The 288,358-nt window shown below is 42.0% G+C and overlaps 7 protein-coding genes across 10 annotated transcripts in view; 1 reads left to right on the top strand and 6 right to left on the bottom strand.

Annotated features, from left to right (window-relative positions):
• Positions 1-4,848, top strand: part of mmadhcb (metabolism of cobalamin associated Db) — a 5,956-nt gene extending 1,108 nt beyond the window's left edge. For both annotated transcript variants that reach the window (XM_039006859.1, XM_039006860.1), the window contains exons 2-8: positions 611-659; positions 774-924; positions 1,072-1,292; positions 1,422-1,530; positions 2,462-2,592; positions 3,417-3,503; positions 3,719-4,848. In XM_039006859.1, coding sequence (XP_038862787.1) covers positions 651-659; positions 774-924; positions 1,072-1,292; positions 1,422-1,530; positions 2,462-2,592; positions 3,417-3,503; positions 3,719-3,913 — 903 coding nt within the window. In that variant the 5' untranslated portion in view covers positions 611-650 and the 3' untranslated portion in view covers positions 3,914-4,848. The remainder of the gene's footprint in view (positions 1-610; positions 660-773; positions 925-1,071; positions 1,293-1,421; positions 1,531-2,461; positions 2,593-3,416; positions 3,504-3,718) is intronic.
• Positions 4,849-16,082: 11,234 nt separating this feature from the next.
• On the bottom strand, positions 16,083-21,042 carry lypd6 (LY6/PLAUR domain containing 6). Its single transcript, XM_039006264.1, has 4 exons — positions 20,925-21,042; positions 17,736-17,834; positions 16,863-16,993; positions 16,083-16,256 (listed from the first exon to the last, which is right to left on the bottom strand). Exons 1-4 carry the CDS (start codon positions 21,040-21,042, stop codon positions 16,083-16,085), a joined length of 522 nt encoding a protein of 173 aa, XP_038862192.1.
• A 30,267-nt stretch (positions 21,043-51,309) lies between these two features.
• Positions 51,310-65,636, bottom strand: lypd6b (LY6/PLAUR domain containing 6B). The gene is made up of 4 exons (XM_039006374.1): positions 65,528-65,636; positions 65,284-65,382; positions 52,415-52,545; positions 51,310-52,219 (listed from the first exon to the last, which is right to left on the bottom strand). The coding sequence occupies exons 1-4, from the start codon at positions 65,634-65,636 to the stop codon at positions 52,022-52,024; spliced, it is 537 nt and encodes a 178-aa protein (XP_038862302.1). The 3' UTR covers positions 51,310-52,021.
• A 39,007-nt stretch (positions 65,637-104,643) lies between these two features.
• kif5c (kinesin family member 5C) lies at positions 104,644-137,636 on the bottom strand. Its single transcript, XM_039006263.1, has 25 exons — positions 137,511-137,636; positions 130,073-130,160; positions 129,887-129,960; positions 125,545-125,649; positions 124,910-124,958; positions 124,764-124,819; positions 124,518-124,605; positions 123,726-123,850; positions 123,397-123,501; positions 122,726-122,874; positions 122,231-122,379; positions 118,141-118,319; positions 117,573-117,641; positions 114,783-114,989; positions 111,553-111,696; positions 111,202-111,390; positions 110,020-110,137; positions 109,839-109,915; positions 109,574-109,683; positions 109,313-109,414; positions 109,076-109,136; positions 108,918-108,989; positions 106,794-106,898; positions 106,487-106,703; positions 104,644-104,831 (listed from the first exon to the last, which is right to left on the bottom strand). The coding sequence occupies exons 1-25, from the start codon at positions 137,634-137,636 to the stop codon at positions 104,644-104,646; spliced, it is 2,952 nt and encodes a 983-aa protein (XP_038862191.1).
• A 4,241-nt stretch (positions 137,637-141,877) lies between these two features.
• LOC120058301 (enhancer of polycomb homolog 2-like) lies at positions 141,878-161,436 on the bottom strand. Its single transcript, XM_039006858.1, has 14 exons — positions 161,044-161,436; positions 157,931-158,090; positions 153,254-153,399; positions 152,864-153,070; positions 151,287-151,435; positions 147,530-147,659; positions 147,068-147,286; positions 146,871-146,954; positions 145,623-145,771; positions 145,138-145,460; positions 144,327-144,448; positions 143,975-144,125; positions 143,425-143,722; positions 141,878-143,193 (listed from the first exon to the last, which is right to left on the bottom strand). Exons 1-14 carry the CDS (start codon positions 161,194-161,196, stop codon positions 143,121-143,123), a joined length of 2,364 nt encoding a protein of 787 aa, XP_038862786.1. The 5' UTR covers positions 161,197-161,436; the 3' UTR covers positions 141,878-143,120.
• A 553-nt stretch (positions 161,437-161,989) lies between these two features.
• On the bottom strand, positions 161,990-217,105 carry LOC120058300 (methyl-CpG-binding domain protein 5-like). Of its 2 annotated transcripts, XM_039006856.1 has the most exons (10): positions 216,771-217,105; positions 179,090-179,799; positions 177,512-177,614; positions 177,143-177,317; positions 174,207-176,444; positions 168,360-168,634; positions 166,424-167,470; positions 165,159-165,235; positions 164,972-165,047; positions 161,990-164,817 (listed from the first exon to the last, which is right to left on the bottom strand). In XM_039006856.1, the coding sequence occupies exons 2-10, from the start codon at positions 179,194-179,196 to the stop codon at positions 164,755-164,757; spliced, it is 4,161 nt and encodes a 1,386-aa protein (XP_038862784.1). In that variant the 5' UTR covers positions 179,197-179,799; positions 216,771-217,105; the 3' UTR covers positions 161,990-164,754. The 2 variants fall into 2 exon arrangements, 1 of the variants encoding a protein (XP_038862784.1); XR_005477997.1 differs by lacking the exon at positions 165,159-165,235.
• A 1,708-nt stretch (positions 217,106-218,813) lies between these two features.
• Positions 218,814-264,569, bottom strand: LOC120058299 (activin receptor type-2A-like). 2 transcript variants are annotated; one of them, XM_039006854.1, is made up of 11 exons: positions 263,497-264,569; positions 245,382-245,604; positions 243,889-244,001; positions 239,734-239,888; positions 226,645-226,788; positions 224,961-225,134; positions 224,510-224,655; positions 224,162-224,276; positions 223,791-223,929; positions 222,751-222,881; positions 218,814-222,093 (listed from the first exon to the last, which is right to left on the bottom strand). In XM_039006854.1, the coding sequence occupies exons 1-11, from the start codon at positions 263,549-263,551 to the stop codon at positions 221,899-221,901; spliced, it is 1,590 nt and encodes a 529-aa protein (XP_038862782.1). In that variant the 5' UTR covers positions 263,552-264,569; the 3' UTR covers positions 218,814-221,898. The 2 variants fall into 2 exon arrangements, with proteins under 2 accessions (XP_038862782.1, XP_038862783.1); XM_039006855.1 differs by having other exon boundaries at positions 224,961-225,104.
• Positions 264,570-288,358: the final 23,789 nt, after the last annotated feature.

The raw sequence follows: 288,358 nt of genomic DNA, 5'->3' as shown, positions 1-288,358 counted from the left end.
AAGGAACCCTGTGGACTTCACTCCACTTTAGAGCATGGAAGAATGTATCATTTATAGTTGTGAAGCTTGTGCCAAACACTTCACAGACTATTCAGATTGGAATGGTCAGGAAACCATACAGTACTTACTGTCTTTGCCATAACATTAAAATGAACTACAAATTCCATTTAAGAACCCAACATCTTTTACGTCATGTTGCAAGAGCATTTGGAGTAAACGGTTTCTGTTGCAAAACATTTTGCAACAGAATCTGACCAATGAATACACCACAGCTCTCACTTTTTAGTTAGCTAACATTAGCTGGCTAGCTAGCTAACATTCCCTACAGTCCTGCTGTACCCTGTTATGTAATGTTGTGGCAGCTATGTCGTCTGAAATAGTTGTCAATGAGCACTAAGTGACGGTACTACGGGGTAAGGATATTCTGAATTGTGATTCAAATTATTTGTAGCCAGCAAGTTAGCCTGTTGACAGTCAACTGCTGTTTGTTTTGAGCTATTTAGCTTGATGATAATCCGTTTATGCACCTACTTTCAGTGTTTTGTGTCTAATGAGATTTATCTCAATGAGATTTATGCAGTTGGTTAATTTATTACTTTGTCTTTTGCAGTTTTGCAAGTGAATAACAGAAGAGGGAGAGGCCCAACAGGATGGCCAGTGTAAGTCTATTTGACAGAGACTTCCAGATTTGATCAGAATCCAATGTCACACACACACACTTAATGCTTGTGTCGTGTGTGTCCTGATGGGGATGTTCCTTCTCTGTTCCTCAGGTGCTCTGTAGCAGAGCCAGGCTGGTGACTTACCTGCCAGGGCTTCATGTACTGGTCCGGCGGATTGCTGGAACCAACCAGAGAACATTCTCTGGTGCTGGATCATCTGGCTCTGATGAGCCTCGTGTAGCAGTCACACCCCCTGACCTTGGTAAGTGCAGACATCTAATTACAATGATGATACTGAAGTTGCCTGAATGTGAACGTCATATACCAACTCTCTGTTATTCAGAAGGTATGTGAATCAATTGGCTCAATAATTGGATCAACTTCTTGTTAAATTATGTCTCATTGTCAGGACCCAGGACAGTTTGGCCAGATGATAGTATGGGTCCGTTCGGGCCTCAGGACCAGCGCTTCCAACTGCCAGGTAACTCAGGCTTTGACTGCCACCTGGAAGGCACAGCAGAACAGAAGATTAAAGGCCCAGTCCACCGGACAGTCCCCGACGTGCTGACTGTTCCCTCCAGCAGCGAGAGGCATGAGTTCATCCTTGCCCAATTTGTCGGCGAGTTCCAAGTAAGTGTGGTTGGTTTCACAATTGACATACATTTCTTCTGGTGATAATGAAGCATATGCATATATGCAGTGTAATATTCAGGGATGTTTTTGGTTTTCTGAGCAACGTTCCATGATTGTTTGTCTTAGGGGAAAGAGGCTGATCCCCCTGAACAAATAGTCAACCGAGCAGAACAGTACTTTGATAACTCCAATGTAGAGTGTGCGATACAGTCTTGCCCTGAGCTGCTGAAGAAAGGTACATATATGATTGTTTTCCTTTCACCAAACAGATATAGCCCTATGTGAGCAGTCTTACTTTCTGTAAAAATGCACAAAATACAGTGCATTCAGGAAGTATTCAGACCCATTCTGTTTTTCCACATATCCTCATTCTAAAATGTATTAAATGCATGTTTTTCCTCATCAATCTACACACAATACCCCATAATGACAAAGCAAAAACAGTTTTTATACATTTTTGAAAATGGATTAAAACGAATAAAAACAGAAATACCTTATTTACGTAAGTATTCAGACCCTTTGCTATGAGACTCGAAAGTGCTCCATTGATCATTCTTGAGATGTTTCTTCAACTTGATTGGAGTCCACCTGTGGTAAATTCAATTGATTGTAAATGTTTTGGAAAGGCAGACACCTGACTATATAAGATCCCACAGTTGACAGTGTATGTCAGAGCAAAAACAAGCCATGAGGTCAAAGGAATTGTCCGTAGAGCTCCGAGATAGTATTTCATTAAGGCACAGATCTGTGGAAGGGTACCAAAAAATGTGAGAATGCAGAGAATAATTTGATCAACCCCGAAAGTACAGCTGTGCAAGATGTTGTTAAAGTCAAGGGGTCTGAATACTTTCCAAATGCACTGTAAAAGCAGACACTCTGATCATGCTACACACATTTTCTGGCACAGTGTTATACTTTCAAACTTGTTGATATACTTTGTCTATGTGTTTATTTTTTCCACATCTTAAATGGGGAATGGATAGGGAAAAAGAGGTGAAAGTGTTTACCTCTTCAGTGTTTGTGAGATTGATGTTGAGATTCTACATGTATCCAGTAGAGGGGGCTCAAACACTAAAGGAATGTACATCATGTATGAGCATAATAACTCTTGGTGTGATGGTCATGTATAGTTTTTGACCATGCATGTTCTCCCCATGTGTTTGCAGATTTTGAGTCAATGTTCCCTGAGGCCCCTAACAACGCCATGACGGTTGTCACGGTGACCCAGAAGACTCAGAACGACATGACAGCATGGTGTGAGGAGGTGGACAAAGAGAGGGAGTTGATGCTAGACAAAGTGAGTTGGTGTCACAACACCGTGGGTAGTTTTACCCATAGCATATGAACAACATGAACTGTATCAGAACCACTGAGGAAATTATTTTTTTATTTTTTTACTGTCTGAAGTTGTAGGGAGTTATGAGTTGCTGGTGTATGGCAAACACATGTATATTTTAACCCAGTCTGTTTTCCTCTGAGAACTACATTTAAGGAATTGAAAGGATTCAACTGTACATAGTCTTTCAGACTCAATGCCTCCTAAGTATTAGCAAGTACCTATTTGTAGCAAGTACTCTTTTGTTTATGATAATGTGGTTGTGCATTACATATTCCCAATCTCAGCATTACAATAGAATACTTCTGTTAGTAGTCTTGAGTGTGTGTGAGGGCAGTGCGTTTTAGAGCAGGGCTTGTTTGTGACAATGTGCGTTATTCACCGTCTGGTAAACATGCCCTTGGTTGAGAATCGCTCTAATTGTGCCGCTGACCCCCTTGACTGCACTCATTTACTACACCCTGACACGCACCCTCCTCTCCCATCCCAGCAATAGGCTAGATCTCTACAACAGCACTTGTTGCATGTTGCCATCTTTGATGGTGATATGATTACCAATAACAATGTGTTTGAACAGATGGTCTCTTTTGTATCTGAAAAAATATATATACATATAGCAAGCAGGTCATGTAGGTTCCTCCACACGTTTGTAGTTAACAACACAATCAGAATGTTGGTCACTATTACACATGTTTGTATCAGTACAAAATTGGAATGCTTGAATGGAAAATAAAAATCAAATCAATTGTCGAAGGTAAATTTGTTGTTGCATTGTTCTGTTGCAGTTTGTTGCTGGTGCCAAGGAAATCTGTTATGCCCTGAGGACAGAAGGCTTCTGGGCTGACTTCATAGACCCATCCTCAGGCCTGGCAGTAAGAAGTGACTAAAATGGCTGCTTAAGGATTAGTACTATGCTACAGGAATAGATCTTTCTGTAATATTTTATGAACAGTACATACAGTTCGTGAGACAGGGATGGCAGTTGTGTGGTCTTCTTGACGATTTGAAATGGATTTATATTTGTTCAACTTAAATCTTTCAAAACAAGCAGTATTCGGATCTTTTCCCATGTGTTTGTTTCCTCCAGTTCTTTGGGTCGTACACCAACAACACACTGTTTGAGACAGATGAGAGGTACCGTAACCTGGGCTTCAGCATCGAGGACCTGGGCTGCTGCAAAGTCATCCGCCACGCATTGTGGGGGACGCATGTTTTCGTGGGGACAGTTTTCACCAGCGCACCTCCTCATAGCCTTATCATGAAGAAGCTGCAAGGGGACTAAACCTGAATGATGGGAGAGTGTCTGGTATGTGGTTGCTATTAAACCTTGACGTGTCAAGGCTCTTTACACAGCCCTTAACTACTATTTGCTTTTTATTTGTACTTCACATTTGTATAGAAACCTTCAAAATAGTAGTATGGTACACCGATATTGTGAAATACCCACAACCATGATCCCTGACAGTTTTACCATTATAATATATTTATTTTCAGCATCTCTGTCTGTTCCTTTAGTGTATTGTGGTTGGCCTGATTGAAAAGGGTCTCTCTTGCGAAATAGATTTTATCTCAATGAGATTTATCTGTATAAATAAAAGTTAAATTGAATGTGAAATAGAAGGTGGAGGAAAAATCCACTCAAATTGTCTTTGGGTATTTGTTTCTTTTTGTGATGTGGTAAGTGACACTTTGCTTCTTCAAAGTCCAATATCTTGAACTTGACTGCTGACATATAAAACATTTTGGGACTGTATTAACAGTGGACAAAAAATATATATAGTTTGAGTGGATTTCCCCGTTAAGGGTGGCTTGACTCTGCCCAGATGAGATTTTCATAGTAGAATCAATCCTGCAGCTAGATAAGAAAAACATGGGGACCTGCTGCTGCCCTTGACTTGGGTTGATAAACCCCCATTTTTATCAAAAGGTAAGAATTGAGCTTTTCTGATGTCATGAGGTTAATCTCAAGAGCTCTTATTTGATCCGTGTTGCCTTCAGAATAGAGACCTCATGTCTTGTTCACAGGTCCTGAGATCCAGTTAACCATTGAATCCTTGAATATTGTACTTGTGACAGTAATCAATGCGCTTGGCTAGAAGGGAGGGGCAGCACTTGTCTCTCTCTGTCACTTTACAAGATTAACTGTTTTTAAAAGGGTCTGTGATTCTTGTGGCAGCTTTTGTCCTGAGGTCCACACATTAAATGCAATAAAACACATCACCTTGTCAGTGGTCAGTTCTTTCTGGGAGAAGGGAAGCAGGGATTGTTGAAGTGACCTTCATATAAATGGATAAATCGGTGTTGTGAGGGGAGACATGTAAAAAAATTACATTTGAAATGATTTGACCTAATGACCCACATCTCTCCTTGACTGTAGCAGGCATGTGTTTGAACTTGATAAGCTAAAATGAGCATGTCTCAGTTCAGGCTATTGTATAGGGAGTCACCAGTGGTAGAAGTGAATGTCTCTGGGGTACTGTTTAACATGTATTGTATTATCCTCTACTGTGCCAGGTGAAGCTCAGCAGATGGGTCTCCTGTCACAGTATCTCAAATTAATTGTAGTTGTACCTTTTGGAAATTATGCTGATAGATTCTCTATCCTCATTCTTGGAGTACAAATGTTGTGCCAGAAAACCAAACCCTACCAAACAGGCTATTCCACAAAATGCACTTGATCATCTTTTTAGGGATATTTACAAACACTCAACATGGGCGTGACACTGTAAGTAGGCCTAAGATGAGTGAACATGACCTAGTTCAACTGAATTCTCACACTTCCTCGACAATGATGAGGTCACACAGGGTTTAGAGTTCACCAGCTTCTCTTTACACTGAGCATGTAGATACATGGATGAGACCATTCATTCCTGCTCTACTTAGCCCTACTGCTGTACCTTTCCATGCATGCAGTGCTATAGTGCATATTTATTCAGTTTGTCCTGTAGAGACGGTGTCTTGGTGAAAAATATGGTACCTATCAGATAAAGACCCATAACAGAAGCTCTAACATGTCTAATCATTTAAATAGTTCCCACTCACTTCCACAGCACTTTTAGATAAATGGTAGTAAAAAGAAGTTGTAAATCTGTTACACTGTAAGCTATTCTCTATGATGAGCTGGCAAGCAAGATCATATGGTAAGATTATCTCAACATCAAGTCAGTAACTGGGAAACACATATTTAGTACAGTTTACAATGTCCTTAGAGAGGGGTTAAATAGGACTAGTGCACTAATAGTGCCAAGGCATGCAAGAGTTGTTGAGACTGAATAAGAGGGCACTGCTCCAACCAGTGGTCTCTGTGGTGTTTATCACAGCAGGGTACAAACTCTGTTGGCCAACACCCTGTGTTCTTATAAGACCGACAAGGTCAAGGGTTGCGGTGCTGTGACCTGGACATAATGTACTTGTCACATGGGTTAACACCATAGACTAGATTTCCTTTTGTTCTATAGTAAAATATATATATTGTTAAGGAACTGGGCGTTTATAACAAAATCACTGTGTTTTATTTAACTCTTATTGTCTCCCAGATACAGTACTTAGTGATTTCACAAAGGGTTTGTTGTCTGGAAAGCTCAGGGGTGAATGTTCATAGAGTTTGTGTGTGTTGTACAATACGTTCAAACAGATGTTAATATAAACAGGCTCTGTGAACTGTACACAATGTACAGCCATCAAACAGCAAGGGGAATATTAGTGTCTAATAATGTAAGCAATAGAAAGATTCAAGACTAAACATTTAGAAAAGGCTGAGAAAATGTGTACAATGTAGGTTTAAAAATCACTTTAAAGTCCCATATTTCCCAGCCAGTTTAATCTAACCAAATCAAACCATTCACTCCAAAGACAAGCACCATATGCATTGCATTACCACAAAGGTCAGGGAATAGTCACAATGTCTACTGAACTCAGATACTTATAAACCCCAGTATAGTGTGTTGTGTGACCTAATCAGGGTGGATGTGATTGTGTGTGTGAGATATGGTTCCAGAACAAGGGGCTTTACTAATCAGGCTATCAAGGCTAGACATCGTGGCAGGGGGGCTGCCTCAGCATCAAACAACGGTGCGTGTGATCGTCACGAGTGGAGAGAGACCAGACAACAGCCTCGAAGCATTGAGTCTGTCTGGAATCTGCTTGCATGTTGGAGGTATCATTTGAGCCTCTTTACATGTTTGGGATCTTGGGTCATGCCTCAGTGACCGCTGATTGACATGGCTCTCTATTGGCTCTAATTGGATCTGAATGAACAAGATGTTTTTCTGTGTTACATTTACATGGTCGCTACAGACAATTGTTGAAACTTCTGCAACAAAGAACCCTTTTGTTAGATTTTTCTCCTTGGAGAAAAGGGATGTCTATCCCAAATTATTGCATCTTCTGTGGATACAGACGATTTGTTTGTATATGCAATAGAAAAATATTGGAATGATATTGTTGATATTTCTTGGGACCCCTGCACCCTGGCTAATGCTTAAAATGCGGTAAACCAATTGGCTTAGAAACACACAGTCAACTTATTGTCTCTGTAACAGGTGTTACATCCTGGGTATAAAGCCACGCCTGGGTGTGGACACCAGACTCCACACAACTGTGAAAAGGATTACAGGAGAACATCCTAAAAAGTGCAGAAATGTTCTGGAACTGATTCCTAGTACTAATTCCAGAATTATGGAAGTAACCATCACCTCATGGGCCGAGTTCTTGGGTTGGTTTATCTCAGATCAGCCAGTGAAGGGTTAACTGTTGAAGCAGGGCCCCATGCTGCTGACAGATAAGGCTGTACACAACAATTAGCTAACATCCCAGGCAGGCTGCAAGACAAAGATGTGGAGATGGCAGGCCAGCGTCAGACAGCAAACAAGTTAATCTAGTTGGACAATTCACATCACTCAACTAATAAAAAGTCTGTTGCTTTTGAAAGGTCTCAAACCAACGCCTCAGAGGTTTTTCTCTCACATTCTCATCCCTATGTAGGCCTACCCACTGTGGTTTGTGTCTGTCAGTCTAACAGATACGTCTAGGTTCAAATACATGTTTTTTCCACCTTCTGCTTCCAGCTCTAATGCTAGCCAAGGTTTTGCATGTCAACTTTTTTTTCTCTCCTTTTTTGTTGTTTTGAGGACTGCTGCTATTGTCTTGAAGGAATATTGCTGATGAAGTCTTTGATGTATAGTGAGTCAGTCATTATGTATTTACATTACCTTTCCCCACCACTGAGACTCACTCACTGTAACCAAGGGGTCAGTGTGAATATTATACATGTGGATGAGAACTGTATTGAAAGTTTTGGTCTCAGTTTCCTGTCTGAAGAATGGAGGTTGAGTTGTGAGTGATGAGGGGGCGTTATTATAATTTCCTAAAGTTTGACTCCCTCCTTGGAATTACTTTATTAAGGAAATATGAAAGACAGACAGACAGACAGACAGACAGACAGACAGACAGACAGACAGACAGACAGACAGACAGACAGACAGACAGACAGACAGACAGACAGACAAAAATAAAAAGCTGTCTGTCGGTCTTGATATGAGCTGATCTGAATTGCTCCTGTCGACAACAAGACTGATCTGAAACTGTAAATATGTGGGGGTTTAAGCACATGCTGGCAGAATTTATCACAATAATTAATATTGTAAGGGGGAAATTAGCAGCATTAATATTTAATTAAGGTTGATATCTAGGTCAGACTGGTTACTTGTTAGTTTGCATAAAGAATGAATAATTAACATCAAACCTGACTCCAAAAGAAATGGTCCTTTCTTCAAGGAATTTCATTAATTCAATTCCGACATTCAATTGAAATGATCACAGAAATCTTTAGCCTATTTAGGACACCATTAATCCACTCACGCAAACTAAAATTCAACACATGGGCTCTGTACCCACAGATTGTACAACTGATCTACAATGTATTGGCACAACGGTTGTGATACAAAATATTTTTTCTGCACAAAAATAATGACACAAACATTGTGGAAATAACATAGGCTGTGTAACCATTTTTGTGTGGACAAACTCTATGTTGTATCAAAAACATATCAGTTGTATCCAGGGATTGGCACTGGTTCAAGGAACAGAACCGAAAACCGGGAAAATAACGCAATTTTTAGAGGAACAGAAACAGAACCAGGAACGAGCATGGGAACCGGTTAATAACATTCTTTTACATTCCAGGCATTTTTTTGGTGTCCCACAAAAAATGCAACAAAGTGCCTATGCAAAGTCCTCACTCTGTCACTCAGAAACATATCCCAGTGCCTGCCAGCCAGCCTGCCTGCCTGCCAGCTGAAAATCTTCCAGTGTGTATGTAGGCTACCTGCCCCTTCCCCTCTGAAGTATAGTTTACTGTAGCCTACTGACATTATGATTCCGAAATTAGGGAGAAAGATGTTTTATTAGAAAAGAATGGATACAAATTTTAATTGCTATTTAAGGATACTAAAGTTATCACGTTTCATATTGGATTTGTTAACAACAATAAGACATGTTTTATTTAAATTCTGGTGCCGCTGTGCACTCACAAGCTTGTTAGCTAGCTAGATAGCTAACTCTGGTCTAACGTTAAGCCAACTCTCTGAAGTTCAAAGACATTCAAAAGGACTTTTCACACTGCATTGTTCTTAGCCCCAGGCTATCTTATCCCTAGGCTAAGACTGGCCTTGGTCTAGTTTATCCTGTGTTCACACAAGCATTTGTTAACCCTGGGCTAAAGTGCGGTGTGAACGCGCCTAAAATTCCTTCATAGAAGCTGCTCCTCCGTAGGTATAATTATGTATGGGCCTAATTCAGATAATGCATGTCATAACAACAATATGCCCAGTGCTTCAAGCCAAGCCTCCTCCTACACCCTCTCTACCTCTCTCCCCACCCGCAAAATTGTGACAAACAGGCGCCAAGGACCACTTGCAAAAACACACAGCATGCAGTCAGTCATAAGACATCAGAGCTTGCTGAATATATTGTTTCCAGTTTACTGAGTCAGGGTGAGTGCTCAGCCAGGTCAGGAGGATGTACCTGATTGCAGGGAGTGGGAAAGCTGTGTCACAAAGTCTGTCCACTTAAAACAACAATGGAGAACAAAACTATCCACAACACATAATTTCCTGTTTTACTGCAGGACTGCACTAGACTGCATTCATTAAAATCTATACCGGTACCTCATCTGCATTAAACTAATGTACAATAGCAGATCTTTCATTCACATCCCCAGAACCAGTAATCCTGTTCCAGGTTCCAAAACCCTAACCCTACGTCACGCCCACAGACGTTCATTTCTTCTCTGCAATGAGTCTGGATCTGAGTACCTCCCCAACCCTTCACCGAATGCAAACACATTCGGGCCGCCTGATTGGTCCAGAAACCGATGGGTTGGGCCAGAGCCAGAACACACGTGGGTAAAGCTACAGTTTGAAAATGTGTCACTGGCTTTGATACTCTGATTTGTTAGAGACGATCCAATCGACTAATGTTTTGTGCAACACCCCCCCCCCCCCCCCCCCCCCCCGTGTCCCTCGTCACCACAAACGACTTCAATGATGGCAGTTTCAGACTAAAGTATGTAACGAACGATAGAGCAGCGGAAGAATTTAGTGTGAGTCGTCAGGCTACCTAACCCTAGCTTCATGGCCACATCGTAACTCTATCCTAACCCTAGCCTCAACCCTAACCCTAACCCCAGACCAAATTCCAGACAGAGACCTACTAGTGGTCCCAGTCAGACAAAGTGTAGCCAGTGATAGTAACCTGCTACTACCCTCAATCAGCCACATTGTAGCCAGAGCAATCCCAGAGCTGACCAAGGCCAGGACTGGTGCTCTGTCTTTTCATTCACATCACCACAACCACTTAATCATGTTAGTCCTACACGCCAGGATTTTCATGAAATGGAGACACAGATTAGCACAGGGATTTGTAATGAACATGACTTTGTCTTGGGCAGACAAAAGCAAACACAACTTACACAACATACAGAAAGGGTGCTTCTGGGAAAGCTGCGGTGCGGGAGTCGTGGGTATAGACTAGAGTGCTTTGCTCCATGGGACATAGTTGGATCAGTAGAGCAAAGGTGTGTGTTGCCAAATGGGAGGAAAGGCATGAAAAGTAAATCTATTTTTGTGATTCCCTTCCATACCAACCAGTCTTCTCTTTTTCTTTTCTGAGAATCAGGTGTTGAAAGTTAGCTCTGTCCTTTCCCTTTACTGTAAAGGGGCCGGGGAACACCATCCGTCTTTCAGGCTAGCTCTTCAACAACTTGTCATGACTCAGAATCCCCATAACGCATCTAAAGCAGTTACACCTCCTGGATCACCTCCAAACCAGAAACAACTTCCATAAATATATTGGGGTTTTGCACAACATGCTTCCTTATTGTCAGTGTCTTCCTCTGGAGAAGAGCTCACACTTACATCAATATCCACTGATTGTTTCCGCGGTTACGCCCAGCAACATCTATTGCTGTCCTCTTTTACCCTGTTCCCACGGTCATGTCTTCGTTTATAGAAGTTCTTCAAAACGGTCAATCTTTTGACATCTTATACTGGTAGCCTACACTACACTAATGCTTCCTATATGGTAAGTAGTATTCACAGGGACAAATCAGGGTGTTATATCTTTAGGGCCTGGGCTGTTCACTCATAATTCTAACATGCACCACATTCATTCTTTGATTTAAACATTTGATTAGCCAGACTTATGAAACAATGCAATGTTTTCATTTACCTTTTTATATGTTCCTTTTATCAGTTGTCTGATCTGAAACAGTGCTAGGGGCGTTACTACAGACCAGGGTTCATTCCCGGGCTGTGCCAAACCCGCCCGTGGCCAGGAGTCCTATAGGACGGCGCACAATTGGCTCAGCGTTGTCTGGGTTAGAGGAGGGTTTGGCCGGGGGGGGTCTTTTCTTGGCTAATCACGCCCTAGCGACTCCTTGTGGCGGGCCGGGTGCCTGCAGGCTGCAGGCTGACCCCATCGTCAGTTGAACAGTGTTTCTTCCGACACATTGGTGCGGCTGGCTTCCGGGTTAAGCTGGCGGGTGTTAAGGAGCGCAGTTAGGCGGTCATGTTTCAGAGGACGCATGACTCCACCTTCACCTCTCCCGAGCCCGAGCCCGTTGAGGAGTTGCAGCGATGACACAAGATCGAAATTGGGGAGAAAATAAATAAGATGTCAGATTGAGCTGGTAATGACATCAATTATATAAATATGAGAAGGAGTTGGAGGAAACCCCGTGGTGACCTAGGAGCATGTCAATCACTGCTGGTGGTGTTTGCTTTAATAAATATTTCTTGTAATGCAATGCGGTCCTCTGATGCTTCATGAGTAGACCACAGAACACACACAGATCACACTTTTTTTCTATATAAAACTATGTCTGCAGAAAAGCTAGCACACACTCACAAACGCACGCTCACACACGCATAGCAATTGTATCAAATGAACATTCATACAAGGTAGTATCCTTAAACTCTGTCCATTTTCAGAATCACAAGCACTGTGCCTAGCTCCACTATCACCCTCTTACCAGGTTATGCCATGTGTAGGCTACTTTATCAGTGACCATTACCAATGGCAACCACTTGTTTCAATGTACAGGAATCCACAGAGAGCCTATGCTGGGTTGTGTTCCCTGCAGTGAGAGGACTTGATGTGTTTGCAGATACTGTACCTCTTCCTTGAGAGTCCTCTGTAAGGGTAATTACAATCTCAGCCGGTCGAAGCTGAACAGGATATGCAGCCATGCCCTCATACAATGAGGGTCATTCTTCAAACCCTGCCTTCGCCAGCCAGGCATTCAACAACCAGGCCTGAAACTGCACTCAATCGCAATCACTAAAAACATGTTACGGCTCATCTGCAAAGTTAGCTTTGCTGGTGATGACAGGTTACTTTTTCTGGTGATGGTTTTGATATGTTTGAGCTGTGGTTTGAGCTATGTTTTGAGGATTGACATATTCTAGTTTTTTGCTGTTGTTGCACAACAGGCATCTTCAATCTAAGAGTTCAACCTCTCTGTGAAGGACACGTATATCTGAGTACTGAAACAAAAAGCCAAATAGAGAAACGCCTTTCCCACACACTCTCTCACAGGTCACCTTTAAATTACCACCCCACAGATCCTGAGGTAAAAGAGAGAGGCTAATCCCTTTGGATGAAAAGGATTGGAAATTACACTGTAGGGTCTAAAGCCTGAGAATGCTATTGCTGTTTTGGCTGCCCTGAGAGGAGAAGCCAAAAAGGCAAAAAAGAACAAGACATTTTTCTCCCACTGACTGCCATGGATTAGGTTGTTTCAAGATTTTTCCTATGAACCCAGCTACCACAGACGCCACTTCTGAGTGAAACCGAAAACCTTTACAACTACAACAAAGTCGACTTCATTTTCACTGCAGAGTCCATCTGTGACACAGAGCGGACAAACGGCCCAGGATATTAACCTCTGACCCTCCTAGAGTTCTATCCAACTGGGGTCATGTTCCCAATTTACATCCCACTATGGGAGCGGTCTGAGGCCACTGGAACAAGACCATAAATTACCATGAAGGACATCACCCAGTCCAAACAGACTTTACTGTTGTATTGTATTTGGGAACTTGTTTAGACTGTTTGCTCAAGTGATCTGAATTTGAACAGAGCACCATACACTTTATTGTTTATAGCTAGACTGTGATTTGTCATTTGTTTTAAAATAGGATGTTACAATGCTTCAAAGAATTATTCTCTTGAATGACGCGTTTTTTCAAAGCCAACTGTCCAATCCTATTACTTCTCAGTGCAATACATCAATACATCACTTGCTGCCAGTGGCTGTAACCCACCAGTACCTTGGCCTGAGGATCAACATAATGGCCATTCCTCAAGCAGGGGGCATAAGCGCTGTCCAGACTGAAGGGTCGTTTGTTTGCTTTTCCACCCTTAAGTATTAGAACGGGGCATCAGGGGCCCCTACAACAACTCTCCAAGGATGGCTTATCAGAAACCGCTGCTGATTCTACAGATGACACAGGTCTGCTCAGTTCAGATGAGTCATCCTCAGACGTCACCGCCGCTGAAAGGTCGACGGGTAGAAAAACACAGCAGATTTATAGGCGTCACGCTAGGGTTTGGGCTGCAGTTGCTGGAAACTCTGCAATCTGTGGAAAAAGGACGACTGGAAAACAGGGGAATAACGGTGAAATGTTTTTGTGGGACCTAAATAGTAATGGCATGCAGCAGCATTATAAAAAATGTAACATCTATCAAATGATCATGACAAAGGAATCACCCACTGATTCCTACTATGGTGAGAGCGAAGCATTTAACTGTTTAACTTCAGTGAAATAGTGTGCTGATTCTCTTGTCTGATAGTATTAACAAAAATGGGTATTCAGGCCTAGTTTGGTCAGACCATTGGTTGAATATGGTATCCAGCATCACAGTAGTATTTTTGAGTCACTCAAATAACACTTATCTCATACACCATTGGCTAAGTGGTCATGTCTTCATCTTTAATATGAAGTTACAAAGTCCTTCACATCTATATATACAATTATGTACAGAGACATTGCATATACAAACGGAGATGATATTTACATAACGTCAATTGGCACAACATGACTAGATAAGATCATGCACAAGCACTTCTTCCATGAATTGTACAGCATTTACTAAGAATGAGTTAAGGCAACATCTGGCATGATATGTTGGCATTCAGGTCACAGTACAAAAGTCCCGGCAAAATATTTAAAAGGGAAAATCTAGTATTGCCTGATTGGTTTAAAGGGACACAACATGTTTTAGCCCTTATGTTACCCCATAAAAAACGAAATGTAATTTATAAAATGTTAAGAGAGCAAACTACAGTAGGTAAAAATGTTTGCTTTCTGTAAATCATGCTTCACTGTTTTCCTTTTGCTGTTTGGCTGGAGTCCTACTGAACAGACAGTGTGGTAGGGAGGGAGGAGGGCAGACCTGGGTTCAGATACTATTTGAAATCTTTCAAATACTTTGATCGTTTGCTTTAGTCTGCCTGAAGTACTATGTGAGCATGGTTTGCCATTTTGGGACTATTCTATTGGTCCATTAAGCCAAACGATGATTTAAAATAGTAAATGAACCCAGGTCTGGAGGGGGGAAGTGACTAGTCTCCTTTATGTCTCGGGCGGTCAGCCTAAATAAATCAGAAATCCTGGAGAACAATAACACTGTATTTGCTAACTCTGCAGTTTTCTCGCCTGGCCAGGCGACCACACCGCCAACAGAGAGTGATGGATGAGAAACATGTCACAGAACAGAGCACAGTACAAACATCAGAGGGACATGTCACAAGAACGTACAAAAACATTAAAACACTTGTGAGAAAAAGTCTCCTGAAGAGCACGTAGTGTCAGTAATTAATTGTGTGCGCACAAAGCAAGTCATTTATTGTTGCCTCTCACTAAAACTGAAATGACGAGACATAAAAACATGCTATTTGTCCTGCAGTTACAGTACAGCTTCCAAAGCCTAGGCCAAACAAAGTGCTGCACTGAGGTATGTGGGTAGCTGTATCATGTGGAAAGTCAGATTTATTTTTCATCATTGGTACATTTTGAAGCTAAAATAGACCTGTAATTAACTTTGATCCTTTTTTAGGTTTTGAGGAAATAGTCTTCCCACAACAGAAACACCAAAGGGTTAAGTGTTTGTTTGATAAGCGCCCGGCTCTCTTTCCATGTCGGTAAAAATACTTTCTGCATACTAGACGTAAAAGGATGAGCAGCGCCTATGTCACCTGTTCCTGCTGGAAAATAAAAGATGTAGTCTACACTTACATGCTATTATATAAACCTACCGGCGTAACGTTTCACACAGACATATTCACCTTCTAACAACAATGTTCCATAAAAAAATAAATACTATGTATATGTACATATGTGTCAAACATACAACATGGGGTACTGACTCACAAATGTGAAAATGTAAAAACATAAAAACATTACACCAGACAAATCCTCATAGAAGCTGAAGCTGTTCTTCAATTCTTCCTCATCGCTGGAAAATGTTGAAACTCTTACAGTATATAGCCTACTGACGAATCCAAACATGCCACAACACATTTCAAGGTTTACAGTTTCCCCTCCTTCTGTCCCTGTGCAGAAGACTAGTAGGGGGAGAATTATGTCATTTCATACTGGGATGTTTATTATGTTTTATCCTTCAAGATTGACAGCCATATTGCCTGTGTTTTAGAGGCAGTATCAGTGTCCAGTTCTAAGTGCACATTTTATTGAAACCAACCATAATGATGAAAGGGAATCAAAACTGGATTCCTTTTTAATTAAAAGGAAAATAAAATGTCAAAAACTGCAGTGAGTACTATTTCCATAGGGTGTAGATTGAATCCATTAACAGTTGGATCGGAATACATTAACAGTTGGATCAGGCTGGTAAAGAAAATTGTATATGTCAGTATCTCTCTCCACTTCTCAAACATAGCTGGAGATGAGGAGGGTGAGGAAAAGGAGGCAGGATATTAGTCTGTAGCTCTGTGGGATTCCTGTGGTGCCACTGAGAGGTGAGGTGGTGGCGAACACGGCCTCCGTCTCATTCCAGGGGAGAGGAAGGTTACAGATATTACCCTCACAGCACGCTGTACAGACCTAAAGGAGAAAAGTTGAAACGTTAGATACAACACTCGCTTGCGTCTTCTCTGTTCTCTCTCTCTCTCTCTATCTCTATCTCTCTCTCTCTCTCTCCATCTCTCTATGTCTCTCTCTCTCTCTGTGTCTCTCAATGGGGAATAATGCAGACTTCCGAGGTAGTGAAGACACACACCTTTCACCGGGGATTAGAATGACAGCCTACTGAGAGAGAGCAGTTTCAACCTTTCTCTTTATCTTATCTGGAGCGAGCACTTTGGAGGATCTCCGGATTAACTCAAAAGCACAGTTAAGTGGTGGTGACTGGGACAGGGCCGTAATATAAAGTGCCCTGTTCACGTTGCCTGACCCTGGCTCTGACCCCAGTCCAGAGTTGACCACCACCATAGCCTGAGATCCAACCATAAACTTTACCCTGTTGGCGGCAGTTTGGCTACAACACCATCTACCTCGGTCTACGTCATGACTGAAAAATTCCAAGTCAGAAAAATGCTATGCCCAAAGTCAACTAGAATAATTACGCCAGAGAAACCCTCACCCCACGTCATGCCATTCTAACCTCCCAACACTAGGCTCAACACTATTCCCCTTGTTCCCACTCCTCACCTTGTTTCCTTCATGGTCTTCTTCAGAGCATCCAGTAGAGAGGCAGTCCTCCAGAGCCACACAACGCTTTGTCACGGAAACACTGTCCCCCTCCACGTCCATCTTGTGAAGCGTGTAACAATATCTGGTCTCTGTTGAGAAAAAAGATAGTAAATAAGACATATTGACCTCTTGCTGTAGCTGCCACATTTTGGTTAGCATGGACGGATATTGAGTTAAGTTAGAATTGAGAGAAAAGCTGTACTTTTCTGCTCATAGGTCGTGGGGAAAAACACTATAGGCTACCTACATCTGACCCTTTCCTGCATTGAAGCCTCTGCCATACGGTATCTGATATACTCCAAAGCTATACATGACTGTATGTCACTTTTAGTATCAAACCCATAAAACCTGGAGGAAAGCCAATCATACCACGTCACAGAGAGCATTCCAGGGAGTTTTGGTCAAGTAGTGCATGTCTCTATCCAACGATCTATGAGGCTATTATTTATACAAAGAACGTGTATTTTTTGGGCTCGGCCAAGAGTAACTTATTAGTCTTTAAGAGCAAGCTGTAAATCTGTCCGATAGAGGTCGAGCCAAGCTAACTCACTAGCTATTTATGAGCTAAACATGTCAACAGCAGGGTGACATATACTTAATAATACACCGAGGCCTCCATTGAAGGAACAGAGTCATTTACAACTTTGTGGCAGCAATCAGAGAAGGAAAGAATGCCTAATCTAAATACAAAGTAAGAGTAGGTCCTATCTGAAAGCAGAAGGAGTAAAGAATTAACATATTATTATTACTTAATGAGTAGGGCTTGAAATCATACTGTTGGTATCAACGGTGCTGAAAAGAAAATTGGTTTGCCCTAGTGGTTTGACTCACCTTGTGGGCAGTACAGGTCTGGCGCCCAGCGATTACACTCGTAGTTGTCAGGTGCCTCCTCACATGTGAAGCACTTGAACCCGCCTGGGAACGGAGTGGCTGTAGAAACATACACACACACTTATTCCACACACTGATTAAGAGTCATGCCCAGGGCACTGGGACATGCATAGCCAGTCACACAGCCATAGCCAACATACACTTAGCCTAAGTGAACAGAAGTCCTGAAACATTGAATAAGATTAGCACGCTTATACTAAAAGCTGGGTTAATAATAGTATTAGTTTATGAAATCTGTCCAATAAAAGATTGAACTTTTTGATAAATAAGTTTGGAATGCATGGAACGCGTTATTTTGGATTAGTAAAACAAAAATCACTCTTACAACATGGACTTTAGGGAGGGGAACTCAGTCCTTGCACCAACATACAGTATACTGTACATAGTTTATGACTAGTAGTAATCTACATCTCTCTCACACACACTTGTTCTGATAAAGACTTATATTGCCAAGTGCAGTTTACCCCATGCACTCTGTTAATTCAGTGAAACACTAAGACTAATACCAGGCAGCACAGTTGCTGCCTCCCTTCTCAATGCATTGTCCCCAGAAGATGGAAAATGTCCATGGTGGGCCATCTGTTGTGATCAAAGGGACGAAGAAGCTGTTAGTCTTTCCAGTTTCACACCATTACATTAATCTGATTGGCCACTCCTCCACACCGTTCCCCAATGATAGCTGCAGGTCTGCAGGTCAGGCAAACTTCATTCAGAACACAAAGCTTGTTGCCAATCACCATGGCTACATCTCAAATGGCACCCTATTCCCTATACAGTGCACTATGTAGCCCATAGGACTCTGGTCAAAAGTTGTGCAGTATATCGGGAATAGGGTGCGATTTGGGACGCAGACCATGATCCCGCCTTGCCTCGCCACTGCTAGCTAGACCATGACCCCTCCCTCCATCTCCCAGGATGTCTGGTTAGTTACCGCTCCCTAGCAGCCCTCCCACACCCACACACAAAGACATACACACAACTACGCAAACACCCTGTCACGTGCTCACATATGTACATAGACACGGACACATGCGCGCACACGCGCACACACACACACACACAATCTACCAAATCCCCACTGGGACTAGAGGGGTGGCCTCGAGCTGACACGGATATCTCCCGCAGTATCCCGGAAAGCCGGCACAGTGTTAACCTGATCCCGGGAGTTCTGCCTCTCTGTGATGAAAGAGTCACAGATCTTAAGAGATTTGCTCTCTGGCTACACGGGGACCTGTTTCTGAGACGTGGGAGGGCTGACCTCTAACAGGCCCGCTTCCTGGGGAGAGTTGGGGTTGTTTCAGACCCTAATCTGGGAGCTTATACCTAGCATATGCCCCTTTACAGAAGCCTATAGTGCCCTAGTCTGTTTGTTGCACACTGACTGGGGTAAGTGGACTGTAGGGGGTCTGAAAAAATGGGAAAAGACTGTTGTACAGAGGCCATGTCGAGGCAACTTAGCTTATCTACTGAGCTAACAAACTAGGAAAAAGGCCTTTAAGAGGACTTGAGGTGCGGAGCAGCAATTTACCAGCTGTAATGTGACTTACATGACTTGTAGTTATTTACCATTGGCCCTATACTGGCACGGGTACACATTGAGTTAAGACAGGGAGGAAAGGTGGGAGAGAGAGAAGAGGGGAGGAGAGAGAGAACAAGTTGAGAGTACTATGTTATGGAAAGCAACCATTCCTGTGGCTCGGGAACATGATCTAATTGACACTGAGGACCAATTAGTGAGTGTCCACATTCTGCCCATGCCCGGAACATTCTGTCCCGAGTCACAGGGACAGCCAAAGGACAACAATCAATCAGTTACCCTCAGCTGAGTCTAGTTGGTCGTCACTGTCACGACTTGGTTCAGACCACTAGAATTCTAATTAAGATAACAGTCCCTCTGTATAAGCATTCCTTTGATTTATTGATAATGTGTTTCATTGTTTCAATCTGAACTGATTCAGGAAATATTGAATAGACGTGAATAAGATATCTATGCCATTTGCCGTTGGTCTTACAGTTACGGTGTAGTGTCTCTATTGGGGGGGCTGAGTGGAAATATTGCTGGGCTAATGTGTGGATGAGACAAAAGAAGGCAGAGGGCAGAAGGCAGTGACAACATGGGTGACTGTGGGGCGTCTGACTGTGCCGGGTAGCTATGCATGGAGTCACATGACCCCATACCTCAGATCAAAGAGCCTGGCCTGGTGGTGGAGAGGGGAGGGAGCAGGCAGTTGCTGTGCCAGCTGTAGATCTGTCTGGTTTGGCTTGGGATCACAACCTCACTGGATATACACCCCTAACAGCTATTCCTGAGTAGCATAGCCTCTGACTGACTTTTTCATAACTCTTAAGGGTCAGTCAAAATTGGAATAGAGCAGTCTATTAAGGTTTGGGATAAGCAGCAGTTATAAGGGGTGTAATAAACAAAGGGGGCTCATCTAACAAAATAGTTTCATCACAAGACAGTAAAAGAGTGAATGTGTGTGTGAGAAAGAGAAAGGGAGAGAGACATAGAGAAAGAGAGAGCGAGCGAGAGACAGAGAGACAGAGGGGCCTCTCCTCCATTAGAGATGGCCTGTAATAACAGACTCAGTCTAATGACAGCTTTTACAGGAGACTGAGGGGCTGAAGGTCTCCCCCTAGCCCTAGTTTATAAGGCTTACACGTTCTCAGAGAGAAAGGGCTGGGCTACATGAATACATGGACGTGGCTTGGCCAGTTGATTAACAGTTAAGGCCAATAGCGGTGACTGATTGACCGTCTCAATTTTATCACACCCAGTCACTGGGATAATAGCAGCCCGGTCACATCATTGATGATGTTAGCAGAAGTGGGATCTCTGAGTGCAATAACAGGTGCTGACTGATCTACAAGGCATCCATATCGCAGACCAAACCCTGGGCATTTTCATAGCTTGTCGGAATAATTTAATACATTTAGTCCAACACAAACGCCAATTCCATGCAAGTCAGCTGCATTTTGGACATAGTGAAATAGGTTACAAGTAATTTACAGCGCTTTCATGCTATTAGTATTGGATGTCTAGAAGCATATCACTCTCATCTTGGAAATTGGGACACCATCCCTCTATTAAATGCTTTTGGTCATGAAATAATAAAGTCTGATTCTTACTTGAGGGATGGAGGTAGATGATGTCCTGTTCTGTAAAGTCCTTTGATTGGGCAGTTTTCAGCCAATCAGCGATGACCGTCAGCAGTAGGACCCAGGCCACTGCAGGCCAGGGTTCCATTGCTGGCCGCGGCTTCACACATGCAGGTCTCTGATTGGACAATCACACGAGGACACCTGCAGAGGAAAGAGAGCACACATTTAACCCAATTCTTAGTTACATTACCTTTTTTTAGCCTATGTGATAGCATGTTCCACTTTGCACAATTTACTTTGTTTCATTTCAAAGGGGAAAAAAGCATATTTTTAAAAATATGCTTTTTGGATTTGGATTTCTGATCAAAGCATCCTGACTGCCTATCCTAACTACATGGTACAGTGACCATGGGAGTCACCAGCCCTTTTGGAAAAGACAAAGGAAAGCCCTGAAGCCCTGGACATCCTCCAATCAGCCACCAGACCAGAAACAACAGAGCAGTGTTCATCATTAGGGTTGCATCCAAAATGGCACCCTATGTGGTGCACTACTTTTGACCCCGGTCAGGCCGTGTTCCCATTTGGGACACAGATTGCATCTATTATCCTCCAGTCAAACATCTTCTCATTAGATCAATGACACCAGTCAGTCTGCCAGGGACCAGACTCTCATGCATCATCAGCCCTCATGCTGTCTTGATTCTGGTCCAGCTCAGTCTTTATGCAGTGAGAAACGAGTAACAGAGTTAGGCATAAACAAACAGTTGGGATAGTAATAAACAGTTACTTCTGTGTGAAGCATCCAAATCAATTGAATAATTACATCCAAATGTATATACTGGTGGTCTGCCCAAAGTCTTACCTGCTCACAAAATGATTCTCGAACGGCTCTCAGCTCTAACTCTAATCATACTCTATCCTGGTTGCGTAGATCAAAAAAAGACTGTTCAAGGGTACAATGTCATATTGGACAAATCTACTATGTTTGAAGATCGACCAATACTTGAGGATTGAATGTCCGAATAAATGCACTTCAACCATACATCTATCTGGTTGTCTCTAACCTGTCAGTGGAAGAGAGTGGAGAGTACTACTGTATTGTTTAGTCATAGCTGAAGGGGTAGATGAAAGGCTGTGTGTACCAATTAGGCCCTCGAACCTTCGTAATTCATGAGGAGAAAGACCAGGCTCCTCAGAAGACCAGGAGGGTAGCAGCCCAGCCTCCTGGACAACAGAACAGCAGAGTCGAGGAGGAGAGTGGCTGCATGTCGGTGAGGAATGACTCAAAACTCCAACATGTAGTACCTGTAAAGTGTTATGTTTCTAACTACGTAATGGATATTAGAGTAAATTTTATTTCAATCATTTACATGTTCCTTGGGTGGAAACTGGAAAGGTGTGGTATTTTTGTTTGTTTTATAAGTGTGTCTTGTTGTTTGCTGTTTATGATATAAAAATTAAGAAAATAAAAAGTACAACTTTATTATATTATTATTATTTACTTATTGATTAGTTGAATTTATTCTTTATAAGAATACATCTTTTTTTTACCAATGTATCAACTTCTCCAGGGCTCTATAAATGAAAAACATATGCAGTAAATTATAATAGGTATTTTCTGTAAACTCTGCTTTTACCACAAATAAAGAAACAGTCTTCACTGAAATATTATTGGTTTGTTATTTGTTTCTAAACTAAATCCTTATACACTTGTCACCACAAGACATGAGAGGGAAATATGATTTAATCCAAAGTTATTCAGGATCACTTATAGAATCACTGTGGCTGTCTGTCTTCAAAGCCTGAGGGATAGTGATGTTGGGTGACTGCCATTGGATTGATGTGTCACCATCACTATCGCAACAAAGGGAATTACGCTTAGCCTACAGTTTTGGACTTAACAGTGACAAAACATAGGATTCCCTGGCAACATTAGAGGGGGAAGGGTGAAATGATTACATTAATATTGTACGCGTATGCCTTTAATGGAATGCCTGTGTCCTTGTGTCTGTGTGAGAAAGGTTAAGACATGTTGTTTTATTATTACGTGAGGACCTCCCTTGACTTTCCCAGACAAGATTGCTTAACGGTCTGACCAATTCTCTCTGAAGAAATACCCAGTAACCCACAACATGCCCAATACAGACAAACCAGCCTTACCCAGACACAATATTGTGACATTCATTAGGTTCAGCAATTCCTCAGCAGAAGGAGGCGGTGGTCTAGTCTAGTCTCACCACCAAGGCCCATGTTGTTGACCCACTTAGGGATTCTGGGTAGATGTTGACTTCTCTGAAAGTCTGAATAACCACAGTCACATGGGAGGAGAGTTCCAAAACTCTTGTTTTCACCACAGAATGGTGAAATGGCCCTGACCTTCCAGAGAATGGTAGAATGGCCTGACTTCCATTCAGTGTCCTTTTCCTAGTCTCCCAAACAGGTCCGAGGTAGCCAGGGTAGATGGGGCCTCTGTCCCTTGGGAAAATCTCATTCCAGAGCCTAGAGCACGGGACACAGCCTGAGAGCTGGGAGACAAGGCTCGTCCATCAACCCTGGGAGAAATGTAGTGGTTGGCTATAGTGTAATTGTGTTCTCCTCACCCTGAGAAAGACCTTGGCCCATTCTGTCAGAGCGAGCTGACAGGGACACAGAAGAGTGCCTGGCCACGGGACAAGGGATAGCCCTGTGGTTGGTTGTTGTATTCTTTAAAGAAAAATTTGAGCCATTTACACATTTGTCACATACACTTGACTCAAGCAATTTGTGTGGCACAACAAGACACAGAGAAGGGTGCAAAGCAAACTGATTATGGAATTGCATTTGAGTAAGATGTCTCACTCCTAAGATCAATGCAAGCAAGAAACAACAACAAATTCCTCCAAAGTTCACACTTAGTTCATTTTCATCTGGTAATATCTGACACCCCCAGTCAAACTGATACTTATTGGCATTAGAGGATTTACCTCTGAGACTCACTAAGTCATTTTAGGATTAGCTCTCAAAGTCAGCTGACTAAAACTGATTAGTGTGAATGTACTCACAGTGCTCCATCGAACCAAATCAAATATTGCTCACAAATAGCAGCATCGCCTTGAGACTTTAAACTTTGAAGTCTCCTGTAAGCCATCTTTTGTACGGACCGTTGCCTCTTAAATCAGCCGGTGATGTCTTTAAAAGGTCCAATGCAGCCATTTTTATCCTAATATCAAATCATTTCTGGGTAACAATTAAGTACCTTAATGTGATTGTTTTCAATTAAAATGGTCAAAAAGAAACAAAAATAGCTTCTTAGCAAAGAGCAATTTCTCAAGCAAGAATTTTGCTAGGACTGTCAGAGTGGTCTGAGTGGGGAGAGAGAACTTAAAACTAGCTGTTATTGGCAGAGAGGTTTGGAACTTTCTTTCTTATTGGTCTATTAACTAATTTACCGCCTGGTGATGTCACCAGACAGGTCAAAACTCCATCCCACCATAACAGGCTGGTCTTTTCAAACAGCTCTTACACTAAAAGGGGATTATCATAATTTTCACAATTTCACAGTATTATTCCAACCTCACAGTGTGGAAATAAATATAAAACACACGTTTTTGACTGCACTGTGCCTTTAAGGACAGGTGTACAAGGCCATTAGAGTTCTGTCACCCTGGGCTACCAGGGTGGTTGGGGAGTGATAAAGCACTTTAATGCATTTAACCAACCAGCACACACCACAAATCACAGCCACACCACAACCTTTTACTCTGAATTTCCACACCTTAATTATCAAACAAAGCTGCTCTACCATGTTTAGTGATGATTGGGATTTGTGTTGTTTATGAACCTTGAGGCAGGTAGCTAAAGGTATTGTAACACGGGCCAAAGAAATCTAAAAGACTGAGCAAATAATCTTTATCTCAGGGTGTGGCTACACTGACACACTGTTGGATTTTCAGTGCACCAAAACAAAACATCTTTCATTTTCTGGGCTCTGGCTCATACAGTAAGTACTGTGTGTATGCTTTCTCTTCTTTGCTGCACACTGCTGTTGAAGAGATAAACACAATTACCTTATCTTACCATGTTAAGTCAGCTTCTTTTCTTAACTAATGGACCTGAGCAAATATTTTCAGTCACTATAGTCTGAGCTATTAGCAGGGTACCTGATTTATGAAAACAATATAATTGTTTGGTGTGGGGATTGTTCTGTGATAGAATCGATAGGACAATGTTGTGATTGTGCTCTAGCTTTGCATATGAAATTAAGTAAACCATCAGATAATGATGAAACAATCTTAATACCCAATGTAAGTGTGCAATTATTGATTTGATTTGAATAGAATAAGCAATAATGAAGAGTACAACACGTTGCAACAGAGCCATCGTGACGAGAACAAGTGTGTTGAGTCACCTGATATAGGCCTAGACAAAGTACAGATATTTTTTTACTTTTCCTGTTGAAAAACGATATTCCACAAGTATAGATACGGTAAAGTACACTAATAGAGCAGAATAGGGTTTTGTAAGACACAATTGCAAAATTAAAGGGTTTTAGGCAATTCAAAGAGTTGTCTGATGGTTCACTCTGATGTCATCTGCCTCCCCCCTTGCTTGCGGGAACAATATAGGAGCAATAGAGGACAAAAGAGGAAAGCCCCCCCCGCTTGTGCCATGTCATGAGGATACCTGGACCGCCTAATTGAGATGTGCCTTTTGTTAAGTAAATCAGGTGATAAATGAGGTGCTAGGGAACTGGAGTGGATATTTAATACTACAAGACAAAACTCTAACATAGGTTGTCAAAGCTGTCAGGAAAAAAAGAGAATTTAAAAAATGTGCTGAATTTGCTGAACTGTGGAAATCGAGCCTGAACTTCACTCTTGACCTAATCTCTACAACCACACTCTCCCCTTAAGCAGCACACTAACCTGTGGATGACTGGAGTGAACCCTGTATGGTCATCTGTTAAGGAAAAGTGCTTCAAGGTCCAGACCATAACATCCCATCCGGTTTGGCCATAATAATGCATCTAAAACACGTTGATGGCTGTGTTACAGTAACTGTAAATAGGATAACATGAACATTGGCAACGCCCCACTGCAAAGTGCAAAGGGAAATCACGAGGGGTTGGTCACGGGTAGGGGGATTGTTTTATTATAATTTGTTATATTCAACACCTGAATCAATGTCTCTCAACTTCTTTCAAGTACACTTGTTCATTACGGATCTCATGTACACACATAATACTTGCAATTTGTACCTTCAATGTGATGCCAGGAAAACCACAACCACTAACACAAAACACAACATATGTCCAGAAGCTGTGCAGAGTCATGGCCCCTTGTAATGCTCTACCTTCTGACCCCCTGGACAAGGCGCTGTGGCACTCTGTAGCCACGGTGGACTGCATTGAGTTTCCTCCCAGAGATTGTTATCATGGCAAAAGGTCCACAGTGTATTCAGGGAGAGACCAAAAGAGAGAGGTGTACATATCAACCAGCAGGAACCCTGACCCATTTCCTGTTTCCTTTTCCTGCTACTGTAACAGGTAGAGAGACAAATACATGAAACAAACAAATACATGAAGACTATTCTTGGATGGACCAAGAATGATAATCTGCAATGCTAGGATAACTTTGACAGGCCTGTTGTATAAAATACTGCACTAATACATAATGTATAAACAGGTAAAACGGGCATCCTTTATACAAATATTTTTAGACCATTTATTTAGAAAAATTCCGCAATTCCAGGATTCACCAGTTTTGGAGTGTTCAATAATTTATTAATTCCATTATTTTCACAGATGGAACCACTTTCTCAGTAGCACATTAAGTCCTTAAGAGGACTGTTGAAGTGCTAAAACAATCCACAAAAACTATTGACTGATCACAGGGCTGATGAGGCAGATCAGATGAGTGTTTCTGATATTCACCAGACTAACCTCTGCCTCAACCTTTACTCTGGGGATTGCAAAATAATAGCTTTTGTATGAATGGGGAGAAAGCTAAAGGACACAAACAGACAGGTATCCCATTGACATTGGGAGTGGGGACAACGGTCTTATTTCAACTCTGCAGGTGTCAACACAGAAGCTAAAGGACATCTTATTTGCCTTAATCTCTCTGTGAGGATTCGTATTTAACATGCTAAGGTACCTCTATCTCTCTGTGAGGAGTCTACTATTACATGTTACATGCTAAGCCATGTGTCAGCAGGTGCCTCACTTGACTTTGTAGGAAACAAATGGACAAGACTGACAGAAATGGAGGATGATCGAGAAAGAGTGTGACTGCTCTAAAATAGTTTATCTACAGACGTCAAAGGGATAATCGAATTACAAAGGAATCGCCTACAAAATCAGGGCCAAATTTAACACTAGCTAAAAACTTCCCACACCCTGTGCCATGATTGAAGAAAATAGATTTCACATGATATTTCTCCCCATGTCTTCATCTGTGTTGGAATAAGCACTTGGAATTTCTTTACAGTGACAGCTTCCTCTTTGATTCATGTATTAATAACGTGAGATAAGCATCAATCCTTGGTCAGACAGAGTTCATAGAAAAACGTTAAAATGTTTCTCATATTTTTTTTCATAAGACAATAATTAATGGGTGGTTCAGAAAGGCAACCTTCCAATGCATGTCAACCTTTCAGTCAGGAAATGCTTGGAGTGGAACAACTTCAATCGTACCAGCCTCTCTAAACCTCTGCCAGGATGTCTGCCATAAGCTACACCTGTCGTCAAAGCCTTCATGCCTTTTGGCGCGCTGTGCAAATGGAAGCTGTAGTCTTTTGTTTGTATTTAGAATCTTCTCTTTTGTTTAACAGGTCTGAAGGGAGGGCTGATAGACTGTTGTTTGGCAGTTGGCACAGCCATAGAGGTAATCACTGTTGAAGGAGAAGAGGAGGAACCTAGACAGAATCCATCTTTTCTCTTTTTCTAACACCACGTGACTGTTTCATTCTTTTGTTTGTCTCTCCTTACTTATTTGTCTGTGTAATATTTTTCACTCTCTCTTGCTATCAATTCCACAAGATGGGGAATCTCACTCTGAGGTGACAGGTTAAATGGAAAAGCATCACTCCAGCCTTTAATGAATTTGAAAATGGTCCCATTTTCCAAACCCCTCCCTTTCAGTTTGACAAAATAGCAGGTCGTGGCAACCGACCACTGATTCAGGATTGTGGCTTTAAATGCAAACGCAAAGGGTGTGTGTCTGGGTGTGCTTAAGTTTAATTAGCCAGGAAGTGTCTGTGTGTGTGTGCCTGCTGTGAGAGAGGTCAATGGGGTAGTAATGAAGAAAAGCAGCATTTATTACTCGTAAGATCACTTTCAGTGCCCCACATGGCCCCAGGTGAGTAATGAATAGCTCCACATGGTTGTGGATATCGGAGGAGGGAAAAATGATTACCATTCATAAACCCTATCCATCATACTGTACAACAGCACTGCTTCAACTGGATATTGGAGGAGCGAAAACGAACCCCATTCATCACACAACAACACTGCTTCAACTGGGTATTGGAGGAGCGAAAACGAACCCCATTCATCACACAACAACACTGCTTCAACTGGGTATCGGAGGGGGGAAAACGAACCCCATTCATCACACAACAACACTGCTTCAACTGGGTATCGGCGGGGGGAAAACGAACCCCATTCATCACACAACAACACTGCTTCAACTGGGTATCGGCGGGGGGAAAACGAACCTCATTCAACACACAACAACACTGCTTCAACTGGATATCGGAGGAGGGAAAACGAACCCCATTCGTCACACAACAACACTGCTTCAACTGGATATCGGAGGGGGGAAAACGAACCCCATTCATCACACAACAACACTGCTTCAACTGGGTATCGGAGGGGGGGAAACGAACCTCATTCAACACACAACAACACTGCTTCAACTGGATATCGGAGGAGGGAAAACGAACCCCATTCATCACACAACAACACTGCTTCAACTGGATATCGGAGGGGGGGAAATGAACCACATTCATCACACAACAACACTGCTTCAACTGGATATCGGAGGAGGGAAAACGAACCCCATTCATCACACAACAACACTGCTTCAACTGGATATCGGAGGGGGGAAAATGAACCCCATTCATCACACAACAACACTGCTTCAACTGGATATCGGAGGAGGGAAAACGAACCCCATTCATCACACAACAACACTGCTTCAACTGGATATCGGAGGAGGGAAAACTAACCCCATTCATCACACAACAACACTGCTTCAACTGGATATCGGAGGAGGGAAAACTAACCCCATTCATCACACAACAACACTGCTTCAACTGGATATCGGAGGAGGGAAAACTAACCCCATTCATCACACAACAACACTGCTTCAACTGTATATCGGAGGAAGGAAAACGAACCCCATTCATCACACAACAACACTGCTTCAAACCTCTCCACGTGTGACTCTCAATGAATCAAAGAACTACCGGTTCTTACTACTAGCATGTTTATCATCCTTTACCAAATTCTATAAAGTTGGTGACATATTATCCAATCTACAGAAAAGTTTGTGGTCATACGCACATCCTTAAAAACATAGGTGCTGGGCTAATAAAGAAGACTAGAAACAACAATATTATCCAGTCTTACCAATGTTTCATTTCAGTACAGATGCACATAAATTAAGAACAGAATTAAATCTGCCTTGCCTCTCTACAACTGGCTGCATAGTATACCTTGTTGTCTCGAGGGAGGATGACGCAAAGTCATCCCATCCCAATCTTCTTTCAGGTCAGTGCCAAAGTCAGACCTAATGTTCATATTACTCTAAAGCCCAAACCAAAATGCTTGGGCCTGAGCCTTCTTGTGGGTGAGAGCAGCAGGAGTCCCTCTTGGAGAGGATGCCAGCAGGGTAAGGCAATCTGTGGCCCGCAACACAATCTCCTGGGCTGAGCAATGACCTGTGAATAATGGTTCCTCCCTTCTGAGAGGAAGAGAAATGCAAATCACCAGCAGTCTAGTGACTCTGAGAACTGGTCTGACCAGATTCAGAAAAAGAGGGAGGGAGAATTGGTTGGACAGGGGGGAAGAGAGGTAGGGAGGGGAGAGTGGTGAGCAGGGTTGGGTAGTTTATTTTCGAAATGTTACCCGTTACAGTTACTAGTTACCGTCCAAAATTGTAATCAGTAACGCAATTTTTGGATTACCCAAACTCAATAACATAATCTGATTACTTTCAGTTACTTTTACATTCCCTTAAGAGGCATTAGAAGAAGACAAAAATGATTCATCAAACACATTTGGTGTGTCATCATAGTGGTCACTGACTTGTGGTCAGACTCGCTCAGGTGGAACAAATTTGCACTTGCACCTTTTTTTCAACACTGAATTGAATGTCATTGGAAAAAACAAAAGATGTCATAATGTCTCTTTCTTTTTTAAAAACACCCTTTCTGAATTTAAAAGTAATCCAATAAGTAATCATTTTGTTTTTCAAAAGTACCAGTAATCTGATTACAATATTTTTAGCTGGTAATGTAACTGATGTAACAACAGTTCCTTTTTTTAAATATATAATCATATTGAGGTTCTTGCTGCAAGCTATTCTTTCTGTGCTGTGGGCCTTTAACAGTTGTGCACATTTCAACAGCTTTGTACCTGGGCAGCAGAGTGGTATAAAATATTATACTAGCTATTATAAACTGGGTGGTTCGAGCCCTGAATGCTGATTGGCTGACAGCCGTGGTATATCACGGGTATGACAAAACAGTTATTTTTACTGATCTATTTACATTGGTAAACAGTTTATAATAGCAATAAAGCACCTCTGGGATTTGTGATATAGGACCAATATACCACGGCTAAGGACTGTGTCCAGGCACTCCGCATTGTGTTGTGATTATGAACAGCCCTTAGCTGTGGTTTATTGGCCATATACCACACCCCCTCTGGCCTTATTGCTTAAATATAACATAGTATGCTACAGTATGCTACAGTAGGAGAGGTTTGTCGGAACTTGCCTGCACAACTGAAAAAAAGCTTGACAAATCTATACAGTATGCATACCTTTTGTCCCTTAACAAATCCAATTATGCCATTCATTCAGGACGATTCAGAGAAACAAAGTAAAGCTGATTAAATGCAGGGCTGACAACCACAGTCGAGACAAAGCCCAAGCCTCCATTGATTCAAAAGTGCCAAAACAAAACGAGACAATGGTTCATCAACATGGACTGTCCGCTCTTGTTATTTGCCATATGGCAGCAGCCAACGATGCCCCTGGCCCTCTGGTAGTCTATCCCACAAAACCTGTGGTTACATCTCAAATGGCACCCTATTCCCTATATAGTGCACTACTTTTGACCAGGGCCCACAGTGCACAGGTCAAAAGTAGTGCACTATGTAGAGGATAGGGTATCATTTGGGACTTTCCCTGGGACTTGGGAGTCGGAGTCAAATCGGATCAGAATCACTGGCTGGCTAATTGAAATCCTACATGCGACCAGCACAACCCTAATCCAGCAGTTTTCTTTTGAAGTGCTCCAAGTCAGCTGTATAATTTTTTAATCCCCAATCTCGAAGGTTTGGCGCATACGAAAATCCAGAGGATTAACCATGTAGCTGGTACTCACGGGGGGAACAGGCTGCTGGCTACTGCCAGAAAATGCCATGGTCAGGAATAAAAGGGCGTCCACTGTACAATAATAAAGCAGTGGAATGTTGCCTGTGCAGATAAAAAATGTATTGTACTTTGCCATGGCCTTAACATGACACGGGATCTGACTATTAGTCCATTTTGAGGTTGGTTTGGGACTAAACAATAATCAGATTTTTCGATTTCGGTTTTGATTATTTGGGTTGAATGTTGTAGCAACACAGAATAAAACGATTAATAAGTCACATGATGGTAGTGACTGCCCATTACTGCTTATCACTTATTAACCAGTCATTTATTCACATTATTTTATTTTAATAAAATATTTCAGACGTGTCTATTACATTTGTTTCATTTGAGGATTATATTATTTCATTCCAAGTCATCATCTCGTCTCTATAGAGCTGCTGCTTATGCCGTCTGACAAAATCACTATAGTTCTTCAAAGTTCTTCAAAGTAAATAAGGCATACTTTTATGACTGCTGAACACCACGTATCAATCACTTAGATCATGTATATTCAGGTAGAGATACATTGCGAAGCAACAGCTCCTCTATATCCCTTCACGATCACACATTCTTCTGTCTTTTCAGTTGCAGGCGTAAAAGAAACACTAGACTGGACAAGTAGATGCGCAATGGATTATGGTCATTGTAGTTAATTACCACGTTTTATGCACTAAACTATGTAGAATATTGGCCTGTTAGAAACTAAAACTCCCTACTACATCACACAGCTCAGGCTGGATCTGATTTGTCTTTAGAGAAACTGTGCAATGTGTGCATTGAGCTCACAGAAGAAAAACGTACGAAATGGAATTCAAATAATTGAACCGACGTCAGTCAATTCGTTTTTTTTACACTACCTCAGACTGCAGTCACACTTATGATAGACATAAACTACGGAATAGCGCAGATTTGCACAGTAGTTTGAAGTAGTCTGGGACTGTAATAATATAACAGCAGGAAAGAGAAGCTGGATCAAATGAAGACTCAATGGACTGTATGCCTCAACAGCTATAGTCATTATAGTCAATGTTTATTTGTGTGGCTGTATTTGCCACTATGTGCCATTCAATTGCTAGCGAGTAGGCTAGTTATTTACTTTAGATATAGGAAACCACTCTATTTAAAGGAGCAGGGAACATTCAAATGTGTCCCAAAGTTATAGTCTTACTGCAAGGGATTGGTCCAAGTGCAATGTGATTAAAGCTTCATTTCCTTTCAACTTTATCCCATTAAAACGAATGCATTAAAGTATTTAGGCCTACATTATTCACATTAACTCAAACCCTGTCATGACATCATGTAACAAATACCAAGCGAGCAATTGTCATAATTACAGTGTAATTTTCCACATTTCAGAATAATTACCTTTCTCCCAACATTCTGTGGTTTCTGGCCTGTAGCTGTAGTTTTTTTCCAAACAAAGCTTGTCAATTTGCCTGCATTTATTCACGACAAAACATGGCTTGTGTTGAGTCCAAATAAAAGAAATGTGGGTGTGCTTTAGTATTGAATTATGTCTACGACATACACATAGCCTATAAATATGAATACAATAAATAAAAGATCATAAAGTGATCACCAAAAAAGCCTTTCATTTCAAAGCAAATATGAGCAGAATTAAACAAAGGTTTATAGGAATGCCAACATTGAAACAGAAGCCGTCATAACACCTCATGTGGTACATGCTGTTTGTGTACCGTAAACCACACAATGTAGGGTGGCTACCAAGCAAACAGGAAAAGCTCCCTGGGAGGTCAATACAACTCACAATGGAGCTCTCCATCTACTGTACAAACTGGACCACTTGACTTTAACTGTACCACTTTAAGGATCACAATGAGACCCTCCCTTTCATCTTCCCTCCCTCCCTCCACTATTCTACACAGTGCTCAACCCCCCCCTCTCTTACAACAGTTTACATGTACATGGGCCTTGCCTATCGATCAGTCAGTGAGACAGGCATCCATGTTTGCGTCCCAGTGTGATGTGACGTACAAGTGCTCCTATTCTACACATAATGCTTTAGCAGGGGGCTTAGGAGAGGCGCAGTCAGCCCGTCGCCCCCCTCCTCTGGGACATACCAGCTCTCCCACATTGTTTGGCTGGCCTGTGAAGGGGCTAAAGCCCCTGCATGAGAAACAGAGGGCGCAGTACAACAAATCTCTTTGAAGGGTGGCTAAGACGTGTGAAGTTTTTGATACGGGACCGGGTCCACGAGGAGAAGAGGGGTGGAGGGGTGACTGTGACTGAGGTATGATTGGGATCAGAGGGGCTGACGGGGGGATAATGTACCCCGTGACAGCTGCAGAGGGTTCAGACTCAGAGAGAGGGGCTGCAGGGGTGGATCTGATCCCCTTGAACTTGAGGGTGACATGAAGCCGTGGGTCCAGTTGAAAGGCAACATGGGAGCTAATTGGGATTTTGGAGGTGACTGTTTTCTTTTTTCTCCCTTTTGTCTTAATAGAGGTACTAGGGACGGCACAAACCACCCTGGCTCAAAACTTTTCACACCACATACACAGGGAGGGCATGGACTGCTGACTTTAAAGGTTGAATTAGGTACCCCTTCTTTGGTGTACCCCAGGAGAATGAAGAAAGAAGAATGAAGAAATGAGTTCATAGTTGAACTCATTTAAGAATGAGTTCAACTATGAGAAGCTGGTTTTGATTGTCTACGTTTGAGCTTGATTGAACTTTAGAGACCAACAATGGTAGGACTGGGTCTGGTAGGAAGAGTGGATAGAAGACAGGACCAGCATAAACCACCAGTCAACGGACTATAAAAGACAGGAAGGCTGAACCTTTCCAACCAGAACTCAACAAGTCTCTGGTTCTCTGATTTACTCCCTAGCAGGCTGTTGAAGTGACCGTGTATGTAGTTACAGGAGACCTTACATCGCTGATCTTACCTGTCTTATCTTACAGAGAACTCATTTCCCTCAGGAAATATGAGTGGTTTAGGACCACATTTTTGTCCTTTCTTCCCAACACCAAAGTCTGTCAAAAAAACACACAATTAGACACGGTGCATAAAGCTTTAAATGCTATGCTCTGTACAGGCCCGACTTCAAAGTCAGAATGACTGTCCGCTTCGTTTTGAAGACAATGACCATGTAACCTGAGGAAAATTGGACTGATCGATTCACAGTCAGGAAAAACAGCTTCAAGCAGTCAATTGAAGATGGGCTTAAGTTTAAGAGATTGAAATCCCCTAAAATCGGACCTTTGGTTATTGGCAATACTGAGGTCATGGAAGGGAATAGTATTTTACTCCAGAAATACATAACTGTGATTATTGAAGTATATGCAGGCTTAGGAATTTATTAAACAGAATATAATACAGACAATTGCTTTATAGAAAGGAAATGAATGATAATCGTAATTATTAGATTTTACTGCCCTTTGTGTGGCAGAACATTTTTACAGTTACGTTGCAGAAGAAATAAAACATGGATTTCACTACTACAAAACATGAATTATGCATAAGACACTATCCAATCACATTCATGGACTAAAAGTGCTGAACTTCAAAGAAAGATCATCAAAAGACATTATCTCGAGGGACGTGGTGAGTGTATCTCTGGTTGTAGATAGTAAAACCGTGCCCCTTTACGCTCTCGATCCATTCAAAGTGTTGAGCAGGGTGACGACGTTGCCTGCATACTAAAATAGAGGTTAACCAACCATAGCCCTAGCCTAGATGCTGTCTCTGTTCAGCTATTACATACCACTCCTCATTTACTAGAGACTGGCCTTTCATTAATGAGCTCGAGGAGATCAGAGGATTTCATCCTAATTCTTTGGCAAATGACAGGAAGTGGAATGTTCGCTCAAAAGACTGGTAACCAGACTACCATAGCCCCATAACATGGGAGGGACTACAGTATATATATCACAATGTGTGAATCAAGGAAGGTGAATATGACAGTGGATTTTTCTGCTTTCCTCAAGAAGCTCTGACTTATTTTGTAGGCTACATTTGAGTCTCAGATTTCCTTGGGGAAAACATTTAGTTCAAAGTGTTCCCCAAATGAAACATTTCACCCTGTTCTCTACTCCGCGTGTAGATATGTTATTCTCCCTCTTTGCTTTCATCTGTATTTTTAGTCCTTGAAATCTCAGCCATGAGTGCTTCTTCTTCATATTTCACTGCAATTTAAATTCACTTTTTCTATCTACACTCTTTGATTAGAAAATGAACAGCATGAAATCCAAACACAGAACATTTAAATCAATTGAAAATGTAGGATGTGTCACTCACAGTTGCAGCAGATTATGGTAATCAAGCACTTAACCCCAATATAACAGGACAAAAAAGAGACAGCAGGTTCAGCCCAAGATGCAAGCTTCTTCCAGGCACACAGTGGCGTGAGGGAGGCTAGAAGGAGGCGGTGTGGACAAATCGAATACATCTGATCACTAAACCATTAGGAAAGATACCAAGGGGTGATTAGAATCCAAATAAATCTGAAACTGAACTGAATTCTGCAAGGCCACACCCCTCTGCAGCCATGGAAAATCATTCCAGTAGTTTCCTACAGCCTGCCGGGGAACAGTGGGTGAACTGTCTTGTTCAGGGGCAGAACGACAGATTTTTACCTAGTCAGCTCGGGGATTCGATCCAGCAACCTTTCGGTTACTGGCCCAATGCGCTAACCACTGCCGCCCCAGGGACTAAAAAAAAGTTTGGGAACCACTACTCTCGGTTAGAAGGGTTTCTGACTTAGACGACTCAGTGGTGCAGTCACCGAACATAAAGGTCTGGTAGTAAAAGTCATCCATGCGTTTAAGCTTCCACAAACTTTGCTGAATAATTCACAGAGAGCAGCATTAGCAGTATGTCAGAGACGGGGATATACGGTAGCAAGAGGGAACCACATAACCTACAGTAACCCTTGTTTAACACATTTCCAGGCTACAAGTATTGTCCTTGAAAAGACAATACTCAAATGTTATGTACTTGAAATTAACATTACAGTATACATAAGGGGCTCCCGAGTGGCGCAGCGGTCAAGCCTTCTCATCTCTGACCCTGTCCCTGATCCATCCCTGTCCCTGATCCATCCCTGTCCCTGATCCTATTGACAGCTTCTCCTCAGTGACACCCTGACTAGAGAGTGGAGAGAGTACCCCGCTACAGGCCCAGTCTCTGAGGTACTGGAGACAGAAAGCCACCAGGATCCTCTCTCTGCTGTGCAAAGGCTGGCTGAAGGGTTAATACTGGTTTAAACATCATAGCTCAGAACTAGTCCACCACTAACCTCTGCTATGCTGTGACCCACTTGAACATCACGGCGATGACAAGTGTGCAATAGTGATTTGCGAGGGCAGCTGAGAAGTTCCTGAGTCTCCTTATAAAATGTGGAGTATTTCCGTTTAATGTCTTTAACAGTCCAAAGAGCCAGACATACAGACAGAGGGACAGAGAGAGGGAGAGAGAGAGAGGAGAGAGAAAAACAGAGTAGTCTAAAACAGGAAGAGATAGAGATTGACCCTTATATAAAATGTGGACATTAACCCTAAAAAGGATGTGTGACCAAGGAGTTCTCTTCATGAAGTGAAATAAAATATCATAAGCCACATGTCTGTCAGTAAAAATCACAGGAAACTTTTTCTCACAAAAAGCTCTTTCTTTATCTACATGCTCTGGTCTGGCATCCAGGTCTACACCGGGAAACAGGGGTGGCATGTTCCAAAATGACTCCCTGTGTGTGTGTGTGTGCGCATGCATGTAAGAGAGAGAGATGCAGCACTATCACCATTCTTCTCCTGTTTTTTTCCAACAGCATTTTGCCACTGAGGGTAAATTACTGCAGGTAACTCAGATACTGTAAATGGTAGGGAGAGACAATTTGAACAGAAAACAGAAAACAGCCAACAGCGCATTCTGGCAAGACCAACACAGAGTTGAGCGCACCTTGACAGGCCTTATTTGTCATGTCATGTTCGCATGCAAAAAGGGACGGACCAAGGACCAAAGGCACGTTACACAAGCCATCCATCAACCTAGTGGGGAGGCTCAGCAGTAGGGCTGGCTGTACCAGTACATGACTGAGGGAGGGTTCCCATAGCAGCCATTCGCCTCCACCATACCTGTATAATCCAGGTAACAACCCCCATCCCCTATACTCTGTCTGCACCTACCGAGGATAATGACCCATATACCTGCATCCCCTGTCTCCACATCCTTGTTATTACCCACATCTCAAATTATACCCGTGTGTCTCCCCATACCCCCATCTCCATCCCCAGGCGTCACACACCACTATGGCCCCTGCAGGTGTCCCTACCTACATCTGTCTTTGCCCAGCCGTAGAGCCACGTCACTAGTACCACTCAGGGTGTCACTCAGGGTCATTGGACCAGCGGCAGTCACAGATCTGACCGGGAGCACTTTCAATCAGAACACCACATAATGGAATGTGTCCAAGCTAATGAGGAGGAACAGAGCGTTCCCCACCTGACATGATGACAGTACATTTCTCAACCTAGTCAGGGGATACCTCACTAATCCATCACACAGCAGGGTCGATCGGGTTGTAGATCTATCCATCAATGACATAGCGGTAGTGCAATGTTAATATAGATTTTAATGATGGTGCATACATAAGCTGTAGGAGAGAGTGCATTAAACTGACCCAAAGTGTAGATGTTCTGTGTGATAGATGGACTGTTAAACAAATCAATCTGAAACATTTTGATCCTATAAGTCTTGCTAAATGTATTAATCCAAACATCTAACGTACAGTAAGTAGTATGCCATTACACTGAATCTCATTATACATTTGACAATTGCATTCCTGAAAAGTACACAAAAATAATGTATCAAGTTATTAGGCTCTTTCAATACATTTGTGTTTCTCAGTCATGATTTAAAAATGAATATTCATCTCAATCCTGCGAGTGTTCCGCAGCTCCAGGAGCAAGTGATTTCTGTTGAGAGCAAGGCGGGCGGCCCATACATACAATCCCCCTGAAATGGGGCCCAGGGGACCCCATGCCTGTTCTTGCCACGCGTGGGCATCAGGCATCAGCCTAGCGCTGCAGAGCAGAGCAGCCCACAGAAACACACAGTTTACAGGAGGACTCAATTCTTTCATCTCAAAAACTCATTTCTCATGCTCTATTGTTATGCTGATGGCCTCCTAACAAAAGCATGCATTGCCCCAACGCACACGCCACACGATTATCAATGAGCCAGACTACAGATGGAGCTGCACACCAAATCAAATAAAAAATAAAATAAAATATTATTGGTCACATACACATGGTTAGCAGATGCTATTGTTAGTGTAGCGAAATGCTTATTGCAAAATGCTTAAATTGAACCAACTCTTCCCTTATTCAGATCAAATATCAGTTTCCTCCTTTATTTTGATCACATACAGCATATGCATCAGTTCATAGATTAGGATCTAATTTATTTATTTCAATTGACTGATTTCCTTCTATGAACTGTAACACAGTAAAATATTTTTAATTGTTGCACGTTGTGTTTATATTTTTTGTTCAGTATAGTTAACACACAGATGAAATCTCAAGGAAATAGAGGTTGCAGAAAACACAGTGAATGCCTTATTGCATAAGGATCAAAACAGGGTGATAACTATGTCTATGTAACAATAGGGGGGAACCTCTGGTCATCACCAGTTATTTTCTCTGACCACCAGATTTTAGTGGCACCCATACATGGAATATGAAGGGGTAGAGCACAGCAAGGTGATCTAAGCCAAACTGACAGAGCTACCACACCACAAGCGCAGAGAGGAGCAGCCTAGCAGGAGACTAGGGCAAATCTTTGCCCCCCAGCAACCTCTACTCTACAGAGTATGGAGCGATGAGAGAGACCACTCCCAAACAGATGCACTAAAATCCACATAGCAACAGCAGGAAGCCCCCGTGAACAATGCCCCCATCTCTCCACTACTGAGGCGGTTACAGCCAACCTCAAACCTCTGGCTTCCATAGATGCGTCTGTCCGGGGGTAGGGAAAACACTGTTCATCGACAAGGGTATGGGAGCCTCCATGCACCTGCTAGTCTATATTCACATCCATTGCAATACTGAGTTCCTTTTCCACAGTGGATCAGGACCCTGGTCTCTAATACTGTCCAAATGTGTGAAATTAAACCTGCATGGCATTTAGTACAATCTGGCAGAGGTGTGGTCCAAATGGAGCTCATAGTTTCTATTCCTTGAATACCCCAACCTCTTGATTTAGTAACATAAAATGTGCAAAATGTTATTGGTTTCAATAGAAACTAGGTAATAATTGTGTAATAATAATGTAACTAATCTGTAGCCTAGCAACTATATTGTGGACAATCAGACAGTCCTTTGTTGTTCTGGGAGTGTAATTTATTAATGTCAAACAAACAAAAACAGCCTTTCAAATATATTTCATGTTAGTCAAATATAATTTGTCACATTTATATTTTACTCAAATGACAGGATACATTTTCTCCATCCATAAAGTAAGTATTATTCATGCATGGATATTCTGGTCTCTATTCTGGTCATCATGTTATGGTCTTGACACAGGAGAATGGGGGTCAAAGTGGGTCTACAAGAAGAGCTTAAATACAACACAAAAACAGTGCGCACTGGATACAGTTTCATAGTCTATTGCACTTGGCTTTTCTATTATTTTCCATTCTTGTTATATTCATTTTCTTTCTCAAATAATAAATAATGTATCCAATTCTTTCTTGGGGGGCTCTGTTTAACCCTGTCACCGCACAGCCACTCTATTGTCGCTTATTGATCCCATGGAGTATTTGTAGTTACTAAATAAACAAAACACTTCACTTACTAGGAATTCCTCCTGTAGCAGTCAAACTTCACCCCAGGTCCCAGCTTTTGAATAGTCCACGACTCTAAAACAAATGTACACTCCTCCGTGTGTTGCCTTTGCGGATTATTGCACGTCGGTAGGTCGGTGTATTGGCTCTGTGACTCTTTGACGTCTTGGAAATGGAATACATTAGTTGACGACGGGTGGCGGGAGGCGTGTTCAATTCCGACTGGGACGGTCCCAATAGGCTGCGCATCTCGATAGTAGGTTCACATTCAAATTAGGAACACAGACAGACACCACACTTTCACTTAGCCTTTCCCTTATTCCTCCATTTGATTAGAAATAATATTGCAGTTGTCCTTTGAATGCAAAAATATTAATCCTTAAAACTAGAGACGGATAATCAATATTCCATATTTTTCTGGGCACCGTCAGAGCTGGAGTCTGTTCTGAAATGGTTCCAATGTTAAGGCTACATAGTGTTAATTTTAGTTCTTATTCTTTATTTTAATAATGAATAGCCTAAAACGTTTGATGACTCATTATTTTGCAGATCAACGCCCTCCACTGGTCACACTTTAATTACTAGGGGTGCAAACAAACAACATTCATGCATTACTTATTACACAGTATGTATACGTATTTCGTGTGTGGTGTGTGTATGTCAACTGTTGAATTACATTATATAATCACAGTAAACTACAGTACCAAAATGTAGTCCTACATGTGTATTGTCTCTCTGTATCTCTTGTACAAATCTAGCACCTCTCACTGACAATATAACACTATCCTTTGCAGAAACTAAGGGGGGGGTGCTTGCTCTTGATAAATGAATAAATAATCAAGGACACATAAAAATGGTCTGCCTAAAGATACACTTCAGAAGAATAATGCTGCAGTTGTATTTTAAGTCTGGATGTTGAGTTTGATTTGTGTTGTGTGGATGTAAGAGTCAGAAGAACGAAACTGCTTGTGTATGAAAGTTATGTTATTTGAGTGAAGTGGAGAGAGCGAGAGAGAGAGAGAGAGAGAGAGAGATTTCCCTCAGATTACACAGATCCACAAAGAATTCGAAAACAAACCCAATTTTGATAAACTCCCATATCTACTGGGTGAAATTCCACAGTGTGCCATCACAGCAGCAAGATTTGTGACCTGTTGCCACAAGAAAAGGGCAACCAGTGAAGAACAAACACCATTGTAAATACAACCCATATTTATGCTTATTTATTTCCCCTTGTGTGCTTTAACCATTTGTACATTGTTACAACACTGTATATATACATACTATGACATTTGTAATGTCTTTATTGTTTTGAAACTTCTGTATGTGTAATGTTTACTGTTCATTTTTATTGTTTATTTCACTTTTGTATATTATCTACCTCACTTGCTTTGGCAATGTTAACACGTTTCCCATGCCAATAAAGCTCCTTGAATTGAAATTGAATTGAATAGATAGATAGATAGATAGATAGATAGATAGATAGATAGATAGATAGATAGATAGATAGATAGATAGATAGATAGATAGATAGATAGATAGATAGATAGATAGATAGATAGATAGATAGATAGATAGATAGATAGATAGATAGATAGATATATAGATAGATAGATAGATAGATAGATAGATAGATAGATAGATAGATAGATGCATTGTCCTATAACAGAGGCAGGGATCATTTTCTTGAGTACTTCTTGTGAGCTTGGTAGTGAGCTGGGTTTGATCTTGTGAATGTTGTGAAATGGAAGAATAGTGCCCTGTTGTTAATAAGATATGGTTGGGATTCAGATCTTAAAGCTTTTGAAATGGTCTTTTAACCCAAACTGTTTATTCACCTTTTATAAAGGGCAAATATTACATAAGTAGTCAATTCAATAATATTAATGAATGTATGTTTTTGTTTCTCATTGCAGTTAAAAAAAACTATTCTGAAGGTTTGATGTGACATACATCACCTTTCAGAGCTATTTATTGGAGTTGAGAATAAAACTATTTCCAGCAAGTAAACTGAATTAGGCTCTGTTAAGGAACCACAATGTGTCACATGCTAAACATGTTACACCAGTGAGTTTGCATGATAGCAGTGAATTCATGAGATCATGTTGAAAGCAAATTCATAACCAAGTGACCTCACATTCCTCTTCACAGTTTAGTGTACCGTTTGAATAATGTAGGAAATATACATGTATAGAGGGCTGTAGCCTATGTCATTGAGACACTTCTTTCATAATGTAAGCCTATCACTGATCAAATGAAGCTGTCAATTTTGTCATTATCATTTTTGGACCTTAGTACAGGAAATAGCTTAACATGAACGAGACGCTCAATAAAAAACACCCAGAATTGAGTGGATTGAAATAAGTTATGTCTTGTGGACACATTTTTACTGCATAAATCAAGTAAAGTTATAGTTCCTAATCACACGCATAATCACTCGTTTTTCCCTCCTATTCATGGGATTCAATTGTCGTAAAAAGATCATTGGTTCCATGTACAGCATTTCAAGAGAAGGGAAGAGAAGAGAAGGGGATATGTATGAAGGAGAAGAGACAAGGTACCTGAGGAATGGAGGCAAAGTGAGAGATTAAAATAGGTTAACATATTAGCACAAAAAAAAGGATGAAAGAGAGAAGGGGTGGAGAGAGAGAGAGAGAGAGAGAGAGAGAGCAACACACAAACACACACACTTCCACTAATTGAATCAAAACCTATGGACTAATTACATCACTCAGTGTGGCATGTCATAGCTAGATTTATTTGTGATGGTGTGTACAGAATGCCTACAGAAAACCCACTGCAATGATTTTACAGTACACTCAGGCTCAGGAAAACCATCAAAGCATATTAATGTTGTATTTTTTTTACTGTCTATTTTTAGGCTTTTATGCATTCATTAAATCATCCAAAAAGTATCCCACTGCCAACAGTTTTAGACCATATTTTTGTTCATTCCATTTTTTTCTGAAAAATAACAACTGAGTAGTTATAGGACTATACCTCTTCCTCTTGACCAGGGACGCTGCTCTGCCTGCAATGCAGTCTGGGATATCACATCCATTAACGTTATCAAAGGCAGGCCTGTCAATCAGAAGAGACAATGGGGATAGTGAAGAGGACACGTCTACAGACAGAGGCCTATTCATATAGCAAGGAACATCAACTCTGCAGTCATAGAGCAAAGGCCAGGGCTCAGCTCTACCCCTCCACTTAAAGAGTTGAGACCTGGATGACTACATATAGGCATTACACCCATTATCAGTAGATCGGACACAAGAGCTGGGCTCATCCCATCTCATCCGCCTGTTTAAAGTGCACTTTGGAAATGGCCTCATGATAAAAGAAAACTGAAACTGTAACTTTGCCTTTCCTCCAGAACTCTGGTATTTGTCGTGGATATAAAGTAAGCAAATTCTGACTGCAAAATGTATTTGTGACATTGTCTTTGAAGAGCCCTTACAAGTGAGTTTTACTGTATCTTCTGTTTGCTTTCCACACCTTTCTAATGCATTTCTAAACCCAACTAAATAACCTTTAGCCCAGAGCGGTGTGGGACTGTATGTTCATGTCGCGTCTGTAAGTGTTTTGTCCACACATCAGAGCAGAGCTGTAGAGACAAGGCTGCCAACAACTCCTGGTCTTCTCCGTCAACACCTCAGACAGGGTAGCATGTTGGGACTAAATGCAACCATCTATATCCTAAACAGTGAAAGACACACGTCTGCTGTCATGCACCATAGCCATGCATGATCAATCAAATAATCACATTACTGTGATCCTAATCTCGGCACCCAAACCAAATCCGATACTCGATGTCACTACTCACGAGAGACTACTGTAAACACAAATGCAAATGTTTTATAAACTCCAACCCTTGGGGGACTTAATGGAAATTACCTTACCTGCTCTGACTTGTGACCCTGTCCTGATACAGCATTGCTACAATACACAGTGAACAATCTACTTTGGTCCCACTAAAATACCATTAGTGTACATCTTTTAGGCAACAGTTATCAACAATCTAGTCTGTATATAGAGATTCCAGACATTTACATCTGTGTAATAGAGCACCTTTACTTCAAACACCCTGAAGATCTAAAGAGCCTGAACAAGTCACCCTCTCCAAACTGTGAATGGTAGGATCCACCTGTCTTGTGACCTGGATCAGAGGCAGGGTCATGCCACCCTGTGGTCCCTACAGGGGGAGCTTAGTCTGTGGCCACCCTACACCCTGTCCATGGACATCAAAGGACATATCCCAAAACATGGGGAAGATAGACAGAGACAGAAAGATAGTGACTTAAACAGAACCTCTGTCTTATGCTATGTTTGTTGATGTTTTTCCAGAGAAAAATAATAAATTATACATAATTGAGGCTGATGATAACAGAAAACAAATTTGATTGAATTAATAGAATATTCCGCAAACTGCCCAAGGTCAAGAGGCGGAAAACAACTAGTGAGAAGATAGACATCTTTGACGTTAGATCCATGAGCACAAGACCCAACCAACCTCTGACTGTTGATAATTGGAAATATCTTCTTCTCAGCTCAGTCAACCTGAGAGACTAAATACAGGTCTTCAATTAACTGCTCTGATAGGTTTCAGCTTATGTTCTGTCGAGGCTTGACAGCATCTCATCTTAAAGTGCTAAGATGATGTTGAGGAGTTACCCCCTGCAGGGTCTTAGTTACTGTACCTGGACATTCCCGTCAACTGTGCTTTAGATTTAACAGGGTCCGTACAACACACACTGAGATGAAGAGGTTGGAGTTAACAGTCCATGAGCCACTTAAGGCTGAATTAAAGGGTTGGCTTTGATGGGATACTATGAGGAAAATAAGAAAAATGATAAAGCCTCAGGATATGATCTATCCATCAACAACTGTTTCTTAAAAAAATATACTGGCCACGTTCGGAAGTCATTCATTCCTTTTATAAAAGATAGCAACTAATATTTTCTCGTTTCTCACTTTCCCGCCTTCCTTTTCAATCATCAACTCCTCCTGTTTTAACCTTTATCTTAGTCAAGTCTTCAGAAGCCGCCCTTATTAGTATAGCAGAAGTTCTGGATATCCAGGACCAGACTTCACCAACAATCTCTTTGAAGAGAGAAAGAGATGCCTGTGAACTGTAGAGGAGTTGGTACCATCTCTCTTTTCACACCCACAGCAACAGCCACCTATCCAGTTCCGAATGGAGTCCTAGTAGCATAACTCTTGTGTAAACAAGAGGTGTGAGATCCCAGCAGGGTCTTTGGCATCACAGGGCCTCTCCTGCTGTGACTGAGTAATGGGATGTGGAAAGCAGATCACAGGGCTGGTCTGAGGAGCCTTGAGTTCAGTGTTTTCACTACACTATATGGGAGGAGGGCCTCAAATTCTACTCCAAGGCTAGGGTCTGACCTGCCGTTACCACCCCAGACATGAAGGGGTGTCTTTGGGGTGGTCTGGAGGGCCGTGATCCTCTCTGCTGGACCTCCCTGGGCTTCAGATCTGAGAGGGCATAATGACTAACCCAGACAACGTGTCGACGGCTGGCAGGTTTATGAGGCTGGTGACACATGATGAGAGGACCTGTAGAACCAGATTAAATATGCCAGCCTAGCCAATCAGTATAACTGATGTTGAGAGCTAACCCTAACCAATGACAACATTGTGGGAGCCAAAGGTTTCAATTCTTCCCATGTTACTTTACATGAATCATTGAGCATAACAGCTACATTATACAAACCATTTCACTGTACTTGAGCTATGGGAAATCATAGGAAATCTTACATATACTTCACGTACACATTTATATCAGTGCACAGTAGTAAATTGAGTCTCACCAGAATATGTACTGTAAGGGATAATCAACGAGGGGCTATGCGTTCTCTGGAAAATAATGAAAGACTTGGAAGGTGTGTTCCACGACGCGCTAACGGAGTGGAACTAACCTTCCACTGAGTTGCATTATTTTCCAGATAACGCATAAAGCCCTGAGTTGATTAATCCCTTTTATACCATGGCTATAATCTAACACATTTACCACTAGAAATGTGTTCATTACTAGAAATGTGTTCATTTTACCGGTAGAAATCTGTTCAACATCCACTGAAATATCTAGCAAGTTTACTAGATAGCAACAGTAGTTGCCTTGGTAACCAAACAAACAGACTTGCTAGTTTAGCTAACCAAACCATCAGTCTTAGCTTGATATTATGAAAATCGTATTCAACAATGCCAATAATGTTTTAATTTGACGTTTCCTTTCAAAAGCAGCTCAAACATATAACAAGTAAGAACTATAGCCATTGAATTCTACCGTGCTGATATACAGTGCGTTATAGGGAAATAACGCACGCTCTAGAAGTCCCTTCAAGCTAATCAGAAATTAGAATTCAACAACGGCATGGAATTCGACTGGACACATAATGTAGTCAAAAGGTGTGTGTAATCTGTCAACATTTGTATCTGAGACATACAGTATCGCCTGAGACATTTTTAGGATTGAGGAGACAGTAATAGTTTAATCTGGGGATGTCCCCATCCACACACCCTGATCAAACATTGAATGGTTTAAAAAGACACCGGGTTGAAAGAGAATTGACCCTCCCGGCACAATTACTATGCATAATACATTCCAAGGGTACTAGGATGGCATTTTAGAATACTACTGGCCCAGTTTTACTTGAAACTAGTCTTGCGATCCAAATCTCCCAGGCTGCACAGAAGTTGATATAGTCTACTCAAAGGGTTCTTCTTAGAACATGTAACCTATGAAATGGAAAGATTTGTCCAGAGTCAACAAGAAAAACAAAAGAGTACAGTTTTATATTCACTTTCAACACTAATCTCCTTAGTTGAAAGAACTAGCCAGCCACACCACCTCGATCTATCAGCAGACCCTTTCCTTTGAGTCATTAGAGTTCCTGTCTCTCCTTTGGTAAGAGTCTCACTGGGGTTTGGCCAGGCCTTTGAGACTCAGCTTAACCTTGTATCAAGGGGCTAAGATCCCCATAGCAGAATAAAGTGCTGGGATTTCTCCCTCTGAAATACTGTCAGCCAATTAGCATTGTGAACTCTGCCCTCACATCGGAATGTTAATCCCCGATTGGCCGTCGTGTAAACATACCCGGACAAAGAATCATGTTAGGTAACCAAAACCCACCACCAACCAATACTGTTGGTGATATAGTTGATATAGTAAGAGAAGGACAACTAGGGGCCTGGGGAGGGAAAAAAATTGTTCACAGAGGGGAAATAGTCAGATTTGCTATTAAACATGAGAAAGAGGTAAGTGATATCCCCTTTTAGAGGCCTACCTGCAACATCAGAGGAAGAGTATACAGTTGAGAGAGAAGGAAGGAAGGAAGGAAGGAAGGAAGGAAGGAAGGAAGGAAGGAAGGAAGGAAGGAAGGAAGGAAGGAAGGAAGGAAGGAAGGAAGGAAGGAAGGAAGGAAGGAAGGAAGGAAGGAAGGAAGGAAGGAAGGAAGGAAGGAAGGAAGGAGAGAGAGAGAGGGGGACAAGAGGTGAATATGATTGGCATACATACTGCTGGTCAACCAAGCATAGCAGAAAGTCTTGACGGTACTTAGTTGATCATTGGCGTCTTGGCTCAAGCATTTCATTACAGAAGCATTATGGGATTGGCCTTACTCAGTTATAAATGTGGTTTGGTTCCCTAATTGCCCAGACCACTTCAAATGTGCCTATTGATAGAAGTCATAAGTCCCAATACTAAACTAATGCTTTTCTATTTTCAATCCATCAATTTATTTGTAATAACTTAAAAGTGACATATAATCTAATACTGTGCTTCAGTGGTGGATAATGTCGTAATTGGATTACGTTTAATTCAATAGAAGATTGCATAAAGACAATTGTTATGGCATAGTAAAGCAGGGGCTAAATGTGGTCCATGTGAAGCATTACAATGCAACTTCATCCAGTATTAATCCCATACAGTCACAGAACTGTATCCTGTGGACCTAACATATCTACCAATAGCATTTAGTTAAGATGTATTCCAGTGCATCAGAATGTCTTGATCAAGCAAGTGTTTTTAATCTGAGCCGGCAATACATTTTGCAATCTGCTCCAACCACTGACAGTAAACGGCTGAGACACAAAGCAGCCATCGGGGGCCAATCTGAGGGGGGTATGTGGGGTGGCTCGAGAGCGTCACTGGGTCTTTGTGAGACCGATGACTCCAGAGAGGGTGGAAAGTGACAGGCTGCAGCTCCATGCCTAATAAAGCCAGAACAAAGCGAGCAGCGGCCAGAGCAAACAGCGTGCGCACACACACACACAGCCCCAAGTCAACGGCTGTCCAGTGAGGCCTCTTCTGTGAAGCCAAAACAGCCAAACACACACTTTCACTGGTCTTGGACAATGGAAACCCATCCCCCAACGTATCTCACACACACACACACACACACACACACACACACACACACACACACACACACACACACACACACACACACACACACACACACACACACACACACACACACACACACACACACACACACTCTGACTGTTCTAGATGACCTGTACTGTTATTAGAGCATGTTTATCTCTGTAATAGTCTGGTTTAAAAAAACACATGACAAGGCAGAAATGAGAATGTTCCCCCAGGGCCTAATTTCAGGAAGTGAATGTCTGTTTTGACAGTCCCTTCAACACCCTCCTTCATGGTGCACCCAAGGGCAGGGTGCAGGTGAGGCCCCTACTGGCTATACTCTCACTGGATAGGGGTGTTATGGTAGCTCTGACGAGAGACGGACTGATCCATCACAACCAACCATGCTAATCTATCATGCATCAGGCTGCAAGCCGAGTGGCTTTCTTAAAACACACTCCTGAGAAAAGAAGGCAAACAGAAGAGCTTCTGATAATGACCCCCCAGCTCCCATTAACACTATCAAAGCAAATACAGATTACCTCTCTGATCATTAGGATATTGGTAATTGTACAATTATGAACCCTGTAAGGTGGAGATTCCGCAAATGTGAACTGCTCTTTACGATTCTTCATAAAACTAATTGCGTTAGTTTGAAACATTTGAGTTTACCATTTAAAAATGGAGCCAGGCAGTCATGGTCACCAAGCGCTGAGAAATAAAGGAACAAACATTGTATGGCAATTCATAGGAAAAGTTACTTAAGTGATAATGCTCAAGAGTCCGGTGCTTGGAGGATATATTGGCACGGGTGTTGTTGTTAGCAAACCGTGCCAATATATCCTCCAAACATCGGCTTCGAGGGCATTATCCCTTTTATACAACGGGTTACCAACATATTCAAATAATGATTGACATATTTTCATAAAAACATAATTTGTATGAATATATTCATTCTATTTCATGCTTCCACAAAATATAGCACTGACACAGATCTAGGGTTGCTACCCTAGCCGGCTGGTCGTTCATTCTATCGGTTAGGTTGCCAGAGACCCAGTAGTTTAGTCTTTTTGTTCGATATCTATGGACGCAAGCCAGTCGTTCGTTTTAAATGTTACATCGCCATGCTGTCTGGAAAACGTTCTTATCCCTTGCTTGCTAGCTAGCCAACTTCCATTAACACAGTCACATCAAACAGTGCAGCCAGAATAACAGAAATGAACTGCATTTGCATAGCTGTTTTCTAGTGACATTTATTTGGATACATCCAAAACAATGAGCTAATGATACACGATTTTGTCCCGCACAGACAATTTGATCTCTTGCCAGGACACGGTTGTCACTAGTTACCACAGCCACAAAGTCATAAACCCTGCCTATTTCTACTCTTTCTTCTCTTCTTAAAATCAGATTTTAAACCTAACCTCAGCCATAGCCTTAACAACACTGCTAACTTTATGCCTTACCCTTAAATTATGACCCAAAAACTTTTTGTTTCCAATTTTTTTAAATGAAATACCCAAGTTTTACTTTGTGGCTGTGGTAACTAGTGACAACTCCAGGACACAGTTCAGAGGAGCGAGACAACTACACTAACACAATCACTTCAAACGGAATCTGGAAAAACAGCAAACTAGCTCTGTTTCATTTTGTTTGACCTGTTTTTCTATTGAAATGTATTTGTATGTATCCATAAACATTATGCTGATTCATGATTTCGACTGGCTGAGAAAAGTTGCCTGCCTGTCCATCTCGTCCCGGCACTTTCATTACTATGAAACAGTTGGAAATCTAATTTCCATATTGAAACAACGTTACAGATGTCAGAGAGACAGACAGCACGTTTTATACAAGCCGCCACTGTTGAAAACGAAATGCTAGTCTAAAAGAAATGGGAGATAATGTCTAGATGCTTTTTACAGTAGAGATCAAGTTCATAAATTGCCTGGCTGGGCTGATGCGACGGTGGATTGAGCAGTGAGATGGAACAGTAAATAGGCATTTCAATGTAGCCTTAGTGGGTGGTAACATGTGGATTAGACACCGGCTGGAACTCGGTTTTAACCAATCAGCATCCAGGATTAGACCCACCCGTTGTATAATATGCCATAAATAACAGAACATTCCATAGTTTCTTGACATATTAATTAAATATCAATAAAACACGATAAGAAGGTTAACCTTTAAAAAGGTCAACTTTTTCATGTTGCTGACATGGAAAGTCATAAAATCCTTTGTCGTTAATCTCTCACAACTTCATGGCAATGATAGTTTTATGCCATATTACATCACCAGACATTGCAACTATTTATGTAAATAAATATCATATTCCATCTTTTTCTGAGATTTCCAGATCGAAGAACAGATATGGCCACAGACATGGGACTTCTGCAAAGAGATAATACATTCTGGTAAAAGTAACACTGTAATGTCATTAAGGCATGTTGTCGAGAAAAGCTAAATATATAGAAAAGTAAATCTTTCCAAAAGTATAGTTCTTTCCATTTTATTTAAGGATATTCACAAGTTATGCTATAAAAAAATACAAGTAACAATATTTCTTAACAAAACATTCAAGTGCAAAATGGCTTTCATTTTGTGCCATACTATGGATCAAGTACTAATACATTTACGCCAGATTCCATGTCTATCATCGTCTCCCAAAGTTCTCCCTGATCCAATGGGCATGGGGCATGCCTATGTGTCCAGTCATTCCTGGTCCATGTGTGCACTGCAGTGCTGCAGAATCCCACAGAAAACACACGATTAACATTCCCAGGACCATGAATAATCCTAGGGAATGTTCTGTGGAACATTTAAAGTCTCCCGGTTCCAGCCTCTCATTCGGCATGCTCCGTATAGTAGTTTGGGGCTCTGGCCAGGGCTGATTGAAGGATCGGTCACTGGGCATCCATCTTTGAATCAGCAATGGATATTAGACTTATGATGGGCATGATCCTCCTTGAACCCTTCCGGCTAACTCCTCTGCTTGCCAACTCCACTAGCCAGCAAGCTACATCCAATTCTATAGATCCACTGACCATTGGTCTTTGTCCAATTCTATTGATTCCATGGATGCTTTCTCCAGTCCCATTGGCTTATGTAGATGCAACCAATGTTATCAAACCAAGCATCATTCATTAGGACACTGCTGTAGTCCTTCGTGATTGTTCGATTGATCTATGTGACATCTTTAACACAGATTACCACCACACTTGTAACAACACACATCCTCCATGTTCAGAGGAACATGCTGGTCTGGTATAGTCTGGTCCCCTCTATAGGGACATGCTCTGAGGGACAGCAGTGTCACAGTAGGGCCAGTCTGGTCAACCCCAGGCCCAGGGTGGTGAGTAATGTCATCCAGTAGCAGCCCCACGCTGTCCTCACAGGGGCCTGGGGTGGGGCTGAGCTGTAGGCCTGCTGCCTCATGGCAAACACAGCATTGGTGTGGTTGGTGGGGACCTCCACGTTGCAGATCATACCCTCACAGCACGACACACACTCCTACAAGAGAGAGAGAGAGAGGGAGAGAGAGAGGGAGAGAGAGAGGGAGAGGAGAGAGAGCGGAGGAGTGAGCGACAACAAAATCAAAACACAAGGGCAGCAGTAATGACAAATACTTTTCAGCTGATTCTACAAATTCCTGAGTAGACAGATGATGGTGGGTTATTGTGGATGGGTTTTGGTGTATGGACTTACTGTGTGACCCATGTCCCTGTGATGTCTACAGCCTGAAGCGTGACACACCTCTCTGGCAGCACACTTTTTGGTCACAAACTTGGTCTTGCCATGACTGGTGAAGTGGTGCACTGTCATACAGAACTGTGTATCTGAGGAAAGGATAACAAAGAAATATACATTACTCAACTGGTTAGCTGGCTTGACATGGGCCGGAGCTGTCCAGAGCGCCATATTTTTGGGGAACTGCATCCCAGCTCTGCTATAAAACAAAGTGACCTATCACGGCCCAGATTCAGAGACAGAGTCAAAAAATGGTTGATCAAAGCAGAATAAAAGCGGGATCTGCAGTGATAAGCAATGGTGAGTGGGCATTCATATCCTGATTCCGCTTTGTTTAAGTTTATTTGCCGCTAGTCTGTGAATCCGGTGTATACATGCCAGTAGACTGTTAGAGTTTGAGAATGCGCAGTTTGAGAATACGCCAGCCTGAATGCCCAGGATGCACTGTTACAAGTTGTCAAATAAGGGTTCGTACGGTCATGACAATCCTGGAAAAGTCGTGGAATTTTAATATTGTGTTTACCTTTAAAAATGTTTAAAAAAAATAATATCAGCCATGATTAGAATGAGGCCTTCCCTTTAGCCCGTGCGTCTCTATGTGTGTGCTGTGCATCATCTGTGTGTATGCTAGTGCAAGTGGGCAGTTGCCCGATGAGAGAGACATTTCAGCAGCAGGTAGTCTATCATTATTTTATAGGCTAACTAAACTCAGCAAAAAAAGAAACGTCCTGTCACTGTCAACTGCGTTCATTTTCAGCAAACTTAACATGTGTAAATATTTGTATGAACATAACAAGATTCAACAACTGAGACATAAACTGAACAAGTTCCACAGACATGTGACTAACAGAAATTGAATAATGTGTCCCTGAACAAAGGGGGGGGGGGTCAAAATCAAAAGTAACAGTCAATGCAGCTGGTGGCCACACCAGATACTAAGTACTACAGTGCATCTCCTCCTCATGGACTGCACCAGATTTGCCAGTTCTTGCTGTGAGATGTTACCCCACTCTTCCACCAAGGCACCTGCAAGTTCCCGGACATTTGTGGGGGGAATGACCCTAGCCCTCACCCTCCGATCCAACAGGTCCCAGACGTGCTCAATGGGATTGAGATTTCTGGGGGGAATGACCCTAGCCCTCACCCTCCGATCCAACAGGTCCCAGACGTGGTCAATGGGATTGAGATCCGGGCTCTTCGCTGGCCATGGCAGAACGAACACTGACATTTCTGTCTTGCAGGAAGTCACACACAGAACGAGCAGTACGGCTGGTGGCATTGTCATGCTGGAGGGTCATGTCAGGATGAGCCTGCAGGAAGGGTACCACATGAGGGAGGAGGATGTCGTCCCTGTAACCCACAGCGTGGAGATTGCCTGCAATGACAACAAGCTCAGTCCGATGATGCTGTGACACACCGCCCCAGACCATGATGGACCCTCCAACTCCAAATCGATCCCGCTCCAGAGTACAGGCCTCAGTGTAACGCTCATTCCTTCAACGATAAACGCGACTCTGACCATCACCCCTGGTGAGACAAAACCGCGACTCGTCAGTGAAGAGCACTTTTTGCCAGTCATGTCTGGTCCAGTGACGGTGGGTTTGTGCCTATAGGTGACGTTGTTGTCAGTGATGTCAGGTGAGGACCTGCCTTACAACAGGCCTACAAGCCCTCAGTCCAGCCTCTATCAGCCATAACTGTGACCTTAATTGCCTACCGTCTGTAATCTGTCTTAACGACCGTTCCACAGGTGCATGTTCATTAATTGTTTATGGTTCATTGAACAAGCATGGGAAACAGTGTTTAAACCTTTTACAATTAAGATCTGTGAAGTTATTTGGATTTTTATGAATTATCTTTGAAAGACAGGGTCCTGAAAAAGGGACATTGCTTTTTTTGCTGAGTTTATATAGCCAATTCAAAACTTAACTAGCCATACTACAAGCTCTCACTAGATAACTACACTGCTCAAAAAAATAAAGGGAACACTAAAATAACACATCCTAGATCTGAATGAATGAAATATTCTTATTAAATACTTTTTTCTTTACATAGTTGAATGTGCTGACAACAAAACCACACAAAAATGATCAATGTAAATCAAATTGATCAACCCATGGAGGTCTGGATTTGGAGTCACACTCAAAATTAAAGTGGAAAACCACACTACAGGCTGATCCAACTTTGATGTAATGTACTTAAAACAAGTCAAAATGAGGCTCAGTAGTGTGTGTGGCCTCCACGTGCCTGTATGACCTCCCTACAATGCCTGGGCATGCTCCTGATGAGGTGGTGGATGGTCTCCTGAGGGATCTCCTCCCAGACCTGGACTAAAGCATCCGCCAACTCCTGGACAGTCTGTGGTGCAACGTGGCGTTGGTGGATGGAGCGAGACATGATGTCCCAGATGTGCTCAATTGGATTCAGGTCTGGGGAACGGGCGGGCCAGTCCATAGCATCAATGCCTTCCTCTTGCAGGAACTGCTGACACACTCCAGCCACATGAGGTCTAGCATTTTCTTGCATTAGGAGGAACCCAGGGCCAACCGCACCAGCATATGGTCTCACAAGGGGTCTGAGGATCTCATCTCGGTACCTAATGGCAGTCAGGCTACCTCTGGCGAGCACATGGCCCCCCAAAGAAATGCCACCCCACACCATGACTGACCCACCGCCAAACCGGTCATGCTGGAGGATGTTGCAGGCAGAAGAACGTTCTCCATGGCGTCTCCAGACTCTGTCACGTCTGTCACATGTGCTCATGTGCTCAGTGTGAACCTGCTTTCATCTGTGAAGAGCACAGGGCGCCAGTGGCGAATTTGCCAATCTTGGTGTTCTCTGGCAAATGCCAAACATCCTGCACGGTGTCGGGCTGTAAGCACAACCCCCACCTGTGGACGTCGGGCCCTCATACCACCCTCATGGAGTCTGTTTCTGACCGTTTGAGCAGACACATGCACATTTGTGGCCTGCTGGAGGTCATTTTGCAGGGCTCTGGCAGTGCTCCACCTGCTCCTCGTTGCACAAAGGCGGAGGTAGCGGTCCTGCTGCTGGGTTGTTGCCCTCCTACGGCCTCCTCCACGTCTCCTGATGTACTGGCCTGTCTCCTGGTAGCGCCTCCATGCTCTGGACACTACGCTGACAGACACAGCAAACCTTCTTGCCACAGCTCGCATTGATGTGCCATCCTGGATGAGCTGCACTACCTGAGCCACTTGTGTGGGTTGTAGACTCCGTCTCATGCTACCACTAGAGTGAAAGCACCGCCAGCATTCAAAAGTGACCAAAACATCAGCCAGGAAGCATAGGAACTGAGAAGTGGTCTGTGGTCACCACCTGTAGAACCACTCCTTTATTGGGGGTGTCTTGCTAATTGCCTATAATTTCCACCTTTTGTCTATTCCATTTGCACAACAGCATGTGAAATTTATTGTCAATCAGTGTTGCTTCCTAAGTGGACAGTTTGATTTCACAGAAGTGTGATTGACTTGGAGTTACATTGTGTTGTTTAAGTGTTCCCTTTATTTTTTTGAGCAGTGTATTTAGCTATAAGCATTAATGTTGTTGACTCTGTTGCCTTTCCACCAGCACCGTTGAGAAAAAAAATTGACACGGTTGGGATTCCCCTCTAGACATTTAGGGCTATATCCGACAAATGTAAATAAAATGTTTATTATCTATATATATTTTTTTTTAAATATCTTTATTGGCATTTTTTACAATCATCAGCAAAATAAGACAATTAGATAATGCCATGCGCTTTCTTCCTGTCCTACAGTTACAAATAACAACATCTCCATTCAGATTATTTAAAGAATTTAAATAATTAGGGGGTAGATCAGCTTTAAAATTGCAGATAGATTACAATGTAATCGTCTGCATAATTTCCAATCCCACATATATTTTTGTTGGTAAATATATAAAGATATACACTTTGTAAAATCATAGTGAAGACATCAAAACTATGAAATAACACATATGGAATCATGTAGTAACCAAAAAAGTGTTATACAAATCCAAATATATTTTATATTTGAGATTCTTCAAAGTAGCCACCCTTTGTCTTGATGACAGCTTTGCACACTCTTGGCATTCTCTCAACCAGCTTCATGAGGTAGTCACCTGGAATGCATTTCAATTAACAGGTGTGTCTTGTTAAAAGTAAATTTGTGGAATTTCTTTCCTTCTTAATGCGTTTGAGCCAATCAGTTGTGTTCTGACAATGTAGGGGTGGTATACAGAAGATAGCCCTATTTGGTAAAAGACCAAGTCCATATTATGGCAAGAACAGCTCAAATAAGCAAAGAGAAATGACAGCTTATCATTACGTTAAGACATGAAGGTCAGTCAATTCCGAAAATTTCAAGAACTTTTAAAGTTTCCTCAATTGCAGTTGCAAAAACCATCAAGCGCTATGATGAAACTGGCTCTCATGAGGACTGCCACAGGAAAGGAAGACCCAGAGTTACCTCTGCTGCAAAGGATAAGTTCATTAGAGTTACCAGCCTCAGATTGCAGCCCAAATAAATGCTTCACAGAGTTCAAGTAACAGACACATCTCAACAACAACTGTTCAGAGAAGACTGCGTGAATCAGGCCTTCATGGTCAAATTCCTGCAAAGAAACCACTACTAAAGGACACCAATAATAAGAAGAGACTTGCTTGGGCCAAGAAACACGAGCAATGGACATTAGACCGGTGGAAATCTTTCTTTTGGTCTGATGAGTCCAAATTTAAGATTTTTGGTTCCAACCGCTGTGTCTTTGTGAGACGCAGGTGAACGGATTATCTCCATATGGGTGGTTCCCACTGTAAAGCATGGAGGAGGTGTGATGGTGTGGGGGTTCTTGGCTGGTGACATTGTCTGTGATGTACACTTAACCAGCATGGCTACCACAGCATTCTGCAGCGATACGCCATCCCAACTGGTTTGCGCTTAGTAGGACCATCAATTGTTTTGCAACAAGACAATGACCCAACACACCTCCAGGCTGTGTAAGGGCTATTTGACCAAGGAGAGTGATGGAGTGCTGCATCAAATGACCTGGCCTCCACAATCACCCAACCTCAACCCAATTGAGATGGATTGGAATGAGTTGAACTGCAGAGTAAAGGAGAAGCATCCAACAAGTGCTCAGCACATGTAGGAACTCCTTCAAACTGTTGGAAAAGCATTCCAGGTGAAGTTGGTTGAGAGAATGCCAAGCGTGTGCAAAACTGTCAATGTAAAATAGATTTTGAATTGTTTTAACACTTTTTTGGTTTCAAAATTATTCCATATGTGTTTATTTAATAGGTTTGATGTCTTCACTATTATTATGCAATGTATAAAATAGTCAAAATAAAGAAAAACCCTTGAATGAGTAGCTGTGTCCAATTTTTGACTGGTACTGTATATATACACATACATATACAGTGTCTTCGGAAAGTATTCAGACCCCTTAACTGTTTCCACACTTTGTTAGGTTACAGCTTATTCTAAAATGTATTAAATTGTTTTTTCCCCCTCATCAATCTACACACAACACCCCATAATGACAAACCAAATACAGGTTATACATTTTTGCTAATTTATATATATATATATATAATGAAATATCACATTTACATAAGTATTCAGACCCTTTACTCAGTACTTGGTAAAAACACCTTTGGTAGCGATTACAGAAATGAGTCTTCTTGGATATGCTGCTACAAGCTTGGCACACCTTATTTGGGGAGTTTCTCCCATTCATCTCTGCAGATCCTCTCAAGCTCTGTCAGGTTTGATGGGGAGCGTTGCTGCACAGCTATTTTCAGGTCTCTCGAGAGATGTTTGATCGGTTTGAAGTCCAGGCTTTGTCTGGGCCACTCAAGGACATTCAGAGACTTGTCCCGAAGCCACTCCTGCGTTGTCTTGGCTGTGTGCTGAGGGTCGTTGTCCTGTTAGAAGGTGAACCTTCGACCCAGTCTGAGGTCCTGAGTGCTCTGGAGCAGGTTTTCATTAAGGATCTCTCTGTACTTTGCTCCATTCATCCTTCCCTCGATCCTGACTAGTCTCCCAGTCCCTGCCGGTGAAAAACATCCCCACAGCATGATGCTGCCACCACCATGCTTCCCCGTAGGGATGGTGCCAGGTTTTCTCCAGACGTGAAGGTTGGCATTCAGGCCAAAGAGTTCAATCTTGGTTGAATCAGACCAGAGAATCTTGTTTCTCATGGTCTGAGAGTCTTTAGGAGCCTTTTGACTAATTCCAAGCAGGCCGTCATGTGCCTTTTACTGAGGAGTGGCTTCTGTCTGGCCACTCTACAATAAAAGCCAGATTGGTGGAGTGCTGCAGAAATGGTTGTCCTTCTGGGAGGTTCTCCCATCTCCACAGAGAAACTCTAGCCCTCTGTCAAAGTGACCATAGGGTTCTTGGTCACCTCCCTGACCAAGATCCTTCTCCCCTGATTGCTAAGTTTGGCCGGGTGGCCAGCTCTAAGAAGAGTCTTGCTGGTTCCAAACTTCTTTGATTTAACAATGATGGAGGCCCTTGCGTTCTTGGGTACCTTCAATGCTTCAGAAATGTTTTGGTACCGTTCCCCAGATCTGTGCCTCGACACAATCCTGTCTCGGAGTTCTACGGACAATTCCTTCAACCTCATAGCTTGATTTATGCTCTGACATGCACTGTCAACTGTGGGGCCATATTTAGACAGGTGTGTGCCTTTCCAAATCATGTCCAATCAATTGAATTTACCACAGGTGGACTCCAATCAAGTTGTAGAAACATCAAGGATGATCAAAGGAAACAGGATGCACCTGAGCTCATTTTTGAGTCTCATAGCAAAGGGTCTGAATACTTATATAAATAAGGTATTTCTGTTTGAAATGTTTTATACATTTGCAAACATTTCTAAAAACCTGTTTTTGCGTTTGTCACTATGGGGTATTGTGTGTAGATTAATGCAGATGTTTTATATTTTAGAAAAAGGCTGTAACGTAATAAAATGTGGAAAAAGTCAAGTGGTCTGAATACTTTCCGAATGCACAGCATACTTGCTATGGCTTCTCAAAATGGACAAACAGTACTATTGCTGCTTATTTCTTGTTTTTCAAGTGAAGATCTTTGACCGGAGCATGCTGTTCGGTTCGCCTAGCCGACTTCGGCTAGCCGCCAGTCGAACTGAAGCATGCTGACGCCTCAACAGTGCAGTTATTCTACTTTGTGGGGGGTTAAGTGCCTCCCAGTTAGCACATACGTTCTGAGAACCATATGTTTCTTAAGGAAAAGGGATACCTTGTCAGTTGCACTACTGAATGCATTCAACTGAAATGTGTCTTCTGCATTTAACCCAACCCCTCTGAATCAGAGGTGCGGGGGCTGCCTTAATCGGTGTCCATGTCATCGGCGCCCGAGGAGCAGTTCTTATTGTGGGTTAACTGCCTTGGTCAAGGGCAGAACAGCAGATCTTTCCACCTTGCCAAAGCTCTTAACCGCTAAGCTACCTGCTGCTTGGTGAGAGCGTGGTTGTCCTATGGTTATTTTGCATACAACCTTCCCACAACTTTCTGGGAATGGTGCAAGATGGCTGCTTGGCTTTGGAACATTATTAGCACATTTAAGGAACATGAAAACATTATTTTCTTGGTATTTCATAACTTTAACTGAACGTTTCCTAAAAGTAAAAAAAAATGTTACATTGGCAGGAGATAGTAGCCCAAATGGGATCAGAATTTATAATAAAGCATTTCATGCATCATCGCATTTGCAGACTTATGTAAGATGCAAACCCTACTATTCATAACGTGACGAGTAGATTCGCTAGTCATAATTTAGGCTAATAATATAACTCAATCACTGTTCTCAAAAGACTGTTCAACGCATGGCTGAGAGCTTATAGTGTAGAGGCCTGGGATTTAGGCTATATCAGGTTTCTTCTTTCCTTGCACAGGAAAAACACATTTCATGCAATTCTACTTTATGACACTTTATATGACTAGAGACATTAGCAGAATACATTTTAATATGACAAATTACAGGGTAGCCTACTCTGCTAACACTGACAAACAATCAATAAAAACGACGCTGTCCATATAATAGGCCTACAAGAAGGGGAGACACAAAGAAAATATGACGTCCATCTAAACTGGAGGAGGAAATTATTGTCCAAAAACAAACTTTTAAGTGACACTGACCCAACAATGATCAAGAGTGAATATGTGCAGTGGTGAATATGCGTAGTGCGTACTCACTGGGGCCGATGCTCTCCGCTAGTGCCAATAAGATAGGCTATAGGCCTACTGTGGTGGCACAATTAAGTTGAGACTTTTGATAACTAAAAGACCGATCTCTCTTTACAGCAATAGCCATTTGCTTTCCAAACTATGTTTTCCCAGGATTAATTGAAATATTGTGATATACCTGGCTGGGCTCCCTACTTTCACTGACAGTCTGAACTCAAAAATCATCTATTTGGTATTTGCAGCACGCGCTGCCGAAATTGCACATTTGCAATTTTAAAACAAATCTGCCATTTTCTTTTTTTACAGTTATGGGAATCTAATGATCCTATGTGGCCAAATCATGCTTTAGTAGCCTATTTTTAATTATTTTATTTATTTCTGTTTAGACAGGAATAGGCTGTCAATCCCAAACAGACTCTGGGACAGTTGTGGGACGATAAATCCCAAATTCATACAACCAGTAGGCCTAGGCTACATAAAAAAGTACATTTTAAGTCGGAAGTTTACATACACCTTAGCCAAATACATTTAAACTCAGTTTCTCACAATTCCTGACATTTAATCCTAGTAAAAATTCCCTGTTTTAGGTCAGTTAGGATCACCACTTTATTTTAAGAATGTGAAATGTCGGAATAATAGTAGAGAGAATGATTTATTTCAGCTTTTATTTCTTTCATCACATTCCCAGTGGGTCAGAAGTTTACATACAGTCGTGGCCAAAAGTTTTGAGAATGACACAAATATTAATTTTCACAAAGTCTGCTGCCTCAGTGTCTTTAGATATTTTTTATCAGATGTTACTATGGAATACTGAAGTATAATTACAAGCATTTCATAAGTGTCAAAGGCTTTTATTGACAATTACATGAAGTTGATGCAAAGAGTCAATATTTGCTGTGTTGACCATTCTTTTTCAAGACCTCTGCAATCCGCCCTGGCATGCTGTCAATGAACTTCTGGGCCATATCCTGACTGATGGCTGCCCATTCTTGCATAATCAATGCTTGGAGTATGTCAGAATTTTTGGGTTTTTGTTTGTCCACCTGCCTCTTGAGGATTGACCACAAGTTCTCAATGGGATTAAGGTCTGGGGAGTTTCCTGGCCATGGACCCAAAATATTGATGTTTTGTTCCCCGAGCCACTTAGTTATCACTTTTGCCTTATGGCAAGGTGCTCCATCATGCTGGAAAAGGCATTGTTCGTCACCAAACTGTTCCTGGATGGTTGGGAGAAGTTGCTCTCGGAGGATGTGTTGGTACCATTCTTTATTCATGGCTGTGTTCTTAGGCAAAATTGTGAGTGAGCCCACTCCCTTGGCTGAGAAGCAACCCCACACATGAATGGTCTCAAGATGCTTTACTGTTGGCATGACACAGGACTGATGGTAGCGCTCACCTTGTCTTCTCCGGACAAGGTTTTTTCCGGATACCGCAAACAATCGGAAAGGGGATTCATCAGAGAAAATGACTTTACCCCAGTCCTCAGCAGTCTAATCCCTGTACCTTTTGCAGAATATCAGTCTGTCCCTGATGTTTTTCCTGGAGAGAAGTGGCTTCTTTGCTGCCCTTCTTGACACCAGGCCATCCTCCAAAAGTCTTCGCCTCACTGTGCGTGCAGATGCACTCACACCTGCCTGCTGCCATTCCTGAGCAAGCTCTGTACTGGTGGTGCCCCGATCCCGCAGCTGAATCAACTTTCGGAGATGGTCCTGGCGCTTGCTGGACTTTCTTGGGCGCCCTGAAGCCTTCTTCACAACAATTAAACCGCTCTCCTTGAAGTTCTTGATGATCCAATAAATGGTTGATTTAGGTGCAATCTTACTGGCAGCAATATCCTTGCCTGTGAAGCCTTTTTGTGCAAAGCAATGATGACGGCACGTGTTTCCTTGCAGGTAACCATGATTGACAGAGGAAGAACAATGATTCCAAGCACCACCCTCCTTTTAAAGCTTCCAGTCTGTTATTCAAACTCAATCAGCATGACAGAGTGATCTCCAGCCTTGTCCTCGTCAACACTCACACCTGTGTTAACGAGAGAATCACTGACATGATGTCAGCTGGTCCTTTTGTGGCAGGGCTGAAATGCAGTGGAAATGTTTCTTGGGGATTCAGTTCATTTGCATGGCAAAGAGGGACTTTGCAATTAATTGCAATTCATCTGATCACTTCATAACATTCTGGAGTATATGCAAATTACCATCATACAAACTGAGACTTTGTGAAAATAAATATTTGTGTCATTCTCAAAACTTTTGGCCACGACTGTACACTCAATTAGTATTTGGTAGCATTGCCTTTAAATTGTTTAACTTGGGTCAAACATTTCGGGTAGCCTTCCACAAGCTTCCCACAATAAGTTGGGTGAATTTTGGCCCATTCCTCCTGACAGAGCTGGTGAAGCTGAGGCAGGTTCGTAGGCCTCCTTGCTCGCATACGCTTTTCAGTTCTGCCCACACATTTTCTATAGGATTGAGGTCAGGGCTTTGTGATGGCCAGTCCAATACCTTGACTTTGTTGTCCTTAAGCCATTTTGCCACAACTTTGGAAGTATGCTTGGGGTCATTGTCCATTTGGAAGACCCATTTGCGACCAAGCTTTAACTTCCTGACTGATGTCTTGAGATGTTGCTTCAATATTTCCACATAATTTTCCTACCTCATGATGCCATCTATTTTGTGAAGTGCACCAGTCCCTCCTGCAGCAAAGCACCCCCACAACATGATGCTGCCACCCCCGTGCTTCACGGTTTGGATGGTGTTCTTCGGCTTGCAAGCTTCCCCCTTTTTGTGCAGTTGCAAAACGTAGTCTGGCTTTTTTACGGCAGTTTTGGAGCAGTGGCTTCTTCCTTGCTGAGCGGCCTTTCAGGTTTTGTCGATATAGGACTCGTTTTACTGTGGATATAGATACTTTTGTACCCGTTTACTCCAGCATCTTCACAGGGTACTTTGCTGTTGTTCTGGGATTGATTTGCACTTTTCTCACCAAAGTACGTTCATCTCTAGGAGACAGAACGCGTCTCCTTCCAGAGCGGCATGACGGCTGTGTGGTCCCATGGTGTTTATGCTTGCGTACTATTGTTTGTACAGATGAACGTGGTACCTTCAGGAGTTTGGAAATTGCTCCCAAGGATGAACCATACTTGTGGAGGTCAATTTTTTTTAATGAGGTCTTGGCTGATTTCTTTTGATTTTCCAATGATGTCAAGCAAAGAGGCACTGAGTTTGAAGGTAGACCTTGAAATACATCCACAGGTACACCTCCAATTGACTCAAATGATGTCAATTAGACTATCAGAAGCTTCTAAAGCCATGACATCCTTTCCTGGGATTTTCCAAGTTGTTTAAAGGCACAGTCAACTTAGTGTATGTAAACTTCTGACCCACTGGAATTGTGATAAAGTGAATTATAAGTGAAATAATCTGTCTGTAAACAATTGTTGGAAAAATTACTTGTGTCATGCAAAAAATAGATGTCCTAACTGACTTGCCAAAACTATAGTTTGTTATCAAGAAATTTGTGGAGTGGTTGAAAAATGAGTTTTAATGACTCCAACCTAAGTGTATGTAAACTTCCTACTTCAACTGTATCTGATGCAACAGATCAGAACATTTAGCTTAAAATGTTGATAAACTATTATTTCTTAACATTATTAGTCCAGCAGTGCGCACAAGGCAGTAGGCTACGATCGAATGTTCATTTGGCTACCGGACAATGAAAGAAAGTTGAAAACCAATAGAACATGAGAGAAATAGGCTACTGGTTTCATGGCATGTTTAAAATAATTCCCTCTACGAATATGGTAGGATTTTGCCTAGGCTACTTTGAAGCAAGGTAAAATGTATGTAGTAAAATGTTCAGGTTTAAAACAATTAAGTAGCTTTATGTTTTCAAAATGGATACTGCCTCCAGCTCATTGCAAAGATGTGTGACGGTCTGATGAAGTCTGCCTTCAAGCGCGCATGAATTACCAGTTGAGAAATAAAAATACTTGCTTTTTTAATCGTGGCCCAAAATCTATTTTTAACACAGGATTGCACTTAGAACTGTTGCGCAATGATTGGGCTTATAAAAGTTCTGTCTGACATATTTTCCACTAAAAGGCTCTGTATCTGTATCTGTATGCTGTGCATGTGATAAATAAGAAACATAACAAATATACCTACGTGCCAATTCAATTGTTTTTCTTCTCCTGGACAATTGGCCGGAGACAATTTTAATTAAATCGTCTTTTCTTTTATTACCGGCTAACAGAAACTCTGCTACATAGAGATGCCACCAATTATTGGTCATGTAAATTTGGTTAAAAGTCATGGAGAAGTCATGGAAGTCATGAAATCAAAATGTGTATGAACCCTTAACAGTGAATAATCAGAGGTTTCTATAGCATAATGTCATTTGGGAATTTCTGTGAACGTAGTCTAATGGACCGACTTGAAAAATGACTGCACCTGCACCTCTTTCAAGCACTGGCTATAACAGCATAATCATAAGGTATTATAACAGTGTAACAGCAATAATAACAATGATTATTAAGTACTGGTTAACCCTATCAGTCATGCCAATGAGAAACACTAATATCTGACAGTATCTGTGTGAAACAACAGAGGGTACTACTCACTCTGTGGACACCACTTGTCCTCAGCCCAGCGGTTACAGTTGTAGTTGTCTGCAGCTTGCTCGCAGGTGAAGCACTTGAAGCTCTTAGGGAATGGAGTGGCTGTAAAGACATTCCCACACTGTGTGTGAATCTATGTTTTCACTCACATTGCTTCTGTTCAAACTTGTTTTGATGGATTCAAGTATAAAAAGTTGACGACATTGTTGAAGACATGACATCATTTCAACGAGTAAGCAGAACGTACCTTCCACAGGTGGTTTGACGTTGTAGAAGTTGATGCGATCAGCTGTAACCTGGTCACATATGGGCACCAGCGCCAGGAGTTGGATAGCAGCGGTGAGGTGCAGGGCCATGGAGAATGACATCATCACAGTCTATCAGCAGCCTGAACCACAGAACAGAAAGAATCAGGAATGGACATATAATCAAGTATCATTTTAGCCTTTGCAAGCTCATGTAACATAGAACCAGGTGAATGGGAAAGGAGAAAATGAGGAAAAGAAGAATAAACGAAAGTGGATATTGAGAACGAGAAGAAGGAACAGGTTGGCCCTCTCTGGGACATTGAGAAGTTGGATTATCATGGAATTTAATCACTCCATGCCCTACCCTGACCACGTTTACCCGATCCTGAGGGGGCAAGCCTCTGAGCTGAGGGGGAGGACCTCAGAGAGCTGCTGAATGGTTCTGGTCTCTATCAGATCTTTGAACCTTGACTTCTGACCCTTGGCCAGATGGGGCGGGGTAATCAGAGAGTCACGGCTGAGGGAGAAAACTGTCTCACTGGGGTCCAGAGGAGTCCATAGAGGGGCTAAAGAGACTGATCCTTCCCTGTCTAAAGCTGCTATTTGAGCAGGCAATGGATAGTAGCCACTTAAGAGAAGAGGAAAGAGCGATCGATGGCTACTCTTTGGAGAGCTTTTGATAAGCCGAACATTATTGTTAATTGTTGTTTATATCACATATTATTATCACATTTGTCATCAAGCATCATGAATGTAGCCATACTGGATGGCCGCCGTTTTGCAAGCTCCGACCCCACTTTGCTATTTTGTGATTCTTCCGTCATCTATTTTTACGAAATGTATTCGCTATCATTTCTTGCCTCTTCAACAACAACTGGTTTGCTGATTCTAGCGTGTTGGAAGTGTCGACCCATTGTTCGCCCGTCTTGTAATACCTGATGGTCAAATGCTGACCCTTCTACCTCCCAAGGGAGTTTTCATCTGTTATTGTGACTGTTGTATACATTCCACCTTAGGACAAGAAAAATAACAAGCTGGCAATTAACAAACTGCACGAGGCTAAACAAGCAGCCGGTCCGCGGCGGTCCTTCGTGGGCAAATTTTCTCAACAAACTTTGTCATCAAAGTCTGGCATTCTCTGGATTTATGGTGCTTTCAAGACAACTGGGAATTCAGAAAAAAACAAGGTCAAATCATGATGACATCAGTGATCTTCAGGTCGGAGCTCTAAAAAGAGGAGGCCCGAGTTCCGGACTTGCAATTCCGAATAGGATGAACGTTTCAAACATATTTTACCAGTCGGACCCGTTTTTCTTTTAGAGTTCCCAGTTGTCCTGAACTCACTGAAGTCAGATTTCCCATTTCCACCACCATAGAAAGCACTGAGCTAGGCTGCAACACCAGAATTTTGGAGCTGCATTACTCAAGAAAGCAAAAAAGAGAAAAAGTTTGTATGCGGCTTTATTAACTCAATTATTATTATTATATATTTTTTTTTTTACATTGTTTGCAAACTGATATGTGACACATATTAATGTCAAAAAGACGCAAATGTCGTGGATGCTACGCTGCAGGACTGTTTTGCTAGCACAGACTGTAATATGTTCCGGGATTCACCCAATGGCATTGAGGAGTATACTATCTCAGTCATCGGCTTCATCAATAAGTGCATCAACGACGTCATCCCCACAGTGACCGTACGTTCATATCCCAACCAGAAGCCATGAAATACGGATGCTTTTAAGAAAGCCCGATACGCCCTCAGACGAACCGAACCATCAAACAGGCAAACCGTCAATACAGGATTAAGATTGAATCCTACACACCGGCTCTGATGCTCGTCGGATGTGGCAGGGCTTGAAAACTATTACGGACTACAAAGGGAAACCCAGCCAGCTGCGAGCTGCCCAGTGACGCAAGCCTACCAGACGAGCTAAATGCCTTTTCGCTTCGAGGCAAGCAACACTGAAGCATGCAGGACAGCACCAGCTGTTCCGGAAGACTGTATAACACTCTCGGTAGCCGATGTGAGCAAGACCTTTAAACAGGTCAACATTCACAAAGCCGCGGGGCCAGATGGATTACGAGGACGTGTACTCAGGTCATGCGCGGACCAACTGGCAAGGGTCTTCACTGACATTTTTAACATCTCCCTGACCAAGTCTGTAAAAACTACATGTCTCAAGCAAACCACCATAGTCCCTGTGCCCAAGGAAGTGAAGGTAACCTGCCTAAATTATTACTGCCCCGTAGCACTCACATCTGTAGCCAAGAAATGCTTTGAAAGGCTTGTCATGGCTCACATCAACAGCATCATCGCGGATACCCTAGACCAGTGGTTCCCAAACTTTTTATAGTCCCGTACCCCTTCAAAACATTCAACCTCCAGCTGCGTACCCCCTCTAGCACCAGGGTCAGCGCACCCTCAAATGTTGTTTTTTGCCCTCATTGTAAGCCTGCCACACACACACAATACGATACATTTATTAAACATAAGAATGAGTGTCAGTTTTTGTCACAACCCGGCTCGTGGGAAGTGACAAAGAGCTCTTATAGGACCAGGGCACAAATAATAATGAATAATTTTGCTCTTTATTTAACCATCTTCCATTTAAAACCTTATTTGTTTATTGAAAATTGTGAATAACTCACCACAGGTTAATGAAAAAGGTGTGCTTGAAAGGATACACACAACTCTGCAATGTTGGGTTGTATTGGAGAGAGTCTCAGTCTTAAATCCTTTTCCACACACAGTCTGTGCCTGTATTTAGTTTTCATGCTAGTGAGGGCCGAGAATCCACTCTCACATAGGTACGTGGTTACAAAGGGAATCAGTGTCTTAACAGCGCGATTTGCCAAGTCAAGAAACTCCGAGCGCTGCCCTATCCAGAAATCTGGCAGTGGGTTCTGATTAAATTCCATTTTCACAGAACCGCTTGTTGCAATTTTGATGAGGCTCTCTTGTGAAGATATCAGTAAGTGGACTGGAGGCAGGGCATGAAAGGGATAACGAATCCAGTTGTTTGTGTCATCCGTTTCAGGAAATTACCTGATTTGGGGCGGCAGGGTAGCCTAGTGGTTAGAGCTTTGGACTAGTAACCGAAAGGTTGCAAGATCGAATCCCCGAGCTGACAAGGTCAAAATCTGTTGTTCTGCCCCTGAACAAGGCAGTTAACCCACTGTTCCTAGGCTGTCATTGAAAATAAGAATTTGTTCTTAACTGACTTGACTAGTTAAATAAAGATTAAAAAATTGCGCACTCAACTCACTGTGCTTTGCTATATCACATTTGTCCATAAGCTTCATTTGAGTTAATTTGCACACCAAAAATCATACAATGATGGAAAAACCTGTGTGTTGTCCTTGTTAACGCAGACAGAGAAGAGCGCCAACTTCTTAATCATAGCCTCAATTTTGTCCCGCACACTGAATATAGTTGCGGAGAGTCCCTGTAATCCTAGATTCAGATCATTCAGGCGAGAAATAACATCACCCAGATAGGCCAGTTGTGTGAAAAACTCGTCATCATGCAAGCGGCCAGACAAGTGAAAATTATGGTCAGTAAAGAAAACTTTAAGCTCGTCTCTCAATTAAAAAAAACATGTCAATACTTTGCCCCTTGATAATCATGTTAAACGAGCTTTACATGGTCGCTGCCCATATCATTGTATAGTGAAGAAAATACACGAGAGTTCAGGGGTCTTGCTTAAACAAAGTTAACCATTTTCACTGTCATGTCCAAAACGTTTTTCAAGCTGTCAGGCATTCCCTTGTCAGCAAGAGCCTCTCGGTGGACGGTGCAGTGTGCCCAAGTGACATCGGGAGCAACTGCTTGCACGCGCGTTACCACTCCACGATGTCTCCATGTCATGGCTTTTGCACCATCAGTACAGATACCAACATGAGCTACGTTTGGCTACATATGGACCGTTAGTGGAATTCCCACGAGAGAATAACATTTAATGTGATTGGATGTTAATTATTTGACTAGGATACCTGTATTTGACATTGTGTTGTTATTTCGCTAATTTTATTTTTGGCAGTGAAATGAGGCTACTCAGGTAGAAAAAGAACTCACCCAAATGTATAGCCCTCTTGGAAAATATAAATTGACTGTTTGAAAATGTGAATCACATTTTTATTTGGCGTACCCCCGACGGCATTGCGCGTACCCCAGTTTGGGAATACCTGCCCTAGACCCACTCCAAACTCAACAGATCCACAGATGACGCAATCTGAATCGCACTCCACACTGCCCTTTCCCACCGGGACAAAAGGAACACCTATGTGTTCATTGTCTACAGCTCAGCGTTCAACACCATAGTGCCCACAAAGCTCATCACTAAACTAAGGACCCTGGGACTAAACACCTCCCTCAGCAACTGGATCCTGGACTACCTGACGGGCTGCCCCCAGGTGGTAAAGGTAGGCAACAACACATTTGCCACACTGATCCTCAACACTGGGGCCCCTCGGGGGTGCGTGATTTGTCCCCTCCTGTACTCCCTGTTCACCTACGACTGCATGGCCAAACACGACTCCAACACCATCATTAAGCTTGCTGACGAAACAACAGTGGTAGGCCTGATTACCGACAACGATGAGACAGCCTATAGGGAGGAGGTCAGAGACCTGGCAGTGTGGACTACAGGAAAAGGTGGGCCGAACAGGCACCCATAAACATCGACTGGGCTGTAGTAGAGCGGGTCAAGAGTTAAGTTCCTTGGCGTCCACATCACCAACAAACTATCATCGTCCAAACACACCAAGACAGCCGTGACACCAACACTTTTTGCCCCCCCCCCCATATTGCACAAGAGGCTATAAGTTAGAAGCTTATGCATAACCCATCCTCCATTAGCTAAATATAAGGCTAATACCGCATTTCATGTATTACTTGAAAGAAGTAGGCTAGGACATCTATATATATATCAATCTTAAACAGTATTAGGCCCATCTATTTTGGATGCAATTTGAATGGAATTGATGGAGAGAAAGTGTCACACCCTGATCTGTTTCACCTAAGCTTGTCTCCACCCCCTCCAGGTGTCACCCTTCTTCCCCATTATCCCCTGGGTATTTACACCTGTGTTTTCTGTCTGTCTGTGCCAGTTCGTCTTGTTTCGTCAAGTCAAGCAGCGTGTTACTCCGTGCGCCTGCCTTTTCCTTTTCTCTGTTTTTTGCTAGTCCTCCCAGTTTTGACACTTGCCTGCCTTGACTCCGAACCCGCCTGCCTGACCATACTGTCTGCCCTGACCTCGAGCCTGCCTGCCTCTCTGTACCTCCTGGACTCTGACCTTGTTATGATATTTTGCCTGTCCACGATCATTCTCTTGCCTGCCCCTTGGATACTAATAAATATCAGAGACTTGAACCATCTGCCTCCCGTGTCTGCATCCTGTGCCCTTATAGATAGACTGTGAGAGTGCTCGCATGCACACTGATTTAAAGCAAAGATAATCAAGTGATAGGCTGTTTTAAAACTCTGCAGCTGCAATTTAAAAAAAAAACATCTTTACAATGAAAAAATAAGGTGACTCCTGAAAGCCAGATGGAGATGTGTAAATTAGACATACATTCAGTCCTTATATTACTGTAATATAGGCTATGCTACAGCAGATCTTTCTACCTTTCACAAGAAAAAAAGTTACCATGATGAGATGATACATGCACTGTTAACTGCGCTCCATACTGAACTGCGCTTTCTATCCCCACCTTGAGCGTTGATGATTGATCATCAAGATAGCAGAGAATAGGCATGGGCCTAGAGATGGCAGATTTAGACATTGCATATAATTCAACAGTTCTATTTCACCTCATGCTGTTGCTGCTCATGCTGTTATTTATCCCAGGAAAGGGAGTGGGGGGGCAGCTTCCGCCATCCACATGGCTGCAGTGGAGCAGGTCGAGAGCCTCAAGTTCCTGGGAGTCCAAACCCCTGAGGACTTAAAATGGTCCACACACGCGCATAGACTTGAAGAAGGTGCAACAGCGCCTCTTCGCCCTCAGGAGGTTGAAAAGGTTTGGCATGGGCCCTCAAATCCTCAAAAAGTTCAATATGTGTGCAATTGTGAGCATCTTGACTGGCTGCATCACTGCTTGGTATGGCAATAGCAACACCCTAGATCGCATCGAGCTACAGAGGGTGGTGCAAGCAACCCAGTACATCACTGGGGTCGAGTTCCCTGCCATCTAGGACCTCTATATCAGGAGGTGTGAAAGGAAGGCAAGGAAAATCGTTAGTCACCCAAGTCATAGACTGTTCTTTCTGCTTCCGCACGGCAAACAGTACCGGTGCATCAAGTCTGACACCAACAGACTCCTGAGCAGCTTCTCTCCGCAAACCACAAGACTGCTAAATAGCTAACTAAATACACTGAACAAAAATATAAACGCAACATGTAGTGTCAGTCCCATGTTTCATGAGCTGAAATAAATGATCCCTGAAATTTTCCATACTCACATAAAAACGTATTTCTCTCAATTCTTTTGCACAAATTTGTTTACATTCCTGTTAGTGAGCATTTGTCCTTTGCCAAGATAATCCATCCACCTGACAGGTGTGGCATATCAAGAAGCTGATTAAACAGCACAGGTGAACCTTCTGCTGGGGACAATAAAAGGCCACTCGAAAATGTGCAGTTTTGTCACACAACACAATACCACAGATGTGTCAAGTTTTGAGGGAGCGCACAATAGGCATGCTGACTGCAGGAATGTCCACCAGAGCTGTTGCCAGATAATTTTATATTAATTTCTCTGCCATAAGACGCTTCCAACGTTGTTTTAGAGAATTTGGCAGTATGTTAACCGTCCTCGCAACCGCAGACCACGTGTAACCACGCCAGCCCAGGACCTTTCATTCTGGCTTCTTCACCTGTGAGATCGTCTGAGAACAGCTACCGAGACAGCTGATGAAACTGAGGAGTATTTATGTCTGTAACAAAGCCCTTTAGTGGGGGAAAACTCATTCTGATTGGCTGGGCCTGGCTCCCCAGTGGGAGCCATGGCTGCACCCCTTCCCAGTCATGTGAAATCCGTAGATTAGGGTCTAATGAATTTATTTGAATTGACTGATTTCCTTACATGATTTGTAACTCAGTAGAATTGTTTAATGTTGCATTTATATAGATATATATAATTTTTTTTACCCCCTTTTTCTCCCCAATTTCACAGTATCCAATTGTTAGTCGTTACTGTCTTGTCTCATCGCTACAACTCCCGCATGGACTCGGGAGAGGCGAAGGTCGAGAGCCATGCGTCCTCCGAAACACAACCCAACCAAGCCGCACTGCTTCTTTTAACACAGCGCGCATCCAACCCGGAAGCCAGCCGCACCAATGTGTCGGAGGAAACACCGTACACCTAGTGACCTGGTCAGCGTGCACTGCACCCGGCCCGCCACAGGAGTCGCTAGTGCGCGATGAGACAAGGATATCCCTGCCGGCCAAACCCTCCCTAACCCGGACGACGCTAGGCCAATTGTGCGCCGCCCCATGGGCCTCCCGGTCGCGGCCGGCTACGACAGAACCTGGGCTCGAACCCAGAGTCTCTGGTGGCACAGTGGCACAGTGCCTTAGACCACTGCGCCACCCGGGAGGCCGCATTTATATTTTTATATATATTTTTGATCACTATATATTGTTATTGATTACTGCATTGTTGGGTTTAGAGCTTGCAAGAAAGGCATTTCAATGTACTTGTGCATGTGACATTAAAACTTGAAACTTGGTCATTTTAAATGACAAAAACAGGCAAAACAGAAGACCGGAGATGGTCTGAACACAAAGCAGCTTCAGCTGAACAAAAGCCATGTGTCACATGTGAAACATCCCAGAGAGAAAGTCTAACAGCAGATAATTGTGATTGTTATATCATTAAATTCAAATGCCTTCAATTTGTCATCTTAGATCAAGAAGGCAAGTATTTTGGCCTCAGACGTTTCTGCAGGCAGTTGGGTGCAGTCAGAACCCCCAAGGCACATGATTCAAATATCTAATAGGTTTAATAAATAACCAGGTGGAATTAGGATATTCTACAATGTTACTGGATTTTGTGTTGCACAGACAGATAAACAATTCATGAACATTACAATCCCTTCCCAGTGACATAATGAATATTGTGTGGAGATCTTTTTAAATCTGAAAACATCTTACGCTCAAAATCATTAGCAAATAGCTTCTTTTTTTTTTACTATGTCAGCACTAAATCAACACTAACCTGTGTTAACCTGAGATTATCTGCCTCTGTGGAGACATAAATCACACTCTGGCATTGACATACAACTAAATCAATACCTGAACACAAACACCCCTCTTATCTCACTTTACAAAACAAACCATCTCTGAACAAACCCAGAAAAACGGAACCATCAATCTCTCAAGAGTCATACTCCACAGGTCTTGGTAAGGGCAGAGCAAAGGTTTTGAGTAAATACCCTTTTTGTACCTCTGTGAAATTTGGAGGAGTTGGACTTCATAGCATGCAAGAGGTTTACAGGTCAAGTGACCCTGTGGCCAAGGTATTTGCTGGAATATGCATGTACTTGTTGTGACTCGCGAGTCGTTATATTTAGACTCTCTCTCATCTCCAACTGTCCTCAGTCCCAGGAATTCTCTCACACAGGAGCAGTTCTGAGACGGAGTGGAGCAAAAGCACATTTTGGCATTTCAAAATCACAAGTGGGTGGACTGTCAGCATTAGAAAATGCTGATAGTCCATCTTGTAGTATTTGTCAAGTAATGATGCAAAAAAATTCTATTTCAGATCAGACCCATTTCCCCATCCTGGCCAACCACAATTACCATTTTACAACACACTGGAAGTTAATTTCAGATTAGCATAGAGACAGATTCAAACTACACTGACATTTCTGAAGATGGTTTGTGTTTTTAGCCATATTTTTTTTTTTTTACGATTAGCTAGTTAAAGTAGCATTCCCATAAACAAGAAAAATCATCTACATTTAAATCACATTTCTTTAGAGGGCTATTGCCTAACCAAGCACACTGACTGATAAGAAATATAATGTGTAATGGTGTTGAAAACAAACAGTTCACTATACAACGTGGTAATAATAGCATCAGTGAATGTGGGTTTTCCTACCAAAATGGCATTGTAAGTCAAATGTGAACAGTAAGGCTTACCTCCTAAAGTTCAAATGAAGTGAAATCTAATCCACATGTATGTATCAGCAGAGATCAGTAAAAGCCCTGTTTAACAGATCCTTTCAGGTCAGGGTGACTGACTAGATGGATCCCTGGTTTACTAGAAGTCATTTCCTTCCCTGCCACTGCCGCCTTAACCCAGCGTTTATAAAGGGTCAGCGACCCCTAACTTCCTGACACCGCAGCAACTTGATTGGATGACATTTGGGGGTAGTGATGGAAACAGTCACAATCTGTCAGGAGAGTGTCAGCCAGTCTCCTCTCCAAGCCCCTCATTAGCATTCACATCAAAACACACACACACACACACACACACACACACACACACACACACACACACACACACACACACACACACACACACACACACACACACACACACACACACACACACACACACACACACACACACACACACACACACACACACACACACCATTTGGGGGAGGGGAGTACTCCAAAATACCCCTTATCTAGTGGGTGTGTCCATTAAGCAGCTAAAGGCAGCCTATATTAAACATGTGCCTGGGAGAGAGGGATTACTGGCCTTCACAAAGCAAAGCCAGTTGGTAGCCTGGGAACAGGTTACATATTAGCCAGAGAACATATTAGTACATATCTGTACCTGTTACTGAGTCACACTCTAGTATTGATTTAAGTCACATGAACAGCTAGGTCTCTGGAGGCAACAACCAATTTATTGAGGTCCGTCTCCAAACATCTTAGCATAGGTATATTCCCCTGCAGCACACTCCCTAATCAAACACTGAGTTGAAACACAATATGATAAGACCGAGCTTGTGCTCTTTTGAAATGACTAGGCTATCTCTGGTTTTAGTACAAACTACAAAACAACCTCACCTTCCTTGAACCCTATTTTGGTCTTCCTCGCTTCCTTTAGGAAATCAGTAGGTTTTCCCCCTGGAGGTCACTGGGAACAGTGTAGTTCCCATGACGAGGAAGGAAAGGAGTCGGGAAGGGGCACAATCACTTCCAAGCGCAGTCTCTGCAGGGGTGCAGACATTTTTAAGAGGACTTAACTACTTCCAGAGTTCTGAGTTCCGGTTAAGCTCAGCTATGTCTGGAAAACACATTCCATTCCAGAAGCAGTGCAGCTGACTGGTGCTCTGTTCAGCTAACTAACCAGGCTGCTCCGTTCAGCTAACTAACCAGGCTGCTCTGTTCAGCTAACTAACCAGGCACCGGGCTCTGATAACAACACAGTACACATCCACAGCATGTAGGGAGAAAAACACTGCATAGCAGCATTTTTTATTATTTTTTATGTCCTGGGCTTTGCGTCCACACAATTTCCCCCTGTGCGTGCAAACCGCCACAGTTCTCCATGTGGGTTATATACTATGAGAAGCTAATTTCGTATTTGAGGCAGATGGCTTTGGAGTGAATTCCACAGTGAAGGGCTGCAGTCACACTAAATATATGCAGCATGTTGAATGTTGATCTAGGACATACCGTGCATTCAGACCCCTTGACTTTTTCCACATTTTGTTACGTTACAGCCTTATTCTAAAATGGATTAAATTGCTTTTCCCCCCTCATCAATCTACACACAATACCTCATAATTACAAAGCAAAAACAGTTTTTTAGAATTTATTGGGAAATTTATTGAAATAAAAAATTGAAATATCACATTTACATCAGTATTCAGACCCTTTACTCAGTACTTTGTTGAATCAGTTCTGGCAGCGATTACAGCCTTCAAGCTTGGCACACCTGTATTTGGGGAGTTTCTCCCATTCATCTCTGCAGATTCCCTCAAGCTCTGTCAGGTTGGATGGGGAGCGTCCTGATCGAACATCCAGAGATGTTCGATCGTTCAAGTCCGGGCTCTGGCTGGGCCACTCAAGGACATTCAGAGACTGGTCCCGAAGCCACTTCTGCGTTGTCTTGGCTGTGTGCTTAGGGTCATTGTCCTGTTGGAAGATGAACCTTCACCCCAGTCTGAGGTCCTGAGTGCTCTGGAGTAGGTTTTCATCAAGGATCTCTCTGTACTTTGCTCCGTTCATCTTTCCCTCGATCCTGACTAGTCTCCCAGTCCCTGCCTCTGAAAAACATTCACACAGCATGATGCTGCCACCACCATGCTTCACCGTAGGGATGGTGCCAGGATTCCTCCAGACGTGACGCTTGGCATTCAGGCCAAAGAGTTCAATCTTGGTTTCATGAGACCAGAGAATATTGTTTCTCATGGTCTGAGAGTCCTTTAGGTGCTTTTGGCAAACTCCAAGCGGGCTGCCATGTGCCTTTTACTGAGGAGTGGCTTCCGTCTGGCCATTCTACCATAAAGGCCTGATTGGTGGAGTGCTGTAGAGATGGTTGTCCTTCTGGAAGGTTCTCCCATCTCCACAGAGGAATTCTGGACCTCTGTCAGAGTGACCATCGGGTTCTTGGTCACCTCCCTGACCAAGGCCCTTCTCCCCCGATTGCTCAGTTTGGCCGGGCGGCCAGCTCTAGGAAGAGTATTGGTGGTTCTAAACTTCTTCCATTTAAGAATTATGGAGGCCACTGTGTTCTTGGGGACCTTCAATACTGCATAAATGTTTTGGTACCCTTCCCCAGATCTGTGCCTCAACACAATCCTGTCTCGGAGCTCTACGGACAATTCCTTTGACCTCATGGCTTGGTTTTTGCTCTGACACGCACTGTCAACTGTGGGACCTTATATAGACAGGTGTGTGCCTTTCCAAATAATGTCCAATCAATTGAATTTACCATCAAGTTGTAGAAACATATCAAGGATGATCAATGCTGTTTTCAACTCTCTAGAGACAGCAGGAGCGGTAGAGATACACTCAATGATCGGCTATGAAAAGCCAACTGACATTTACTCCTGAGGTGCTGACCTGTTGCACCCTCGACAACCACTGTGATTATTATTATTTGACCCTGCTGGTCATCTATGAACATTTGAACATCTTGGCCATGTTCTGTTATAATCTCCACCCGGCACTACCAGAAGAGGACTGGCCACCCCGTATAGCCTGGTTCCTCTCTAGGTTTCTTCCTAGGTTCTGGCCTTTCTTGGGAGTTTTTCCTAGCCACCGTGCTTCAACACCTGCATTGCTTGCTGTTTGGGGTTTTATGCTGGGTTTCTGTACAGCACTTTGTGACATCAGCTGATGTAAGAAGGGCTTTATAAATACATTTGATTTGAGTTGATCAATGGAAACAGGATGCACTTGAGCTCAATTTCGAGTCTCATAGCGAAGGGTCTGAATACATATAAATAATACTTTTTTATTTTAATACATTTGCAAAAACTAAAACCTGTTTTCGCTAAGTCATGATAGGATATCGTGTGTAGATTTATGAGGATATACATATATATTTTTAATCTATTTTAGAAAAAATTCTGTAAAGTAACAAAATATGGAAAAGGGGAAGAGGTTTGAATACTTTCCGAATGTACTGTACGCATATATTTGTAAATTTTCCGACCTCATGGCTACCATATCTTTCCTACCGTGACCACTTATGGTTGTTTTAACAGAGAAACAGGGTGGTCCAGACCCTTTCTATGAGATATGACCATTTAATTAAAGTCATACTGTATATGTATCCTCATCAATCTACACACGATATCCTATCATAGACAATATTTCCAAACTGCAACGGCTCTTATACGTCATTTTAAGTGGTTGATAGCATAGGGCCAAGGGAGGGGAGAGTGTACTGTAAGTGTAATCTGATAAGGAAATGCTCAAAGCCTTCACCTACTAACAACTCCTACTATTGCCAAACTGCTCTCTCAAGACTGACACACTAAATTCAGGGGAGATATCACAACACACAGCAGTGTTAAAATGCCTCATGTCAGGGAAGTTTGGAGCATCTTCTAAAGAAAGGGAAAGGGGGATACCTAGTCAGTTGTACAACTGAATGCATTCAACTGAAATGTGTCTTCCGCATTTCACCCAACCCCTCTGTATCAGAAGACCTTTGTACAAACCATCTATGCTGGGGCATTACTTTAAATTACGAGACATTTCCCTAACAACAAGACAAAAACCTCATGGTATTTCAACCCTATAAATGTCTAAAAGTTTGAAGAAAATTTTGAAAGAGTTGAGGTCTCTTTGATACCTGACTTACTTGTTAAAATTTTCCAGTAGTAAACATATGATCCCACCATAAAGGATTCTTCTATTTATTGTGTGAAACTGTTAAGGTGGTAGACTACCTCCTGTATTTCTGTTTTATTGGTTCTTACAGACTAAAAAAGACACTTCAATGTAAATAACCATACCTGTCACCCTATAAATACCATTACCTCCAGGTTATGCCTGCAGGTTTAAAACAAATGGTGCTTGGTTTACTTTTAAGTCATGGTGGCCTCCACAGTTTGACATCAAGCAGAAGGCTTAAATGAGAGGTTGCACGAGAGGGGATACTGGAGGTAGAGAGATATTTTCACACCACTTGGCACAGATCTGGCAGTGTACTGTATACCACTAGGAAGGAACACTTAGCAAGAAACTGATTCTTAAAATCTAAACCGATAGAGAAAACATTTACCACTTGGCAGTCCATCTAGGATTTCAAACATTTTTCTGTGATAGTTGCAAGCCAAAATGCTTGATTTTGCTGCAGCAATAATGACATTTAGCCCCGATTTCATCCAATTTGTCATGAAAATGCAATGACGAGGGAAAAAGTTTGTTGACGTGTTGCTTGATTGAATCATTTTATGCGGTAAAATTGCAGTGATTGGTTAAAATTGCGAGCCCTCTTTTTGGAGTGTGGTGATGGAACAGTTATATGCGGTAATATTGCAATGATTTTACTGTTTTATGCAGTAATAGTGCAGTGATTGGTCAAATTTGAAAGCCCTCGCATACATTTCTGCTAAATTTGTTACGATCACAGAATCGCAAAATCCTGGAGGGACTGCCTGTTGGTAATGGTCCCATAAAGTTGCATGTACAGTCTTAGCAGTAGAGTCCACCCCACAGTGTTACAATGTGATGTGGCTAAATCACAGTGATACAAGGGACTATCCAAGATGGACTTTACTAACTGAGTGGCAAACATAAATATTTGAATGGTATCATTCTGTGAGAAACTGGGAATGCAATCTAAACTACCCACCTACACTTTATGGTGTGGTTTGCCCTGAGGGGAACAGCATTCTCACTTCAGTTAAAGGCCCAGTGCAGTCAAAAACGTGATATTCCTGTGTTTTCTAATAACACTGAAACAAAATATAAATGCAACATGCAACAATTTTAAAGATTTCACTGAGATACAGTTTATATAAGGAAATCAGTCAATTTAAATAAAAACATTAGGCCCTATTCTATGGATTTCACGACTGGGAATACAGATATGCATGTTGGTCACAGATACATTGGATCAGAAAACCAGTCAGTATCTGGTATGGATCTCATCATGGTATTTCTGTGCATTCAAATTGCCATCGATAAAATGCAATTGTGTTCATTGTCCGTAGCTTATGCCTGCCCATACCATAACCCCACCACCACCATGAGGCACTCTGTTCACAACGTTGACATCAGCAAACTGCTCGACCACACGACGCCATACACACTATCTGCCATCTGCCTGGTACAGTTGAAACCGGGATTCATCGGCGAAGCGCACACTTCTCCAGCTTGACAGTGGCCATCGAAGGTGAGTATTTGTCCACTGAAGTCGGTTACGACGTTGAACTACAGTCAGGTCAGGACCAGGACGACCAGCACAAAGATGAGCTTCCCTGAGACCTTTCTGACAGTTTGTGCACTAATTCTTCCGTTGTGCAAACACACAGTTTCATCAGCTGTCTGGGTGGCTGGTCTCAGACGATCCTGCAGGTGAACAAGTAGGATATGGAGGTCCTGGGCTGGCGTGGTTACATGTGGTCTACGGTTGTGAGGCCGGTTAGACGTACTGCCAAATTCTCTAAAATGATGTTCGAGGCGGCTTATGGTAGAGAAATTAACATTAAATTCTCTGGCAACAGCTCTGGTGGACATTCCTGCAGTCAGCATGCCAATTGCACGCTCCCTCAAAACTTGACACATCTGTGGCATTGTGTTTTGTGACAAAATATTTTAGAGTGGCCTTTTATTGTCACCAGCACAAGGTGCACCTGTGTAATGATCATGTTGTTTAATCAGCTTCTTGATATGCCACACCTGTCAGGTGGATGGATTATTTTGGCAAAGGACAAATGCTCACTAACAGGGATGTAAACCAATTTGTCAACCAAATTTGAGAGAAATAAGCTTTTTGTCCATATGGAACATTTTGGGGAACCTTATCTTCAGCCCATGAAACATGTGACCAACACTTTACATGTTGCGTTTATATTGTTGTTCAGTATATATTTCCACACTATGGAGTTGGAATAATACTGTGAAATTGTAAAAATTATGATAAAACATTTTTACTGTTTCGGTGGGAGAGAGTTTGGGCCTTGCACGGGGACCTCACAATTAGGGAAATTAGTTAATAGACCAATAAGAAAGACAGTTCCAAACCTCTCTGCCAATAACAGCTACTTTTCTGTTTTCCCCTCCTCACTTAAACCACCCCCACACAGTCCTAGCTACATTTTAGCTTGAGAAATTGCTCTTGGCCCCTTTTTTCACCATTTCCTGTCTGAATGACGTGCCCAAAGTAAACAGCCTGTAGCTCAGGCCCTGAAGCCAGGATATGCATATCTTACCATTGGAAAGAAAACACCTTGAAGTTTGTAGAAATATATATATTAATAATAATATATTATAATAATTAATATATTATATATAATATAAATATTATAGTTTGATTACATTTTAGGGTATCTGAGGAGTAAATAGAAACATATTTGACTTGTTGAAACAAAGTTGAGGGGGTAGATTTTCAGATTCCTTTCTCTGCAAGTTGAACGAGTGGATTACTCAAATCAATGGCGCCAACTAAACTGACTTTTTGGGATATAAAGAAGGATTTTATCTAACAAAACGACACTACATGTTATAGCTGGGAACCTTTGGATGACAAATCAGAGGAAGATTTTCAAAAAGTAAGTGAATATTTAATCGTTATATGTGAATGTATGAAACCTGTGCCGGTGGAAAAATATTTTGATGTGGGGCGCCGTCCTCAAACAATCGCATGGCATATTTTCGCTGTAATAGCTACTGTAAATCGGACAGCACAGTTAGATTAACAAGAATTTAAGCTTTCAGCCGACACTTATATGTACCTAAATGTTTAAAATCCATAATATTTATTTGAATTGCGCGCCCTCCAGCTTCACCGGAAGTTGTCCCGCTAGCGGGACACCGATCCTTGTAAGAGTTTTTTTTTTATTTTTACTATTTTAATTGAAAACATCACAGTAAGGTACCTTATTGTTGCCCAGAAATTATTTGATATTGAGATCAAAACGGCTGCATTAGACCTTTAAGACACTTAATAGACCAGTAAGACTGGATTTTAATAAGATATGCAGATATTTTCACAATACACATGACTGAAGACACAATATAATAGTGCATGACTTCTAAGAATGAAGTGTCTGCTTTGATTTGACTTTCATAAAACTTTGGAAGTTAATCAACTGATCATATTTGTCTTCTGGTTTATTTGATCAATCATGAAGCTACCTGTGGTTGGATGAACTGATAGGGTAATGACTGTTTATGGTGTCTGTATCAGTTAAGGAGAGAGACGAACAAGAGGTTCGTGGTGCGGTGAAATTCTCTTCAGACCATCTACATCAAGGTGACACCAAAAGAAAAACAGAGAGAGAAAGAGTGAGAAAAAATATTCTTCTGACAGCTTTAAACTGAAATGTTTCAGCCATTGTCTGTATACTGTTACACTCTACCAGTTTGGAAAGCCCTGGGCCAATACAAATGACAGATTTATAGCTTTGTTTTTGGCAGCCGGGTATTGGACTCTACAGTAGGCAATGTTGTTAAAGGTAGAGAAGTAGAAAGAGGGCGAGTCGCTTCATGAGAGGGACTGTATGTAAGTGGACACACCCGTCACTAGTGTCAGCATGGCTTGTTGTATGACAATACTCAGTGACGCCTTGAGGGTTGTGGGTACCTGAGTGGACATGGAATACAATGAGTCCCTATTTTTTAGCTGCAGTTGATTGGGGGGAAGGAGAAAAGGGAGAAAGTCTTGAGTCATGGATTTGGAGGTGTTATAGGGTAGGATGTTGGTGGGGCAAGGACGCCCTGTGGTGTAACGAGCTGCTGAATCATGGAAAGTTTTGTCTTTTGTTTTTGGCATGCATCTCTATTGCCTCAGTTATTCTGAACACAATCTAAAACGTACAAGATGGTGCCGGAGGGGATGGCTGCCGTCTTATCGGCTCTTAACCAACCATGCTATTTTGTTTGTTTTTTCGCGTTGCTCATAACTTGTTTTGTACATAATGTTGCTGCTACCGTCTCTTATGACCGAATAGAGCTTCTGGACATCAGAACTGGGATTACTCACCTCAAACTGGACGAGGAGTTCTTCAATGAGTCAGATGCAGGAGATATACTACAGACGCCCGACCAGGCCCAGATCCCTGTGATTCGCTGGAAAAGGAAACGTAGGTTTCGCGGAAAGAGATCTGAATGCCTTGTGAGGATCAGGTGACGAGTGCCAAATCTGCCCTTGCCTTCCTAACGTTCAATCGCTGGAAAATAAATGGGACAAAGTGAAAGCACGTATATCCTACCAACGGGACATTAAAAACTGTAATATCTTATGTTTCACTGAGTCTGAACACGACATTAAGAACATACAGTTGGCGGGTTATACACTCCATCGACAGGATAGAACAACAGCTTCTAGTAAGACACGGAGCGGGGGCCTATGCATATTTGTAAACAATAGCTGGTGCACAATATCTAAGGAAGTCTCAAGGTTTTGCTCGCCTGAGGTAGAGTATCTCATGATAAGCTGTAGACAACACTATCGACCTTTATCTGTATTTTTCGTAGCTGTCTACATACCACCACAGACCGAGGCTGGCACTAAAACCGCACTCAATGAGCTGTATTCCGCCATAAGCAAACAGGAAAACGCTCATCCAGAGGTGGCGCTCCTAGTGGCCGGGGACTTTAATGGCTGCATTCAGTTTTACCTAATTTATATCAGCATGTTAAATGTGCAACCAGAGGGAAAACAATTCTAGACCACCTTTAGCTCTCCCTCGCCCTCCATTTTGTAAATCTGACCATAACTCTATCCTCCTGATTCCTGCTTACAATAAAAAAAAAAATCAGCAGGAAGCACCAGTGACTCGGTCTATAAAAAAGTGGTCAGATGAAGCAGATGCTAAACTACAGGACTATTTTGCTAGCACAGACAGGAATATGTTCCGGGATTCTTCCGATGGCATTGAGGAGTACACTACATCAGTACATAATTACCTCAATTACCTCGACACCGGTGCCCCCGCCCATTGACACATTGACTCTGTACCAGTAGCCCCTGTATATAACCCTGCTATTGTTATTTACTGCTTCTCTTTAATTATTTGTTCTTATCTCATTTTTTTTTTTTAGGTATTTTCTTAAAACTGCATTGTTGGTTTAAGGGCTTGTAAGTAAGTATTTCACTGTAACGTCTGCACCTGTTGTATTCGGCGCATGTGACAAATACGATTTGATTTGATTACAAGGTTGGGGGGAGTATTGTGTGTAAAGCAGGGTGTTCTATGAGCCATTCCCACAATCTCAGCCACACAGAAACAGCTGGCCATGTCGACCTCACAGTGGGCAGGTGAGCAAACAGCCCTGAGTGGTTGAGTGGTGCTGGCTGCATCAGGCCCGCATGGCAGGCAGAAAGAGAACTTCCCTCAGCATCCTACTGGCACGAGAAGCCATCGTGCACAGAGAGAAACCATCACTAAGATGTGCTGCCCACAGGAATGCGCTGGCTATTAGAAGCCCCCATTAGGAAGTAGAGAGAGGGGCTCAGGTTACTGTGTGTGTGGCTGGAGCGCACCAGGGCCTTATTGAGCCGACGACTCAAAGGGATGCCACAGGACTCATCTTCAATAAAACTCCCACTGGAGGTCATATTATACTTCAGAGGGCTCAGGAAAAATGTGCTCTCTCTCACTGTCTCTGTGCATGTTTTGTTTTGCTGTATCACTTAAGTGGAAGGCATTCCAATAATGCAATAGCTATAACAGTTAGGATACAATCACAAACAAGTACAAACATGTTGCAGAATGCACAGGAGGAAAACAGAGATGAGAAGAAGAGTGAGGAACATCAACGAAGAGCATACGAACAGAATTACCTGAGATATCCTGATAAAATCTTCAATCAGAGTGTCTCTGTCTTCTGTGTTCTTTTACATAAAAAGAAAAGGAGAAGTGGTGAGAGAAGTACCCCCACTGTTCTCCAAACAAGCAGGTTCGGTCACTGTCTGCTCTAAACAAAACCAAGTTCCCGCTTCCTTTGGAGTGTGGTTTAAACATCTCCCCATCTTTGTTCTTTGTTCTCGTCCTCTCCCACGCACACGCTTTACTATGTAGATCCAACACAGGAAGTGACTAAGGGGCTGGTCAGTTCTCTGTCACAAACCCCTCAGGCCTAAAGGCCCTATAAAACCCAAGAGGCCTTTTCTTCAGGCTTTACTGCTCTTTTGTGTGCATGGGTCGTTCTCCCTCTTGTTTGACAATATCAGGCAGTCAGAGCCCAGGCAGACACACTGGTTGTAAAACCACTCAGGCTGTCGACAACCCTCTGATCAACACCAGAGCTTCGAGAAGGCCATCGAGAGGTGTCTCCTGCTGTGGATGGTCTAGCATGTCTAGACTGGAGGTTGACCTCCCTTTGGTAGGCCTATATAGCCTGGACTGAACGCTTTGGAAAATGACTATGTGTGAGGACCAACTTGCAGAGGGATTGGGTGGCTTTAAAAGCAAGTGACAAAATTGAATGAAGAATACCTGATCATTATGGAAATCACCATTCTAACAAAAATGTGCCAGTTGCTTGTACTATAAAGTTTAACAGTCAGATGAGTCTGCACTCAGAAGGTGAAACCATGTTTGTTCACATGACTGGTGCCATTTCAGTAATGACTTGAAGACAGGGGATTATAGTAAACAAAGCCAGTGACGTGTGACAAAGGACCTATCTAGAGAATATCTGGAAGCAAAACAAACATCTAGCCTCAAAGGCTGCTCAGAAATCTATATTATGTCTGTTGTCTGTGGTCGGTCAAAATGCCTTTAGGAAAAACGTTAACTTCATCTCTCCTTTTTCACTTTTTCTCTCTAAATCAGATTATGTCAGACAAGATCTCATCTATGCAGCTTTCTCTGAGGGCTTTGAAGTTATAATACAGGACCTAAACCAATCCAGGTGGATGGAGTTTACTATGTTTTCACTGCCTGGTAATGGCCATATAAAAACTAACCTAAGTGTTTTGCATGGGACGCAGCGTTACACGCAGCATTACACAACCATCTGATTAGAGTCAACCATTAGCTAGGAGATAACTGTCACACCCTGATCTGTTTCACCTGTCTTGTGCTTGTCTCCACCCCCCTCCAGCTGTTGCCCATTTTCCCCATTATCCCATGCATTTATACTGGTGTTTTCTGTTTGTTGGTTGCCAGTTTGTCTTGTCTCATCAAGCCTACCAGCGTGTTTATCCCCGTACTCCTGTTCGCTCTAGTCCCTGTTTTCGAGTCCCTCCGGTTTTGACCTTTCTGCCTGCCCTGGCTGCTGTTCTGTACCTTTCTGACACCGCCCTGGATTACTGACCTCTGCCTGCCTGCCGTTCTGTACCTTACTGACTCTGCACTGGGTTACTGACCCATTTTGTTAGTTCGAATCGCAGATGTTAATTGTCTGCATCTGGGTCTTATCCTGAGTCCTGATAATAACTGTATTCATTTATCCATTGTACAGTATGATGTTCATCAGTTTTCAGATATAGTTTGACATGTGTAATAAAAGATGCAGAAAACTTCTCAACATTGCCTTTGATTACGTAGGCTGATACTAAAACTACTAGGGTAGCCCCGACAAAAAAAACGATTGTTTGGTCGAAATGTTTAAATGTGTATTTTTCACCCTGATATGTTTCACCTGTCCTTGTGATTGTGTCCACCCCCTCCAGGTGTCGCTTATTTTCCCTGGTGTACTTATCCCTGTCTCTCTGTGCCAGTTCATCTTGTATGTTCAAGTCAACCGGTGTGTTTTTTCCCGTGCTCCTACTTTTCTATTCTCTTCTACTAGTCCTCCCGCTTTTGCCTGTGCCTGTTTTCTGGACTCCATTCCCGCCTGCCTGACCATTCTGCCTGCCCTGACCTCGAGCCTGCCATTCTGGATCTCTGAACTGGTTTTGACCTTTGGCCTGTCCATGACAATTCTCTTACCTACCCCTTTTGGATTGTTAATAAACATCTTGGACTCTAACCATCTGCCTCCTGTGTCTGCATCTGGGTCTCGCCTTGTGCCCTTATACCCGGTGTTTAAAAAAAAAAAAAAAATGCACTGAGCTTGTCTGATGCTTTAAGCACACAGTTTGATGAAATAATTAAGACACACAAATTACTCTCGAGGGATCCAGGGAGAAGGGTAACCAGAAGAAAAAAACCTGTCCCTGACCCTCCACCTCTCGCTGGCCACAGATTCTGCCATTAAGCTCTTGATGTTGTTGGTAATAGGCTACACCAGGGGTCGGCAACCTTTTTTATGTGAAGTGCCAAGTTACAATTTATCTTACCATTTCTACCAAACTGCGTGCTAGTTAAGATTTTCATATGCACATTTACGTGGAACAGTTTCATTTAAATTATAATAACATATGTTTGTTCTATTGCCAACTAGGTAGAAAATAGCCTACATAAAGCCATCAAATAAAAACATTGCAGGTAAAAATATATCCTGATAAAAATATCCAATACATAAAAATACAAATGTAAATGTTTATTTAACTAGGCAAGTCAGTCAATAACAAATTCTTATTTACAATGATGGCCAAACCCGGACGATGCTGGGTCAATTGTGTGCCGCACTATGGGACCCCCAATCACGGCCGGATGTGATACAGCCTGGATTCAAACCAGGGACTGTAGTGACGCCTCTTGCACTGAGATGCAGTGCCTTAGACCGCTGCGCCACTCGGGAGCCCCTAAATCAAATAGGGATACGCATGGAGGTTTGTTCATGTTCTTCAATCACATTTATCTCTCTACTCTGCCTGTCTGTAATGAACTTGACTAATTGTATTAACTAGCAACTAGGTCAGGCCCACAGCTCATGCTAGAAAACTTGCAACATTGTATCAACTATTCTGGGCCATCAGAGTTTCCCATGCCAGTGAGCTCCTGACAGACACAGCTGTATTTGCGCAAGGGATAAGAAGTAATTAGGTATTTTATGACGTTTCCACTGGATCAGAGCATGACATTTTTCCAGAGGCTTGGTGGTTATCAAAAGGGAGATAGCTGGAATTATTTTTTTTAAATACAGTGCATTCGGAAAGTATTCAGACCCCTTGATTTTTCCCCACATTTTGTTAAGTTACAGCCTTTTCTAAAATGTATTTAAAACAAATATATCAATCTACACACAATACCCCATAACGACAAAGACAAAACAGTTTATACTTATTCTTTTGCAAATGTATAATTTTTTTAAACCTTATTTACATAAGTATTCAGACCCTTTGCAATGAGACTTCGAAATTGAGCTCAATTGATCATCCTTGAGATCTTTCTACAACTTGGAGTCCACCTGTGGTAAATTCAATTGATTGGACATGATTTAGAAAGGCACACACCTGTCTATATAAGGTACCACAATTGACAGTGCATATCAGATCAAAAACCAAGCCATGAGGTCCAAGGAATTGTCCGTAGAGCTCCGAGACAGGATTGTGTCAAGGCACAGATCTGGGGAACGGTACCAAAATATGTCTGCAGGTCCCCAAGAGCCAGAGCCTGGACTTGAACCCAATTGAACATCTCTGGAGAGACCTGAAAATAGCTGTGCAGCGACAATATCTATCCAACCTGACAGAGCTTGAAAGGATCTGCAGAGAAGAATGCGAGACACTCCCCAAATACAGGTGTGCCAAGCGTGTCGTGTCATACCCCAGAACACTCGAGGCAATCAGAAATACTATCAGACATCCCCAAATATATACACGTGTGCGCAGGCCAGGTAGCCTAGGCCTACTTCTACAAGTAACCAGGTGTGTATCCTTACTCAACATTGACAGGAGCACTCCAAACAAAATACAATTAATAAATTGACAAAACTTGTAAATGGAATTAAATAAACCAACACTTGTTTCTCACAAGTGTAACATAGGTTGTGAGCTCTGCAAACAAGTGTCCACTCCAACAATGAGAACGGTAAATGTAATAATGACTGTAATAATAATATATTGAATGCATTAAAGGTGCAATATATAACTTTTTGGGTGACCCAACCAAATTCACATAGAAATGTGCGTTATAGATATGGCATTCTCATTAAGTCCAAGTCTAAGAAGCGGTAGATCTGTTCTATGTGCGCAGTGCTATTTTTATGCTTCTTATGTTCAGTTTTTGCTTCTTTTACTGTCAGTTTTTGTACACCAGATTCAAACAGCTGAAAGTACAATATTTTTGGTTATGGAAAATATATTTCACAGTGGTTTAGATGGTACAAGGATTCTCTACTATATACTTGCTTGTTTTGTCACAAACCGAAATTAGGCGATTCGAATTTTAGCAGGTGCATTGAGCACCTTTAACAGAAATTACCGAAACCAAACAAACATTATTGATTAGAAATGATTAACGGTAAATGTACTACTGGTGATATATGTAATGGTGAATTGATAGACACTAACAATCAAAGGGCAAACAATTCACACAATGAGTTAAAAAACAATGAATGCGCACACATTTACAGGAGAGAGCATTCTGGAGAGAGACGCGCTTTGTGCATCTAAGCCATTCCGCAATGGAATAGGTCACTGAGACAGGCACGAATCAGACAGGTGTCTCGTGTGCCACATTATATTGTTTTGCAACTGCTTGACCAAACAAACCACAGTCGACCAACAGCCTATACACCAAACAATCGACCAGTCGACTAAATGGGGTCAACACTAAATCTATGTAGGCTATACAATATATGCATGCTATATTTTCTTGTACTGTAGTTTCCTGTAGAAAGACTTCTATGTAGGTCTCTTGCAAAGCATCTCTGGCCTACATGCACTGCATTGTTTTACAATGACAACAAAAAAATGACATCAGTCAAGTGAAAAGGCTGGGGGAATCACTGTGGTACAACATTTGTGCATAAATTGATTATTTGCGTGACAAAGACATCCCTCTCATTGAAAACACAGCCCCAGGGGGTAACAGGTTGTGGTACAGTGTCAAACCAACACTTAAGATTGCCTTGCCTTCCCCCTGGCCATTTCAGGTGGGTATACAGTGATATAGTGGAGGAGAGGAGGTGAGGTGATGTATTGAGGTAATACATTGGTGAGGGTAATGTGTGGTTGTCATCTGATCTCGTCTTGTCCTGCCTCAGTGAGAGGCGAGGGGTGGAGCGGAGCGGAGGAAAGGAACCTGATTGTTCGACCCTTGGGTATAGGTTTGTTTTTCTGTGTGCAGAATCTGGGGTCATTTTGATTCTGAATGACGCTACAGAAAAAGAGAGGGAAAGAAAACACCCTTCTACTGTAATTGACTCATTCCAGTTGCATCATGTCAAGATGATGTCATGTTCTACATATTGGCCACACATTAGGGCTGGGAATTGCCAGGGACCTCGCGATATTTGATATTTAGGTCCCATACGATATGTATTGTGATTCTCAAGATTATATATGTATTGTGATTCTCAAGATTATATATGTATTGTGATTCTCAAGATTATATATGTATTGTGATTCTCAAGATTATATATGTATTGCAATCAGGGGTTGGAAATTAAGCTCTGAACAGTTTCAACCCCCAAAGAATTTACGGTTTATATCATTCCCTCCGAAATATATATATTTTACAATTAGCTCGACATTAAATTACTTCACCAATCACTGCGGACAGAGCAACTTGCTACTGAGCGTGCAAAAGCTATAGTTGTTTACATGCATTCGACAGACAAGTATAGGGCGCGAGATGCAAATTAAATTTTGTTGGTGAGGAGAGAGCGAAAGGGTGAAGGAGGCCTTCTTTGCCGCGCTGGGCATCTTGATGTTATGACATATATTATCTGAATTAGGCCCACAGAATTACACCTACCGAGGACCAGCTTCTATAAAAGGAACTTTTTGAACTTCAGAGAGTTGCTTTAATGTTGGACCAAAACTACCTAGCTAGCTAGCTACCAAGCTTGTGTGTGCAGAGTGGCACCAGAATTCAAATAAAGGCACGTCTTACCTTTTAGTCGATAATAAATCCAATGTGAAATGTGATAACTATAGTATCATTAACTAGCGTTGAATAAAAGTTTATCCATTGTTCTCTAATTAAAAATCTCTCTCCCTAATTTTGGAATCACGCTTGTAAACGTCAGTAGGCTACAGCACACTATGCTTCAAAGGGAGGGGCAGGTATCCTATACACACACACACACACACACACACACACACACACACACACACACACACACACACACACACACACACACACACACACACACACACACACACACACACACACACACACACAGAGAGACAAAGATTTTCAGTTAGCAGGCACACTGGAATACGTTTCTGAGTGACTGAGTGAGGGCTTTCCATAGGCGCTTTGTTGCGTTTTTAGTGGGACTGGAAAAAAATGCCCGGAATATAAAATAACGTTATTAACCAGTTCCCATGCTTTTAAAATAACGGTTCTGTTCCGGAACAGTATAGAACACTTTCGTTCCTGGTTTTGATCCTGTTCCTATAAAAATGTTATTCTATTCCAGTTTTCGGTTCTGTTTTCTGTTCTGTTCCCCAACCCCTGATTGCAATTTGATATGCGATTTGATGTTCCAAACATATTGCTTTCTATATGTCTGCTGCAGAAAGACAAGAGAGCATGAGAAATTTTGCTTTGATCAGTCATGGCAAGTCATGAAAACATTGCTCACGATTTAAAAATATGATGGAGAACAAGCTATAAGATGAAAAATACAGGAGAATTGGCGCAGGTACGGTCGACTAGTGTTAGCTAATGCTACCTAGCAAAAACATTTTGAATAAGAATTACAAATCGATACGTGGGGTCAAAGTATTGATATAATATCGTCCAAAATAATATTGAGATATGTAAGTGTATCGATTTTTTTTTAAACATCCAATAGTCAAAGGTTTATGAAATACAAATGGTATAGAGAGAAATAGTCGACGCGTCATAATTCCTATTATAACTACAACCTAAAACTTAACTGGGAATATTGAAGAACTGGGAATATTGAACCACCAGCTTTCATATGTTCTGAGCAAGGTACTTAAATATTAGCTTTTTTACATGGCACATATTGTACTTTAACTTTCGTCTCCAACACTGTGTTTTTGCATTACTTAAACCAAATTGAGCATGTTTCATTATTTATTTGAGACTAAATAGATTTTTATTTATGTATTATATTAAGTTAAAATAAAAGTGTTCATTGTTCATTCAGTATTGTTGTAATTGTCATTATTACAAATATATATATATATATATATATATATAAAAACCGGCCGATTAATCGGTATCAAATTTTATTTGTCACATGTGCCAAATACAACAACCAACAATGCAGTTCAAGAAATAGAGTTAAGAAAATATTTACTAAATAAACTAAAGGAAAAAATTCAATAAAAATGAACAATAAAATGACATAACAATAATGCAGATATATACAGGGGGTACCGGTACCGAGTCAATGTGCGGGGGTACAGGTTAGTCGAGGTAACTTGTACATGTAGGTAGGGGTAAAGAGACTATGCATAGATAATAAACAATAGAAGCAGTGTAAAAACAAAGGGGGGAGGTTAATGTTAATAGTCCTGGTGGCCATTTGATTAATTGTTCAGCAGTCTTACAGCTTGGGGGTAGAAGCTGTAAAGGAGCCTTTTGGACCTAGACTAGGCACTTCGGTACCGCTTGCGGTGCGATAGCAGAGAGAACAGCCTATGACTTGGGTGACTGGAGTCTTTGACCATTTTTCGAAAAGACCGAATGTAATATTGAGATTTTATGCTGTCTGCCCATGGTAGACAGCAAATTTGCCGGCCTCCCTTAAGTCAGTGCTTCGGTCCCCTGGAGAACCATCCCTCCTGGTCATTACATGGGTGTGAGTTTTAGGGTCAGTTTAATTGACTGTCAGATTATGCCCCTCTGCATCCCCTTACCCCCCCACCCACCCCCTGCCACTCCCACCCTGCTCCCCAGGTTCCAGCCCACTAGGCCTAGAAAAGGGAGTCTCCAAAACAAGGACTGTCTTTGTATCACCCCACTCTGCCAGGAAATCGAAACCGCTTTCACCGCGGATGCCGCAGAAAGGGGTGGACATGGGCCCAGAAAACCACCTGAGCGGTCTCGGGTATCGGCTGTAAAGCACTCTGCAGGTGAAGCCAACAAGTACAAATGGGTGAGCGCTACTGAGGCATCAGTGGAGCAACCATTTGGGGATGTTTTTGATCTGAAAAGACATCAAATCCCTTAAACAGAAGGAATTCAGGCAAGGAACTAATGCTTCTTCACCATTGGGGTTGGCTACACAAAATGCCAAATGTTTGCTAAATAAAGTAGCCAAATTCTTGCCTGACAGCTGTCAAGAAGGCAGTATGCTGTTGACTCTCCAGAACTGATCCACTAGGGGTAATATATGCGACATGTGGACACTTGCTTGTCGAACATCTCATTCCAAAATCATGGGCATTAATATGGAGTTGGTCCCCCCTTTGCTGCTATAACAGCCTCCACTCTTCTGGGAAGGCTTTCCACTAGATGTTGGAACATTGCTGCGGGGACTTGCTTCCATTCAGCCACAAGAGCATTAGTGAGTTTGGAAACTGATGTTGGGCGATTAAGCCTGGCTCGCAATCGGCGTTCCAATTCATCCCAAAGGTGTTCGATGGGGTTAAGGTCAGGGCTCTGTGCAGGGCTCTGTGCAGGCCAGTCAAGTTCTTCCACACCAATCTCGACAAACCATTTCTGTATGGACCTCGCTTTCTACAAAGGGGCATTGTCATGCTGAAACAAGTAAGGGCCTTCCCCAAACTGTTACCACAAAGTTGGAAGCACATAAGATTTCCCTTCACGGGAACTAAGGGGCCTAGCCTGAACCAGGAAAAACAGCCCCAGACCATTATTTCTCCTCCACCAAACTTTACAGTTGGCACTATGCATTGGGGCAGGTATCGTTCTCCTGGCATCCGCCAAACCCAGATTTGTCTGTCGGACTGCCAGATGGTGAAGCGTGATTCATCACTCCAGAGAACACACATGGTGATCTTAGGCTTGTGTGTGGCTGCTCCGCCATTGAAACCCATTTCATGAAGCTCCCGACGAACAGTTTGTGTACTGACGTTGTTTCCAGAGTCCGTTTGGAACTTTGTAGTGAGTGTTGCAACCAAGGACAGATGATTTTTACGCGCTACACGCTTCAGCACCCCGTTCTGTGAGCTTGTGTGGCCTACCACTTTATGGCTGAGCCGTTGTTGCTCCTAGACGTTTCCACAATAATAGCACTTACAGTTGACCGGGGCAGCTCTAGCAGGGCAGAAATTTTACAAACTAACTTGTTGGAAAGGTGGCATCCTATGATGGTGAGCTCACTGAGCTCTTCAGTAAGGCCATTCTACTGCCAATGTTTGTCTATGAAGATTGTATGGCTGTGTACTAGATTTTATACACCTGTCAGCAACGGGTATGGCTGACAGGGATGTCGACATACCTTTGTATATATAATGTACCTATAGCTCCACAAGTGGTAGGTAATAACACACTATCTTTAACAACTTCAACACAAGAACTGAGAGCTATTGTGAGATTGAGAAAGAATAGTGAGACTAATGCGTATTTGTGCTGTGTCAGACCGTTATTGACAGAGGTATCTCAGAGTGGAGATATGTCTATTGTGTCTTGACAGTTAGATCTGACTGTGATTTACAGGATCAGGCTTATTCATCTTAGATTTCAATTGGTTTCAAATGGTCTACTACTCCACCCACCTAGTGTGTTATACAGTTTACGTTCAACCAACTACCTATGAAGCCCTGCAGGAATGTGTGAAACTCAGCACATAGTTATAGCCTGTCTAAGCCAGTTGACCCCATGAACTGTTAACTGGCAAACATAAAAAACTGTAAAAATCCAGAGGGTTTAAGAGTTTAAAATTATTTTTAAAAACATGACAAAGCCGAATTATATTAGGCTTAAGCTTTGCTTATATTGGTAGCATAAAAGGTCCTCAGGAGGACAAAGCAGTCTTTCAAACATCAGATACTGAGTCTCAATGAAAAAGGTGAGCCTGGAATTGCAGGTGTTTTCCAATAGAAGGCACTTTATTCATGGACAAAAGGCTTCTTGTAGCTGGAAGAGGACGCAGGTAGAGCTGGGAAATACATTTTGACGGTAAAACAATGAGGTTTTATAGCTTTTCAATGTGCCACCTCTAACTTGCTCTGAACTGGATGACTACGTGCCTACTTCTCCTGTCTTCTCTCATCGGTTTTAGGGGCACTGGCGGAAACAGGCCAAAATGTAATTAAAGTGTAGATTAAACATAAAATCCTTTGTCAAACTAGACAGTCACACCAAAATATAAACATTTCATGTGCATTGACTCACTCAGTACCATGAGGAACTATACAATTGGATGGAGTCACTTTCACTTTTTTTTTGTAAACGAGTACCTGGTTTAATAGGCTGTATAATTGGACCATTCAACTTGGCGATTATCTTCATTAAAGCTTTGAGAGCTTCTCCTTAACGGTCGAGGGTCTTCGATCGTTTTAATTAACGAGACACAATTCCTTCTCCGAACCTACAGTGGAATCAATAGAACCAGAGCAGGCCATTGGGCGACTGCCCCAGTTAGTCTGCCTGTGCCTTTGTCGACCTTGCTCCTTGGAGATCTAATCTGTAGAGATGATGAGAGATTGGGTCCTATCCCGGAGTTCTCTTGTCAGGTTAAGATTAAATTAAACTCCTTTAGCTGTTCCACCTGGGCCTTGGGCCAAGGTAATTGAATAGAGATGCCTGGAAGTTTTATCCAGCGAGGATGAATATAGTAATCCCTTCTTCTCCCATGGTTTCACATATGTCACCTGAGTGCAGAGCCGGTGGTGCAGACTGCCTGAACATTCTATGGGGCAGTGCCAGTTTCTGTTTATTAAGACATGTTCCATGGCAGAGATTAAATCACACAATGCCCTGCGTAGGGCTCTCCCTTAACTCAGCAGTCCAAAAAGGAACCATTGCTTTAACGATTCATCTTTGGCCTGGGCAAATCTCTTTCTGTTCACAGGTGCCAACATTAAGATCAGCATGTTCGTAACTCTTCATTTGGGACAGGATTAGAAATTAAGACTTGGGTGTTCTGTTTATGGCAATGAGGTCTTTCCACACCACATGTGTGATTCACCACCTCGGAGACTAACTAGAGGGCGCCTACCACTTCGAAAGGTAAATAAATCCATGACAGAGTTTATTAAGTATTCAGAAGTCAGTGCTGCAAGAACACAGAGATGTGAAAATTGTACCTTAATGAAATGCTCTTGTTTTCAGACAAATCTCTCCCACCTCTCTTTCTGCCTCACCCTACCTAGTTTAAAATGTTGATTCAAGATAACTTGGAATTCATAAGGTTTTCCTCAGGTAGGACACAATGGCAATCTGCCAATGTTCGTAAGCGACTCTTATCAGTCACTGTGGCAACCTGTTTGTCTTTGGGTCATACATCACCTCTGGACAGGGACATCAACCCCCATCATCCATCCTAAAATCATGAAAATAACACAGGGAAAGGGCAGGTGCCTCAGACCAGACCTTATTAGTGCAGGAACCATCCCTTGTGGTTCTGGATCATAGGTTTTCACCTGCCCCTTCAATCAGAAGACTAGCCTCCAAGGAACCACTGACACTCCCCTTTTTCAACAATGGGGCATTCCATGGGCATTATTTATTTTGACACCATGGGTTGGAAAACAACCAGTCCAATGAAAATAATGGGGAAATGTTGTAGATGATCTCATATGCATTTAATTCAACTGGGAATTTCTCAAGACTCCACAGCAAGGCAGATTTCCTGAGGTAACTATGTTTAAGTATGGGGGGAAGCCTGAGTAGGTGACGTCCATCAATCTCTCTCTACACACAATGATAGCCTGTCCTCAACTTGTCAATGACATAAACCGGGTGGGAGGCTGCATGACATAATGACATGGCGCTCAGATGACACGTGATGGAGGTGTAGCCTGAAGGTTAACTTTTTTTTTTACATGTCTATATTAAGACCCTATACCTCAAAGCCTTGACGTCATTGCTTTCACAACATATGGAGTCTTCGCGTATCATAATCATATGCCATTCATGTAATGCTATGTTCTCATTTTGCTCCTGTTTTTCACTAAGGTTAAATCCTAGCTGCAGGGGAGTTTATCTAAACGCCTTCTGAACAAAACCATTTCCATCTTGTCATCCAATTATATAATATGTAGCTTTTGTATTAGTGCTTATAACAGTAGGTTTGTTGCAGGGGTTTGTTTGGAGGGTGATATAATGGGGGGTTAAAAACTGAGAAGACAATGAGAACTGAGAAGACTCATTTTTCCCTCTCCACCTTTCTTCTTGCCATCTATCTGGTCATCTTAACTCACCACCATCCATCCCTCTCTCACTCTGTCTATCTATCTCTCCATCTGTCTCCTTCCCTCTCTCCTCTCTTTTCATGGGGGGAAAGTGGCTGCTGAATCAAAGCAGGCCAGTGAACAAGGCCCCCTCTTTTCAGCAGAGTGATAAAAAGTTAATTGGTAGTGTGTGACCACTCAGATTCCTGTGTAATTGCCTCGAGTTGGGTCGGCCTTGATGAAGTCAGTTATACGACACAGAGGGAGAAAAACACCAAAAAGCAACTTAAAACCTTGGCCAGTATCCAAATGATTTAATGAAGAACCTTCTGCAACAAACTGGCAACTAACAAAAGGAACACATGTGCTTGAAGCCACATTGTAGTTACTGTTGATAACAGGCACATTTTGTTGATTCTATTGTACATTACATCCATCCAACTTAAAAAAAAGATATATATATTTCGGTATCTTTAGTATCTTTCTTTGAAACCAGGAATTGAACTTATTTACTGCTTTTCTGAAAAGACCCCCCAAAAAATTTGGGATTAAGATCAGGACTCAGAATGTGGCAAAATATGGTCATATGGAAAAAAACGTTATTATCATCATCATATTATTATCATCATGCTTAATATCAGATGGGTTCTTATCAGATATGTTCTGACTGAGTCGTAATCCAATAATAAAAAACACAGCTTGTGCTATCTATCCACAGCATTAGCAGTAGTATGTCTTCACATGTGCTTCTCCTTGACTATAAACACACTGACCCAGAAGTCTGTGAGCTAGACCTTACTGCCAAGGACCGGCGCCCAATAAATTAAATGATAGTCAAACTTTAAACATTGTGCAGCAGCACTGTTTGAGCAATACCAGAGCTCAGGGTTGCAACACTTATCTCTGTGTTGCAGCAGTAGGCTATAGCTACATGATATCAGCGATTCTTTTTTTTTTAACCAACTATTGAGATTTGACTTGCGATATAGATCAAAACACTTGGGTGAACTGTTGGAACCATATAAATAGAATGATTTATATTAAGAAACAAAGTGGAAAAGTGTCCTTGTTTGGTACAATCTGTAGACTGCAATTGACCTAACAGAACAGCCTGAAAACTGACAAGACGGAGTTAACTACAGACGTTACACACGGCTGAGTTGCATTTCAAAATATTGCATGTGATATGGATCTCTTGCTATATGGATATTGCACAGGTCAATATGGCGATTTTGATGTGGATTAGATTAATTGTGCAGCCCTACTACCCAGGTAACCCAAGTTCATCCTTTTATTTATAAACTCTCTATTCTGTCTTACTGGAGAGGGCCCTTGATGAAACCAGTCAAACAGACACATATGGATGGATTCTTCTCTGCCTTTTCCACTCTAAGGCCATCATCAGCTGAGGCCCTCCTCAAGAACAGGGCACCACTTCAAACAGCTCATCGCCAAATTCCCCTGTGATCTCCCACTGTCCTGACAGCAGACTGACAGACAAACACACAGACAGACATGATAAGAAGGGGGAGGAGGGCTCAGTTTCACTCTTGACTACCCTGGAAAATGACTGATGGCAGGAGATAGAGGGAAGAGGGACACGGCTGATAGAGGGGCTGACAGGTTTGAGATGGGTAGAGAAAGAGAAAAAAAGAAAGAAAATGGAAGACGGCCACAGTGGAAGAAATGGGGCTGCTGGGTGCATTGATAAAGGAAGAGAGTGAGATAACAGGATGACAAGGACAGAGAGAAGCCTAACATAATCCTGCATAGGTTGCAGTATCAAGTTGGCGCATTGCTAGAATGAGAGATATAGCTGAAAATAGGGCTAGTCTGGAAGAATTGGGATTTAAAGGCCGGGGGGGAGGGCATAATACAAATGCCAGCACCATGCCCCCCTACTTTTCCCACACACCGAGCACCAGACTTGTACAAGTATGGAGCCTTGACTTGAAGAGAGCGGGTAGGCAGTCTGTTTTGAACTTGTTTTGGTTGTGCACTGGTGGACTACTGGCAGCAGTTGGTGTGTATGGGACCATGCTGAGAACCACCTGTCCGGACAAAGTCAACCAAAAGTAAGTACCCTCTGGTGAGTGATGCTTTATGGGTAGCTTAGATTTATTCAAAATTATGTCCTTGTTTTCATATTTCAAATATGTTGTGTGTTTAATGACAATGACGTAACATAAATAAATATATGTACTACTGTAAGATTTCAGAGCAACATGTCAGCTATATGTTTACATGATGAGTGAGAGCTATAGGCCTACGTTAAGTGAGAGCAATACTCAAGAAATGCCAAAGAAATATGCATAAATAGAAACTGGGAACTGGGAAACTGGCAATGGCAATACATTTCTGTTTCCTGGAAGCTGTGTGGCCCTGGCTAGGTCCTGAGTGACAGATTGAGACAGGGGTCAGCAGTGGATCCCTGGGCCGGCAGGACACACACAAACAGGCTAGCCTTATGTGGCACTGCAACTGTCATAGCTGAACATTAATGGAGAGAGAGGGAGGGCTATAGGTGGCTGGGTGTGTGGTTTCCTGACCACTACAAAAAAAAAAAACGGATTAAATTGTAGGCTCAGTTACTGTACTCAAAACATTATGGTGCTAAATGCATATCGTTTTACATAATTCTGGATCATACTTAGTGATGAAATCTCTAAGTTGAATGATCAAATGATTGGTGTTGTGGTTTGGACCACAGTTATGGGCAGTGAGTGACACAACATAACCATTTCTGTTCCTCAGTTGCCAGTACCCCATAGTTAAGAGTACACAGTACAGACACGTAGATGTCCATTGTTTGTCCTATGGCTCAACCATTGGAAACTATTGGGCATGAGTGTTCCGCATACATTTTCAATGGACCAATACAATGGCCTTTGTTCGATGGTTAAACATGTCACCAACAGCTGTCTGCTGAATGGACAACAGTTCACAACAATGGACTACTACGTTGCCATCGATAACAAGATTTGCGCCCCTTAGAAGCAGAAAAAAATAAACCCCACAATTTACCACTACTATAAATATTTCCATATTCGATAAATGATTATTATTACGTTTTCTGTAATACTTACAATAATGGCTAGATGTGACCTATGAATTAGGCTATGCAAAAATCTGTAGCCTACACTATCAATCACTTATTGCGCCTTCCTCCATTGCAAAACCGTGTAACCGTGCAATTGACTTACCTTTGGCAATGTTTGGTCAGTTTGTTTCTGGATTTAGTTGAAAATGGTGAGGTAGTTATCTTTTTCGTCGCCTACAACTTCGGTGTATGACCCATGTTGCCTCGTCTCCGTGTGGTTGACAGGGCTACAGGCGCAGCGGGACCCGGGAAGAGGCGGGGAAGCCAACCGGAGGGCGGGGTTGAAGGGCAGGTGAAGTTTCCCTCTCGAGGAGAAGTGGATATGGGAATCTTGCGTGGGCAAGTGTGAGGACCCAAATCACCCCCGCACAAGTTGTTCATAATAGCTGTTAAAAAAATTACACAATTTCCCAGAAGAAAAACAACAACATATTGATATAGATAATATACATATTTTTTATTGTGTCTGAAACAAAGTGTTCAGTCTATGGATCCAAGATTATCATGTAGGCCTATTTAAATAAGTAAAGGGAAAGAAATAGGCTATTATGTTGGCTAACACCAGACTTGTTCAGTTTTATCTGTCTTTATTTTAATGAATCTTGACATCTGAAATTGCTATCTTACACCATGCAGTCATCATCAACAGCACTATTTTGTCCGAACAGAACAGTGTGGTAGCTTATTAGGTACAGGACAGAGATACATCTTGTGGTGAACATCGGCCTACATATGGCATATGATGAGAAAATGGCTAAGTATGATTTATGTCAGAGTTTCTCTTTAACTTATGAAAACCGTTGTCTGAGCAACATTGTCCCTTGTACCATAAACCTCATTGATAGTTGACTCAAGCGCTTTCTTTGCAAATCTTTCAGACTAAGAGTTACTAACAGTGACCAAAGACACTTCAGAAGAGAGAGCGACAGATGGAGAGAGAGAAAGAGAGAGAGCGAGCGAGAGAGAAGCGATAAGATAAATTACATTTAAAACAGGAAATGACATTCAGCTCAGGAATTTGACAGAAGCCAACAGTCATCATGATAATACCTTAAGGAAGGGTCATTCATATGTGTAAGTAAATTAATGCATGACTTTCAACAGGAAACCAGTGTGAGAGGTGAACGAATGCTAGACCCTGTTCCAAGACACCTTAATAGAACACATTTCACAACAGCATAATTCATTATTCACTGTGTACTTAGACATTATAAAAAAACATTGAATCGTTATCTTTAACTCTGCATTGTTGGAAAATGACCCGTAAGTAAGCATTTTTTATTTTGTATTTGTATTTGTGTGACTGTCTTAATTTTTTCCCTTACCTCATACAAAGTTCAGAAAAACACTTATTTAGACTTTGTGAACTAGAATGAAAGAGGCAGTTGAAAAGCACTTGATTTGACACATGACAGTGAGCAGATATCTACAAAACATTAGCCCGAATATCCTTTAGCACCATGAATACAGGTGGACCACAAGTAGACAAGTGACATGGAGGAAATACTCTAGATCCCAGACCAATGATAACCTTATATAATTTGTAAACCATTCTGATTGTGTTACTTCTTTAGAGCGGAGAGAGTAAATCCAGAAAGACCAAACATGAAATCCCTGATAAACCCTATAACTCAAACACTTCAGTTCCGACTAGCCCATACACTGCAAGATCTACTGATGGGCTGATCAGCATCATTGCAGTGGGGAAACAACCAATCACACGGCTCATCATCTCTTCAACTTCAGATTACCACAGGTATTCAATCATCTTTTTCTACACCTTCATTTATAAAGATAATTGACGATACACCTTTTAAAATAACAACCTGGCATGTGAGACATTCAGTCTAAAGCAGCAAAAAACGAAACCCAGCAAAGGAAGGAAATACGGTATAATAACCATGTTAGGCATTACAAAATACCTATATATCTTTTAGGTCTAATTCCTCATATTTCTTGGAAATTTTCACAAGCTGTACGATCCGTCAGTTTTGGCTTCATAGCACCTCATTAATGTATTTCGATTTGGTCTGCATGTAACACAAATGAAAAGACTCAATGCCCCGGAAACCAAGAATATAGAAAATATTTGCAGGAAATTCAATGTTCTGTCTCAACAATCTGCTCCAATGCTGTCTTAAAATGTTGTTACTGTAGCTTGGCAATTATTAAAACCATATGGGATACATACTCTGATTTAGAAATGTTTACAATAAGAAAGTTGATCTGTATCTTAACAATGTGCATCTCAAGCAGGGTAGATTAGTAAAGTATGACCATAGAATCTTCACGTGACTTCAGTAGTGTGTGATATTGTCAAAGCACATGTTCAAATAACTAACATCAATGTTGCATAAATAAAATGTGTAAAATAAATAGCAGTTGCGCAAATAATAATCATTAAATCAACAAAATTCAGTACAAAACAGAGTACTCCTTTCAAAACCACTACTTTTAAAGGTGATCTTAAACATTCATCAAAAAACACTATGTGGGTTCTAAAACACACTACAATACTAACTGTGTCTCCAAACGTTCATCCTTAACAACATCCGTGTCCCTTCTATTGTTTCTGAGGGTATTGGTGTTAGACAGAAACCCCTAAACAACCATATTCAATGTAACCCTCTAAACCACCTTTTCTCATAATTTATCTTAAAGGAAATCCAGCCTGTTTCACAAGATACAACACTGAACAAGCACCAGAGAGACATCACCCTCAACAACATATAGTAGTAGCTCATTACACATTTCAGTCAGAGAGAGAGAGAGAGTGAGAGAGAGAGAGGCATATCGATAGAGCATCAGAAACAGAGGCAGAGTGAGAGTGAGAGAGATTCAAGAAGGCGAGAGATGAAAAGCACTTGTTCAGCATTACGGAGTCTCTCTTTCCTCTTGACCATGAGGATAGGAGACCTATTAATAAAGATATCTGGCTTACAGAGTGTGTTTTTTTCAGGAATGAGGAGTCTGGAGTCCCAGTAAAGGCAGAGTGGTGAGAGAAGGAGAGGAGGATTGGTCCCAGTGGTTAGAGAGAGAGATAGCAAGGTCCATGGGGAAAGAGAATATCCCAGACAGTCCTGGAGTGGGGTCCGGTCCCAACGGAGAGGAGATATGGTCTGTACATCCAGCTGGAAAATCCAGCTTCCACCTGCAGCTGTGAAAAAAAGAGAGAGAGAAAGACTCAGGGAGAGACTCAGAAAGAGATTGTTTATGGTTCGATTGCCTAGTATCGCATTGTAAGTGTGAGGTAATAGCATTAGATTGGTGAAGTATTTCAGATAACATGAGGTCATGAAAGGGACAAAAAACACAAAGCTCTGATTTTATATATACATGTGCTGCCCCCTTGAGGACCAATATTGAACTTTATATTTGAAATGTAGAGGCTAAAGTGCCTCTGAACATTTTCCTAGGGACCCTAATGCTCTTTAAGATTCAGATCTTGTGTACTAGTTTCTAGAATAGAGTGAATGCTTTGGTCCTGACCTAGATATTGGCACCAACACAGATGTCATTGAGGCCTTTGGCTTTCTCTGTAAACCTCAAGTGATTCCCAGAGTTCTCTCAGGGCTGATTAAAGCCTGAATTAAAGCCTTTGAGACTTCATTAATTAATGGCTGGTTTCCTGGCTGTCATTAATCTTCTCAAAGGCCAAAGGCACCAGAGTGGGCCAATACCAGACCCCATCATCAATTAGTCCAATGTGATTAAGTCATGCTAAACGCGTGACAAAAAGAGAAATGGCCACACAGCTGGGCTCAGGGTTACCATACGCATTTCTTCCAAGATGTGATTTGGCTGAATCAAGCATTTAACAGCTGTATTGTTTCAATTTCAGCTGTGAATAAATTGTAAGGAATTGTAAGGTTAAAAATAGAGCAGTGTGGGAAGTAGGAAAGGTCATTGGAGTCCATCAGAGAGAAGGGATCTACTAAGCTTTCTGGAGCAGTCGCAAGGCATATCCACTTGTTGGACCTCAAACTAAGCACTAAAATCGTACATATATTCCCACAAAACACTTTATTTAACTAATGAATTGATCAATGACTAATGACAATGTGTCCTGTACTAACCTGTGCTTTATTTGCTGCGGTGCTGCTGCTGCTGCTGCTGCTGTTGCTGGCGGTGGGGTGATGGAGAGGCCGGGTGGCGGTGGTGGTGAGGGCTAGACACCCCTCCACCCCCGCGGATAGAGCCTCCACGGATGGAATGACCCGCTGAGGGAGAGGATGTGGAGTGCTGCTGATGTCCTGCACGGATGGGCTTAGCTACAGAGAGAGAAGGGGCGAGGCAGGGAATATACACTGATATGAAACTTTTCATACAATTTCCTGTACAACACACACACAGATATATTAATACAGAGATATGTCAGCTAAATTTAAGTTACCTGGAAATCATTTATCACTGGATACAGTATGAAACATGAAGCTCCCTGAGACACATGTAGGGGACAACTTCTCCCTACATTCTCTACTGTGTACCACTGTCATGACGTTGGGTTGGGGGTAGGTTTATGACAGTCATAAATACCTCTTTCCCCCTTTTTCTCTCTCCCTACTATAACTGATGTGACATAAGAAAACCCATTGGTTAACATAGAGATTCTGAGAACATCAGAAGTTGGGGGGGGAAATGAACTATATTCTGGTAATCCGACCAACTGAACATATGCGGTGGTACTTAAGGTATATTATGTCAGTTCGGTTGCCCTCTGACACATTCTCATCAATGATAGAATGACATAAACTCTACTGTGGAAAGTCTAAACGTCAGAGGTATCGGATTCACATGGAATTGTTGTTTAATTCAAATGTTTGAATATGAAATTATTTGTGAAGAGATTAAATGTAATTTTAGCTTCCAAATGAGAGATTTGGATTTTCATAAATTTGGGCTTCTGCTCAACTAGGGGCCCGCCCCTGTGAAGAGACATGGGTTATAAACTTTTCAGACACACCCCTCTCCCTCCACTATAAAAGCCATTGACAAAAATATAACTTCCTGTTCCGGGTACATTTAGGATGACGATCCGATGTCAGAATGGTTCAGATAATAACTACAGAACTAAGCCAACATCAGCATGGACTTTGGTTGTAAATGGTATGAACTTTGAACTCGTATTCACTACAGAAGTGATACCTCCTAGCCGTTGAGTTAGCAACAGCTGCTACAAACGCAGGTTAGGAAGGACAGTCAGAGTATCCCGTCTACTACACATCGACGCTACTCCAACGTATCCAGTGACCACCGGAGACATTCTTCAAAGGACAGAGGACTCGGTTTGGCAAGACGGCCTTCCATCTACCACCAACCTACTGAAGCGCAGCTCAGAGTAAATATTTATTGCATTTTCCTTTTCAAATGGGCGGTAATTTAGAATGCATAAGATACTGTATTTACGATAGCACAGCTTCGGTCCTGTTCCAGTCTCCCGCTCTTTCACTAAAACTCAGCCCCTTCCCTTTGTGTAACAAGCTGTCATATCTATTCCGCCCGCTAGGGACGTTTTTCTTTATGACGGCACTTTGTAATCAAGTTATGATTTAATTGTGTATGTGTGTTTCTGTGTGATTAGTTAGGTATTTAGTAAATAAATAATTAAACCCAATTTTGTATTGCTGATTCAACTTGTTAGCCAGGATTCTTGCAGATAACCAAGGATTTACCACTTTCAGATGAGACTGAATAAAATGACGATTAATGTGACTGCTATGGATGTAAAATATTACTAAATCTTTAAGAGTTTATTCGGAAGATAACAGCTCTATAAACATTCTTTCGTGGTGTCCCTCTCTAGTTAATTACATTTACCTGATTAGTTCAATCAGGTAATATTAATTACGGAGAAATTATTTTATAGAATAGCATGTCATAGCAATTAATCTGGCATAGTCAAAGACACGACACCACTGTCTCTCACCTATTTGTGCAGAGTGCCCCCTCCTGGAGGCGTTCTTGGAGAGCATGGCCTCTTTGATGCGGTCCACCTCCTGCAGGTAGCGTTTGCGGTCCCTCATGGCACTCTCTTTGGCCTCCCTCAGGGCCGCTTCCAGGGCCTTGACCCTCTCAGCCGTAGCCCGCAGACGCTTCTCCAGCTTGGGCAGCTCACAGCGCAGGTCGGCGTTATCGCGCACCAACTGGAGAGGAGAGACGGGGAAGAGGAGGATATGTAGTTACAGTGTGTGTGTGCGTGCGTGCGTGCGTGCGTGCGTGCGTGTGATTCCTACCTGTTTGTGGACCTTGGTGAGCTGCTCCAGGTTGTTCTCCAGGAAGGTGATCCTCTGTCTCTGAGCCAGGCTGCCCCCAGCCTCATCATTATCCATTTCTGCACTCTGATTGGACAGAAGCAAGGAAGTGACATCACACATAGGGCTGTGGCGGTCACAAAATTGTGTCAGACGGTAAGTGGTATGCAAATCACTGCCGGTCTCAAGGTAATTAACTGTTAATTAACATAAACATGTTTAGCATCTCCGGGCTTCTATGCATAGAAGCTGCTGATGCACGCCTTTAGAACATCTACATGTTACTAAGTTTAATAAATCTATTTAACATAGCCTACACTATCACAATAAAATCCACTATTTATTTAGTTGCAATAGGCCTATATATCTGGGAATGTCTTAGAAATCAAAACATATGGGCTGCATGATGCGACTCTATATTAATGATTTGGAAAAAGTTGCAAAAAAGGAATGCGCTCTGATCCTTGCGCTTCCCGCGGAGACCCGAGACAATTGCATTGCTGCTCTGCTTGTGGGGCAAGCAAGTTAGGGGATATGTAATCAATGGAAGATGGAATTAAAATGACAGTATTAAAAGTGAAATGAGGGCCTCCCGGGTGGCGCAGTGGTCTAGGGCACTGCATCGCAGTGCTAACTGCGCCACCAGAGTCTCTGGGTTCGCGAGCAGGCTCTGTCGCAGCCGGCCGCGACCGGGAGGTCCGTGGGGCGACGCACAATTGGCATAGCGTCGTCCGGGTTAGGGAGGGTTTGGCCGGTAGGGATATCCTTGTCTCATCGCGCTCCAGCGACTCCTGTGGCGGGCCGGGCGCAGTGCGCGCTAACCAAGGAGGCCAGGTACACGGTGTTTCCTCCGACACATTGGTGCGGCTGGCTTCCGGGTTGGAGGCGCGCTGTGTTAAGAAGCAGTGCGGCTTGGTTGGGTTGTGCTTCAGAGGACGCATGGCTTTCAACCTTCGTCTCTCCCGAGCCCGTACGGGAGTTGTAGCGATGAGACAAGATAGTAATTACTAGCGATTGGATACCACGAAAATTGGGGAGAAAATGGGATAAAATTAAATAAAAAAATAAAATAAAAAAGTGAAATGAGAAAGTAAGGCTACGACGACCAAGTTGTTGTTATGTGTAGGCTAACTGTAGGACAGTGAGAAGAGCAGTAATGTTATGGCTAGCCTCAATTAGCATAGTTAGCTAGCGTCTCTCGGTTTGATGCAGTCAAGACAGGTACTATACGATATACTATATAATCTAATGAGATAATAAATAACTAGCAAGAAGTTAGTTTAGCACGAGATAACAGTAGTTGCGGTCTCTCCCTCCATGTCTCTGCTCAGGTGCTCTGAGCCTCCGGTGTCTTACTCACACTCACATTAACACACAGCATGGCCTCCGCTCCCTGACCTACAGCTGCTAGCTCTGTGTCTCTCTCTCTCTCCCTTTCTCCATCGCTCCGGTTTAATAAAGTAACAAAACAATTGCCTTTTCTGCTGCTTCCCTCACTCGGATCAGACCAGTTGTTCTTTAGGTCATTTCGGGAACGTGTTTTAAAAATGTATTCATGCATTCTGTGTCCATTTCGGGCCTGGAGCTCTAACTCCCATCACCATTTGTCCTCATTATTCCGATTACTCAAATTAAATCAGGAAGTGTTTAGCGAATGATTAGAGGGACAATATAGTGCCGAGTACCAGGCCATTAGCGAGGGCCATTAGCAAGTTCGGTTGGCTACCCATCAGCGCCATTCATTTGCACAGTTTTGGATGGGATTATCGTGACCAAGAGGGAATTTGACTGGGTCATGACTCGTGACTGGTGGTGTGGTGGTACACACCCCAACTGCTGACATTTACAGTATATGGTACATCGTGTGGGAAACTGGTTCCTAAAGTCACCTTGGTTTGTTGTTGCCTTCGCCTTCTGGCCTTAGTAACCAATAACACCTCACCAAACAATGGCAACAGCCTTGTTAGTTGTTAGCAGAAAAGGTGGATGTAAAGGCATACAGTAAGCCCACAAATGAGTGCATATGTGAAAGTTTACAGAGTGGAAACATTCCAGCTGAGCCTTAAGGAGATATCTCCCCCAATAACCTATCCTTCCTGTACTTACCATGCTGACGCGGGAGGTGAGCTCTTGGATGAAAAGCCTGCGCAGGTTGTGCAGGGTCTGAAGCTCCTTGGCCTGGTGGAATTGATACATCTCATGGTCAATGAGTTCAACATCAATCAACACCTGAGACGTACGCTATAATAACTCCCTCCACTCACCACAGTTTCTTCGAGCCCCTTCAGGTCCTCCTTGGCCTGCTCTCTCTTCTCATTCATGAAGCTACAGCAGAGAGAAAGAGAGGACACATGGTGTTCAGGGCTTGGCAATTCATTTCATGTTACAAACATGTTATGACCATGTTACAACCACGTTATGACCATGTTATAACCATAATACACACACGTTTGAGGAGAACAGAACAGCGCTGTGGTAGATAGTGTAATAGGCAGACTTACACAAGCTTCTGCAGTTGCTCGTCCTTCTCCAGCTCCTCGGCCTTCAGTTTGTCATTGTCTGACTGCAGCTTCCTCTGTTCCAGCTGCAACCCCTGGTTCAGACTAGCGGGAGAGCACAGTGGTCACTATTCAGTATAGTATAAATCAATGCTACACTGTACATACTGTCCTTATCGCATGGGACTATGTTTACTACCTGAAATGGGACTTGTAAAGACGTGTAAAAAGACGTGTAACTGAAATAAATAAAAAGGATGTTACTCCTTGAGCTCGTCCAGGACCCTCTGCTTGTGGTCGATCTCATCCCGCAGGCGAGACAGCTGCTTCTGATGCACCTCTCTGTGGTTCTCCATCTGCTCCTCTAGGGTCTTCTACAGAGTGCAGAGGGGAACACAGGGTCAAGGGTCAAAGTTCGTTGATTTTATTTATCTTTCACAGGAACCTGAAAGAGAGTGGGGGTGGGGGGGGTACATCGAAAATGGGAGGGATGAGAGAGGGAGAATGAGAGCAATAGAAAGATCTTTACCTTCATCTCCACTGCATCCTGCAGTTTGGTCAGGTGCTCCTTCTGCTTATCCATCACATGTACCTCTTTCATTTTCTCTGTGGAGATGAAAAATGAAAAAACAAGAGACATAGTTTATTTTTCTTTGTGTGATGGACTGATTGGTGACAGGCATGTTTGTGTTGGTGTCCGCGTGTCTCACCCTGTGCATGTAGTGCGTGTAGCTCTTCCATCAGGGAGTCCTGGCTTTCTTCCAGCTGTCTCTTCTTCTGCTCCATGTTCTGCATGTAGTCTGTCAGAGACTTGATCTTAGCCTGGTGCTGCATGGAGGACACACACCATCAGGCAGGGACGGGGTTAATAACAGTGCAAAAGAATACTTTCTCTAACCAGGTTTCCATCCAATTTTTTAATGCGAGTAAAGTAAATGTCGGATAAAAAAATGTCATGACAGGTCAGATTGTTTTCGGTAAACTTTCCAAATTTGGACAAAACACGCTAGACAGGGTGAGCTCTTTTTGTGTGTGTCACATATTTTTGTGTCTGTAAAATGAATTATTGTCGGTGAAAATGTTGGTGGAAACGTTTTTATGCGCAAATATTGATGTACTGTAATAATCATCGTATGGAAGTAAACTTGGAGTCACGCGATGACATGTTGTGTGGTCCTCCCACTACGACTCAACAGGAAAGCATGACGTTTATTAGGCTACAGATTAAATGAATTATGATTAACTTCACAGGGTGGTGAATGTGCAAGATGATGAGCTTGATGCTCCTTTCCAATAAATATCGAGGGTCATGTTCTGGTGACATGATGATCGATGCTTGGCTGTCGACTGACAAATAAAAAGAATCTCGCTCTTTTGTCCATAATAATAATCTCATCATGTTGACTATATGTGCAATCTATCCAACAGCGCTCAGATATCGCTGTTGGATAGAGCACACGTGCCAATACAATAGTGGGCACATATAACGCAACATTTTTTGTGAGAAAACCATCAGTAGAGTTGAAAATGCGAAGGAAACCCATTTAACTTGCACTTTTTATTTGATACATGGGAATTTAACCGCAAATGGTATTTTATGTGCACTACGTCATCACGAACAGCCTTTTAATCTGCAACAAGTCAATTTGATGGAAACACATCTCTGGTGGGAAAATGCGCATATTGTTTTTCTGCAGATTTTTAAAATATTTGCATGAAAATCTGTCGCCAATTGGATTGAAACCTAGCTACTACCTCACTTTCCAACCAAGCTGCATGAACAGAATAGTTAACTGAAAAAAGGAAAATATTCAACAAGTCTTGAAGGGCAATGAGAGTGGACAGTTTTTTGTTTTATATATAAGATTATGCTAAATCCACTTCCTGGTTACCTGGGAGATGAGTAACTGACAGGAGGCCAGCTCCTTCTCATTGGCCTGCATCTTGCGGGAGGTGTCGACAAGGGAGCTCTCCAGCTGTTTGCTGCGGTTCACCAGAGACTTGACCTCCGACTTCATCTTACTGATGTAAAGACGGGCCATGGTGAACTCCTCCTCGATGACCTCATTCACCTCCATCATCTGAGGAGCAGAGAGAGTGAGTGAGATAGTGTATGAAATATGTGCTTGTATGGAAAACTGTTTGTAACAGGTAGTGTGTCTCAATGACAGAGTGTGTATATGTGTGTATGAGTGTAAGTGTGTAATTGTGTAATATGTCTGTATAATGTGTATCCTTACAGCCTTGAGGTCACTGGTGCCGATGATGCCTCCTATCTCACTGAGGTCTCGGAGCAGTAGACTGAGGATCTCTGCTGCTCTCTTCTTATGGTGACTGCTGAGCTCCTGTAGACTGGACAGCTCCCTCTGCACCCCCTCCAGAGTGGTCTGAAACGCACACACATTTTACAATCACAGTCCAGTCATAATCCATATTCTAGAATATGTTTTGAACGGGGCAGAGGAATGCTAGAGAAATGGTCTGAGTTTCATTCCAGGAATGTTCCCTTCCCTCTGCCCTTGTTCACTCTCCTTCACGGATCTGAGACAACTGGGTAGGTGAAAGCAATTGTTCCTGAGGTGTACATATCCAGTCCTTTGAGATCTGTAGCAACGCGGATGCCCCGCCCACCTGAGGATCTGTCTTTTCCTATTTCCTGTGTTTGAGGGTGAAAAATCACTTCAATCTCACTGGATTGATTGCTTTCATTTTACTCTTGCCACTCTTTCATACTTTTTCTTGTGCCTGTCGTTTCTCCCCACATTCTAAGAAAATGCTGACAACAAATGTAATACCTGAACTTCATTCATTATTTGTCCATGCCAGTAAAATGTTGTATGTGCAATAATTCAGTCAATATCTGATGGATATTTTTTTTAAATGCCATGCCACGGATACACGCCCGCCGCCGCTCGTCCCTCTGGAAACCTCTTTCTCAAAGCTAAGGATCCGGATCACATTCTGCCCATGTGTTATTTAACTCACACATTTGTTTTTCTAACACAGCTGATGTTCACACTCCCCCTCGCTTCACATTTCGCTCATTACACACCCTCTTCTGTACCATGGTGATGTAACCTATGTCTCTGCCTCATACTTCTGAACAGCTGAAATAAAAACCCTGCGGCGATTTGAACGAACATTCCAAAACATTTATATTATGAAGGCTACAATCTTCTCTGTCTGTCGTAACAGATATTGCAGTTGCACAAGCAGGACGCAGTCCCTACTCGTTGGAGCAAAAACAATCAGTGTTTTGTGTGATGATGTAGGGTGATCTTTACAGTTTCTGCCGTATCGTAGTTCCTGAAAAAAATAACACTACCTGACTGCATGTCTGCTTCTTGCGCAGCTTAGCCAATGTTTGCAATGATGAAGAAAAAATAACATTCGATCGCTAATTAGACTGCGTGTCTGTGTTTTGAGATGACCCCCGGTACCACCCCTGCCCCGTGGGCCTGAAAGAAAAGAAAGTAACAAGTCTAAATATACGTACAGTACCAGTCATAAGTGTGGACACACCTACTCATTCAAGGGATTTTCTTTATTTTTTACTATTTTCTACATTGTAGAATAATAGTGAAGACATCAAAACTATGAATTAACACATATGGAATCATGTAGTAAACATAAAAGTGTTAAACAAATCAAAATATATTTTATATTGGAGATTCTTAAAAGTAGACACCCTTTGCCTTGATGACAGCTTTGCACACTCTTTCATAGTTTCGATGTCTTCACTATTATTCTAAAATGTAGAAAATAGTAAAAATAAAGAAAAACCCTGGAATGAGTAGGTGTGTCCAAACTTTTGACTGGTACTGTATATACTTGGTTTGTATGTGTGGGGCTTTAGCTGAGACTGTTCTTTACAGTCAAGTATATTTGTCCAGGCCTGAATGATTCCTTGACTAGCACCATTCATTCTCGCTGTTCATAATTCTAATGTTATCATTTCTAATAGTAACTGAATCCACTGGTTAAATGGTAGAGAGTGGGGTGATTGCCATCTTAGAGCCATCATTTTCTTCACAGCAGTGCTGCCTGCCAGCAATAATCTTCTCTGATTGATTGAGAGATTCAAGGGGTTAGCATCATGTAACATAGTAACATAATAGATGCAAAGCATTGAATATTTATATTAAAAAATAATTTTGTAACTTTGCCCCAGGAGCATTTAACTGCAGGTGACTCCCACATCATATGAAGGAATGTGCCAACCTGATTTAGGGGACACAGGGAACAGTTGGGAGTAAAACATTTTCTTGGTGTTAAATACAGTCTGTGAACAAACTTAAAATGTATAAATTGATGGTTCAGATTACGGGATGCCAAGGTCATATTTGTCCATATTCTGTTCCAGTTAAAGGGTCGTTCAGGTTCAATTAGATCTGTGGACCATCCATTTTTAATGGCTAGCTCAGAATATGAGCTTCCCAAAGGTTTTTACATTATAGAGATCAGTACTTTCGGGAGCCCATATTATTTATTTATAAATCCCATCATTGGATAACCATAATTTTATAACTTGAGATGAAGCAGAATTTATCTATGATCGTCAATGAGTTTGGGAGTGATTACGATATATTGTATCGTTTTAACAATATTGAGAAAAAAAAAATTGCACTAGTTGGCTGTACCTGCACCAAAACTCCATTATTTTCCTTCATAGCTGACTGATCAAAACTAGTTTTCTCATGGCTCTCTTGTCTCTCTGCAGCAAACATACAGTGAGCAATATGTTTGGAACACCGAAACGCAATAAAATCACAGTATCGAATCACAATAAATACAGAATCGTGAGAATCGAAATACATATAGTATCGGCACCGATGTATCGTGATAATATCGTATCAAGAGGTCCCTGGCAATTCCCAGCCCTACCAAACATGTCGATAACACATTTAGTGTAAAACCTGTAAATAGCTGCATGCAGCCTACTCCCCTCCTGAAAAAAAGAATATGAAATCACACTTATGCTTACTGAATCATGGTGCTCCACAACTGTTTTGTGTACAACATGAAGTTTGTAGGAAATCACGCTTATGCTTTACAGCTTACTGAGGGAATGCAATAGTTGGAACAGTTTTGTGCACAACATTAAGTTTGTAGGCTACACCAGTGACCAGACATAGGCGATCAAGGAAGGGGTAGCGGCAACGGAGCACTCAGCACCGCAGCTACTTAGGCAGCGGAGTTTGGCACAAAAAAAAAAAATCCTGTAAATGTGCAGAAATATATGTATTTTTAGCCTGGGGAAATTGGGATACAGCCACTCTGTTTAAAAAATTCTAAACGTTTGGAGTATCTTCATACATTATACAACTGTTGCGTTCATTAGAACTGTTCTAAAAATCTTTTAACAATTTTGATGATGATTGCTACCGTAAAGGGTTAGTGTGTTCAGAGGAGAGGGATCTTCCTGGAATGAAACACAGCCCTGGAGACCAAACTTCCTCCCAATATGACTCACGCTCTTCTGGTTGAGTTCCTCGCTGAGCTGGTTGTTGGAGCGGTTGTTGTTCTCCACTTCCTGGCTCTTGTGGTCGTAGTTAACAGCAAGCTCCTCCAGGGCCTGCAGCACCTCCTTCACCTCCTCTTTGGCCACCTCGTTCTCCCTCTGCAGCCTGGACAGGTCCTCCTGCAGCTTCTCATAGTCCTTACGGGCCGAAACCAGCAGCTAGATGGACGTGCAGGTGAGATGAGTAAACACACACACACACACACACACACACACACACACACACACACACACACACACACACACACACACACACACACACACACACACACACACACACACACACACACACACACACACACACACACGTTAGCACATACACAAATAACATATACACGCTAAATTCAATCAAACAATACGTTTCCAGCACAGTACTTAGACCCCCCAAATATAACACCAGGATAGAAGCATCCTACAGTCTCTGGCACAAGACGAGGTATTATAAATCCACATCCCAAAATGAAAGCACAAATGCACTTCACAGGAGGTGGACAAGATGACAGAATGGCATTAAAGCAATTGTTTCTCTCAGCAGTTAGATTGTGCCCTGCTCCAGCCTTCAAACCCTTGACTATTTGCCTAGAGCGTAATGGACGTGTTACCATGGCAATGTCTTTCTTTTACAAATCCCTTTCTATAATTCCTTCTTTAAAAACCATTAAGGACAGAATACTTGTATCTGATATGACTCACAGAGTAGGCAGCTGACACGGAGTCCCTACTACTACAGAAGTTGCATAGCGTGCGATGTGCGTGATGAAACAAAGGTCTACACTAAGTATACAAAACATGAACACTTCCCATGAATGATTAGGTGAATCCGGGTGAAAGCTATGATCCCTTATTGATATCACTTCAATCAGTGTAAATGAAGGGGAGGAGACGGGTTAAATAAGGATTTTTATCCTTGAGACAATTGAGACATGAATTGTGTATGTGTGCCATTCAGAGGGTGAATGGGCAAGACAAAACATTTAAGTGCCTTTGAACGGGGTCTGGTAGTAGGTGCCAGACGCACCGGTTTGTGTCAAGAACTGCAGCGCTGCTTGGTTTTTCATGTTCAACAGTTTCCTGTGTGTATCAAGAAGGGTCCACCACCTAAAGACATCCAGCCAACTTGACACAACTGTGGGAAGCTTTGGAATCAACATGGGCCAGCATCACTGTGGAACGCTTTCAACACCTTGTAGAGTTCATGACTCGACAAATTGAGGCTGTTCTGAGGTTAAAATGGGGAAGGTGCAACTCAATATCACCACTAGATGGCAATAAACACAAATTCAAGTTATGCACTCTGTTTATGAGTGTAAAAAACATACTCCTTTGCTCATTGCACTAATTCAATTTGATGAATACCTTCACTTTTATCAAGTTACAGCATGTCAATCTACGAGACTAAGGAATATAGATGAAGGAGATGTGTTGTATAGGGTTGGATAAGCTCACCTCATCTAGATGAAGGAGATGTGTTGTATAGGGTTGGATAGGCTCACCTCATCTAGATGAAGGATATGTGTTGTATAGGGTTGGATAAACTCACCTCATCTAGATGAAGGATATGTGATGTATAGGGTTGGATAAACTCACCTCATCTAGATGAAGGAGATATGTTGTATAGGGTTGGATAAGCTCACCTCATCTAGATGAAGGAGATGTGTTGTATAGGGTTGGATAAACTCACCTCATCTAGATGAAGGAGATGTGTTGTATAGGGTTGGATAAACTCACCTCATCTAGATGAAGGAGATGTGTTGGATAGGCTCACCTCATCTAGATGAAGGAGATGTGTTGTATAGGGTTGGATAAGCTCACCTCATCTAGATGAAGGAGATGTGTTGTATAGGGTTGGATAAGCTCACCTCATCTAGATGAAGGAGATGTGTTGTATAGGGTTGGATAAGCTCACCTCATCTAGATGAAGGAGATGTGTTGTATAGGGTTGGATAGGCTCACCTCATCTAGATGAAGGAGATGTGTTGTATAGGGTTGGATAAGCTCACCTCATCTAGATGAAGGAGATGTGTTGTATAGGGTTGGATAAGCTCACCTCATCTAGATGAAGGAGATGTGTTGTATAGGGTTGGATAAGCTCACCTCATCTAGATGAAGGAGATGTGTTGTATAGGGTTGGATAAGCTCACCTCATCTAGATGAAGGAGATGTGTTGTATAGGGTTGGATAAACTCACCTCATCTAGATGAAGGAGATGTGTTGGATAGGCTCACCTCATCTAGATGAAGGAGATGTGTTGTATAGGGTTGGATAAGCTCACCTCATCTAGATGAAGGAGATGTGTTGTATAGGGTTGGATAGGCTCACCTCATCTAGATGAAGGAGATGTGTTGTATAGGGTTGGATAAGCTCACCTCATCTAGATGAAGGAGATGTGTTGTATAGGGTTGGATAAGCTCACCTCATCTAGATGAAGGAGATGTGTTGTATAGGGTTGGATAAGCTTACCTCATCTAGATGAAGGAGATGTGTTGTATAGGGTTGGATAAGCTCACCTCATCTAGATGAAGGAGATGTGTTGTATAGGGTTGGATAAGCTCACCTCATCTAGATGAAGGAGATGTGTTGTATAGGGTTGGATAAGCTCACCTCATCTAGATGAAGGAAATGTGTTGTATAGGGTTGGATAAGCTTACCTCATTTAGATGAAGGAGATGTGTTGTATAGGGTTGGATAAGCTCACCTCATCTAGATGAAGGAGATGTGTTGTATAGGGTTGGATAAGCTTACCTCATCTTGATCGATCATCTGCTCTTTGAACTTCTCTGCCAGCTGACTGTGTTGGTTGATCTCATCATCCTGAGATGGGAGGAAAGAAGAAAAATACAATACAAAAATGTTGCATTCAGGTTTGGATTGACCAAGACTCTGTAATCCACTTTTTTGGGGGGGGTTAGCTAAAGCAGGGCTATGGCTGCTAGTGTGAGACAGATTTGTGTGCACACCAATGTTTATTTTCCCAACAGTTAATTGACTTGAGATTTATGACCTGAGGATAATCAATCTAATCAGGTAAATGTCTGGGTCATTAAACCAGATTTACAATAATTCCACAGAATTATGCATGTATGAGATTATATATCATTTGCATATGATTAAAGCCATTTTGTGGTTCATAAAATCTACAAACTGTCCCACCTCAATTAACCACAGACACAGCCCCTTTTCAGTCATCCATGACCATGACCCCTCATCACTCAGTGAGTCATCATGCTGCATTCATGTGCTCTCGGCATTATCGGAAACCGTGAACATTAAGACTGGGAAGCCCGATCCATTCCTCTCTGGCCCCGCCCACCTTGTCATCCAGCTGCTGGTACAAGTCGGTGATGAGCCCCTCGTATCGGGTCTTCTCCTCGTCCAATAGCGGGACAGGCGGTGGGGCGATAGTGTCAATCATGGGCGTGGCCATTGCGTCACCACTGTTGCTCTTCTTCTCCTTACTGCTCAGCTGTTCCTCCACTGGAACAGCCTCACCTGGTTGAGGGAGGGAGGGAGGGGCAGCAGTGGTTAGAGTGATGGACCTCAACCAAACAGTTGTGGGTTATGGAGAGGGAAAGCATGGACAGCTTTGACAGATTTTAGCTCACTAAATGTGCCTAAACGTCCTTATGACATTCATAACATGAGAGTGAGGGAGAAACAAAACAAACTGTACAGAAATCGTCTAAGCTCAGAGGAGAATAATATATATTATCTTTGTGTAACTATTTTCGTTCCATCCCATAAACAGAACACAGCCCAGCACAAACCCATTTCCACAGGAAACAGGCTGTATCACAACCGACCGTGATTGGGAGTCCCATAGGGCGCCGCACAATTGGCCCAACGTCGTCCGGGTTTTTGTTCCTCACTGACTTGCCTAGTTAAATAAAGGTTAAATAAAAAATAAATAAACATGGGACATGAATAATGTGACAGGTGATGAGGCTGATACCCGCTGGCAGAACCCAGGCGAGTGGCTTAGCCCCCGACCGTGCCGACCAGCCAAACATCACCACACCCAGAGATAATCCTCTCACAGCAGAAAGGGGGAAAGATGGATGAGTCTGTGTTGGGCAGCTCTCATGCAGACTTTAAGATAAGGCGGAAAAGCGAGGGATGGGGGTGGAGGGGGGAGGTAGAGTTATAAGCGGACAGAGCTCGGGGGAGGGGGACTTCTACTTCAGAGATCCAGAAGCAGACCGCACTCTGCCATCTTCAAGGACTGTCTGGGCATTTGGGGCTGTGGCTAATCTACAATGCAGCGCATGAATGCGTGATCTTATCTCTGAGAGAGAGAGAGTAAAGAAATGATGGGTAGCCGTGGCAACCGTCAGTCCGCACCGTCAGCTAATACAGTATACGTGGTAGGTGACACACAGCTAGAATATTGTGACATTAAATCTCTCTAACCACCACAATGGAGAACCCTGACCATACTGGTCTTCACATGCTGCAGGGATATACAATGTAACCCATTTGGGAGTATCAACAATCTGTTGATGCCTTACAGCTTGCATTATTTTGCAATGCAAATAGGAGATAATGTGTGCTTACTAATAATATTCACAATCTGCACAATCTCATGAATACAAAAGTACAAAAGGAGGCATATAAGCACAGCAGGTTGCTGCATGAGTACTGAGTGGAGGACGGTGATCGTTGCAAATGATGAACATACTTTTGATGAAAACAGAATCTAAATAAGGCCATTTCTTTGAGAGACAACATCCTCTATCCAGGTCATTCACTCAGAACATAGCCCAAACTAAGATGCAAAATTGCCTGCTGGGCAAAATCCTAACATCAACAAGCTATTTATTCAACAAGCTATATATTTTATTTAGAAAAAACAAAGCCGGCAAAGGGAGAACTAAGCAGTGAGTAAATGACAGAACTGGAAACAGAATGAGTGAACGGATGAGTGGTTTTGGAAAACATCTTCAGTCCCCAACGTACCCCATTAGAGAAGCCTATTCTACACATACAGTGCATTCGGATAGTATACAGACCCCTTAACTTTTTCCACATTTTGTTACATTACAGCCTTATTCTACAATGGATGAAATTGTTTTTCCCTTCATCAATCCACACACAATAATACCCCATAATGACATAGCAAAACAATAAATAAAATAAAAACAACAACTGAAATATTATATTTACATAAGTATTCAGACCCTTTACTCAGTACTTTGCTGAAGCATCTTTGGCTGCGATTACAGCCCTGAGTCTTCTTGGGTAGGGTCGTTATCCTGTTGGAAGGTGAAGGTCCTGAGCGCTCTGTAGCAGGTTTTCATCAAGGATCTCTCTGCACTTTGCTCCATTCATCTTTCCCTTTCCCTAGTCTCCCAGTCCCTGCCACTGAAAAACATCCACACAGCATGATGCTGCCACCACCATGCTTCACCGTAAGGAAGGTGCCAGGATTCCTCCAGACTTGACGCTTGGTAGTCAGGCCAAAGAGTTCAATCTTGGTTTCATCAGACCAGAGAATCTTGTTTCTCATGGTCTGAGTGTCCTTTAGGTGCCTTTTGGTAAACTCCAAGTGGGCCGTCATGTGCCTTTTACTGAGGAGTGGCTTCCGTCTGGCCACTTTACCACAAAGGCCTGATTGGTGGAGTGCTGCAAAGATAGTTGTCCTTCTGGAAGGTTCTTCCATCTCCACAGAGGAACTCTGGAGCTCTGTCAGAGTGACAATCGTGTTCTTGGTCAACTCCCTGACCAAGGCCCTTCTCCCCCGATTGCTCAGTTTGGCCGGGCGGCCAGTTATAGCTCTGGTTCCAAACTTCTTCCATTTAAGAATGATGGAGGTCACTGTGTTCTTGGGGACCTTCAAAGCTACAAAAATGTTTTGCTACCCTTCCCCCAGATCTGTGCCTCAACACGATCCTGTATCGGAGCTCTACAGACAATTCCTTTGACCTCATGGCTTGGTTTTTACTCTGACATGCGCTGTCAACTATGGGACCTTATATTGACAGGGGTGTGCCTTACCAAATCATGTCCAATCAATTGAATTTACCACAGGTGGACTTCATTCAAGTTGAAGAATGATCAGGATGATCAATTGAAACAGGATGTACCTGAGCTCAATTTCGAGTCTCATAGCAAAGGGTCTGAATACTTATGTAAATCAGGTATTTCTGTTTTTTTTTTTTATATAAATTTTATCCCCTTTTCTCCCCAATTTTTCGTGGTATCCAATCGCTAGTAATTACTATCTTGTCTCATCGCTACAACTCCCGTACGGGCTCGGGAGAGACGAAGGTCGAAAGCCACGCGTCCTCCGAAGCACAACCCAACCAAGCCGCACTGCTTCTTAACACAGCGCGCCTCCAACCCGGAAGCCAGCCGCACCAATGTGTCAGAGGAAACACCGTGCACCTGGCCCCCTTGGTTAGCGCGCACTGCGCCCGGCCCGCCACAGGAGTCGCTGGAGCGCGATGAGACAAGGATATCCCTACCGGCCAAACCCTCCCTAACCCGGATGACGCTAGCCCAATTGTGCGTCTCCCCACGGACCTCCCGGTCGCGGCCGGCTGCGACAGAGCCTGGGCGCGAACCCAGAGACTCTGGTGGCGCAGCTAGCACTGCGATGCAGTGCACTAGACCACTGCGCCACCCGGGAGGCCTGGTATTTCTGTTTTTAATACATTTGCAACAAAAACCTATTTTCCCTTTGTCATTATGGGTATTGTGTCTTTATTAATCAGGTCGAAAAAATATTTTTATCAATTTTAGAATAAGGCTGTAACGTAACAAAATGTGGAAAAAGGGAAGGGGTCTGAATACTTTCAGAATACGATAGTGAATACGATGAAAAAACCTCCGCTGAGTCATCCAGAGTTCTTCTTCATGATTTTCATCAAATAAAAACAGAGTTTCAGTAGAAACAATGATGGTTCAACATCCTTTACAACCCGATGAGCTCTGAATACAAGTGAAGTCCTTAGCTTCCATATTCCAGGAGTAGCTGTCTGCAAACATCTATAGTCTCTCTGATGCTCCTGTAGTAGAGTAACTAGGAGCACAGTCAAATAAATGACAGTGGGTTTGTGTAAATGATCATACTGATTTCCATGCACTGGGAGGCCCTTGCATTCGAGATGCGCTTATCAGGATTCTAGTCTGGTTTAACCATAATTGCTACACGGCTTCTCCATTTTCTTTTTGTTCTCTCTTGCTCTCTATCCTCTCCTATCCTCTCTCTCCATTTTTCTCAAGCTACTGTCTGTCTTTGTCACGGTCTCTTTTTTCCCTCTCCTCTCTTGTTTTTTCTCTCTCATTATCTCTCTCTCTCTTCCTCTCTCTCTCACTACTCTCCTCTCTTGTTCTTTCTCTCTCATTACCCCCCCCCTCTCTCCCTCCCTCTCTTTCACTCCTCTTCTCTCTTTCTTTGTTACCTTTCCTCCAGCGTTTGAGCTCGGTCTCAAGCTTCTGGATCACGTATTTCAAGCCTTTAGTCTTCTCTTTCTCCTTCTCATACTTCTTCTTCCACTCCTCAGCTGTCAGCTCTTGGTTCACTGACACTGTGTTCTTAATGGTCTTAGCTCTGCAACATTGAGAGGGGGGGGGGGGGGGGGGGGGGTTGATGGATGGGAGAGGGCATATGGTAGTATTATGCACAAATAGTGTATGTGTACAGAAGGTCAAAGGTCTGACACTGAACTACAACACTCCAATAATCTACATTGATTTCTTATCACCCTTGCTGTTGGGTTTGGGCTAAACAGCAGCATTACAAAAAGGTCACAGCTGATCTTCCTAGACTCATTAGAGATCTAATCTCTATTTTCACTACATCCCCATGAGGACACACAAATAAATCCCCCCTTGCAGACTGACTAGAAGAGATACACGGAACACCCCCCTACAGTGTGTGTAGTATGAGTGCTAACCTCTGTCCAAACATGAGGGTGGACTTGGTCTCAGCCTCATTGTAGACAGAGGGGGAGGCACAAATGATGATGGTGGTCCTACAGTTTCCCCCCAGAGAGTCCTGCAGGATACGGGTCATCTTACTGTCTCTGTAGGGCACGTGGGTTTTCTACAGGACGGGAAGAGGGAAGATCAAGAGGAGCTTCACAAAATCTGTAACCAAATGATATTTCATGTTCACGTCACATACAAAAGGACATGTTAGTAAAATAGGACAAGGAAATAATCAATCTGAGAGAGAGAGAGAAAGAGACAGACAGACAGTGGAAAAGAGAGCGAGAGAGAGAGAGAGAGAGAGACAGACAGACAGACAGACAGACAGACAGACAGACAGACAGACAGACAGACAGACAGACAGACAGACAGACAGAGAGACAGACAGACAGACAGACAGACAGACAGTGAAAAAAAAAAGAGAGAGAGAGAGAGAGAGAGAGAGAGAGAGAGAGAGAGAGAGAGAGAGAGAGAGAGACAGACAGACAGGCAGGCAGACAGACAGACAGATAGAGGGAAAGAGAGAGACAGAGGGAAAGAGAGAGAGACAGAGGGAAATAGAGAGAGAGAGGGAGAGAGGGAGAGAGAGGGAGAGAGAGAAAGAACTACAACACAATGAAACAGACTTATAACTTACAGTTCCCTCGGCCAGAGCTGATATGACGTTCCCCAGGGCGGAGAGGGACTTATTGATATTCTTGGCCTCGTCCAACACAGATCCCTCTGCCCCAGTTTTACTGACCTGGAGAAGAGGATAATAAATACCCACAGCAGGATTACACTACAAACAAGTTCTGTGGACAGATGGGTCTAATAGGTCTTCAATAAAAATGCTGTGTAAAGAGGTTATTTTAATGATGATTTATTGAAGAGAGTGAGAGAAGGAGAGGGAGGGGAGAGGGAAGACCTAGTGAGAGAGAGAGATGGAGGGTAGAAAAGCGTAGAAAGAGGGGAAACCACTCTGACCTTCTCACTGCCAGCCAGATCCACCAAGTAGAGTTTTCCTGACAGCTTCAGTTCTGTCTCTACGTTCTCCTGCTTGATGTTGATCAGGAAGATGCTGTGACTGCGAGAACTGTGCTCATTCATGTCTGTATGGACGAACAAAAAGCAGAGCAACATTTGAGTCAGTGCTAGCACAGAAAACGGGCGGCCTTTTGCTGAATCACTGGAAATCAATGGGTAGTTAGCAACATTCTTGCAACATTTCTTTATTAAACATGTACTTTTATTTATTTATTTATTTTATTTATTTATCCATTATTTTACCAGGTAAGTTGACTGAGAACACGTTCTCATTTGCAGCAACGACCTGGGGAATAGTTACAGGGGAGAGGAGGGGGATGAATGAGCCAATTGTAAACTGGGGATTATTAGGTGACCGTGATGGTTGAGGGCCAGATTGGGAATTTAGCCAGGACACCGGGGTTAACACCCCTACTCTTACGACAAGTGCCATGGGATCTTTAATGACCTCAGAGAGTCAGGACACCCGTTTAACGTCCCATCCGAAAGACGGCACCCTACACAGAGCAGTGTCCCCAATCACTGCCCTGGGGCATTGGGATCTTTGTTTAGACCAGAGGAAAGAGTGCCTCCTACTGGCCCTCCAACACCACTTCCAGCAGCATCTGGTCTCCCATCCAGGGACTGACCAGGACCAACCCTGCTTAGCTTCAGAAGCAAGCCAGCAGTGGTATGCAGGGTGGTATGCTGCTGGCGATTTAAGTGATTCCGGAGGAAAAGAGAAGCCCATACTTGTAACAGCCACGTGACGATTGGATTTTCCTTCATCAATGACATCCATAACCTCTTCTGGACTGGACACAAAGCGTTCCGTACAGCCCTTTGTGGAAAAGTGGGAATATGTGTGAAGGTGAGGACCACAAGATTGCTGGGTAATGACCTGAAATATTACTGTGTTTAGAGAAGGAACAATCATATTCTCAACAATTGAACACCTTCCTGTTTATAGAACTTGAGCTACAGCGATTGGATACCTACCTTAACATAGGGAACCTTGTTTTTGTCCTCATGCACTGCTAGGTTGATCTTTGACACTTAAAATGAAAAATATATACATCAAAATTGTCCACCTCACTATTTACAAATCTTAACTTAGTAAAACTAGAAATAAAGTCCTTACTCACCATCCAATAAGTCTCTGATTTTGTCTAAGTAGATTTCAAAATAGGAGACCTATAAACACAAAACATATCACACACAGCATAAACAAACAGACAGCATTGATCCTGTACCAGTCTTGCCCTTAGTGAAAGATTCACTGTTTTAACAGATGAACACTTGGGTTCCTAGACTTTTGTGTTGTAACATTTCCATTTGAGTTGCTAGAGGCAAGGCCGCGAGGACACACAGCCACAGAGTCACCAGCTGAAGGTGTCACTGCAGTGACCATATGGTACATGTAGGCCACCCCAGCAGAACTGGCACCTCTGTGGGTCCTGTCACTAACACTAACACAGCAATGAGCACTGGACTAACCCTCAGCCACCACAACACCTGTTCCATTCACTTGTTATGGACCTGATGGTTTGGTAACAGTATAATACAAATGCCATACAAACATGTCTTTTTTTATATTCAAATATTATATTTACAAAAGCTATTGCATACATTTTACACTCAGCTTACACTTTCGACAAATCCTGCTATATGAACACAGACTATTTCCTTTGAAGGCAAGCTAAGCTACAATGCATGGACACTGACTCACTGAGCAACTAGCCCAGGGTTCAGAGGGGCCATTCCATGATGTGTCTGTTACCTTGATGTGGAACTCCAGGTTCTCGTCCATGGAGTAGATGTGGTCAAAGATGTCCCTGGCGATACGGGGGATGATACCCATCAGCTGGGAGTCATGGAGCTTGCCCTGAGATGGAGAACACAAGATCTTTAACAAACAACATCCAACATTTCCAAAACATGACAATATAAAAAAAAAAAATGCTTGTGCAAAAAAATACGCTGCTCACAAAATATATGTGAAGAAAATGATACATCTGACCCAAGAAGGAAAAGTGAGAGTATTTTTAAAACAACCCAACAAATATTCAGTCTCTCTGTCAGGTTACTCCAATGTTGGATTGCTCATTGCTCAGCAGTAGAGGCTGCTGAGGGGAGGATGGCTCATAATAATGGCTGAAACAGAGCGAATGGATTTGATGGATTTGATACCGTTCCACTGATTCTGCTCCAGCCATTACCACAAGCCCGTTCTCCCCAATTAAGGTGCCACCAACCTCCTGTGAAGTAGCGACAGAGGTTTATCACAGGCTGCTATCAAGCTCTTACAGAGGACAAATCATTCAGCATTAACCCTCATAGGGTGTTTCCAGATACAGTGCATTCTGAAAGTATTCAAACCCCTTTACTTTTCCACATTTTGTTACGTTACAGCCTTATTCTAAAATTTATTAAATACAAATTTTCGTCATCAATTTACACACAATACCAGACAATGACAAAATGAAAACAGATTTTTAGAAACTTATTTACATAAGTATTCAGACCCTTTGCTATGAGACTTGAAATGAGCTCAGGTGCATCCTGTTTCCATTGATCATCCTTGAGATGTTTCTACAAGTTGATTGGAGTCCACCTGTGGTAAATTCAATTAATTGGACATGATTTCGAAAGGCACACACCTGTCTATATAAGGTCTCATAGTTGACAGTGCATGTCAGAGCAAAAACCAAGCAATGTGGTCGAAGGAATTGTGTGTAGCGCTCCGAGACAGGATTACGTCGAGGCACAGATCCAGGGTAGGGTACCAAAACATTTCTGCAGTATTGAAGGTCCCCAAGAACACAGTGGCCTCAATCATTCTTAAATGGAAGAAGTTTGGAACCAGAGCTAGAGCTATAACTGGCCGCCCGGCCAAACTGAGCAATCGGGGGAGAAGGGCCTTTGGTCAGGGAGGTGACCAAGAACCCGATGGTCACTCTGACAGAGCTACAGAGTTCCTCTGTGGAAATGGGAGAACATTACAGAAGGACAACCATCTCTGCAGCACTCCACCAATCAAGCCTTTATGGTCGAATGACCAGACGGAAGCCACTCCTCAGTAAAAGGCACATGACAGCCCACTTGGAGTTTTCCAAAAGGCACCTAAAGACTCTCAGACTACGAGAAACAAGATTCTCTGGCCTGATGAAACCAAGATTGAACTTTTTGGCCTGAATGCCAAGCGTCACGTCTGGAGGAAACCTGGCACCTTCCCTACGGTGAAGCATGGTACTGGCAGCATGATGCTGTAGGGATGTTTTTCAGCGGCAGGGACTGGGAGACTAGTCAGGATCTAGGGAAAGATGAACGGAGCAAAGTACAGAGAGATCCTTGATGAAAACCTGCTACAGTGAGCTCAGGACCTCAGACTGGGGGCGAAGGTTCACCCTCCAACAGGACAACGACCCTAAGCATACAGCCAAGACAATGCAGGAGCAGCTTCGGAACAAGTCTCTGTCATTGAGTGGCCCAGCCAGAGCCCGAACTTGAACCCAATCGAACATCTCTGGAGAGACCTGAAAATAGCTGTGCAGCGACGCTCCCCATCCAACCTGACAGAACTTGAGAGGATCTGCAGAGAAGAATTGGAGAAACTCCCCAAATACAGGTGTGCCAAGCTTGTAGCCTCATACCCAAGAAGACTTGAGGCTGTTATTGCTGCCAAAGGTGCTTCAACAAAGTACTGCGTAAAGGGTCTGAATACTTATGTAAATGTGATATTTCTGTTTAAAATGTTTATAAATTAGCAAGAACAACAAAAAATACTGTTTTTGCTTTGTCATTATGGGGTATTGTCTGTAGATTAATGAGGAAAAAAACAATTGGATACATTTTAGAATAAGGCTGTAATGTAACAAAAAGTCAAGGGGTCTGAATACTTTCTGAATGCACTGTATAGTCCTCTTTAAAAGAACCGATCTCAGTCCTCTTTAAAGTGAACTCTGGGGTAAAAAATAAAAGCTAAAGAACTCGGTTTGTATTCACACTGCCCTTGCCTTTGAATGAGGACTCAACTCTTTTGCCAGTTCACTTCACCTATTCTGTGGTCCGAGTCTTCTATGTTTATATAATTCAATCAATGCACTCTGGGTTTTTACAAAGTGCAGGACAATCCATTCCATCAGAACGTCTTATCACCTAGTTCTAAAGTACCTTACATTTTGGAAGCTAATAGATTGCATTTAGTTAAAAGATTAAACATAATAATTGCCACCAGAAGATGCTATTAACATGTAAATATTATTGGTAACAGAATAAGTAGTAGAAGAATAACTACAGACTAAATAATGCTATAATACATCCAATCTAGGCTACTGTTCCTTTAAGAGCTAGAATTGATTTTGTACCCTATGCTGTGATTCTCACCAAATATATTGTTTTCTTCTCACACTATTCAAATCCCACAAGAGAATAAACGGCTTATGAATAAGTTCTCTTTACACATATCTCTTTACCACATATTGCAAAAAAATGATCTGACCTAAAAACTGGACACATATTTTAGCATCCTTGAAAATTGCTAATTAATATCCAGAAACAGCACACGTTTTTTTCTGCGAACCTTCACATTATCATCTTCTCTCTTTTGTGGCACCAATGTGAGGGTTCATGGCAGAGGGAACGGTATTGCAGGATTCTAGTGTGTGGTGCGGGAATTATGACAAGTGAACCTGGGGAGCTTTGTGTTCACATTAACCTAAAAAAAGGAACTGGACAGAGGAATTCAAGCAAGCCGAACTCAGGCCACCTCAAAAGATGAGTTAAAAACAATTGTTTAAAAGGGACCAAGTGTGAAAACACCCTTAGTCTTCATAAGGCCTATGTCCTCATATTAAAATGAAATATACATGGGACCTCAAGGGGGTTTCATTACAGACTCCTTGGCCAGCCTGTATCCCTTCAAGAATTTAGTCCTCTCATCTCCATCCCAATCCCCATTTAATTCAGTCTGACCCTTCCTTAAACAGCCAAATTGCAATTTAAAAACGTTATTGTCTCTGCAATAATTTACTCTGCAATGGACTATTACCGTTTGCCCTTCGCCTCAGGGCTGCTATGTCCTTCAAACTGTAATTTGATTCTAGGTATGGGGAGATGTATAATAGCGTTTTAGATGAAACACATAACAGGGAGAGTTTTACATTCTGGTCAGGCTGGCAGAGCTTGCATGGAAGCTAATCATATTGCCACCATCGCTTTCCCCGCCCTTCCATCACCTGGTAAGGAAACATGTGGATCTGAATGATGGTATAAATGTTTTTCGATTTCATCCTCAAGCTTGCTGAAGAATCTCTGGGCTGTTACCAGGGGAACGGCTGCAGCTGAATAGGAGGCTATACTGTATGTGTAATCGCATGGCGGCACATCGTGTGAACTGTAGCAGAGAAGCACCTCGCTGCTATTTTGGCGTGCCGTCTGGCATAGGCAATCGGGCTAAATAAAGGTATGCCAGGAAGGAAGACGCAGCAGGAGGGAGGGACTGTTGGATAATGTTCCCATCTGAGGAGAATTAGGAATTACATTTCTCACAAGCTTGAGCAAGATTTTTTACTGAAAATATTAATATTTTTGTGTGTCTGTTTGAATGCTGCCTGACTGGAACCTCCCTTTAATGAAACAAACGTGTTTGACAGATACAGCTTCAAATGTGTTTGTCAGCGAAATCTCAAGTGTCTGCCGCCTGAGTAGTAACCACTGCACAATTCAGATCCGCCTGTAAAAATCATGTTTGTGCGACTCTCTCCCATGTTAGGATTATGACTGAGGGAAACGGCTTAAACCCAGTCAATCCCTGCTCAGTCAATGGGTCACTAGACCCTCTACAGATGATGCAGGCAGTGAGGCCAAAGGTTCACCCTGCTTCCAGACTGCACCTCTGTCTCCTCTTTATACAGTTTCATGTTCCATGGGCCTCTCCGTCGTGCTGTCTTGTAAAGCTCCTTAAAACTAGCTGCTAATGGCCACACTTGCATTGTAGCTTCACATGTCCTGTGATTACGTATATCATTTTCAATACTGCTATCCTTAATCTAATCTCTGACGGAATCTCTTTGGCTCTCACGCAAATCCCAATGAGGACTCAAAATGTCCTCCAGACTTACCTCCATGGTGTGAGTCTTGCCTGACGAGGTCTGGCCATAGGCAAAGATGGTTCCATTGTAGCCACCCAACACATCTGCAAAACAAAACACGGTGGGGTTAACTCTTTCAAAATAGGCCTGAAACTGAGTTCACATGACGACGGTGAGGATGTGAGATTATTGGGCTGTATAGGGCACAGCGTTTACCTTTGACGATCTGCTTGGCACAGGCATCGTAGACCTGCTCCTGGGCTGTGTTGGGTGGCAGGACTCGGTCAAACACATAAGGCTTGCCCTGCATGGAAAAAGGAGGAAGTAACTCTGTCAAGAGAGTCCCCGTCTCATTCCACCTTTCATTTGCCGCTGAGAAATCATTGTCAAGCTAATGCCCGGAGATATTTTCATATCAACAAAACTGAATGGAAGTTAAACACTTTTCATCACAGGCATTTCTCACTGTTTCTCAAAGTCTTTTGACTGCTAGCTGGGTCTGACAATCTGACAAGGTGATCAAATCGGGTCTGTATTACATGAAGCAAGGTGCTTTGACTCTGGTGACCTTGTTCTCCCCAGATCTGTTTCAGAGTCAGTCAGTCTAGCAGGTGTCACACTAAACCAGTCACCTCCTGCTCTGAGGTTAGAGCCGTGGCAACGCTGGCCTGACATCGGATCAGTTCTCCTGTCACAAGAATACAGGACAGGTCACCTGTCTCAACCTTACACTATGGGCCTGGAGGTTATTATGTTGCTTTGGAGACAGAGACAAGCAAACATTTTTCTGTTAATCAAATACTTTTGTAATAATAATAGAAAACACTTTTATCCAAAGCGACTTACAGTCATGCGTGCATACATTTTACATGGATCAATGTTGTGGATCAGTGTTGTAGTTACAGATGGTTTGCGACCATAAATAAACAAGATCATACAACAATGCACTTGAAACTCTGGTACAGCTATTGCCCAACATCAGAGAGTAATGTGAAGTTGAACTAAATATTTAGGTTCTGTGCAATGTTTCCCCTATACTAATTTGCCACCACTCAAAAATATGCAAAAAATAAGAAATTGGGATGGTAAAACGATTAGAGTGTAAATTTAAATGACTGTAACAAGATATAAAGTATGTAGAAAAGATAATGGAGCTACATATATATATTTAAATAAGGTCATCTTGTTTTCCTACCACACTATTTTCCAATCACACTGACTGACTGAATTAATGGTGAAAAGGCAATAAGAAATCAATCAATATGAACCATGCGGCAATGTGACAATGATAGCCTGGTCCAGTGAAAACAAAGACCCCACACATTACATTATCTGCCACTACCACCTGTGTATCAGTGTGTGGTCCAGTTTGATTCAAGCCCAACCGAAGGAGGCTATTAAGTGGCTTGTTTAATGTTTGGCTCTCTTTGTTCTGGCTTTCTGACAGAGGAGCGATTTCTTTTTTCCAGGCCTTTATAGCGCAGGCATGGGGTCAACCCGAACAGCGGTAAAGAGAGAGAGCTGTCGCTCCAACAATGACCCGGTCACCATGGAAACTGCATCCCACAGGGAGAGGCCTGCACTGATTGGATGTCGGCCGGCTCCAGGTGTCCCTCAGCGGATGGAGGAGGAGGATGGAAACATGATTGCTGTTGAGTGCTGTAGACTTCTCTCTCTCTCTCGCTGACAGGAAGGCGGTCTGCTATGTCGTAATCTCTTGTTCAGCAAGATCCTTTGAGCAATCGTAGGGCACTGCTTGTGTGTTTTATGAAGGTTATCAACCACCAAACATTTAAAAGAGACAAGGTAGCCACTCTCAACAATTTCAATGTCTTTTTACGAGAACGTTTCAAAGCAAATCAAATTGTATTTGTCACATGCGGCAAATACAACAAATAACAATAACGAGGCTATATACAGGGGGTACTGAGTCAATGTGCGGGGGTACAGGTTAGTCGATATGAAATTTCAATATGGAATTAAATTGTATCATAACGTCTCCCATAAATTCACCTCACAGCTCAATACACTCCATGTGTTCTAAATGACTTATGAGCAATACCTCAGCCAAGCCTGAAAACCCATAGCAGTATTGCAGCAGTCTGCAAGATTTACAAACGCATGTGACCACACATACACTATTCCACAAGCTCAATAAATGATGCGTGGACACACACACGCACGTGCAGGCAGGCAGGCACACATACACGCACACACATGTTCTAAATGCCATGTTAGACCTCTCAATAATTGATGTGCTGTCCCAAAGGAAGGCCAAGGCCTTTGCTCTTTTGGACTGCATGATGTCTCAGGCATTATTAAATGAACATGCTCTCACTGTGTGCACATCATTATGCTGGAGAACCACCTGACGAGGGATGTCTTTAGCAGTGTATACTGTACCTAACTTCTTTTGAGAAAGAGAGAGAGAGAGAGAGAGAGAGAGAGAGAGAGAGAGAGAGAGAGAGAGAGAGAGAGAGAGAGAGCAGGTGTAGGAAAGAAATACACTTGTATGTGTGACCATGCATACACTCTCTTTGTAAAGGGTGTGTTGGTCTGTGTGTTTGTAATTGGCGACGATGATTCTAGCCTGTGACCTCCTGCTCCCCTTTCAATCATCTCTAATGACATCCGGCATACATCGTCATGGAGACAAAATTACCCAAGAGACTCAGCTGCATCGCATCACTCCAGCCACGGCCCTGTATCTCAACCAAACAAAGACACAGCTATATTTCACCTCTATAAATACACACAGAGACAGCAATAGAACTGAAACAAGGCTGGGCTTGTTTTCTTAATACTGTAAACATGCTATTTCCTTAATAAATACACTACACATTGTAATATAATACATCATTGTTGTGCACATTAATAAATAAGTGATGTACTGTATATGTTTGTCTAAAACAGGTTGAGGCTATAGTAGTAAGTTGTGTCAACTTAAACAAGTGCTGCTGGAGAGAGCAGCCAGTAACATGTGCAGTGCATTGTCCATGAAAGACAACTTCTACCCCCAAGCCATAAGATTGTTAAATAGCCATGATATGACTGCTAAATTGTTAAATAAATGGTTATCCTGACTTTCTGCACTGATTCTATGCACACTCATAAGACTATACATGTATATACACACACACACACTCACTCACACAAACACACTACTCTCACACAAAACCCACACACATACACTACATACATGCACACACACTCACATAACACACACACGCATACCGCCACAAAACAAACACAGACACACACACACTTTTACACTCATAAACTGCTGCTACTCTGTTCTGAATTTACTCTTGTTATTATTCATCTTCCTGATGCCTAGTCACTTTACCCTGCGTTCATGTACAAACTTTATCTACCTCAATTACCTTGTACCTCTGCACATTGATCTGGTACTGGTACTGCCTGTATATAGCTCCATTCTTGTGTATTTTACTCCTTGTGTTACACATTTTCTTTTTTTATAATTTTTTAATTCTACATCGTTGGAGGGCTCGTAGTATTGATTTGTATAAATAAGCATGGTGTCAAACACCATTACTACTCATATAAAATCAAATTTGGGTAAGGTGAAAATGCATAATGGCGAAGGTGCATAAAGATGGCGGCCCCCATGCACTCGTTTGCTCAGTTTGCCATATTGTACATTACTTTCTGTTAATGTCTTTTTGTATCGTAATTAGCACAGTTTACATGATCCAAATTCTAGCTCCAACAGCGGGAATTTTAAAAATAAACTAAAAAGTATATTGTGCTGATTTGCTGGCACATTGAACCATGTCACGCACTGTAGTTTAACAACTCTGTTGGTAGTGCTAAAAACAATGACGTCATATCCGAATTCCTCCATCTTTATGCACCTTCACCATTGAATTCTGTAGTGGGGCTTTGTCTAAATCAGTGACTTGAATGTCTCAACCAAAGCCAGTCCTGCCCCACCCCCATATGTTCATGTGTTCACCCACACCCCACACAAAAGAAACAGAGATTGAGAGGTTAACCTTATTGCAGCACATCACAGATCTTATCCTGGCAACATATTGATAAAGATCACTGTATGTGAACATTGACAATCAACCATGCACAGTCAAACTAAATCAAAGGGACAGAGTCATAAATTGTGTTTTGCTGTGCTTTTTCCAATTACAGATTTCACAGGCAATTTAATCCTCACTCTAATGGAGAGTCACAAAAAAATATATTACACACAGCAGAGCCCGCCCAGCCTCAAAGAGTATGAGGATTTGGAGATTTCTCCCAAAATGTACACTGAGTGTACAAAACATGACATAGACTGACCAGGTGAATCCATGTGTAAGCTATGATCCCTTATTGATGTCACTTGTTAAATCCACTTCAATCAGTGTAGATGAAGGGGAGGAGACAGGTTAAAGAAGGATTTTAAAGCCTTGAGACAATTGAGACATTGATTGTGTATGTGTGCCATTCAGAGGGTGAATGGGCAAGACAAAAGATTTAAGTGCCTTTAAAAAGGGTCTGGTAGAAGGTGCCAGGCGCCCCAGTTCATTTCGCAACCAGTATATGGCTGTTTGAAGCTTTGTAATTATGTGCATGAAATCATCAGCTTCTCTCTGATAAGCAATTAGACTACTGTAGGTTACAAAATGGAAAGGATGCTGCAAATCAATACATCTAAATGTCAGGGCAAGAATAAGAGGAATACATGGTGCATTGCTTTATTTTGCATGATATGTAGATCTACTCTAGGCTTCTAGTAAATATGTAATATATTTCTATCTGATTTAGTGTAACAGATGGAAAGAACAAGAGTAGGCCTAAATGTGTGTGTTTGTTACCTAACACTTTCCCCTTCCCCCTTTACAAACGATCCATGCATTAATGTTCCTCTGTCTGGTTTGGCTTTATGCAACCATACCCCCACACCTTCCCCTGGGCTAAGGCAAACACTAATGTCGGACGTGTCAGCACAAAGGGAACCTGCCTTGCTCTGCATGGGTTCCAAACTGATTCATTATTTAACAGTCCATAATGAGGGGAGTTCAGTTAAATGCAGTCACAGTGGGCCTATAATATATGTGCATGTGTTAAGCTACTGTGTCCACAGTTTGTAACAACTGTTCATACTGGATCCGATCCTCCAGCGTAAAGGTTGTGATGAGTAACCCAATAACTTGGAACAATAGCAGGGTATATATATTCTAACCTATGAAAAAAAGAAATAAAATCCCAGATCGATATTAGCCTTAAGATAAGGGTGTGTAATAGGGCTGGGAATTACCAGGGACCTCAAGATACGATGTCATCACGATACTTAGGTGCTAATACAATATGTATTGCAATTCTATGTGTGTTGCGGTTCGATACTGTGATTTCATTGCGATTTGATGTTCTAAACATATTGAGCAGTCATGGAAATAAGAGTGCTGAAAACAAATGGGCTCCTGATTTAAAAACAAGATGGAGAACAAGCTATGAAGGAAAAGTATTGGCGTTATGGTGCAGCTACAGCAAACTAGCGCAAAAAGAATATTGCGACATTGTCAAAACGATCCAATATATCGTCAAAAATAATATCTCGATGTAACTATCTATTTTTTTCCGAATCCCAAGTGTGCAATGCAAAACATTTCAACATTTTATTGAGATCTGAGGTTCAGATCCTGCACTGTTGGGGATCGTAACCCTCTGTGTGTGTGAAACACTCACCGAGAGTGACCAGCCCTATCACCTTCCTATACTTCCCACTGAGCACCTGTTCTCGCAGAAGCATGCAGTGTGAGCAATGATCACTGGGCCTCCAATAACATGATGTACTGTAGGTCTAGTCATCCATTTCTCCAGTCAAGTAATAAACATCATGGGTCTTTTACTGCTGTCATCTTTCAGCCTAAAATGAGCTAGAGATCAGTGAAGCTGCCCTGGCACTGAACCATGTATATTCCCCCCAGGCTAAGGAAGAGGAGGAGGAGGGGCACAGCTAGGATGATGCTAGCATATGGGAGAGGAGCGGGCTAGTGGCAGAACTGAGGAAATAGGTATGCTGGCTTTGTGTATTTCACAGCACAGCTTAGCCTAGGAGAACTCAGACAACGGCAAACGAGACACACTGACTACCTGCACAAATCCTCTTGAGCACAATACTATCAGTCCAACACAGGCTCTATTCCAGCACTAACTGGGAAATTAAACATGCGCACAGACACACAGCAGACACACACACGTCTGATGTTCTAGGTAATGCTTCAATCAGCTTCTTCGCAACCCCCTCCCTTTTTCCATTACCGGTAAAAAACTGTCCTTATTTACGCTACTTAAACTCACTCAGCCAGCAGTTCTCTCTTCTGATGGCCATTTCCTCTTTTGCCTTCCCCTCCCTGGGAGGACATAGGTTTTCCATTCCAATTACTGTCCGGTCAATGATGATGTCTCTATGGGTTTAGACAGGCCAAACTAAGACGAACTAGGCTGTTTCCCCTGTAATGGGCTCCACTCATGCAGACTCTGACTGGCCTCATGCTGGGAGCCTCTAGCTGTAGTAGCAATAGAATCAAACCTTGATTTAGGGTGGCCACTACAAAGGAGGGAGGGAGATACTTCTCATTCTGATTTCAAACATGAGCCCGTGTTTTCATTTTATTCCATGTACTGACAATAGAAGACTTTTATTTGTTCTTTCAGATAGGTTGTTTTATGATTTACCTTAAAATGAATAACCTTTGAGATCAAATCAAATCACATTTTATTTATCACATGCCCCGAATACAATTGGTGTAGACCTTACCGTGAAATGCTTACTTACAAGCCCTTAACATAAAAACATATATATATATTAAAGTAAAACAATAAAATAACAATAATGAGGCTATATACAGGGGGTACAGGTTAGTCGAGATAATTTGTACATGTAGGTAGGGGTGAAGTGAAAAGTATGCAAAAAGATGAAGGGACATTAAGGAATTATTCTTGTGGTGCTGTAAGCTATGAGACCATAGCTTTCTCATCAGGATGGAAATGTAATGACATTGAAATGACTAAGCATAAGATACAACGAACTTTCAATTAAAGTTAATTTTCATCTACAGCGAAGATGGTTATATTTAATTCAATTTAACGTTGATGACGTAGTAGGTTGGTAATGCCATTGATGACAGCACACACTGACAGTCTACAGACTCGTAGACCCTTGGGGGAAAGGTGTGAATTCTACCGTCCATTCGGTGACCATTGACCACTACTAGGCAAACTGAATTAATGATGATGATGTATAGATAAACATTCACAGCGTACTATTTATTGGTTTGGTAGTTTGACACCAAGCGTACATCACGGATAATTATGCCCCTATAGCTCGATCATGAACCATCCAGACCCAAATTGGAGAGACGCTTCCATTGATAGCAGAGTACACGAATCATTGATCAAAATGTTGGTCACTATTTGGCATTTCCACCATTATTCTTCAAAACAAATGCCCATTAACCGCCTATTTATTAATTCGTATAAAACAATGTTTATGATCACCTTGCACATCAACATTTATTTTGTCAGACTGAATTTGAGTGAATTTAGGCACCTGTATCATGGCTTTGTTTGTAGACTACACCATGGATATTAGGCGTATATATATATATATATGAAATTATTAAGATTTACTCACCGTTATTACCACCGTGTCTTCGCCTTTGAATTTCGGGATGTATTTGTCTCCTCTGTTGGTTTCCGATTCATTTAAAGGCCTGAATCGGCACATCACTTTTACACCGCACTCAGCAGCATCCGCCATGTCCACAGCACTAGGTTATTTCCAACCAGAAATGCCCAAATAACTTTCTCTAGGCTAACTACCGCGAAATTTACTGCAATTTTACTGAGATGGAATTAAGCACTTCTTTCCATTGTCATTCGCTGAAATTCAATCTCGATCGACATTCCTGTCAATTAAACGATTGGCGCTAGGCTGAATTCTAGTCTAACGTTACCTGCTTAAAAGGAAAACAATAGATTGATGAATGGTCTGGCTGCTATTGCTTGATAGCGGTGATTTGAATGCGAGTTCCCCTTTTCGTGGTCAAACATTAGCTTAAGACTTCCCGTATTCACCGATGCGTCTTGCATCAGGACCAGCATCGACCAATTTGAAGCTCCTTGCTCTAATGCTGTCAATCCCACCTTGGTCCACCACAGTAATGGTGAGGATGCTCAGGATGCTGATGTTACGGTAGCCTAACGCGCGTTCAGCCCGAACGGGACTTCTATGGTATTCTGGGAGGAGTATTCAAATCATATTGATAAACGATATAAAACAAGAGATTGTAAAGATAATTTTACTTTGCATGTGTTGTAAATAAGTGTTATACAGGTAGGTTACATTTTTAAACATCACCATAAAAACATATATTTCTGTGTAAAATGGAATTGATGGTCCAATATGATCCATTTCATGAAAGCTAATCACTCAACTCGATGTTCCCCTCTAGTGGGTTTGCTGTGAATGATGGGCCGTCTGTGGTGTCCCATAGAGGACTCTAGTGCCGAAAAGCCTGTTTTAGCCTACACTACAACCTCACTCCTGATCTCGTTAGGAATACATTTTAGGGGAAAGGGGGGATACCTAGTCAGTTGTACAACTGAATGCGTTCAACTGAAATGTGACTTCCGCATTTAACCTAACCACTTTGAATCAGAGAGGTGCGGGGGGCTGCCACAATCGACATCAACAACTTCGGCGCCCCGGGAACAGTGGGTTAACTACCTTGCTCAGGGGCAGAACGACAGATGTACAGACTGCAGTGAAGGATAACTACTAGGTATATAGGATTCTGAAGACTAAACCCCAGCAACAGGTGTAGCATACAATAACTTTCCAGAGCCACAATAAAAACTTAAATCAAGGCTAAATACATACAGTACCAGTTAAACGTTTGGACACAGCTACTCATTCAAGGGTTTTCTTTATTTTTACTATTTTCTACATTGTAGAATAGTGAATACATCAAAACTATGAAATAACACATATGGAATCATGTAGTGACCAAAAAAGTGTTAAACAAATCAAAATATATTATTTATGTGAGATTCTTCAAAGTAGCCACCCTTTGCCTATATGACAGCTTTGCACACTTGACATTCTCTCAACCAGCTTCATGAGGAATGCTTTTCCAACAGTCTTGAAGGATTTCCCAAATATGCTGAGCACTTGTTGGCTGCTTTTCCTTCACCCTGCAGTCCAACTCATCCCAAACCATCTCAATTGGGTTGAGGTCAGGTGATTGTGGAGGCCAGGTCATCTGATGCAGCACTCCATCACTCTCCTTGGTCAAATAGCCCTTACACAGCCTGGAGGTGGTTTTGGGTCATTGTCCTGTTGAAAAACCAATGATAGTCCCACTTAGCACAAACCAGATGGAATGGCGTATCGCTGCAGAATGCTGTGGTAGCCATGCTGGTTAAGTGTGCCTTGAATTCTAAATAAATCCCAGTGTCACCAGCAAAGCAGCCCCACACCATATCGTCCATGCTTCATGGTGGGAATCACACATGCAGAGATTACCCGTTCACCTACTCTGCGTCTCACAAAGACACAGTGGTCCAAATCTCAAATTTGGACTCATCAGACCAAAGGAAAGATTTCCACCAGTCTAATGTCCATTGCTCGTGTTTCTTGGCACAAGCAAGTCTCTTATTATTGGTGTCTTTTAGTAGTGGTTTCTTTGCAGCAATTCGACCATGAATGCCTGATTCACACAGTCTCCTCTGAGCAGTTGATTTTGATATCTGTCTGTTACTTTAACTCTATGAAGCATTTATTTGGGCTGCAATTTCTGAGACTAGTAACTCTAATGAACTTATTCTCTGCAGCAGAGGTATCTCTGGGTCTGCACTTGAAGAAACTTTCAGTTCTGGACATTTTCCAGATTGACTGACCTTTATGTCTTAAAGTAACGATGGACTGTCATTTCTCTTTGCTTATTTGAGCTGTTCTTACCCTAATATGGATTTGGTCTTTTACCAAATAGGGCTATCTTCTGTATACCACCCCTACTTGTCACAACAACTGATTGGCTCAAACGCATGAAGGAAAGAAATCCACAAATCAACTTAAGACACACCTGTTAATATAAATGCATTCCAGGTAACTACCACATGAAGCTGGTTGAGAGAATGCCAAGAGCGTGCAAAGCTGTCATCAAAGCAAAGGGTGGCTACTTTGAAGAATCTCATATATAAAATATACACTGCTCAAAAAAATAAAGGGAACACTAAAATAACACATCCTAGATCTGAATGAATGAAATATTCTTATTAAATACTTTTTTCTTTACATAGTTGAATGTGCTGACAACAAAATCACACAAAAATTATCAATGGAAATCAAATTTATCAACCCATGGAGGTCTGGATTTGGGGTCACACTCAAAATTAAAGTGGAAAACCACACTACAGGCTGATCCAACTTTGATGTAATGTCCTTAAAACAAGTCAAAATGAGGCTCAGTAGTGTGTGTGGCCTCCACGTGCCTGTATGACCTCCCTACAACGCCTGGGCATGCTCCTGATGAGGTGGGGGATGGTCTCCTGAGGGATCTCCTCCCAGACCTGGACTAAAGCATCCGCCAACTCCTGGACAGTCTGTGGTGCAACGTGGCGTTGGTGGATGGAGCGAGACATGATGTCCCAGATGTGCTCAATTGGATTCAGGTCTGGGGAACGGGCGGGCCAGTCCAAAGCATCAAGGCCTTCCTCTTGCAGGAACTGCTGACACACTCCAGCCACATGAGGTCTAGCATTGTCTTGCATTAGGAGGAACCCAGGGCCAACCGCACCAGCATATGGTCTCACAAGGGGTCTGAGGATCTCATCTCGGTACCTAATGGCAGTCAGGCTACCTCTGGCGAGCACATGGAGGGCTGTGCGGCCCCCCAAAGAAATGCCACCCCACACCATGACTGACCCACCGCCAAACCGGTCATGCTGGAGGATGTTGCAGGCAGCAGAACGTTCTCCACGGCGTCTCCAGACTCTGTCACATCTGTCACATGTGCTCAGTGTGAACCTGCTTTCATCTGTGAAGAGCACAGGGCGCCAGTGGCGAATTTGTCAATCTTGGTGTTCTTTGGCAAATGCCAAACGTCCTGCACGGTGTTGGGCTGTAAGCACAACCCCCACCTGTGGACGTCGGGCCCTCATACCACCCTCATGGAGTCTGTTTCTGACCGTTTGAGCAGACACATGCACATTTGTGGCCTGCTGGAGGTCATTTTGCAGGGCTCTGGCAGTGCTCCTCCTTGCACAAAGGCGGAGGTAGCGGTCCTGCTGCTGGGTTGTTGCCCTCCTACGGCCTCCTCCACGTCTCCTGATGTACTGGCCTGTCTCCTGGTAGCGCCTCCATGCTCTGGACACTACGCTGACAGACACAGCAAACCTTCTTGCCACAGCTCGCATTGATGTGCCATCCTGGATGAGCTGCACTAACTGAGCCACTTGTGTGGGTTGTAGACTCCGTCTCATGCTACCACTAGAGTGAAAGCACCGCCAGCATTCAAAAGTGACCAAAACATCAGCCAGGAAGCATAGGAACTGAGAAGTGGTCTGTGGTCACCACCTGCAGAACCACTCCTTTATTGGGGGTGTCTTGCTAATTGCCTATAATTTCCACCTGTTTTCTATTCCATTTGCACAACAGCATGTGAAATTTATTGTCAATCAGTGTTGCTTCCTAAGTGGACAGTTTGATTTCACAGAAGTGTGATTGACTTGGAGTTACATTGTGTTGTTTAAGTGTTCCCTTTATTTTTTTGAGCAGTGTAATTTCATTTGTTTAACACTTTTTTGGTTACTACGTGATCCCATGTGCTATTTCATAGTTTTGATGTCTTCACCATTATTCTACAATGTAGAAAATAGTAAAAATAAAGAAAAACCCTGGAATGTGTAGGTGTGTCAAAACTTGTGACTGGTACTGTAACTCACTGTAAAAGAAGAGTGGTGAAGAAATGGCGTAAACCAAAGGAAAGAGAGTTGTTATACTGATATGTATAGATATATTTATTTATTTCCCAGCATTTTTTTCTGAAACACTCCAAGAACAAGTAACAGGGAAAAATGTATGTCTGAAGAAATAGTGCATGAACACTAGGCATTACTAATTATCTAAACATGTTTCTAATATCTCTACAGGACAGCACTACATCAACTACACTAATCTACAGGGGAGGTCAATCACTGACCATCAGACATCGTTTCAACATGTTACTTGCCCCTTGACCAAAGAAGAAAAAAAATACCCCAAAATATTGATGTGCACCCCCCAATCCAAAGGGGTAGTCGTTCAAAGAGTTGCCAAGTAATGTGCAAGATTATACAGCGCAATACATAAGATAGAATGGTAAGATTCCTGTGTACTGTTCATTGGCTTAAACTCCCTACCCGTTTAAAAAAGGCAAATATATTATAAAAAATTCTTGCTTTACATCTGCAGATTGATTTTAGGATGCATTTATTTGTCATTTGGATTTAAATGTAAATAAATAGGTTTGTATGGAGAATGGCTCATTTTTAAGATTTCTTCATTGTTTTTGGAAAATTCGGCATTGAATGAAAAAGGAAAAGAAAACAGAATAAAAAATTAAAAAGACAATCAATTCCTGTTACAACTGACAAAGTAACAGAAAATACTTGTCTGAAGGGGGAAAAAAATGCCACTGCTAATCTACTTACAAAAGACCATAACTATTCAATTTGTGAAACCAAATCAAAATCAGGCTCATTTTTCCATCTTTAGAAAAAAAGCACAAGAACCAAATATGCTAGCAAGACCGATGTCCATATTTTGCTGATTTGTTTCGTCTGTAGAGATACAAAAATGTAAACATTGCAAAATAAATAGTGGTAAAATGAGTGATACAGGATCCGTGGTTCATGCTCATGATCCCAACAAACGTTTTTTTTGCATTTTCACATGTACTATATATTGTTTGCATTTTTCAAGTGCAAAAGCATGATGTCAAATTTACTAGAATTCACGTAACAGAAAAAAAGAAAACATACTAATGATACAAATATACTATCTTACAAGGTAGTGATATTCCCAATTTACAAAATGTACATTTATAATATTGACACGTTATAATTTTTTTTTGATATGCTCGATTCTGTATAGGTCCTTGTATACGCGTGCCCTCTGGTGGCTGGGGCTGGAGCTTGCGTTCTGTTTGTCACATTCACCGGTCTGAGCAGAATGGCGATGAGGGAGGAGGAAGGGAGTGGGTTATGTCACCTCCATTGGTACTGTGGTCTCTGATATGCCGTTCAAAGTATGTCTCTCAGGTTCGTGAGTATCCCTACAAAAATGAATAACTATAGTAATTCATTATTCAGATACATATGCCTGGAAAATGAAAACAAATGTATATCAGCCATTCTAAATGAAAAAACAAGAAATTAAGAATCTAGTAATTGCTGGACAGGTCAGAAGTAATGGACATACAGATATATATTCTGTGTGTTGATGAGGCAGAAGTTATGGACATAAAATACAAAATACATACAACTGAAATGTATTCTGGTCTTACCTGGCCATGCTGCCGATGGCAGAGGCGGGCGTCACCATGGCCACGCGGTCCAGGCTGCTGGCAGCCACGGTGGCCAGCTTTAAGGCAGACGGCGAGGGGGCAGAGGGTCTGGCGTTGTGTTGGTGGTGGGCAGGGGAGACAGCACTGCCGTGGCCCCGGTGGTTGGGCAGAGACTGAGGCGAGGAGGAGGTGGAGTGGGCAGGTAGCAGAGGGCCTCCGCTGGAGGAGGTAAGACCTGACCTGTCCAACCCTGTGCCGCTCTGGGATGTGCTGGTGGAGTGAAGAGGTCTGGAGGTCCCTGCAGGAGAGGTGATATGACACCGTCAAACCTGAGTAGGCCTATTACCTGAATAAGCACATACCTTACATGTAAATTAATGAGGTGGGATGGTCATTTAGCATCCCCCGATCAGAAACAATAAGTATTTTTTCAATCCTCCAATATTTGCCTCCACTATGGTACCCAACTACAATAGAATATCCGAGAGAAGTCCATAGATTTAAAATGTATGACATTCTAATCTAGACGACATGTTCATCCAAAGCTCACCTGAAGGCTGGACAACCCCATTGACGCTGGTATTGTGTGATTTATTCTCATTGTTGACCTGGCCTGATGCACTGATCACAGCTGATGCTGCAAAATGGGCGCTAGCCGAGTCCAGAGTCTTCGATATGATGCAATCAGTGGAGCCAGAAGTCTACAACACAATATTAGTACAGTCTTTAGAATATAACACTGCCATAACATACATCAAAACATACATACACTGAGCTGTTTGCAACCTACCAACATATAAATGGATATGACAATGTTTTCTGCCCCACCTACTGGACCGAAGTCATTAGGAATTCTGTGTATATACAGTTATCTTTGAAGAGGTGAAAGACGGTGTGTGTACTTGTGTGTTTTGTCGCTCTGGCAGTGAGGAATGCTGCTGGGGAGGAGCAGCTTTCAGCTGCTGTTTCTGCATCTGGGCCAGAGCCTGCTGATGTACCTGGTACTGCTCCTCTGTGATGCCTCCTGTCAGTACAGGAGAATAGGGACAAGACCATCAGACAGACACAGAGAGAGATAGAGAGCGACAGAGAAAGAAAGAGAGACAGAGAGGGGGAAAGTACACAGCAAAAAGGGAGGGAAGATGAGCAGATGGAGAACTGTAGTAATCTTTGAAGGGAGGAAAATATGGCGAGGAGATGAAGACTGCCTGGGTTACCACTCCCTAACACTAGGGGTCATAGTGGAGCAATACCAGAAAATGCAGCTAAGAGTGAGTGAAGGCCACAACTGATTGACTGGAAGTTCCTTGAAGTGCAAACCCCCTAACAGTCTACGGTTCAGTGGCAGCCTTTCCACTTCCCTGCACAAATCATGTCTGACTGGGAGTTATGAATCAACACTTGCTGACAGTCCTGAGAACAGTTACTGTTGAGAAACGTGATGACAGCCTGCAACCAGGGGGCTGACAGGGAAAAAGAAAACCACCAAATACAAACAAACCCATCTGACCTGCCTATTTTCAATGGAGAACCAAATGTGTTCCACAAGCAGCACAATTAAAAAATACAGCCAACATGGAAACTAGGCCTATACAGTTAAATTATTTTTGGGACCGGCTTGGTTCCAACATATAAATGCAGAGGCCGATGTGAGATAGAAACGGAGGGGTGGACTTTAGAATCACCATGGGGTGGGGTTGAGGAGGAGCTTACCTTTGCCACTTCTCTTTGAGTGAACCAACAGCCCTCCAGACAACTTGGTATCCATGGAAGATCTGCCCGTCCTCGTGTCACCACTGCCGTCACCCTGGGTGGGCCTAGGTCTGAAACAGCGCCACCTCAGGGCCTGGATGTTGCTCACGATGTCTGCCAGTGAAGAGGCAGAGCCAGGCATATTTCTGTGGTTCTGTGGGGAGGGCCAGGGATCAGTAAGGTCTGGGGCACAAGGCCTGGTGAAGGAGCAGGATGTGGCGACGGCTGAGTCCAGCTGCTTTAATGCGCTGTCCAGGTCTGATGAAGCCCGATCCAACAAGATCCTGAGGAGAGGGGGAATTTGTGGAATCTTAGTGACAATTCAATCAGATTTCATTCAGAGAAATCACAATGTGAGTTAACATGTATCATTGGCCCTTAATAAAACAACAGAATACCTAACCAAAAAGGAGATAGATAGGTGGATGATAAGAGGAGTTGGTTACCTGCCACCCCGCCCCACCCTCCTGCGTGCCAGTCCCACACAGCGTTGGGGTACAGAGAGGGCGGTAAGGGAGTGACGGTGACGCAGGGCATCTAGCCCTGCTAGCTCAGGGTGATCCCACAGAAGGCCAGAGCTCTGGTCCACAAAGGGCTGTAAAGACAGGCAGAGGAAACAGTTACTCATTTAGGCTACCTACAGCACAGTATCATACAGACAGGACCAAATACCACCTTACCCACAGACTAGACCCAATACCACAATATTGCCAGACCAATAACAGGGGTCGCATTAACACAGGATATTGCATTTTCATGTAGAAAAGAAATGCTAAAATGCTTCTTATTGTAAATTCTGCTCAGATTCAGTCAGGGTTGGCTCCAAATCACGAATTCAAAAGGAATAATTTTGTGCTTCAGTTGCACTTCTCAATTTAGCCTTTTGATTTGAACATTTGAAAAGCTTTGGTGTGTATTAGGCTATTTGATTTAATGTATAAATGTTACAGAACTTTGGCTTCACTAATAAATATGTTGAAATAGAAACCGATCATTTGGTTCTGTCTTTAGTCCTTTTTTATATAGACTTTTTCTATGGTGTTATTGACAGTATGTTTGTTTATTCCATGTGTAACTCTGAGTTGTTGTCTGTGTCGCACAGCTTTGCTTTATCTTGGCCAGGTCGCAGTTATAAATGAGAACTTGTTCTCAACTAGCCTACCTGGTTAAATAAAGGTGAAAAAAAAAGGGTATACAGGCTAGGGTATAGGCCAAATGTGATAGTCTGCCTGTAACCAACCTAAATAGGCCTATAACTCCATTCTTATTCTATTCAGAGTTTAGAAGAAATCAAATAGGAAATTATCTATTATCAGGCTGGTTAATTTGGAAAAACCCACCCGCACACAGGCCCCGCATCACCTACTCAGCCAGCCAGGAGTCTTTCCTGCGTTGCGGCCGTGGCATACAGCATACTTTCTACTCAACGGTACATGCTAAATAGAATGTGGCGATGAGCACATAGTATGCAGTTTAAGTATGTCATAAACTATTATGGGGATTCGGACACGGCCATTATTGACTTTCAATATAAAACGCAAACTAAATTGTTTAAAACGCAGATTTTTTTCATGGTCTACGTTTTGAAAATGCAGATTTCTGGAAGCAAATACCCCCCTGTAATAATGTGTGGAATCGGAACTGAATGAGAGAGAATATATTTTATTTGCACTTCTGATTGCAGTGAGACTCACAGCAAGGTAATGACAGCCTGCTTTCCTTCTGAAGGCAAATGCACCATCTGGATCATTCTCCTCATCTGGTTCTGATGGTGGAGACTGAAAGAGACAAAAAAACAAGACTTCAAAATACTTGCTCACAAACCAAATAAGACAATGTATGAACTTCACTATGATACTGTCATCAGGACCCTGTTCTCAGAGGTACTGACCAGTGGGTAGTCCTCCTCCTCCTCTCCAGAGCTGTGGAAGTCATACTGTTTAATATCGGCCTTGTTAACGATGTGCTGGCGCTTGGTGGGCCTGCCAGGGCGGCACAGGGGGTCCCGCCTGGCGTACTTCTTCTTTGGTCTGACAAAGTCAAAGGGATCCTCCTTCTTCGCCGAGACGTGGTGGTGCCCATGGTGCTGGAGACTACCGGACTTGTGCGTCTGAAAGAGAAAGATCATGGAATTAGACGTTGTGAAGTGTCAAGAGCCAGACAGACAAGATTTATTCATGGTAAAATGTCCAGAGTTAAGAGGTCATTGCTGCATTCAAGTTCTTGAAACGTAATCAGTGTGCTGCCGGTGCATCCTGCAGCATCCCCTCTTCTGAACTGCTTCAATGTCAAATGTAAAAACATCAGGTAAAAGTTGAGGTAATGTTATGGTTGATATAAGCCCTTATATTACCTTGATCTCAGCTTTATGGTTATGGCGGTTCCCGTTCGTTAGAGTGATTGGAGCAGTGTAGACGGGCTTCTCAGCCAGAGGGACCGTCACCTCACTGAGGACTTCACCCGTAAAGTCACCCATCTGATATCTACATGGAAACAACAGACAAATAATAGGAACACATTCATTCAGTGCCTTGCAAAAGTATTCATCACCCTTGACGTTTTTCCTATTTTGGTGCATTACAATGTGTAATTTAAATGGATTTTTATTTGAATTTCATGTAATGTACATACACACGTTTAAATTGGTGAAGTGAAATAAAAATAAATTTGTTTAAAAAAAAAAAACGGAAAAGTGGTGCGTGCGTATGTATTCACCCCCTTTGCTATGAAGCCCCTAAATAAGATCTATGCAACCAATTACCTTCAGAAGTCACATAATTAGTTAACTTCTTTGTGATAGGGGGCAGCATTTTCACTTTTGGATGAATTGCGTGCCCATAGTGAACTGCCTCCTACTCTGTCCCAGATGCTAATATATGCAGAGCATTATTACTATTGGATATAAAACACTTTGAAGTTTCTAAAACTGTTTGAATGATGTCTGTGAGTATAACAGAACTCATATGGCAGGCAAAAACCTGAGAAAAAATCCAAACAGGAAGTGAGAATTCTGAGGCTGGTCGATGTTCAACTCATCGCCTATTAAATTCCCTGTAAGATATGGATCTGTTTGCACTTCCTACGCCTTCCACTAGATGTCAACAGTCTGTAGAACGTGGAATGAAGCCTCTAGTGTGATGTTGAGCCGGATGGGAGGTGTTTCAGTCATTGGTCTGGCAGAATGCCAGTTCCTGGTCACGCGCATTCCAAACGATATCGTCTTGCTTTCCATAACTTCTAGAGACACAAAGGAATTCTCCGGTTGGAACGTTATTGGATAGTTATGATAACAACATCCTGAAGATTGATTCTCTACTTAGTTTGACCAGTTTATTCGACCTGTTATATAACTTTTTGAAGTTTCCGTCCGAGTTCGCCTGCATCTGCGCGAGCGTTTGGACATGTGCACTAAACATGCTAGCAAAAGAAGCTACTTAGACATAAGTAATGGACATTATCGACCAAAACAACGATTTATTGTGGAACTAGGATTCCTGGGAGTGTATTCTGATGAAGATCAAAGGTAAGGGAATATTTATGATGTAATTTCGTATTTCTGTTGACTCCAACATGGCGGAGAAATGTTGTTATATCTGAGCGCTGTCTCAGATTATTGCATGGTGTGCTTTTTTCCGTAAAGTTGAAATCTGACACAGCGGTTGCATTAAGAACAAGTGTATCTTTAATTCTATGTAAAACATGTATCTTTCACCAAAGTTTATGGTGAGTATTTCTGTTATTTGACGTGGCTCTCTGCAATTTCTCAGGATATTTTGGAGGCATTTCTGAACATGGCGCCAATGTAAACCGAGATTTGTGGATATAAATATGCACATTATCGAACAAAACATAAATGTATTGTGTAACATGATGTCTTATGAGTGTCATCTGATGAAGATCATCAAAGGTTAGTGATTAATTGTATCTCTATTTCTGCTTTTTGTGACTACTATCTTTGGCTGGAAAAATGGCTGTGTTTTTCTGTGGCTATGTACTGAGCTAACATAATCGTTTGGTGTGCTTTCGCCGTAAATCCTTTTTGAAATCAGACATGTTGCTGGATTCACAACATGTGTAGCTTTAATTTGGTGTCTTTCATGTGTGATTTCATGAAAGATAGATTTTTAGTAATATATTTGAAATCGGCACGCTACATTTTTTCTGGCTTTTGGCCAAGTGGGACGTTAGCGTCCTACATATCCCAGAGAAGTTAAATAAAGTCCACCTGTGTGCAATCTAAGTGTCACAGGATCTGTCACATGATCTCAGTATATATACACCTGTTCTGAAAGGCCCCAGAGTCTGCAACACCACCAACCAAGCAAGGGGCACCACCAAGCAAGGGACACCATGTAGACCAAGGAGCTCTCCAAAATGTTGTGGAGAAGTATATAAAAAAATATCCGGAAACATCCCACAGGCAACATTAAATCCAATATTTAAAAAAAAAAATGAAAAATTGAAAGAATATTGCACTACAACAAACCTGCCAAGAGAGGGCCGCCCACCAAAACTCACAGACCAGGCAAGGAGGGAATTAATAAGAGGCAACAAAGCGACCAAAGATAAACCTGAAGGAGCTGCAAAACTCCAAAGTAGAGATTGGAGTATCTGTCCATGGGACCATTTTAAGCTATACCATCCACAGAGCTGGGCATTAAGGAAGAGTGTCCCCCCAAAAAATAAGCAAACATGTTTGGTGTTTGCCAAAAGGCATGTGGGAGACTCCCCAAACATATGGAAGAAGGTACTCTGGTCAGATGAGACTAAAATTGAGCTTTTTGACCATCAAGGAAAACACTATTTCTGGGATGAACCCAACACCTCATCACCCCGAGGACACCATCCCCACATTGAAGTATGGTGGTGGCAGCATCATGCTGTGGGGATGTTTTTCCATTGGCAGGGACTGGGAAACTGGTCAGAACTGAAGGATGGCGCTAAATACAGGGACATTTGAGGGGAAACCTGTTTCAGTCTTCCAGAGATTTGAGACTGGGATGGAGGTTCAGATTCCAACAGGACAATGACCCTAAGCATACTGCGAAAGCAACACTTGAATGGTTTAAGGGGAAACATTTAAATGTCTTGGAATGGCCTAGTCAAAGCCCAGACCTCAATCCAATTGAGAATATGTGGTATGATTTAAAGATTGCTGTACACCAGTGGAACCCATCCAACTTGAAGGAGCTGGAGCAGTTTTGACTTGAAGAATGGGCAAAAATCCCAGTGGCTAGATGTGCCAAGCTTATAGAGACATACCCCAAGAGACTTGCAGCTGTAATTGCTGCAAAAGGTGTCTCTATAAAGTATTGACTTTGGGGGGGGTGAATAGTTACACACGCTCAAGTTTTCTTGTTTTATTAACAAAAAATATGTTGCATCTTCAAAGTGGTAGGCATGTTTTGTAAATGATACAACCCCCCCCAAAAAATGTAATTCCAGGTTGTAAGGCAACAAAATAGGAAAAATGCCAAGGGGGTGAATACTTTTACAAGCCACTGTACAGGGTAAAAAAGACAGATGGGAGGGAAAAAAGGCAGCAATTTGCAGTAATTTGTCCATCATTCATATTGACTGACAGTACTCATCAACAACATGTAAGGACAGGCTGTTCTCTTTTAGCACGAGGACTAGAAGAAGTGTGTTACAGTGTTAGAAACTAAGTGAGAACTGCAATATAGGGCTCCTGAGCGGCGCAGCGGTCTAAGGCACTGCATCTCAGTGCTAGAGTCGTCATTACAAAACCTAACCATGGTTCAATTCCAGGCTGTATCACAACCGGCCGTGATTGGGAGTTCCCACAGGGTGGCGCACAATTGGCCCAGTGTCGTCCGGGTTAGGGTTTGGCCCGGGGTAGGCCGTCATTGTAAATAAGAATTTGTTCTTAACCAACTTGCCTAGTTAAATAAAATAAATAAATTATAGCACTCAGCATGACCTCTAGTCTGCTCTGACACAGGAACCCCTGCTGGGTTACACCATGTAACACTAATAAGACACTGGCTACAATCACACACACACACACACATAAGAAACAGGGCAAACAATCTCACACACATACCGGCTACCATCCCTCTAACCCTCCCCCCAATGCTTTTAAGGCTCACCTTTTCTCCACCACCTCCAGTGTGAGGTGCAGCAGCTCTCTCTTGCTCTTCTCCCTCCTCTTGATCATCTCCAGGATGGTGACCGTGCGGCTGAACTCCCTCCGGAGCTTCAGCATCTTTTCATAGGACGCCTCGTCATTCTTACGGTTCTGAACAAGAGAGAGACACGGTCAAACAACTATAGAAACCCTCAGGATCATCAAGCCGACACAGAGGCAGACTTGCCAACCGTAAAGAATTTAAGAGTACCACCGGCACACACTACACACTTTCTAGGTGAAATTTAGGGGTAATGAGTGAAAATGTAAACTGGCCCGAATAAAAAATTCAGAATAATTCAATTACAGGATGCAATGCAGTAGTCTAGCTTACTGTTGGCTATCTGGAATATCAAACAACTGAACTAGGCCTGTATGAGCTGGTTTCAGATCTCCATCCCTGACCTCATCCATCAGGTCTGACTACTATTCATTCAACATGTTTTGTTGTCACTATTATCACATCATTAGCAGCCAAATACTGTTGACATGCAGCTATTTCAAGAGGACAGATCAAGAGCTGATTAATTAAGATAGGCCTACTAATCTTTAACAGTCTAAAATAACTTCCCGTGAAGGACGGTTTTTAGCGGAACAGCTCTCTCTGCCATGTCTGTTTCCATGCACGCAGTGACGCACAATGAACCACCGCAACACTGCACGCTTCTTTGCTCGTCAATGCGGTCGTGCCTTCTACCGTTGCTTAGATCAAAGCTTGTGCGGGCAAGAAAGTGTGCTCGCCTAGTTGACTATGGAGCTAACTACCTTTGTCTTAATGACACCTTAGCTAAGGCGCTAACAATGAAATAATAGTGGTTGTGCTTAACCAACACATACAATTTTGGAACATGTATTGAGCAAACAGTTTGTTCTCCATTTCCCCTACCCTTTTCCTCACACGTCAGTTGTATCAACAGATGAAGTGGAGAGCTGCCATCAAGCTCGAGGGAGAAAAATAGTACTACGACGACGACGATGGGGGGGGGGGACCTTTTGTCTCCTCGCCCAAGTCCTCTGATTGGCTCAGCTCCACTATGTGCCAACTCAAAGCCTATTTTTGGGAAGTTTTTTGTACCAGCATACTTTGAGCTCAAATTGCATGCATGGTACACAAAATACCTGCAGGTTAGTAGGTCTGCAGAGGTCCTGACTGAGTTAGGGTACAGAGATATTCATATTTTTTTTTGGAGAGCACATCAATGGGGCGTATAGCAGTTAAGATTATTGTGCCAGTAACCGAAAGGTCACTGAATCAAATCCCCGAGCCGACTAGGTGAAAATCTGTCGTTGTGCCCTTGAGTAAGACACTTAACCCTAATTGCGCTTGTAAGTCACTCTGGATAAGAGCATCTGCTAAATGAGTAAAATGTAAATGGGACTAACATGAAACAAATTACTTGCAACACAATGATAAATTAAATTGTGCAAGGCTCCAAACCTTGAAAGAATAGACAATTATTGCCCGATACTGAAACTGCATCTAATCGAAGTGTGAGGGGACACACTTTCAGTCCAAGCCATGTGATTCTCCTTTCTCACCTTCCTGGTCTGCATCTTCTCTGTGCGCCGTCTGAAGGCCACATAGGCGTCGTTGTTGGTGGAGCCGTCTCTCTTCTCCTGCTTGATGAGGGGGATGAGCGACGGGCCTTGGCAGTTCTTCCTCTTCCTCACCCAGTAGTCGTACACTGACTTCAGGAGGTAGTCATCCTCGTTCAGTAGCAGTTTGGCCTCTGTGATAGTGACCAGCTGTGAGCATACAGAGATGGAAGTTTAGTTTATTACAGTGTTTCCTTGATTATTTTCCAGAGCAAAGCCTCTTAAAGCAACATTACATCCAGGCCCTCTGGCATTAAAACGGTAAATCTTCTATTAGCACAGAGAAGCTCTCTTGATAACTGCTGCTGGTCTAGATGGAGGGTGTTATGTTACCTGGTTTGCGCTGGCTTTCTCCAACCTGTCTACCATGGTCTCAAACTGTATGGGTTTGATCTCCATCTTGCGGTTGAGCCTGTTGAGGAGGGTCTCATCCTCTGAGTCCATGTCATAGTCTGGCTGCTCATTATCCAGACCCAGGGCTATGAGAAGAGGAAGAGGATCAGAAAAAAGGTCTTCTTGGTGCAAATTCATTAGTGTAGGGCCTCTAATCGATTACAGCTGGTTGGCTGAGGACAGATTTCATCTTGTGAAAGTGATTTTGTAACAACTTACATCAATTGCTCTATAACAGGGGTGCTCAAACTTTTGGGCTTGGTGGGCCCCCAAAAATCTCAGTGTTGGGCCGAACAAACAGACATCTACTTAGAAATATTAAAAATGTAAACCATAGCTTAGGGTCTTGAAACAAGGGCTTTTTAGAAATCATAAAATCACACTTCAAACAACCCAATTCTAGCCATTTACAGTGCATTCGGAAAGTATTCAGACCCCTTCATTTTGTTAAGTTACAGCTTTATTCTAAATTAGATGCATTTATTTTTTCTCAAACACCCCATAATTACAAAGCAAAAACAGTTTATTTTTTAAATAAACTTAAATATCACATTTACTTAAGTATTCAAGGAACTCTCTGTACTTTGCTCAGTTAGTTAATCTTTCCCTCAATCCTGACTAGTCTCGTGGGCATGATACTGCCAACACCATGCTTCACCGTAGGGATGGTATTGCCTAGGTGCGATACCAGGTTTCCTCCAGACGTGACACTTACATTTACATTACATTTAAGTCATTTAGCAGACGCTCTTATCCAGAGCGACTTACAAATTGGAAAGTTCATACATATTCATCCTGGTCCCCCCGTGGGAATTGAACCCTGGTCCCCCCGTGGGAATTGAACCCACAACCCTGGCGTTGCAAGCGCCATGCTCTACCAACTGAGCCACACGGGACTACACTTGGCACTCAGGCAAAAGAGTTCAATCTTGGTTTCATCAGACTAGAGAATCTTGTTTCTCATGGTTTAAGACTCCTTTTTGGCAAACTCCAAGCGTGCTGTCAGGTGCCTTTACCGAGGAGTGGCTTCCGTCTGGCCACTCTACCATAAAGGCCTGATTGGTGAAGTGCTGCAGAGATGGTCGTCCTTCTGGAACGGTCTCCCATCTCCACAGCTCTGTCAGAGTGACCATCGAGTTTTTAGTCACATCCCTGACCAAGGCCCTTCTCCCCCGATTCCGGGCGGCCAGCACTAGTTAGTCTTGGTGGTTCCAAACTTCTTCTAAACTGTTTTCTTGGCGAACTTCAATGCTGCAGACATTTTTTGGTACCTTTCCCCAGATCTGTGGCTCGACAATCCTGTCTCGGAGCTCTACGGACAATTCCTTCAACTTCATGGCTTGGTTTTTGCTCTGGCATGTACTGTCAACTGTGGGGCCATATTTAGACAGGTGTGTGCCTTTCCAAATCATGTCCAATCAATTTAATGTATCACAGGTGGACTCCAAGTTGTAGACACATCACAAGGGTGATCAATGGAAACAGGATGCACCTGAGCTCAATTTCGAGTCTCATAGCAAAGGGTCTGAATACGTATGTATATATGGTATTTCTGTTTATTTCTTTGCTAAAAAAAATCTTACAATCTGTTTTCGCTTTGTCATTATGGGGTATTGTGTGTAGATTGATGAGGGGAAAAATAATGTAATCAATTTTAGAATAAGGTTGTAATGTAACAAAATGTGGAAAAAGTGAAGGTGTCTGAATACTTTCCGAATGCACTGTAACTTGACACATAACACCACATTCTAATTACCAGTATTAAAACATTACCAGTATTAAAGATGGATAAAAAAATAAATGAACCCATAAGGCTAATAACTTGAATGTTTCAAATGACTTAAAATATGGGAAAGGTAACAATTTGTATTTGCAGCAGTAAGTCACTGAAATGCATCAGAAAAGGTATTAGAAAGTTCAGGAAAACATTAGGGAAGCATGGAACTTGCAACACCAGGGTTGTGGGTTTGATTTCCACAGGGGACAAGTTCACAAATGTAAAAAGAAATATGCACTCACTACTGGATAAGAGCATATGCTAAATGACTAAAATGTAAATGTAAGGCAGAAGTGCCTACACCGTTTTGGGGAGCCCAAAGTGAGATAAGGTTGGGGGGCCCACCCACCTCATGGGCAAAACATTTTTAGTGATCCCCCTCTTGGCAGTGGATATTTTTTTTTCAGTTTCACCTGGTAATTTCCTTCCATTCTACACATTTTGCCATGGGGCAGAAAAACTTTTTCTGTTTTAAAGTTAATTTCCTGCAATTGTACACATTTTGCAATGACTTATGCCATGTTCACATGATATCTGAGTGAGAATGACTAACAAGATCAATGTGGGGCCCTTGGACATGGGCACATGCCCTGCGTGCCCGGTAGGTAATTTGGTGATGATTACTACAAGGTTTAGATAGCTGGCTAGATTACCGTATCTAGCAATTACATTTATTTTAGTTGACATGGGCTAATTGAGTGACAGACATAAGTGGAACACTGCAGATGCACTACCAAATTTCGATATCGCACCTTCTGTATTCTACTTTTCTAATTCTCAACAATAAGTTGAGACCCCGACGAAGTTAGCAGAAAAATATAATAATTAAAATAAAATCGGAACCTTCTGGTGGGCCAAACCAAACGTTGTCCCAGTTTGGTCGCCCCTGCTCTACAACCTCTGCTGTCAGACAGCCAAAGATGTGGTAGCTTGATGGGCTGCTCAAAGATTCAATATTCAGATTTGGCAAGCGACATTTCAGAAACCATTTGATGGCTTGTCAACAGTTGTCCTCTGAGTGAATATGTGTGTGTTAGGGCTGGGCGATACGGCCAAGATATTATATCACGGTATTTTTAAAAAATTGGACGGTATTTGACAGTATTTTTAGTTTTTGAAAAATAAAAGTTCTACATTTGCTTTATGAGAAGTAAGTGATCCTAGGGTGGCAACACATACATTCTAAATGATTTCAATTAGTCTTTCTCCATTCTGATTGTTTTATACTGTTCAATTCAACTTCAACCAAAACAAATTTCAGCACTTATCATTTCTGCATTTCCTGCACTCAATTGCATTGGTGGAAAAAGTACCCAATTGTCATACTTGAGTAAAAGTAAAGATACGTTAATAGAAAATTACTCAAGTAAAATTGAAAGTCACCCAGTAACATCCTACTTGAGTAAAAGTTTTAAAGTATTTGGTTTTAAATATACTTAAGTATCAAAAGTACATTTAATTGATAAAATGAACTTAAGTATCAAAAGTAAAAGAATAAATAATTTCAAATTACTTATATTAAGCAAACCAGATGGCACCATTTTCTTTTTCTTATATTTACGGGGATAGCCAGGGGCACACTCCAACACTCGGACATAATTTACAAGCAAAACACTTGTGTTTAATGAGTCCTCCAGATCAGAGGCAGTAGATGACAAGGGATGTTCTCTTGACAAGTGCATGAAATTGACTATTTTCCTGTCCTGCTAAGCATTCAAAATGTAAAGAGTACTTTTAGGTGTCCGGGAAAATGTATGGAGTGAAAAGTACAGTATTTTCTTTAGGAATGTGTGAAGTAAAAGTTGTCAAAAATATTAATAATAAAGTAAAGATACCAACAAAAAAAACGACTTTAGTACTTGAAAGTATTTTTACTTAAGTACTTTACACCACTGTTCAATTGAGATAATTTCCACACTGCCATGTAGGGCTGCACAATATGTGCAAATAATCTAGGACTTATTTGAACCAAATGTTGCAATTGTGATTTGACTTACTATTCTAATTCTATAGTTAGAATATAATAGTGGGCACTTTGAAAACAGTGTTGTTTGAGATGACAACAAATAAAAAAAGCCAGGGAGTTGTGACAGGATAGGAACTAAAGTGTTGATTAGTGTTTCCTAGGGGACCCTATAAGCTTTGGCTACATTGCATGTTCTCTCTTAGCTACTTCATGTAGCTAACATATTCTAGCTTTGCATATTCCTCTTTGATTTAGAAGATACTGTTGCACAAACAACATGCTGATTTAGGTCTACACCATCACTGGTATTATCAGGCTGTATTAGCTAGCTAAGTTTGCTCTTACCCAGTACATTTATTAGCTAGCTAGCTATTAGCATTATCAGCTAACAATTAGTGTCTCACAAGATTTAGGGCAACTTGCTAAGAAAAGACAAACTAATAGTGTCATTATAGAACGCTAGTGGATTTATATTAAGAAGCAAAGTGAATACAGCATTGTTGTCATCAACATTGTTGCATGTGCTGCATTGACCATGCAGGCTGAAACCAAGTGTCTCATGGTTGAGGAACATCAAATACGCTCCTTGCGTGACAGGGGGCGTGGCTAGGTCTGTGAGGAAAGTGGCACGGAGAGAAAGAGCGGAGAGCGATGACTCAAGTAGCAAAGTAAACTATAAAAATTGACATTACACATGGAGTACCATATTTAACAAACATTCAAATACCGGTATAGAAGTAAAAACCCAAACCGGTCCCTGCATCAATACCGGTATATCATAAAATACAGTATACCACCCAGCCCTAGTGTGTGTGAGAGTTGGATGGGAGGGGGAGTAGCCTACAGAAGCTGCTGCCAAGAAAATGCTACTCACGCTGGATGTGGAAGAGCTGTTTGGGGATCCTGAGCTCTCCTTTATAGAGACGGTCGTAGTAAGTGATGTTGCTCTCCGCCTCTGGCACCGGGATGACCATGTTCTCCTTCTTTTCCCTGAAAACCGACTGAGCAGAGATGGCCCTCTGGAGATGGTGCTCCTGAGGGAGAGAAAGATTGACATGTTTAGAAAACCTGTATTGGCACAATTCAGACAAAAAGAGACAGAGTCTATTAGAGGGCGAGAGGAAGAGAGCGAAGGAGACATTGAGAGAGGGAGTAAGGGAGAGAAGAGGTAGAAAGAAGAGTGAGCAGAAAGCTTGATCCTGTGTTTACTTAATAGTAAAAACCTACTAGGACAAGTACATGGTAACAGAATGATGCTGAGAATCAGATTTAACTTTAAAACATATCAAACAAAAACCAATGCAGATACAAAGTTTGTTAACAGAATGATTGTGCTGTCATTCTGTTACCAATGTTTGAATCAGGCACTGTTCTTTAAGTAAAATGTTTTTTTGTTAAATGTTGTGGACATTTTTAAAAGTAGTCCTTTTGCTGAGTTGCACGGTTTGTTTAATTTTGCAATTATTGGTTTTTGTTTGACATACATTTTAAAGTGAAAGATCTGAGTCTCGGCAGCATTCTGTTACTTTGGAATTGGCCACTTTATCTTCAATCAAAAACTACCATGTTTGCATATCATGACAGCAAGGATGCCTTTCATATGCTGTACAGTCAGTAGACAAGACAGTCTCGTCAGCAAATACCCTGTATGGAATGGGTTCATAGGCTGCACAGGCAAACCAACAGCAGCCTCCTGCAACAACTTGAAAGGAGTAGGGCTCATTTTAGTGCTGTTGGACTGACTGCAGGCAATACTAAATCTGCACTGATCTAACAATAATACAGATCAAAGAGAAGTAGCTAGCTACATTAGTCTACAAGTGTGCCATGGCTCATTTATGGCGCCTTGGCTTCCTATCTGTCACCCACACATCTCCTGCTTAGTATTAGTACGTTAGCTAACGTTACTTTCTTAGTGAAAAGAGACTCATTGGCCTCTAAGACAAGTAGCTAGGGACTATATTTGGTAAGCTAGTTAGCTAACTAGTTACTTCAGAAATATAAACTCAGAAAAAAAAGAACCATCCCTTTTCAGGACCCTGTCTTTCAAAGATAATTCGTAAAAATCCAAATAACTTAACAGATCTTCATTGTAAAGGGTTTAAACACTGTTTCCCATGCTTGTTCAATGAACCATAAACAATTCATGAACATACACCTATGGAACTGTAAGACACTAACAGCTCACTTGGGCTCCCAAGTGGCACAGTGGTCTAAGACACTGCATCTCAGTGCAAATCCAGGCTGCATCACATCCGACCGTGATTGGGAGTCCCATAGGGCAGCGCACAATTGGCCCAGCATCGTCCGGGTTTGGCCGGGGTAGGTCGCCATTGTAAATAAGAACTTGGTCTTAACTGACGTGCAGAGTTAAATAAAAGGTTCAATATATTTTTATTAAAATTAAGGTCACAGTTATGAAAACTTAGGACACTGAAGAGGCCTTTCTAAACACCAAAAGAAAGATGCCCAGGGTCCCTGCTCATCTGCGTGAACGTGCCTTAGGCATGCTGCAAGGCGGCATGAGGACTGCAGATGTGACCAGGGCAATAAATTGCAATGTCCGTACTGTGAGACGCCTAAGACAGCGCTACAGGGAGACAGGACGGACAGCTGATCGTCCTCGCAGTGGCAGACCACGTGTAACAAGACCTGCACAGGATCGGTACATCCGAACATCACACCTGCGGGACAGGTACAGGATGGTAAGAACAACAGCCCGAGTTCACCAGGAACGCGCAATCCCTCCATCAGTGCTCAGACTGTCCGCAATAGGCTGAGAGGCTGGACTGAGGGCTCGTAGGCCTGTTGTAAGGCAGGTCCTCACCAGACATTACCAGCAACAACGTCGCCTATGGGCACAAAACCCACCGGACAAAACCAGACAGGACTGGCAAAAAGTGCTCTTCACTGACGAGTCGCGGTTTTGTCTCACCAGGGGTGATAGTTGGACTTGCGTTTATCGAAGGAATGAGCGTTACACTGAGGCCTGTACTCTGGAGTGGGATCGATTTGGAGGGTCCTCCATGGTCTGGGGTGGTGTGTCACAGCATCATCGGACTGAGCTTGTTGTCATTGCAGGCAATATCAACACCGTGCGTTACAGGGAAGACATCCTCTTCCCTCATGTGGTACCCTTCCCGTAGGCTCATCCTGACATGACCCTCCAGCATGACAATGCCACCAGCCATACTGATCGTTCTGTGCGTGATTTCCTGCAAGACAAAGAGCCCGGATCTTAATCCCATTGAGCACGTCTGGGACCTGTTGGATCAGAGGGTGAGGGCCATTCCCCCCAGAAATGTCTGGAAACTTGCAGGTGCCTTGGTGGAGGAGTGGGGTAACATCTCACAGCAAGAACTGGCAAATCTGGTGCAGTCCACGAGGTGGAGATGCACTGCAGTACTTAATGCAGCTGGTGGCCACACCAGATACTGACTTACTTTTGATTTTGACCCCCCCTTTGTTCAGGGACACATTATTCAATTTCTGTTAGTCACATGTCTGTACAATTTTTTCCAGATTATGTCTCAGTTGTTGAATCTTATGTTCATACAAATATTTACACATGTTAAGTTTGCTGAAAATAAATGCAGTTGACAGTGAGAGGACGTTCCTTTTTTTGCAAAGTTTATAAAATGTTGGATGAGAAAGCATTGACGGCAAGTTTGCTTAGTTTGTTACTACACCGCACGTTTGTTATCAATCGCAACATTGCGCAAGTCACCAATAAAATGTACGTAAAATCATTTACGTCAGTAGTCGAAGAAAGCACTACCAATCATCAGCAAACCTAGTCATTTACGCTATGAGAGTATACATGGCGTAAAGACTACGATTTGCTACGCAACGAGCGTGAAATGACGGGACCTCAGCATAAATAAACAAACATACGTACAAAATGTTGCGTAAATACATCAAGAATACAATCGCACTACTGTGCACATTAAATCATTTTAAGATTTCTAAATGTAAACATTTTCTTACCGATTCTTCTTCTTTTTCCATCCCCGTAGGCATCTGCGGCACAGCCCGGTTGATCGAAACGCAGTCATTTAGGTCTGGAAGGTCTTTGTTGCGGTATATGGGGAGAGGTTTGGCGGCGTCTAGCGCTCGCGCTCGGAACGATAGTTTACTCATTGTTTGCCCCTATCGCACTCACATAGAACGCGAAGGAAACATGTATCCCGCCAGAATTCGCTAAGAAAATCGGTATAAATCCACAAGGGACTCGGTTGATTTCACAATAGTAGGATTCATTGGTAACCATTCGGTCGAAATCAAATGCGAAAAGCCATTTCTGGTCGAGTTTAACTGGATTTAGAAGCTATTTTTCTCGGGTGATCCACTCCCAGTGCCATGAAAAACATGGCGGACATGTCCACAGCGCCTGAGCAATCCCGACAGCCAGCGCGAGACATCTGAAAAACATGGGCCCTGGTGTTGCGCGCGCATCTCATACAACATGCATGAAAAAGTCATAAAACTCCACACATATATTTGCCTAGTAAAGTATGACTTTTAGTTGTATTGAAAAACACGTAGAACATAATTGTGGGGATTGTTCACCTACACCAAACACTAGTACACTTCAAGTAGGCCAATTCCAGGTTCCCATGTCATTTGCAATAGTTGAGCCCAATATGATCTGGTTTAAGCTCAATAAAAATGTTGCCAATCATTTCAAAAGTTACAGAGGGTAGTTCTCGAAGAATAGACAGATCACTTAAGTGTGTAGAACATATCCTTTTGATACAAAATCTAATATTATTGTGTCTTTCACACTTAAACTGGCAATATAAAATACAGATGTATTTGGAAATGTGGTGAATTAGGGTAGGTGGGTTGAAGTTAGTAGCTTGAAGGGGACATTCTGATGCAATGACTGGAAGAGACTATAACATACATGTACAATATAACAACGTAAGCCACAGTTGATAGAATACTTTTTTTTATTGCAAAATGAATGCAATACTTTGTCAAATTTGTAAATCCCTTTCGAACAAACACCATTAAAAGATTTTGAACAAAGCATAATAACCACCTTTTACTGCGTGTAATTTCAGGCACACTTTTCTAAATGTAAAACATTTCTGCTAGAGAAGCAGGAAAGGAAATTGCTACAGCTGTTATGTATTCAGAAAGATGTACTGAAAACTATAAGTACAAAAGATACTTTGATGTTGGTGCTAAATTATGTAACTGTTACATTACTAATTGACTAACAATGCATATCACATTTAAAATTAAAATACTTTACAAAAATGTAAAATCTTTTCCCACTGTAAAACCATCAAAAACAACGTGGGCCACTCAGCTTTTACCATATGTTTTGAAATAAAGAGCATAAAAATGACATTTTAAACCACATTCAATAAATAACTCATTCAAAAACAATATTAGAATATATTTTGTTTCAATAAGGAGGGCAAAACATTTATTCCATTAAACACAATCACTCAAGATCACTACAATGGACAACAAGTTTGAAATGGAAGACATAAATAAACATTTACTTTGTCCATGGACTAGTGGGTGGGCTCTCTTCATATACCCCCAATTTTAGGATTAAGAGTGCAATATAATTATAAACAAAATGCATATAATGTTGATGAAATAGCTAGGTTACCAAGTGTTAAAACGAGTATTACATTTTAGGATGCCGGATTGTTCTGTTAGGATTGAACACAGATGACTTGATATTGTATGTTAAACAATACAAATTAGACAAACATGTACATTTGTCAGTTTTACAATTTTAGATTTTCACAAGACTGATCAAATCAGAAGACGACTGATCAAATCAGAAGGTGCCCCTCAAGAGTCAGGGTATTAAGTACAGAAAATGAAGTTCACTCTTTTAAAATGAACATTTTACAATTTCTTCAGGCCGTGGGTATATACTCAGTGTTGACACAAGTAAGAAAAAAAGAACACTATATGCACATACTGACATACTGAGTGTTCAAAATTGTACACTTCATAAATAAACACAAATATATAAATGTATACTTATAAACCACTGATGGAATATTTATCCATATATAGGCTGTTCATTTGTTTTAAGAGAAAAATATATAATACTCTAAGGCTTTTCAGAGCATACAACTCTCATTAGTATTATTGCTAAGTAACCAATGTATATCTACAAATAAATATGTGATTCATAAATAAATTATAAAGTATAAAAGCAAAAAACAATGAAAATTAACAAAATGAAGGCCACTAATTCAATAGAATATTACAAAGATAAATAATAGAAACTTAAAGTCCTAACTTGTGATACGGCATAGCTTTGGCAGCTGGGGATTGTAGCATTGGATATAAGGCTCGGATCAAAGTTCACTCATACTTTCTTGGGTCGTTTAAAATGGTTTTGCAGAGCAAAGGAAACCAATGAGTATACTACTGATCTCTTCTGGCCTGTAAATGTGCAGTCCTTACTATTAAGGCATTTTGACCCTTGAAATGACACATTCAAGGGTAAAACACAGAGAAATGCTCAATTACATGATTTGATAGAGAAAATAAACAGCTTAATACTTTTTGCACCATTTAAATATGAACATAATTGTAGATTAAACACTAGTGGCAGAACCGTATATTACAACTGTTGCTATTGAATACTTCATTTCAGAATGCATGTACTGTATACCACATAAATTAGTCTATACTTTACAATAACTCTTTTTTTTTTTAAATGAACAAACACATACTGTCAAAGTCATTTTGCAGATATAACACAGGAAATCTGTTTATCAAAAATATTCAGAGAAAATACATTTTACTTTGGGAGTACAAATAATGTAACTTAGAGGCATATTTCAGACTCCTTCCCTTGATGGCTTTTTCTTTTCTTGGATAACATGGATAAAACAAGAACAAAGAAAAGGGAAACGTAAGACAAAGAGAAAGTATTTGCATGTCCTATGTTCAGATAAAGGATATACTGTGGGTCTATCTTCAAGTCTTCCAATTTCCTTTTCTTGGGACTCACATTGTATGCCTTCCCAGCAGGACAAGATCATCCTTACTGGCTGCATGCAAATGACAATATAGTGTCTGTTGAAGTTCAACATTATAATCCTTCAGCTGTTCAATGCTTAACAGCATGTTTCAATAGATCTGTAGAAGAAATTCCTTTATGCTGCTTTTCTTTTGAAAAATGAAATTTCTGGCCTCACCGTTTTGTGAAAAATAAAAACATTGGAGAACCAGATATAGTTTTGTATTGATATGTACATAAGAAATTAGCATTAAGTCAACTCATCAACGATAAAACTGAACACTATATACAATTAACCACTGAAAATAATGTTGTACTGTTTTCCTTTGTCTATGTGCATAATCTAAAATGCATCAGAAATATTTGGACCAATTATTTCCTTATATGTAGAATCTCATTTTCCATAAGGACAAGCTAGCTGTGGATATATCACAGCTATTATTTTGCAGCTAGGTTCCTCCATCCTTTCTTGTATTTTCTTCACTGTCAGTGTCTTGGTGGTGGTCAAGGTGGGAGGGTTGACTGATTGTTGCACTAATCCAGTTGGACTAAGTACCAAGTTGATGCAAAAGAGAAGACAATGGTCACTACTATTGCACACACTGGCTAGCGATTCCACATCGGCTACACAAGACCCATTGGCTAGATGGACCGCTACCCAGCAGGACACCAAAGGGTCCACACATTTACTGTCATCTGGAGATCTTCCTCCTCTTGGGTTTAGTGGTCTTGACTTGTCTGTCTCTCTGTGATATCTGGTGCACCAAAGAAATGGGGGGGGGGGGGGTTGGAACACCATCTTTAGATAGACTGTAGACATAATGAGAGGCTCACACACATTTGGGCACCCAAAGGTAATCTCTAAAGAGGTGTGTACAGTACACACAATAACCAAATCGGAATACTCACATTGCCTGTCATCTTATCCAGCTCACACATAGCCTCCTGTATAGCAGCCTCTAGGTGGTTATTCCATTTTCGACCACTGTAAGAAAGAGAACATATTTGTATTACTTTATCCTCATCCTTAATCTGATAAAAACAATGTGCAGGGACAGAATAAAGAATAATAGCATATTCATCTAGGGTAATTTACTTTCTAGTTATCTTGTTTGCTTTATGTAGTGTGTCCAGATCCTCTGTTAGTGTCCTCTGGATCTTCTCTGACTCTACCTGAAGGCAAGTAGAAACAACATTACCAAACACCGGGGGAATGAAACCAAAACATTACCAAAGGATCACCTGTTGGTAGTGCATGGCACTTGTAACACCAGGGTAGTGGGTTTGATTCCAGGGACCACCCATACGTAAAATGTATGCACGAATGACTAATCTAAAATGGCATATTACACAGCCAAGTGAAACCAAAAGCACATTACCCTGTCCACAGAAAATAAGTTCTAAATGAGTTTGCAGAATGTCTCAGGTCAAAGCAACCAATAACTTTATTTCACATTTCATAATTATAATGACTCAACTTCAATAAAGCATTATTATCTAATGACTAACTTGCAAGTTACTTTAACGCCAGGTAAGACAAAGAGCATTCAATCATTTTCTAATAAAATAAAAAAAGTCAGCATCTTGTCCTATCCTTCCAAACTGCTTTTAATTGTATTTACTGAACACAATGGGTCAGATTCATTAAAATAGCTGTCCACACAGGCTTGTAAAAGGGATGGATATGGCAAATTCATCCACTATTGCATATTATCTGCACAGTCAAACTAGGCATGAAACCAAACTGAAATATCACCTAGCCCAAATGTTAGCCTAAATAATATGGGTAAATCCAGGAAAAATGTAATAAAGTACATTTCCCCCAAGGATTCCCACATTGAAGTTCCTGAACAGTAACTCTTGAGAAAAAAAAGAACAAAACACAGTAGGCAGTGAATAAAATCAAGCAATGGATATCGACAGACAGGTGAAAATGGTGGTAGAATGACCTCTGGGAAGGTATCAAACCCATTATGCTGTTTTACCCTGATATTAATTCCTTGGCGTCTCAAAGGCTTTTGACAGTGTCGCAGGGCAGAATTGGGGTGTTTTTTAATGCAGAACACCGTGGGAAATCTTCCCTCCCTCTCATGCTCTTCGTGAGGAATATATCATCTTTCAGGGACTTGCCATGCCTGGTGCCTACACATTTTAAAACTCCCCTCTTATACAAAGCATTATTTTGCCATAAAAAAAAACTGCAACGGTAATGTGTACAGTAGTACTAGCAGCAAAAGTTTAATGTAAAATTGTGTTGAAACAGGCTGGAATTGTGGCAGAGACCTCCACTTCTTTATCTGATGTAGTCATGTGACCAATCATAATTGATGACACAAAACACTGAGTACACAACAAGCTCACCTTTCCCTGCATGTCATTCACCATCCCAGGGGAGTACATGTGCCCCTCGCTCCCAATCTTGCCTGGCCATGGAGGGAAGCCTTTGCCCTGGCCCCAGAGTAGATCTCCCGGGTAGTGGGCCGGAGTTCTGGGCTTGTGGTGGAGCGGGAGCCCCTCACTGGAGGAGGGAGAGTCCCCAGGCCTCAGGTCTTCCTCGCCGCTCAGGCTCCCGTTCAGGTGCCCATTGTAATGCCCATTGTAGTGGTTCCCATTGAGTTGGCCGTTCAGATGTTCGTTGTAGTGGCTGTAATCCTTGGTAAAAAGGCCCTCTGGTGGGACAGAGGAAGAACCAGGGGACAGGCCGGGGTGTCTGGAATGTAGTCTTCCCGAGGTGAGGAACCTACCGTTGCCGTTCATATGGGCATACAAGTGACTGGGGAAGTGCAGTGTTGTTTGATCCTGAGGGCCTAAGTGCACCTGGGCCTGACTTTTGGGCCTCTCTGGGTAGGTGCCGTTTCTGCTCTGGGCTAAGGAAAGCGGTTGGAGGAGCTTGTCATTACGCCACAGACCAGCCTGCTCCTGGCCCTCCGCCTGCCCATCCCATTGTCTTCTCTGGGCTCCGTGTCGCGGCGAGTGGAATCTGGCAGGAGCTTCCATAGCAACAGGGGAGAAGCTGTTGTTCCTGTCAGGTGTCTTCTTGCGTGGCCGACCCACCTTGGGTTGGTGTCGGGGCTCTGGCACTGGCTCCTGATATGAGCGAAGGGGGCCATGAATGACAGAGTTAACCGCATGGGAGAGGTCGACAGGCTCGCCGAAAACAGAAGCAGCGAAGGTACCGCTAGCACCTGTTGATGTGATGACATTAAACGTGCTCTTGCTGGCCGTGCCCATCGCTGCCCTGTGGATGGTATCAATAACTTCTCCCCCACCACCTGAAAGGTCCTGGGCAGCCTGGTATTCTTGATGACCCTCCTGGAGACAAGGGGCACCGGGTTGGGACATGGACATCATCCCCGGTCGACTCATCATAGTTCTGTTTGGCAGTGGAATCATCTCAGGCAAATCCACCTGTAACAAAAAGAGAGGGAGAGGTTCAAACATGTTGAAAGTAGCAAGGTTTCCATCCAATTTGCGACATATTTTCATGCAAGGGATGTTTCCATCAAACAGACTTTTTGCGGATAAAAGCTGTGCGTGATGACATAGTGCACATGAAAAAAACTTTTGCTGTTAAATTCCCATGCACCAGAAGAAAAATACAAGTTAGATGGGTTTCCATCGCATTTTCATCTGTGCTGATGGTTTTGTCAACAAAACTGTTACGTTATATAGCAAAATGTGCGAGGTGTTGGCACATGCGCTTGTAGCCAACACCTCGCAGATACTGTGGGTAGGCTAACTACATTATGAGATTATTATGGATAAGAGCAATATTATTTGTATTTGTCAAACGGCAGCCAAGCATCGATCATCATGTCACCAGAACATGACCCTCGATATTTATTGGAAAGGAGCATCAAGCTCATCATCTTGCACATTCACCACCCTGTGAAGTTAATTATAATTAATTTAATCTGTAGCCTAAACTGCATGGTTTCCCAAGTCGTAGTGGGAGGACCACACAACATATCATTGTGTGACTCCAAGTTTACTTCGATATAATGGTTATTATATCAATATTTGCACAAGACATTTCCACTGCCATTTCACGCATAATATATTTTTCTGAAATGTCCCACCATGTCGAACAAACAAATTGTCTGTCGGCATTTTTTAAATTGTACTGGCATTTCATGTTTCCGTCAGCCCAATTGTTACTTTTTTCATGCGTCATTCAAGAAATGTTGAAGGGAAATCAACAATAAACATCCCTAAACTACCAAACAAACATCCAAATACACAGAAAGTCACCGCAATTATTTTGGGGCTTGAACTGGAAGAAAACAGAATGTCTGACCTGGAAGCTCTGAAGGAGGCTGTTCATGGGGTTGGAGGAGGCATCATCAGGGCGAGGGGCATCAGGGTGGGAGCCTTGGCACTGGAATCTGTGCTGCAGCTGGCCCTGTATGGAGTGCTTACCCGGACCCTGGGACAGACCCTGATGTTGGCCCTGAACAAGTGGTTGCTGTCTCTGTTGTTGCAGTGTATGGGCCTGGCTGTTCCTGATGAGAGACTGAAGACTCTCCTCTCGGGCCTGCCTCAGCTCACAGCTCAGAGAACTACTGACCTCACCTGCACAAAGAAAGAAAGAAAGAAAGAAAGAAAGAAAGAAAGAAAGAAAGAAAGAAAGAAAGAAAGAAAGAAAGAAAGAAAGAAAGAAAGAAAGAAAGAAAGAAAGAGAGAAAGAAAGAGAGAGAGAAAGAGAGAGAGAGAGAAAGAAAGAGAGAGAGAGAAAGAAAGAGAGAGAGAGAGAGCGAGAGAGCGAGAGAGCGAGGAGGCGTGAGAAAGGTGCGAGAATGAAGAGTGAAGTGAGGGAGCGGGAGTAGAGGAAGATCTGATCATGAGGACAACACCACTCCAAGCTAATTGAGTTTTTTCAAAGATAAGCAAACCAAAGGGACAGTAAGAGAGAATAGTGTGGAAGTAACAAACAAAAAAAGTTGAGCCCAAAGTTTACTCCCATTTACTTCCCCTGATTTGTGAGGACTTGATTGAACAAATAAGACAGTAAAATGAAACAGACAAGATAAGTGAGAAAATAAAGAAGACTATGTTGTTGAAATGTAAACCAAAGTGGTCAACTGTGGTTCAGTTGGGCTTCCCTGACTACAGACTGAAACTTCTTGTCAATTATAGGTATTTCAGACAAAATATAGCTCCTGACTCTTAAATCAAGAAAAATCTATGAGTATATAAATCTTGGATGTACACTTCTAGAAGCCCAGCCATAGATGGATATCCATACATTACCTCAACATCGTCAGCAAGGGATTTGGTGTCGAACAGGAGAAGTAGCCAATAGTAGCAGTGAGTGACAAAATTAGGATTCTAATGCTTTTGAAATAAAGGTTCATTTTACAAAAACGGTTGACAAACCTCAACAAAGTAGCCAGTAGCCACCATGATCCGCTAACTGACGGTTTCGGAGGACATTTCCTGAATCCACAGAGCTTGGACACGAAGTGAATGTGATCATTTGTGTGGAGCTCCTGTATCGAAACAGAAATGCATCCCATGTTTATGGATGAGTGGCTCTCACTGCAAGGGTAAGCGCTCCCTACTTTCTGGTAGCTCACTAGTGACTTTTTTGACATTACTGTGAAAGTGCATAAAATACAAGATCCACCTAATGTAATTAGCCTACACTAAAGGCTCAGCTGTCTAGATACATTCGACTCCCGATAAGTGCACATATCAAAAGGAAATGCAAGCTCCATTCAAGTGGAGTGGCGCTCACGAGTCCCAATTCAAATATATTATTTCCCTTTTCTTGAGCTACTGCCGGCTATCTGCAATCCCAACAATCCCAAGCCATTGCGTACATCAGAAGTCAACTAAACATCATATAATCAAACTAGAGCTAAGAGAATGTATCTAGACTAAATGCCACTACATGTAGTGATTCATTTAGCTACCCTTGCCACCGATGCTGAAAGAAATCCCAGGGGAAATACTGACTAGCCGTTGCATATTACTTATCACCCAAAAATAAAATGACAGAGACAATAAGTATACAGTTCATATGAGGAAATCAGTCAATTGAAATAAATTCACTAGGCCCCAATCTATGGATTTCACGGCTGGGAATACAGATATGCATCTGTTGGTTACAGATAACTTAAAAAATAAATAAAATGGGCCTCAGGATCTCGTCACGGTATTTCTGTGCATTCAAAAATTGCCATCGATAAAATCCAAATTGTGTTCATTGTCCGTAGCTTATTCCTGTCCATACCATAACCTCACCGCCACCATGGGGCACTCTGTCAGCGTTGTGAACATCAGCAAACCGCTCATCCACACAACGCCATACACGTGGTCTGCGGTTGTGAGGCTGGTTGGATGTACTGCCAAATTCTCTAAAATGACACTGGAGTCACCTTATGGTAGAGAAATAAACATTAAATTATCAGGCAACAGCTCTGGTGGACATTCCTGCAGTCAGCATGCCAATTACACACTCCCTCAAAACTTGCCACATCTGTGTAATGATCATGCTGTTTAATCAGCTTGTTGATATGCCACATCTGTCAGGTGGATGGATTATCTTGGCAAAGGAGAAATGCTCACTAACAGGGATGTAAACAAATTTGTGCACAACATTTGAGAGAAATAAACTTTTTGTGCATATGGACATTTTCTGGGATCTTTTATTTCAGCTCCTGAAACATGGGATAAAACTTTATATGTTGAGTTTATACTTTTGTTCTGTGTATTTTAATCTGGTGGCAGAGTTTATATCCCACTCATCCTCCCAACCACCTAAAACCATTAAGGGCAAACCATCCCAGCAATTAGATCAATATTACACAAGAGGGCACTTTTCCCAGTGTAATCCAACCCCTTTTCAACAATATTGTTTTTACTAAAACATTAAAGCTGCATAATACACCTTTTTTTTCTAGAGCAAGTCTACATCTTTTACATCGAGCTAATAAGTTTTGTGCTTGAACTTTGTTGTTGTTGTTGTTAGGTCTGATAAATGTGAACTGGCTCATTAGTTAGCTAGCTAGCAAACGTTAGCTTGCTAAATGAGCCAGGCAGTCACACACACTTCATATGAAACAAATGGGGTGGTAAGTGCAGCACATTGCACACAACACTAAATGCTTTACCAAGCTAGCTATCTAGCAATCTAGCAATATTAATAAATACCGTAATTCACTCACCATTACCGCATACTACCAATGTCAGTTCGCTTGCTAGCTAAACTAAAGTTAGCTAAACGATTAGCATTACCATTTGGCAATTAGCACAAAATAGCTAGCTAGCTAACGTGAACTCTGTAGCGACTGTGTTGACTTCAAAATCTGGGGTGTGAACTACGTTTCTATTCAAGCGCTGATCGACATGGTAATGGCTCTATAGTATTGGAGAAAAGTAGAAAAAAACTGACCCTCCATTACATCGTGACGTGTCATGCCGTAACGTACAGTTTAAAAACAAGAAATGGACAGTGACGGGGATAAGGGGGGATACCAAGTCATTTTTTGCGTCATCACTGTAAGCGATCATGACTCTCAAAGCCGCTGTTTACTTCTGAAGATCACTTTAGCACCGCCCTAAAAACCCGAAAAAAAATTAGACACAAACCTTCAAATAGGTATGTAATGACACATTATATAAACTCTTTATAGTGTTTTATTTACATTTTAGAGGCGATAAGGTGATAAGTTGGACAGATCGAGTGAAAAAAATACGTTTTCCCACACATCTCCTCTCCTTCTCACTACCATGCATTAGTTTCGCTTCCCCACCCGCCATTTTTAAAAAGACCCGACGGAGCTCATTGCCTTCTTGAATTATGCACAAATGGGCAGCTTGGAGGTCATGTCATTAATTTTGTTGGAAAGGGGAGAAATTGTGCTTTGCAACGGTATTGATATTACAGTTGATCTGGAAGCATTACGTTTATGGGGCGCTAAAATAAGGTCAATTGTACGGACCAAGGCGATATACAAAAGTGAGTGAGTTTACGTACTGCACGGACTCTCGGCAGCTAACAGGCAGTTGCTTTATTCAAAAATGAATCCCTTGCTATTTAATTATGTTGCTAACTACACTGGTTATCTAGTTGTGCCCATCTGGCTAGTATCAACAAGGGTTTAATACAAATTCTAGCTAGCTAGCAACATTAGCACAACTTTCTTATTAGCTAACATTCGCTATCTACAGCACACACAAGCCAAACATCGCTTAACTTGTTATGGATAGGGGGCAGCATTTTCACATTTGGATGAAAAGCGTGCCCAGAGTAAACTGCCTGCTACTCAGTCCCAGTTGCTAATATATGCATATTATTAGTAGATTTGGATAGAAAACACTCAGAAGTTTCTAAAACTGTTTGAATGATGTCTGAGTATAACAGAACTCATATGGCAGGCAAAAACCTGAGAAAAAATCCAACCAGGAAGTGGGAAATCTGAGGTTGGTCGTTTTTCAACTCATTCCCTATTGAAGATACAGTGGGATATGGGTCATGTTGCACTTCCTAAGGCTTCCACTAGATGTCAACAGTCTTTAGAACCTTGTTTGATGCTTCTACTGTGAAGTGGGGCCGAATGATAGGGGAATGAGTCAGAGGTCTGCCAGAATGCCTTGAGCTCGTGACACTCGTTCACGTGAGAGCGAGCTCTGTTCCATTGGTTTTCTGAAGACAAAGGAATTCTCCGGTTGGAACATTATTGAAGATTTATGTTAAAAACATCCTAAAGATTGATTCTATACATCGTTTGACATGTTTCTATGGACTGTAATATGACTTTTCGTCTGAACTTTTGCCTGGACCTTCCCGCGCGTCGTGAGTTTAGATTGTGTACTGAACGCGCGAACAAGGAGGAATTTGGACATAAATGGACTTTATGAAACAAATCAAACATTTATTATGGAACTGGGATTCCTGGGAGTGCATTCTGACGAAGACCATCGAAGGTAAGTGAATATTTAGAATGCTATTTCTGACTTATGTTGACTCCAACATGGCGGATATCTTCTTGGGTTGTGTTGGTCTCTGAGCGTGATTATTGCATGGTTTGCTTTTTCCGTAAAGTTTTTTTGAAATCTGACACAGCGGTTGCATTAAGGAGAAGTATATCTTTAAATCTGTGAATAACACTTGTATCTTTTATCAATGTTTATTATGAGTATTTCTGTAATTTGACGTGGCTCTGTGCAAATTCACGGGATGTTTTGGATGCAAAGCCAAATGTAAACTGAGGTTTTTGGATATAAATATGAACTTGATCGAACAAAACATACATGTATTGTGTAACATGTTGTCCCGGGAGTGTCATCTGATGAAGAATATCAAAGGTTAGTGATTCATTTGATCAATATTTCTGCTTTTTGTGACTCCTCTCTTTGGTTGGAAAATCGCTGTATGCTTTCTGTGACTAGTTGCTGACCTAACATAATGATCTGTTCTGCTTTCGCCGAAAAGCTTTTTTGAAATCGGACAAGCCTTTTAACGAGGCTTATCCAGGGGTGACAACACACCAGTATCCTTGGTGTGTCTGAGGCTTTAAGTTAAATCATTGTTTGAGAATATGACTTAGTTCAGCTGAAAATGGGTTCAATAAATTAGAACAAGAACAAAAAAGCAGGAAAAATAAGGTCTGATGTGAGAAACAAGTAGAAAAACATATCTGAACATTTTTGTCTGCCTGTTTGTAAAACATTTTTGCCTTTAAAGAGGTATTGCACGCTGGCTTTAAATAGCTCACTTTCATTTGGCTGTGCAGCAGAAAATGTTTTGCTGTCAGCACTTTGATAAAAGATACTTAAAGAGCGCAAGTGACAAAGACGGCAACAACATGAGACTGAATTTAATGACAAGGATAAATAGTTCTATGCAAAAAGATGGTCATATTCATAAGGTAGTAGCCTAATTCACAATGTTTTTTTTTGCCCCAAACATCTAGATGGATCATTGTAATAAAGTAGGCTATATCCAATTATTTTCAATAGACAAAAACTACCAATGTTCGCCACAAAGGGGCACAACACACATTGCAGCCGTTGCTTTATCACAAAAATGTATATAAATAGAGACTATTGACATAAAACATAATATAAATCTATGATTTTGCTACACCTAAGATAAGAAGACAATAGTCAACAAAATCAAGGAGAAACAGCTGCTTACCTGACTCAGAGAGGGCTTGGACCCCGCCATTGGACATCATGGGAGGCAATCCTGCCCTGCCTCTGATTTGGGGGTTGCCTTGCGCCTGGGATGGTTTCTGATAAAGTCCAAACTGCTGCTGTTGGTGAGGGTTTGGGTTTCCCTGCATCGACCCCATGGCTGCATGTTGTCCACCATTGTAACCCAACACCTCAAAGTTTCCAGTTAAGGCGGGGTCCTGCATTTGGTTTATTGGCCTGTTGAACTGCTCCATGTTTAGATCCTGGCCTGAAATCTGACCTTCACTGTTCATGTTCTGGAAGCCACGGATCTTCGCTCTGCCCTGGATATGATGCCCCTGCAAGCTCTGCTGCAAAGTCGACATCGGAGGCAAAGCTTCCTCCAAGAAGGGAGATTTGCCAGATCTGGCCGGGCTTTGGCCCACGTGGCTTGGCCCATTGTGGGCACTTTGGTGGCTCATGGACTGGAGTAGCTGGGCCATGGAGGTGTTTGGGGGCAAACAACCCTGCTGCAACATTCTCCTCAATGTCTCTGGAAAGCTAGATGAACTAGATCCAGAGCCACCCATCGGATGCTTGAGCACGTCGAAAGCCCCGTCATTGTTGATGCCACCACTGCTGCCATCACTGGACAGTTTGCGCTTGCGATTTGCCTCTCTCTGCTGAACCATACCCATGAGTTTGTCTCTTAGTGCTGCTCTTCCGCTTTGAAATTCACTCGCCAACGGCCCAGGATTAGGTAGATATCTCTGGTTTAAAGTGCTGTGTCCATCTAGGTTCCGACCTCTGCCTCCACCAACTAGCCCTGGGTGTCCCAAACTGCTGCCACTGCGAGCCTCTGCGTTTGCATCCAATGTGCTGTCGGTATGTTTGTTTTGATTTACTAGCTGTGCTTTCGCTGCTGCTGAAAGTAGACTACTTGCTGGGAAGGAAGCAGGATTCTGCTGATCTAACATCTGGTTAAGGGGCATACCTACCGAGTGATTCTTTTGAAGGATACTATCAGATCCGGGAGCTGGACGGTACATGGAGTTGGGATGCCTGCTTAGACCAATGTTCATCCCCCCTGGCAGTTGGTTGGGGGTATCGTTCAAGTGATGGAGTTTGTCCATCTTATATGCAGAACTTCGTGGCATTGCAGGTCGAGGGGACCCCGATGAGGCCTGAGAAGACCGGGGAAGTGGCTTTGAAACCCCACAAGGAACCTGGAGCCCCGTGGGGTGAGCGAAGCTACCATGTTCAGAAGAACTGGATAAGCAACGTGAGCGGTGGGGTGACTCCACCTTGGCGAGGACAGGCCCAGCCATATGTGCTGGGGACATGATAGGTGAGGATGAGGCGGATGACAGGGTAGGGTGGTGCTGGACCCTATGGCCATGCCCAACAGGTCCAGACTTCCCAGTTGGCAAGGGCAGGTTGCTGGGCAAAGGGACACTGGCAGGGGGGATGTTTACATTCATTGGTGGTACCTGAGAGTGGGCATTGTGTTGGAGGCCAGATATGTTTGGCACTAAGGGACCCTGGCTAGGAGCATTGCTTGGAATTGGGTCCAGGATACCAAGAGGGTCCTTCTCAGAGGTCACCTGCTTTTTTTGCAGGATGCAGGGAGGGAGCTGAGACAGGGAAAAGTGCGACTGTGGGTGGCATGCAGGCTGGGGCTTGTGTTGAAAGTCGTGGGGGAAGCTGCAGGAGGGCTTCTGCATATTGAGGCTTTTGGCATTGACGGCAGGGGAATTTGGTACATTAGTCCTTCCTGACATGGCACACGAGGGCTGGGAGGCCGAAGGCGAGCCGTGGTGCAGGATACTGGGTGGTGAGAGACGGGTAAAACGATCACCGTTCATATGGACAGAGCCTGGGCTGCAAGCTCCATGAAAACCAAGCATATTGGGGTCAGGACTCCCCAGAGGTTCAGTCCTTGGGGAGGGAACCCTATCACCATAATGCTGTGAGCAACATGAGGTGGAGGAGGAGGGGCTGAGCAGGACACGGTGGCGGCTGTGATAGGGTGATCGTTGTTGGCTACTGTGTTCGCTGCCCCCCAGCCTTGTCCTGCTGTACCCCAAGTACAGATCCCTCTGAGGGGGAGAACCCAGTTCATGGTTATAGTACTGTTGACCAGAAACTGACATTCCTGTCTTGTTGGGATTCCTGCCATCAAGAGCCACAGAGTTGGGTGGACCATTGTGCATATTGTTCCTTATTGCTTGATGACTCAAAGGACCCATAGCTGCAGCGCCTGCAAAGCAAAGTAAACTTGTATCAATCTTTGAAATTACTTTTATCGTCTCAGATGAGATAATTATATGTAATTAATTCAGCATCGTCAATTCAATTCAGACCAATTCAGACCAGACCCCAGAAAATCCCAAAACAAATAAACCAAAAACAGTTCTGAATTGACAACAGAAACCCGATCTTTAGAACAAACATAAAACAGCAGCTAAGCAGACAGTTGAATCCAAATGATATGTGTATGCATGTTCTTCAGACAGCGTCACATTTTCGCTTCTTTTTTATAACATGCTGATAGAGCAGCAATTCACTGCAGTCCTTTGCTGTGAAAATACTGCACAGAGCAGATGATTTCTGTCTGAGCTGGTCTAAATAGGTCATAAGGTTATTCTCTTTCATTTAAAATTTCTATATGGCAATATGTTAAAACAGAACAAAACTTGCTGAGAATGCACAGATTGTCGTGTCATTATATCAAGTGACACCGATTGGAGAGTAAAAGCCATTAAGTGACATTGGCTTTCATCATCAAATGACGCCCTTATGCTAAATATCATAAAGGACTGGTGTTTAGGCCTATTTCAGAATTTGATCAGATATTGATTGATTATGAAGTTCAATGTCTCATAAGTCACACAAATGGATGGATCTTTCCTAGGGAGCTAGTTTGCATCTCAGAATGACAATATTTCTTCCACATACCAGTGCCAACACCCTGACTGGCCAGAGCGGGGTGTGGTGACTCCATGCTCCTGTGCAGGGTTGCCACGGTGATGACCTTCCTCTTGTGGATACACAGCTTGGTGACATTCGCATCGGCTCTGGCATCCTCAGCAGTCCTCTGCTTGACAGCCGCCCCGGTGTCAAAGTTGAATATCTGAGGGGAGTGAAAGATGTTAGCGTCTGTGTGTGCCTACTCTTATCAATACACTATACATGTGTTACTTCCTCTCTCCTCCAGTCCTGGCTACAGTAAGAAGTGTGTTAGTGTTCAGTAGTGTGTGTAGTGCATTTTCCTTTGAACTTAATGACCCATCTACCAGGAGTGGCCCCACATTCAGGCTTGCTCACCTTATGAATGATGAGAGGACACTCCAGGCCACACTTACAGGTGCCATCAGTCAGCAGGTAGCTCTTCACCTGCTCCAGACAGGCTAGGACTAAGCCACTGGGACTGAAATGTGGAAGAGGAGAGATTGTGAGTGACCAATGTAACAGCATAGAACAACCATAGCTAAATAAAAAAGACAGTTTGCATCTGAAATGCCCCCCTATTCCCACAGTAGGCCTATAGTGGTTCTGGTTAAAAGTAGTGCGCTATACGGGGGGAATAAGGTACCATTTCGGACAAAACCATACACATTCAATATATCAAATGACCTGGATAAAGTAGACAGTCACAGCAAACAAGCTAATCTCCCAAAACATAGGAGGAACACAATACCATGAAAACAGCTCACCTTTATAATGACAAGTGCCATCAGCTTAAAAGGCTTGGTTCGAAAGTAAAAAAACACATTCATTTCAAACTCAATGAAAGTAAGGGAGAGAAAAGCAGCTGGTGGGTGGAATTATGGTGCCATAAAACATGGCTCCCGACAGCATTTCATAGTTTTTCAGAGGACAATTTTCTCTGTATGTGACAGTCACTGATCTCAAACATTCTTCTGCTCAAGGCCATGTAGCCCAGATCTGCCCACCAGAGGGAATATACTTCATATGAAGAGGGAGGGAGGTAATATTAGACTCTCTGGAAGGTGTTATGCTTGACTAGCTCTGGTGTTGAAACACTTCCATTCAACCCCATGGACAGAAAATGGATAGAAGTGACTTTTGTCTGCCTTTCAATAAAGGTCATGGACTACAGCGTTATTGTGGTCAGCCTTATTAGGGTAAAAGACAGATATGACAAGTCGTTCCACCTCAAAAAGCACAAGAAAGAGGATTGTCACCCACCATCCCAGATTCATCTGAAATTGTTTCTGTAGTTAGAAACAGATAAGATAAGCATTCCTGCAACATTATTTTGTTGAAAGATAATTTTATCCCTGAAAAATTAAGTTAATTGATTGCAGCCAAATTGCCCATTTCAATTTGTTGGATTCGTAAACTACTCAATAAACATAGTACCAATCATCCGATTTGGACCGAACCTCTTCTTAACAAAGATTAAGACGTGAGGATTCCAAATTAATGGACAAAAGCTACCCATGGACCCCCCAAACCCCATACCAAGCCCACCCCAACGGCCAGTGTACAGTATCAGTTCTCTATGTTTAACAAGTAGTATGAAGCTGCGGCTTGGAGTACTGTTTATTCATACTATGTGAGCTTGGTGATGTTTTTCCCCCCACTGTTCAGAGAAATATGCCATATAAGTCGCTTGCCCCCCCCATAAATTAGTGTGAAAGTACCAGGTTTTGCCCTCTAGATGCCACTGTTCCTGCTATTGCCGCACCCCTTTATATATTTTTTTTAATCAATAAACACACCATATCAAATGTTAAGTTACATGAAAAATTGAGCAGAAGACAATTGGGTGAATATTAGAAATTGGTACTGTAGAAGGAAAGAGTTCATTACCTCAAGTTCCGATTGGGGAGACGAGAGACCACAGGCTAGTTTAAATAGAGGTAGAGCAGGTCTTACCTTATGTAGACAACCCCGCTGTGGGTGATTCTGCGCTGCCAACCTATAGGGACTTCAGCCGGGGGCGGCTTCCCCTCAGCACACAGCCCCTCCTTTGTTCTGTTCATTGTCCACTCCTTAGGTCCGCACAACTACACCCTTGCGATGTGAGATATCACAAGTTTGTCAGAGAGCTCAGACTAGTGTGCGTCATCCTGGGGTCTCTCAGGAGTAAACTGACCAACCAGGAGAGGATGAGCTACAACAGCTTCGCTGATGGAACTGCCAACTGCCAATCACACCGTCGCCTGCCTCTTCCGTGGACAGGTTCACTGTGGAACCAGACTTTTGAGGCCCTTCGTCCCCATCCTGTTTATTGTCGACATGTTTAAAACCCCATTTTCATCAATGTCTTTGTGAGGAGGCCATGGTAGTGGTGGGGGGACCTGGGGACATTGGGATGAGTGGTCTGAGGGAACTTGAAGTAGAGTTGCCCAAGCTACCTCTCTCACAGACCAATGCAGACCAATGGAGACGTTTCACTTTCAGTTCACAGAATCTGCTATTGGACAAATCTGGATGGATCTGGTCATGATATGATGACGTGAGTTCTGGCTGACACTAACTGCAGCTGCTGCGACCTTAGAACTCATAGTTGCAGGATCCGTCAGCATGACATCATCCCAGAGTTGATAACGGATAAGAGCAGACACTGTCCCATATATTCCAACCTGAAAAACAAGTCAAAAGTAACACAATCAAATTGACTACAAACACTTTTGGGAATATATAACTATCCTACATAACAAAAGGAGTATTGATCTTATTGAGAAGAATATTCCTAAATATATCCCACACAAGACAGGAGTGATCCCTCATGAAACCAAGGATTTTCACAAAATGTAATCCATAGAATGAGTCGTCCTTTGGAAGGATTGTTGACATATTTTTGACATTTGTATCTAATAGCATAACTGGGAAATAATTACTCAAAGTTGGGATATTTATTGGATTTTGGCCTTACCCGGACCTCCTTTAAAACTCCATGGTGTTTAATCTCTAGGTGCTACAAAGTCAATTGGTTTCGTGTCATATAAAGCTTTACAGCTCGATGTTTACTTTGTAGCACCTACAGATTAAACAGTAATATTTTAAACTTCAATAACTTTCATAATAACTCATTTATGAATATAATAAAGTTCAACATTTTAGATGTAGATTTAAAAAATATATATTGTTAAACATAATATATTCTATAGGCATATCAAAGTTCCAGAGTGGGATCTCTGCTACTTTTAGAATTATGATCCAATTTGTAAGCATTGTCAACAGAGTGAATGGGAAAATGGATTCAAAATAGTTGCCCTCTGCTGGTGATTTGCAGGATGTGCAAAGGAGGGCTGTGGTTGGTTACATTGCCTACTATGCCAATTTATCTGTATAAAATGGGCCATAACTTTAAAACTATCAGAGATCCCACTCTGGAACTTTGATATGTCCGTAGAATATATTATGTTCAACAATATATTTAAAACATTTGTATTATTAGTATTTTTTTTAAATCGGTGTGGTGGGACCATTTCAGGTCCTCAGTGATGTGTACGCCAAGGAACTTGAAGCTTTTGACCCTCTCCACTGTGGCCCGTCGATGTGCATAAGGGCGTGCTCCCTCTTCGGTCTCCGCCAGGGCTCTAACCTCCTCCCTGTAGGCTGTCTCGTCGTTGTTGTTAATTAGGCCTACCACTGTCGGGTCATCAGCAAACGTGATGATTGAGTTGGAGTTGTGCGTAGCCACGCAGTCATAGGTGAACAGGGAGTGCAGGAGCACCTGAGCACACACCCCTGTGGGGATAAGCATGGCGGAGGTGTTGCTGCCTACCCTCACCCCGTGGGGTCGGCCCGTCAGGAAGTCTAGGACCCGGTTGCACAGGGAGTTCAGACCCAGGGCCCTGAGCTAGGTGGGATGGGCGGTGTACACGTGGATCTGTATGCAAATTTACACGCTATTTGAAGTACTGTAGGGTTTTAGTAGTACTGTAGTGGTAGCTGTATTAGGGTATATGCTGAGTGAATGGTTACAAAATCATAATGGATGCCATCGTTTCAGGCACTGATGTCACTCTGAATAACGCTATAGGGCTTACTCATACTTAGACAGGCACTTTGCCGTGGTGACTACCTCCTCCCATCCCGTCCCCCTTTTTAATCAAGCCCTCCACGGGCCAATACCTTATGATGAGATCACCAGTGGCAACAAGACGGTAATATACAGGGGGGCTGTGCATTCTTTATTAGTTTTCTGTCTACTACAGCCATTTGTAGGTGGGTGGATTTGGAGGGCATAGTATTACATTTTTAATAGTTTTTATTGTCTAATTTCAACAGGATACTTGCGATACTGTCATATGAATGGTCAAATTGGTCTCATATCTCTCATAACCATCAGAAACCTTGGGCCAAAAAGACATTGTGAATTCCCTTGCTGAAAGAGTAAGGGTGACAATGGGCTGCCCAGGGGCTGAAACACTCGATAGCCCTTTGTGTCTGCTGGACTGTGGAGTGCTCGGTTTTCGCCGCCTGGCCTGTCATACCGACAACTTATCCGTAACTCTGGGGCTAAATAAACATCAGCATTCTGGTATTGCATTACAGAGTGTGAATCACACTCGCTGTGCACTTCCTGTGACGGATGACTCATCCACACAGCCAAGCGTGCACAGAAAACGCTTGGAATTAAGGCTAGGGCTCCTTCCTTCGCCTAGATACCAATACCAAATGCCTTGGTATTAAATCAGAGTACAGCACTCACATAACACATCCATATAGAATTGCTCTATGTATGAGAGCAGTGTTAGTCAGAACTGTGGCACAGTCAGTCACCCTTGGGATGTCTGAAGAGGACAAACCGAGAAAAGCAAAGGCTAATATTCAGATCTGATTGCTAGCCTAGACACACTGTGCCATCCTTTATTTTCATAGTTGACTGAAACCTGCACAATGTCAACATAATCACAAGTATGGAAATAATATTGAATGTTTGTGTAATTTGAGGCTATACCATGTTTTACCCTACATAGTATGTGTGCCTGAAAACAAAAAAGGCACATTTGTGGAGCCTGATGGGCTTACTACTCCCTCCCACATGATAAATCACCCGCAAAAGAGTGCATAGCTCTCTAGTGTTCCACCACTGCTCCATAGCTTGGAGGGAAACAGAGCGAGTTGAAAAATAGGCCAGTCTGTCTTGGATGCAAGGTAGCAGTCCCAAAGGGGGGTGTGGGAGGGCTCAGTGGTAGATTCAACAGCTCCAAATATTTTGGCAGTGTATAGTTTCAGAGACACAGTATCTCTACCTGTGATATTGTGAACAAACAATCCAATTCCATGCCAGATGAGAAAACGGTTGACCAAGTATAGTAGAACAAAATGTAATGAAGCCTTAATAACCATTGAGAGCTTAGCCAAAAATATTCCCTGAATAACTGAATGGAAAGCAGAAATACTCTGCCTAATCAGAAATCTGCTTCAATGTTTACAATGACAGACTCAAATGACACATGATTATAAAAACAGAAGGTGGAAATCCATTGCTGGCACATGCCAGATACATTTACCTGACAGCCTGACGCGTTACTGGACATTAGTAGTCTGTCTGTGATAAGTATGAGGTTGGAAGGCTTTCAAGGCCACAGTCAGAGGGGAAAGAAGTTAGTCTAGTACACACTGTTTACCTCAAGGGAAACAGTTTTAGAATTCACCAGTAGAATTCATTAAAACATTTCCCAAGGTTTAGCAGAGGCCTAATGTAGGCTACATAAAACTCTAGCATTAGGGAAAGGGGGATACCTAGTCAGTTGTACAACTGAATGCATTCAACTGAAATGTGTCTTCCGCATTTAACCCAACCCCTCTGAATCAGAGAGGTGCATGCAGGGGGCTGCCATAATCTACATCCACGTCTTCAGCGCCAGGGGAACAGTGGGTTAACTGCCTTGCTCAGAGGCAGAAAGACAGATTTTTACCTTGTCAGCTCGGGGATTCGATCCAGCAACCTTTCAGTTACTGGCCCAACGCGCTAACCATTAGACTTATGTTATTTCATACATTTTTTAACATTTATTTCACCTTTATTTAACCAGATAAGTAAATTGATAACCAATTCTCATTTGGAATAACGACCAGGCCAAATGGCATAACATTGCAACAGTGAACAGGACAACACACAATACCACAAACAAACAAAAAAAACCTACAGTGCATTCGGGAAGGTATTCAGACCCCTTGACTTTTTCCACATTTTGCTACGTTACAGCCTTATTCTAAAATATATTAAATACATTTTCTTCATCAGACAATACCCCACAATGACAATGCAAAAACAGGTTTTTAGAATTTTTTTGCAAATATATAAAAACTGAAATACCTTATTTAGATCAGTATTCAGACCCTTTGCTGAGACTCGAAGTTGAACTCAGGTGCATTCGGTTTCCATTGATCAACCTTGAGATGTTTCTACAACTTGGGAGTCCATCTGTGGTCAAGTCAATTCAAAACCAAGCCATGAGGTCGAAGGAATTGTCCGTAGAGCTCCGAGACAGGATTGTGTTGAAGGAACAGATCTGGGGAAGGGTACAAAAAAAAAATGTCTGCAGCATTGAAGGTCCCCAAGAACACAGTGGCCTTAATCGTTCTTAAATGGAAGAAGTTTGGAACCACCAAGACTTTCCTAGAGCTGGCCGCTTGGCCAAACTGAGCAATCGGAGGATAAGGGCCTTGGTCAGGCAGGTGACCAAGAACCCGATGGTCACTCTGACAGAGCTCCAGAGTTCCTCTGTGGAGATGGGAGAACCTTCCAGAAGGACAACCATCTATGCAGCACTCCACCAAATCAGCCCTTTACGCTAGAGTGGCCACATGGAAGCCACTCCTCAGTAAAAGGCACATGACAGCCCACTTGTAGATTGCCAAAAGGCACCTAAAGACTCTCAGACCATGAGTAACAAGTTTCTCTGGTCTGATGAAACCAAGACTGAAGTCTTTAGCCTGAATGCCAAGTGTCACGTCTGGAGGAAACCTGGCACCATCCCTACGGTGAAGCATGGTGGTGGCAGCATCAAGCTGTAGGTATATTTTTCAGTGGCAGGGACTGAGAGACTAGTCAGGGTCGAGGCAAAGATGAACAGAGCAAAGCACAGAGAGATCCTTAATGAAAACCTGCTCCAGAGCGCTCAGGACCTCAGACTGGGTTGAGGGTTAACCTTTCTAAAAAAAACTATTTTTGATTTGTCATAATGGGATGTTGTGTAGATTGATGAGAAAAATTCAATTTTAGGATAATGCTGTAATGTAACAAAATGTGAAAAAAGTCAAGGAGTCTGAATACTTTACGAATGCACTGTATATACAAAGGAAAGGTACCAATTCATCAACTATACAATGAGACACATTCACAGTAGGTTAGCGCAAAGACCACGATAACTGGCCAAAAAAATGGCAACAGAGCATACTTAAATCATGAGCAGGTACATTAATAAGCTAGCAGCTGGGCATGTCAAAAACCCCATGAGCACTAACATGTGAATTTCATAGGAGCACATCAAATTTGGAGTCAAATTAATTAAATTAACCATTTTCCCATCCTAAAAAATAGGAATAAGCAAAGGCTTTGGATTTCTTGTCAAACTGAAGGAAAAGGTGGTCTTAGAAAACATTTAGCAGAAAGTCTTAAGGCATTAGAAATAAATCAAAACATAATAATATTGAAGACCCCTGCCAACTAATGTCTTTATATTTCGTTTTGTTGAAATATTTAGTTTATTTGTGACCCGTTTCAAGAAGCTAGGCGTATGTCGCATGCCACTACCTTACAAGAGGCATAACATGTTTTTTTTTTTTTGCTTTTCAAAATGTGTTTTTTTGGCAGAAATGCCTTCCCGGAACATGTGAACTTTCATGTGCCTTATTAACAAACGTGTATCCCATCTGTAAATACGAATACAATTGTTAAATTATGAGCCTAGTTGGTTTAACCACAGAAAAAAGACAGGAACCTTCCCGTTAGCCATGATTGGCTGACATAATGGATGGGCTGGACATGCCAAGAGAGGAGTTTGGATTGCTGCCATGTATCACACTTCTGCCTATAACATGAGCTGCTCAGTATGTGTATTATTATTATTTATTTTTTTAGAAAGATATAAGGTTAGCCATGGATCTGCAAAAGTGTTGCTACTGCTCTCAACAACATTGCTGCCTATGCTTTGTCAATGTTGCCTAAATTTAAGTGGGAAAAAGTTGTGATAGTCAGTGTGAACCCGGAGTGACTTGACACAACAATGGGCCAAAAAAGCTGTAGCTAGCTACAAACCAAACAGAAAAGACACGCTGCCGTGAAGCTTTCATCCATGTATACAGGTAAGTGTAACTAGGTTTTCAGATATTATACGTTTCAAATGTTGTAGCTAGCGAACATTAGCTTAATGGCTCGCTAACTAGCATTACGTGTATGATCTGTGTAGTAATAATATTAGTATCTCCAAAAGCAATTTGCATGGCTAGTTATAGCTTACTGTTAGCTAGCTAGCTAACATTGAACCTAGTTGGTTAGCTTTAGCAACCTGCATACTCCAGCATTTCTTGCAGTGGCTAGCTATGGCAATCCGTTTGTACCGTAGCTATGGGTTGGGATTATGGTTAATTAACAGCCATAATGTATGTATAAACAAAAGACTCCACTAAGGAAGACAATTACATGATTACATGACTCATCAAGTTAGCCAGGTGTGTCTGGGGGTGATGATGGCCATCTATTGTATTTCATGAACATGTGTAATTGTCTAGACAATAGTGACCCATCCACTTAGCATTTCTTTCACATGACCCATCAATTTTGTGTCTGGGTAAGCATCATATAATAACTTAAAAATATTGATACAATATTTCTACCTGGACACTTTCAAAGTCAGATTAGGATATAGGCCAAGGGCTAGATAAAGTGTAATTTTACCTGGAGTTTTTCTTTATTGTAAAGAGATGGGTGGGGCTAAGGCTTAAGCGGGTTTGAACGATGCTGAATAGGTGTTGACAAAGAGCTCTCCAGTAGGTGTACCAAAACATTCAAGGGCCAAATTCTAAAAAGGAGTTACAAGTTTGTCAACTTTCAAAGCAGAATTACTTTCCCATTATTCCTCAACTGCAGTGTATGATACCATTTTGTAGATCCGAGTCTCTACTTTTATCCAATGTAAAAAAGACAACTTCAAATTTTGCTACATAAGACCGAATCGAGGCGGTGGGTCACATTTGCCTTCTGTAAGTTTTAGATAGACAAAGACAGACAGAGACAGACAGAGACAGACAGACACACTTGAAGTCAGAAGTTTAAGTACACTTTGGTTAGGTTTTTCAAACACTCAACAATTTCTTGTTAACAAACTACAGTTTTGGCAAGTCGGTTAGGACATCTACTTTCTGCATGACACAAGTAATTGTTTATAGACCGATTATTTCACTATATCACAATTCCAGTGGGTCAGAAGTTAACATACACTAAGTTGACTGTGCCTTTAAACAGCTTGGAAAATTCCAGAAAAAGATGTCATGGCTTTAGAAGCTTCTGATAGGCGAATTGACATCTTTTGAGTCAATTGGAGGGGTACCTGTGGATGTTTTTCAAGGCCTACCTTCAAACTCAGTGCCTCTTTGCTTGACAGCATGGGAAAATCAAAAGAAATCAGCCAAAACCTCAGAAAAAAAATTGTAGACCTCCACAAGTCTGGTTCATTCTTGGGAGCAATTTCCAAACGCATGAAGGTACCACGTTCATCTGTACAGACAATAGTACGCAAGTATAAACACCATGGTACCACGCAGCCGTCATACCTCTCCGGAAGGAGACGTGTTCTGTCTCCTAGAGATGAACGTACTTTGGTGCGAAAAGTGCAAATCAATCCCAGACCAACAGCAAAGGACCTTGTGAAGTGCTTTGAAAGGTTGGTAATGGCTCACATCAACACCATTATCCCAGAAACCCTAGACCCACTCCAATTTGCATATCACCCCAACAGATCCACAGATGATGCAATCTTTATTGCACTCCACATTGCCCTTTCACACCTGGACAAAAGGAACACTTATGTGAGAATGCTATTCATTGACTACAGCTCAGCGTTCAACACCATAGTACCCTCAAAGCTCATCACTAACCTAAGGATCCTGGGACTAAACACATCCCTCTGCAACTGGATCCTGGAATTCCTGACGGGCCGCCCCGAGGTGGTGAGGGTAGGTAGCAACACATCTGCCACGCTGATCCTCAACACTGGAGCTCCTCAGGGGTGCGTGCTCAGTTCCCTCCTGTACTCCCTGTTCACCCACGACTGCATGGCCAGGCACGACTCCAACGCCATCATTAAGTTTGCAGACGACACAACGATGAGACAGCCTATAGGGAGGAGCTCAGAGACATGGCCGGGTGGTGCCAGAATAACAACCTATCCCTCAACGTAACCAAGACTAAGGAGATGATTGTGGACAACAGGAAAGGGAGGACCGAGCACGCCCCCATTCTCATCGACGGGGCTGTAGTGGAGCATGTTGAGAGCTTCAGTTCCTTGGTGTCCACATCACCAACAAACTAGAATGGTCCAAACACACCAAGATAGTCGTGAAGAGGGCACGACAAAGCCTATTCCCCCTCAGGAAACTAAAAAGATTTGGCATGGGTCCTGAGATCCTCAAAAGGTTCTACAGCTGCAAATTCGAGAGCATCCTGACTGATTGCATTACTGCCTGGTACGGCAATTACTCGGCTTCTGACCACAAGGCACTACAGAGGGTAGTGCGTACGGCCCAGTACATCACTGGGGCTAAGCTGCCTGCCATCCAGGACCTCTACACCAGGCGGTGTCAGAGGAAGGCCCTAAAAATTGGCAAAGACCCCAGCCACCCCAGTCATAGACTGTTCTCTCTACTACCGCATGGCAAGCGGTACCGGCGTGCCATCTCTAGGACAAAAAGGCTTCAGTTTTTACCCCCAAGCCATAAGACTCCTGAACAGGTAATCAAATGGCTACCCGGACTATTTGCATTGTGTGACCCCCCAACCCCTCTTTAATTAACTTCTTATGGCTGCAATCCCGGTAACGGGATGATATGACAACAGCCAGTGAAAGTGCAGGGCGCCAAATTCAAAACAGAAATCTCATAATTAAAATTCCTCAGACATACAGTGGGGAGAACAAGTATTTGATACACTGCCGATTTTGCAGGTTTTCCTACTTACAAAGCATGTAGAGGTCTGTAATTTTCATAGGTATCATAGGTACACTTCAACTGTGAGAGACGGAATCTAAAACAAAATCCAGAAAATCACATTGTATGATTTTTAAGTAATTAATTTGCATTTTATTGTATGACATAAGTATTTGATACATCAGAAAAGCAGAACTTAATATTTGGTACAGAAACCTTTGTTTGCAATTACAGAGATCATACTGTAGTTCTTGACCAGGTTTGCACACACTGCAGCAGGGATTTTGGCCCACTCCTCCATACAGACCTTCTCCAGATCCTTCAGGTTTCAGTAAACATGATCAAACATGATCAAACTGAGATCTTACCATCGTTCTGTTACCAAACTTTACATATGCACTCTGAGTAAAATGTGTTTTTGTAAAATGTTCAGTGCAAATTGTAAAAAGTCCTTGTGCATAGAGTTATGGTTTGTTGAACTTTGCAATCAATGGTTTTTGTTCACATAATTTTAAAGTGAAAGATCTGAGTCTCTGTTAAAGTGAAATTGCATAGCTCAGGTAATATGTTTTTGAAGGAGTGTGGTGGGATGAATGTGTCAAGTTTGAGGGTCTTTCGCAGCTCATTCCAGTCATTGGCGGCAAAAAACTGGAATAAATGACAGCCAAAGGAAGTGCGGGCTTTGGGAATGACCAGTGTGATATATCTACCAGAGCACAGGTTGCTATTGGTAGTGGAGATGGAGTGAGCTGAGGTAGAGAGGGGACTTGCCTATGAGGTACTTGTAAATAAATTGGCCTTCTTACTGGTCAACGGATGCTGTTACCACAGCAAAATGAAAGCCGTAGAGACAACTAGGAATGCAATACTCAGTGCCATCTCCATTCTAATACGATGGTTGAAGCATCTTCTCATTGTATCACGGCAAAATGATAGCAGTCTGCCCATCCGCCCAGAAGAGAAAGCCAGGTGAAGTAATGAGTCAAACCTTTTAACTAGATTAAACTGAGACACCCCTCCATCAACAGACAGCAGAGCCTCAGTTTCATTAGTTTCCATGGTACGTATGAAAGAGCACCTCTGCCTTGTGTATCATGAAGGATTCCCACATCTCCCATAAACAACATGTCATTGAATTGGTTTTGCTGTGTTGTGCCATAATTGGAAAGGATTCTGCATCCACATATAAGATTTATGAAACATGGAAAGTAATAAGCGGTCCGGCGGGATGTAGCCTTTTGTTGTGCTATGAGAGCTTAAACTTCCTCCCAATAGGCTTGGTGGGTATACCGGAGTATTGTAAATAGCCACGGGATCGTTTTTCAATAGAGTCAAAACTACTTAAAAAGTAGCGACAAAGAAATAAAAACCTGCAGTCAACTTGTGTAATATGTTAGGAGATAAAGCAGATCACGTTCATTTCACCTATCACTGTATTTTACACTATGAAGATAACCGGTAGTCCCCAGTCACATGGTTGTTCGTTTACAAGCACACAATGACAAGACCGGAGCCTTAAGAGTCACTCACTGTTGTCCAGCGCACACCAGGTGATCTAGTTAACTTCTCTAGGATAGGGGGCAGCATTTTCACTTTTGGATAAATAGCATGCCCAATTTCAACTTCCTTCTACTCATCCCCAGAATATAAGATATGCATTATTATTAGATTTGGATAGAAAACACTCTGAAGTTTCTAAAACTGTTTGAATCATGTCTGTGAGTATAACATAACTTATGTAGCAGGCAAAACCCAGAGGACTAACCATTCAGATTTTCTTTTCTTTTTTTGAGGTCACTGTCTGTTCAATGAGTTTTCATTGGGATACTAGATTTCTAAGGGACTTGATTGCAGTTCCTACCGCTTCCACTGGATGTCACCAGTCTTTGGAAATTGGTTGAGGTTATTCCTTTGTGCAATGAAGAAGTAAGGCCATCTTGAATCAGTGTAACGTTATGTGTACTATTTGAGAGTTGCGCAAGCCTAGAAAAGTAGCGTTAGTTTGTTGTCCTCCTGTATTGAAAACAGATAGACCCGTCTTAAATTTGATCGATTATTAACGTTTAAAAATACCTAAAGTTGTATTACAAAAGTAGTTTGAAATGTTTTGGCAAAGTCTAAATTTAACTTTTGAGATATTTTGTAGTGACGTTGCGCAAATTGGAAGCTGTTTTTTTTTGGGATCAAACTCGCCAAATAAATTGACATTTTGGATATATATGGATGGAATTAATTGAACAAAAGGACCATTTGTAATGTTTATGGGACATATTGGAGTGCCAACAAAAGAAGCTCGTCAAAGGTAAGGCATGATTTATATTTTATGTCTGCGTTTTGTGTTGCGCCTGCTGGGTTGAAATATGCTACACTCTCTTTGTTTACTGTTGTGCTATCATCAGATAATAGCATCTTATGCTTTCGCCGAAAAGCCTTTTTGAAATCTGACATGTTGGGTGGATTCACAACGAGTGTAGCTTTAATTTGGTATCTTACATATGTGATTTAATGAAAGTTAGATTTTTATATCATTTTATTTGAATTTGGCGCTCTGCATTTTCCCTGGCTTTTTCGCAAGCGTCCCACATATCCCAGAGAGGTTAACCATTTCACATGTGAGTTCCAAATATCTCTAATGATCGCCCCAGCGTGAGTTGTTTTCTGCACGTGATGTCAGAATCCACTCACTGTTCAAAAATGTGATTGTTACGCAACAGGACAGTTAACATGCGCTGCCTGCTAATTATCTGTAGACGGTTTCAACTTGTCAATTTCAAATTATTCTAACAAGTTTTATTTTCTAACAACAGTTTGAATTGAGGTGTGTTCCACCTGCTCATTAATTCACATAGAAGTAGCCCATTTCAGCATTGCGGGCAATTTATGTCTGAGGCTTTACTGAGCCAGACAAACTTCTCTCTTCGAACAGAGCCCACACACTTCACCAATGTTTCCGCAGATCAAGTATGCAGACATTTGCACAGTCTTGCACGAATTGACACATTTTCTGGCTGGTGCTCACATTGCCATTACTTATTATTTGTAAGGAAAAAAATAACTTTGGACATGTATGCGTTCCTATCAAAGTAAGTGCATTATTTTCTGTATATATCATGTTGTCGTTTCTACTGTAGCATGAAGAATGTATGTATTTACAGTTTTATTCACGTTTTCAAGTACTAGTGACAAATAATGCATTCCGATTATTGCATAGAATGTAATGGACACCTATGATGTGTGTAAAATACTTTTTTGAAAGTTTTACTGATTATAATGAGCTAACGCTAAGCTATTTGCCAGCTATGTGTGGCGCCATGTTTGTTGACATTACACAATGCATTCTGGGTGTTACGTAAACATCTGTCAGACCAAAGATTTTATAATGAGGTGAAGGAATGGTTCACTCATCTTTCAGGGTAAACTTCCGGAAGTGAATGAAGGGAAGTGAATGATCGTAGACGACATATCCCCTTCAACATGCATATTTGCAAACAGACCAAACTCATTTTGTCTCTATCTTTGGTTGACACAAAAAACCAACTGCGCGCACAAACTACCCATCGTCAGATTACTTTCGATTTCTACAAAGTGTTTTACTCAATTATTTGGATCAATGAGCTCACCCGTGATGTGATGAATTATAAATAGTAATTGCTATTAGATAATCCATATTGTGGTTTCTGTCAGCTAAGAGTTGTCTAAATATGACCTCGTGTTACATCAATATTTCCTCAGTTAGCGCTAGGACTAATGTAACCTACATTTTCTGGTTTGGATGAATGCGTTATGCTGTCATTACTTCGGTGAATGTCTGAATATTGCATTCAGGACATAACCTTGTAAGGACTGTGTTTGTGCAAAATGTTTTTGTGAAAAAAGTGAGGCTAGCTCAAATGCTGACTGTTCGGTCAATTGAAGCTGGACGTTCTAATCAAACCGGTTTGAGCGTACGCTGCAGGGACCATTGTAGAATGATCACACCCGTTTGTTGGTACGTGGGAAAAGGTTAAAGTATGGAAGTCACAACTAAATGTTTGCCTGCTAGATATCTTATAACTATTAAGTTAAACTGTCTAGAATGTGCTAAATGCTCTGCAGTTTTGCATTTGGTTTGTTATTAATAGGTGGTGAGCTGAAGCATCGCATCTGCTTTAGTTTTTTAGATGATCAGTCATTGGTGAGGGTGAAGCTGGTTTTTACATAATGTACATTTACTTATTTATTCTGACCACATTTCCATTTGTTAGCAAAGTCAATTATTTTCTCAAAATACTTACTTCATGTTTGCTAGCCGGACATGCAAATGCTACCAAATACTAAACAGCAAACCAATCAAAACTTGTGTACTATCCAGGTACCCTCTCTGCTGATCACGTCTGCCACTCACGTTCTCCGTATCGAAGGTATAAAACACAGCTGATGACATGGGTAAAGTATTTGTTATATTTGTAACCTATTTAGTTATAGAAAATTGAAACCAACAATGCAGACTGTAAAATAACTCCCAACTTTACTTACAGTGCATTCAGAAAGTACTCAGACCCCTTGACTTTTTCCAGATTTTGCTACATTACAGCCTTATTCTAAAATATATTAAAATTGTTCCCCCCCACCCTCATAAATCTACACACAATAGACCATCTAACTCATTAAAAAAGACACAATGGTCTTTAACCCTATTAGCCAAAGTAAGAAAACGAGATGAGAAATTATTTCTTGATAAACATGATAGGACAATGCAGAGAGATGAAGAGAGTTTGATGGCTCTTGGTGAACAGATAAAAACCTTAAAGGCGAAATTCAACAATTACAGGAGGCAAGGGTGATAAAGGCAGACTTGGCCCCCAACTGTGGGTCCGTTGTTCCCTCAATCTACCCTCAGGCTGAGTTGCGCAAAGCAGATCAGGTTTCAAGCATCTGGTCAACACTGCCTGGCTTTGAGTCAACAGATTCTGACAGCGGTGACAAACGATGTCTTAGGCCAACCAGAACACAGGCTTTTAAAGGGAGTAAAGACAAACCCCCGGTGACCGAAATTACACACAAATCAGCATCTCCAAAACAGTTGGATGAATGGTCAAAGACTTTGAAGCATCCACGAGATGTGGGTATGAAGACATGGGACCATTTAAAGTGATATCAGAAACTCTACAATCTAAATCCTTGTGATGGGTTATAGTTGTTTGCCTTTGTTTTGAACAACCATGATCATGGCATACTTGAAGAAAAGGATTATAGAGCTGTGGGTGGTGAAGAGCAAGATGTGGCCGATGGATGGAGACCCATACATGTTTTCCTTAAGGGTCTGACCAATGCAACCACCAATTGGGGAGAGATAACCAAATGTGCCCAAAAAACGAAAGAGCCGTTTGTTGAATTTGAAGAAAGGTTCAGAGCAGAGGTGGATAGACACAGTGGGTTACCCGGCATGGAAGATGAAGATGCACTCAACATCAGTTGATGCAAGCCATACACAACGATTTGCGCAAAACTTTTGTTCCATAACTAGTGACTGGGAGAGACAAAACTACAGCGACATCATTGACAGGCTGTCACTACTGGACAGAGACATCAATCAACATAATAAACCAGCTGTTTGAGTTGTCTGTCAGAGTTGTGCAGATTACAAGTAAACCCAACAACCTTACCCGTTCAGCAGAAGAGAAACCTGGTATGTCATTATTGCGGGATTTCTGGTCACTGGCAAGGAGAATGTCAGAAAAGAAAACATGTTCTTATTAGGAATGGCCAGGAGAAGCAGGGTCCGTCTAGGGGAAAATGGAAACAGGACAACAGCAGCCCCAACGACACAATGCTGAGTCAGAAATGTAAGAAGCTTTCTCCGGCTAAGAAGCAGAGCTTGCTGGATGCTGTGGAGGTAAACCAACAGACCCCCTCTTACGTCCCATCTCAGCTGGTGTACATATGAAATCGGATGGAATATATGTGAACATGGTTAACAACTTTGCAGTAGATTGTTTAGTAGATACGGGTGCTGATGTCACTCTATTGCCCATATCTTATGCAAAACATGTCCTCAGTACACGGGCAAGAAGATGAGAGCAACAGGAGTGGGGGGGGGGGGGGGGGGGGGGGGGGGGAGTGCACAACACTTCACCGGGGGCAAACTACCTCCAGGACACCTACACCACCCGATGTCACAGGCAGGCCAAAAAGATCATCAAGGACAACAACCACCCGAGGTCAGTACCGGTGCATCAAAGCTGGGACCGAGAGACTGAAAAACAGCTTCTAGGCCATCACTGACACTCTAGCCACTTAATAATTAAAAATTGGATGTAATAAATGTATCACTAGTCACTTTAAACAATGCCACTTTATATCATGTTAACATACCCTACATTACTCATCTCATATGTATATACTGTACTCTATACCATCTACTGCATCTTGCCTATGCCGTTCGGCCATCACTCATCCATATATTTATATGTACATATTCTTATTCATTCCTTTACACTTGTGTGTATAAGGTAGTTGTTGTGAAATTGTTAGATATTACTGCATGGTCGGAACTAGAAGCCTAAGCATTTCGCAACACTCGCATTAACATCTGCTAACTATGTGTATGTGACCAATAAAATTTGATTTGATTTATCAATGTCTATTGGTTATTATGCAACTTGACTCTACACTGAACGTTTCTGCAGGGAAGGTGACGTGGCAAATTAGACAACTGCAGGGATCTACAGTTCAGAACCATCCTATTTTGGACCACGAAGAAAAACGAGTGTGGAACTTTGGATATGGAACCAGTGTGCTTGACAGGTGTTGCCCCACCTTGCACAAAACAATATCCCATTATCAAGGAAGCTATGGCCGCTACTTTCTTTTTTTTGGTTAGAGATCTATGGGACATGGGTATAGTTGAAAAGACACATTCTGCCTCCAATAGCCCAGTGAAAAAAATCAAGTAGTTACTGGCGAGTGACACTGGACTACAGGAATGCAAATTAAGCCATCTCCAAGCTCACTCCACTGGTGGCTGACACCTCAACCATCCCCCCCCCCCCCCCCCCCCCCATTGTCACCTGCTCACTCTGTGTTCTCAGTCATAGATATGGCTAATGGGTTCTGGTCGGTACCCTTACATCCAGAGGTCCGTCCATGGCTTGCTTTTTCCGTGGGTGGTCAACAGTACCAGTGGACTAGGACTCCTATGGGCCTTCATAATAGTTATTCGATTTACCATCAGGCATTGCGGCGACATTAAGATCTTCCTCCGATGTCATCTGTTGTCATACAATATGTTGATGATATATTGTTAGCGTCAGAAGATGAGGAAACACATGCCAAGAATCTAAAATCACTTGCATGCCAAAGGCCATAAAGCTAGCCCTGATAAGGCCCAACTCATGCAATCACAGGTTATCTACCTCGGTCAACTGGTCTTACAGGGAAAAAGAGAGATGACAATGTCGTACTGCTGCCATACAAGCTGCCAAGGAACCCACTACTATTAAAGAACTTCGCTTCTTCCTGGGTTTGTGCAACTACAACAGATGCTGGGTGGACTCCTTCGCCGAAATTGCACATCCCCTTAACTCTTAAGGATCGGACCCTTTTTTTCAATTTTCGCCTAAAATGACCTACCCAAATTTAACGACCTCCTCAAGGGAGACACTGATTCAAAAGACTCTGTAGCCTTCACGGAAGAACAGAAAGAGGTTTTTGGCAAGCTAAATCTAGCTCTGTCATCAGTGCCGGCTTTCGGCATTCCGGACTCAGGCCAACCTTTCACCCTCTTTGTGGCTGAAAAAAATGGCTACATGACCTCAGTGATGACAAGACCATGGCCATTGCCAGAAACCTGTAGGCTACTATTCGAAGAAACTGGATGATGTGGCATTGGGATGGGGTCCCTGTCTGAGCTATGCAGGCTACTTACGTTGCTGTGTCGATGCATCGCTTGTTCTCGACCAACAGCTTACCATCAGGTGTCCACATGCTGTACATACTCTTTTGACAATGAATCGAGCTGCACAGGTCACAGCTGCTCGTTGGAACAAGTGGTCGACTGTGTTGGAGGCTCCTAACATCATCATACAATGTGGCACACCATGTAATCCAGCTAATCTGATGTTTCCTCCAGATACCACATTACCTGAACACGACTGTTGTGAGTTGGTTTTGGATCAGCTCAATGATTGGTTTACTGTGGTGACACAGAGCCACTCTTTGGGATACATTGGTGTGGACAAGATAGTTTATCCTGGTGCGCAGAAAGAGGCTGAGGCTGTCGTGGCAAAATGCAACATTTGATGAACCCTACAGGACGATGGAGGATTCCAAAAGAGAAGACAACAACGACATACGGGCGAAATAATATATTATACACACAGCAATTATTCTCGAATGAGCGGCCGTTCATGTGCAAAGTATTAGCATTTCAATGAATATAATTATAGCCTGTGTGTAGTGAATCCATTTGTCTTTCCCGCTTTCTCAGTCACACCCCTTTCCTTTTGTCTACAAAGCTGTCATATCGGCTTAGCCCACTAGTGATTTTTCTATCATTGTTAGTAACCAATATCTACTGTTAGTTTGATATGTATTTCTGTGATTATTTAGTTAGTAAATAAATAATTAAGCCAATTTGTATATTTCTGGTTCATTATGGAAACTAGGGTTTGTGCAGATAACCAAGAATTTTACGACGTTCAGATGAGACTGACGGAAGGTAACAATAAATAATCATTAATGGAAGACTAATTGATAAGATATGAAAATATCTGAATAGTCAATTCAGGAAATAGAGACTCTATAAAAAAATTCAGTGGTGCCCCGACTTCCTAGTTGATTAAAGTTCACATGATTAGTTAAAATCACATAATAATAATTACACAGATAATTGACTTGATAAAATAACAGTCTTCACATTTAATTATACTAAAGACACGACAATGGGCAACACATAACAAAACCACAGGATTGAGTCCGTTTGAGGTCATCACAGGTCGACCAGGCACCTTAGATTTGAAAAAGGCAGACGTACACTTTGAGTGACACAATGCTTAACTATTGCATACAACTTTCTAATGCAGTAGGGGAAGCAGACAGACAAGTAAAAGAGGCATGGGGAATAACTCCCGAGGGGGGACATGACGTAGTGCCAGGACAGTGGGTGATGGTTAAAAAAAATATGTAACAGACACATTAAGGCCAAAATGGGAAGGTCCTCAATAAATTTTGCTCATAACGAGGTCAGCAGTGAAAGTCCAGGGAAAATCACGATGGATACATGTCACTCATTGCAAGGTTGTCCATTTTGATGACAAAGCCTGGAGAATAATGAACTGATTGATTAACAATCGGGGGCCAATCTCAGGTGAAGAAGCATAGTAAGATGATCAGAACCTGATAGGCTTCTATGTTGTACACCGCAGTCATCATATTAGGGATATCTAGGTGAAATGTCCAACATTTTCCTGAAAATTGGAATGTGCTTACTTCGGGAAATCTATGTGAAATATCAATCTCTTGAAACCAGGACATGTTACTTTCACTTTTTTTGTTCTTCTTCATTACAGGTTATGAGAATATACTGTCTGAATTTGCAGCAATACCCCTTCACCCAAGGCCTGTACATGAAACGATACAAGATCATCGGTGAAGTGTTCATTAGAGACGTCCTTATCAACCAGTGGAATCGGAAGAATAATTCCTCACTACCGACAGACTGTCATAACATAGTCTCTAATAGTTATCTATATGGGGCTGATACCGGGTGTGGAACAGCTGATCATACTTAAAAGGAATCTGAATGATTACCTTGCCAATAGGACGATTGAATATTATTGTCTTGCAGGCAATTATTTTTTGGTGAGTTTCCTCCTAATACAGGCTGTGGTAGGAATCATAAGTGTCATCATCATTACACCTGTTAATACCTATTTTCTATAACTTTGTGTGAAATATATTTCTTACTGAAACAGCAAGTAAAATATGCCCTTTGTGTTTTATAGAAATGCAAGGTGTTTAATGTGAATGGTTTTATGCTCACTGCTAATGTTTTTTTATACTGTCTATTTTTTCATGTTTTCTAAAAATACATTTTAAGTATATTTATTTTTTAAATGGCCTAAGGGAAGTGTAAGAATATTCTAAGATAAATACACAACGCAGAGGACTAAAGGTCAAGAGGGAATTAATGTCCAATGGAAATAGTTGTTTTTCTGTATTGGGGAACTGAAGATTAATAGGTCAGGGACACGGGAGGAATCAGTCCAGGACTCATAGCTACATGTGGCAAGTTCTCAATGGTCCGAATCACCTATACATTGAGCCTGAAATGGGATACTTGTTATTTGGGCATTGGCCCAATTTTACTGCAAGGAATTCTAATTGAACAACCACAGGCTAGGGTTGGGTTATAAACTACATCCTGTCTCTTTGTTCAGAGGAGAAACCATTGAGGACAGGGAAGAATGAACATCTGCCATCTACTTCCCAGCATAACTACTATGATTTGTTTTCTTTGAATAAATATATTTTCTCCCCCTGATTTGCTTTGGGATCTGTGTTATTGAAGAATAACATAATCTGCTAATAATAGCAAAGGGTCTGAATACTTATGTAAACAAGGTATTCTTTTTTTCTCTTTTAATAAAGTTGCAAACATTTCTAAAAACCTTTTTTCGCTTTGTCATTAAAGTGTATTGGGTGTAGATTTGTGTGGGAAAAAACTACTCAATCCATTTTAGAACAACGCTGTAACGTAACAAAATGTGGAAAGAGTCAAGGGGTCTGAATACTTCCTGAATGCACTTTAACGCAGCAACCTTAGTAATGTAGCTAGCTAGCTAGAATAAGTAGACCTGTTGCTATGTAGCAGGAGCAGTTAGCTTTATCACTAGCATGTCATTCCGGGACAGGGAGCTTTAGCTATCATTATTCCAAAAACAATCTAAGACCACAAAATCTATAGGACAAGAACTATCAAGCTAATAAGAGTCATCAAGGCAGGACTCAAAAACATTCATACATTTTGGTCATGTAGTGTATTTGTCAGTATGTGGACATGTGCTCGACAAACAATCTCATTCCAAATTTATGGGCAATAAAATGGAGTTGGTCCCCCCTTTGCTGCTATAACAGTCTCCCCGCAGTAATGTTGGAACATTACTTGCTTCCATTCAGCCACAAGCGCATTAGTGAGATCGGGCACCGATGTTGGGCGATTAGGCCTGGCTTGCAGTCGGCGTTCCAATTCATCCCAAAGGTGTTCGATGGGGTTGAGGTTAGGGGTCTGCAGACCAGTCAAGTTCTTTGACATTGATCTCGACAAACCATTTCTGTATGGACCTCTTTGTGCACGGGGGTAACATGCTGAAACAGTAAAGGGGCTTCCACAAACTGTTGCCACAAAGTTGTAAGCACAGAATCGTCTAGAATGTCATTGTATGCTGTAGCGTTAAGATTTCCCTTCACAGGCCTAGCCTGAACCATGAAAAACTGCCCCTGACCATTATTCCTCATCCACCAAACTTTACAGTTGGCACTATGCATTCGGGAAGGTAGCGTTCTCCTGGCATCCGCCAAACCCAGATTCATCCGTCGGACTGCAAGATGGTGAAGCGTGATTAATCACTCCAGAGAACGCGTTTCCACTGCTCCAGAGTCCAATGGCGGCGAGCGTTACAACACTCCAGCCGACACTTGGCATTGCGAATGGTGATCTTATGCTTGTGTGCGGCTGCTTGGCCATGGAAACCCATTTCAAGAAACCCATTCCCGACGAACAGTTAATGCAGACGTTGCTTCCAGAGGACATGATTTTTACGCGCTACGTGCTTCAGCACTCAGCGGTCCCATTCTGTGAGCTTGTGTGGCCTACCACTTTGTGGCTGAGCCATTGTTGCTCCTAGATGTTTCCACTTCACAATAACAACACTTAGTTGACCGGGGAAGGTCTAGTAGGGCAAAAATTTGACGAACTGACTTGTTGGAAAGGTGGCATCCTATGATGGTGCCACGTTGAAAGTCACTGAGCTCTTCAGTAAGGCCATTCTACTGCCAATGTTTGTCTATGGAGATTGCATGGCTGTGCGCTCGATTTAATACACCAGTCAGTTACAGGTGTGGCTGTAACAGCCAAATCCAGTCATTTAAAGGGGTGTCCGCATACTTTTGTATATATAGTGTACTATCATCAATAGGCGCTAAAACAGTTCGCATCTATGAATGGCCTTCAGAATAAAAAATGGATTGAAAATATATATTTTTTCCTCACCCACAATACCCCATGACAAAATGCTAATTTATTGAAAATGAAATACAGAAATCTAATTTACATAAGTATTCACACCCCTTTGCTATGACACTCCAAATTGACCTCAGGTGCACCCTGTTTCCATTGATCATGTTACTACAACTTGATTGGAGTCCACCTGTAGCCAATTCAATTGTTTGGACATGATTTAGAAAAAAAACACCTGTCTATATAAAGTCCTACAGTTGACAGTGCATGTCAAAGCAGAAACAATACTATCGAAGGAACTGTCCTTGTGCAAAGCTGTCAAGGCAATAGGTGGCTACCATGAAGAATCTCAAATATAAAATATATTTTGATTCGTTTAACACTTTTCTGGTCACTACATGATTCCATATGTATTATTTCATAGTTTTGATGTCTTCACTATTATTCTACAATGTAGAAAATAATAAAAATAAAGAAAAACCCTGGAATGAGTAGGTGTGTCCAAACTTTTGACTGGTAATGTATATCATAAAGTTTTACATAATCACACACTTCAATAACTTGTGCCAAAATTACTTCTTTAAGTCACAAAATACACATTCATGAAGTAATTCACCCTTGGGATAATTCACTTTGGTTATTTCCGTCAACCAATAAAATGTTCCTTGACTCGTAGACTAATTTGCACCATGCATAATGCACACCAGCTCTTCAACAAGGAAACAAACATCAGGTAGGTTAAATTAAATAACTATTCTCTACCAACACTTCAATCGTTATTTGAATAATATATTTCACATTGCTAGAGCTTGTATGTTTAAATGGGCTGCTTTATACACGGTTGAAACATGGTTAACAAGTTACATTGTTTTAATAACTGGCGTACAAAACAAACACTCAACTTTGGCACCTTATGTCAAAGTATAATTGGCAAATGGATTGTGCAACTCTATCCAACATATGTGACCGACCGCCTTGATTCGCTCTTAAGTAGCAAAATTTGAAATTGTTTTTTTACATTGGATAAAAGCAAAGAGAAAGAGCTACAAAATGGCATATCATACATTGCATTTGAGGAACAATGGGAAAGTAATTCTGCTTTGAAAGATGATAAACGTGTAACCTCATTTTTCAGAAAATGTGAATGTTTTGGTACCTACTGGAGAGCTCATCTTTGTCTACACCAATTCAGCATCGTTCACACCCTCTTAAGCTTTAGCCCCACCCATCTCTTTAAGGGTTGATCTGAGCATTCTGTCCTAACAACGGCAGTCAAGCACCCAAACTAACCTTGGCTAGCTTGCTAGCTACTTCCAGACACAAATGAGAGAACAGCTCACAGACCATTTTACTCACCCTAGCAGAGTTGATTAGGCTGATTTTATGATATCCAGAGCGTTGGTGACTGCAAATGTGCTGCTGACAACAATTTATGTTTTTTATGCCAATGTTTACTGACACCGGTCATATCAACGGGTGTTAAGCGTTCATAAATTTGTCAGAATTTACCAGCTACGTCTATCAACAGTTCTATTGAAATGGTTACTTGCGTAGTGGAGATACGAATAAGATCATACACGTAACATTAGCTAGCTAGCTAACAGTACACTTTATAATTAAAACTGTAATATCTGAAAATGTAGCTAGCTAGACTATCATGGATGGACGCTTCTCTCTGTCATGGATGCTATGGTTGAAGATGTAATCCAGAGACAGGTGTTCTCTTAGCTATCATACTCTAATTCCGCTGATTTCAAAACTCGTCCTCCAGAAAGTGGAGAACAACACTTATGCTGTTCTACTACGAGATATATGCCTATTATCCTGAAACGAGTCACATTCTCTTTTCTTTCAGTATTCTTGGTAATACCTTGAAGAGATACAATAGTCTTTCTCCAACCAATAGTTTGTTTCAGTGTCATTGTCTAGAAGTCAGGGACATGCGCTCCATGACACCCACCCAGACTTGAATCCCATTGGAAATCTGTGGAAAGACTTGAAGGTTGCTGCTCGCCGCCGCTCCCCATCTAACTTGAAGTAACTTCAGATTTTTTTTGTTGCATCAAAAACAAATGTTTTAGGCTTAGTTATAGTGAAACACTGCAATTCTGGTCTTCATTTTGACAATTCATTGCAAAAGTGATATTTTGGTCCTTTAGTTGTAAATCTAGCTCTTTTTGCCCCTCGGTGCGTCTACGTCAGGGTTTTTGAAAAAAATAAAGAAAAACCCTTGAATGAGTAGGTGTCCAAACTTTTGACTGGTACTGTACATCTGAAAGTGCACCCTTAGGACGCTTGTTTAGCTCAAAGATGCTCTCTATAGCTGTACTCACAGGGCTATTGGGAAATTCAGATGTATTAGCTCTAACAAAGTTCCTAGTCTGGAGACAGCGTAAGAAGTGGGATGAACTTTTCCTGTAGCTGAACAAAAGAGGCACATTTATCAAAGAATAATTGGAGTACAGTATATTCATAATGTGTCTAATATTGAAAACACAAATGCCTATTTCTCATAAAGCCAGTCTGGTCAGAGTGTATAACTTGGTGCAGCCAGCCTTCCATACGGATGGCTAAGATTTTGTCATCCCAGTTTATAAGCGAGATTTGGCGATAAGATCCACATTCCAGGGGGACCTCATTTGTCTCTAAATAGTAATAAAATTGAAGCCTGATAAAGACTTGTGGGGGGGGGGGGGGGGGCAACATTGATCTATTAAGGCACTCCGCAAATAATCAAGACAGGAATGGGCAAAGTAGACCAGAAAACGTCCTGTAAAATTTGTTTGGAAAACCGTCTGGACCCGGTGATTTAACACTTTTTATTGTGGACACTGCAGTTGCAATCTCCTCAGGTGTAAATTCTTCTTCTAAACCATCATGGGAGTGTATCAATTGAAGGCATATTCAGACCATCGAAGAACAAATCAATCAACAAAGGGTCTTGAGGAGATTCAGAGGTGTATAGCGCAGAGTAAAACTGTTTGAATTGATCTCTTTATGTATAACTGTGGTAGCACCAGACAGGGTCCTTATTTGTGGGATTAAACGTGAGGCCTCAGATTTACGGATCTAATGTGCAAGGAGTTTTTTGGCCTTGTCGCCTTAATGAAAACACTATCGAGCTCGTAAGAGTAATTGTTCAGCTTGTCTGGTAGAGAGCTCGTCAAGTTCAGATTTGAGTAGCTGGCGTTCTTTATATAGATCAGAGGAAGGATCTGCAGCATACTTCTCATCCAATGTAGCTATGGCTTCGCTCAGGTCTCAAAGAGCGAGAGAGCGAGATTTGTTTTTGTTGGCTGTATAATTTGGACACGTAGGTATGCTTTGAGGGACTCCCATATGGAAGAGCAGGACATATCTGGGGTTGAATTAATAAGGAATAAGGTTATTTCAGAAGAAATTAAATAGACAAACTCCTTATGTGAGAGTAAAATTGAGTTAAGACGCTATTGAGAACACATACAAGCTTGCCCTTTAAATGTCTCAGCACACTCCAACATTTCACAGGGTTGTTAGCCCCTTTGATGTTCAACGAAATATACGTGATGGTATTATTTTGGCCACCATGAGCACTCCCGTTATACAACCCTGTCATTAGAGCACAGAGTGGAAAAGCAATGAATACCCAAAAACCCCAGGATAAATTGTCTCAGTAATAATGTACGGTGTAAGACACTTGGGAAAAAGACAGAATGACAACATCAGAACTGAACAATTAAACCTCCTTCCTCCCCCCATCCCGGACAATATCTCCCCAATGAGGTACAAGACTAAATAGAACATATTTTCTTCGCACAGTATGTCTGTGAGAGTGTGGTGATAAACCCACAGTACCGCCTTTTAAAGTAGCGTTCTTTGTTAGAGAAACAAGCAGCAAATATATATTTTTTTAAAGTCAATCCCATGTGCAAACGAAATTAGAAAAGCACCACGTGTAGTTGTAAAAAATTATAACATGTATTGAGAGAGAAAATAAATAAAACATATCAAGGCTCTCAGCCCAAAACCTCTCATTTGAAGTAAGAAGAACATAGTAAAAACGACCCAAAACAATTAATTAAAACAGTATAGTCTAGTTGGACGATGTGACAACGTACAGCCAAGACCACAAAACTACGTCTGTACAATGTTGAAAGTTTGCTGCGTATAAATGGCGTTCAAAACCTTCAACATTGAAGTGAAGAACCCCCAAAAACGTGTAGCCTCGGAACGTTTACTGTTTACTCGGTCGAGACTAGAGGTCGACCGATTAATCGGAATGGCGATTAATTAGGGCCGATTTCAAGTTTTCATAACAATCGGTATTTTTGGACACCGATTTGCCGAAATTATTATATATATATTTTTTTACTCCTTTATTTAACTAGGCAAGTCAGTTAAGAACACATTCTTATTTTCAATGACGGCCTAGGAACGGTGGGTTAACTGGTTCAGGGGCAGAACGACAGATTTTTACCTTGTCAGCTCGGGGATTCGTTTTTGCAACCTTCCGGTTACTAGTCCAACGCTCTAACCACCTGCCTTACATTGCACTCCACGAGGACCCTGCGTGGCAGGCCGACTACCTGGTACGCGAGGGCAGCAAGAAGCCAAGGTAAGTTGCTAGCTAGCATTAAACTTATCTTATAAAAAAACAATCAATCTTAACTTCTGGCTGCAGGGGCAGTATTGAGTAGCTCTGATAAAAGGTGCCCATTTCAAACGGCCTCGTACTCAATTCTTGCTCGTACAATATGCATATTATTATTACTATTGGATAGAAAACACTCTCTAGTTTCTAAAACCGTTTGAATTATATCTGTGAGTAAAACAGAACTCATTTGGCACAAACTTCCTGACCAGGAAGTGGAAAGTCTGAAAACTATGCTCTGTTCTAGGTCCTGCCTATAAATGGGCATGATACGTATTAGTATACATGCACGTCATACACCTTCCCCTAGATGTCAAGAGGCAGTGAGAGAAGAAATGGAGTGTTTATCTTGGTCTGAGGTGGAATAAATCCTCTTGGAATGACGTGTCACCCATTTCCTGTTTTCTGGAAAGCGCAAGGATGGACCTGGAATTGCCTTCTGAAAAGCTGTCGTTATAGGCGACTACTATCTCCGGCTTTGATTTTATTTGATACATGTGACAATATCATCGTAAAGTATGTTTTTTCAATATAGTGTTATTAGATTATGGAAATTTATTCGGGACGTTAGGCGTGTTGCGTTGTGTGCCTTTGTTCAGGAAGGAGAGCTTCGCGCCACTTGGCTAGTGCGCTTGCTAATTCAAGAGGGAAAAAGGACGTTCTAAATCCAAACAACGATTGTTCTTGACAAAGGACCTCTTGTACAACATTCTGATGGAAGCTCATCAAAAGTAGGACCTATTTTATGATGCTATTTCATATATCTGTCGAACTGTGTACTATTAGTTTTGCGCCCAGGTTTTGGGCACTCGCTCGCCATAACGTAAGCCTTATGTCGTAATGAAGTTATTTTTAGAATTCTAACACTGCGATTGCATTAAGAACTAGTGTATCTATCATTTCCTATACAACATGTATTTTTTAGTAATGTTTATGAATAGTTATTTGGTCAGAATATGTGAGAGTCAGAAAAATATCCGGACGTTCTGGGAAAAAGATGCTACCTTAGCACAATGTGTAACCACTGATTTCAGCTCTAAATATGCACATTTTCGAACAAAACATAGATTTATTGTATAACATGTTATAAGACTGTCATCTGATGAAGTTGTTTTTTGGTTAGTTTGGTTGGTTCTTGGTTAGTTAGGTTGGCTTTGTGCATGCTACCTGTGCTGTGAAAAATGTCTGTCCTTTTTTGTATTTGGTGGTGAGCTAACATAAATATACGTGCTGTTTTCGCTGTAAAACATTTTAAAAATCGGACATGTTGGCTGGATTCACAAGATGTTTATCTTTCAAATGCTGTATTGGACTTGTTAATGTTTGAAAGTTAAATATTTAAAAAATATATATTTTGAATTTCGCGCCCTGCACTTGAAGTGGCTGTTGTCATATTGTGGCCGGCCTCGGGCTTGCAGCCAGAAGAAGTTAACATAATCACTAGTTAACTACACATGGTTGATGATATTACTAGTTTATCTAGCGTGTCCTGCGTTGCATATAAATCGATGCGGTGCCTGTTAATTTCTCATTGAATCACAGCCTACTTCGACAAACGTGTGATGATTTAACAAGCGCATTTGCGAAAAAAGCACTGTCGTTGCACCAATGTACCTAACCATAAACATCAATGCCTTTCTTTAAAATCAATACACAAGTATATATTTTTAAACCTGCATATTTAGTTAATATTGCCTGCTAACATGAATTTCTTATAATTAGGGAAATTGTGTCACTTCTCTTGCGTTCCGTGCAAGCAGTCAGGGTATATGCAGCAGTTTGGGCCGCCTGGCTCATTGCTAACTGTGTGAAGTCCATTTATTTCTAACAAAGGCCGCAATTAATTTGCCAGAATTGTACATAATTATGACATAACATTGAAGGTTGTACAATGTAACAGCAATATTTAGACTTAGGGATGCCATCCGCTAGATAAAATACGGAACGGTTCTGTATTTCACTGAAAGAATAAACGTTTTGTTTTCTAAATTATAGTTTCCGGATTCTACCATTTTAATGACCAAAGGCTCGTATTTCTGTGTGTTATTATATTATAATTAAGTCTATGATTTGATAGAGCAGTCTGACTGAGCGATGGTAGGCAGCAGCAGGCTCGTACGCATTCATTCAAACAGCACTTTCGTGCGTTGGCCAGCAGCTGTTTATGACTTCAAGCCTATCAACTCCCAAGATTAGGCTGGTGTAACCGATGTGAAATGGCTAGCTAGTTAGCGGAGTGCGTGCTAATAGCGTTTCAAACGTCACTCGCTCTGAGACTTGGAGTAGTTGTTCCCCTTGCTCTGCATGGGTAACGCTGCTTCGAGGGTGGCTGTTGTCAATGTGTTCCTGGTTCGAGCTCAGGTAGGAGCGAGGAGAGGAACGGAAGCTATACTGTTATACTGGCAATACTAAAGTGCCTATAAGAACATACAATAGTCAAAGGTATATAACATACAAATCAGAGAGAGAAATAGTCCTATAATAACTACAACCTAAAACTTCTTAACTGGGAATATTGAAGACTCATGTTAAAAGGAACCACCAGCTTTCATATGTTCTCATGTTCTGAGCAAGGAACTTAAACGTTAGCTTTTTTACATGGCACATATTGCACTTTTACTTTCTTCTCCAACACTTTGTTTTTGCATTATTTAAACCAAATTGAACATGTTTCATTATTTATTTGAGGCTAAATTGATTTGATTGATGTATTATATTAAGTTAAAATAAGTGTTCATTCAGTATTGTTGTAATTGTCATTATTACAAAAAAATATATAATAATAATTTAAAAATAATTTAAAAAACGGCCGATTAATTGGTATCGGCTTTTTTTGGTCCTCCAATAAATCGGTATCGGTGTTGAAAAATCAAAATCGGTCGACCTCTAGTCGAGACAAACGGATGCGGTAAACAAATATCCCAAAATAGTTTTGGGTCAATGAGACAATACGTAAACAAAGGAATTACGTAAACCCTTAATACAATGAAATAAAAATGACAGTGTTAACCATTTTGAATTCTGGCTGTAACTACAAAATGTGGAATAAGTCTAGAGGTATGAATACATTCTGAAGGCAGTCGATAAGATAACTGTTTTTCAGAATCGTGAACGAAGAGAGTATCGCCAATAACAGGTTAGTTGACGAAACTATGGCTGCTTTTATATAGGTAAACTTGTAAAAATCAGATAAAATCTTTGGTTTTATCACATTATCTGGTGTACAATCTATAGCTAAATTGAAGTAGGAAGCAGAGCACCCTGCCTCTATCCTTATCCTAGCTGTTGTAATTTCTTTAGTCTGTCAGGATGTTAATTTCAAGCTCATCAACTACAATCCTTTGCAGTGATGATTTCTTTGATTTATTCTTCTCTCACTTTTGTCTCCCATGATCTATTCAGCTCTCCTCTCCTGTGTCCTGCTCCCAGAGATCAACCAAGTGCTGTTCACCAAGCATTGGCTTAGCTGATTCACTCACCTGTGAGGAGAACCATCCTACTGCAGTTTGAACTAGCCCTGCTGTCACTATTAGACATTGAGACCACATGCATTTGTCTGTTGTCTTTAATTTCTGGGTTGTCTTTTTTAGTTTAATTGTATTTATTTAATTAGGCAAGTCAGTTAAGAACAAATTCTTATTTACAATGACGGCCTACACCGGCCAAACCCAGACGATGCTGGGCCAATTGTGCGCCTCCCTATGGGACTCCCAATCACGGCGGGTTGTGATATGGCCTGTCTTACACAGTCTAGTGAATTTTTAAGAGTTGAAGACCACCAACTACTGATATGCATGCTTGGTATTATATTAGAATAGCTGTTGGCGAAAGCAAAAGCTACTCTTCCTGGGGTCCACACGAAACATTACATAATAACAGACAAAAACTGCTGAAGATCATATATTTAAAAATTGCACGCATAGCCTCCATATAAATACATACACACAAAATATCTAGGTAAATTAGGGGAGAGGCGTTGTGCTGTGAGGTGTTGCTTTATCATCTTCATTTCATGTTCATTTGAGCAATATGAGATAGAAGGGAGTTCCATGCAATAATGTCTCTATATAAAATACTATATGCTTTCTTGAATTTGTTCTTGATTTGGGGACTGTGAAAAGACCACTAGTGGCATGTCTGGAGGGGTAAATGTTTGTGTCAGAACTGTGTGTAAGTTGACCATACAAACAATGCTTGTTAGAGCCTATCAAAGACTAAATTCCATAGAGATTATAGAGATTCAGTATCCCCCCTCTCTCATGGAGTATTTCTGTTCCCAGGCCACATACGTGTATCAAAAGGATCCCACCCTGGTCACCAATGTAGCCCACGGATGTAGAGTGAGAGAAGTGCCTTAGCATAAGGCAATCTTAAACTTCTTGACACTAGGGGGGCGCCATTTCGACTTTGTAAAAATTCGTTCCCAAATTAAACTGCCTCGTACTCAATTCTTGCTCGTACAATATGCATATTATTATTACTATTGGATAGAAAACACTCTAGTTTCTAAAACCGTTTGAATTATTTCTCTGAGTGAAACAGAACTCATTCTGCAGCACATTTCCTGTCAGGGAGTGCGATTTCAGAAATTCGAGGTCCCTGTTCTGAGGTCAGTTTATAAGTCCCCATGTAAGCCATCGGGCTACATGCACTGCATACGCCTTTCTCTAGATGTCAGTAAGCGGGGAGAATTTGAATGGAGTGGATTGCGCAATCTGGGGCCCTATATAAGACCGTGGAACGGAAGTACCGTTCTTTTCAACGGTGCGCCTGGCGCATCAGGGACATCACAATGGCCTCCTGCAAAGCTTTCGCTTTAGCAGTTCTGTATCTCCGGTCATGTTTTTATTCGTTATAGTTGTTAAAGACATAAGGTAGTTAATTTAAACTGACTTATAGCAGTTTATATCAGTTTATTGCGATTTTCCTGGATTTCTTTGTGATGCGCTTTCACGAGTTGGACACCTCTCCAGTGGGTGGCTAACGTTAGCGGCTATTTCGACAGGACAAGAGGACATCTTTCAACCAAAAGACGATTGTTCTGGAGAAAGGACACCTTGCCCAAGATTCTGATGGAAGCTCAGCAAATAGTAAGCAGTCTTTATGCTGTTAATTCGTACTTATGTTGACAAATGTCAAATAATAATTCCGCCATGAATTATGGTGCGGTCTCGCTTTAGCGCACGCTGTATTGCGCAGTAACGTTAATTTTAAAAATCTAACACAGCGATTGCATTAAGAACTAATTTATCTTTCATTTGCTGTCCAATCTGTATTTTTTAGTCAAGTTTATGAATAGTTTTCGATTAGATTAGGTGCCTCTCCAAGATGGCGCCGGACAGATTGCTTGAAGTTTTGGCCACTAATCACATTGTATAACCACGATTTGTGCCGCTAAATATGCACATTTTCGAACAAACTCTATATGCATTGTGTAATATGATGTTATAGGACTGTCATCTGAAGAATTCTGAGAAGGTTAGTGAAAAAATTAATATATTTTGGTGGTTTATACGTTATCGCTATGTTTGGCTTGAATCAATGCTGTTGTGATGTTTGCTATTGTGGTAAGCTAATATAACGCTATATTGTGTTTTCGCTGTAAAACACTTAGAAAATCTGAAATATTGGCTGGATTCACAAGATCTGTGTCTTTCATTTGCTGTACGCTGTGTATTTTTAAGAAATGTTTTATGATGAGTAATTAGGTAATACACGATGGTCTCTGTAGTTATTCTAGTCGCTTTGGTGAGAGTTGTGATGGTGGCTGCAATGGTAAACTATGATTTATACCTGAAATATGCACATTTTTCTAACAAAACATATGCCATACAATAAATATGTTATCAGACTGTCATCTGATGAAGTTGTTTCTTGGTTAGTGGCTATTTATATCTTTATTTGGTCGAATTTGTGATAGCTACTGATGGAGTAAAAAAATGGTGGAGTAAAAAAGTGGTGTCTTTTGCTAACGTGGTTAGCTAATAGATTTACATATTGTGTCTTCCCTGTAAAACATTTTAAAAATCAGAAATGATGGCTGGATTCACAAGATGTGTATCTTTCATTTGGTGTCTTGGACTTGTGATTTAATGATATTTAGATGCTAGTATTTACTTGTGACGCTATGCTAGGCTATGCTAGTCAGCTTTTTTACTGATGGGGGTGCTCCCGGATCCGGGATTGGGAGGAATTAGAGGTGAACTATTTATCTGTACATGGAATTGTATTTGTTGAGGTACAGGGACTTTTGTCGAGGTGAAAATGATGAATCAGACACCTTATCGATAGCAACAGCTCATGGTCCTCCTGGAATCATATGTTTTTTTGACTCAATGGAGGAACGTAGTCAGAGAAATGCTGATGAATGTTGCTCGAGGGGTGTATGCAAATGGTTAACCTCTGATGCTCACAGGAAATGTGTATTGGAAGATATTTCTGAATGTTCTTCGCCCAGCATACACCCCTCCAACAAGACATGCTTTATCTACTCATTTGCTGGATGCAGAGTTCAGAGTTCAAGTGACGGTCAAGAAAATCAGAGAAAGCAGACTGTATTGCAATCATCTCTGATGGGTGGTCGAATGTTCTTGGGCAAGGAATAATTAACTACATCATCTCCACCCCTCAACCAGTATTCTACAAGAGCACACACACAAGGGACAACAGACACACCGGCCTCTACATTGCAGATGAGCTGAAGGCTGTCATCAATGACCTTGGACCACAGAAAGTATTTGCACTGGTGACAGATAATGCTGCGGACATGATGGCTGCATGGTCTGAAGTGGAGGAGTCCTACCCTCATATCACACCCATTGGCTGTGCTGCTCATGCATTGAATCTGCTCCTCAAGGACATCATGGCACTGAAAACAATGGATACACTACAAGAGAGCCAATGAAATGGTTAGGTATGCGAAGGGTCATCAAGTTATACCAGCAATCTACCTCACCAAGCAAAGTGAGAAGAATAAGAGCACCAAATTGAAGCTGCCCAGCAACACCCAATGGGGTGGTGTTGTCATCATGTTTGACAGTCTCCTGGAGGGGAAGGAGTCTCTCCAAGAAATGGCCATATCACAGTCTGCCGATATGGACAGCCCAATCAAGAGGATCCTCCTGGATTATGTATTTTGGGAAAGAGTGGTAAGCAGCCTGAAACCTATAGCAGTAGCCATTGCACGGATTGAGGGAGACAATGCCATCCTGTCTGATGTTCAGAGTCTGCTTGCAGATGTAGGAGGAGAAATACATACTGCTCTGCCCACTTCACTGTTGCTCCAAGCAGGGGGAAACAGGAGTTCTGAAATACAACAAAAAGCGTGAAGACTTCTGCCTGAAGCCCATGCACGCCGCAGCGTACATGTTGGACCCCAAGTATACTGGCAAGAGTATCCTGTCTGGGGCAGAGATCAACAAGCCCTATGGTGTCATCACTACTGTGTCTCGCCACCTTGGTCTGGATGAGGGCAAGGTTCTTGGAAGTCTGGCGAAGTACACTTCCAAGCAAGGGCTTTGGGATGGAGATGCAAGGCTCAAAATGGCCAGACACAACGCACTTTCTTCTGAAACTCAGTCTATTCTTGTTCTGAGAAATGAAGGCTATTCCATGCGAGAAATTGCCAAGAAACTGAAGATCTTGTACAACACTGTGTATTACTCCCTTCACAGAACAGCGCAAACTGGCTCTAACCAGAATAGAAAGAGGAGTGGGAGGCCTCGGTGCACAACTGAGCTAGAGGACAAGTACATTAGAGTGTCTAGTTTGAGAAACAGACGCCTCACAAGTCCTCAACTGGCAGCTTCATTAAATGGTACCCGCAAAACACCAGTGTCAACGTCAACAGTGAAGAGGCGACTCCGGGATGCTGGTCCGATTGCACTTCCTAAGGCTTCCACTAGATGTCAACAGTCTTTAGAACCTTGTTTCAGGCTTCTACTGTGAAGGGGGAGAGAATACGAGCTGTTTGACTAAAGGGTCTGGCAGAATGCCATGAGCTAAGTCAGGCGCACGGCCGTGAGAGCGAGCTCTGTTCCTTTTCATTTCTAAAGACAAAGGAATTGTTCGGTTGAAACAATATTGAAGATTTATGATAAAAACATCCTAAAGATTGATTCTATACATCGTTTGACATGTTTCTACGAACTGTAATATAACCTTTTTGACTTTTCGTCTGGACTTAGTGCTCGCGCGTTGTGCATTTGGATTACTGGACTAAACGCGCAAACGAAAAGGAGGTATTTGGACATAAATGATGGACTTTATTGAACAAAACAAACATTTATTGTGGAACTGGGATTCCTGGGAGTGCATTCCGATGAAGATCATCAAAGGTAAGTGAATATTTATAATGCTATTTCTGACTTTTGTTGACTCTACAACATGGCGGGTATCTGTATGGTGGCTGAGCGCTGTACTCAGATTATCTCATGGTGTGCTTTTGCCATAATCACCGGATGTTTTGGAGGCAAAACATTACTGAACATAACGCGCCAATATAAACTGAGATTTTTGGATATAAATATGAATTTTATCGAACAAAACATGCATGTATTGTGTAACATGAAGTCCTATGAGTGCCATCTGATGAAGATCAAAGGTTAGTGATTAATTTAATCTCTATTTCTGCTTTATGTGACTCCTCTCTTTGGCTGGAAAAAGGCTGTGTTTTTCTGTGACTAGGCGCTGACCTAACATAATCAGATGGTGTGCTTTCGTCGTAAAGCCTTTTTGAAATAGGACACTGTGGTGGGATTAACAACAAGTTTCTTTAAAATGGTGTATAATACTTGTATGTTTGAGGAATTTTAATTATGAGATTTCTGTTGTTTGAATTTGGCGCCCTGCACTTTCACTGGCTGTTGTCAAATCGATCCCGTTAACGGGATTTCAGCCGTAAGAAGTTAAACAGCACAGCAAGTTTTCAGCTGTGCTAACATAATTGCAAAAGGGTTTTCTAGAAATGTCCTTGTTTCTGAAAGAAAAGGCATTTTTTGTCCATTTAAAATATCAAATTGATCAGAAAAACAGTGTGGACATTGTCAATGTTGTAAATGACTATTGTAGCTGGAAACGGCAGATTTTTTATTATATATCTACATAGGCATACTGAGGCCCATTATCAGCAACCATTACTCCTGTGTTCCAATGGAACGTTGTGTTAGCTAATCCAAGTTTATCATTTTAAAAGGCTAAGTGACCCCAAACTTTTGAACGGTAGTGTATGTCTACTTATGACATGGTAAAAGGTTTATGTTTCTATCCACATATGATATGGTAAATATATCCAATGCAAAAAGACATCTACATTTAAATGGTATTAATATTAATTTCCGTTAATTCCCATATATTCCCGTTAATTCCCACCTCTGAATATTTCCCAAAATGTGGAACCCTATACACCGAACAAAGATATAAAATGCAACATGTAAAGTGTTGGTCCCATGTTTCATGAGCTGAAATCAAAAATCCCTGAAATGTTCCATACACACCAAAAGCTTATTTCTCTCAAATATTTTGCACAAATTTGTTTACGTCACTGTTAGTGATCATTTCTCCTCTGCCAAAATAATCCATTCACCTGACAGGTGTGGCAAAACAAGAAGCTGATTAAACAGCATGATCATTACACATGTGCACCTTGTGCTGGGGACAATAAAAGGCCACTTTAAAATGTGCAGTTTTGTCACACAACACCACAGATGTCTCAAATGTTGAGGGAGAGTGCATGCAGGAATGTCTACCAGAGCAGTTGCCTGAGAATTGAATGTTAGTTTGGCAGTACGTCCAACCGGCCTCACAACCCAGCCCAGGACCTCCACATCCGGCTTCTTCACATGCGGGATGGGGGGGGGGGGGGGGGGGGGGGGGCTATTCTCATTAGCTGGGCCTGGCTCCCCAGTGGGTGGGCCTATGCCCTCCAAGGCCCAACCATGGCTGCACCCCTGCCCAGTCATGTGACATCCATAGACATCCATAGATTATCCTTATGAATTTATTTCAATTGACACATTTTTGAAATTGTTGCATGTTGCGTTTATATTTTTGTTCAGTATACACAGATTGGTAGGTTACACTATACGTAGATACTTAAAATACTGCCTGATACATGTTTGCTATGTCTACGTTCTCAATAAATGGTGAAACACTAAATGTGATGTGTTCTTTGTTCGAAGGTATATGCATAAAACGTGCACATTATGGAAAACATGTCTCACACTCATAGCTAGTAGCAGAATAATGGATTGGCAATAAATTGCCACCGTCAACTTTTACAAGGTTAGTTACAAAGTTAGGCTAATCATTTAAACCACCTAAATATATTCACATTCACTGAACATTTAGTATTTGAAACGCAAACATTAGTTTTGCCAACTGATTTTACTATAATCCTGCTGACAATTTATCCTTCTCCATACTTTATATTCCAACGCATCCAACATCACGCATGCCCACCATGATATTGGGCAACTGCTTACATTTGAGAACTCATCTGGTTTAGAAATCAAACAGTACAAAAACCAAACGGTTACAGATTGTCATCACTATCCAGGATTAGGATTTAGGAAAAAAACAATTATATTAAAGTCAGGTAAATTATTACTGTGCCACACTCCTCTGAAACCACAGTACAATACAGCATAAGTGTGTGTGAGTTTTGTTAAATCCAGACGCTCCATCTGAACATGGCTTGCGATACGGTTTTGATAGCATAATGACCTTATCGTTCATAACAGCGATACAATAAAATAAAAAAACGTTAAAATTGATACACACCTTTTATAGGGTTAGTGTTCCCACACGGCCCTATCTCCATGTTACAGAACTTTACAGAAGACAGACTGAAGACCAAGGGACCACCGGTGTTAATTACCTTGCTATCTAGCATGCTCCAGAAACTTCGTCACTGAAAAATAATATCGGCTGCAACTGTGATAAAGCCAGATGAAACAGTGTCCAGCACAGGAAGTTGGTGGCACCTTAATTGGGGAGGACGGGCTCGTGGTAATGACTGGATAGGAATATTGTAATCAAATACATCAAACACATGGTTTCCATGTGTTGATGCGCCGTTCCAGCAGCCTCCACTGGTGACAGTAAGTGTATTTTTTTTACATTTGTAAAATTATTTTTGATATGATAAGAAAGTAAAGGGCTTTATGTTTCTAAAATCATATCGCAATTGAGAATAGATACACGTTTAGATGGAGTACTTGGCTGTTTACCTCTGAAAATAACAAGGTCCTTGGACCTTTTAAGGAGTAACGGTATTAAGAGTACATCTTGGGCTACTAGCTAACGTTAGTTACCTAGCTGCCTTTACTTTAAGGAGCTCGCTACTTGGTGGCTACGCTTACTACCCTGTTATTGACGATGACATAACATAAACACAGCACGAACAATTTCACAGCCAAGAACACGCTTAGTGAAGATAGCTACAACTTCAACAGTAGTCCCTGCATGACAAAATACATGTTTTTTCCACATCTTTGTTGTGCTACTAGTCGCTAACTTAGCTAGCCATTTAGCTAGCTAACCAGCTACAATAGAGTTTGCAAAAATATATATCTTACATTTGTAAACTAATTTTACACTCTTACCTTAGTTACCTTTTTCAGATGACAAAAACGACACCCAGCAACCCGAGAATTTAGTAAAAATATCACCATGAACCGAAGCCCTTTGCAGAAATGTCAGTCGAGTCGAGCCAGGGCCAAAATTGAGACAGCCAGAGGTCTGTTGCTGAGAGGCAGGAGTCAGAAATAAGGTTTTAGCATATCCCAAATACCATGCCCTGCATTTAAATAGTCCACATTTAGCTTTTAAGGATTATGTGTTGAGAAATGTTGAAATAAGTCTAGGTTCAGGTTAGCTATTCCTTTGAAAATCAAGATTAAAGCGCTCCCACGTACAAGTGCTACTGCTCGATTTCTATCCAGCTTGTTGGGAATAGAAATATGGGAGAGATAAATTGCGCATGCGCCGCAGCTGGAGCCTGGAAAAAAGGTGTCCCACCATGCAACACAATGTAAATGGTACGCAAGTAAGGTTTAGAAAAAGGGTCTGTGCTATCCGGGATCCTTGGGACGTCCATATGCCATTGAAGTTTAAATGTAGTTATTTAGCAGGAGACATGTTGAAACATTCTTGTATCTTCGAAAGTATTATGGTGCATGCATTCCATAATGCAGGCATATTCTGATTATTGAATAAATTGTAGCTTCTATAGGTAGTGTAAATTATAATGTGCGTACATATTTAGTGTATCAGGCCCAGGATGTTCAATTCATGTTCATGCATCCCAAGGTGTGACAAAGGGAATCTGAGATGCAATGGGCTTTGCTGCCATCTAGTGATCAGATGGATGATCAGACCCTAGCTCCCTAGGGTGCTGAGATCTACCAAACCACATTCATACTGTACTTAAGCACTGCATCAGAAATTCTGCCAGCTTGGTAGATGAGGGACTGCACGAATCATCCTATTCTCACAATCTATCCTAAATCAGCAGCACAGTTGTAACATTCATTCACAGCCATCTGCACATTAATGGGTTTACACAGGTGGTGGGTAAACATTGGATGAATGTTGCTGCCTCTTCTTCAATGCTCCCAGGACAGTGTAGTCTCCGAAATCCCAGACCTCGGGCTGGAACATTGTTAACTCTTAAGGATCCACCCCTTTTTTCAAATTTTCGCCTAAAATGACATACCCAAATCTAACTGCCTGTAGCAAGGATATGCATATTCTTGGTACCATTTGAAAGGAAACACTGAAGTTTGTGGAAATGTGAAAGGAATGTAGGAGAATACAACACATTAGATCTGGTAAAAGATAATACAAAGAAAAACATTATTGTCTTTTTTTGTACCATCATCTTTGAAATGCAAGAGAAAGGTCATAATGTATTATTCCAGCCCAGGTGCAATTTCGATTTTGGCCACTAGATGGCAGCAGTGTATGTACAACGTTTTAGACTGATCAAATGACCCATTGTATTTCTGTTCTAAATTTTGTATCAAGACTGCCCAAATGTGACTAATTTGTAAATTAATAACTTCTCATGTTCAAAACTGCACTCTCCTCAAACAATAGCATGGTATTATTTCACTGTAATAGCTACTGTAAATTGGACTGTGCAGTTAGATTAACAAGAATTTAAGCTTTCTTACAATATCAGATATGTCTATGTCCTGGGAAATTGTCTTGTTACTTACAACCTCATGCTAATCGCATTAGCCTACGTTAGCTCAACCGTCCCACAGGGGACCCACCGATCCTGAAGAAGTTTTAACATTGTGGGAGGCAACCTGTCTACCTAGGAATATTACAACAACAAAAAAATGTATATATATATTTTTTAATTTAACCTTTGTTTAACTAGGTAAGCCAGTTAAGAACAAATTCTTATTTACAATGACGGCCTACCCCGGTCAAACCTAACCCGGACGACGCTGGGCCAATTGTGCGCCGCCCTATGGGACTCCCAATCACGGCCGGTTGTGATACAGCCTGGAATCGAACCAGGGTCTGTAGTGATGCCTTTAGCACTGAGATGCAGTGCCTTAGACAGCTGTGCCACTCGGGAGTAAGTGCACCTGCGTTTTCATACTCAGAACCTCAAAAACAGACAGTACACATTGTTCAGAGCAGTCACTATACTTTATTTTAGTGGGAGAAATAGCATACAATTTATTCTGTACAATATTTAACAATCACTTCCAACCAAGCCCTGAAACTGTTTGTTAAATACTTGCAAAACAAAGGAAAAGATGGCATGTTTATTTTGATTGTAGGGTGGCCATTTATGCTTATGGTGAGAATATCGGCAGATAACACAAACCTCAGTTAACAGTGACACCATTTCTATTGTGTGATGACAAAGTAATGTCACCGTAACATAGAAAATAAAAACGCCATAGCTGATCAAATCTCAGGTCATATTCCCACAACATTGTTAATTATACAAGTCTATGGTTGCACCATACAACTCGCCTTCAACACTGATCAATGTTGTGGGAACGTTGAGTGACAGCTAGGATGTCTGTCTGAGGTAAATTATGAGCCAATCCAGGGAGTCTTTACTAGCATAAAGATATATAATAACAATACTACTTCTTCTGAAAGAGAAGTTAGCATTGTCTGGGCCTTGACATAAATTAATAAAACCATTTTAAAAATACAATTACATATCAAATAAACAACAAAAATATTTTGGGAGAATATTATTAACAAAAGAAAGGATTTTTTATTCATTTTCTGCCTTGAGACCATATAAAACAACATCATGCTAAAATCACAATCTAAAACAACATTCATATGTACACACTGTGCATTTTCCATCCAGTCATCTACTAATGTCAGAGGGGTTTGGCTTTTAAGGGGGTGTAATGTAGGCTAAATGTAATGTGTGCCTCCTTAGAAACATAATGGTGTCATAGAAACAAGTAATGTACTATTGTTTTACATAAAATAAACCTAGAAACCTTCTGAGGCCAGAGGGAGAGCATCTGTTTAGTGAGATGGAGCATTTGCACAGCAGCAGTGCTTTTAAAAAGTATGGAAAATATGGAAACATAAAGATTGGATTTGACTTTCCTCCTTGGCATCAGTGCTACAGATAATACAGTAAGTATATACCAAAATGGCAGCAGTTGCAAATCTGTCTCCCCTGCTTTTGAAGATTGCTCTGTTGTTGGCTCCCCATATCTACACTCCTGAATCAGTGGCTCAGGTTAGAGAGGAATAGCAAGAGTAGCATAGATGTCAGTGAGTGAGAGAATAATAAACCCTCCGAGCTACAGGCTTAGTCCTACAGATGCAATGACTACTTTAAATCCATAACTTACATATCATTGTACTATTGAGATGGCATACAGTTATTGCCAGAGAGGATGTGCGGGTTTATAGTCAAGAGAATAAACAAAAACAGCTGATTTCATTGATTAAAAAACAAACGCTACATAGAGATTGAAAGTTGGTGCCATGGCAAGAAGCCACTGTCAGCCCCAACTTTGATTGCATACAGTTAACTGAGTAAAAGCGTAGTGTTACTATATCCCTGAATGTTATGTGGTAGGCTATAACAAAATATGTCTGATGGAGAGAAGCATATAATTGAGTCACCAATGTTTGAGTACAATAGGACTACTAACAGAACATATTCCGGGTTAGAATCTGAAAGCTGCAATTGGCCATTTGAATCTTTTTATGTCTTGTCTAAGGAGCACAGAGCCAAAGTGGTGGACATGCTGTTAGTGATGGGGAATACAAGATTGAAGGGGAACACATATAGATTTGATCATGATGGCTACTTTAGTAATGTAGAACACCTGACATGATCTGAATAACCCCTCTATATGGACATCTACCTGAAAACCACACCAGCTGTAAAGACCTCATGTATGCACCCCTTGATTAAGTTGTCTCCAAAATAATGGCACGAGAATCAGTCAGCGCCTAAAAGCAGAGAGGATGGGGTCATAGAGTAATGTGTGCTTCCTGAGACGTATTGAAATATGATGGAAATAGCAGACTACAAACAGAAAATACTACAACCAGGGCAGGGAGAAAGAGCAATACCGTTACAGCGGATTGTAGACGTTTCATTTTAAAATCAATAGGGGGTTTCGAACACCTGACACCAGTGTCACACACTTTTACATAGAAAAAAGGGGGGGAAAACATGCGTTTTTAAATATTTTGTAGACACTGCAAATCTAATAAGGGAAATGCTTTTAAAATATTTTTTCTCTAATGTATTCATATTTTCAGGGATTTTCTTCTCAACATGTTTAAACGGTCTAAAAATGTTGGTAAAACAACAACGCTCACAGTCACATTTGAATAGCTGGGGCAACATATAAAATACACAAACAAAGGACTTAACAAGGCAAAAACACTGATTTGTGAATGGCCATTTTTGTTGGCATACTCCATAATTTGAAAAAGCTTCAATACCAAACATGTCATCTGAATGTCGATGTCCTGTAGTGGTTTTAGTGTTACGAAGGAAAACATCATTTGTAGGATGTGAAACTGAGGTATACCTTGTTAAGAGACTCAAGAGGTTGATGGTTATTTTTAAAGAAATGCTGTGAGGCAGGTCCGGATAAATAACCTTGATTACGCTATTTTTTCTCTCTGTTGATATATGTACAGCAGCGATACACAGACATTCAGAAGCTGTTTCTTATTGGCATTACAATAGTCATTCATAGAAACACAAAGAGCAAATGTGTTTAAAAACCAAGTTGCCCTTTTTTATACTGAAATTAAATTAACTGTGTTTGTGTCGGGATTCTTCTTCTCTCCTGTTCCTCCTTTTCTTAGAGAAAAAACTGAAGTCAGTCCAGGAAGTACGTTTTCCTTTCTTTTACAAAAAAAATGTAATATCAGCCAAAAGGTCAACTTTAAAATGACTTTGTCCATTGTCAAGGTGCGTCCAGTGAGGGATTTAGATGATTGCTAGTTTGTTTTCCCATCACGCCCTCCCATTTTAAAATGACCCAGGCGTGAGGAAGTCTTTAGGCACACATGTAGCTAAACGCAATAGGAACCAATTCAGACCTGGATAGTTCTCCATGAACCTAGGTCCACTGAGTGATTTTTGCCGCCACCTTGTGTACAATCACAGCGACGGATGTGGAACGAGTCTTGACCCTCTGCTCAGGGAGGTGAGTCTCTGTGGGGTCTGTTCTCCTGTCCTGTGTTAACTCATACGCCTAGTCATAGGCTGGACTCTTTAGGGGGGTAGTCCACGTTGGTCACCATGGTGACAACTGTGACAATCTCCTCGGGCGCAGTGACGTTGTTGAGGCGCTGCATCTGCACCACGCGCTCCTCCACGCACCCCGCCGACAGGCGTGCCTCTGCCTCATGGTCCCAGCACTCCTCGATTGTCTCACACAGCATGGTCAGACCCTGGGAGGGACAGAGCACACACATTAGCACACACACGTTTACCCTCTGCGACACAAGGGCACAATGACACACAGCAAACAAGGCCCGTGTGGCAGCATTGTGGACAGAGAGACCAGACGCCATTAGCTTAACTAATCTACTGTTACAGATCCACAGATTCGATAGGAGACACTGATAGTGCAGAAACTTTGAGAAGGAGGCTACTCAGCAGACATTTCAGAAATGGCCGCTATCTTCTAGACTGGGGGGGGAGAGAAATCAGGCCACAAAGACAGTATCATTCTCCGATCAATAAGTGTCTGCGTTGGGCTCGAGTTAGGATGCTCTGCAAACAGTAGGGATTCAGACAAACCGTCTTAGCTAACCGCAGTCAAGACATAAACAGATGAGGTAAGCAGTGGCCTGGGCCATGGCAGGGAGTGAAAGGCTTATACAGGGAAATTAACATGGAGCTATATTTAGCTATAATAGCCCATTGTAATGTTAATGTCAAAAGCTGTTCAGTAGTTGTGCTATTTTTTCTGCTCAGCAGAGCTTCTCTGTACTCGATGTCCTTACTGTTCCATGATGATGGGTTTTGGTAGTTTGTGGTAGTCACTGTACTGCCCCTTCAGTCACATTATAGATTAAGATACATGGTGTATATGATCTACTCACCGCGTGTTTCTGCCAGCACTCCCTGAGCGTGGGCCTCAGTTTTTTGTGGACCACTACCTCCTGCATGTCCTCCAGGGACGGGTGCTGGCCAATCTCCTCCTCAAACGGCAGCATGTACTCATCCACAGGGCCTGAACATACACACAGCACAATGTTACACACACATCTCAACACCACAGTGACCCATTCACAAAACAAAATGCAATCAATATAACAATAGTTTCTTTGAGCTAATAAAGAACATAAATCAGTGGTCAACTCAATCAGTGCTCTGAGATTCTCATAAGGAATTAAGAGCTGATGCTTTCTGTGGTCTAATTAAGCAATAAGGCACGAAGGGGTGTGGTATATGGCCAATATACCACGGCTAAGGGCTGTTCTTTGCACGACGCAATGCAGAGTGCCTGGATACAGCCCTTAGCCATGGTATATTGGCCATACACCAAATCCTCAAGGTGCCTTATTGCTATTATAAACTGGTTACCAATGTAATTAGAGCAGTAAAAATACATGTTTTGTCATACCCATGGTATACGGTCTGATATACCACGGCTGTCAGCCAATCAGCATTCAGGGCTCAAACCACCCAGTCTATAACAGCCCTTGACCAGTGGAGGTCTCCCTCCGAGCCGGTGAGTTGCTCTGACCAAGCTCTAACTCCGAGTTGACCTCCAGTAATAACCACAGAGTGTTCCACATGCTGACCACCGACACAACTACCCAGGCTAGGCCAGGTCACTACTGCTCCATGGAACCAGACAGACTGGCCCCTGCTTAGACAGTGGTGGCCCTTGACCAGGACTATGGTAGTACTACGGCATTAAAGGACAATCCTCCTGGAGAGCTACTGGGTATACAGGCTTCTGCTCCAGCCCTACACTTGCACACCTGATTCAGCTAATCAAGGTGCCGAGTAAAGTTAGAACTAAATCCTGCGGTAGGGTAGCTTGCCTGAGAGTAGGGTTGGAAGAGAATCGTGCTCTCCAGGAGAAGGATTGGTCACCCCTAATGTATGGTCCTTCAAGGGAGTGTGCTCTTACCGTCGGCAGCCTTGCAGCGTGCGGCCAGCTCCCACAGCACCAGTCCCAGAGCATACATGTCTATCCTCAGGAATGAGTCCCGCTGGAAGTTGATCGCCCCCTCCAGGACCTCAGGGGCCATGTACCTCCGGGTGCCCACCTGGAAATGATAGACAAACACACACTGATTTGTTCGATATCAATCTAAATCAATGGTCATGCTTGTTTTGGACAGTTTACAGTCAATTGTGGAATACAGTGTCTATTTTGGCATCAGGCAATACAAAGCTCAACTATTGACAAGCGGATTTTATGATGTAGAATGATCCAGTCATTTTGACATCATGGAACCTATCAGACAGTCTCTCCACAACCTACATCTCATCACTCACCTGTCCGTGCGTGTCCCCAGCTGATTTCCCAGCCTCAAACCTCAGGGCCAGGCCAAAGTCAGCAATGCAGGCCGTCAGGTTGGACTTCAGAAGGATATTCTTACTCTTGATGTCCCTGTGGATCACAGAAGAACAGAAACACTCCAATGAGACAACAGACAGCGTGGGAGAGGAAAGCTACCCATCACTTATCATAATATTGTATAATATCTGGAAGCAGAGATATTTTGTTTGTGGAGGAAGGACGTGGATAGAATAAAATATAATATAATAGGTTTATTGGAAGACAAAAACATGGAGGATAGATAGGATAGGTGACTGGGGAAGATAGGAGAGCAGGGAGCTGACCTGTGGGCGATGGCAGGCTTGTGTCCATCCTTCAGACCAGGAATGTCTTCATGGAGGTAAGCCAGGCCTCGGGACATGGTCTGGGCTATGTGACACAGCTCGTTCCATGACAACACGTTGGCCTTCAGATAGTCTGTCAACGAGCCCTGGAAATGGAGGCATACAGCCAGTTTATATAACAGCACCCAGCAATGTGCCTCACCTTCAACATGCCACAACAGTCTGACATAATGCCAGCTGATTGTTCTACTTCTAACCACTAGAGGGCATGTTTATTCAACACAGATAAAAATCATTCTAGTATTCTCTGAAAATTAGGAAGAAACATCATTATCTTCTTCATGTTTATTGGGATAATTGTTCAATTCTAGCATGAGAACGTTGAATGAGTTCGGCTGAATGTGCTTTGTGTTTGTGCTGTGGTCCTTTGGCCAGCAGGGGGGGGCTGTACCTTCTCGTGGTAGGCTGTGATCAGCCACAGCTCTATGTCCATGTTGGTGCCCCTCTTCTCCGCTCCGAGGAAGTGGAGAAGGTTCTCATGCCTCATCCCGCTCAGGTTGTAGATTTCATACTCATTGTGCCATGACTGCTTGTCCTGAGGATGACAAACAAGGCCACAGATACACTACAAAGACAAATGTATAACAACTAGTGAGTATTGGATTTCCCCCCATTATTAGATTGCAAAGTATTTGGTAGGGTAAACAAATTGTCAAAAGACACCAAAAAAACATTTCTTTAACTGGTTAAAACAGTATAATATACAGTCAGGTCCAAAATGATTGGCCTCCTTGATAAAGATGAGCAAAAAAGACGAGCGAGCGCTGCGACTTTTCCTTTTCAATTATGATTGCATTTTTTAGGTACACCTCGACTCAAGTTGGTTCAGTGCCCTCCACTTCTTTCCAAAAGACAGTATAAATAAATAATTCAAATAGTGAGCTATATTGTATGCTCAATTATTTTTGAAAATGATATCCTTTTATACAAATACAATTGCTAAGAGAATGAGATTTTGTTTAAAAAGTAATTTAAAAAAACGATCGATCTATCTAAAAACAGATAGGGGTCAACATGATTGGCACCCCTGTTTTCAATTATCCAGCACCCTCACATTGTGAGGATAACGACACTGAGGCTTTTTCTAAAATGTTTTATGAGATTTGAGAACACATTGGGGTGATCTTAGACCAGTCCTCCATACAGAATCTTAAGATCCTTGATATCCTTTGCCTGCACTCAATTCAAACCACAGGGTTTCAATGGGGTTTAAGTCCAGAGACTGAGCTGGCCATTGCAAAAAGTTGATTTTGTGGTTAATTAACCTTTGGTGGATTTTGATGTGTGCTTAGAGTTATCGGCTTGGTGGAAGATCCACTTGCAGCCAAGTTTCAGTCTCCTGGCAGAGGTAACCAGGTTTTTGGTTGGTACTTGGTAAAGTTCATGATGCCGTTGACCTTAACAAGGGCTCCTGGACCAGTGGAAGTAGCCCCATAACATCTAAGATCCACCACCATATTTTACAGTAGGTATGAGGTTCTTTTCTGCATATGCATCTGTTTTTTGACACCAAACCTACCACTGGTGCGTGTGGTCAAAGAACTCTATTTTCAAGTCATCTGACCATAGTACCGCCTGGAGTTTGCTAAACGGAATTGGCACTTGGATTGGAACCGGTGCTATGGATGATGAAAATAGAGCTCATTTGAATAATTTTTTTATTTGAAAAAATTATTTCTTTGCATTACTTGTTAAACAAAATCTTTCTCTGAGCAATTGTATTAGTATAATGTAAAAAAAAAAAATGTTTAGCATACAATATAGCTCAGTATTTCAATTATTTATTTTATAGTCTTTCTTGCTCATCTTTATAAAGGGTATCAATAATTATGGACCTTACTGTATGCATGTTCTGTCATTATGTCAGTTAGTGCTTAGTGGTCAATCGAGGCCACTGTGGGTTTAGTGATTGGCCTCTAAGCTAAAGGGCTGGTCAGCCCAGGAGGATTAGTTAGGGCCTGGAATTTTAAGACTGACGACGCTCTCCTCTCTCTCCCAAAGAAGCAGGGAAAGCCACCCTCCCCTAGCCCTGCATTCTGCTGCAGGTGGTTAGTTAGTGGCTAACAGTACTGTACCTGAATGGGGAAGATTTTGACAGCCACATAATCATTGAGTAGCTGAGCCTTCCAAACGCAGCCGAAGCGCCCCCTGGCTTTGATCTCAATCAACTGCAATGGCTTCTGACCCAGGATGGGGGAAGGGGGCATGGGCCCTGGGTCCTACAAAGGAGAGGAGAGAAAAAGACACATCAACCTCACTGTTTATTACACAGAGGCCAAGCATCAAGTGCAACGCTTTGCATATCGGCATACTACAGTGACTAAAGAAGTAGGATACAAAATGTCTGCAGTGTAGCAGGGTCAATGGTTGGGCCATAACCTCAAGTCAAAGAAAAGGGAAACTTTAGAGCAGCTGCTGGGCTGGGCGCTATGAAGCTTTGACAGAAGGGGCTTATGGGGGCTAGGGAAGTGGTGAGCTTGTTAAACTTAATCACCAACCTCTGTCTCCTCTCTGGACTACTGGATGAGGCCTGACCTACTTAATGTAGAGTAGCAGGGGACGGACTACTCTGACTGACTGACTACTGCAGCACGTAATTATTCAACAGGGATGCACAGTCCTGGTCTGCAAGGAATCTAGTACCTGATTCACACTAAAGGGCCGGGTCAAACCGTATCGTGCTGGTTAGGATATTTTCTTTTCACATTGTTCTTTCCAGCTCGGTTTGGCTTAGTAGTGTAAAAAGGATATACCAGTCCAGGTGCGTCAATAGCCCATTTGAAAGATAACAGAGGTGGGTTGATTTTCTAGTTTGAGTTAAAGTAATGGGACTACAGTTCCTGATCTGGAACTAGGAGTTCACGTGGACTAGTCTGGGCCTTTCATGTCTATACAGCTCTGGTCTGTGCTACCCATAGATCATGTTTTATAGGCATATCCTTCATAGCTCCAGACAGTACTAAAGAGAGACCTTTACCTTGATTCCATCAAGGAAGAGAACTACAAAGGCAGGCTTATGATGTTGATGACAGACCGATAAAGGGGTGTTCTGGTCGCAATACTGACTGAGCATGACCTTTATGTGCCTACAGAATATGTTGTAGGTCTATAGACTATTGTATGTTGAACCTATGGGTTTATGTCCGGAGTTGTAGGTGGGGTGGTCATATGGCTGGCTGTGTGTGTGAATGATTCTGCCCAGGACCTATAGGCCTATGGTGACCTTTTCCATCAACTAAAAAACATTTGTCAGCAGAAGCGATGGTCTGTTTCCCGTGTAAACTGGCTGTGTTGGGTGGTGAGTTTCTGGGCCTCTTATCAAAGCAGAACATCTCTGCTGCTACCTAACTCACTCACCGACCTGAAGGACCACAATATCTACAGCCTGCAGGTCATATAATAATATTGTGTTCGTTATTTGTCCTCTAATGGTTGAGTTGAACAGCAAGGAAAGTAGTGAACCTCTATATCTATACAGAATGGTTGTCTTTCCCCATGGGGTGTACACATAATGGCCTGCATGCACATTGCTACTGTATGTGTACAGCCACAACGGGAAGGGAACAAAGAATACACTGATTAATGACAGCAAAGGGTGGAACAGGAAGGAGGAAGGACACCAAGTGAAAGAGGGAAACATATAGGGCAGGATGTATAGGCTTGGCCTAAATCATGCAGCTCAGGCCTAACTCCAGCTACACCCTGCACCTCCAGCTGCGTTCACAATGTTCAAGGTCATGTTTACGTTTCCATTCTCTCAAGTGTCAATCATTGCACAGGCACTGCTAAAAATGAAAACAATGCAATTTTATGGTCCAGTTGTCCCTGTAGGCTAGGACAGGGCGGAGAGGCCTAACATTTATCATCTTTATGAGTCATTCTTTTGTCTTCAACAGGCGAATCAATACTGTTGTTTACAAGATATTGAGAATGGTTATCCTTGTACTGACTTAGTTATAAAGTAAACCAGCAGGTGGTGGTTTGCTTCTGTTCAAAATGGTTATTTGGTTATTTTATATTTAAGAAGCCTATAAGAAGGCTTCTTAAAAGCCTTATATTTAAGAAGCCTTTGTCTGTGTTCTTAGCCACCATTCTTCCACCCCTCCCTTCCACCCCACATTGATATAAGCCACCATATCGATCATTTCACCATCACGTTCTTTGGCTGCATTCATAGCATGCTCGGTCTCTTGCGTTCCAACCACTGAGGCATCGGTCCATGCACTTAGACTCTGCTGCAGAATCCCAAGCAGGACAGTGGATTTAACATGTATCCGTGCACTATAAAACACCATTAAGGAGCATCACAAAAGTAAAATACAGTGCACCGTTACAACTGAAATAGAAATGAATAGTGTATTTGAGGAGGTGGCAGGCTCAGGCTTGAGGGATATGATAAATCATATTCATAAGAGATGCAAAAACAAATCCAACCAATAAACAGTCTTCAGTGAACAGATTGTACCCAATTGCTGAATGAGAGAGACTTCTCTTACCTCTATCATAATATGAAAGGCGTGCTAGTTAAGGAAAGAAAACAAAATTTCCAGCATGAGAGACATGGAAGCATTGTAAGCACAGAGAGTGGCAAAATAAATGATAATTGAGCTGATGACCTATGGACCGAGGATATAACATCACTCCTCTCCTTGTTATGACCTGACCTAGGATCAGGGACACCAAGGTTTGTCCTGGGAGTCAACCATGCTTTCAACTGACCTCAATTCAGTTCACTGGAAGCTGTGGAGGCGAACAACAAGAGTGGGCCATTTTTACAAAGCAACATCTGGAATGAGTAACCAGTCAACCGTGAGTTCCGCTGCTCACCTGCAGCCAAGTTTTCAAGTCACGACAGCGTCTGAGAGTCCATTAGGCCGCCTGTCTGCCTGAGAAAGCTTTCTATTTCTCTTTACTTTACACCCCGTTACAAAACCATCATATTGAAGCGCCAGCCAATTCATTCCTACACCATTCACACACAACTGGCTAAAGGCAATAGGGGTGAAGTGGGTGAGTGACAGTACTCACGGCTAAGGCAATAGGGGTGAAGTGAGTGAGTGACAGTACTCATGGCTAAGGCAATAGGGGTGAAGTGAGTGAGTGACAGTACTCACGGCTAAGGCAATAGGGGTGAAGTGAGTGAGTGACAGTACTCACGGCTAAGGCAATAGGGGTGAAGTGAGTGAGTGACAGTACTCACGGCTAAGGCAATAGGGGTGAAGTGAGTGAGTGACAGTACTCACGGCTAAGGCAATAGGGGTGAAGTGAGTGAGTGACAGTACTCACGGCTAAGGCAATAGGGGTGAAGTGAGTGAGTGACAGTACTCACGGCTAAGGCAATAGGGGTGAAGTGAGTGAGTGACAGTACTCACGGCTAAGGCAATAGGGGTGAAGTGAGTGAGTGACAGTACTCACGGCTAAGGCAATAGGGGTGAAGTGAGTGAGTGACAGTACTCACGGCTAAGGCAATAGGGGTGAAGTGAGTGAGTGACAGTACTCACGGCTAAGGCAATAGGGGTGAAGTGAGTGAGTGACAGTACTCACGGCTAAGGCAATAGGGGTGAAGTGAGTGAGTGACAGTACTCACGGCTAAGGCAATAGGGGTGAAGTGAGTGAGTGACAGTACTCACGGCTACATACTAATGGTGTGTGTCACAATGGTACTATGTTTAGCGTGTGTGTGAGGAGAGAGGCTACTGCTAACTCCAGGTTTTCAAGCCCAGCTATGTGTGCATATTACAGTGTTCAGCCCCAGGATGCTATAAAAATGACAAGTTGACGGTAAGCATTTCAGTGGCTGCCAACAATTCCCCCAGAATTCGCAATGGCTGTTAGAGAGTGTGATTACGCTTCTGGTCCCTTCCCTCCCCTGACACACCGCCAAGCGAGCACACACTGTTCTCACAAGCACACGAGCATGCGCACGCAAATGTGCACAAACACACATCCCTGGTAGCACTGCTGCACCTAAATGCTCCTGTAGCATGTAAATTAATTTGAGTGAGTGTGTGTGACTCAGTAAGTGTGTAAGTGAGCGAGCAAGTGATGCATGTGTATGTGTGTGCAAGCACGTAAGAGCCTGCACAAGACATAAAGCCCATGAGAATGTCAGAGAGTCAAGACTAGAGTATAAATAAGAGTATAAAATAAAATTCCAAGCAATGTGAAATAAAGCTGACCAAGGACTTAAAAGGACCCAGGTGGCAGTAAGCGAAATACAACAAGACAGGTGCACTCTGCTTGATTTGTCTGTCTGTCACTTCAGTGAGACCTTGGTAGTGGAGAGAAAGCAAGTGTTGGAAGGACATTAAGTAGGGTTAAAAGCCCTTGCGCCCTCTCTCCTCTCCCTCTCCGCTGAAGGACATGCTTACTCAGAGGGTGCCTTTAGAAGGCTGATGAATAATGAACAAGCATTCCTCTCCTCTCTTATCCCGCTCTTTTCCTCTCGGATCACATTGCACTCCGGGAAATATAGGTTGAGGAGGGTGAGCCCTGGCCAAACAGCAAACCAGAGGAGTGACCAATCAGTGTGCGTGTGACCCCACAAGAATAGTAAACAAACAAAAATGTGATCAACTGGGAACATTTTGTTAGTCCCACAAGGTCAAATGTTATTTTCTAGGGGGTATAATTTGTGTTAGAATTAGGTTTAGGAGTGTCATGACTTGCCCTGGGGGGAGGATCATAGGCCCCCCCTCTCTCTCTCTCCACAGTTTTATGACTTTACTACTGGTCATAAATACCTGGTAGAAACTGCCATGCAGTATTGAGGGTGAGTCTACCAGAACAAAGAGCTTCTCTTAGTTCAAAACTCCTAATCACCAAAATGGGGGAATTAAACAATATTTCTACTTTTTGAGAATGTGGGAGTGGTCATTGGACACTTAAGGGACAGTCATGACGAGTGTGTTTCATTTGGTGATCTCATGAAGGACGGGAAACACACAACTGTATCTCTTAAATGATACATTTCCCAGCTGTCAGGTTTACATCTAAATATTGTGAAACGTATGTGAATAAACATGAAACTATTTGTGAAAAGATGTAAACCTTCTAAATGAGAAAATATGGGTTTTCATACCAAGTCAGTAACCACACCCACGTGAGCATAGACATAGAGTCGGCATCATGGACCACCCTTTTCTCTGAAGTGTATAAAACCCACTCCTGACTAATTTCACACCAGACCAAAACATGCCGGGTGACGTTGGTGTGTGAAATGGTTTAAACTACAACTCTACCAAAGGACAAGTCAGAGAACGCCGGGACAGGAGTCCCCACGTTGGAATGGCTACAATTCTATAGGCCACAGAGACCATACAGCTGTAGTTTTGGCTACACGGCTGAAAACGGTTAAACTCTGAGACTATCGATCACTACAGAATAAGAGCAAATCTTAGACGTATAATTACTAGTCTGCAGCTAGAAGTCTAGAACGAGAATACCGACAACCGCCGAAGCATCTATTCTATGATAACAATTCCAAATGGTACTCTGAAGAATCCATTCTAACCACCTACAACCACGAAAGACATTGTGACTTCTGAGAAAGTTAACCAGAGACTCTGATGAACTCTACAGGACGATTGAGTGTTTTCAACGGAGAGACAACAACGGCATACGGGCGTAAATATATACATTGCAATTATTCTGGAATGAGCGGCCGTTCATGTGCAAAGGATTAGCATTTCAATTATTATAATTATCCACTGTGTGTAGTGAATCGATCTTGTTTTTCCCACTCTTTCTCAGTCCCCACCCCTTTCCTTTGTCTACCAAGCCGTCATATCGGCTTAGCCCACTAGGGTCTTTTCTATCATTGTTAGTAACCAATATATACTGTTTGTTTGTTATGTAATTCTGTGTGATTATTTAGTTAGTTAGTTAGTAAATAAATAATTAAGCCGATTTGTATATCTTTGATTCATGATTTTAACTAGGGTTCGTGCAGATATCCAAGGGTTTGCGACTTTCAGTAATGAGAACTGATGAGGCAATTAATAATCATTAACCTGTTTGGGCTGCAGGGGCAGTATTGAGTAGCCTGGATAAAAGGTGCCCATTTCAAACGGCCTCGTACTCAATTCTTGCTCGTACAATATGCATATTATTATTACTATTGGATAGAAAACACTCTCTAGTTTCTAAAACCGTTTGAATTATATCTGTGAGTAAAACAGAACTCATCTTGCAGCAAACTTCCTGACAGGAAGTGGAACATCTGAAATCGATGCTCTGTTCTAGGGCCTGCCTATAAATGTGCTTGATATGTATTAGTATACATGCACTTCATACGCCTTCCACTAGATGTCAACAGGCAGCCTTCTGAAAAGCTGTCGTTATAGACGACTAATATCTCCGGCTTTGATTTTATTTGATAAATGTGACAATATCATCGTAAAGTATGTTTTTTCAATATAGTTTTATTAGATTATTGAATTTTTTTCGGGACGTTAGGCGTGTTACTTTGTCTGCGTTTGTTCACGAAGGAGAGCTTCGCGCCACTTTGCTAGAGGGGGAGGGTTCGATTAATAATGCATGCCCTCACTCGCTTTCCGTGCTAATTGACTGGAGAAGAGGACATTCTAAAACCAAACAACGATTGTTCCCGACAAAGGACCCCTTGTACAACATTCTGATGGAAGATCATCAAAAGTAGGACCCATTTTATGATGCTATTTCATATATCTGTCGAACATGTGTACTATTAGTTTGCGCCCAGATTTTGGGCACTCTCTCGCTATAACTAAGCTGGATGTCGTAATGAAGTTATTTTTAGAATTCTAACACGGCGATTGCATTAAGAACTAGTGTATCTATCATTTCCTATACAACATGTATTTTTTAGTAACGTTTATGAATAGTTATTTGGTCAGAATAGTTGAGTGTCATAAAAATATCCGGACATTCTGGGAAAAAGATGCTACGTTAGCACAATGTATAACCACTGATTTCAGCTCTAAATATGCACATTTTCGAACAAAACATAAGTGTATGTATAACCTGATGTTATAGGACTGTCATCTGATGAAGCTTATCAAGGTTAGTCAAAAATTATATATCTTTTGCTGGTTTGTTACGATCGCTAACTTTTGCTGCTGGTAAATGGCTTGTGTTTCTGGCTATTGTGGTAAGCTAATATAATGCTATATTGTGTTTTCGCTGTAAAACACTTAAGAAATCGGAAATATTGGCTGGATTCACAAGATGCTTGTGTTTCATTTGCTGTACACCATGTATTTTTCAGAAATGTTTTATGATGAGTATTTAGGTATTTCACGTTGGTGTCTGTAATTACTCTGGCTGCTTCGGTGCTATTTGTGACGGTAGCTGTGATGGTAGCTGCAATGTAAAACTGATTTATACCTCAAATATGCACATTTTTCGAACAAAACATAGATTTATTGTATAACATGTTATAAGACTGTCATCTGATGAAGTTGTTTCTTGGTTAGTTTGGTTGGTTCTTGGTTTGTTAGGTTGGTTTTGTGCATGCTACCTGTGCTGTGAAAAATGTCTGTCCTTTTTTGTATTTGGTGGTGAGCTAACATAAATATACGTGGTGTTTTCGCTGTAAAACATTTTAAAAATCGGACATGTTGGCTGGATTCACAAGATGTTTATCTTTCATTTGCTGTATTGGACTTGTTAATGTGTGAAAGTTAAATATTTCTAAAAAATATATTTTGAATTTCGCGCCCTGCACTTGAAGTGGCTGTTGTCATATTGTGCCCGGCTTCGGGCTTGCAGCCCAAAGAAGTTAATGGAAGACTAATTGATAAGATATTAAAATATCTGAAGAATTATATTTCGGGAAATTATAACTCTAATGCTAAATATTTTCCCGTGGTGCCCCGACTTCCTAGTTAATGTATACATGATTAGTTTAATCACGTAATAATTAAACCTAGAGAATTGATTTTATAATATAAAGTCTTCACATTTAATGATAGTCCAGACACAACAGGAGTTATGGTTAGTTTTAGGGTTAGAGTTAGAGTTAGGTTTAGGGTTAAGGAATGGTTTTGAGGTTTGGGTTAGGGATAGGGAAAATAGAATTTAGAATGGTTATAAATTGTGTCCCCGCAGGGTTAGTTAAACAAGACTGTGTGTGTGAGCATTGAGCTAGTCGCTAGTGCACGCAATCCAGAGATTTAGTGTTAATCTTTACCGTGGATCTCCTTTGTCGCTGCTGTGCAATCGATGTGATATATGGTAATGGACCAGCATGCATAGTGTAAATGCATAGCTCAACTTGTTTGGGAAGAATGCCTCGCTGGCATGAAAAGCACTTCATGTGCAGCTATATATATATATATGACTCCTGCTTGCTGTAGATGGTCCAGTAGATAACAGCAGAGCGAGAGAGCTGCAGTATGGGTGTGGGAAGCCAGCATTAACGAAAACATGGCTTGTTATTGATCAAATTCAGGCATGTCTCATTGACCTGCGTGCAGCAAGCCTTTTTATAACCGGGGGGGGGGGGGGGGGAGATGAAGAGAGTGCGAGCGAGCGGGCAGAGGGAGAGAGTGAGGGAGGAAAAAAAGAGAGTGAGGGCATGCATTATTAATCGAACCCTCCCCCTCTCCTCTCCGAACGAGCGAACGCTTTCCTGTACTCAGTGTTCTGTGCTGTGGTGCGGGTGATGATGAGTGGGCGAGGACCACACACACACACTTTAAACCCCAATGATTATCAGGTACTGTACTTGCATAGAACGGCCAGGCCATACTGAGAAAGAACCACACATCATAGGGAGGCCTAACCAGCCTTTCTTCTATCAGAATTGCACTAACAGATACACTGTACACTCGTACCAAGATAGTCAGTATCTCATGTACAGCATGTCCATCTGTGTCTTCTGACTATTATAAAAACCCATGAAGTGGATTGGACATTGGTTCTAAAAGCAGCCCTGATGATCCATTGTCAGAGAAGTCGGGCTCATTGTAAAGAGAGGTTGAGGGCCCCTCAGCCCAGGAGCCTCAGAAGGGGTCAATGTGACCTCTGAACTTACGGAAATAGGCATAACTGTGAAGGACAATTCTGCCACTTTATAACCATTTATTATGCTGTTAGTATACTTTATATGCATTACTATTTAATGCACATTTTGATGTTTTATAATTTTTGTTAGTCATACTGCATATTCCTAGGTTTTGTAATTTTGAAGCTTCTGTACTGCCCTCGTCTACAGCATACTACAATTCCCAGCGTGCATTTTGTCACCTATGAAGCAATGCTCAGCTTAGTCAGCCACTTAGCTAGCTGGCTATCAAGCCCAGAAGAAAGCTTAGTCTAAATATATTGCTTATATCATAAGTTATAAGTACATTTCACATTACTTTTGGGTTGAAAATATATTATAATGTCATTGTCACCAAAAAACTGCAATACACAAAAAATAATTGCATGTAGATTCTGACTAGCTAGCTACGCTAACCATAACACAGAGTTACTTCAACTAGTTAGAATGCAAGCTAGCCTGACTGCTCCATCCAAAATAACAGTTTAATCTTAGTGGCTGTCTTAAACAACATGTAGGCCTGTTAAAAAACACAACATTTATTATGACTTTTACAGGCAAATCATTACAGAATCCTAGTATCTCCCAGCCTGTATATTTGGTGCTTTTTTATTTAATTTATTTAACTAGGCAAGTCAGGTAAGAACAAATTCTTGTTTACAATGACGGCCAAACCCTAACCCAGACGACGCTGGGCCAATTGTGTGCTGCCCTATCACGGCCGGTTGTGATACAGCCTGGAATCGAACCAGGGTCTGTAATGACGCCTCTAGCACTGAGATGCAGTGCCTAAGACCACTGCACCACTCTGGAGTGCATCAAAGCTAGCTAGCTAAGTAGCTAAAGTGTTTTCTACGATAACAGACAAATACAGCCTCAGTGACCAAGCTACCATCCAACACTGGAGGCGTATTGGAACTAATAAAAAGTATGACGTTTACAAGTAATTCAATTAGAACAAATTTGGAAAGGGCACAATGGTTGCTGGAGCTGCAACTTCAGTCGGTGATTATGGGAGTAGTTTTGTAGAATGGAATCATGGGAGTTTGAGTCTTGAACATCAGAAAAATATTGGAATAGGCTGACTATAAATACACTACATGACCCAAAGTATGTGGACACCTGCTTGTCAAACATTTAATTCCAAAATCATGAGCATTAATATGGAGTTGGTCCCCCTTTTGCTGCTATAACAGCCTTCACTCTTCTGGAAAGGCTTTCCACTAGATGTTGGAACATTGCTGCGGGGACTTGCTTCCATTCAGTCACGAGCATTAGTGAGGTCAGGTGCTGATGTTGGGCGATTGGTATGGTACTATACTGTAAAGAAAGAGCGTCATCCTTGTGTTCACTGGGCTCTGTGCAGGCCAGTAAAGTTCTTCGACATTGATCTCGACAAACCATTTCTGCATGGACCTCGCTTGTGCATGGGGGAATTGTCATGCTTAAACAGGAAATGACCTTCCCCAAACTTTACAGTGGGCACTATGCATTGGGGCAGGTAGCGTTCTCCTGGCATCCGCCAAACCCAGATTTGTCCGTCGGCCTGCCAGATAGTGAAGCGTGATTCATTACTCCAGCGAACGAGTTTCCACTGCTTCAGAGTCCAATGGCGGTGAGCTTTAAACCACTCCAGCCGACGCTTGGCATTGCGCATGGTGATCTTAGGCTGCTCGGCCATGGAAACCCATTTCATGAAGCTCCCGACGAACAGTTCTTGTGCTGACGTTGCCTCCAGAGGCAGTTTGGACCTCAGTAGTGAGTGTGGCAACCGAGGACACACGATTTGTATGCACTACGCGCTTCAACACTCACCAGTCTCATTCTGTGAACTTGTGTGGCCTACCACTTCGCTGCTGAGTCGTTGTTGCTCCTAGACGTTTCCACTTCACAATAACAACACTTTCAGTTGATCGGGGCAGCTTGAGCAGGGCAGAAATTGACATCCTATGACGGTGCCACGTTGAAAGTCTCACAGAGCTCTTCAGCAAGGCCCTTGTACTGCCAATGTTTGTCTATGGAGATTGCATGGCGGTGTGCTCGATTTTTATACACCTGTCAGCAACAGGTGTGGCTGAAATAGCCGAATCCACTAATTCGAAGGGGTGTCCACATACTTTAGTATATGTAGAGTATCATTCTATAGGTTCTTGACCGTCTATTTAAAAATATTTCCAGATGTTATTAGACAGACAACCAGAGCAACATATAGCAGGGAGTTCCAGTATGATCAGAAAACTGCAGACAGGTTACATAGATCACTGAAAATGGCTGTCCATAACTTCTTGTATTAGTCAGCTCCTACTTGAAAACGTAACAGAGAAGCAATTTCCTGTTTTGCTAATCACTAAACAGTCATGAAAACATAAAATTACACTAAAACTGTGCAGGACATCACTAAATACTTCATAATAACAACCCACATGTTAAAAGTGGCAGAGTTGTCCTTTAACTTGAGCCTGTTGCTGTTGCAGCTGTGGCACAGCCTCAGTAAAATCTGAAAGGACACATCGAACACAGCCAGCCACAACACTGCTGGGTAAATAAAGATGATAGCGGAACATAAAAAAACAGCATGGTTTCTCACATCCACTTCACAGCTCCCACTAACTCCAACATGAGCAGAATACAGTGGCCTACATGAATGGCTTCACTGGCTTGATGCCAAACAACTGACCATGTGTGAAAGGTGTCCATACTTTTATGCATCCCTATCACACCCAAGAAGGTAGAGGTACTACTATACTGTAAAGAAAGAGCATCATCCTTTTTTCAGAAATCATTGTGTTCACTGATTTTGGATGCTAGTTGAGACAATGGAAGACGTTATAATAGACTTATGTTATTAGAATTCACTTCTTTGAGTGCGTCTGTCAGGACCCGGTGCGAGAAACAGTCACTAATAATCGTCAGAACCCAGAAGATGAGGCAGACACAGCAGTACAAGAGATGGTGGTTTAATTAAAGAACAAAATCTTCAGGCAAAGAAACTAAATCCACAATGTCCAAAAATAAAGCCAAGAGGCACAAAGTGGAAATCCTCCAAAATACAAAAGAAACTCCACAAAGTGGTAAAAAACAGCAGGGAAAAACAAACCTCAAAAGACTACTCAAATAATACACAAGAACTAAACCAGAGAACCTCTGGAAAATCCAACAAGAGAAATATCTATATAAAACAAGGCTTGGGCTGGGGCTGGGTGCTAACTTACAAACACTGAGCAAGGAACTGAGGAACACACAGGGTTTAAATACTAACAAGGGAATGACCTACAGGTGCAAACAATAATTAGAGCAAGAAAAACAAAAGGTACAAAAAAGGTGCAATGGGGACATCTAGTGACCAAAACCCGAACAGTCTTGGCCAAAACCTGACAGCGTCATGTACTAACATTTCTGCCAAACTGCCAAGTATCCGGAGCCTTAGCTTTGGCACAGCCAGGCTTTCATGGAGATTTCACATGCTACTTTGTGAGCATTCGTGTGTGTGTGTGTGTGTGTGTGTGTGTGTGTGTGTGTGTGTGTGTGTGTGTGTGTGTGTGTGTGTGTGTGTGTGTGTGTGTGTGTGTGTGTGTGTGTGTGTGTGTGTGTGTGTGTGTGTGTCAATGGCAGATAGATTACGTAAACGCTCTGTCCCATCAAAGCAAGGGAACTACATTTCCCGAAAAGGTGTAATTTCTCAGAAAATGTTCCAAAAAAGGGATGGAGGGGGGAAAAAAAGAGAACATGAGCGCTGTCTCCTCTACAGCTGCCAAATACAGACTCTCAGGCTACCAACAGCACAAGCTCAAGTACAAATACAACTCATAGCAACTGATCTCTGTCATACAGGTGATTTGAAAGTCATAGTACTGCTCTCACAGACTTTAGTCATGATGGAGAAAAAGTTTATCAACAAAGCGGGCCACAGTCAAAACAGAGGTGTTGCGTCTACAGTGCCATATCTGTGGACACTTGGAATACCTTGCTTCCGCCATCCAGCCAACATAGATCAAATGCTAGCTACAGGCGAACTCAAATGAGAACAACCCTCAGTGATATACAGTAGCTAGTCTATTAAATAGTCATTGCATAGCTAGCTACAACTGTTTTTGCAACTAAGGAGGGTTTTGTACATTAGTGCTGTGTGTTTTCTTACCTGTGTGGGCACCAGGACTGGCGGGTATGCCAATTTGTGATTGCGGTACATCCAGAAGGAGAAGAGGATGATTGCAGTGATGCCTATGATGGGCACCAACGAGTACATCAGGGTGGTGAAGAGAGGAGGCTTCGGAGTAACCGGGTTCGACGTTGCTATGGAGGGAAGGGGAGAGCGAGGGAGGGAGTGGGAAAGAGAGTGAAAGAAAGACAGAGAGAGTAAAATTAGATCAATCTAGATTATGCCTGGACAAAAGGACTATTGTAGGATGTACTCAAAATCAAGGAGTGCTGAAAGAGTATTTTGTTAATAACTTTGCCAAGAATGTGAAAAACTAAATGGGTTATGTGTTGCGGTCTCTGTGTTCATAATGTAGGGCTGATATGGGCTCAACTCTAGCTGTCTGATGTCATTTTTATAAAATGCATTTCTAGCTGGGTCTCTCTGGGGCTGGGAATCAGCCAAATCTATCCGGGCTTAGTGTCAATGGGTGTGACGGTTAAATCAAGAGGATATCTCGCTCTCAGTCACACACACATGCGCGCACGAAAACACACACACACACACACACACACACACACACACACACACACACACACACACACACACACACACACACACACACACACACACACACACACACACACACACACACACACACACACACACACACACACACACACACACACGAGCTGGGATGATAAACCGACCAAACTGACCATTTATCGTGGACCTACTAGAGAAATGCGAAGTTTGAAATTAAATACATTTGCTAATATGGGTGCTTGATAATGTGACAATTGATAGTTACAACATTAAAAGTAATAGTAGTAGTTTAAAGGGTAATGTAATAAAAAAAATAACTTTGGTGTACATCGTTATAAACTTAACGTTTCATTGTGATAATTCAGTCAATTTATCGTGATATGGGTTTTGTCCATATCGCCCAGCTCTAACACACACACACACACACACACACACACACACACACACACACACACACACACACACACACACACACACACACACACACACACACACACACACACACACACACACACACACACACACACACACACACACACACACACAGTTTTGTATTGCTATCCTTGTGGGGACCAAATAATTGATTCCCAGCCAAAATCCTATTTTCCCTAACCGCAAACCTAACCGCAAACCCCTAAAACTATACCTAACCCTTACTCCTAACCGTAACCCCTAACCTTAATTCTAACCCTAATTGTAAACCTAAGCCTAAAATAGCATTTATCCTCGTGGGGACCGGCAAAATGTCCCCACTTGTCCGAATTATCCTTGTGAGGACTTCTGGTATTCACAAGAATAGTTAAACGAACACACACACACACACGAAACCTGAACACAGAGACAGTACTCTGAAGTCAGATGATTTGATCCCTAACGATTCAGTAAAAACTCGCTTTAATCTAGTAGCCCTGTAAACTGTGGGGCCACAGGCTTGGTGATTGAGTGAGTTAGTGTATCTGTCTAAAGCCTGTTTGGTTCGCAGGCACCCATCCTGGCACAGTCCCTTTACAGGGCTTCATGAAAGAGAGACCTGTAATCTCAACACGGACTCGTTTCACCGCTGCGGTGGATACCCCTTCCCTCGCCTGCCAGCGTGACATCCAGTGTGTGTATGTGTGTATCGTTACTGCTCTATGTGGGGGACCTCAGCTGAACTGGCAATAGGTAGTAACATTGCGTGGTTAAAGAGGGGGCACTGTTTGTGATACTGCTGTTGCCTGCCTGCCACAACCCCCCCTTGCCATGCCCCTCCCCCTCTATACCAATCGCTCCCCTCCCCCTCTCCCAGCTCTCTGCCCAGTGCTCCACTTTAGCTGCAAGTGGGATAAGAACCCGGATTAGCCTCTTTGAGCTGAAAAATACATCAGACCCAACCCCCCCCCCCCCCCCACTCTCCAACATGTCTCCTCTTGCCTGCTGCGTGCTCCCTGCTCTCCACGCCCCCACCTCGCCCCCAGGGCAATAGGATCACCACACTGTACACGCCACTCAGGCATGGAGCCGCTCTGGTCAGAAGGTCAAGCTCTCTCCCGTTCTCTCCCTCTTTCTATCCACTCCTGCATGGTTGATCCCCAGATAGGCCCTGTTGCTAGGTTAAAAAAAGCAGCTGTGAGCATGTGCAGAGCCTTATGCTCGATACGATAGTAAGGCACCGACCGAGTTTTTCATTCCAAATATCCAGGGAATTCCACATCTAGTTAGTCACTGCTGCAAATACGTACATGTTTAGTTGAATAAGCAGAGGGAGAAAGGCATGCCTAATGTACTGTAGTAGAGCCCATCTCCCCACCCAAAGCTTTAATATATAGTCAGTGGCCAGTTTATTAGGTACTCCACCCCATTCACAAAAATGTACTGCTACTACAGACAGTGAGTCACGTGGCCGTGGCTTGCTATATAAAGCAGGCAGACAGGCATTGATGCATTCAGTTACTGTTTGAATTGGCAAAATTAGTGACCTAAGCGACTTTGAGTGTGGTATGATTGTCGGTGCCAGGCGCGCCGTATCCAGTATTTCAGAATACTTGATCCGGCGCACCTGCCAAGCGGCCACCCTCCTGGGCTTTTCACCAAGAATGGAGCGACAAACAAAAAACATCCAGTCCGCAGCGGTCAGGTAGGCGAAAACAGCTCGTTGATGAGAGAGGTCGAAGAAGAATGGCATGAACCGTGCAAGCTAACAGGCGGGCCACAAACAGACAATTAACGGCACAGTACAACAGTGGTGTGCAGAACGGCATCTCAGAATGCACAACTCCTCGATCCTTGTCACAGATGGGCTATTGCAGCAGACACCAGGTTCCACTCCTGTCAGCTAAAACCAAGAAGAAGCGGCTCCAGTGGGCATGTGATTACCAACACTGGACAATTGAGGATTGGAAAAACATTGCCTGCTCCAACAAAGTCCGGTTCCTTTTGCGTCATGCTGATGGCAGAGTCAAGATTTGGGGTAAGCAGCATGAGTCCATGGACCCATCCAGCCTGGTATCAATGGTACAGGCTGGTAGCGGTGGTGTACTGGTGTGGGGAATGTTTTCCTGGCACATGTTAGGTCCCTTGATACCAATTGAGCAACTATTGAACGCCACACCCCGAAGAATTCAGGCTATTCCGGAGGCCGACCCGGTACTAGATGGGTGTACCTAATAAAATGACCAGTGAGTGTATCTATTGTATAACCTCTATCTGACTCCAATGCAAGAACACACAAATACTTTCCCCATTAATTAATATGACTATTTTGAAAAGGGCAATTCTGTTCATTGTTGAGCAACAATAGCACAAGAGGAAAAGGAGTAACCCAACCACAACATTAAGGCATTTCTGATCACTGATAACATTTCTCTTTTCTTTATACTCAACTGAGGATGTGGTAATAAAAAACATGTTTTGCCAGGACCAAGAAATTCCAGAACCAAGGAACATTAAGAGATTTCTGATTAGATGTTTCTATTCTGCATTCTTTGAGGATATCATCAGATTATTACATATCTTTTTTTTTTTATCAAAAATTACGGGAAGAATGTAGATTTGAGTTCCAGGAAGATTTGTTGCTTGGCAGAGCGAGCAGCACCAGTGGAGGAAGCTGATGTCAGTGTGCCCAGACCCAGCTAGCTACACCTCCTCTGAGTCACTGCATTCCTCCTCCTGCTAAGAGGATGTTTAGCAGTGAGGCCCGTTAACTCAACGGGGATAAGGAGGACAGATCATCCCCTTTTAATCTTAAAGACACAGCAATCCCTGATGAATGACACACAGGAAGCCACACAGGACACGGTCAGACACACCATGGCACATGCCGGAATTCACTGCACACTCACTGGAACTAGGAACATCACATCAAGCCGCACACTTCCCGGAATATGGAGCAGATTTGACGAAGCAGAGCGGTTATGCAGAGCGGTTATGCAGAGCGTCAGCGTTATGTAACATGAGAGAATAAAGATGACTAACATATTGGGTTATTTATTTTGTTTCATGTCGTAACAAAAGTCAAAAGGTCATGCTCCGGACAAAGGCAAGGACGTCAGATTTGAGCATAACATATTTTTCAGTTGATATGGTGTCACTACATACAGGAACACAAGCATGCGCACACACACGACTTACTCTGAACAGCTTGTGTGTTGTCGGGGGTGTAGAATAACTTTTGGTTGCACATGTTTCCTTCACAGCAGCAGAAGAACACATCTGGACTTTCCTTCGTCTCCACACATTCAGTTCTGGAAAAGAGAGTGACAATGTTGTCATAACAATGTAGCAAAATGTTGGTCCCTTCGGGGCTCAATAGCTTAGCAAACCTTCCCCTTTCTAAACTCTTTTTGTAACGTATTTTGTTTCTTTGGGTTACAATTGTATATCTAAGGAAAATATGGTATTTCGGAAACTGTCCTTGAGCTTTAGACTGGAGCTCTACAGGAATAGTAATATAATGGTTGTAAAAATATGATGTTGCTGTAGGTACAGAAGGCTACTTCCTGTAAAAAAAGTACTTTTGTGTTTCACCTCGTAAGTTTGGAACTCAGTCAAATCAACAAAAAATGAAGTAAAAAAAGAATGAATTCTATATTTAACTGACAAACTTACATTCCATTAAACCCTATCAAAGCTACACTCCGTTCTCTAAACATCCCTGACTAGATAAACAAGCTTATTAACCGAAGCAGAAACAAAATTAGCCGTATTCACTCCAAACTATGTTTGAAAAAAACATTTGGCTGTTGTTTACATGTAGAGTATACACACGTAAGTTGCTGCACGGTCGGAGCTACCTGTTGCTCTACATTGCTCTACATTGAGTAATCACATGGCAGCATGCCACACTTCAAAAACACATCGATTTGGTTACTGCAGATGGAAGGTAAACGGGTTCAGCGGCATGCTAAGACAAGACCCGCCGTGTAAATTGGCCTTTCTGGGCCTGGGTTCTCGCACGCTATGACAGAGAATGTTTCTGGCAACGCTAGCTGACATGCTGGATGGATAGCTGGGCAGATAACATCACAATTTGGTGGAATGGAGGGGGAGCTAAGCTTAACAGCAATAACATGTTTACACAAGTGAAGAGGGGCTAAAGTGTTACACTTAAACATCAGGTGATATATATATATATATATATATAAAACCCTGAGTGAGGAAACATTTCATCCATCTCTATCTGTCTGTTCTGGCTCACAGGACAAATGTGCAATATGCAAACATCTAGGCCTAGCTTGTTAAAAAAAAACACTGCAGGTGTTAAATTACTTGAAGAAGCTCAATTGTTTATCGCAGTAGTGTAGCTGTTAGAACAAGTTGAGAGTGCTAATGCTGACATTTTTAAAAATGTGTAGCCTGCAAGGAACCACGTTCATGATTTTTCGTCCTCCCCATTCGACACCTTTCACATCATCTTCATGGGACGACCAAGTCCTCACACAGAATGGAGGTACTAGATAGGCCTATAAGAGTAGTCTTCACTGATTATACTGATAACATTTGTCATCCATTGCAAAACACCAATGATACACTTAGTTATTCCACCGTGTGTCATTGGTGTGTTGTAACAGATCACACATGTTATCCAACCCACCCCCACAGAACCCTGATGCAATAGGCCCTACCTGTCATAGCAGTTGGTATCATCCAGCCAGCAGCCCTGCTTGACGATATCTACGGTTCCCGACACATTCCTCCAGGTGGCAAAGCAGTGTCTCCGCTTGTCCTTCTCCCCGGCACACGTCTCGATGCCACTGCGGTTACCCCGGTTCTCCTGGATGGCAGCAGGGTTGGGGTTGTAGTTGTAGTGGACACACTCCTGCGTCTCTGACCGGCCTAGGATAGCCCCTGAGGAACAGAGAGATGGAGACACTAGATCAAAAGACTTTGAGGTGAAGGTCGAACAGCATTCCTGTTGTAAGGTGAACGTGTTAATAAATCATTTGGGAGAATCGGTTGAAGAGCGTTTCAAACACCAAACCACAGACATGGATGAATACATAAAAGAAGCCTACTGTGTCCTGCACATCAACATAGTTCATTTTGGGACAGCCCTGTCTACAGTGTAACATCATATGTCCTTTTAATCTACTACTAATCTATTGCTCTCATGAAGCAATGCACGGATGATGTAACTCTCCACTCACTGCAGGACAATTACAGGACGGAGGCATTAAAGGCCACTTCCAGGGCTGCAGTGATCACTAACAGAGCCATCTCTCATCAGCCAGCCTCCCTCCACAGTGTGAAGCCTTACCACAGCCCTGTAATTAACCAGTGGTGACAACTCGAGTGCCTCTAGAAACTGACACACACACAGTCTTCAAATGCTGTGTGGGAAAATCTCTGGCCCTGGCTGATTGTGATATGATTTGTTAATGATTATGTTTGATAGGTCCAGGAGGGTAATGGGATAGAATTCCCATTCAGAGAGAAGAGTCTCGTTTTCAACCGAATCAGCAGGGGTGAAATAAGTCGAATGTCATTTACTGTACTGAATCACAACACATGACAATAATTTAGCCCACTGCACCCCCACCCCATCCATTTTGATAAGTAACCTAGGCATGAAATCTTCTAGTCTGCAGCTAGTAAAATACAGCCCCTATTGACAGTATGCTCCGAGCTGTACAAAGCACACTACACACAAGTCAATCAAACAATTTCCAATAATGTACTGTCACGCATAGTTAACCATAGAAAGGTCAGGCTATCCTCATTCACTGAGCCATAGACATGACAATGAACTCAAAATATAAACATGAACCTGCGAGGCGCTAGGCACCACAGGTTGATTCATCCCTGGATAAGATTTAGGGCCTACTGCTTAAGGAACTTATTCACTATATAATCTCAAACACCAAAAAGGCTAAACAAAAATAATTTATATTTTAAGTATAATCCTTGAGACTTATCTAAACAACAGGAAAAAGGATTTTGAATGTAAAGTGCAAAACATAGCCTGAGAGTGCCATATGGTTTAAGAAACCACAACAATAGGAGCTTGTGGTTATGGTTAACCCTGACAAAACCTCAAGTGGTAACAGTGACTGAAAACAAAAGGATATGGTGGGTGTGGTTTGACAATGGTGACACTTCTGCTTGTTAAGGCAGGGAAAAGAGGCTCTGACACAAACCAATGAACATGCAAAGGTCTTTCTCTCTCATCTCTCTACGTGTGCCAAATATAGGAGAACTAACAGTTTAGAAAGCTTTCTATAAATAGGCTTGTCGGCTTGATTCAGCTCAAATAGGATAAAATGCTACTGTTTAGCCTACGTAATCTATTGTAAAGTCTATTCTTAACACATTTTGTCTTCGGGGTGTAAAAAGACACACACATCCTTAATTAAAAATAAGAAATGCATAATTTAAAAAGTACAAAGAGATATTTTGAGAGAGAGTGAGACAGAAAGGGACAGAGAATCAGAGACAGAAGAGAGAGACTGAGAGCGAGAAGAAAGAAAGAAGTCACCTGCCACATGTTAGTAGAGCCAAGGGCCCCCTGAGACACAGAGGGGGCTCTCTTAGTCTCTTCATTCCGCTCATATCGAACAGGGCCAGGGACAAGGGAGTCGGGACCTACAGTGCCGTTTTGTTCTGACAATCAATTATGAGGGACAACTAAACAGGATAGCTAAACATGGAATGCTCTGAGCCCAGGGGGCAGAGATCTGGAAACTGGTCACGCAAGTTGAGTAAGAGAGACTGTTGGCGCCAAGGAAGCAACAAGCTCGGGGATGAGTTGGAGCGCCACAACTGCTTGTGCTGAACAAGCTGTACTGGGCATACAGTACAGACACCATTTACTGTAGGCTACCTCTGTGGGGTCACAGTTTGACCATGTGTTTGCAGTCTGTTCACTAATGTTCCTGACAATGGGACATCTTAGACACTTATTCCAAAACATTTCTTCACAATTTTTTTTTGCCTCAACCAATGAGAATAACATCCTCACAGAGATCAGCACTGCTATGGGGAAGATAGCATCTGACTTAGGGATGGGCAAGGTTAATCGAATATCCGAACATACGTTCAGTATTCGAACACTTGTGAGAGTATTCATTTTATATTTATATATTTTTTTACATTTTAACATCTTTGTCTAAATTAAATTATCCATGATACATTGTTAGACACAAGGATATGCCATGACATTTGACATGCCTAAATTAAAAGGGGCAGAGCAGTCCAAAATGTAATTTCCTTGTTTTTTATATATATTTCCACACTATGAGGTTGGAATAATACTGTGAAATTGTGAAAGTTATGATAATGTACTTTTAGTGTAAGAGCTGTTTGAACATTTCTGCTTGTTTGGCTGGATGGGATTTTTGGACCACCTGGTGATTTCACTAGATGTTATAATTTAATAGACCAATAACAAATAGTTTGCCCTCCTCTCTGCCAAAAACAGCTAGTTTGCAGGTTACACATCCCTCACATTAGGCCTCTGTCTCAAACCACCCCTAGCAAAATTCTTGCATGAGAAATTGCATTTAGCTAAGAAGCTATTTTTGTTTCTTTTTTACCATTTTAATTGAAAACAATTACAGTAAAGTACTTAATTGTTACTCAGAAATCATTTGATATTGAGATAAACATGGCTGCATTGGACCTTTTAATAAAACAACAAACTTGTATTTGAATGTAGTGTTTAGCTATGTAGCCTACGGTGCATTGAGCTACTGCTGCTTCAGACGTTATGTGGCTTTGATATTGTTTTCAGATGCATACAGTAAATGTAGCCTACAGTTCTGAGGACGGACAAAGTGATTGGTTTTATTTTTCAAGCTAATTTTCTCTCTCACTGTCACGACTTCCGCCGAAGTTGGTCCCTCTCCTTGTTCGGGCGGCATTCGGCGTTCGGCGGTCGACGTCACCGGCTTTCTAGTCACCACCGATCCATGTTTCATTTTTGTTTTGTCTTCATTGTACACACCTGGTTTCCATTCCATAATCAATGTTCCTTATTTAACCCTCTGGCTTCCCCTTTTGTTTTGTGCGTGATTGTCGTTGTCAAGTGGTTTCTTTTATGTGCTCTGGATATTTATGTTTATCCTTGTTGGAACATTGCTTATTTTGAGTAAAGCTCAGATTTTTACTCATACCTGTGTCCTGCGCCTGACTCCGCCTTATCCATTCACCTAGAACGCTGACACTCATGGGCTATAGGTTATGGGGTGCATTTGATATAAAAAGGCATTTTACTATCATACTGCATTTAGCCCTCCAGTCAGCCCTGACAACAGTATGCTATTTTCCCCACCTCAGCGATTAGCCTACAGGCGCACACCAACGGAAGGTCCACAAGACCTGACACAGATCAATACAAAACACTCATCAGAAAATGTTGAAACAGAATCGGTTCTATGATGGCAAACATCAGACTTCACTTTCACTGTTGCTGTTAGCCTAGGCTACTGTTATAGCGGTATAGCACCCTGTGGCATTTGACTTTTTTTTTTACTATCCTCCCCCCCAAAATAATTATATTATTCATTTCAAATGCCCATCCCTAACTGACTGTATGCATTCCAAAATAGCCCACATGAAGACATTTTGCTTACATTGAACACATCAAATCCATTACTCAGTCATGGCCCTAGTCCAAGAAGAGACCCATTTTCCTAATTCATATTCATAAAAGTGTAAACGTTACAATAATAACAGCATAATGCCTCTTTAAAAAACATGGTGCTGTGGGGTGTCTGGTGGCATGGATGAAGAAATGTATTTTGGGGGGGGAAATTAATTTGCTAATTGCCACTCGTGGGGATAAATCCAGGGGATTAGTTCCGGAGACACAAATCGCCATTATCAGGATTACAGGGAATCTGCCGGAATTACTGTCACATCCACGCCTGGTGGAGGAGGAGGAAGACACAGCCGAAGATGCACATCATTCGTCGAAGCCCCAATACCATCATTACAGATCTGGGCCAGCACAAATCACAAAAGGGCCCTGTTCAAAAGTCAGTTTGTTTGTTGACTACTGGGGGATAGTTGGATTGGGCAGGACCTTTGACAATGTTGTATGGACTGGGAGCCAACACATAAACATCATTCCATTTTGACAATCTCAAATAGGCTTGACTAGACTCACTCTAGACAACCCCTAGCCTAAACCTTCTTCCATCATAGGAGCTTCTGTATCCACTATACTCCTCAAAATATTTGGCCCAGAGAGGCATTGGGAATCACAAGCAGCATGTTTACTAGGGGTTAATCCATTGGTCCAAACTGGGAGTCAACAGAATATCTAAATAATCTTTCAAAACCCTAATTGAAAACTACAGCAATGCAATTAGAATGCCCAAGTGCCTGTTCTAAACAACTGAAGAGCCATACTGTAGGCATTTTCCTCAGATTTGGTGGTACAACCAAGATGGCTTAAAAAAAAAACTTTGCCAGCTCATCAAGTCTGTCTGTGGCAGACTCCTCTGATTATCTTGTCCATTCCAGCGCAGGCTGGGCAACCCGGATTAAGTGGGAGGGGGGATGTGATTTGAAATTATGCCAAAGGGGGAGCAAAGACACTTTCTCTTGTGCTCCATCTCCACAGGGTGTAACAGGCAATCCCCCCACGGATGTGAAACAAGTGCAGTTATAAATATAGCTCATATTTAGAGATCCACACATACAATCAACTACTAATCTCAAAATAGATGACTCATCTTATTTTAACCTTTATTTTTACTAGGCAAGTCGGTTAAGAACAAATTCTTATTTACAATGACGGCCTAGGAACAGTGAGTTAACTGCCTTGTTCAGGGGTAGAACGGCAAATTTTTACCTTGTCAGCTCTGGGATTCGATTTCACAACCTTTCGGTTACTGGCCCAACGCTCTAACCACTAGGCTACCTGCCGCCCCATCTTATGGCTTTGATAACTTCATCAACTATAAAATTTGGCCTAGGCTATGTGGGTTGTTCCACAAAATCAATGCCTTTTGAGTCCCCTAACATTTGAAGTAGAATTTTAACAGCATTTTAAACAGTGTTTCCCCTATATGCATTTAGCAGCAGCGCACCGCTGCTTCTAAATCGGGTGCGCCACTGCAAAAAAAACATAATTACAAAAAATTAAGAAAATTATTATAATAATGGAGACATTTTTGGGGGGGATAGTAAAACGTTTTCTGTTTAAACTTAAACACCTAAAACCTGATATGAAGCATGTAGAAAAAGGAGCAGTCTATTTTTAAAGAAGATAATCTTTGAGAATTAACAATCACCAAAATAAAAACTGTACAGTCAGTATAGTTAGAATCAAAAATTCTAAAAATGGAATGTTATTGGGCCCCCACTGATTTTGTTATAATGTTTGAGTCACTCGGATAGCATTAGAACAAGGCATAACCCATGGTAAAATGTGTATAATTTCATTAAATTAGCTTAAAAACAGCAAATTGTCTCTCAGCCCCATGGAAAAAAAGTGTAGAATTGCAAGGCATTCGCTTTGAAGGTGCAATTATTTTCTCAGCCCCATGACAAAAGGTGTGGAATTGCAGGAAACTAGCTTTAAAAAGGTACATTATGCAGAAATTGCTCAGCCATTTCCTGGTTGTAAAAATTATAATAGTTCGTCTAATTTCAGTTTGTGACAAAACAAGGAGTCATTGTGTAGAGCAGGTATTCCCAAACTGGGGTAGGCGCAATTTTTTTCTCCTTCACATTTTCAAACAGTCCATTTATATTTTCCAATGGAGCTATACATTTGGGTGAGCTTTTTCTCTCGCCTGAGTAGCCTCATTTCAATGCCAAAAATAAAATTAAACCATCTAGTGTTCAGCTAAATAATAACAACAAAATGTCAAATACAGGTAGCCTAGTCAAATATTTAACATCCAATCACATTAACCATTACTCTCTCGTGGGAATTCCACTAACGGTAGCCAAGCATAGCTGCTCCTCATGTTGGTATCTGTACTGATGGCGCAAAAGCCATGACAGGAGACATAGTGGAGTGGTAATGCGTGTGCAAGCAGTTGCTCCCAACGCCACTTGGGTACACTGCAGCATCCACCGAGAGGCTCTTGCTGCCAAGGGAATGCCTGACAGCTTGAAAGACATTTTGGACACTACAGTGAAAATGGTTAACTTTGTTAAAGCAAGGCCCCTGAACTCTCGTGTATTTTCTGCACTATGCAAATGATACGGGCAGCGACCATGTAACGCTTTTACAACATACAAAGTAAGTTCCTTATTTTCTGTATATCGTGTTGTCGTTGGCGCATACAGTATGTATGTATGTATGTATGTATGTATGTATGTATGGAGCACAATGCATTTACAGTTTTATTCAAATGTTTTCAAGTACTGGTGCCAAATAATGCATTCTGATTGTTGCATTGATTGTAATGGACACCTATGATGTGTGTAAAATACTTTTTTGAAGGTTGTACTGATTATAATAAGCTAATGCTAAGCTATTTGCCAGCTGTGTATGTGTGGTGCCATGTTTGTTGACATTATACAATGCATTCTAGGTGTTACGTAAACACCCGTCAGACCAAAGATGTTATAATGAGGTGAAGGAATGGTTCACTCATCTTTCACACCCCCTTCAACATGCATACCATAAACAGATAAAACTCATCTTGTCTCCTCTCATCTTTGGTTGATGCGAAAAAACAAACATGCACAAGCGCGCACAAACTACCCATCATCGGATTACTTTCGATTTCTAGAAAGTGTTTTACTGAATTAATTCGATCAATGGTGAGCTCAACCGTGATGTGATTAATTATAAATAGTAATTGCTATTCGCTAATTCATATTGTAGTTCCTGTCAGCCGAGAATAAAAATATGGCCACTTGTGTTACGTCAATCTTTCTTCAGTTAGCGTTAGGACAAATGTAGCCTACATTTTCTGGTTTGGATGATAGCTACTTCTCTGAACATTGTATCCAAAAATAAACTGGTCATATTCTGGACTGAACTATGTAAGGACTGTGTTTGTGCAAAATGTTTCTGTGAAAAAACAGTGTGGCCAGCTCAAATGCTGATTGTTGCGTCAATCGAAACTGGACGTTCTAAATAATCACACCGGTTTGAGCGTACGCTGCAGGGACCACTGTAGAATGATCACACCCGTTTGTTGGGTGAAAAGGTTAATAGGCACTATTTATAGTATTTTTATTTTATTTAACTTCTTGAGATGGGAAAAACTTTTTTTTTTTAAATTAAGTTTAACGTGCTCTTTTACAGAATGTTAAAATTAGGTGAAAGATCTCAAAAGGGACCGAATTGGTGGAACTCCTTGGTAGAGTACTAACAGTTCAGAAACCCAAACAAGTAGGCTACATGGAAGTCTGTGTAGTACTTGTGCATTCTTTCTTCACCCTAGTAAAGTTTCAATTAATATCATGGCATTTGCATGAAAAGCACTCACCTCATTTCTGAACATTTAGGCCTAATTGTTACTCCTGGGAACAAACAAGGGGCCAAATAGTTGTTCAAAGTAAACTGTAACAAAACAGGACTGTTTTCAGGTGAAAATTGGATTGTTTCCCCCTGATCTCTTTTAGAGCCCACAACATCACATTTGTTTGCAGTTGGAGTGATAAGCAGCATACTGGTGCTGAGACCCATGAGGCTGCCGGAGCTGGACGGACATTCCAGCCAGGATTAAGGGATCTGACTTCATCACTGTGTTTAGCTGTTTTACAGTATGAATGAATGGGCCTGCAGTCTGCAGTCTTAGTGTCTGATGAACAACATTAGGACAACATGGGGTTTAGAACGGGCCATTTGTTTTCAGAGAGGGGGGATCTTTTCCGTCTATTCAAGTTCGACAATTTTTTTGTCTTTCTGTGTATATTCTGTGGCTCCGCATTTCCAGGATATGCAGTTGTGTGTGTGTGTGTTCAAGTGTGTGTCTCTTTGTCTCTGTGTGTGTATTATTGTGCTTGGTTTTGGAGGCCTTTCAAAATAGCACCCTGTTGTTATTAAAGGGGTCCCAGACTTCACACACACAGGGCGGGATGCCAAAGTCTGACAGCTGATTATGGGGGTTTGGGGTAAGTACCCCTTTGACACTTTCATACCTGTTGGTGGGCTAATTACTAGCATAACGATTGACTGTAATTGCTACTCCAGTGCAGTCCATAGAGTTAAGTGCCCTAAACAGTTTAGTGTCCTAAAGTTACGTTTGAGTCACATCAAACTCCCTCTTGTGAAATGAGCCTGGAATGCCAACCCATAAAGCACTTCTCCATAGAAAACTTTCTTGTGTATCTCCAACTGTTGTGTTACATTTGGTCCCAGTGTGTGCCATGGGTGGCTGCAGGTTGAGTCTGATGAGTGCTTTAAATTCTATGCTCCTTTGGGCCTTATTCTAAGTACAGATGAGAACAGAATGTTCTCTCTGACAGGAGGAACAACAGGAGCATGGAGGAGCAAACCATGGGGAAACAAGGCATTTGTATGATTTCCAAATCATTTGCCCTTTTAAAGTGAACAATTTTGACTTCACAGTTACAACTGTTGAATGTAAATAATTCATACAAGCACAGTGCTATGGCCTGTAACACCATCTCGGTTTCTGTAATCCACCTCAGTGAGCACTGCAAGATAATAAAAGAAGTCAGATGATCCAATTTGAGGTCAAAGTATTTATCCGGTTATGGAACCTGTGTTAAAAGAAAGGTCAACAAACCAGTTGTAGAAAAGTCAACCATGCACCTTTTTCATTTGTGAAAATGACAGCAGTGAGTGCTGTCCCACAGAGCACACTGTAAGAGTTCTGATAACGATCTGAAGAAACAACAAACAAACCGTCCCGTACCGCTGTCTGCTATTTGTTATGGCAACTCTTTAGCATGCTACGAGTGGGATGGTGGTTTGTTTTGTTGACTGAGAGGCCAGGTCTTTTGTCGGACAAGCATCCCTTTTGTAGATCACAACCTGATATACGGGGGTATTTTTTGAGTTTTAAAACTCTTGAGAAAAAGGAGAGAGCAAACAAACCCCAGGAAACGATCTAACCGCAAGACGGGGGCTCTATGGTGGTATATGTGATACGGCGGCAGACAAACTTCCATCAGAGAGCCATTAATGAATCATGTTGAGGCAGGTCACATAGAGAGATTATATTTGGATAGCGAGCACATGGGGGTGGAAAGACCTTTCTGTAATTATGGTGAGGTACAGTGCAGTACACAGAGTTACACCGGACAGTAAAGGGTAGAAAGATGCGGGAGATCAACCTAATATCACCCTACAGAGGGGGACACTAAGGGGAGACGGACAAACATGGTATGTGTAAGGTTGCAAAATTCCGGTAACTTTCCCAAATTTTCCAGAAATCCTGGTTGGAGAATTCCAGATTTCCTGTTTATTCCATCCCAATTCCGGGAATTATCCAGCCAGGATTTCTGTAAAACCTGGGAACTTGGGGAAAGTTACCATAATTTTTCAATCCTAGGTATGTGGCTGGTTTTATGCCCAGAATCTTTGTGAAGACCATTTTCTACTGTAGCTTAAGGAGGCCGTAGCTTGTTTCTACTGCAGCTAGTCTCTACAGTCGCTAGACTCTAACGTAGCTCGTCTCTACTGTAGCTTGTTTCTGGCTGGTAAACTTTGTTTGATCATTTGCTTGGAGGCAACAATACATGGAATGGGGTGCTGCTCCAGTCCCCTGCTCAGGATGCAAGGTTAGGACGTCTTAATGAGGGGCGTTGTTGCCTAATGTGACCAGAGAATCTTTGGTAATGAGCAGTACACATTCTAACTGCGCTCTTTTGAGGGCCCCCTCTTGTAAGAGCCACTAAGGGTAGCCTAATGCGATAATTGTAGTCGAAGAGAGGAACTACTTAAAATTCAAGATAGAGGAGAGGGCGGGATTTTGGGGCTTTTGTTGTACAATACAGAATAGAATTTACATATGAAACAGTGGAGGCCTATGAGTGAAATGGGCCTTTTCTGCATAGAAAAACACGCCGGTCACAGCACTTCAGAATATAACAACCAGTTAAATGTCTATGCCCGCTGCTTGGTTGTTGGCCCAATGGTGCATAGAGTTTGTTTGGGTAAGCCTAAATATGTTGAAAAGTCTGCTAGGTCTAGGTCTACATCAGGAGAACAAAGGGGATAACAACTTATCTATGACAAAACATAGCCAACCCCTTAAATACCAATTGTGTTTTTACCAAATATTAACAACAACCTATTTGTTGTACAACTGACAGATAAGAACATATGTTGAGCCCCTTAGGGAAACAACACACCCTAATCCCCTATAGACTACAATGTACATATCACCCTAATCGATATATAGTGCACTACTTTGACCTAGTGCACCACATACGGAATAGGGATATGGTTCCATATGGGACGTAGACTGGCTCCCCATCCAGAGCCAGCTGTGTGTGACAGGGCCCCGTTGGCCTTAGTCTGACACGCCTATGGGCAAAGCATGTAATGCCCATAAACATGGCCCTTCTGACAATCCTTTGAACACGCATTATGACTTAACACACCATAGTTTAGTTGGTGTATTTCATGATGTGTGTGTGTGAGTGTGTGAGAGAGACGTAGGCCTATAGATGTAAGCCTATATAAAGAGAGAGAGCAAGAGAAAGAGAGAGAAAGTGAGATAAAGAAAGAGAAAGCATGTGTGCACTCCCTTACTACTTTTAAACAAAACAATTAATTCTGGACTTAATTCTGAGAAACTGGCAAATTAAGATATAATTCAACAGACGAGAGTTTCTTTGAAAGTGTGACAACAACCCAGCAGACTTTCTTTTCCTTCCCTCCAATCAAATGTACAACTAGTTTAAAAGATACAGGGGTAGTGTAATTAACCGTTCTCCAGGCACCCATCCAGCTATGGTATCCTTAGCACAAGCAATCTGCCCATGCCACAACCTTTGCATTGGGCCTTTCCTATCAACAGGCCACCAAAATTCTAAACCGCTAGCATTATACTGTAGGGATGTGATCAGTAGGACACAGTGTTGTGAAGTGTTCAGACAGGAATAGGCCTATATTATGTAGAACAGATGTCAGCTGCTCTATTCGTGATATTTCTATCTGCAACCTGCAGAAAATTACGACCCAGGCAATCGAGCAATGAAACTTGCCACTTCCTCAAAATAACATCAACATAGCTCCGCCACGACGGTGTGCCAGGTGCAGATCAAGTAGCATTGAGGTGAGGTGTTTGTGTAACTGACATTTACCCTCTGTTGAGGTCAAAGTCCTGATTGGGGGAAACCCATTCAGGTAAAGCGAGTAGATTGCTTTAGTTCAATCTCATCTGTTATGTGGCCTAGCTAGGCCCTGTTTACTATGCACTGACTGCACTCTGCCTAATGCTAAGGAAATTAAGCTTTGACTCAGGAGATGACTTGAGTCTTTGCCCCCCACCTCTCCCTGCTCTGTGCAAAGGGGCTTTTGTGGAGTGCAGAGTGATAAGCACATATGTCTCTCAGGGCAGATGCCAGCAGCATGTGCCTTGTTTCAAACAAAACCGCCACACACACACACACAAACGGAATCCTTGAGTGCCAACAAGCAATATCTAAAAACGTCCTTTTTGTCAAACTAACTGCTTTCTTTGGGATGTCCCGAAAATAAACAAGTATCTGTGTTGTTGTTCAGTTAACTTTTTATGGCTGCAGGGGCAGTATTGAGTAGCTCTGATTAAAGGTGCCCATTTCAAACGGCCTCGTACTCAATTCTTGCTCGTACAATATGCATATTATTATTACTATTGGATAGAAAACACTCTCTAGTTTCTAAAACCGTTTGAATTACATCTGTGAGTCAAACAGAACTCATTTGGCACAAACTTCCTGATCAGGAAGTGGAAAGTCTGAAATCGAGGCTCTGGTCTTCTTCCTGCCTATACATGGGCATGATACGTAAGAGTCTACGTGCACTTCATAGACCTTCCCCTGGATGTCAAGAGGCTGTGAGAGAAGAAATTTCGTGTTTATCTTGGTCTGAAGTGGAATACAGGCTCTTTGTATGACGTGTCCCTCATTTCCGGTACTCTGAGGAGCGCGAGGTGGACAGTGGGATTGCCTTCTGTTTAGCTGCCGTTATAGTCGACTAATATCTCCGGCTTTGATTTTATTTGATACATGTGACCATATCATCGTAAAGTATGTTTTTTCAATATAGTTTCATCAGATTATTGAAAATTTTTCGGGAGTTTTGCCGTGTTCCGTTCTCTTCCGTTTGTTGACATGGAGAGCGTCGTGCCACTTGGCTAGTGCGCGTGCTAAATGAAGAGGGAAAGTTGCCGTTCTAAATCCAAACAACAACTGTTCTGGACAAAGGACACCTTGTCCAACATTCTGATGAAAGATCAGCAAAAGTAAGAAACATTTTATGATGCTATTTCATATATCTGTCGTACATGTGAACTAGTCGTGGGCGGCCAACGTTTGGGTACTCTAGCTATACCGAAGCTGCATATCGTAATGAAGTTATTTTTAGAATTCTAACACTGCGATTTCATTAAGAACTAATGTATCTATCATTTCCTATACAACATGTATTTTTTAGTTATGTTTATGAATAGCTATTTGGTCAGAATATGTGTGTCAGAAAAAGTGTCAGGAAAAATCCGGACGTAGTGGGAAAAAGTAGCTAAGTTAGCATATTGTGTAACCATTGATTTCAGCTCTAAATATGCACATTTTCGAACAAAACATAAGTGTATGTATAACCTGATGTTATAGGACTGTCATCTGAGGAAGAAAATCAAGGTTAGTCAAAAATTATATATCTTTTGCTTGTTTGTTACGATCGCTTACTTTTGCTACTGGGAAATTGCTTGTGTTTTTGGCTATTGTGGTAAGCTAATATAACGCTATATTGTGTTTTCGCTGTAAAACACTTGATAAATCGGAAATATTGTCTGGAATCACAAGATGCCTGTCTTTCAATTGCTGTACACTATGTATTTTTCAGAAATGTTTTATGATGAGTATTTAGTTATTTGGCGTTGGTGTCTGTAATTATTCTGTCTGCTTTCGGTGCAATTTCTGATTGTAGCTGCAATGTAAACTATGATTTATACCTGAAATATGCACATTTTTCGAACAAAACATAGATTTATTGAATAACATGTTATAAGACTGTCATCTGATGGAGTTGTTTGTTGGTTAGTTTGGTTGGTTCTTGGTTAGTTAGGTTGGCTTTGTGCATGCTACCTGTGCTGTGAAAAATGTCTGTCCTTTTTTGTATTTGGTGGTGAGCTAACATAAATATACGTGGTGTTTTCGCTGTAAAACATTTTAAAAATCGGACATGTTGGCTGGATTCACAAGATGTGTACCTTTCATATGCTGTATTGGACTTGTTAATGTGTGAAAGTTAAATATTTAAAAAAAATATATTTTGAATTTCGCGCCCTGCACTTGAGCTGGCTGTTGTCATAAGTGTACCGACGTCGGGCTTGCAGCCAGAAGAAGTTAAAGAAAACAAAAGTGAAATCTACTGTACAACAGATCATTATATAAGCCTTTGCATAATGATAGGCAAATAACATGCCATACAGGTGCTATGCATGAATGTATCAGAATGTATAGGTAACTGCCAAAATAAAATAAATGAAACACCAACAGAAAGTGTCTTAATAGGGCAATCGGCCACCATGAGCCACCAGAATAACTTCAATGCGCCTTGGCATAAATTCTACAAGTGTCTGGAACTCTATTGGAGGGATGCGACACCTTTCTTTCATGAGTAATTCAATCATTTGGTGTTTTGTTGATGGTGGTGGAAAACGCTGTTTCAGGTGCCGCTCCAGAATCTCCCATAAGTGTTCAATTGGGTTGAGATCTGGTGACTGAAACACACCCTTTAAACCCCCCTATGCTCCTTTGAGACCCCTCTTTCAAAGTCACTGAGATCTCTTCTAGCCATGGTTGACAAAATAATGGGCAACCGGGCACATTTTTATACATGAACCTAAGCATGATGGGGTGTTAATTGCTTAATATACTCAGGAACCACACCTGTGTGGAAGCAGCTGCTCTCAATATACTTTCTATCCCCCATTTACTCAAGCATTTCCTTTATTTTACCTGTACCCATCTACATAATAAAATATCCAGGCAATACAACTGTGATTTCAGAGCCAGGTCAGAATCACTTCATAAGCAAACCTATACTGAAACATAAACAACCAAAATAGGGTAAAATATAGCCTCATCAGATGTTCTGTTCTTACATCACAGAAATACTCAAATAATCTAGTGGAGGGGATTCTCACATTAACAATCTTCCTGCATAAAAAGACTGGTCTCATAGACTAGACGTAACATAGTAAATGTAAATCCGGGACACTCAAATTAGTATGATATGTTACGTTTGGTATGGTTACACGAGACCGGTTACTTAACCCTTTGACACGTACGAACACACGGGTGTGATCATTCTACAGTGGTCCCTGCAGCGTGCGCTCAAAGCGATGTGATTAGAACACTTATTTAGAAAGTCCAGTTACGATTGATGCAACAGTCAGCGTTTGAGCAGGACACTATTTTTTCACAGAATTTCTTTGCACAAACAGTATTTACAACGTTATGTCCTCAATGTGAGCAGTTTATTTTTGGATGCAATGGTCAGACATTCACAGAAGAAGCAACAGCATAACACAATTCTCATCCAAACCCAGAAAATGTAGGCTACATTAGTCATAGCGCCAACTGAAGAAAGAATGACCTAACACAAGCGGTCATATTTAGCCAACTCTCGGCTGACAGAAACCATAATATGAGTTAGCTAATAGCAATTACTATTTACAATTCATCACATCACAGGTCACTTCACCAGTGACCTAAATCATTTAGTAAAACACTTTCTAAAAATCGATGGATAGTGTGTGCGCGCCGCCATGTTTGTTTTTTCACGTCAACCAATGACATGAGGTTACAAGATGAGTTGGGTCTGTTTGCAATATGCATGTTGAAGGGGGGAGTGTCATCTACCATCATTCACTTCCACCATTCACTTCCGGAAGTTTACTCGAAAGAGAAGCGAACCATCACTTCACCTCATTTTGTTATAACATCTTTGGTTGTAAAGATGTTTACGTGACAACCAGAATGAATTGTATGATGTCAACAAAAATGGTGCCAAACATAGCTTAGCATTAGCTCATCATAATCAGTACACACATCATATGTGTCCATTAAAATCTATGCAAGAATCGGAATGCATGATTTGTCACCAGCACTTGAAAACGTGAATAAAACAGTAAATACATTATGCTCCATAGAGTTGAAGTCGGAAGTTCACATACACCTTAGCCAAATACATTTAAACTCAGATTTTCACAATTCCTGACATTTAATCCTAGTAAAAATTCTCTGTCTTAGGTCAGTTAGGATCACCACTTTATTTTAAGAATGTGAAATGTCAGAATAATAGTAGAGAGAATGATTTATTTCAGCTTTTATTTCTTTCATCACATTCCCAGTGGGTCAGAAGTTTACATACACTCAATTAGTATTTGGTAGCATTGCCTTTAAATTGTTTAACTTGGGTCAAATATTTCGGGTAGCCTTCCACAAGCTTCCCACAATAAGTTGGGTGAATTTCGGCCCATTCCTCCTGACAGAGCTGGTGTAAATGAGTCAGGTTTGTAGGCCTCCTTGCTCACACACGCTTTTTCAGTTCTGCCCACAAATTTTCCATAGGATTGAGGTCAGGGCTTTGTGATGGCCACTCCAATACCTTGACTTTGTTGTCCTTAAGCCATTTTGCCACAACTTTGGAAGTATGCTTGGGGGTCATTGTCCATTTGGAAGACCCATTTATACTTGCGCACTATTGTTTGTACAGATGAACGTGGTACCTTCAGGCCTTTGGAAATTGCTCCCAAGGATGAACCAGACTTGTGGAGGTCTACAATTGTTGGAGGTCTTGGCTGATTTCTTTTGATTTTCCCATGATGTCAAGCAAAGAGGCACTGAGTTTGAAGATAGGCCTTGAAATACATCCACAGGTCCAATTGACTCAAATAATGTCAATTAGCCATGACATCATTTCCTGGAATTTTACAAGCTGTTTAAAGGCACAGTCAACTTAGTGTATGTAAACTTCAGACCCACAGGAATTGTGATACAGTGAATCATAAGTGAAATAATCTGTCTGTAAAAAATTACTTGTGTTATGCACAAAGTAGATGTCCTAACTGACTTGCCAAAACTATAGTTTAACAAGAAATTTGTGGAGTGGTTGAAAAACTTGTTTTAATGACTCCAACCTAAGTGTATGTAAACTTCCGACTTCAACTGTACATACGGTATGCTACAGTAAAAATGACAACACGATATACAGAAACTAAAATTATAACGTAATAAGGCACTTACTTTGATAGGAACGCACAGATGTCCGAAGTTGTTATTAGTAGTGAAGGCAATGCCGGCACCAGCAGGAAAATGTGCCAGGGAGGAAAAAGTTTGTCCAACTCAGTAAAGCATCAAATGTAAATTGTCCGCAACAGTGAAATGGTCTACTTCTATATTAATTAAAGAGGAGACGGAACACACCTAAATTCAAACTGTTGTTAGAAAATAAAACTTGTTAGAAAATCATTTGAAATTAAAAGTTGAAACATAGCCTATAATTAGCAGGCAGTGTGCCTTGGTTTGAGGGCAGTTTGGGTTAACTGTCCTGTAGCGTAACAGTCATATTTTGGAACTGAGTGCATTCTGACATTACGCTCAATAAAAAAACTCCCACTGGGGCGACCGTTAGAGATATTTGGAACTTTAGCATGAAAAGTTAATGCAAAAACTAAAGTAGGCTGTTTGGTCGGGGTGGATGGGTGGGCCTATTATGCGAACTTCTAGCAACCCAAAGGTTGCATGTTCGAATCTCATCACAGGCAACTTTAGCATTTTAGCAACTACTTACTACTTTGCAAATACTTAACATGATAGCTAACCCAAACCCATTAACCTAACTCCTAGCCTAGCTAACGTTAGCCACCCAGCTAATGTTAGCATTAGCCACCTAGCTAACGTTAGCCACAACAAATTGGAATGTCATAACCCATATTTGTAACATATATTTTACAAATTGCAATTCGAAACATATTGTATGAATTCCAATTTGTAACAATCATATGAATTGTAATTCGTAACATATCATATGAAATGGATGATGGACATCCCCAAATCAATACATATCATACGAAATGTAACATATCATACTAATTGTTGAGTCCCAGATTTACCTTTAATATGTTACGTCTACCCCCGAGTCCAGGTTGTCATAAAATATGTAGCAATTTTGACATAGCATGCAAAGCACACATTGCATTAATCATTGCACCATATGCATTATATATACAGCTAGCTGCTCACAATCTGATGCAAACGTTGCCTCCTTCCTCCACATAACCTCCCTTTCTATTTTATCTCACTATAGTGGCTAGAAATGGCTATGGTTGTATAGAAGATTAACAAAGGCCTAAAAATAATCTAATAGTGGACATTGTGTACAGTCAGTTCCATTCAAAAAGCTGTCCTGTTTCAAGAGCTATATTGTACATTCGATCGCGTTCCCGCGTCATATGACCCGCAGCACTGAGAACACAAAACAGGGACAGTAGCCTAGGCTCTGTCATGCACGAAGTAGGATAAACTATAACATTATCATAGACCTACAATGTGATATCGATGCGTGTGAAGATATGCTGATTGCATGCCTGAAAACGTAATCAAGTGTCGATATTTTAAAACAGTTTCCTATCTAATACCCACCTGAGGAAAATGAGATGAGAAAGACTCCGAATGCCAGTTTCGTTGCTGCTCCCATTTTCAAATCAAATGTCAAATCCTTTATTTCGATTAAATCCCGGTGTCACAAATCCTAGGGATTAGCGTCCAACCTATCAGAGTACCTTTTTTACAGCAAATGCATCGGATGATTGACTGATTGAAAGAGCTGCAATGCCAGCAACATGGAGTAGGGTCACAGAAACGTTTGCATTAAAATATCCACATCAGAGTCCTTGGTGTTTATTGTATTCATGTGGGATGTGACATGGCTTGCATCATACGGAGAAAAAAAAAAAAGAACTTGTCTTGAATGGATCTAACTACAGCAGAAAGTGCAAAAAAAAGAAGAAAAGAAAGTACTGCAAAAAAATACAAAATTACACCGACGAATAGCTTGTCTGGCTACTGGTTAGTGCACTTGCTGCATGGTGTATCCATTCCGCACACAATAATGCAACATTTTCGCATTTTAGAACCAATGTATCGCCTAGAGTAGCTCCTAGCAAAAATAATCACAAACTGTTACTTTGTTGCAACTGTCCGACTAGATAGCTAACTAGAGATAACCTTTCAGGAGGACTGCTATGGTTTGCATAAGTTTTTGATTGCCAAAATTGCTTACTGGTTACCTCACTAGTTATAGCTCCAATGCAATGAGTAGAGTTTGTGTAATTACACCTTAATGACCAAGATACATGCTTGTAAAATTGTTCCAGGTAGCGTGCTCCATGCTAACAACATTCCTCTTTTCCCAAATCACGTGCGATCAATCCAAAGGAAAGTTAACGCCGGAGAAAACATTAGCCAGAGATTCTACTGAAGGCTGTGTGGATTCCAAACGTTCTGTTTGTCCACAACATGAAAATAACGCAATAAGGCGTGTGGCATTCACGAAAAGGCGAACAAACTAAATAATCTAAAGAAATCCGTTAGAAGTAGCTAGTCTCTTTCGTCGAGTTTTCTTGGTTTAATGTTGAGGTTTTCCTTGACTGAATCCAGTCGATATAATTATCATTCCTTCTTCCAGAGCGGACTGTACTCAAGATGGCTGCTTGCACAGATTGTTTTTGTTTTTTTCTATACTCATCTGTCACTAAGCGGCTAAAAGCCTTGACTGACATCAATAATGGCCAATAGGGAGCGAAAAAATATCACTATGCGCCACAGCTTTACAGCTCTACCAATCCTAGGCATTCTCTTTCTGTGAATGACAGACAATAAACACGCCCAGTGTACCGCGAGTAGAGGTATCGATGATGGGATGGCTGAAGATACCCTGATCAATACAATGACTATATTTCTGTGACAAGGCCGTAGGAATTATAGTTTTGGTAATTGTTTCCCACAAGAACTCCACCCCTTTTGATTACGAATAATGTGACGGGGCGCGTGTGTTTTTGCCGTGCGGTTTCGTAGCTATCCTAGTCTTTACATTTCAAATATGGATGTCAGGTTTTGGTCAGCAAAAAGTGTTGTCCTATTAATAAGACCACTTATGTGCACTTTAATTATTATGAAGATAATCACATCTGGACAAAATTAACAAGCAAAGACAAAGGTAAGTTAGGCCTATTGTTTACACCTCCTACAAGTGATCTTTAATGTAATTCCCTAAACAATTACCACAATATAGTATATTTACTCATTCCCCTCTATAAATGATAGGCCAAATTTAGTTCATGTGGTACTCCGTCTTCCATTTTGGAGGCCTAGGCCATTTCAGAACTATATTTTTTGCAAACAATGAGTGAGTAATGTAATTATTATTACAGAATCTACTTATCACATTAGGAATTTTATATTTCATAAGATCTAGATGATATAGTTGAAGTTGAGATTTAAAAAAATTATCTTACAGATGGTAATGTTATGCAATGGCGCCGGAGAGAATGGCTGCTGTTTTACAGTCTCCTAACCAATTGTGCTATTGTGTGTGTTTTTTCACATTATTTGTAACTTATTTTGTAAATAATGTTTCTGCCACTGTCTCTTATGACCGAAGAGAGCTTCTAGAAATCAGGACAGCGATTGCTCACCTCGTATTGAAAGATTACTTTTTCTTTAACGAGTTTGACCAGATGGATCTACTCCAGACACCCAACAAGGCCCTCATCCCCGTCATTCGCAGGAGAAAGAGACGGAGATATCAAGGACGAAGATCGGGGTGCCTTGTGAGGATCCGGCGGTGAGTGGGTAATTCACCTTTACCAGTCCTATTAGCCAACGTAAAATCATTGGATAATAAAATAGACAAACTACAAGCACGTATATCCTACCAACGGGACATTAAAAACTGTAATATCTTATGTTTCACCGAATAACATATAGCTGGTGGGTTATACATTGTGTCAGCCAGATAGAACAGTAGTCTCTGGTAAGACAAGGGGTGACGGTCTATGTATATTTGTAAACAACAGCTTGTGCTCGATATCTAAGGAAGTCTCGAGGTTTTGCTCGCCTGAGTTAGAGTATCTCATGATAAGCTGTTGACCACACTATTTATCAAGAGAGTTTTCATCTATATTCTTCGTAGCTGTCTATTTACCACCACAAACCGATGCTGGCACTAAGACCGCACTCAATGAACTGTATACGGCCATGAGCAAACAGGAAAACGCTCATCCAGAGGCGGCGCTCCTAGTGGCCGGGTACTTTAATGCCGGGAAACTCAAATCCTTTTCACCTAATTTCTACCAGCATGTTAAATGTGCAACCAGAGGGAAAACAACTCTACACCACCTTTACTCCACACACAGAGACGCGTACAAAGCTCTCCCTCGCCCTCCATTTGGCAAATCTGACCCTAATTCTATAATTCTATCCTGATTCCTGCTTACAAGCAAAAATTTAAGCAGGAAGCACCAGTGAAAAAAAGTGGTCAGATGAAGCAGATGCTAAACTACAGGACTGTTTTGATATCACAGACTGGAATATGATCCGGGATTCTTCCGATGGCATTGAGGAGTACACCATATCAGTCCCTGGTTTCATAAGTGCATCGATGATGTCGTCCCCACAGTGACTGTGCGTACATACCCCAACCAGAAGCCATGGATTACATGCAACATTTGAACTCAGCTAAAGGGTAGAGCTGCCGCTTTCAAGGAGCGGGACTCTAACCCGGAAGCTTCTAAGAAATCCCGCTATGCCCTCTGACAAACCATCAAAAAGGCAAAGCGTCAATACAGGACTAAGATCGAATCGTACTACACCAGCTCCGACGCTCGTCGGATGTGGCAGGGCTTGCAAACTATTACAGACTACAAAGGAAAGCACAGCCGCGACCTGCCCAGTGCAACAAGCTACCAGACGAGCTAAATTACTTATATGCTCGCTTCGAGGCAAGTAACACTGAAACATGCATGAGAGCATCAGCTGTTCCTGACGACTGTGTGATCACGCTCTCCGCAGCCGATGTGAGTAAGACCTTTAAACAGGTCAACATTCACAAGGCCGCAGGGCCAGACGGGCTACCAGGACGTGTACTCCGAGCATGCGATGACCAACTGGCAAGTGTCTTCACTGACATTTCCAACCTCTCCCTGTCTGAGTCTGTAATACCAACATGTTTCAAGCAGACCACCATAGTCCCTGTGCCCAGGAACACTAAGGTAACCTGCCTAAATAACTACTGACCCATAGCACTCACGTCTGTAGCCATGAAGTGCTTTGAATGGCTTGTCATGGCCCACATCAACACCATTATCCCAGAAACCCTAGACCCACTCCAATTTGCATACTGCCCCAACAGATCCACAGATGATGAAATCTCTATTGCACTCCACACTGCCCTTTCCCACCTGGACAAAAGGAACACCTATGTGAGAATGCTATTCATTGACTACAGCGCAGAGTTCAACACCATACTGCCCTCAAAGCTCATCACTAAGCTAAGGGCCCTGGGACTAAACACCTCCCTCTGCAACTGGATCCTGGACTTCCTGACGGGCCTCCCCCAGGTGGTAAGGGTAGGTAACAACACATCCGCCACGCTGATCTTCAACACGGGGGCCCCTCAGGGGTGCGTGCTCAGTCCCCTCCTGTACTCGCTGTTCACTCATGAATGCATGGCCAGGCACGACTCCAACACCATCATTAGGTTTGCTGATGACACAACCTATAAGGAGGAGGTCAGAGACCTGGCCGTGTGGTGCCAGGACAACAACCTCTCCCTAAACGTGATCAAGACAAAGGAGATGATTGTGGACTACAGGAAAAGGAGGACCTAGCACGTCCCCATTCTCAATGAGGGGGGTGTAGTGGAGCAGGTTGAGAGCTTCAAGCTACTTGGTGTCCACATCACCAACAAAGTATCATGGTCCAAGCACACCAAGACAGTCGTGAAGAGGGCACAATAAAAACTATTCCCCCTCAGGAGACTGCAAAGATTTGGCATGGGTCCTCAGAGCCTCAAAAAGCCATACAGCTGCACCATCGAGAGTATCCTGACTGGTTGCATCCCTGCCTGGTATGGCAACTGCTCGGCCTCCGACCGCAAGGCACTACAGAGGGTAGTGCGTACGGCCCAGTACATCACTGAGGCTAAGCTTTCTGCCATCCAGGACCTCTATACCAGGTGATGTCAGAAGAAGGCCCTAAAAATTGTCAAAGACTCCAGCCACCCTAGTCATAGACTGTTCTGTCTGCTACCACACAGCAAGCGGTACCAGAGTGCCAAGTCTAGGTCCAAAAGGCTTCTCAACAGCTTCTATCCCCAAGCCATAAGACTCATGAACAGCAAATCAAATGACTACCCAGACCTTTTGGTTTGCACCCCCCCATCTATGCATAGTCACTTTAACTCTACCTACATGTACATATTACCTCAATTACCTCGACTAACCGGTGCCACCGCACATTGACTCTGTACCAGTACCCCCTGTATATAGCCTCCCTATTGTTATTTACTGCTGCTCTTTAATTATTTGTTACTTTTATTTCTTATTTATCTATTTTTTACTTAACATGTATTTTTCTTATCTACTGCATTGTTGGTTAAGGGCTTGTAAGTAAGCATTTCCCTGTATTCGGCGCATGTGACAAATTTTATTTGATTTATTATAGCCTATTCATTAGGACAACCAGCCCAATTTGAGCACATGGATGTAACATGTGAGCTAATTAATGCATCATGAAACCAAGATACTGTAGCCAATAACCTGTACTACTGAGGTGCTTTGGAATTCCCATGTAATAAAAGTATGCGGTTGTTCCAAATTTACATTTGAAGTGTGAAATTGAAAGTCCAACCTCAGGAAAGGATTCCAACAAGATTAGTTTCTATGTTATATTGAATTATGTAAAACAGGTTCATGAATGCGTTATGATGATGAATAACATTTGGATGTCAGTTAACAATTTGAGAAGTGTATAATTGTCCTTCCTCCCTGACCTGACCCTGAACTGTTCACCAGATGTGCTACCTTGTCTTGCTGCTGCTCTAGTTTCAATTGTTCTGCCTGTGGCGATGGAACCCTGACCTGTTCACCGGACTTGCTACCTTGTCCTGGACCTGCTGCTCTCTCTCTCTTTCTCTCTCAACCTTTCTCTCTCTCTCTCGATCTCTCTCTCGACCTCTGAATGGTTGGCCATGCTTCTACATCTGCATTGCTTGCTGTTTGGGGTTTTATGCTGGGTTTCTGTATAAGCACTTTTGTATTTGTATTTATTAAGGATCCCCATTAGCTGCTGCTGCTATTGTTCCTGGGGTCCAGCAACATTAAGGCAGTTATATACAGTTGAAAATAGTACATTACATTATATTTCATAATACTTTTCACAACATATTAATAAGGGGCACACACGTACACATGGATTTTGTATTGTAGATACAGTACCAGTCAAAAGTGGACACACCTACTCATTCAAGGGTTTTTCTTTATTTTTTACTATTTTCTACATTGTAGAATAATAGTGAAGACATCAAAAAACTATGAAATAACACATATGGAATCATGTAGTACCCAAAAAAGTGTTAAACAAATCAAAATATATTTTATATTTGAGATTCTTCAAAGTAGCCACCCTTTGCCTTGATGACAGCTTTGCACACTCTTGGCATTCTCTCAACCAGCTTCATGAGGAATGCATTTACAACAGTCTTGAAGGAGTTCCCACATATGCTGAGCACTTGTTGGCTGCTTTTCCTTCACTCTGCGGTCCAACTCATCCCAAACCATCTCATTTGGGTTGAGAAGCAACCCAATCTTCACTATTATTATACAATGTAGAAAAGAGTAAAAATGAAGAAAAATGACTAGGCGTGTTGTGACTTTTGACTGGTACTGTATCTACAATACAAAATATGTGTACATGTGTGTGTAGGGTGTGTGTTATCATGTGTCTGTGTGTGTGCCTGTGTGTGTGTCTCTTCACAGTCCCCACTGTTCCATAAGGTATGTTTTTAAAATCTGATTCTACTGCTTGCATCAGTTACCTGATGTGGAATAGAGTTCCGTGTAGTCATGGCTCTATGTAGCACTGTGCACCTCCCATAGTCTGCTCTGGATTTTGGGTTTGTGAAGTGACCTCTGGTTGCATGTCTTGTGGGGCATGCATGGGTGTCCGAGCTGTGTGCTAATAGTTTAAACAGACAGCTTGGTGCATTCAGCATCTCAATACATCTCAAAAATAAAAAAGTATTGATGAAGCCAATCTCTCCTCTACTTTGAGCCATGACAGATTGAAATGCATATTATTAATGTTAGCTCTCCGTGTACATTTAAGTGCCAGCCATACTGCCCTGTTCTGATCCAATTGTAATTTTTCTAAGACCCTCTTTGTGGTACCTGACCCCACGACTGGACAGTTGTCCAGGTGCGACAAAACTAGGGCCTTTAGGACCTGCCTTGTTGATAATGTTTTAAGAAGGCAGAGAAGCACTTTATTATGGACAGACTTCTCCCCATTTTTATGTTAATTGTATTTTTTTAAGCTTTATTTAACGAGACAAGTCAGTTAAGAACAAATCTTAGCTACTGTTCCATCAACATGTTTTGACCATGACAGTTTACAATCCAGGGTTACTCTAAGCACTTTAGTCAACTCCACTGGCTCAATTTCCACATGATTCATTACAATATTTAGTTGAGGTTTAGGGTTTAGTGAATGATTTGTGCCAAATACAATGCTTTTAGTTTTTGAAATATTTAGAACTAACTTATTTCTTGCCACCCATTCTGAAATTTACTGCAGCTCTTCATTAAGTGTTGCAGTAATTTCACACGCTGTAATAGCTGACATGTATAGTGTTGAGTCATCCGCATACATAGACACACTGGCTTTACTCAAAGCCAGTAGCATGTCATTAGTAAAGATTGAAAAAAGTAAGGGGCCTAGACAGCTGCCCTGAGGAGTTCTTGATTCTACCGGATGTAAAAAGGGCTTTATTAATACATTTTATTTTATTTGAGCAATGGCATATGCTATGCTGCACATGAGTGTCAGTGTAAACATAACTTTTCCATGAGCTGCCTCTTGAATTAGGTAACCTGTTCCCGAATGAGGTCCCAATGTCACCTTCTCATCACTATTGACACCTTATTTCTGCAAACACACAGGCCTGGTCACTAAGTTGACTCAAAGAAAAGTCCTGGCGCTTGTGACCTAAGCTTCAGTAAGCATGTGGAGATATCAAGGACACTAACAGAGGATAGAAAGCCAGAATTTGCCCACATCTAAACATGGCAAAGGAGGCCTATTGAAAATACAGGTATTGCAATGGTCTTTATCAGGTCTGATCTACAGTGCGCCTAGTACCTGATAAAGACTATTATGGTTAAAACTTTGTTGTACTTTCTCAATTAAGCTTGTGCTTGGCAGCAGCAAACCAAACAGTGAGTGGACATTCTCTTGAACAGGATTAACATGCTTGAAACTCATCCTGAACTCAAAGGACTACTGACCAACACTAACTCTAAGGCCTGCCTCCCCCCACCGACTTATGAGTCTATTAGTCTATCCGCTAAACCACTCCAACACCACTAAAACATGGGAATTATTTGGTTTAAGGGGGTCTATGCATCACAGGAATACCAAAGGTGCCAGGCATTTCCCCCCAGGGTGAGCTCATTAGCTTTTAATCAAAGTTCTAAAAGTGCAAGAGATTATTCCAATGTATTTCAAAGAGTTTGTGTGATTTGTCAGGCATATGTCTGGAGACAGGCGATGCATCTGTTAGTGTCGTCCCTGTCAGGCTGCTAACGTCCTTGAGCGAGTGTACACATAGCTCTCTTCTGTAAAGATAATTACTCTACCATTTCCCATGATTTGGTTCTGCCAAGCAGCCTAGCCCTTATTGTACAAGGTTTAATTCACTCAAAATGACCACTGTGCCTTGACAATCTGCACAATCTTATTTGAATACTTAAAAGGCAATTTCCACATTTTTTAAATTACACTTTTGGGTTCATGTAAATGTGACCTCTAACCAATGTTGTACTTAGTGCTAAGCCACACACTTACTCAACGGAGGCCTACTTCTCCCTAGCTCTTGTGCATAGGTAATCACTTGGTTTAAGCACTAGTAAATCACATTATACCCTGGCCTCTTAAATCACATTAATGTTGCGCCTTGGCACATGTTAAAAGCATATCCTTTTTCATTCACACTAAGACAAATTAGGCATAGTGAAATACAGCTGTCCTTTCTTATCTTACTGCCATCCTATAAACCAGACTTTATCCTGACGCATACAATTACTATTTCAAAGATTGTTTGTGCACCATCCCTGCATGATTAATACCTCCATACTAAACTGGGCAGGATGTTCATAACATAAACCCTCTTTAATTTTGAATCATTTTCAGGGGACAAGCCATTCGAGAGAGGGAGCTGCAGTAGGCGCCCTCCAGCTTGTTCACTTGCTATTGCTGTTTATAAATTGAATACATTAAATGTATTATTTTCTTTTTCTTTCAATATTTCAATGAAATCACATTAAAACCACAGAATATTTAGTCCGTTTTGGATTATGATGGGTTAGAAAAGTATTACTGTGATAAAGATTGTGTGCCAGTTATTATCTGGCACTGGTTTTAATGTGCGTTGTCAATGCAAAACTCCCTGTCACCATTGGAAGTTGAGAGCGTGTGTGTGTGTGCCTGCCTGCCGTGCTTGGTGGCAGAGGGAGTAGAGGTGACATCAGATTGCAGTGTGACCTGGGCAGCTGTGACACGCCTCCCTGCTCCTCTAATCTCATATCCCCCATGACGTTACCAAGTGCTGCTGTGTATGTATACAGTCATGGCCAAAAGTTTTGAGAATGACACAAATATTAATTTTCACAAATTCTACTGCCTCAGTGTTTTTAGATATTTTTGTCAGATGTTACTATGGAATACTGAAGTATAATTACAAGCATTTCATAAGTGTCAAAGGCTTTTATTGACAATTACATGAAGTTGATGCAAAGAGTCAGTATTTGTAGTGCTGACCCTTCTTTTTCAAGACCTCTGCAATCCGCCATGGCATGCTGTCAATTAACTTCTGGGCCACATCCTGACTGATGGCAGCCCATTCTTGCATAATCAATGCTTGGAGTATGTCAAAATTTGTGGGGTTTTGTTTGTCCACCCGCCTCTTGAGGATTGACCACAAATTCTCAATGGGATTAAGGTCTGGGGAGTTTCCTGGCCATGGACCCAAAATATCGATGTTTTGTTCCCCGAGCCACTTAGTTATCACTTTTGCCTTATGGCAAGGTGCTCCATCATGCTGGAAAAGGCATTGTTCGTCACCAAACTGTTCCTGGATGGTTGGGAGAAGTTGCTCTCGGAGGATGTGTTGGTACCATTCTTTATTCATGGCTGTGTTCTTAGGCAAAATTGTGAGTGAGCCCACTCCCTTGGCTGAGAAGCAACTCCACACATGAATGGTCTCAGGATGCTTTACTGTTGGCATGACACAGGACTGATGGTGCGCTCATCTTGTCTTCTCCGGACAACCTTTTTTCCAGATGCCCCAACCAATCGGAAAGGGGATTCATCAGAGAAAATTACTTTACCCCAGTCCTCAGCAGTCTAATCCCTGTAACTTTTGCAGAATATCAGTCTGTCCTTGATGTTTTTCCTGGAGAGAAGCGGCATCTTTGCTGCCCTTCTTGACACCAGGCCATCCTCCAAAAGTCTTCGCCTCACTGTGCGTGCAGATGCACTCACACCTGCCTGCTGCCATTTCTGAGCAAGCTCTGTACTGGTGGTGCCCCGATCCCGGAGCTGAATCAACTTTAGGAGGCGGTCCTGGCGCTTGTGGACTTTCTTGGGCGCCCTGAAGCCTTCTTCACAACAATTGAACCACTCTCCTTGAAGTTCTTGATGATCCGATAAATGGTTGATTTAGGTGCAATCTTACTGGCAGCAATATCCTTGCCTGTGAAGCCTTTTTGTGCAAAGCAATGATGACGGCATGTGTTTCCTTGCAGGTAACCATGGTTGACAGAGGAAGAACAATGATTCCAAGCACCACCCTCCTTTTGAAGCTTCCAGTCTGTTATTCGAACTCAATCAGCATGACAGAGTGATCTCCAGCCTTGTCCTCGTCAACACTCACACCTGTGTTAACGAGAGAATCACTGACATGATGTCAGCTGGTCCTTTTGTGGCCGTGCTGAAATGCAGTGGAAATGTTTTTGGGGGATTCAGTTAATTTGCATGGCAAAGAGGGACTTTGCAATTAATTGCAATTCATCTGATCACTCTATATAACATTCTGGAGTATATGCAAATTGCCATCATACAAACTGAGGCAGCAGACTTTGTGAAAATCTATATTTGTGTCATTCTCAAAACTTTTGGCCACGACTGTACAGTGTGTGTTAATGTTTTAAATGTGTAGTAGTTGACTTAGCCTACATTCTAACGAAGGCAATGGCTGATGCTAGTTAGTAGCTCCACAGGGATTATGAGGTCCTCATGCATAATGACATACAATGACGTACAGTACCAATGGCTACACTGTACTTGCCTAACTGGCAGGCACTTATTGCAAGGCCAGTTCAATGTAGCCTACTTACTGTAATATTTTGCAAATCAAGTTTCTTTCATGCATATTTTGGCATCCCCTCCCCCATAACCTCATATCCCCCGTATCTCACTGAGAAACAGGAAACCCAGAATAATCAGATAGTGTAGCATACCTCATTAACCCTGCTAGAACAGGAAGTCTCAATGCCCTTAGGAGGCCATTACTTATAAAAGCATTCAGCATCTTTACTGCAACAATACCCATTTCAGACAGAAGGGTCTGTGTAAGTGCAGGATTCATGACTAGGACTTAGCTGGGTTTTAATTGTTCATGTTTTTTACCCCCTACCCTTTCAGATATACAAAAATCTGGTTAAAAGAAGCAGGCATGGTAAACGAGTTAGATTTTGGTCTGTGTATGAATGGAATACAAGTAAATCCTTGTCATCCACCAGCACTCCCCAAACCAAGGATACTAATAGAAGTTACTGAAACTAGGTTCAAAATGAACTTATTTGGCCTACCAGGAATAAAAGGCTGGACCTGTAATTTGACATTCTAATTTGATTCCCTTGGCAGAAACACAGGATGGAATCCTTATCTGGAGTTTCATAAACACAAACACTGCAGCCATTTCGAGAGCCCCATTTCCTACCACCTCCTCTCTCTTCATATGTTATGCAACCCACAGTAAACAGAACTCCAGCAGAGATGCACATCACACATAGACGTACAGCCTGTGGTGAGTTATTCTGTTTGCTAGGGGGACCTATGAGACTTATTCTCCAGGCAAGCATTGCTTCAGGGGATGTTGCAGAGGAATAGCATTTAAAATGAAAGCTTGTAGTACAAGCTGTTCCTCCGAGTTCTCGCTGCCTTTATATAACAATAGAGTGTTCTTCAACAAGCGTGCTCTATATATATATATATGGTCTCTGTGTTGTCCACAATCCACAAGTTAGGTTAGGACTGTCAAGGCACTGATGCATACAAAAAACTCATCACAAAACTGATCTGCTTTTGCTCTCTAGTGTGTGCACATACATTTGCACACATGCTTGTGTGTGTGTGTGTGTGTGTGTGTGTGTGTGTGTGTGTGTGTGTGTGTGTGTGTGTGTGTGTGTGTGTGTGTGTGTGTGTGTGTGTGTGTGTGTGTGTGTGTGTGTGTGTGTGTGTGTGTATGCGCACTACTTGGTGGATGAGGACTGTCAAGTATTCCAAAGAAAGGAAAAAAACATGATAATTTACAACTATAACTCTAATGCCAAGAAGGTGATCGTATTCAGATCAATCTTTCCCATGGAAGCCACCCTGTTTAACTTTGAGGAGTGATGTTAACCTAACGGCATCTCCCACCCGGCTCTCTTGATTTAGCCGTTCGCCCGAAACTGAAATATAAAGCTGAGTGCTCCTGCCAAGTGGGGCAGTGGCCAAGGACTGGCAGCTTGGCACAGAGACGACAAGGCAGTGCCATGGCAATAAATTCCTCACACTAGGCATTCACCTGCTGGTGGACATGCTTATCCCATACTCCTCCAGTACTGCATGGCTTTCATCATCATGTTGATTTCTATTGGAATTCGAACATCTGTAAGGGATCGGAATTCGTTATGGTGTTCTACCTGCTGTAGAAATTCTCCCGAAGTAGTAATGGCCTTGGTTAGTCAATAGAGCTCTGATAATGAATAGTCACAAAACATATCTGTTTAATGTTGTATTCTGCAAATATACTGTTGTAATTGACATAGTCAGGTTCATAATTATTGGCAACCTTGATAAAGATGAGCAAAAAAGACTGTATAAAATAATACAAATACTGAGCTATATTGTATGCTTCAAAAAATTTGCAAAATGATATTATACTAACACAATTGCTCAGAGAAATATATTTTTATTTGACTGAAGTTTCAAATGAACTTTAGTGACGTTCCTGATTTGTGTTAACTTCAACCCAACCTCCCACAGCGCTTAGACAACAGTGAGTAGTGGGTAGAGTGGTTGTGACAGTATGACACAGACTAAACTAAGGCATGTGTGAAAGGTCATGCAGTGTTGTCGCCCCACACCTCACTATACTGTCTGTGTTTTCAGCAGCCTGTGTGCTTATCTTTGCCATTGGTCATCAAACTTTCTGACGGGCGACTACACACGCTGGGGGAGGGAGTTGATGTTTGTTCGGGCGCTGTGACACCCGCTATACCCAACACTGCTAAACCCTTGTGATGTAAAGAAAGTCGTCCGCCCACTTTCGCCCCCATTGAACCCATCTGTCACGGGCCTTTGTTCTTTGCTAGAGCTAATGCCACTGCCGCCTGACATTTCACAAGAGCAGGTTGTTTACTTTTGCCATGATTCTCCTAATAACTAAGAGTAGACTTAAGCTCCATTTCAAGTAACAAACAAGTTAAGTTGTCTGTGTTGAAGAAATACTGTATAGGCTACAGAGACCTAGCCTACATCCTTTAAAATAATGTGATAATAACAAGGGAGGATGGAAACAAAAGCTTTGTTAGGATTTAGAGGGCAGTAGGGAATTCCTAGGGGAAAAACCAACAGTCAATCTCATACAAATGACTTGTGTGTTAAATAAGTAGAGTAAGTAAATAGATTTTCTTGTTTATCTTCAGCTTCTCTGTTTCTACCACCCCAGTACCTTAATCAAGTGCAGTGTGTATGAAAATACATCCCCACTGTCAAAACAGTGAGGAGATTTTAATTAAATTCCAAGTAATATGTGTCGCTAAAGTAAACTTCAACAAAGCAGAACAATGTCACTGTTTTGTAATGTTTGAAAGGGTAAGAAATTCTCTCTCTCCCTCTCGAATCTTGCCCTTTCTTTTAATTCAATTTCCTCTCTTGACTGGGAGATGAGCTCCCTGCTGTGTCTATTTCCATCGAGGTGCAGTTGCTGTGCCAGCCTGAGCTGTGTGTGTGTGTGTGTGTGTGTGTGTGTGTGTGTGTGTGTGTGTGTGTGTGTGTGTGTGTGTGTGTGTGTGTGTGTGTGTGTGTGTGTGTGTGTGTGTGTGTGTGTGTGTGTGTGTGTGTGGGTGGGTGCAGCTAATGGCCTCTCTCCAGTAATTAAAAAGCCACTTTATTTCATCAAGCAGTTTGTTATTTGCGAGAACTCTCCAATGTGTACCTCTGTGCTTGACTTTGGAGGTCAGAGGGAAAGCAACAGTGGGTGCAGAAAAGTTCAAAACAGAGTACCATCCAATATACTTACCACCCAAGAGTTTTGAACTTGTTTGTTTATAGTGATGCCTAAAACAGCATAGTTTCCACCTCTTCCTCTACAGTAATCATGTACAATCACTCTGTAGGCTTCAACCCTGAGCTTTGTAAATTGGGAAGGCCAGCATGGTTCACTTATGGGCTTTAGGCTTCTGTATTAGATTAAGGGTAGGAGCCCTGTCCCCCTTCCCATGCTTTGGAGGGGCAAGTATATGCTAAAGAGAGGTGGTAGACGGGCAGACAGCGTTTTCTCCATCCCCTAATCTCGTTAGGTAACGATCTGACAGTGGATCTGCTCAGTGAGGGTTACCCTGTCTGCCTGGCACCTATGCAAGTTTCATGGGAAGGTGACCAGCTAGCTCATTAGTGGGGTATTTCAATGTCAGAGGGGTTAATTGCTTGATCAAATGACATGACAGCACAGGATCAGAAGAAGTGCATATATAGAGCCCTTACAGGTTGATGATGACGCTAGCTAGATCTACCTTTTTTGCATGCATTTTGTTTGATTATATTGGTAGGTTATACACTGAGTATACAAAGAATTAGGAACACCTTCCTAATATTGAGTTGCACACCCTTTTGACCTCAGAACCGCCCCAATTCGTCGGGGCATGGACTCTACAAGGTGTCGAAAGCATTCCACAGGGATGCTGGCCCATGTTAACTCACAGTTGTCAAGTTAGCTGGATATGCTTTGGGTGATGGACCATTCTTGATACACAGGGGAAATGTTTACCGTGAAACCCACCAGCCTTGCAGCTCTTGACACACTCAAACCGTTGCACCTGGTACCTGCTACCACACCCCGTTCAAAGGCACGTCAATCTTTTGTCTTGCCCATTCACCATCTGAATGGCACACATGCACAATTGATGTCTCAGTTGTCTCAAGGCGGAAAAATCCTTATTTAACTTGTCTCCTCCCCTTCATCTAAACTGATTTGAAGTCTATTTAACAAGTGACATCAATAAGGCATCATAGCTTTCTCCTGGATTCACCTGGTCAAAGCAGGTGTTCCTAATGTTTTGTACACTGTGTATGTCCTTTGCAATGAGTAGAGGTGTACACTGTGTGTGATTCAGGTTCACATCCCCCTCCACAGTTCTTCACACCCATGATCATGGAGCTGTCCACAAGGCGAGTGCTCGAGAGAAGATAGTTTTAGCCTTAAATCTATTATTAGAGGTGGACTTTGGACAACTTCTCTCCAGGAGCATCACCCTCCTGGCGCCTGTTTGGAAGCACTCCTGGGCAAACAGCAGATTCATTCAGATTTACACTGAGCTTTGGCAGGGGAGAGGTTTTCAATAAAACCATTAGGATATCTTGCCTCTGTCCTTGCCAATGTCTCATATTAGATTAACCTAAAAGATAGATGGTAGCATCTCCCCTTACAGTTGAACTTGTGGTGACTGACTGAGTGACTTCAGTGCAGTGACAACCCTTATCCCCTTATGTCCTCGTGTGAACCCAGATACCAGATCTGCCTGGTGGGAGCTCCTGCACACTGGAAAGTCATTCTGGCAAGCTGCTCTATGTCACTCTCAAGCGTAGCCAGCATCGGCGCCTCTCATCTTCCACCATCGATCACTAGCCACTTTAGTGCTGCTAAAATAGTCATTTCTCAGAGCCCTGCTTAACCTGTACCACGGCAAACACCGAGGCCTATCCTTTTAATGGCCATTTTGTCAACGTTATGATGGCGGCTCCAATAAGATGGAAATAATGCACTGCATATCAAAGAGCTCCATCTGGAAGGAACCCACTTGCCAATGAGAGCTGATAGAACATGTTCTGTTTATACTGTGGTTAGAACATGTACAGAAGCCCAATAAGCCTGAAGCAGTGTTAGAGTGAGCTGTGTAACTTTTACTAAATACACAAACCTACTGGTAACTAACATGCAAAGAGGGTTGTGATTGCTTATCTGCCTCTAGTGTGTGCTATGGAAAAAGAACACTTGCATTGTAAATACACATTTGAGAATTCTGTTGTTAGAGGTGTGTAAAAGGTGTGCCAACCTAGATGTAATGGTGAGAAAAGGTCAGAAGTGAGGTCAACAGAGGTCAGTATAAGGTGTTCTATTTCAGGGAAAATCTCTCAATACCGAAATTGGAAGGAACTACTGTAGCATACAGTGTATTTCAGCATCATCCCGCATTAAGAGTAGCGCCACTATTACTGCATGTGTTGCATGAAATAAAGTCCTCATACACTAGCCTCTCGTTTAACTGTTACACGACAGTACGGATCGCTCACTGACAGCTCTTTCATTTCCCAAATGAACAACCACACTCCCACACGGCTACCATTTTTACGATGGCCCTCTCTTTTTACGAGTGGCTGATATCACATTCTCCATCTTCGTTATGTGATCAAAAGGACCCATCTTGAGTACGGTGGCGTCTGCAAATAGTTGCGTGGTTAGATCACGATCAGAAATGCAAATGAAATGTGATGCCCTGTGCCAAAGAGCCTATCACCACACAGGGGCCAGGGAATATGAGGAGCGCCTCCGAAAACATACTATACAGGGTAACGGTCACAGTTTAGTCCGTGAAAAGAAGCTCCCAAATGGAATCATTACTGCTAATCTATTTCCTGGTTTATGCTATACATAGTTTAGAGCTGGAAGGATGTTGAAACAATAAGAAGTAAACCGTTGATGCAGAGACAAAGCATTCATTCTGTTCATTCTTGCTTCCTTTTCCTGAAGGATTCATTGGGCGGTACATTTTCTTTGGGAGCTGGCCCTGTGCTGGAGTTGCTCATATTAGGGGTTAATTTCGCACCAGTTGAAACCAGTTATAATGATACAGAGCAACAGGAACCAGACAGTATTTGTGCACTGTTTGTGTGCAATAATTTAGCCATCGCCGCTGAGGACAGTTTGCGGATTGTAGTTTCAAAATGGGAAGTGTGTCCCATCTTTCAGCTCTTCTCCTCCCGATTCTATAACCAGTGTTTATCCCTGGCCATAGCCCGCTTAAACATGAATAGCCTGCTTAATGTATTTGAATATCTTCCCATTCAAAATTATTCAAATGAGCCTAACTTTAATATCTCTAACGTTGTTTTGAAACTGAGAGGGCACCGCGGTGACAGCTGCCATGGTGCTGTGGGGCTGGTCTGATGGACAGGTCGCTTTGTGCTTTATCCCTGGGAATCCTTTTCATTCTCCAGGACCAAAAGGCCCCTTCCTCACACAAAGCTAAGGCCCCAGCGCTGGACTAAATCCTTTCAATGGGGCCGACTAGCCGCAGTGTAGTGAGCATTAGCATGTTTGTCACACTCATTCAGAGGGCTCTCACAGAGCCTTTGTTTCAGAGCGTCGGGCAGTGGAAATAGAGTACACAGCAGTGGCAGGACAGCCATTCCATCTGCTAATGACCATTGACTTCCATAGTAGTCCTTGGCATGTAAAAATGATGGTAGTGAAAACTGCAAGGAAAGCTTTAGTCTCAGGTCTCCTACATAAGGGCACAATCACTGGATTAATATCCCCCCTAGAGTCTAATGGCCCGGGGTAACATATGGAATTGTTTTAAAGATGGGCATACCAAGGATCAGTTAGCTATTTGATACAAAAAAAATTGAGGACCCCTGTATGTGTATACATATAAAATACAGATATTTGATGAAACATTAGCCCATAGAAATGAATCTGTTATTCAGTCAAAAAAATCGATTTAAAAGGAAGTATGTTTTTAAGGGTCTGTCCTATATCTGAGAGATATAACGAAGCTCAATCCACCTGACATCAGAGTGTATTGGGTTTCACATTTTCCATCTATTTTTACCTTACCGTAGGTACTCAATAACAGTTGGATAGTGTCCGTTCATATTCCTACTAGTGCCTCTTTTAACTGGCTGTGTGTCAGTTGAGATGCATGCGCTTTGATGAGGTGAAGTCTACAGACACATTTAAGCACAAAAGGTGAGAAAACTAGAGAATTAAATAACAAGGAGGTATACAGTTGAGATGGAGACAGAAAAAGCCAGTAATGAAATGGCAGCCCGAGAGTAGAGAAGGTGTTCTCTTAATAGAAGGATGACCTGACATGAAAGCAATTGCGTTAACTTAAAGTCAAGGTCAAGGAACTTATGGGACTCATTGTCCTTCAGGTTCCATCACAATGTTCTGTGTTCCACACTCCATGATGGCTGGGAGGGGACGGGAGAGAGTGAGAGACACACACACACACACACACACACACACACACACACACACACACACACACACACACACACACACACACACACACACACACACACACACACACACACACACACACACACACACACACACACACACACACACACATACTGATTGCTGATATTGTGCTCTGCAAAGGGCATCCATCTAGAAGGTATTCATGTACTCGTTGATTCTGAGCAGCTCATTAAATTAAGCAGATGAGGTGGAGTTGAGAGGCCTTATCAAACATGTTTAGGAAACGCATCATAAGTCTTTATGACCCCATTTAACAGAGCCGAAAATTACCTTACAGCACTTTTACATTATATTACAGCACAAACAAGTGTACCAACAAGGCCAGGAACATCTGTCGCTTACGACTGAATCCCTAACCTACAAGTTAGGTGTGAGTGTGCAAAAAATAGACGTAACCAATGATGAGAATAACATCCTCACAGAGATCAGCACTGCTATAGGGAAGAAAATAGCATCTGACTTGGGGATGGGCGCGGTTAATCGAATATCCGGATATCCGAACAGACGTTACTATTCGAACACTTATGAGAGTATTCATTTTATTTTTGAGAATTTCTTTGGGGGGCGATTTTAACAATAAAAAACGCTTTGTCTAAATTAAATTGTCAATGTTATATTATTATACACAAGGATATACCATGACATTTGACATGCTTCATTTAAATGGGCAGAGCAGTCAAAAACATGATTTCCCTGTGTTTTTATATACACTGGGTATACAAAACATTAAGAACACCTGCTCTTTCTATGACAGATGACAGCTGTGATCCCATATTGCTGTCACCCATTAAATCCATTTCAAATCAGTGTAGATGAAGGGGAGGAGACAGGTTAAAGAAGGAGTTTTAAGCCTTGAGACAATTGAGATATGGATTGTGCATGTGTGCCATTCAGAGGGTGAAGGGGCAAGACAAAAGATTTAAGTGCCTTTGAGCGGGGTATGGTCCACCACCCAAAGGACATCCAGCCAACTTCATACAATTGTGGGAAGCATTGGAGTCAACATGGGCCAGGATCCCTGTGGAACGCTTTCGACACATTTTATAGTCCATGCTCTGTTGAATTGAGGCTGTTCTGAGGGCAAAGGGGGGTCCAACTCAGTATTAATGTTTTCTACACTCAGTGTCAATCGTGCATTAAAGCTAGAATCCTTAGTTAAAACAATAACAAAGCGGCCACCCTGCCTCTGTTTTGATTAAAAAGCTGAGGGAGGTGCCTGGAGAAATGTAACCACTCTCAAATTCATAGACTGAGCTATGGGTGCAAGGACTGACCATCCATGATGTAAAAATTATAGGTTTTGTTTATATTTACATTGTTTTCAAATATTGGAGTAAAACAAGCTTCTATATTTTGGTTCTGATGGGGTACTACAGTTGAACTAAGCTCATGTATGTAGCAACTGACGATGTACAATTGAGTCATTTTTTAATCAATAACATTATAATAGAGAAATTACATTGTTACTACACAAGTACAAGAGCACTTACAGTGTCCCACATTGATCTGCAATTTATTGTCATTTATTTTTACCTTGTAAAACAACACATTTCACTGCACCTTTCGGTGTATGTGACAATAAATTATTATTATTTTAATTACATTTTTTTAAATTCAGTTTGAGCCCGGGCACAGGCCAAAGACCGCCAGAAGGGTAGAGCCTTTGTTGCTGCCTGATGCACCAGCTGGCACGACGGGGATGAGAGAGGTTTCAGTAACATCTATTTGGGTAATTAGGTGGTTTTGCATATCTGCAACTTTGTTACTGATCATCAAATCTGATACAGACAGATCTCTCAACAACAAATAAATGCCACAGCGTGCCACTAATCATAGCTTGTCATATAATTTATAAAGAGCATTGAGTTGAGGGTTCTTTCTTTCATCAGAGGCAGATGACTGTGGTAATGAGAATGTGAGGGATGAGAGGAGGTGACTTATTACCATCGCTTATGCTCACAACGAGGCAGATTGACTGGTCATTAACATTGAGGCCTGGCAATGATGGATCTTCCAAGCTTCTCAGGTTAACAATGTTTTCATTGAGAGGAGAGGGAGATCTAGAGATAGGAGAGCTTCTAGTGTTGAAATCTACGGATCTGTTGTAATGGTCCACGTCCTGCAACCCACATGCTGTACTCCTAAATATCTACCCAGTATAGCCAGAAGAGGACTGGCTACCCCTCGGAGTCTGGTTCCTCTCTACTTTTCTTCCTAGGTTCCTGCCTTCTAGGGATTCTTTCCTATCCACTGTACTTCTGCCTCTTCATTGCTTGTTTTTGTGGTTTTATGGAGGGTATATGTAAATCACTTTGACAACTGCTGATGTAAAAATGGCTTTATAAAATACATTTAATTGATTGTACTGTATGTACATTCTCCCCTCATCCAGTATCTATAGGAATCGATGGAACTAAACTGATGCCACAGTGTCTCATGCTTTAAAAGTTGTCATTTTGTTCTTGATAGAGAAGATATGCACTAGAGCAGAGCTATTCAATCGCAAACACCCTTGAAATCGTTGGTATTTGATGCTTTGAATTTGAGGTATTTACAGTTCATTCGGAAAGTATTCAGACCCCTTGACTTTTTCCACATTTTGTTTTATTACAGCCTTATTCTAAAATGTGTTAAATGAATGTTTTCCCTAATCAATCTACACACAATACCCAATTATGACAAAGTGAAAACAGGTTTTTAAAAATGTTGCTAATTTATTACAAATAAAAAACAGAAATACCTTATTTACATAAGGATGACCCTTTGCTAATTGAGCTCAGGTGCCTCCTGTTTCCATTGATCATCCTTGAGATGTTTCTACAACTTGGAGTCCACCTGTCGTAAATTCAATTGATTGGACATGATTTGGAAAGGCACAAACCTGTCTATATAAGGTCCCACAGTTGACAGTGCATATCAGAGCAAAAACCAAGACATGATGTCGAAGGAATTGTCCGTAGAGCTCTGAGACAGGATTGTGTCGAGGCACAGATCTGGGGAAGGGAACCAAAAAAAGATTCTACAGCATTGAAGGTCCCCAAGAACACAGTGGCCTCCATCATTCTTAAATGGAAGACGTTTGGAACCACCAAGACTTTTCCTAGAGCCTGGCCAAACTGAGCAATCGGGGGAGAAGGGCCTTGGTCAAGGAGGTGACCAAGAACCCGTTGGTCACTTTGACAGAGTTCCAAACTTCTTCTGTGGAGATGGGAGAACCTTCCAGAAGAACCACCATCTCTGCAGCACTCCACCAATCAGTGGCCAGACAGAAGCCACTCCCCAGTAAAAGGCACATGACAGCCCACTTGGAGTTTGCCAAAAGGCACCTAAAAGACTCTCAGACCATGATAAACAATATTCTCTGGTCTGATGAAACCAAGATTGAACTCTTTGGCCTGAATGCCAAGTGTCACATTTGGAGGAAACGTGGTACCATCCCTAAGGTGAAGCATAGTGGTGGCAGCATCATGCTCTGGGGATGTTTTTCAGTGGCAGGGACTGGGAGACTAGTCAGGATCGAGGGAAAGATTAACGAAGCAAAGAACAGAGAGATCCTAGATGAAAACCTGCTCCAGAGCGCTCAGAACCTCAGACTGGGGCCAAGGTTCACCTTCCAGCAGGACAACAACCCTCAGCACACAGCTGACACAACGCAGAAGTGGCTTCGGGACAAGTCTCTGAATATCCTTGAGTGGCCCAGCCAGAGCCCGGACTTGAACCCGATTTAACATTTCTGGAGAGACCTGAAAATAGCTGTGCAGCGACGCTCTCCATCAAACCTGACAGAGCTTGAAAGGATCTGCAGAGAAGAATGGGAGAAACTCCCCAAATACAGGTTTGCCAAGCTTGTAGCATCATACCCAAGAAGCCTCGAGGCTGTAATCGCTGCCAAAGGTGCTTCAACAAAGTACTGAGTAAAGGGTCTGAATACTTATGTAAATGTAATATTTCCATTTTTTATGTTTAATACATTTGCAAACAATTCTGAAAACCTGTTTTTGCTTTGTCGTTATGGGGTATTGTGTGTAGATTGATGAGGGGGGGGGGACAATTTAATCAATTTTAGAATAAGGCTGCAATGTAGCAAAATGTGGAAAAAGTCCAAGGGTCTGAATACTTTCCGAATGCACTGTATGTGTGAATATCTAAAATCATTAGGATACTCCATTACTGCTACTGCCAAAGAGACCGCTAACAATTGGCAGCAGGGTTCCAGTCATGATGAGCATTTTGTAATGAAGGTCATCAGCGTCTGAAAGTGATGTGACAGAGATGCACCACCTCATTAAGTAGCATTGCCCTAATTGTCTAAATGTCTCTTCCTCCTCAGATGTTTTCAGAGCTCCCTAGACATTTGACATTGACATTCTATTGTCATTAATGAAGGTTAGAGCAACACAACAGACAGACATTGAGGAAGAGGGGAAAAAATAGGCACATCAACTCAGAAAGAGAAGCAAATACATCTGAAATTTAACCTTCCATAGTCTGATGATAAATTCTGTCTATGACTGAATGTTATTTAAACGTCCCAAGGGCACTGAGGAAATCTAATTTAGTTTAATGACAATAGTAAACATTTTCCACATTTTACTGTAAGCATTGAAAGAGCATTAAAATCACACATGCGTTGGGTTGCAAAGGGTCGGAAACTTTCCGGTAAATGTCCGGAAATATTTAGAACATTTTAAATGAGAAGTTAAACCAGGGAATTTGGGGAATTTTGCTTAAATTCATCAAAAAAGGTTAGCTTAAAAAAGTGAACCTTTTTTGTGGGATACACACAAGGTAATTCTAGGTCTTGTGGCATATTTTGGTTAAACTATCCCCAATTCAATGGAATTGCAACCCTCTGCATGCACTGTGCATTTTTCCATCACATGTACAGTGCACTCTTCCATCACATGTACAGCTGATTCTCAAGATCTTGCACACTAATGAGATGCTGTTGAGCCCACACTACTACACTGTCTGAGCCAAGGGCTACATGCTTACTGTTAAGTTTTGATTACAGTACTGGGTGGGGTGAATATATTTTATATGACATACATGATTTTTTAACTAGTAAATAGTAGCGTACAGCAAAGCTTGTTTGAATAATTTCTAACTTCTTAATAATTTCTGCTAGTTTGTTTTTGCTACCATGTGGGTTTTAGTTGCTTGAGCCTGCTAACTGAGGAGTGTCACGCCCTGACCGTAGATTGCTTTGTATGTTTCTATTTTTAGTTTGGTCAGGGTGTGATGTGGGTGGGTATTCTATGTCTGGTTATTCTATGTTGTAGGTCTAGGTTTTCTGTTTCTGTGTGTTTGGCCTGGTGTGGTTCCCAATCAGAGGCAGCTGTCTATCGTTGTCTCTGATTGGGAGCCATATTTAGGTAGCCTGTTTTCCCACTTTTGTTTGTGGGTGGTTGTTTAGTGTTTGTTTCACCTTTCAGGACTGTTCGTTTGTCGTGTTTGTTGTTTAGTGTTGCGTATTGGATTAAAGAATATGAACACTTACCACGCTGCACCTTGGTCCGATGTTTCCTACTCCTCCTCAGACGAAGAGGACGAAAGCCGTTACAAGGAGTGTTAATTCACCTGTTTCTATACATGTTTCATTTTAAAACATTTGTCTTACAAAATGAGTTGTTTAATCTAACTGCTGAACTATTTATCTGTACATTTATCTGTATATTTGTTGTTTTTTTACTCGTTTTTTTCTAATCTTTACAGGAAAATTCCACAGGGCACTATCGGATGTGTGGAGACATTTCACTGCAGCTAATGTAGAAGGAAAAACTGTGCACATTTGCAAATACTGTGCCAAATCATATGTGAATAATGCAACAAAGATGCAGAATCATCTGGCCAAGTGCATAAAGTACCCTCAGTGCTCACAACAAGCAACCTCTGACAAAAGTCCCTCTACTTCTATTCGAGGTGAAAATGATGAATCAGACACCTTATCGATAGCAACAGCTCATGGTCCTCCTGGAATCAGAAGTTTTTTTTGACTCAATGGAGGAAGGTAGTCAGAGAAATGCTGATAAATGTCTTGCTTGAGCTGTGTATGCTACTGGTTCACCTCTGATGCTCATAGGCAATGTGTATTGGAAGAGATTTCTGAATGTTCTTTGCCCAGCATACACCCCTCCAACCAGACATATTTTAACTACTCATTTGCTGGATGCAGAGTTCAACAGAGTTCAAGTGAAGTTCAAGCAAATCCGAGAGATAGCAAACTGTATTGCAATCATCTCTGATGGGTGGTCGAATATTCGTGGGCAAGGGACTGAAGGCAGTCATCAATGACCTTGGACCACAGAAAGTATTTGCACTGGTGACAAACAATGCGAACATGAAGGCTGCTTGGTTTAAAGTGGAGTAGTCCTACCCTCACACCACACCCATTGGCGGTGCTGCTCATGTATT

This window comes from Salvelinus namaycush, chromosome 13 (genome assembly GCF_016432855.1).
Source record: "Salvelinus namaycush isolate Seneca chromosome 13, SaNama_1.0, whole genome shotgun sequence".
Taxonomy (NCBI): domain Eukaryota; kingdom Metazoa; phylum Chordata; class Actinopteri; order Salmoniformes; family Salmonidae; genus Salvelinus; species Salvelinus namaycush.
The sequence above is the reverse complement of the archived record's forward strand: the minus strand, read 5'-3'. Positions and strand labels throughout refer to the sequence as shown.

Bases quoted from the DNA above. Each gene is read 5' to 3' on its own strand.
- lypd6 (XM_039006264.1), bottom strand. From the start codon at position 21,042: ATGGAACCCTGGCCTGCAGTGGCCTGGGTCCTACTGCTGACGGTCATC. The intron at 16,994-17,735 runs GTGAGTCAAACC...TTTTCTCAACAG, and splicing joins AGACCTGTACTGCCCACAAG to AGACCAGATATTGTTACACG. The intron at 16,257-16,862 runs GTGAGGAGTGGG...TTTCTCCTTTAG, and splicing joins AAGACCATGAAGGAAACAAG to GTCTGTACAGCGTGCTGTGA.
- lypd6b (XM_039006374.1), bottom strand. From the start codon at position 65,636: ATGGCCCTGCACCTCACCGCTGCTATCCAACTCCTGGCGCTGGTGCCC. The intron at 52,546-65,283 runs GTGAGTAGTACC...TCCTTTCCTCAG, and splicing joins GGACAAGTGGTGTCCACAGA to ATACACAGTTCTGTATGACA. The intron at 52,220-52,414 runs GTAAGTCCATAC...TCTCTCTTGTAG, and splicing joins ACAGGGACATGGGTCACACA to GAGTGTGTGTCGTGCTGTGA.
- kif5c (XM_039006263.1), bottom strand. From the start codon at position 137,636: ATGGCGGATGCTGCTGAGTGCGGTGTAAAAGTGATGTGCCGATTCAGG. The intron at 117,642-118,140 runs GTGGGCGGGGCC...CTCCCATCTCAG, and splicing joins ACCAGCAGCTGGATGACAAG to GATGATGAGATCAACCAACA. The intron at 110,138-111,201 runs GTAACCAGGAAG...TCCTCCATGCAG, and splicing joins GTCAGTTACTCATCTCCCAG to CACCAGGCTAAGATCAAGTC.
- LOC120058301 (XM_039006858.1), bottom strand. From the start codon at position 161,196: ATGAGTAAACTATCGTTCCGAGCGCGAGCGCTAGACGCCGCCAAACCT. The intron at 146,955-147,067 runs GTCAGTACCTCT...TGTCTCTTTCAG, and splicing joins AGGAGGAGGACTACCCACTG to TCTCCACCATCAGAACCAGA. The intron at 144,449-145,137 runs GTAAGCTCCTCC...CTGTACTGACAG, and splicing joins CTCAAAGAGAAGTGGCAAAG to GAGGCATCACAGAGGAGCAG.
- LOC120058300 (XM_039006856.1), bottom strand. From the start codon at position 179,196: ATGAACAGAACAAAGGAGGGGCTGTGTGCTGAGGGGAAGCCGCCCCCG. The intron at 167,471-168,359 runs GTCAGACATTCT...TTTTTGTTACAG, and splicing joins GCCTCCTTCAGAGCTTCCAG to GTGGATTTGCCTGAGATGAT. The intron at 165,048-165,158 runs GTAAATTACCCT...TCTTTCTTACAG, and splicing joins GCAAACAAGATAACTAGAAA to TGGTCGAAAATGGAATAACC.
- LOC120058299 (XM_039006854.1), bottom strand. From the start codon at position 263,551: ATGGGAGCAGCAACGAAACTGGCATTCGGAGTCTTTCTCATCTCATTT. The intron at 224,656-224,960 runs GTACAGCCCCCC...CTCCATTTCCAG, and splicing joins TCACAGCCTACCACGAGAAG to GGCTCGTTGACAGACTATCT. The intron at 224,277-224,509 runs GTCAGCTCCCTG...TGTGATCCACAG, and splicing joins AAGCCTGCCATCGCCCACAG to GGACATCAAGAGTAAGAATA.